This window comes from Microplitis mediator, chromosome 2, assembly GCF_029852145.1.
Source record: "Microplitis mediator isolate UGA2020A chromosome 2, iyMicMedi2.1, whole genome shotgun sequence".
Taxonomy (NCBI): domain Eukaryota; kingdom Metazoa; phylum Arthropoda; class Insecta; order Hymenoptera; family Braconidae; genus Microplitis; species Microplitis mediator.
In genome coordinates, this window is record NC_079970.1 from 9,674,323 (window position 1) to 9,962,680 (window position 288,358).

At 29.9% G+C, this 288,358-nt stretch overlaps 13 protein-coding genes and 1 non-coding gene across 35 annotated transcripts in view; 6 read left to right on the top strand and 8 right to left on the bottom strand.

Moving 5' to 3' along the window:
- Positions 1-16,453: 16,453 nt before the first annotated feature.
- On the bottom strand, positions 16,454-19,273 carry LOC130678723 (E3 SUMO-protein ligase ZBED1-like). The gene is made up of 4 exons (XM_057486154.1): positions 18,748-19,273; positions 18,605-18,667; positions 18,462-18,513; positions 16,454-18,379 (listed from the first exon to the last, which is right to left on the bottom strand). Exons 1-4 carry the CDS (start codon positions 19,000-19,002, stop codon positions 16,848-16,850), a joined length of 1,902 nt encoding a protein of 633 aa, XP_057342137.1. The 5' UTR covers positions 19,003-19,273; the 3' UTR covers positions 16,454-16,847.
- Positions 19,274-29,554: 10,281 nt separating this feature from the next.
- Positions 29,555-135,783, top strand: LOC130664161 (insulin-like growth factor 2 mRNA-binding protein 2). 4 transcript variants are annotated; one of them, XM_057463966.1, is made up of 8 exons: positions 29,555-29,871; positions 44,597-44,660; positions 129,989-130,165; positions 131,951-132,331; positions 132,415-132,667; positions 132,760-133,116; positions 133,628-133,879; positions 133,968-135,783. In XM_057463966.1, exons 1-8 carry the CDS (start codon positions 29,697-29,699, stop codon positions 134,250-134,252), a joined length of 1,944 nt encoding a protein of 647 aa, XP_057319949.1. In that variant the 5' UTR covers positions 29,555-29,696; the 3' UTR covers positions 134,253-135,783. The 4 variants fall into 4 exon arrangements, with proteins under 4 accessions (XP_057319949.1, XP_057319950.1, XP_057319951.1 ...); XM_057463970.1 differs by lacking the exons at positions 29,555-29,871; positions 44,597-44,660 and adding exons at positions 93,178-93,695; positions 94,097-94,146; XM_057463967.1 differs by lacking the exons at positions 29,555-29,871; positions 44,597-44,660 and adding an exon at positions 93,177-94,146.
- A 10,379-nt stretch (positions 135,784-146,162) lies between these two features.
- On the bottom strand, positions 146,163-215,872 carry LOC130663729 (protein dissatisfaction-like). 7 transcript variants are annotated; one of them, XM_057463144.1, is made up of 8 exons: positions 215,359-215,872; positions 193,918-194,059; positions 180,323-180,456; positions 174,237-174,422; positions 173,958-174,071; positions 151,464-151,630; positions 151,129-151,375; positions 146,163-146,564 (listed from the first exon to the last, which is right to left on the bottom strand). In XM_057463144.1, exons 2-8 carry the CDS (start codon positions 194,046-194,048, stop codon positions 146,335-146,337), a joined length of 1,209 nt encoding a protein of 402 aa, XP_057319127.1. In that variant the 5' UTR covers positions 194,049-194,059; positions 215,359-215,872; the 3' UTR covers positions 146,163-146,334. The 7 variants fall into 7 exon arrangements, with proteins under 7 accessions (XP_057319127.1, XP_057319128.1, XP_057319130.1 ...); XM_057463145.1 differs by having other exon boundaries at positions 215,336-215,872; XM_057463147.1 differs by lacking the exon at positions 215,359-215,872 and adding an exon at positions 196,438-196,768 and having other exon boundaries at positions 193,927-194,059.
- A 19,612-nt stretch (positions 215,873-235,484) lies between these two features.
- Positions 235,485-235,557, bottom strand: Trnav-uac (transfer RNA valine (anticodon UAC)). Its single transcript has one exon. It is a non-coding gene; the product is annotated as a tRNA-Val (tRNA).
- Positions 235,558-238,291: 2,734 nt separating this feature from the next.
- LOC130678747 (uncharacterized) lies at positions 238,292-244,494 on the bottom strand. 3 transcript variants are annotated; one of them, XM_057486191.1, is made up of 9 exons: positions 244,256-244,320; positions 244,118-244,180; positions 243,443-244,031; positions 243,234-243,364; positions 242,928-243,132; positions 240,225-240,377; positions 239,928-240,110; positions 239,466-239,756; positions 238,292-239,377 (listed from the first exon to the last, which is right to left on the bottom strand). In XM_057486191.1, exons 3-9 carry the CDS (start codon positions 243,929-243,931, stop codon positions 238,442-238,444), a joined length of 2,388 nt encoding a protein of 795 aa, XP_057342174.1. In that variant the 5' UTR covers positions 243,932-244,031; positions 244,118-244,180; positions 244,256-244,320; the 3' UTR covers positions 238,292-238,441. The 3 variants fall into 3 exon arrangements, with proteins under 3 accessions (XP_057342174.1, XP_057342173.1, XP_057342172.1); XM_057486190.1 differs by having other exon boundaries at positions 238,292-239,374; positions 243,443-244,180; positions 244,256-244,494; XM_057486189.1 differs by having other exon boundaries at positions 243,443-244,180; positions 244,256-244,488.
- A 167-nt stretch (positions 244,495-244,661) lies between these two features.
- LOC130678750 (probable ATP-dependent RNA helicase DDX10) lies at positions 244,662-249,728 on the top strand. 2 transcript variants are annotated; one of them, XM_057486193.1, is made up of 9 exons: positions 244,662-244,961; positions 245,256-245,447; positions 246,717-247,476; positions 247,745-247,928; positions 248,001-248,177; positions 248,262-248,476; positions 248,550-248,773; positions 248,938-249,326; positions 249,414-249,728. In XM_057486193.1, exons 1-9 carry the CDS (start codon positions 244,854-244,856, stop codon positions 249,535-249,537), a joined length of 2,373 nt encoding a protein of 790 aa, XP_057342176.1. In that variant the 5' UTR covers positions 244,662-244,853; the 3' UTR covers positions 249,538-249,728. The 2 variants fall into 2 exon arrangements, with proteins under 2 accessions (XP_057342176.1, XP_057342175.1); XM_057486192.1 differs by having other exon boundaries at positions 244,664-244,961; positions 249,411-249,728.
- A 149-nt stretch (positions 249,729-249,877) lies between these two features.
- Positions 249,878-251,479, bottom strand: LOC130678751 (isocitrate dehydrogenase [NAD] subunit gamma, mitochondrial). Its single transcript, XM_057486194.1, has 2 exons — positions 251,045-251,479; positions 249,878-250,937 (listed from the first exon to the last, which is right to left on the bottom strand). Exons 1-2 carry the CDS (start codon positions 251,261-251,263, stop codon positions 249,999-250,001), a joined length of 1,158 nt encoding a protein of 385 aa, XP_057342177.1. The 5' UTR covers positions 251,264-251,479; the 3' UTR covers positions 249,878-249,998.
- Positions 251,480-252,084: 605 nt separating this feature from the next.
- On the top strand, positions 252,085-254,229 carry LOC130663014 (chromobox protein homolog 3-like). 4 transcript variants are annotated; one of them, XM_057462037.1, is made up of 5 exons: positions 252,085-252,264; positions 252,551-252,582; positions 252,840-252,941; positions 253,037-253,277; positions 253,375-254,229. In XM_057462037.1, the coding sequence occupies exons 2-5, from the start codon at positions 252,568-252,570 to the stop codon at positions 253,599-253,601; spliced, it is 585 nt and encodes a 194-aa protein (XP_057318020.1). In that variant the 5' UTR covers positions 252,085-252,264; positions 252,551-252,567; the 3' UTR covers positions 253,602-254,229. The 4 variants fall into 4 exon arrangements, with proteins under 4 accessions (XP_057318020.1, XP_057318022.1, XP_057318019.1 ...); XM_057462039.1 differs by lacking the exon at positions 252,551-252,582 and having other exon boundaries at positions 252,086-252,264; XM_057462036.1 differs by lacking the exon at positions 252,085-252,264 and having other exon boundaries at positions 252,386-252,582.
- A 92-nt stretch (positions 254,230-254,321) lies between these two features.
- Positions 254,322-258,067, bottom strand: LOC130663013 (CCAAT/enhancer-binding protein zeta). 3 transcript variants are annotated; one of them, XM_057462032.1, is made up of 3 exons: positions 257,830-258,067; positions 257,243-257,347; positions 254,322-257,169 (listed from the first exon to the last, which is right to left on the bottom strand). In XM_057462032.1, the coding sequence occupies exon 3, from the start codon at positions 257,155-257,157 to the stop codon at positions 254,497-254,499; it is 2,661 nt and encodes an 886-aa protein (XP_057318015.1). In that variant the 5' UTR covers positions 257,158-257,169; positions 257,243-257,347; positions 257,830-258,067; the 3' UTR covers positions 254,322-254,496. The 3 variants fall into 3 exon arrangements, with proteins under 3 accessions (XP_057318015.1, XP_057318017.1, XP_057318018.1); XM_057462034.1 differs by having other exon boundaries at positions 257,826-258,067; XM_057462035.1 differs by having other exon boundaries at positions 257,698-257,835.
- Positions 258,068-260,376: 2,309 nt separating this feature from the next.
- On the bottom strand, positions 260,377-265,293 carry LOC130663851 (myb-binding protein 1A-like). The gene is made up of 4 exons (XM_057463357.1): positions 265,025-265,293; positions 264,733-264,936; positions 263,718-264,116; positions 260,377-263,630 (listed from the first exon to the last, which is right to left on the bottom strand). The coding sequence occupies exons 1-4, from the start codon at positions 265,190-265,192 to the stop codon at positions 260,586-260,588; spliced, it is 3,816 nt and encodes a 1,271-aa protein (XP_057319340.1). The 5' UTR covers positions 265,193-265,293; the 3' UTR covers positions 260,377-260,585.
- Positions 265,294-267,720: 2,427 nt separating this feature from the next.
- Positions 267,721-269,900, top strand: LOC130663854 (eukaryotic translation initiation factor 4H-like). The gene is made up of 5 exons (XM_057463365.1): positions 267,721-267,879; positions 268,493-268,669; positions 268,738-268,928; positions 269,019-269,294; positions 269,439-269,900. Exons 1-5 carry the CDS (start codon positions 267,848-267,850, stop codon positions 269,579-269,581), a joined length of 819 nt encoding a protein of 272 aa, XP_057319348.1. The 5' UTR covers positions 267,721-267,847; the 3' UTR covers positions 269,582-269,900.
- Positions 269,901-271,590: 1,690 nt separating this feature from the next.
- Positions 271,591-274,838, top strand: LOC130663853 (septin-1). Of its 2 annotated transcripts, XM_057463364.1 has the most exons (7): positions 271,591-271,741; positions 271,831-272,023; positions 272,158-272,350; positions 272,435-272,693; positions 273,392-273,757; positions 273,826-273,930; positions 274,009-274,838. In XM_057463364.1, the coding sequence occupies exons 2-7, from the start codon at positions 272,000-272,002 to the stop codon at positions 274,139-274,141; spliced, it is 1,080 nt and encodes a 359-aa protein (XP_057319347.1). In that variant the 5' UTR covers positions 271,591-271,741; positions 271,831-271,999; the 3' UTR covers positions 274,142-274,838. The 2 variants fall into 2 exon arrangements, with proteins under 2 accessions (XP_057319347.1, XP_057319346.1); XM_057463363.1 differs by having other exon boundaries at positions 271,597-272,023.
- A 565-nt stretch (positions 274,839-275,403) lies between these two features.
- LOC130663855 (mitochondrial import inner membrane translocase subunit Tim22) lies at positions 275,404-276,932 on the bottom strand. The gene is made up of 5 exons (XM_057463366.1): positions 276,746-276,932; positions 276,202-276,565; positions 275,833-276,017; positions 275,629-275,701; positions 275,404-275,560 (listed from the first exon to the last, which is right to left on the bottom strand). Exons 2-5 carry the CDS (start codon positions 276,449-276,451, stop codon positions 275,481-275,483), a joined length of 588 nt encoding a protein of 195 aa, XP_057319349.1. The 5' UTR covers positions 276,452-276,565; positions 276,746-276,932; the 3' UTR covers positions 275,404-275,480.
- Positions 276,933-277,020: 88 nt separating this feature from the next.
- Positions 277,021-288,358, top strand: part of LOC130663852 (sorting nexin-13-like) — a 39,263-nt gene continuing 27,925 nt past the window's right edge. For 2 of the 4 annotated variants that reach the window (XM_057463361.1, XM_057463360.1), the window contains exons 1-8: positions 277,025-277,299; positions 277,575-277,687; positions 277,780-277,879; positions 279,113-279,199; positions 279,295-279,419; positions 279,494-281,615; positions 281,709-281,897; positions 281,975-282,189. In XM_057463361.1, the coding sequence (XP_057319344.1) occupies positions 277,575-277,687; positions 277,780-277,879; positions 279,113-279,199; positions 279,295-279,419; positions 279,494-281,615; positions 281,709-281,897; positions 281,975-282,189 (2,951 nt within the window). In that variant the 5' untranslated portion in view covers positions 277,025-277,299. Of the gene's footprint in view, positions 277,300-277,574; positions 277,688-277,779; positions 277,880-279,112; positions 279,200-279,294; positions 279,420-279,493; positions 281,616-281,708; positions 281,898-281,974; positions 282,190-288,358 lie in introns of all 4 variants that reach the window. The other 2 variants (XM_057463358.1, XM_057463362.1) reach the window with 2 other exon arrangements.

Here is a 288,358-nt window from a genome sequence, read left to right on the forward strand (position 1 = left end):
CTCATTTGATAATGTAATATACTATAGTGGAATGTATAATAACTCATGAAAAATTAAGTAAAGCTAAACATTAAAGGTGTGCAAGTATAGCATGTATTGATGAATTATTTGAATACTGATTCGAATTTTCCGATTTGAATCAAATAATTCGAAGATCCAAATTATTGGATTTTTCGAATTATTAGAGATCTCTACTGAAAAATGTCAGATAACATTTAAAGCTGTTTATCATTGGTATCAATAGCATAAATTTATTTTTTGTGACAGACACTTGAAATCTACGACATTTAGCGCCTATAGCCGGCAGCTAAAAATATTAGATAAGATACAGCTGGTAAAAAAGATACCTAATCGTTCTAATAGTGACGTCATCATCGGATCAAAAAATATTTTTTGGGTACATGTGCGATAGCAAACGACCAAAAAATATCGAAGTAACTTAACGAGTCATCTTGTGACAAAATTTATCACTATTTTAATTCGTCCGCTTACCGACTTCTCTCTAATTTTCAGCAAATACTCAAAACAATCTTACCAAATAAATAAGACGCCACCTAGCGACGATTTTGAGAATCTTTTCAAAAAAATTGAATCGTTTTTGGAAAAATTCATAGTGCCAACGAAAAAATAATTAAAAAATGCTCTGATCATCAAGCTGTGAAACAAAAAGTTGTTTTTAAAAATATTTATTAAAATTAATAAATAATTAATTATTTTCAACTATTTAAGTTTTTTACATTGATGAAAAAATTTTTGTCATTGTTTTAAATACAAAATATTATTTCTGATAGCTACAAACTATCGGAATATGCATTAAATTAAAAAAGTATAGCCTAAACTTTTTGAATAGATGCATTAATTGAGCTGAAAAATGGTTTTTATTTTTTTTAACGATGGCGTACCTTTTTTAAAAATCTGAAAAAATTATGTGTTATAGGGGAGTACATAAGGCTTTGGAAAAAAATAGTTTCATAATTGTGCCAAAATTGTATCATAGTTAGAAAAAACAATTTAGAAAAAAACAATTTTTTTTTCAAGGATCTTATGAAGCTATAAAACTGTTAATTATTTTTTTTGAAAGCTATTATGAGCTCCCAAAACATACTAAATTTTTAGACCAATCGGTCAAGCCAATCCTGAGAAAAAAAATTTTTTCTATTTTTTACATAATATTTATTTTCTTGGAAACGGATTTAGTTAGACATCTGAAACTTTCAGGATCTTAGTGTTTTATTAGTACCTACATATCCTCTAAGTATCATTCAAATATCTTTCCGGGGCCGATTCACCATACCTATACCCCTAGGGCCTTTGTTTCCAAACAAAATAAAAATAATTTAACATTTATTTTTTATTTATCCTAAAAATAAATACATTGTTCGACACAAATGCTCTTACTTATGCATTTCGTTTGATAACTTTTAGCGTTTATTATAAATTAAATTGAAAAATAATAAAATTTATTAATTAATAATAAGTAGACGTTCTGACATTTCTAATAATTTAATAATAAACAGCTCAGTTTATTTTGATAGTTACTTTAGTTATGTCTTACGACCACAATAATAAAAATATTACTGAACGCAAAAAAGATGCGCAGTAACAGTGAATGGCGTTGCCACGATCACTTCTCGAATATTATGGATGTATGTGTATGGAAACGTATTGATACTACTTAGATGTATGTGAGAGCAATATGACTGTACTTTTACAAAAGTTTTCAATGAGTCTTTCATTTAGAAACTTCAAGAGACTCTCAAAGACTAGCTGAGACTCACATTTTTCGTCTAAAGTTAATAGGATTAAAAAATTTCTTATTCTTTTAAATGATTTTGTTTAATCAGAGTGAGTTTGTTTGAACACGGCAGAGTAATCAATAGTTTTTTTACAATAAATTTTGATATACTGGTTAATTTATTTACACTCATTCATTTTTAATCCATCTTATAACATGACAATGTTTTTTCTCAATTAATTTTTTTAAAATCTGACAAAAAACATGTTGAATTTTGCTATCAGAAATGGTGGAATATTATACTCGAAATAATCTTAAATACTAGCTTTTATTTTACATGATAGATATTTAATTTTACGAATACTTTCGGGAGGCTACTATACTATAGCTTTATCTTGCACGCTTGGATTATTACCAGCGTAAATAGTCAGTTTTTCGAGTCAAGTTACCTTCATACCTTGATTGTACACAATTTTTTATCATTGATTAGTATATGATATGCATCTACACCAAGGATACCCAGTGATATGCTCAGAGTTAGTGTTCTGGGTTGCCCGCAGATTATTTTACATATTAATACAGTGTCGCCCAGTTTTTCGATAAATTCAATGGAAAAGTCTTTTCCATGAAATCGAAAATAATCCAAGCTCTCTTTGCTGTTATTGATACTTATGGGCACATCCACAAGCCTTCGATGATTGGTCCATTATTCCATTTTGATTGAAATGATTTAGGAAAAGAAAAACCAATTATTGACATGTCAATTTTAGTGAAGTATAATAAACTCATTGAGTAAGTTACAGTAGTGATGAAGATCCAGCAAAAAAATATCATACGTTCGGGCTTATAAAATGTAATCATCCCATACGCATCAACCTTATATTAACCATTTCTTTAAAGCTAATCATTAAGTCACTGCTATAGAAAAATATTTGAGACATTGCTATCTATCGTCCTTTAAACTTAACTAATTTTTAATAGTCATCAACTTTTCTGAATTAAATCGTTTATGAGATTGTAATACTTGTCATCTCAATAATCATCTTGTATCTCAAGAAACTACCTTTCTTCGCCTTGTCGTTTACCGCTGTTAAGGAGGCTTAATACCAATTATCTCTCTAGGGGATCTCGTGGATTTTCTATTGTATTTTTGCAAGATTACAACTCCTACACACCAAAATTTCATTAATGACATATGTTATAACATCTGAATTCATAATTAATTAATTCAATTATAGGAATTAATACAATATATTTTCATTATAATTGCATTGAATCATACAAAAAAGTTTTTTTTAATAGAATAATTTTTTTTTAATGAAATAAGTGATCAGAAAATAAACGCGTAAGTACGGCAACTGCGAGCTAGTGTTTAGTAATTTTTTTGTGTACTATTGTTGGTTACAAGGTTTATTACTAGCTGGAGCTCAGGTCCGACATGAATGATTATTAGTTATTCAAATTTCCCGCGGTTGTTTCATTTTACACTGTTGCCGTCGTTCCTTAGCTTCACGACATACGTGACGTCATTAACTAAAATTCGCCTCTTATTTCATTAATAATTTAATAACGAACTCATGATGAAACTTAAAAAAAATATTCATGGGTTCAAAAACGTTTAATTATTTCATACTGAATAGCACTTTGAAAAATGACTCCCATTTACGCCTGTGTATAAGAACAAATTTTGAGAATTTATTTCTCGAAAACGGTGTAGTGACTCGATTTGAAATTTTCACAGTGATCCTTTTGTTCATAACTCTTTCGATAAAAAAAATTTCAGAATTTTAGTATTATTTCGAAAATTGGTATCCTTCTTAATTGTGGACTTTAGTGTTATTATTTCTAATTTAAGTGTGTTGTTGTTGTAATATAAAGGATATAATTTATAAGTTACCAGTTATTAAAGTATACAACAGTCGCTTTGCTCGTGCCGCCAAACCCACACTCGAGTATAATACCGATTCCACATGATGTATGGAAGAGGAGGACAAAATATTGCATTTTGCCCCAAATTTCAAGATTTTTAATTTTCAACAGACGCGGCATGTTAAGACCAAATACATGGTAAGGGGCTAGAAAGAAAGAAAACAAGTGAAAACCACTGATAATATAAGCCCTTGTTTCTTAAGGGTCGGTTCCCCCCCCCCCCGGCTTTCCCTACAAGATACTGTTATAATATTTTACAGAACTTAGTACTATTTTGAAAACCTTTATAAAATGTCATTTAAACGTTACCGTTAGCACTGAATTTTAATTTCATGAAAATTTACAAAACCACAAATTTTCATAAAATCATTTTCTTCAATACTGAATTCAAACTTATGAGTTTCTATAACAATTCATAGAATTTTACAAAATTATATCAAATTTTATGGTATTCGACAAAATATCATGGAATTTAATATATTTTGTGTGTCAAGATATTAAATAATTTGATATATTTTCATCAAATTTTGTACACAGAAAAAAAAATTAACTTGATTCAAGTGAAATATTCTTGAACCAAGGATACTAGTTTGAAAAATTCCATTTTTTTTGCTTCAAGAATTTATTTCTTGGCTCAAGAAGTTTCAGGATTCTTAAATCAAGATTTGTATATGCTTGGTTCAAAAGTATATTTTTTTTCACACAATAAATCTAACTCTCAAACCAAGTAACAGATTTACTTGAGTGAAGTGAACATTTTGACGCCAGGTGGCGCCTCGATGGGAACAGCGTACTTGCTTGTTTTTCTCGGTCAGTTGTAGTTAGTTTTGAATTGTAAGTTCACAATTTGAACATCAAAACATTAATCTCGCCGTTGATAATTATTTTTGTTTAATGTATATGCATATGAACAAATTTCGGTATCATAATACTTAAAGTAGTAAATAATTACTGTGTTCAAACTTTAAAGATTTTCACAGTAAATGTATTTAATTGTCAATGCTTATTTACTGGGTAACCTCAAATTTTCTATTATTGAAAATGTGGCCATTAAACAAAAATATTATTTAAATTTTTAGTACAAATAAATTTTTTTTCAAATAAAAATATGCATTAAACTTCCAAATCAAAAATTAGTATAAGTAACCATTGTAGTAATAAACTGATTAATAATTTTTAAAAATATATTTGTATATTTCTGAATCGAATAAAATAACATCCTGATTCAAAAAATGCGCCAAACTCAAACTAAGTCGGTATCATCCTGAGTCAATATTATCGGCCTCAAACCAAGAGAAAAAAATTCTTGGGAGAAATACATATATATCTTGTTTGAAAGCAAAAAATGCTTCTTTTAAGATTAAAATTTTTGAAAGAAAAATTTTTACTCTCCATTGAAGAGTAATAATTTATTTATTCAAGACTGAAATTTTTTTGAATTGAGAAGTTTAGATGTTTCGAAACAAGAATAATATTTTGAAGAAAATAATTTACTTGAACCAAGTTAATTTTTTTTTCTGTGTACACTTTTATAAAACTTTATGAAATTTTAGAAGACTGTGGAATTCTATATAATTTTAGAATATCATTACCCGGAAAAAAATGTTTTTATAAAACTTTGTACAATTTTATAATAGTAGTTTATCTATCGTGGGCGATCGTGTTTAAGACGCGAGGTGTGAAGATTGGTGCCCGTGCCGAAGGCGTGCTATCGCATATGTAACCAAAAAATATTTTTTGATCCATTGATGACGTCAGTATTAGAACGATCAGGTATCTTTTTTACCAGCTGAATCTTATCTAATATTTCCACAATTAGATCGATGCGCAGTAGCTCTGGTGGATGATTTCTACTAAATTTCGAAAAATGCTATAATACATCTGTTGATATTCATTAATATGTTACAAACGCGATTACTAATATTTAATAAACCGTTTATCGATATTTCGTACACGGAGAGAAATTAATTATCGTATCTACTATACAAAAATTGTAATTTTAACCATCTAAAATGGTAATAACATTTTTCAGTGGTTATAATAATTAGTTTTACTATTGTAAATGATAACAGTTACAATTGATGATGGTAACGGTTACTATCGAAGATGCTAATTGTAATTATTAAAAATTATAATTGTTACAATAGAAGATGGTAACTCTTACCATTCAAAGTTGTAAAAATTCTTAACTAAGAATGCGTGTGTGCTCGCGTGAGTGTGTGCATGAGTGCGCTCGCGTGTGTGTGTGCATGCATACGTGCGTGGGTATATGTGTGCGCGTGTGTGTACGTGTGGTCGCGCGGGTGTGTGCGAACCCGTGTGCATGTCGCGGGCGAGTGTGCGCATTTGTGCGTGCGTGTGTGCATGTGTGCGGGTAAGTGTGCTCATGTGTGCGCATGGATGAGCGTGTGTGGGTGTAAATGTGCGCATAAGTGTGGGTGAGTGTGCGACCCCGTATTTATGTACATGTGTGCGTGCATGTGTGCGTGCGTAGATATATGTATGCATATATATATATGTGTGTGTGTGTGTGTGTGTGTGCGAAATTAATTACTTCCCCAGTTGATCAAATTACACATAGACAAGCGTCAGACTATAACGTTTATATTAAAATTTTTTATTAGCTTAGATGGTCATCATTATTTTGGCTGATAGTAACCATTGCCATCAGGTTATTAAGAATTACGATTTTGCACACCTCAATCGCGAAAGCGTTAGGTGTGCTTTACTGTCACTCTCTCACTCTCGGCCCTTTCACGGACTTTAAATCCTCTCTACTTTCTTTATAGTACACCAAAATTGTTAATGATATATACCATTTTAAAGGAAATTTATTAAGGAACATTTTTCAATGCAATCCATATTTGATTAATGATGTGATTAATTTAAAAAAAATGATTTAGTCCGAAGCCCTCAGTGCGTCAATTGTGGTGTTCGGACTCGTCTAAACACGATAACTTTCGAAAAACAAGACTTATCGACTTAGTTTTTTTTTTATTATCTGTGTATTTCTGATCACAAGAACCCTTTCAAAAATTACTATCTGAATCCTTTTTGTTTTGGTGTAATTAATAAAAAACGTGAAAACTGATTCTTCGTGAAAAATTTAGCTGCTATTTTTACTGTTGTTATTATTTTTTTCATTGTTTCTCTCTATCAACTACTGGTGCCAGCACTAGCGTATCAATATGTTTGAAAAAAAATGCGACATTTAAGACAAAACAAGGCGGGATATTTAGAAAAAAATGTTAGTAAAAAAATATTAAACTGAAAATAAGAAATAAAAATAAAAAAATCAAATTGATAATTTGTAAGTTGAATAAAAGTTCATAACAAAAAAAAATATATTAATATTATATAATAATAAAAGTAATGATTAAAAATAAATTGAGCGATTGAGGTGTGCACTTTTGGATTTTCCAACATTTTTTTATAATAGTAGCAATTATTTAAGATAATAACAGTTATAATTTCTGGTTATCATCAATAATTGTAAACTTTACCATATATATGGTAGACACTACCATTCAGATTGTTTATTTAATAATTAAAATGATATTATCAATCATATAATTCAGATTAAAAATTGTACTATAACTTGATGTTAACTTTTACCATAAAATTTTCTTCGTGTATAAACGAAAAAAACAATCCAAATAAGCTATTTATCAACTATGGATAGACTTAACTAATATTTAATCCGTTCTTATATCAGTATACTGATATAGTTAGTTATATTTAAATGATAATAAATATAATATAATTATTTTTATCTAAATATATTAGAACTGTTCAACCATTGAGCTTTTTTTCATAAACAATAATAAAAAATAAATTAAAAATTTGAATTTTAAATTATTCAGAAAAAAGACAGTTGTGAAATGTATTGTAAAGCTTATATTGACGTCAACCAGACAATCAATTCGTTAAATAAGAAATAGACACGTAATGAGAGATATTGTTACTAACTATATATTTAGATAGGCCACATCAATCGCAGTGGCATTCATTATTGATGATGAAAGCTGACTTGATTTAGAAATAGATCGATTAAAAGCATCATGAAAATTAGGTCATCGATAAAAATATGGACACTTTGTTTTGGAATTACTGTTGTTTTTAATTTTTCCAACAAAATTCTCATGAGCCAAAGTATAATAATTTCAATAAATGAGAAATAAAACAGCAGTAATCCAAAAAATTTAATGTGAGTGAATGAGTCAAAAAATTTAGAGCAATTAAATCTAGAAATTGAATTTTCTCGAAAAAAGAAAATTTTTTTGAAACAGGAGAAACTTCTCAAACCAAAATGCAAATTATTAAAGCAACAAAAAAAAATTTCTTAAAGCAAGAAACTTTTCTAAAAACAAGAAACGATTTTTTCTTCATGAAAGAATAAAATTTTGAAGAAAATATTTTACTTGAACCAAGTAAATCTTTTTTTCTGTGAACGTACACACACACACACACATACATACACCCGGACATCATCTTGAAATTAGTCAGAATAGCTTCCTAGAAGCTCAAAACATCAAGATCTCTTAGACATTCGATTTTCGAAAATCGGACCAAAACCAATAACTTCCCAAATTTTTGAAATTTTCAATTTTCTTAGTGGGAAATTAAAAAATTTGAATATTTAAAAAAAATTTTAAATAATTGAAATCAAACTGAAAGAAACAATAAAAAAAAACAAAGTTAATAACTTCAAAATTAATAACAAAAAAAAATTGATTAAAATTATAACATAACAATAACAAAAAAAAAAAATAATACGACTGATTTTTATCGTTTAAAATAATTTATTAAATAATATTAATGTAAAACGAGTGTGAATGTAGCAGACATCAGACAACTTTCAAATTATAAATAAATAAGTTAAATAATTGAATTAAAAACTAAACACAAAAATTTATTTTTTATGATTTAAATCAGAGTTTATCTATATTTAATGCATTTTTTTAAACAACCTACACACCGGGTTAAAATATAATATAATTATTATCAAATCGTTCCGGTATTGGGTCTTGTTCCGGTATTGAGACATTTACTTTATAATGTGCGATTGAGGTTCGACTTTTGGAAATTTCCAACATTTTTTTTAATTATTCTGCAATTTTTTTGATAAAAGTTACTCTGGACGTTACTATAGTTTTCTTATGACTGTCACGTTTTTTTTGTTGATGTCAGTAATCGTTCGATAAAGATGAGCAGAGAAAGTAAGTCGTGAAAAGAAAGACACAAGCATACTAGATGTTTATGTCACTTGGCCGAAAAATTGGCAATTTATCCGAGAGTCACGATGTTGTGACATGAGCCTAAAATTCGTGCGTGTGTTTACGAATACGAGTGTAAAGTTTGACGCACGAGCCGAAAGCGAGGGTGGTAAATACGCGGATTAAGTTTTGAGCTGAGTCTGAGTTATGGGTTATGAGTTATAAATTATAAATTATAAATTTAAGCATTTTCACTACACGTATTAATTAATTTGTATATGATCGAAAGAGGTCAAACCTTACGATTGAAAATAAAATAAAATGAATAAAAATAATAAGACATCTTACCTTCCTCCGTGCCACACCATTACACTTTGGTGTGTATACTATTTTTCAAAAGATCTGCATCTGCAAGTTTTAAATATTGCCTCTGTTTGCAGGAGGAGTGACACATGCGCGAACTTTTATCATTTAATTTTTCATAAGAGAAAATTTCAATTTTCTTCCCGCTGAACAGAGCAGGAATTTTAATTTTCGGTTTAATTCACCATCGAAATATGTAAAAGTTCTAAGTTTTTTGTTGATTATAAGCGAACGGACAGAATTTGAATCGTAATTTCAATTATGATTCTTTCCATCAAAAACCCATACGAAAAAAATATATATCCGGACAAATTTGGAATATGTTACATATATGCAACATATTACAGATTTGCCCGGATATATCCGGATATATATTTTTTCCGTATAGGAATCAAAAGCTAATAAAAAAAGAATTGTCAATTAATTACGTTTTTTGAGAGTTATCGTGCTTACATTCATACAAGGCAGTTGATATCAATGCTTTCTTATGGATTAAAATAATTTTTCCAAAGTCCATAACGTTGGAAACGAGAATAAGTAAATGGAAGAATCATAAAATATCTCACTATAAGTATACGAAACGATCATTTAACAGCTGTCGCTTTCAAACTCACCAAACGTACAATTTCCCTATGACAGCTGCTCTAGAATCGATTTGCTGGAAAGAAAGAAAGATTTCTAGCTATTAGTGTCGAAGCATTATTGACCATTAAATGTGTATATATTTTGAGGTAAATCATAGATAATACCTTTATAATCTGAGCTTATCTATTAATAGCACTTCTATTTAAAAGTACATTCCTTAACTTTAATTGTTTTAACACTAAGTCAATATGGTACATTGTAAATAATATCGCAGCCGTTTAAATTATACATATTTCAGGAACAATTAAATTCATCCAATCTTTCAAAAATTACTACTTTTCATATCTGCCTTCAATTAGTTTGAATTATCATTATACCAAGTACATATGTATTTGAAAAATAATTGATTTTTCAGCCGTTAAAAATTTTTCACGTATATCCCTTTAATTATTACCCTCAAATAGAATAAATTTTTAACAATAGGGAAATATTAATTTTTTTTTTTTTTTTTCAATATTATTTATAAGTAGTTCAATTGATAGTCTGGATGTTATCAAAAAAAATTTATATGGGAATTTATAGAGGAGAGTATGGATTTATGTAGTAAACTATGAGTATCTAAGATTACTGTGTGGGAATCCATAAAAATACACCACATGGAACTTCATTCTTGATTCCCATATGGATTTTTTAAATAGAGAAGTATTTCAAATACAACTTTAATTTATAATGTACCTGAATTTGACTGCTTAAGGGGTAGTTTCGGAGATTGGGGGTAGTCAAAGATTTCCGGTTGACATACCAGCATCTATATGCGAAATATTTCTGAAATCTGGTCATACAGTAGTTTTTTTACTATCCAATTTTTTTTTTTTCGTTGCGCGAAAAACGTTACGATCTTCAGGTACATAATTTATATCTATTTATGTACATTAAATAATGTTTTCGCTGCTCTATTTTGTACATGCAGGAAAAATATCAGTGCTGCCAACCAGATTTTTTAATTTCTTTATTCCACCTTTTGATAAAGTTTTCGATATCTTTGTAGAAAAATGGCTTACATTGAGTTTGACAACTTTAATCTAGTTGGCAGCACTAACTTCATTCTTTAGTAAAATTTACTTCTAAAAAATAGTTATTCTATAAGTATTAGCGTTTTGCGATTTTTAAAATAAAGTAATATTAATAGTGATAACGTTATTTATAACTCAAAAATTTTTACAAAAATCTACAATCGATTGCAAGTATTAAAATTTTCTATAAGCGCTTTTTAATAAGTATCTATAAAAAATAAAATAAATGAAATAAAAAATAAGAAAAACAATTGTTTGGCTTAGAATATGGATGTAAAAAGCAGTGTACAGAACGTATTATAAAATCGATGAATATTTCTAATTTTTCTAACGTTTTCTTCTTGTCCAAGACTATACTTTAGCATATTTCATTTACTTTCACATCATTATATCTTTGAAATTCCTGACAAGAATCCCAGAGTAGAATCTAATTATGAACTTGAAAAAAGTTACATCAGAGGAAAAAAAAGCTCTGAGATTTTAAATAAGGTGAATACAGAGTTTTAAGTTTAGTTATATCTCATTTTCTAAAAACTTACGATAAACTTTATGTCAAAAATTAATAATAATAATAATAATAAATCACTTATTTTTATTTATGACATTTATTTTTAAAGTTTTAATATTTTTGTTCAAGCGAAATAAAATATTTTCAATGTGCATGTACAGCATATGTATATAAACGAGGTATAAATTGGATTACCCGCAGCAATGACACTAGCGTACGAATGTCGGACGCATAAAAACCACGTGCTGCACCGCGAGTAAAGTGCATTGCCCCCCACCACTCCGAGTGCGGAAACCCTCACATACTGTCTCTTTCTTCTTACTATTCTCCAATCCGACGGCTTGTTTGCAATTCGCAATGCACCGTACAGCAAATACGACCGGGTTTTGTGGATCGGAAACGCAAAAAGTTTTATTAAAAGAGGGGAGAATGTTGCAATCACGCGAAAGCTAATACTGTATAAAAAGAGGGCTGGATGTATTACGTTGGGAAACGTCTGATAGGGTAACATTTTATTGAGAGAGGGAAAATTATTTTTCATATGACTAATATTTATTTATAAATAAATAGTAAAAATTTTTCGTGCATTACTTTGTAGATATTTGTTGCGCAGACATACATTAAATAAAAATTACATTTAAACAAAGATGATATTAAATATTACATTTTGTAATGTTTGGAATGGTTCAACTTAATTCTTCACATAATTCCCATGTCAAAAAATTTTTTGTTGGTAACGAAACTCAGATCGTGACACAAATATGACTTTCATCATGAGTTTGCTCCAACTTTTCGTCTAGTATATCCGTATCAATTCTAAAATTAATTTATTACGTCTTTGGATTGGACTTGGGATAACTTCGATAGAAACTTGTCTGAATTTTTTTACTATATTAATCCTTTTGTAAAATTTATAGATTCAGAAATTACCAATAAATTTATTCTATCAAGTACTTGATTTACATAAATCAGTTTCGATTTTAAAATTAATTTAGTGAATGAACTTCTGATCACTTGGATAAAAATTTGATTGAGTCATAATTTTGTCGTGATTTTAATTGTTGATACAAATTCATTATGAAAGTCATATTTGTGTCACAATCTGAGTTTCATGATGAAATTTAGATCTAAATTCATTGAGAAAAAAAAATTTTTTACACGGGTTATAAGCTTCAATGCTATTTATTTTCTATTTTTCGGGTAGAAGTTTTGTTGAAGATATATGTGTCGATTAAAGAAAATTTATAGTTTGAACAAACGAAATATGGGTGTGACTTAAAAAAAACATCTTCCAAAAAGAATTGAGAAGATTACATATTAAAAATAGATATCCTAGTATTTTATTATATTTTTATATATGCAATGGTTTGAAACACGACTTTTAACAATACAAATTATGACTGTTTTCTTCATACGTTGTGAAAAATATATAAAACATTCTTATTAAATTGAATTTTCAAAAAAAAATCTTTTTGTTTGATTGCTATATAAATTTTACACCATCATACTTTTTTTTTTATTTGTGATTGTGATAATAAAAACTCTTATTTTACATTTAATTTTCTAAGCCAAGTTCTTATCACATGGTGACATATCAAGATCAAGTACATTTTGATTACCGTAAAGGCCATCACAAATCGATTGATTCGGTCAAGAGATATTAATGATAAAGATTTAAGAAGTAACTTTGTTTATTTTTTATTATTTTTTTTTTTAATTTATAATTTACCGGAAGCATAAATCTTCAATTTTATTTAGATATTTATCACTACTAGCCTTTCTGATTGCTGCGAGAAGCATCGAAACTAATAAATTTTTAGTCATGAGATATGAATGCTTTGGAAAATAACGGTTTATCTAATTTTTCTGAATAATTCGAAAACTGCTTGATCATATCTTTAAAATTTTATTAGATTTTTAAAAGGTCCAAAACACTTAAAATTGTCGCTAGGGTTTTTGAGTTTGAAGGCAGCGGAAGCTATAAGACCTGTCTTTTTATTATGTTTTGATTTAAGAATTATTTTCATTTGACATTCATTATAATTTCAATTTTTTTTGTAGTGTATTATCCAATGCTGACATATTTCATAAACTCTAAGCAAGCCATAAACTTTAGTAAGAATAATAAAATTTAAATATTTTTATTTTTAACGAGTACATTTAAAAAAAATCAAGTACCCAATCTGTGTTTCTTTATAGTTACTACTTCTTAAATTATTTAACAGCCTAATCTTTTTTTTTTGCAGATTAAATAGAAGATACCAACCTTTTTTTTGTAACTTCTTAATGTAGTAGAGATATATTATATAATTATACAAAACAATCCCTAAAAGAACATAAGAAACATCAAAGTTCCGCAATAAAAATCCTAATAAAAGTATAAAGGTTCTCGTATGATATGTAGGGTAACAGAGGTAAGTCCCCTTCGCTCCTCTATTTCTTTAACCTCTCTACGGTTGTAGGTACACATCATAAAATCGAGAGAAGAGACGAATATCTAGGTAAAGAAGAATCACTTGTGATGCTTCTCTTGCTACTTGAAAAGGGCCAACTTCTATGCCCCTGAATTTTGTCATCGTTGGATCCTCCGTGAGATCAGATTCTTTTGTGCTGCCAACTTTTTTTGCGATTTCACAGCGGGTATAATGGTTTCTCTGATCCTTTAGACGCGCTCGTTATCCCGGCATTCGTAACGGTTGCAGCTGTCCCGCGCGAGGAAATGTGAAATAATGGAAATAAGAAAGAAAAAAGAACAGAAGACTTAAAAAATAAGATATTTGACAATAATGTAGTAAGGAACGCAAAAAATATAAAATGCGAATAAATCATCATTATTTTTGTAACTTAATTTATAAAAAACTTCTTCCGGTTTCGAAAAATTTCTATCTTTGTTTATTTATTTCATACACACATATTAGAAATATAAGATTGCATAAAATTATCATTACTTAAGTTCTAAGAAGTCGGAACTCATAAATTACAAAAATTAATTTTTCTTATAAAAATTAAATCTCTGAAACATTTTCCAGCATACTACGAAATATTAAAATTCTAATTTGATTATAAATGTATTTCTTGACCATTTTTAATCTCATTCATCCATTCTCTTCTTGTAAAATTTTACAAATATAGGTGACATCCTGCCAGGACTATGTAAGGATGTGCGAATAATTTGATATTACGAATTATTCGATTCAAAAGTATAATCAATAAATAGAATTATTTTTTCATTTTTTGAATTATTAAATTTTTTTATAATTTATTATAGCATGTAAGTTGAAATTCAATGTTTGAAATTCTTACTAATATTCTGATTTTTAAAATTGAGAATAATTAAAAAAGTTATGAATATTCGGATATTTAAAATTTTCAAATTATTCTACTCAAATTTTTAGTTGATTAGTAAAATCCGATTCAGACGCCTCTGTAACTAATCTAGTGATCTATAATTTCAAAATATTTAAATGTTTGTCATATACACAAATATACTGAAAATATTACATATCGTATTCTGTTTCGAATAATCCAATTATTTTTTTTCAAGTCATCAAATATTTTTTATATCGTCAAGTGTCAAAGTTACAAAACTATAGATTTTCCAATTATTTTTTCGTTTGAAAATGAATTGTGAATAACCGCCAAAGAATAGTTAAAAATTTGGCATAAAGAAAAAAATTTTGAACTTACTATCAGAAAGCATTATTTCCATAACGTCTCGAATATTGAACTTTTATATTTAAGGGATTGGTTATACTTGATTGAAAAACTTAACTGCTATTATAGGGACCAAGATCATTGTTATAAAATAGAAAAACGGTAAATCAATGACAGCTGCTACTGCACTCTAATGTAACAAGTCTAACTACGCGTCTTTTCTATCAATAGAAACCCTAGTATGTATTCATTCGCTTGTCGATAAATCTAACATAAAAAACATATATATATATATATATATATATATATATATATATATATATTGTTTATAAATGGTCTTAAATTTCCTTTTTATACTAATGATATATATTGCTGTATTTTCAAATATTCCTCGAAAAATAAAATTGTAATTTTTAATTTTTTAAAATATTTTTTATTGTTTACTTTTACAAAATTGCATACAAAGTATTTAAAAATGTGACAGTTAGCAATTGAAAGCAATAACGTTTCTTAGTTGGCTAGAAAAAAGAATCCCTCTAACGACAGATGTGAAACGAACTATCACCCACCTTTTAAGTTTAAATATATAAATACTGCAGCTGCTGTATAGGCAAGTCAGAATTCTCCTAAGCCTTTAGTTACCGACAGTAACTAACAGTTCAACAGGGTTTTTTATTTTTATTTGTTAGTTAATTTTTTTTCTCAACTAATTATTTGAAAAAATATGATAATTTCTATACATTATTTAAAAAAATTTTTTTTTTTTTAACAAATAATTAATAATTCCATATACAGTTACAACTCTATGTTATAATTTGTATATAAATTTAATCGTATATGTTAGATTCATTAATATAAAATAAAGCTGATTAGAGTAAGAATGCAGCAGCTGTGACTATTCTACTGAGAATTTTCTGAGCATTTTCTTTAGTAGGGTATGCATACTAGTGTTGCCGAAATCGAAGCAACTATTCGATTGTTCACAATCGAATAGAATCGACTGAAGACAATCGATTATGGTAATTAATCGTGTCTAAACAATCGATTATTGAAATAATCGATTTAAAAAAAAAAAAAAACGATTTTTTTCGCTCCCAACTTTATAGTTGCAGAATCGATAGCTTAACAATCGATTGTTGAAAATCGATTTCGAAATTTTATTTTAAAGTTAAGTATCGCCGCGTATTAATATAAGTTTGTATTTTGAAACATAAAATTTTCATATGGTCATTTATATTTAAAATAATAACAAATAAAATACTTTGTTCATGTTTGATAATTTTTTATTTAATCTTTTTAGTAAAAAACAGTTTTAAACGTTTATCATATACGTGTTTTAAACATCATAAATAACTACTAAATAACTGATTATTTTTAAATAATTATCGATTAGTATATCACCACTTTGTTTATACTTAATAATACTATATTGCAACGTTATAAGCATAAGATATTTTTTAACGTTTATTATAAGATTTTAATTAATATCAACGTAATATTATTTCAAAATAAAAGAATAATAAATAATTACTAAAAACCATATTCTTTAAAAATACTGATCAATTGATCTATAATCCCTTTGGTTATGTTTAGTAATATTTTTTTTAAACTTTCTTAGTAAAAGTTATTTTTAAACGTTTCTATGAGATTCTAATCAATCACAAATTTACATATTATAATTTATAATACTAATAAGAGTAATAAATAATTACTCATGACCAGATTATTCAAAAATACTGACTGATTAATCTACAATCACTTCATAGCTACTTGGTTTCAATTTTTTACCAGTCTTTATCATCTAAACATTGCAGAAACAAAATTTTTTGAAATTTATCTGGTTTTATACGATTCCGACGTTTTGTCATAATCAGGCCAGCAGTGGAAAAAAGTCTCTCTGAAGGAACCGACGTCGCCGGAATAATTAAGTATTCTTCTGCAATTTTATAGAGAGATGGAAAAAAACTTTTACGTGAATTCCAATATTGAATCGGATCTTCATTAATTAAAATTGGCGGTTCTTTTAAATACTGTTTTAGTTCAAAATGATGACCAATGTTATTTTCTTCGACAAACTTCATAGATTCCGCAGCTCGTTTTTCGTGATGTTTCCATATACCTCGTAATTTTAAGATTTCATTTTCATTATTAACGACTCGCTGTTCATCTGACTTTTTTAAACTTTGTAATTTGTCATTTACATGAGAAATTGCTTTAGATGCAGCTAAAGAGGATTGAAAATACATTTTTTTAAAACGTGGATCCAATAGCATGGCGATGGCCGGTATTGCATTAAATTCAATTTTATCAAATCGCTTTTTGAGTTCACATTTCAAATTATTTTTCAAATTTTTCGCTACGTCTGATTTACATGATAATGCCTCTAAATCTTCAAATAAATTATAGACTGTTGGTATTATTTTACCACATGTTTCGTACTTTGCACCACTAACATCTCGCGTAACTCCCTCGAATGGTCTTAATAACTCAGTAATTTCTTGTAATATTGCTATATCATTACCAATTATTACATTAGGCGTTTTACTAGTTTGTGAAATCAGAACATTGGTAACGTCTTTTCTTAATAATAAAAAACGATCCAGCATGTAGAATGTGGAATTCCAACGAGTTGCTACGCTTTGAATCAATCTACTTGGCTCATTAAAATTATCACCAGTTATTTTTTTTAGTTCATCTGCTGCATTTACCGATCTCTTAAAATAAGAGACGATATCTTTGACATTTTCTAATAAAAGATCCAAATTTTCAGTTGATTGGATTGCTTTAGTTACGACCAGATTAACAGTGTGGGCCAAACAAGGGAGATGCTTAGATGAACTAAATTTTAATTGGATCGCACCAGTGATGTTCGATGCGTTGTCTGAAACTACAGCCGCAATCGTTGGAAGATTCCACTGTTCACATATATTTTTTAATACCGTGCCCAGATATTCAGCAGTATGACTTTCATTTAAGTCAGTAACGCCAATAATTGATGATGTCAAAGCATCATTGTAAATATAGTGAGCTGTCACACCTAGAAAGCTCTGAGTGTTGGTTGTTTCGGTCCACACATCGCAGGTGATACTTACAACGTTCACATTCAAAAATCTACATTTGACTGCTGAAGAAATTTGATCATACTTATGATCAACCATCCTTGATATTGAATCCCGACCAGGAACCTTGTAGAGTGGCGAGAGAAGCTTCATAAAATTTAAGAATCCTCCTTTTTCAACTGTGCGAAATGGCATGCAGTCTTTAATTATCATATACAAAATCGCATTAGTTATTTGTTCAGCTTTTCCTGTACCATCTGGAAAAAAAATAAATACGAAATAAAATCGATAATAAAAGTTTAGTCATAGTCAAATAATATGCTGATGAAGTGCACAAACCTTGGTATGATTTAACATCTTTTATAACTTGGGTAATTTGTAGCTGCGTGGTCTATAATACAAATAAAGGAAAAATATTAGTTGTTTTTTAAACTTATTCGTAATATTATAGTAACAATAATTAAAATAGCACAATAACAAACCTTGATTGCTGCTGGCTTCTGATTCGTCACTTTTAAATGATCGTTATTATTGTTGTCTGTCGTCTAAAATAAAATTCAACATTTACAATTATGAAATATTATCTTAAAATAATGGATTATCAATTTGTGAATTTATACAGTACCTCTTTATTTTCTATGTCGATTACGGGATCTTTATTTGCATCATCGCAATGATTATTTAAATGAGAGTTTAAATTATTTTCAGGTGGTTGGTCCTTGGATTTTTTAGTTCTTCGCATAACTTCAATTTTATGAATTGACATTAGGTGATTGTGTAGGTTAGTCGTGGTGTTTTTAGACTTGAGGTATTTTTTACAATATTTACACATTCCACCGTCTGAGGTTTTTATAAAATGTCTCCAAATTAAACTACCCATAGCCAATAAAATATTTCGAATACGATTTAATCACTAGTATTAAATTTTTTTTATTCTTTTAGTTCATATTTCCGATTATTCAGATATATAAGCCGAACGAATACGCCATATTTAAATTTTAAAACAATTATACGTTGATTTTATGTTATATATGATATTATAGATATGGTTAGAATTTAAGTAGCTCGCTTATCATCAACGCCATCTAATTTACCCATGGCGCTAAAACTTAAAAATATTTTCTGAATAATTTAAGTATTGTATTTAATTAATAATTTTTTTTTCTAAAAAATCGATTTTTTCATCGCAACTTTAAAGTTGTAGAATCGTTTGAATAAAAATCGATTGTTAAAATCGATTGTTGTTTAATTTTTCAAATAGCATAAAACTTTGATCTACAAAATTATAAACTGCCTATATCTTTAATCATTTCGCTCAAGTTGTTTATCATTTCTTTGGCTGTATTAGTCAAAAAATTTTTATAATGTTTGAATTAATGAGTGAAAAAAAAAATCTTTCTTTAATTAATTTTACAAAAAATCGATGTTTAAAAATCGTTTTCAAAAAAAAGAATCGATTTTTTTCAATTAATCGAAAGGCCTACAATCGGTTAAAAAAAATCGACAATCGAAACGAAAACATCGATTGTTCGATTAATCGATTTCGATTGCGCATCACTAATGCATACACCCTCTATACTTTCTACCCGCCTGTCACGTGTATACACCACATATGTGAACAAAGACGAATAGTACACATAATAGAACTGACGAGGGGAAAATCGTTGCATACTATTGCCACAAAACTATATATATTATAAAAAGAATTAGGTTATTCTCATCTACGACTAAAGAAAATAAAAAAAAACTTTTTCCAATCCTAGTTAATTACGGAAAATTTTTTTGAGTAAAAAATAAAGTATACGTTATCCTAGTATAGTTATATACCGTAACAACTAATGCCAATCTGTATTTTTTTTTCTTTGCTTTCTATAGAATATAGGGTCTACTAATAAATACACTCTATACTAGGCCTTATACATTTTTAAATTAACTAATAAACACTAAGGATTTTGGTTGAATAGTTAGATGGGACTTAACCGAACTAGATTAGTAATTTATAGGGAAAATTAAATTACGTGTAAAGATAAATTGAGCGACAAGATTCAAAACTAAAAATTATAATTATATCTCCACTGAAAAAAAGTGTGGTTATCTCAAGTATTACTAAAGGTAGATAATTGTCATAACAAAATGTATCGTTAAATTAGCAACCTACACTGAGAAAAAAAACACTTTTATCAAGAACATTTACTTGAGACAAAAACATATATTCTTGATAATTTTCAAGAATATATAATTTTGTCTCAAGAATTCGTAGAATTGAAGGACATAATTTTTATTTAATTCAAGTAAAGCTATTTTTTTGTTTACTCATAATATAATATCAAATTCATATAATAACAAAAATAAATTTGATGCTCTGTTCTCAAGAAATTGATAATTAATAATAATAAAATAAAAATTCGTAATTGATTTCTTGAACCAAGAAATTTTTGTTTGGACAATAGTATTTTTTGTTCTCAGTGTACTATAGATTGCTGCATCAACTGTTTTCAACTTAGCTCCTTGAGCTCGAAAACATTATTGTGGATACGTTTTCTCTTCGAGCTCGAAAATACTTTTATATGCCATTGTTTTCGAAAAAAACCGTTTTTTAGCATTTCTTTCTCCCACGATATCTCGCGAAAGAATCAACCCATTTTAATGGTTGAGGTGGCAATCGACGTATTTTATTGAGTTCTAGAGCTAATCAGATTTTGCAATTGTTTGGTTGAGTTATTTCAAAGATATTCGCAAATAACTGTTTTTTACCATTTCTTTCTCCCGTGATATCTCTCGAACAAATTAACCGATTGAGATAGCTAAGGCGGCAATCGATGTATTTTATTAAGTTCTAGAGCTTATTAGATTTTGGAGTCGATCGTTTAAGACGTATCTGATAAATCAATAAAAAACAAAAACAAAAATTTTTTTTTTCGTAATTGAGAAGGTTATTTTTTTTTGCATGTTTGCATGTTTGCATGTTTAGGTTTCCACTATATTTAAATGGTGTATTACCGTACGATGGACGGTGTGGCTCAATAAGTATAGATCAAATTAAACGAAATATAGTATTGGCAAGAAGCCAATATTTTCGAGTCTACTCGATCAAATGATCTGAAATTTTTAGGAAAGTTGATGGCCAACAAGCTCTTTGGTTTGCCGCCTTAACCATATCCAAATCAGTTTATTAGTTAAAATGTTATAAAGAGTTTACATACATAGGGGAGGGAGGGGCAAAAGGGGGTACTTAAGGAAATACCAAGTTTTCGAGGACTCAAATACGCTAAATCTTTTTTTTTTAATGATATTCGAAGTAAATAGAAGAAATTTTCAGTTACCGTTGAAAAAAAAAATTTTTCATTTTTGCGGGCAAAGTGGGGTACCCCCTAAAAAAGGTAAAAAAAAAAATTCTGGATTTTAAACGAATTTGATTAAGTTGAATTTTTTTTTAAGTAATTTACATGAAGAAAAATTATATTTTTCATGTTTATACGTACGTACGTAAATTTGAACTTAATCGGTAGGGTGCGTTCAGAGATATTTCAAAAATAAAATTTTTTCGAAAATGTTTTATTTGGATAACTTTTAATTTGCTCGATGGATTGATTCCAAAATATAATCAGCTCTAAAACTCTATAAGCCGCGTCGAATGCCGCCTCAACCATCAAAATCGGTTCATTCGTTCAAGAGAAACCGTTGACGAAAGAATTCAAAAAATTTTTTTTTTTGGTTTTTTCGAAATTTCTCAAAAACGACTCAATAAATCGATTTCAAAATTTGATCAGCTTTAGAACTTGATAAAACACGTCGATTGCCACCTCAACCATCAAAATCGGTTAATTCTTTCGTGAGATATCGTGGGAGAAAGAAATGCTAAAAAATGATTTTTTACAAAACAATGGCATACAAAAGTATTTGCGAGCTCGAAGAGCTCGAAAATGTATTCACAAAAAATGTATTCACAAAAAATGTATTCACAATAATGTTTTCGAGCTCAACGAGCTCGAAAACAGCGGGAAGTTTTAGGGCTGACCCGCAGGGTCAACTTATAGACCGATTTTTTTTTTTAAATAATGTAAAAAATTTGTTATTATACCCGACTAGAATTTTTCATAAGGGCCTGACGAGGTCCTTATCGGGTTAACCTTATTTCAAATAAGGTCCCAATCAGGGTATCCTGACAAGGATCCTGATATGGATGTAACGCTTAAGACCCATGAGGTCCTTATCGGGATTGCCTTATCAGAACCTTACCAGGATATCTTCATTACGTCCTTATCAGGATTGCCTTATCAGGTCCTTGCCAGGATATCCTCATCAAATCCTTATCAAGATTACCTTATTAGTAATTATTTTTAAAAAAATATTAAATTGCAAAAAAAAAAATAAGAGAATTTTAATTCCATCGAGATTGTTATCTATTGTATTGAGAGCATTAATTATAGGAAGTAAACATATTTCTTATTGATGAAAAAACCCCGATAACTGCTGGGCTCGAACCTGCGTCCTTTCGATTCAAAGTCCTCGATGCTATCCACTGGGCTAACATACACAAGTGATTTTGAAAGTGTAAATATAATATTCATTATGATATCAAAGAATAACTGATGAAGAAGTAAAAAATCTGTGCTACATTGATTGACGTGATTTTTATATAATATTCTTTTGTACTTTTTTTCATTTTTAGCCTGTCAATGAAATATTTAAAGAGATGGGATAACTTTTTTTTGAACAAGGATATCCAGATAAGGTCCTGATCAGGAACTCGTCAGGTTGACCCGATGGCAAATAACTTTTTTTTTAATAGAGATATCCTGACGAGGTCCTGATCAGGATCTTTTCAGGTTGACCCGATGGCAAATAACTTTTTTTTGAATAAGGATATCCTGATGAGGTCCTGACAAGGATCTTGTCGGGTTTGCCCTAATAAGGCAAACCTTATATTAACCCGATAAGGTCCTTATGGTACTTCAGGCAAATCAGGAAGAAATTCTAGTCGGGATATTGATCTCAAAACTGTTACTGATCTCAAAACGTCAGATAATTAACTCAAAAGACATCATGAGTAAAAACCATCTGAATAAAATTATTACAATCAACTTGAGTAACTTTGGCTCGATCAGGGTAATTTGGACCCGCTTTCCTTGAAATAACAATTTAGGATTTCTTTTACTAAGATATACATTTTGTATACAAAATTGAATATTTATAAATTCTAATCTCTAAATTAATTCCATGTATGAACAAATAAAACATTATTCAAGTCTTGACTAAATATTATTCTTGGAAGTTAAATGGATTGAGCTTTTTGCTTAATTTTAATTTTTTATACCTTAAAACGGTAATAAAAAAAATAGTTTATAAACTCAAAGAGCTTAAAAACGAAAGATTATGTGAAAAATTTTTTTAAGATCGATGAACTCGTATATATATATTAGACATCGTATGATATCTTTGAGTAATTAAAGTTCGGTAACAACGAGGATGAGTTCTTGGACGAACCCTCTGGGTTAGTCGTTCATTATTATTTTTTTTTTATTAAAGGGGACCACTAGTGTGACCACCTGTAAAAAAGGTGATTTTTAGGAATTTTTTTAGATAAAACTACTGCATGGAATGTTTTATTAGCTCACGGACATATTTGTGGATGTATAGTGAATACAAGATAAAATTTTTGGACCTACAAATTCAAAATTCAGCGAGTTATTCACAATCTCCCAACGCTCCAAAGCAAAAAGTTCTCCAACTGTTGCAGCCCATGCAGAAGCTGCCAGAGTTGAACGACGGGGCCCTACTTGGCCCAGCACTGGGTAACCGAGCCTTGGCCGTTACAATGATTATCTGAGCTTGGGCCAAGGCTGGGTAACCAAGCCTTGGCCATCCAATGGCAAGCCAGACTTGGGCCAAGACTGGATAACCTACACTGATAGAAGTATTTATTTGAGCCAAATAAGATTTATAAATAGTTAATAAATAATTTATTTGAAAGCTTAATCAAATAAATATTTATGAATAGTTAACAAATGATTTATGAAATGAGATTTATTTGAGCCAAATAAGCCATTTCTTGATAATTAATGAATGGCTTATTTGAATAGAAAGAAAAAACAAACGAACCTAATTAAGTGGGGTTATGACAAACAATTTACAGTACCATTTAATTTTAATTTTCTAAAGTAAATAATACATACAGTAATTAGTTTTAATTGATTGTAACAATCATTATACAAAATATATAAGAAAATGAAATATTATAGTAAATCTTTTCTAGCAATTACACTCATTCCATCCGAGGTTAAGTGAATTTTTAGTGGTTTAATAAATTCTTTTAAAGTGATTTGGAAAATTTTTTGAGAGTTGGGTACAATTCTTCTAAGTCCCACGATTTTAAAATACCCAGCATTTTTTTTTATTTATAAAACAGCATTAAATTACACGTAACGAACGACTTAGACTAGACAATGTACTGAAAGGTAATATAAACAGAAAGTGGCGCTGTAGTCAAATATCGCGGTGATGTTCACTCAAATAAGGGATTTATTAACTATTAATAAATCTATATTTGAGGCAAAAAAATACTTATTTCAGCTAAATAAGGTCTTATTTGGCTGAACAATATGATATATTTAATTGAAATAAAATTTATTTGACTCAAACTTATGTTTATTGATAGTTAATAACGCTTTATTTCAACCAAATAAGGTTGAAAAACTGTTTCAAATAAATGCATTTATTTATATCAAATAAATACTTCTAACAGTGTAGCCTTGGCCGTTACAATGATTACCCGAGCTTGGGCCAAGACTGGGTGCCCCTGCCTTGGCCGTCCAATATGGCAACCCAGACTTGGGCCAAGGTAGGATTACCCAAGTTTGGCTATACCTATGGTTTAATAAGTAGATCATATGAATGTATAAATTCAACGTTAGAGGGTTCGTTCAGTAGCTACCGTTCGGACCCAGCAATCAGAAAGATGGCAGTTCGCCCCCACAGCCCAGCAGAATTTTCACCGAGATTATTTCACATAATTTACCTTAGATAGTCCCTCCCTTAGATAGTTTTAACGTTAATGATCATGAACTCTACGAGGTTAATAATAATAATTTTTTTTTAATTAAATTTATTCGTTTCCTCGATGTACAATGAGAAAAAATTTCTCTTTAGACAATTAAATCGGTTTTGTTAAATTCTGTTAAACTAATATTTATTTGGGACAACTAAATTTTATTACGTCAACATAATCTATTTTACCATTTCTAACAAATTGTTTTATAGACTCTATTTGGTTGACATGAATATTTCTCTCTTTAAGATCATAATATCATTTGGTTAAGTTAAGAAAATATTTATTTAATAGACAACTAAATTATTTTATAGTGCCAACAAACTCAAATATTAAAGCAAAATATTATTATATTAACTCTAATAAATATTGCTTAGACATAGAAACATATATTCATTTAGAATAAATATATATTTGTTCGAGGTTAATAAATATATATTTAAACTTAATGATTATTGATTAAAAAAATGAGAAATTCATTTAATTAAAATAAATAACTGAGTGCTATTACTTGGAAATATAAAAACTCTGAAATAAGTCTGTTACCAGGGACACTACAAGCTGTGGGCGCAATCTAATGGCGAGCACCGAACTACTCCTGCTGCTGTTGGCTTGCATCAAGACTTTAACTAAGAGAAAAATTTTTTGGGAGAAAAGATAAATATGGTGGAGAGGAAGTGAAAAAAACTATTCCAGATATGCACTGGAAGTGGTAGTATGCTATTTTCGAAGATATAGACTATCGAAATATGAAAAAAAAAAAAAATTAAATTTTTCTAAATTTCACACTAGTGATCCCCCTTAAGTAAAGAATTCATTGTTTTTAAAACTTCAAAATTTTTGTTAATTATACCTACAAAAATTTAAACATTTTGCCAATTTATAAACATAGCTTTTTTTTATTCTTATAAAAAAAATCAAATTAAGATAACAATGCAATGTATTAATATATTAAGATAACGATATATTTAAAGTAAACAAAACACGTTAAATAATCCCTTTAACAATTATATTGCGTTGTATGGATGCTGGAAAAGATTTAACTCGATCAAACACTCGGTTAATTAATACGTAAATCGAATAATTTTAATCTGAGTTGAGGGTCTAAAATCTCGGTGTAGAAATAAAACACTGCCGATATAGGGATTGAAGTACAGGAGAAAGATAGGAAAAACTTGCCAAATTACATTAAGATGCCATAACTGAACTATAGATATTTAACACACCGTGAAACGTTTTCTAAATGACTACAAAAAACAATAGTTTTGCTTATGGCCTTAAACATATAACACACATTTAATGTGTGAAAATAATACACTTGTAACACACTTGGGTTTAGAGTGAAAAGAAAGATGGCTAATGTCAGATTAGTCAAGAATAATAAAAACCGAAAATGTTCAAGTAAAAATAAAAAGTCTATCGATATGCAAGTGATTTTATTAGTTTAAAAATTTTAATTTATATGAAATTCTATGAATTGATTTTTGTTTTGTTTTGATGGTAACTATCAGATATCTGGACTACTAAAATATTAAAAAGTCGAAACAATTTATTAAATTAATAATTTAGCTTTTTATTATTTATTCTACAACTAGAAAACAAAAATTTTTTTTTAAAGAGTAGACATTCTTGCGCTGAGAACTTATTCATTGCAAACTTGCCATAAAACTATCTTTTGATACAAGTTCGTTTTTAGCAAAAAAAAATTATTCTATCAAATAGCACACTAGTTTAATTGAAATTATTTATTTTAAATGAACAAATTCTTTAGGAATTTTAATTAAAAATTTTCTTTTTATAAGAACTAACAACCCACAGATCACCACGTGACTGCCCGAGTATTACTGCCAAATTTATAAAAGATGTTTTGAATTTAACTGTTTATTAAAATTTCTATTGTAAAATCAACTATAGAATCTTTGGTTTATTTCTATTGTCATTGAAATTTAATAAGACAAATATCATTAACTAACAAGCTTATTGATTTCGATAATTGAATAGTATCATAGGATTCTTGAAAAAAAATCTTCACATGATGAAATTTTTTTCTATTAGTTTTTAGTAAAAATTACCCAAAAAATATGATACTGTGAGGACATGTGGAAAATTACTAAATTTTTCCCATGTACATTGTAAAATACACTACTCGATAGCATGTAAATGAAGTGCAATTTCTACTAACAACATAATAAAAATTTAGTTACCGACTAGATGTCCTTACAGTACCAGGCTTTATGGGTAATTTTTACTCAAAAATGCTCTGCGTGTATTTTTCTTTTTTACTGATACCGAATTAACATTTTTTAATTTTTATTATCATATAAGACATGATGTAGACTACATTTTTTTTTATTTTATCTTAATTATATATACAATAGTTCTATATATTCAGTCATATTCAGTGACAGAATAATTAAAACATTAATTTATTTAAAGAAAATAAATACGATCGTCTTTTTTCCCGCGTAATTTAAATGCAATTCGAATAGAGATTAATTGATTTATCTCAATACTTGGCAATAAAAAAGCGTTTAAACCATGAAAACGCACAAATTCAAGTCAAAACCTTTCTAACGATACTAAATTTAATAACATTGACTTATTCTATTAGATAGATATAGCTGGAACAAAATTTTCCTTATCCTCTTAATAATATAGATTAATCGATTTGACTTGAAAAACCAATAATTTATCTACTCAAAAAAAAAATTTTTTTTCTGTGTATTATTAAGATTTTTATTTTTCGAAAAAAATGAATTGAGGAAGTATAAAATTATATTTGCAATAGTATATATATATATATATATATATGTATATACATAATGGTAAATATTATGCATTACCATTTAATATTTAAATATTAACTGAATGTACACGGATAAAATATTTAATAATAATTAATAAAAAATAAAAAATTTATGTATGTCTATTTATATATGTAATACAACAAAATTTTGTCATGGTTTTAAGCGCATATATGCGAGTTGAAAAAAAACGGTTAAAAATAGATTGCACTAGCAAAATTATAGAATTGGAACATATGCGAGCAAATTGTATGAACTAGCTCCTGCTAAAAACACCCGGTAGATTTTTGCAAAGGTAAAGAGTAATCTTAGAGTGTTGTGTTGGGGAGCGCGTGCGCGACCGCTTGGACTCAACACTCTTCTAGAGGAGCGTGTACGTCCTCAGAGGTAAATGATATAAAAGTACATGCGAGTAGCAGCAGCAACAGCAACAGCAGCGTGGTTTAGTGCAAAACCGGCATGCGAAATTCTACCAATGGGGCACATAGGCGGGAATCAGGGGGGCGCCCACGTGGTGTACCAACGGCCAATCAGTGGTGTGGACTTGCGGATTTCACGCTGTTGAGCGTTGTGTCGTCGATGAAAGAAAAAAATAAAAAAAAATAACAAAAAAACAAAAAAAAAAAACGAGTTCGCATCGTATCGTGTTTTACTAGAGTCTGAGCTAGCTGACGCGAGGCAGCCGTGCTCGAGCCAGAAGAGCTGGAAGGAGAGTCCAGGGTGTACTGCTCCACGACTCTGAGTCTTTAGCGGTTCTTCGTTCTCGACGTTTCCACACTGTTATCCGAGTTTGTTTGCTGACTGAGAAAATAGGTAGACTTGATTTTTCGCGCGCTCAACTTATTAATTCCTGACAAGTGAACAAAACTGGTGGATGCATCAGTCACAAAAAAAGTGCGCGGGAAACATCAGTAATAAAAAAAATAAAGAAAACAGAGACTATTAAATATTACGAATTGAAGGAAAGTAAAATTATTTTAGAGAAAAGGAAAGAGAGGGAAAGAAAGAGAGAAAGAAGTACAGCGAGAAAGAGAGAAAGAGAGAGGAAACAAACAAAAGAAAATCTATAAACATTCATTCGTTACCAAGTTCATATCGACAATTAAACCGTACGTGTTATTTCACTGACAGCAAGATTAAACGCAATTGCAGAAGCTAAAACTAATCAGCAATATTTTTAAAAGTGATCTATATTTTTATAAAATAAATCAAAACGTTTTCGTGCTCTAATAAAAAAAACGACGTATTCGTGAAATTTGTTATCAATCGCAATAAAAAAAAAAAAAAAAATAATAAAAAAAAACAAAATCGCAAAAAGCGGTTCCTCTTAAAAGCAATACATAACGAGCTTTGTGCCTTCTGCTCGATTGCCAATCGTGACAGTACTATCGTTAATATCGCTCGTGTTTAAAGTTTGTATATGCGCGCGCGTGGCTATACCGTGGAGGCAGTTAAAATAGTAAACGACGACGGTGAAGAATAAGGTGGTGGAGGAGGAGACGGAGGAAGACGATAGAGAAAATAAGAAGAAGACAGCATATCAGTGGTAGAAAATAAAATATTGGTGGAACGGAGTAAGAAATAACGTTCACCACAACAATCATCAAAAGGACGTCACGTTTATCTTTAGCAAACCACGTGTCCGAGGATAAACTCGGAAAAACCGTCATCATTGCGTCTAAAAAGCAACCCCAGGTTCAGCAGTCGACCACCCCGACTACAATGTCGAAATTATACGTGGGTAATTTACCCGCGGAATGCAATGAAGCTGGTTTGCGTCAGTTGTTCCAGGAACACAATTTGTCGTGTACAACGATACTTGTTAAACGGGGTGGCTATGCTTTTGTCGATTGCAACGACCAGTCTACTGCCGATCGAGCCATCGACAAACTTAATGGTATGTTTTAATCATAACATATTCTATTAAATTATTTACTTAATTAATTAAGAGCTTTGCTTACTGCTTTAATTTTTTATGCTGTTGCTTTCAGAATAATTTACTTAAGAAGAGGATCATTCAAAATTGATATATTTTGTTTTAATATGCTTTTTTACTGCTTTTTCTTTAATGCTTTCAGGAAATAATTATCAATAATTCAGCCGACGAATATTGGATGAAAACGTCAAGTCTTTCACTGAGGATAAAAATTAATTTTTATTGTGCACTAGTATCATCTTTGTTGATTTATTTTCAGGCGAGATATATAAATATAAAAGACATGCATTGTAATTATTACACAAGTAATATCAATCATATGGCAATGCTTTATACTTTTATATAGCTTACAAATTAGTGGCTTTACGACCTGACTATTGTACAAAAATACATATGCTGAATTAATTTTTTTTTTCTTCACATTATCGATTGGTTCACTTTTTTATTTCTCAAATAATAATAATTTTATTTGAAAAAATTTTCTACATTTTTATCGTAATAATAGAGTTGTCAAAATTTAACATTGTATCAAAAAATTAAAGACATTTACGTCCGTGCGTGCTTACTAACTTACATTGACGTACTAATACTCATACAGATCGTTCGTTGTACACGGAACAATCTTCTTTGATGCTGTGCTTTATAGTAGTTAGTCAAAAATATATGTATATATTAGCATAGCTCCATTTGCTTTGAGAACCCCTTTTGCATGGCCTCGAGAACGTTTCCGCCGAAAAAAAGACAGCCGGTTTGTCGTTTCTTTCTTAGCTTAAATAATCCATGCAAACAGACTCAGTTGTACTAGTATAAATTATACTCAAATTTATTTGACTAAAATTTATCAGAAAAAAAAAAAATTATAAAAACAAATAATCATTACTGAAAAAAAAAAAATAATAGTTTTTTTTTTAATTTTGTATTTTTTATTGATTACGAATACATGAGTGAAGAAGTAGTACAAGCCGGCCACGTGGTGAGAGTAAGACGCATGATCAAAATGGCGGCAACTGCTATACTCGTTTCTATTCTCAAGGTCACGCGCATTTTACCGTGTATAGATAAGCTATATGATGAAATTAGTGAAGCGAGAAAGAAATAAAGAAAAAAAAACCTTTATCATTTAACATTGACTATCACTAGTTTTCGTAACGATACGTTGATTATCGTGTGATAATCCTAAATAAACATTTTGTCATATTTTTTGAATAAAAAAAAAATAAATAAACCAATTTGATTGAAATCTTTCCTGTTAACGCTACTAAAAAGATATTTTTTTTTATACGAATAATAAGTATACTTGATAAAATTATAGATAAAATTATTTTAATAAAGTAATAATTTTTTTTGTTTCGTATAATATCAAATATCAACGTAATAAACGGTTAAAATTTTTTTATCTTCGAGTTATTTATGATATACGTTAAGATACACGGTCAAGGTTACGTACTAGAGAATGTAACAGGTCGATTCACATTGACGTTTAAATAATTTATGACAAAAACAGATCTATTAAAAATTATTGTTATATTATAAATAGATAATTTTAAAGTAACGTGAGGAATAATCGTAAACCCTTAAATTATTTCGTCACACTTTTTACATATTTTACGTAAAAAGAAATTTATAAGGCCGTGACTACTACCTAAATCTAGAACATGGTTTCGTACAACAGAGACAGAGAAACAGGCGTGGTAACTGAGTACTCATGACATTGAATACTAACATACTGAATAATATACACATGTACACATATATACATACATAGTTTGTCACACATAATATGTATAAAACTAACCAACTAAACAACGACGGTCATACAATAACAAAGTAGGCAGAATAATAATATAATTCTTAGCCAAACTACCAAAGAAACAGAACGAATTGGAGAATGAATCATATATATATATATATACATGTAGAAGTAAATACCCCTCCTGATTCTTATTATGTAATAAGAAAAATTTTCAATAATTAATAAATATGTAACAATATAATTACATAGCATGATGCTTGGTACACTTTTTTTTTGTATACCTAATGCTTGTAACATCCTTGTATTCCTTTCCTCATTACACTGAGCGAAAAAAAAAAAAATTAATTTTAATAAGATAAATTTTTTTAATAATTATCAATAAAATATATTTTTGTCCCAAAAATTTGTCATTCATCATTCAAAAAAAATTTTCTAATTTGAAAAAAAAAATTGTCGCATTTAAATTTAAAAATATAATTTATTTATTTTTTGAATTTGTATCGAACAATTATTAATAAATTATTTAATGAAGAAAATATTTATTTTTCTGCTCAGTGTAAAAATTAGTAATTATTGCTTTTATTTTATATAAACATTTGTATTGCTTTCACCAATTACATTTAACGCTTACAGTAGTATAAAAAATGAACTTATAATATTTGTAAAGGGTAACATCGGAAAGAAGTAAAATAGTGATAATTTTTTTCACTAACAGGGGTTATCAGATATTTTCGGCTGGATTTTTTTCGGAAAAAAAATCTCTCAATACAAAATACAGACCGCACTTTGATGCATTACTGTCTAATCTAGCGAAGTGCGCTTTAATTGTTTCATAATATTCGTTTGTTTAAGAGAAAAACTCGGCCAAAGTTACCATTTACTGTACAAGTGCAACAAAGATAGCATCGTTCGTGGACTTGAGTGTAATAGAGAGAAAAGTGCGAACCCCTGCTAAGTAAAACTAAAACAAATAAATTTATTAACATCTCGTTTGATGTAAAGAGCTAAGAAATTAGTATATCATAATAACAACTATAAGACGATCTCTAAAACTCCCACGGAGCGAGTTTCTAACCGTGAAAAGTTTAAGAGACAATAAAACAAGAATTAAAAAAAAAAAAAATGAAAGTGTAAAGAGACTAGCAAACTAAACTATTCGGAAGTCTTGAAAACGGCTGTACTATATAAGCTTTGTCGTATAAAAAAAAAAAAAAAAACAAGGGAGATGGATACAAAGTACAAAATTTAGTTCTAACTTGATGGCCAGAAGGCCAGAACTAGTTTGGTAGGTTAGGTTTTAGATCAACTCCTGGACCAGCTCATACACTATACACACAACATAATATAACACAAGGTATTCGGTGTTCAGTATATATCTACATCACATACATAGATGTCGGTATTGAGTCACAAGAGCACCGATCTTTCCGGCTTTGTAGTACTCATACTTTTATTTATCATATTCATTCTCCTCTACTCTTATTCTCCGTCATCGTGTGAATCTCCCACACACGCCGACCCTTTTTAAAGACACATATAGCGTAGAGAAGAGCCTTCGAGGTCGAGAGTCAGACTCGCGAGACAACAGGAAACTGCTGCATTCTTCCGTCCCCAAAGTATATATATATATATATATAAAACAGTAAAATTATTTCACTCAAATCAATATATATATATATATATATATATATATATGCATATTTATCAACTCCATGGAAATGTTAATATAATAACCGTATTTAAAATAATAAATGTCAATGTGCTAAATGTTAAAAAAGTACGTTTGTTTATTAGCATAGTCGAATGATGTTTATCAGAGGGTATAACTTTGAAATAGGCTCGTCGAACGCGCCAACCACATGACCGTTCACCATTTTCTCTCTCTATCTTTCTACTCTGTTCTAAAAAACAATTTTTATTATTTCTTTTTTTAATTCCGTCTTTCCTCTCTACTTCTTTACCTTCATTTATCCACGCACCTGTGTAAGACACATACGTACACGTGGTTATAAAATACATAAGCAACACACCAAGATACTTGTGAGTGTCGACACCCGCCCTCTGCGTCGACTAGACGAGCAGATGCCCCTAGGAATACATTATTCCGCTTCTAAAACGGGCAGCTTTCATGTTATGTCTACTTTTACGAGCAGAGACCAATGGGTAAACGTCTTTCCCAAACAAAACATTCTTTTCGAACAATTATTTTTTTTTGCAAAACTCCAAGTTTTTTATTATTTGTAAATCATTAACGTTAAAGTTTTTTCCATCGATATTACTGCAATAAATTTATTATCTGCATTTATTATTGCTAAAGTTACACGCAGAGAATTTTATAGTAGAAATTACTCAAAAATTTTAGCGAACGGTAGAACAACTCAATATTTTTGAGAATTTTGACAATTATACCATTTTTTTAAAGTAATTTTTAATAAAATTATATTAAAATACACTCTAAAAGATAACTATTTTTACTATACCACATATTAATATTTCTGACTTATCAAAAAATCGATTGCTTTATTTTAATATTTAAAATTTAAAAAAACTAGGTCTAATAGAAAATGTATTGATTTAAATCTAAAAATCCCAACTTTTTCGATATTTTGTACTATACAGCATAGTAATTTTATCAAAAATCTTTTTAGTTCGAGTTTATTCGGAAATATTCGGCTCTTTTCGTTCATTCTGTTACTGATAAGTTAGAATGAATTACGTGACGTATTGAAGCGTAAGCGAGCATCTCTATGTCTAACATTTTGTGAATTTCCTTTAGTATTATAATTATAGATATGCATTAAAATACTTATGAAATTTTGAATAAATTTCGTAGATTGACTGTTTTTTATTATCGCGAACGGTGATTTATTTAAACAAATATGTTATAATTTATTTTACAAAGTTAACATGCTTATACTTTGTAGTTACGAAGAGATTGCATGTACGTTGAACTAATGAATGCACTTAACCAATTTTTTTCGGCTTTCGTTTAATTATAATTTTTATTTTAAATTATTACTTTTATTTTATTTTTTATGAATACTTAACCAAGAATTATAATTTACCAAAATCATTTACGATGCAGTTAATAAAAATTTCTAAAGTGAAATTCAACTTGTCGCTTTATCAAAGTTACACTGCACATTTTAAATTCTGTTCCGTGTAAAAATACCGTAAAATTAATTGAGTGTATTTCATACGAAAATCAATTTTTTTTTTTTAATATAAATTATTTTTGTTTTGTTATCGTAAATTCGCGTTTCAAAAGCTTGGGTCGATTGTCACGTGCTCCAAGTCGAGCTCACCTGCTCTCTGCGAAAAAAGTTACCCGCCAACGGGCCACCGGATAACGAGAAGATAAAAGACTTTAAACTCACATCATGAAAAATTTAAGATCTTCTGACGATAAAATTATATTCATTAGTGTTTTATAAATAAAAAAAAAATAATCACAATAATAATAATGATAAACCAACTTCATTATAAATTTTAACCATCTTAATTCCAATAAAAATAATTTTTTTAAATATAAATTTACTTTTATAGTATTAACTATATTACTGTTCTTTTTTTTTTTTTTTCAATGTCATTGTCAAGTGAATAGTAAAATAATATAAAAAATTGAGCACCGCTGATGGTACAGAGCTCGACAGAATTAATATAATATATGTAGTTTCAGTGTAAAAAGTGTTTGCGCGTCCGCAAGGAGGAAGTGCTATCTTTAGTCATGGGACTGAGTAAAGACGAATGAGAGAGAACTGAGAAAGTAGAAAAATGTATAGACTACGCGCATATATTTATATGTATATACATATATAAATATACATACATATGTATGTAATTACAGATGTATAAGAATGATGATGCTTCTAATTCATGTTCTCTTCCATCCAACCTCACACATAAGCTTAAAGAACTTGTCGGTGGGTGATATTTGGTTGTTGGTTCTGAGTACTCCCTCAATTCCTCTGGCATCTTCACCCCACCATCAGCAATTCACTAATGTTTCCATCCCTCCTCATAGACATCTGCCTCTTGCACTCACTCACCATCATTTCGCGATATCTTTTCTTTCTTTCGTTTGTTGAAGAACAACCTCAGTGACACGTGTTTGCTTTAGATACCCGGGCATTGACTTTCAGCAAATAACACCGACTAAAATCATTATAAGTAGCTACAGTATGCAGGCTTACTAAACAACCTAAATTTCAATATATATAACTTACAATCTAATATTTATTAAATATTACTTCATTTTGTTTTCCGAACAGATAATAAATTTCGTTATTTATAAATATACATACTGTCAAATTTGTTGAACTAATTTTTTTTTTCATATGTTATATTTTAAATTACTTTCAAAACATACAAATAATTATTAAAATGCAGATTAATTAAATTTTGTTAATCAACTTATTGAAAATTTAAAAAATCATTAAATTTATAAAAACTGCATTAAAATGAATTAAATGTCATTAGTTTTATTCATCAAGTATTTTTTTATTTTTGTTCAAATAATAATTTTTTTCTCAACTCTATCTCACTTTTTCTATCTCTCGTCATGTCTTTCTTGTAGTCTTTCTTTTACTCTACTCGCCATTCATGGGAACGACACATCACATCGGGTCGTTGCGGTCCAACGAGAGAATCGCTTGTGGCCCAATCGTCGTTTTACGACTTCCGGGTGAGATCAACATCACATCTCTATATTCACTCTTTATAAAAGGTCCTTCGATTACGATGACTAATAATTAATCAAGTGTTTAAGAAAATTAAGTATTTTGCATTTATTCAATTTCTAATATATTAACTTTTTTTTTTAATAGAGTTGTTATCACAAGATATTTTAAATTGATTATAAAATGAATATGTTAATTTTTAAATGCGCAATGCCATTGAGTAGGATAAGATTTGCTTTACAACAGACAGGTGTCAACGAACCGTGTGTATATTCTTAATTCATATATGTATGTATAAACATATACATGTATGTATAAAATTCGTTTATCTTTATTTTTACTTTTTACTTTCCTTTTTTTTCACTTAGAAAACACCTGCCAAGTCTTGCAAGACGATAAGTAGTGACATGATTCAAAATTTTTTTTCTCGCCTATAAAACGATAATCTTTGTTACCACAAGCAATAATAAATGAATGGATAATAGAATTTAAAGTGATAAAAAAGTGTATAAGCCCGACAAGATCAGAGCGATGTTGATTAGTAAGAAAAAGTTTGTAATTTCACGAATTGTCTGGTTGTTTTTTTTTTTATTTTTTTTCTTTCAACTAAACTTAGTTTTGATTTGAAATTAGGACACATGAATTTAGTTGCCAACAGTGAAAAAAAATGGTATATATATATTTATATGTGTATTTGAAAAGAAGCGCGAGAATAATGCTACAAATTCTGGAGAAAGAAATGTTTAGAAAAGAAAGGCGACGTGCAGCTCGACATCGCAGAGAAATCGCAATAGCAATGGTTGCCATTAATCTTCGAACGGACGGATATTATTTTAATTCTCGAGTCGCGGTCTCGAGTCGGTTTCCGAGAATATCGGCTTTTGTCCCTCCGCCGACGACTTAAACTTAAAAAGAGAGAAAGAGAGAGAAAATTGACCGAGTGATTTAATCTACGAATAGCAACCACATCTTGCTGGCCCATCGGCGCGCTACTTTTTATTTTGATTTTATTTCATTCTTCACTAAACGGAGAACGAGTTACTCGATTGCTTATGTGTAAATAACATGCACTACTCATTTACCAGTTGTTTATATTTCTCTCTTTTTCGATTATTTTTATAGCATTTCGTTATCATTAATGTGATTACAAGGACTTGAACTTTGTACACCAACTGCAAAAAAAATTTATCTTTTTTGACCCCACACATACGAATTAATCCCATTGACTAAATTGCATACCTCAAGCGCGAACGCGCTGTGTGTGCCTTACAATCGAAATTATTTTTTCGATTAATTCACTTACGTTAAATCATCTCTAATACACTTTTCTGATTATACTAAAATGGTTTTAATTGTATACTAGTACAAAGACAATTTATTAAGAAATAATTTCGATTCAGAGTTAAGTCAATTAATTATTCTACTGATTTGAAATAAACTATTTTAATCCAAGAAGTCAGCGCAGTCAATTGTCGTGTACGAATCTTCAGAAGCACGATAACTCACAAAAAATTTAATAAATTTGTCTATTTTTTTATTACCAATTACTGGCAGCAGCACTAATATTACAGTAGGATTGAAAAAGTGACATCTAAAAAAAAGGGCGGAATATTTTTTTTTAATTTTAAATGATGAAAATCAAACTAAAAGAAAAAATAAAAAAATCAAATTGATAATTTTAAAGTTGAATAAAAATGGACAGTAAAAAAAAATTATAATGAGCGATTCAGGTGTGCCTTTTTGGATTTTCTAAAATTATTTCCTATTTTTAAAACAATTTAATACATACATATATACATACAAGGAAATCGGGGCGCTATTTTCGAGACGAAAAAAAAGTTTAAAGATAGGGGCAAGTTAATCAGCCTGGACAGAGCAAGTAATTTAAAATTCTTAGTAATTTTTTTTTTTTTTTCAAATTTTTGTTATCTGAATTATTGGAAACTAGAAAAAACTAACTCTGAGGTAAAATGGGTCACGATGTGTGGGATGCTTAACTCACTTCACTGCTTTTTATGAACCTTAACTAAACACTTTTAAACAAGAAAGAATTGTCTTAACTGAAAAATGGTGTTCCATTTTGCCCCGGGTTCTTTTATGTATATACTCAACTCTATTCTGTATCTAAAATAATTTTTTTTTTAACTTATCGGTTTATATTTTACATTATTTACTGCGTTATGCTATCGAAAAATGTGAAAAACAAAATACATAAATATATATTAAGGGGAATCAAGGTTATCCGGTTAACTTTAAATGTGTGACGAAAATAAGATGATAATACAAAGCTCTAACATCAGAAGAAAATAAATATTAAAATCTCTCGTTTTTTATCCACATAGCCTTAATAGAATCAACATACTAATTAAAAATGTAAAAAAAAAACATTAATTACTAATTAAGGTATTGGTGAAAAATGAAAAAAAAATTAAATAATAATAATAATAATTAAAAGATAAAATGTGATCTAAATAAATATACTTTTTCGTTGATTCAGTCAGTTAACCTATCCGTTAAAGCATTCCATTATGCTGTTGTTGGTTCATATACTTTTTAGCCATGTGCTCTCACGCTGGGGACCCGCCGCCACGCAGAAGCGTTAGTAAAAAGCCCGCGAGAATAGAAGAGTATGTGGTAGAGGATAAGGAGAAGACAAAGAAGGAAAAAGAAAAAGAAATAACTATACAGGGTTTTAGGAAGAACGAAATATTCCACAAGGCCAAACTCGCTTCACTGGAACAATTTTTATTAGTATACTGTTTGGAACGCGTCAAAGATGCTTTTAGTTTTTAAACCAAATACCGAGTTATCATAATGACAAAGCCCTCAATTTTATTTATTACCAGATAAAAATAAATTGTTTCCGCATTGCCGATTATTGTTGATGTTTCCCCACTTCCATGACCTTGACATCATTTTAAAAAAAATTTTGCACACTTCAAGCGCGAATGCGCTGTGTGTGCCTCACGATTGAAATTATTTTTTCGACTTATTAACTCACTATACTAGTACAATTTATTAAGGAATAATTTCGACTCATTGATTTGAAACTAATTATTTTAATTTAAGAAACCATTGCTATCGATTGTCTTATACATACGAATCTTCGGAAACACGATAACTCACGGAAAATATAATAAATTGGCCTAATTTTTTTTTTAATAACTTTGTATTTTTTTTCGCAAAAGCCCTTTTGAAAATCACTATCTAAATCTTTTTTGCTTATTTGTAATCAATAAACAACTTAAAACCGGTAGTTTATTCAAAATTTAGTTGCCATTTTTTATTATTATTATTATTATTTTTTCTTTTTTTTCTTTCACCAAATATAGTCAGTTAGCACTAGCGTGACAGTAGGATTAAATTGAAAAAATCAGCATCTATAAAAAAAATTGGAACATTTAAAAAAAAATTTTAAACAAAAATTAAACTGAAAGGAAAAACTAAAAATAATTACAAAATAATAGTATAATCAAAGTAATAATAAAAAAGTAGATTATTAGAGCGAGTGAGGTGTGCACTTTTAGAATTTCTAACATTTTTTTTATGCAAGATAACTTTGGTATAATTATATTTGTTTAATAAATGTAATTATTTATTCATTCAATATAAATAATTAAATAATAATAAAACATGAGTTATTTAGAGTTACTGCTAAATTGGCTGTATTCGACATTGGCCTGGAATGCGTAAACGGAAACCTGTTCTCAGTCTCATTCTCAGTATATTTAAACACAAGCTATAAAATCATTAATGTCTCATAATAGACAAGTTAAAATGTTAAATAATAATAGCAACAATTGTATATAAAAAAAAAAATAATAATAATAATATTATTTACAAAAAAAAAAAAAAATACGTTAAAAAAAAGGTATCAACTAATTAATTAGTATATCGTTATAGCCCTGGTGTCTGGTGGCGTCGACTATAACAAGTTAGGGAATGACCGGAAACATCGTTATGTGGCTCGCGATGAAATTACTGCGAGTTCTCTGAACTGATGAGGAATCGTGAATCGACGCTCCACTTAAACTATATAGTATAGTATATACTAATGCATAGGAGTAAAATGGAGCCTTTCTCTATACTAGCTAAGTCTAAGCATAAGGACAGGTCAGAGGGAATATATAATGTAAGGAGAATGAATATATATTAGGTAGCTTACGCATTGAAAGCATGTACCTACACACATATATATATGTATATAGTATAATATAAACTAAATTCATATTCGACTTATTTCTAATACAAATACACTACCTAGTGTAGTGTCGTAGTTTTGAGTTTAGGGGAGCACTAAAAAGACCTTGAGTTCCCTGGGCCCCAACCGGATGATGTCGACCTAGTACTGACCCACTATAAAGGCACTTGCTATCCTGCTTTTTCACCAGGACAATCTAATACTACCCTCTCCTTCGGAAGAGCCCGCTAACCTACTCTGGCAAACACCGGCTCTCCAAAAACTCGCTTCGTTTTTTCCATCTCTCTTCCTCTTTTTCTTTCTCTTGATCTCCCCCTTTTTCATTCACCCTCTCTAAATCTTCTCCCTCTTCTCTCTAAGCCACTCACTCTCGCCTTTTTTATCCCCAGCTAGCTCTCCAATACACCCTCAAAATAACGTCTGTGTACTTTACTTCTTTCTATCCATCCATCTTTCTTTATATACTTCTTTTATAGTCTCTCTTTCTCTTATGCACACTCGTAGAGATAAGTGTGCTTGAGAGAATAACCAACTAGTAGTATAGCATAGCAACTGCTGTTTCTGCATTTCTTACCTTCAAACTCCATACTCTATGTATATATATATATGTATAACGGGTGGCCCAATAACTTGCAAATTAACTTTAATGCTTATATATTATTTATTTTACAATCTTCTTTAAATATTATTTAATGACAAACATTTTTTTTTCTTTTATCTACCGTGAGTTAACTTCACTAATACCGCTTGTTAGACAATTTGAAAAATCCATAGTTTATTTAAATTATAATTTGCGTGCATTTTAATTATTAGGATAAACGGAAAGAAAATTATGGGAACGTTTGCTATGCATTATGGGAACCATTCCCATAATGGTATGGGAATAGTTCCTATGCCAATATGGGAACCATTCCCATAATATCATCAAAATTTTCTTTTAGAAAAACAGTGTAGAAACTTCCCTTATGATATGGAGAGATTCAAATGAAGCTTCTTCGACGCTAAATTTGATGAAAAAAAAAATTTGTTTGTTAAAAATTTTAATGTTTTTGCCAAATACGAATTTTTTTTTTATGTTTGAATTTTTCTTTTTATATTTAATAATATTTCTGTGTATTGTAGGAGTGATTTCCACACTTTTCTTTAAATTAATATTTTCATGATAGTATCGGAACCATTCCTATAATATTATGGGAATGGTTCCTATATTTTATGGGAATGATTTCCATAATATTATAGGAACAATTACTATAAATTATGGGAATCATTCCTATAATTATAGGAACTGCTCCCATAATTTATGGACATAGTTCCTATGTTGGTATAGGAAAAAATTTTATAGAATTATGGGAACCATTTCCATAATTTTCTTTCCGTGTACTGTAAGTTTATTTTTATTATGAATATGTGGATAGAATAAAACAAATTTTACAGCGTATTAAAAAATAAATAGTAATCAATGTCGTCCGTTCATTTTCGAAGTATAGGGGAATGTTGTGCTAAATAAGACACCATTGTTGGGACAAAAAAAGTTATTTTTTGTTCAAAAATGCTTGGTTTGTAGAAAAGAATGGGGCAAATTGATGAGCCCGGGTAGTGCGGTTAATTTAAAATTTTTAGAAAAAAGCGAAATTTTTTTTTCTTATGTTTATTTTTTTCTCACCTCCGGGCGGAAAGCGTCAACTTTCGGCCGGCTGTGCAAAACGAAGTTGCCGCTTTCCGCCTCCGTCGAGGAGAAAAATAGTATACACTCCTCGGGAAGTAAATAAGAAAGCCTCAGATCACATGTTTGTTGACCTCGGCTTCGCCTCGGCCAACAATTACATGTGATCTGAGACATTTCTTACTTTACTTCCCTAGGTGTGTAATATACTATTATTGATTACTGGTGAAAAATTGACTCTGAGGTAAAATGGATCTCTTATCGAAAAAACTTTTTTTTTTTCACAAACTAAGTATAAATTTTTTAAAAATAATAAAAAAGAATTACTAGTAATTAACAAAAAAATGAATTTTTTTATTAGTGACCCATTTTACCTCGGAGTCAACTCTTTTCAGTTTTCAATAGCAAGACAAAGACTTTAAAAATAAATAAAAAATTTTTCGGTGCTGAAAATTTGAAACTGCTTGCTCTCCCTAAGCTGATCAACTTGCCCATTCTTCTCTACAAACAGCATTTTTTTCGAAAAAAATATTTTGTTGTCTCAAAAATTTTGTCTCATTTTGACCCAGTGTTTATTTTGTCCCGCCTTCGTATATAAATATAATCAATTGACTCTAAATTATTACATACTTTTAATTTTAATGAACAATATAAGAAAAAAATATTAAATTTTTATACTTCTATAAAATTTCTTATCCTGTATAAATCTTAATGTAAACAATAACCGCAAAGAGCATCGATTCCTTGGTCAAACAGAATAATTAATTAATCTATTTCCTTGCTTGTAATAAGTAGTACATACACAATAAGCTCTTGAATGCATCAATACTACGAGTAATTTGTAAGAATACCTAAATTGACAAAAAAATATTTTCCGAGTTCTTAAAATAATTAATTTTATCTAGTATGGCTATAAATTGACAGTTCAGTTCAAAAATGACTGATAGTTTATATAGATTTAATTAAAAAAAAACTTAAAGTACTATTGAACGAGTAAACTCCCGCAAGCGGGTAATTCTCTCTGTAAATCTGACCAAATGAAAACCATGCGAAATATTTACAAAAAAAAACCTGTTACTATTGAGGCTACTTGCATAGAAACACTTGCAAATATTGTTATAATATCTCGGGATTGGTTTATAAGGGGACGATTTGATACGGAATGTTTCTAAGTAGCAATGTAGTGGTAGTAGTAGTAGTTATCATATTTTTATATGTACTTCTATTTTTTAAATAATCATTTCTTCTTTTTTAATTTTTAAACCACTCATTTTATTCGTTTTTAATTTGTTCAAACTCATAGAATGTTTGTTCATTTGTTAGCTTTAAATTTTTGTTTTATTATCATCTATATGAAATAATTTATTATTTACGACTAATTATTATTAAAACATTATTTCCCTATTTTATAATTTTAATATTGTATTTAACAAATAACCAGTAAATTTTATACAACTAAATATATATAAATAAATAATAAATTATTAGCAGCTGGTTGATGGTTTGAAAAAAAAAAAAAAAAAAAAAAATATGTAAAAAACTAGTAGTTTCTTTTTTTCATTCTTCATAACAAGCAGAAAAAGAAAAAACAACGTTAAATTTTGCCCGTTAGGCATTAGAGCTCTAGAAAGATGCAGAAAGCTAGTGACCAAGACCACAGATACGTTCACATAACCTCTTGATCCTGATTAGAATATGAGTAGAGCTCAACTAGGCAAGTAAGGTTGCACCTAGGTATTCCTGCCCCTTGTTCCTATACTAAAGCTTGGCCACTCATTTGCTCTCTTTTTTATTCTTGCTTATACTACTTCAACCATTGCTGCTGCACGTGCAGCTTCCCGAATACACCCGGAAGCAAAGATGGTTTTCCGGTTCTGCATAACACATCATAGTAAACCGGTAACTACTGTATGCACACAAGTTGCTTTTCCATGAGAAACGGCTATTTCTTTTCTTCATTTCACTCAACTGACCACTGGTCTCCGCAGATTGTTATTTATTTGCATTATAAATAAAAAGTTATTATTTCCTATATTTATATTTTATCATACAATATTTAAATTTAATTAGATATTTATTTTTATTAAACAATATTAAACTTATAATTTTATGATTTAATCAAGTATTTTATTTTCTCTTTTAATATACATGTCTTGAACAGTAATAATGATAAACACAAATATCTAACTAGATCTGGAACTGAAAGTCAAAATTTTTCCCTCTGTTGGTGAGAAAAATGGCGATGCCCTTATTTTTATCACTTATTTCTATGAGCTCAAAGTAAATTTATTGAAATGCTGGCGCTTTATTTAAAATATTTTACTTACAAATTTATTAAAGTTAATTATTTTTATCAGTTTGATTAACAGTTATTTTAATATTATTTTCAGGATATATATATTTAGGATCTGCACTGGTTGTAGAACCATCAGTTGCGAGTGGATCAAAAAAACGGTGAGTTGAAAAAATAATTTATAATTATAATAATCAAGTGAAATTTTATATTTGTCGCTAAATTGCACGTAAACGTGAATTAGTACAGACACACCCTATCACAAAAAATACGAAGATTTAAACTATAGAATTGTAGATAATGATAAAATGTAATAGTTTATTTTTATTTTTATTATTCAGCCAAACTGAGCAAAGTAAGGTGCAGATTAAAAAAAAAATTTTTTTTTATTATATTTATATATTATCTTGATATATAATATTTAATAATTACTTATCACTGGCAGATACTTATCTTGAACAAAATGCAGTAGTTGAAAATTTTTATAGCTCTTTTAAGAGGTTAAAAAACATTCGAGTATCATAAGAATTACTGTTGTTCTAATAACGATATTTGGGAGCCGCTGGTGCAACAACGATCAAAACGCGGCCTCCTCCCTCTCTGGTTTGCGAACCAAGCGTTCGAAAAAGCGTGGCACCTGCTTTTTTCTGAGCTACTACTACTATACTCTTCATATTCCAAAACTAATGTAAGGGTGAGTAGTATATATATATATATATAGCTGCAAGAATTTAAAAAAAAAATATACGACAAAGAGCCAGTCTTAGTTCGCTCGTGCCACACAACTGCGATCAATTATTTCTTTTTCATTCCTCCTTAATCCTCATCTTAATACTGACTCTCTTTTATTGTCCATTTTATGCTGACGAAAAAATACTTCAAAATTATTAAAATTCTCATTAATTATATTTTATTTGCAATATATTATATGTTTACCTCTAGCAATTAAAATTATTTCAAAAAAAATCAGCTATTTACATAAAATATTTTTTGTATTGATAGAGTGGAAAAAAAATTATTTACTAAAAAAAAATATGCTAAACGGCCATACACGAAATGGAAAAGTAGATTTTTTATTTTATTATAAAAATTTAATTATACAGTGAAAAAACAAGTGTGATTATCGTAACCATCTAAAGTATCTTAGGTATCTACCTATGGTAGATAGTTGCTATAACAAACCGTATCGTTAAATTGGGAATACTAAATTGCTGTATCAACTATATAGTAAGATATATCTTCAATTTCAAATAAAAGTATTTTAAATTCAATCGTACATTGTAAAAATTTGGAAAATCCAAAAGTGCACGGCTGATAATGCTCATTTATTATGAAATAATAAAATAGTTACCGAAGTGAGGCGAAGAAAATTTTTCGATCGTAAAGCACACTCTGATGCTTCGCATCATGAGTCGTGCAATATTAAAATAACCTCCCCTTTGAAGTGAATTTTACTCCAAGAGGATTAAATAAATATACAGTCACCCACTCCGCATCACTCCAGATTTAATACCTGTTCACTCCGCAAATTTTTTACAGTGTACTATTTGGTGTTAATTTCTATCCTTAGTATTGCTGTTTTAACGATTCATATTCATTAATTTCTATTATAGCAATCTATATTGTTAATATAGCAATCCAGATTGTAAATATATTAATACGGATTGTTAATATAGCAATACGTATATTGCTGTAGCTACCATGTATGTGGCAGTTGATTTAACAAAACATTGTTTGGGTGATATAGCAATCTAAACTTTATTACGTAAATAAAGTATTGCTATATTAACAATGTAAGATTTTTCAAACTTTAGATGGTTTCTATATCCTATCGCTATTGCTTTTACAGCAATATTTTTTTTCAGCGTAAATAAATTAATATTAAAAAATTATTAAAATTATCACTTGAGCATAATTTTGATTTCACGAAAATCATAACGGTGTTTTGAAACCACATCAAGATCAAAAGAAACATTAAAAAAAAATAAGTGTAACATGATATATTTAAGAAAAATTTAGTTATCACATATCATTCGAGTCATTAGAATATAAAGCCGCAGAATTTTTCTTCCCATACAAATATCAAATTTTCAAAGCTAACGAAAAAATTTTTAAAAAGTTTTAGAATTTTTAAATTTATTTTGATTAATCTATTCTCCATTCTGTCTGCCGTATGGCATATTTATTTTGTTTTTTTTTTACCCCTTCATACAGTTTTTTTTGTCATGTTATTCTTATCTTATTCAAAAATACATATGTATAATAGATATGTATCACTTAATTCTTTGTTATTCAAGATATAATCTTGTTAGCTTTAATTCGCAAAATTAGTATGCTTGTAAATACATGGCACAAATAATCTTGTAGATTTAAACTGCATCATTTAGAATCTTATAATTACCGAATATAAAATGCTTCATTAAGTATATTCATCACGATTTTTTTTTATCAAAAATATAATTTTTTTTTTTTACTATCATTGATAAGTAGTAATTCGATTCAGTTTATTTAATTTGACATGTGCGTTTTATTTTCTTAGTATCCTCAGTCCTGATCTTTTAAATAAATTATTAAAAAAGAAATAACAATAACGACTGAAGTGGTGTAAAAAAACATATTGAATATCAAAGTAGATAAAAAAATAAATAACAATAATAGATAACAATAATAGATAGAGCGAATATATACAGTATCATAACAAGAATATAATGGGCAAGCGATTCGAACTAGTAGTTAAACTTGTATCATTTAATACATTAAGAGATAGAACTTATTCTGTTAGTTGGCTTCTATACAACTTTTCTTTCGCCCTCTCGACTATACTACATTACCAATACATGGTTAAATGATAATTTCCATATAAGCCGATATGTTTGAAATCTAAAGCACAACCTGAACTACGAGGACAGGATGGACAATGAAAAGTAGATAGAGAGAAATAAGTTGAAAGTGGTTAACTGGCATTCGAGAACTAGTTTAAATTAGGGTTTCGCCCTTTTCATTGAAATCAACGACACTGTCAGTGTATTCTATAGTTACTTTCTCACTCATTTTCTATCATAATTCTATTCGTTATGTACTACTTTGCTCAACTAAACATTTCGCGTGAATTTAGAACTGAGTGTGAGAACTAACATCAAAACTTTGTATACGTCAATCATGTGAAGTGAACTGCAACGCTTCATCCAAGTCAACTTTACACAATATATCTTTTAATATATTTGTCGGCCTATTTTTAACCATTAACTTTTTTTAACCCTTTAGTAAAGTATGCCGAAATATTTGAATGTAATCTCTTTTATGTTAAAAAATAATTTTTATCGAAGAAAAATAATTCTTAATTGAAAACGATTTTACAGCAGTTATATCTACACAAAAAAAAAATGAGTAAAATTTTAATAGTCACTTTAGTTTTGTTGACATGAAATTACTAAATTTATATTTATACTATTTTTTAACCAGGATCATAATTCATTAAAAAATAGCATAATTTAAAACTAGCTAATAGCATAACTTTTCATTTGCTATTTTTCCTATTTAAATAACATACAAAAAATATTTTTACACTCTTCTTCACCGATTTTAAAAATTTCAATGTGTTCTTAAAAGCAGCTAGTGAAACTTTTTTCTTCAAACTTGAATTTTAAAGTTTAGTTTGTATTAATAATATCTTAATTTAACAATTTATATTTAATAGCTCATGACTGTTGAGTTATTGATAGCAGAATTAAGTACTATGCAACGAATTTGTTAAGCTCAATGAGCCCTACAAAACATTGTCGTTTAACTTTTTTTCATACAGTCAATAGCTCAGTCCTTGAATGCAATGAAAGATAAATTTTTATATAAATCCACCTTTAGAACTCATGACGTAATAAAAATATTTGTCAGACAATCTTGTTGCAAACGACTTTTTTTTTTGAGAATTTTATGCTCTGTAAGAATTAATTATGATCTAAATCAAGAAAAAATTTTTTCACAGATTGCGGTGAAGAAAAGTGTAAAAAAATATTTTTTGGATGTTATGTAAATGGCAAAACTAGCAAATGACCTGGTGACCTCATAAAATAGTAGTTAAGGGCTCAAATTTTGAAGGAAATTTTTTTTCTACACATTATACAAAATTTTGAGTCAACACCTTGAAAACAAAAATATTGCTTTGAATCGAATCACCCTAATATATATTAAGTGATGTAGTTGATAAATATATTCATAACTTTATCAAAAAAATTGCAATACATAATAACAAAGTTGAGTATCCATATGTCTGATGTGCAACCACTAGAAACTTAGGCGTGTGGAAATTCTGTACAGTAGCACAAAACCACACAATACAATGTAGACACGTGCGTGCATCATTATTAAAACTTCGCATGTGCATCGTTCGCAATGCAACAGACCCCTCTTCACCATGAGCATCATCTGTACCCACCTTAAGTAACTTTAAGGTATACATAACCACTTTTACAAGTTGTATGTAACATTTCAATGTACAATGGTAAGTACAAATACCTCCACAAGTATACCACAGTGAAGCAATACAGGGGTTTGCATTTTATGGATTAGCATAATAATGCAGTAAGTGCATGCCTAGTTTGATACACGAGTCAATTACATCGAGTTAGTTTTTGATAAAGTCTCTTTTATCCAACAAGATGTTAAACCCTTTAGATTTTACTTTACTCTTCTTTCCAGTACTGCAAATTGTAAGGGGATTTACTACACGCACTTTACTCAATTGCGCAAGGTGACAAAGCTGTTAGTAATCCCCTTACAGTCATTTTACATTCACTACAATTTATATTTTTAGTGTACACGTAACATTTTAAAACATATATGTGGATAATTTATTTAAAATTATTTGCTTAATTTTAAGGTATTTAAATCCTATAAATGGCATTCCGTTTAAAAAAAATCTGTCTATCGGTTGACCCTGCGGGCCAGCCCTAAAACTTCCCGCTGTTCTCGAGCTCAAGGAGCTCTAAAACATTGATGTGAATACATTTTCGAGCTCTTCGAGCTCGAAAATACGTTTGTATTCCATTGTTTTCGAAAAAAAACCGATTTTTACCATTTCTTTCTCCCACGATATCTCGCGAACGAATTCACCGATTTTGATGGTTGAGGCGGCAATTGACGTGTTTTCTTGTGTTCTAGAGCTGATCAGATTTTGAAGTCGATCGTTCAACTCGTTTCTGAGAAATCTATAAAAAACTAAAAAAAAAAAAAAATTTTTTTTTCGTAATTTGCAAATATTTCCGAGTCTACTTAATCAAATGGTCTGAAATTTTCAGGAAAGTTGACGGCTAACAAGCTCTTTCGATTGCTGCCTTAATCATCCAAATCGGTTAATTAGTTTAAAAGGTATAAAAGGTTTACACACACACACACACACACACACACACACACACACACACACACACACACACACACACACACACACACACACACACACACACACACACACACACACACACACACACACACACACACACACACACACACACACACACACACACACACACACATACACACACACGCACGCACACATACATACATACATACATACACTCGGACATCATTCTGAAAATAGTCAGAATAGCTTCCTAGGACCTCAAAACGTCGACATCTGATGAAAACTCGATTTTCGAAAATCGGGGTGAAAACAATAACTTCCCGAATTTTCGAAAATCGTCGATTTTCTTAGCGGGAAGTTAAAAATATAAGAAATTTACGATGATTATGTGATATTCTATTGCGTTAAAAATATCTATGTATATAACGCTATAATGTATATATACATCTATAGATATTCAAATATATATATTATAAATTATCTTTGTATTATCAACATCCGATTGCATTTTTCTTTTAAATTGATCAAATTATTAAAACAAAGATGATGATTCATAATATTAAAATTCAAGAGTAAACGTCAAAACTAGCTGTATCACAGTTATTAGCTAAATTAATAATAGTTCAATCACATTTCATATTCAGCTTATCAACAATTATAGTTATAACCAAATGACAGTATATATTAGTATAATATTTATCTCTTCAACACAAGGTATATCTATTACAATATTTAGGTATATATCTGTAGTATCAATAACTATAGTTAGAGTTTCGCAACCACACTATGAATACTTTGATTACTATTTCCTGTAGTATTAGTAGTTGCGTATACAATTACTTTCACTACTTAGTCTGGTGTAATAATATATAAATATATAAATATATATATGTATATTAGACTGCGTCAAAAAAAAAACGACTGATTTTCTTTATTTTTCGTTATATCAAAAATATTATTGAAAATGACTAAAAAAAATACTTTGAGAGTTTGAGCTCTTAATATTAAAATCAACAACTGCGCATCGCAATTTTCTACAGTCCGTTTAAATAACATGAGAAATTTTTTTTTAAAGTTTGGAATTAATGAATATTTTCGTTGAAAATTAAACGCTCTACAAAAAAATCTGGGCGTTGGTTGACCCTGCGGGCCAGCCCCAAATCTTTTCGCTGTTTTCGAGCTCAAAGATCTTGAAAACATTACTATGAATAACTTTTCGAGCTCTTCGAGCTCTAAATTGCTATTGCATGCAATTATTTTTTATGGACTTTTCAAGCTCTAACAAATTAGGTTTTTTGCTAAAGTTTGACAAGTTGAGAATTGAAAATCATTAATGAAAAAGTGGTTTTTAAATTTTTATGCCCGATTATGTTTCATGAAATAAATGTATCGAGGCAGAAATCACTGTCAGTGATCAAAATCAAGATTTGGATGAGTTTTGACTTAGGTCAAAGCAATAATATATGAAATATCCGAGAAAAATATTAAAAACTGTGGTTTTTCAATTTTTTGCTGTTAATATGATTGAAACTAAAGAACAAGTTAGATGACATTATATGATGATCGGAAGAGACTATAAAGAGGAAGAGTTCTTATGATTTCAGATAAATTTTAGTACATTATATTATGATTTATCCGGAAAAAATAACATGTTATGTTACTTTTTTAACTTTTCAGGGCCTATATCTTTTGCACTTTTCAACTGATTTTGAGGCGGCAATCGACGCATTTTATTGAGTTCTAGAGCTGATGATATTTTGAAATTGTTTCGTTGAGTTATTTCAAAGATATTCGCGAAAAACCGTTTTTTACCATTTCTTTTTCCCACGATATCTCTCAAACAAATTAACCGCTTGAGAGCGTTGAGGCGGCGTTCGACGCGTTTTATTAAGTTCTAGAGCTGATTAGATTTTGAAGTCGATCGTTCAAGCTGTTTCTGAGAAAAAAAAAAAAACTAAAAGAAAATGATTTTTTTTTTTCATAATCCGCAAATATTTTTGAGTCTACTTGATCAAATGATCTGAAATTTTCAGGAAAGTTGATGGCCAATAAGCTCTTTCGATTGCCACCTTAATCATCCAAATCGGTCATTTGTTAAAAAGTTATAGAGAGTTCACATCCACACACACACACACACACACACACACACACACACACACACATACAGACGGTCGGACATCATTTGAAAAATAGTCAGAATAGCTTCCTAGGACCTCGAAATGTCGACATCTGCTAAAAAAACTCGATTTTCAAAAATCGGGTTGAAAACAATAACTTCCCGAATTTTTTTAAAATCATCGATTTTCTTAGCGGGAAGTTAAAAAGGTCTCATCATTTTTTGATAAATTGAATTTTTCATAAGTTATTCAAAGTCAAAGTTAGATTCATAGTAAATTTTAGTATTATTTGACTTTTTCGGCGAAACAATCAGACTTATCTTAAAATGTTAAAGGACCTTTATTGTAGATCATTTTATTTTCTACAAATTATCATTCATCGAGTTTTCAAAATTTTTCAAAATTTTTGAAAATTCTTTAATTCTTTGCGTTTACAAGTAAAAGAATAAAATCGACTGGTATACGGTTTCTAGGAATGAATTAACATTTAAATACAAATGACTAAAAAACTTTCAAAAATTTCGGAAACTTGATCAGAAAAAATATGTAGGAAACGAAATGATTTACAAAAAAGATCCTATAAAATTTTAAGACAAGTCTGATAGCTTCACCGAAAAAGTCAAATAATACTAAAATGTACTGTGAATCCAACTTTGACGTGAACGTATACAGCTCTTGATTCAAAAACTTAATCCAGCTATACTCTGTTTTCAAGAAACAAATTTTAAGTATAACACAGCAGCAAAAATAGGCCACTACAATTGTTTCTATAAAAACAAAATAAATACGTCACAAGCCAGTGGAGGAGTAGCCATATATTTCAGAGATGTACAAGTAAAAAATATAAACCTAGATACTCCTTTAGAAACATTCGCAGTTAGAGTAAGAATTCCATTCAAAGTAACGATCTGCAACATATACTTACCGAACTCATTACCATTGGAAAATATAAACAGTTTAGAATATCTAACAATAAACCAATTACCCGAGCCATATATAATAAATGGTAATTTCAGCAGCTATAACCAACTATGGCGTTCGAAATACTCAAACAATAGAGGTAAAATGGTGAAAAAATGGCTAGATGAATTCGAAATGATCTTATTAAATGATGGGAAACCAACACACTTCTCCACGGCGAGTGGAGAAACTAGCATAATTGACCTTAGTATTTGTTCACCAAGCATAGCCCATCTTCTTAATTTGGATGTGGACGATAATTCACAAGATAGCGACCACTATCCTATTTCCATTCGAACACATTAAAAGTTAATTCAGAATACATAAGTCCCCCAACATCAGCGTGGATCCTAAACAAGGCGGATTGGGACTATTTAACGCATTTAATAGATGAGTATGTGCTATCTATACAAGATACTGCACATACTGACCTAACGGACTTGAATTTATTAGAGAACTTCACTAATAACATAAAAGCGGCCGCCCATCAAGCAATACCTGTTAAGAATGGCCAACTATGCAAGAATAGAAAAGTACCTTGGTGGAAAAAAAAAACTGTGAATCAGATATCAAGGCAGCTAAAAACACTTTCTATCGATACAAAAAACATAAAACCGATAAATTAATGATTCAATATAAAAAATTTAGAGCCAAAGCGAAACGCACGCTCAAAACAAGGTAAACTGAGACATATGGAAAAACTACGTGAAATCACTAAATGCTCAGGTCCCTACGAAGTATATTTGGAATAATATTAAACGTATACAATAAGGCTCCAAGAGATCCAGCTTTACTAATATCTTAATAAAGAAAAAAAAGAAGCTATAAGTTCACCACAAGCGATGGCAAACCTACTCGCAGAAACATTTGCTAACAACTCTAGTGATGACAATTACACTAAAAGTTTTTAGACCACAAAAAAAAAAAAAACTGAAGATGAGAACCCTATTGTAGTTTCACCCTGTGATAATACTGACACTGGACTATACAACATTAATCAATGTATTTATAAAACACCTATCTGCTGAAAGCAAATCGTGTTTACATAAAATAATCAATAGAATCTGGTCCTCTGAATCCTATCCCAACATATGGAAAAGTGCAATTATTGTACCGATAGCTAAACCCAACAAAGATAAAGCATTAACGGCTAACGATCGTCCTATCAATCTCACGTGTGCAATAGGCAAAATTATGGAAAAGATGGTAAATCGCAGGCTCAAATGGTTTTCAGAAAGTAACAAATTACTAGCACCACGTCAAAGCGGCTTTTGACAAAATTGGTCCACTTACGACCACCTTGCCCAGCTGGAAAAAATTATTTCTCAAGCTTTTGCGGAGAAAGAGCATGCTATAGTAGCTAGCTTGGACCTAGAAAAAGCATATGAGACAGTATGGAAACACAGAATCATAATGATACTACTCAAACTAGGATTAAAAGGACCAATAATAGCCTTTATCATAAACTTCCTGAACAGAAGGTCAATAACAGTAAAAGTAGGCAATATCTTTTCAAAAACACACTACCTGAAAAATGGACTTCTTCAAGGTACAGTCATCGCGGTGACCTTATTTCTCATTGCTAAAAATGAGATTATAAACATCATAGAACTTCCAGCGATTGGCGGATGGTTCGCACACCATGGGGCAGTGGCATGAAGAGGAAAAAATATTGATACGTGCGTGGAAAGTCTCCAACTTGCTTTGATCAAAATACAAGAGTGGTGTGACGTAACTGAGTTTAAATTTTTCGAAGCTAAATCAGAATTCATGGTGTTTTCTAGGTCCAACAAAATCGTACGTCCCACACTACTACTTGGAAAATCCCACTTGCGACAAGTAGCACAAATGAAAATACTTGATTTAATATTTAACCATAAACTGAAATGGAATGCACACCTGAAAGAAGTAAAGAGTGAGTGTAAAAGAAGAATGAACATCATTAAATGTTTAGCATCAAATAAATGGGGTGCAGATGGAGAGGTTTGGATAAATACGTATGAAGCAATAGTCAGAGATAAATTAGACTATGGAGCTATATTTTACGATTCAGCTCATCCAGGCCTACTTCAAGTACTGGATACCATTCAAACCACCAGGCTACGTTTTGCCATTGGGACATTTAAATCAAGTCTCAACCATAGCATATTAGCTAAAGCCGACGAAATACCTTTAGACTTACGCAGGTTAACCTTGGTCATCAATTATGCCAATAACAACAGAAATAAAGATTGGAACTTATATGATAAACCACAATGGGACCGTTGTCTACAATTTATTCTCAAAAAAACTTCCTTCCTCAACCCCTCAAAAAAAGAAGAGTCAACTGTAAAATCAAACTCAACATCCAGATATAGACACCGCTTGATAAAGTCATACCGACCATCCTGCCTTGAATTAACCACACCAGAAGAATTGACTGGCATATACGATGGTTAACTCTCTCGGCAAAACAAATACTACTGCTAGTACCTTTCCAAGTTTATTTAATGAAATGATGAACCAATATCAGAACCATGTAAAAATCTACGCTCTGAAAGAACAATTTATTTGAGCCAAATAAATAGATTTATTTGACTGAATAAAATCATTTATTTCATTCAAATATATACTTGTTTACAGTTAAAAAATCTTGGTTGAACGAAATTACACTACTGCTGGTAGCGCTACAGTGCCTCCATCCAAATACAGATTTGTTAACTATAAACAAATCATTATTTCATTCAAATGAACCATATCTTTGTCTCAAATAAATAATGATTGAGTGCATTCAAATATGGGATTTATTTGCCGAAAACAAATCTTATTTGGCTCAAATAAATTGTTCTCTCAGTGCGCTGATGGATCTTCACTGAATAGTAGAAAAGGAGCAGCGATAATATCCAATGGTCTAGAAGTAAAAATCAAGCTACCTAACGCCTTCTCCATATTCTCGTGTGAAGCATACGCAATTCACCAAACTATCATATGATTTAAAAAATGCTATCTGACAGCCAGAATGGAAGGTAGATTTTTCGAACATTTTCAGCACCTCCCTGACTTTTCGTTAGCGCGCGCTTAGTTTAAAAAATGAAGGCGGCCTTTGTTTATTTTTACTAAGGTTGAAGCCTATTGTTGAAGGTCAGTTTTTCAATCCGAGATTCTTAATCAAATTATTGGAAAAAATAGTCATAAAATAAAGTTTGAGGTAAAAAATTGAAGGTTACTAAATAAGTTTTAAGATAATTTTTACGGAAATTGTCTATCAGTTTTAGTTTTGAAGTTACATAAACTTTAACGGTGAATGAAAGCAGATTTTTTCGAAAAATCGTGAAAACTTTAAACAGCCATAACTTCTAAACTTATCAACCGATTCGGCCCATCTTCGAACTTGATCAAGATAATTACCTATCAAATGAGTGTAGAAAATTTCATTAGGATCCGATAAGAATTGTAGGCACCAACGTGATGATAAGACCAGTTATAATCATAGGACGTACAGGTACGTTTAAAGCATCATAAGTAATAAAAGAAACACTTTTAAAATTCAAAATAGCTGTGAAATTTACAGATAATTTTGTTCACAATAAAATACAACTGACGAAATTGGACTACAATGGAAAATGCATAAGTTATGTAAAATGAAAACCATATTTTCAAAATTTTTTGATTCTATTAAAACTTTCAAGGCTATCAAATTCTTGGAAGAAATACTCGGATCGTTAAGTTTAAGGACAAAAATTAAAGCTTATTTAACAAGCTTTTAGATACTTTCCACAATAATTGTCTTTGACTTTTAGTTTAAAAGTTATTTAAACTTTAACAGTGAAAAACTGATTTATTCGAAAAATCGTGAAAATTTCTATCAGCAATAACTTCTGATTTAATCGACCGATTTAGCCCATCTTCGAACTTGATCAAGATAATCGCTCATGGAATAAGTGTGAAAAATTTCATTAAGGTCCGATAAGAATTGTATGCGCTATCGTGATGACAAGGCTGGTTATATTACATATATATACATACATAAATAAATTTTTTAACGAATGGCATTTTTGAACTCTACTCAACCAATTATGATAGGTTATGACAAAATTCCTTGAAAAATTGACCATGAGGACAAATGTAATACCTAGATTTTTAAAAAATCTACCCTTAAGAAACACCATTGGCAATAAATCACTCATAATACACATCCAAGAAGAATTAGAAAAATTCAGACGTATCAACAAAAAATTAATAATAGCGTGGATACCAGCTCGCATTGGGATATCAGGAAATAAAACCGCTGATATTGCATCCAAAAAAGTCACTCAACTACCTGAAAATAACAACATTAAAGTTCCATCGAATGACCTAAATAAAGTGCATGCGGAGTGATTTTTTTTTAAACTCCGGAACTCCGAGTGACGAAGTGAATTTGGATTCAAATGAAATCCGTATTTACTTCTGATTTATTGGAATGTATAAACAAAATTTTCATTTTTAATAAATAATAAATTAAAAATATTTCATTGTATACAGTCATAAAAATTATCACTATTATTGTTCTATTTCAGTTATACTTATGGGTGCTTCGGTATATACTTTTGTTATCAAAGGCTTATGATAACAAATGAGAAAAATATAAGTTTTGCACTGAATATCATCTAAAAATTTCGAGAACACTCCATCGATCGTTATATTTGATTTCGTTGTTGATATCATCCTGTTATTTTCTAAAGATAGGCTCAAATTATCTTTTCAAAATTCAATCAATTTAAACGTCGTGCCCCGTTCTTTCCTACTCCTATAAAGAAACATGCATGGCGAGAAAAATCTCGTCAAAACCAACTGAACATTTCGTTACTACAGCTATACTATCTATAGTCAACTTTTTTTACGATATTCTGTATAGTCATTTTGGCGATCCAAGTATCGTCGCAGCGTAACGTCAAAATTGGCAATACTATTGTCATTATAGGTATCCGAAGAAACGCTAATAAGACAATCTTGAAGATAGTTTTGGATAAAAAAAAAATTAATGTAAATTGAAAGATGTCAAGTTAAAAATACAGTCTCATTAACTATTTCATAATATGATATGTTTCAATATTCAGGCTCAGTGACTTGTGTTAAGTACAATAGTTACTTACAACAGTTAAAAAAAAAAAAATTTTAGCATATAATCTTATTGGTTAAATTACAAATAATAAGACATTTTTTAAAGCTGAAAATGTCAATCCGCGCTGGATATAAATCTATTAATTATAACAAAGCAAAAAAAATTATATGAAGCATTAAAATTTTTTTACGTTGGAAAATAATTGTTAAAATCAGTCCATAAAAACTATTGTGATTATACAATAGGTACACGAAAAAAAATTTTCTTTAAAAATTGACGTTAAATTCACTGTAATCGTGGGACAAATGGCACGACCTAATCATTTGTCGGTAAGTAAGATAATTTTTAACTTTTTTTCAACAAATTTAACCGTAGTCTACTGTAAATTTTATTTCATTTTCGGTAAATTTTATGAAGTTTAACCTCAAAATAAATAAATTTTTCCGTAATTTTTAATTTGAAAATGGTAATAAATAAAAGCGCCGCATTATGTCCCACGATTACAGTGAATTTAACGGTAATTTTTAACGAAAATTTCTTTCCGTGTACGCATCCATTTTAATTAGATTATCTCAATTATAATAACCGAAAAGCTCGTTAATTACTTATAAGAAATACGTGACACTACGCTCACAAAGGCTTTTTGGTGGTTAGCTTGACATTTGCTTAACTGCGGAAGTTCCACGTTCTTAATCAACGATGTTACGATCCATCATATCGTCAATATAACGATACGAATACGCACGATGACAAAACGATAACCTATTTTGTCAAAATAACTGAATGTCGATGGCAACTTTTCGGATGATGGTTCAAATAAAAAAATGAATTCTCATTGGAGGACAAACATTGAATAGTTTATTTAACGATACTATAGATCATTAAAATAAATAAGGTTAAATTAACTATACGTATTGCAATAATTAACAAATGAATAGTTATTTTCACAATCAACTGTTTGACGATACTATAACTCGGTTAAATGACAGAATTTTTTTTGCCGTGTGTCACCAATAAATAATTTAATTTTTTTACTATGTATATTTTATGAAATTATAATTGAGTAAGTTATTAAACATCTTACAAATTAAAAACAATATATATTATGTTTAATTGTTAGTACCTTAATCGTGCAACAGAGGCAGCCGGTTGGCACGCGCGTGGGTCAGGCGATCACCGAAGTTAAGCAGCATCGAGCATGATTGCTACTTGACTGGGTGACCGCTAAGCCACGCGTCGGACTCGAACGGAGGTCTCTGAATGTTAGGCGCAGGACGAGGATCTAGTGATCGGTAAAATGGGAATTTAGTGTTCACTAGAGCTTTGCCTCAGCCGCACAATGAAGGCAGAAGGACAAATAAGCAGTTTGCGATATAAAAAAATCTGTCTATCGGTTGACCCTGCGGGCCAGCCCCAAAACTTCCCGCTGTTTTCGAGCTTCTTGAGCTCAAGGAGCTCGAAAACATTGTTGTGGATACATTTCCGAGCTCTTCGAGCTCGAAAATACTTTTGTATCCCATTGTTTTTGAAAAAAACCGTTTTTTAGCATTTCTTTCTCCTACGATATCTCACGAACGAGCTGACCGATTTTGATGGTTGAGCTACACTTGACGTATTCTATTGAGTTCTAGAGCTGATAAGATTTTGGAATTTTTTAGGTCAGTTGTTTCAAAGATATTCGCAAAAAACCGTTTTTTACTGTTTCTTTCTCCCGCGATAACGCTCGAACGAATTATCCGATTGAGATGGCTAAGGCGGCAATCGACGCGTTTTATTGAGTTCTAGAGCTGATTAGATTTTGAAGTTGATCGTATAAGTCGTTTCTGAGAAATCAATAAAAAACTAGAAAAAAAATCTGTCTATCGGTTGACCCTGCGGGCCAGCCCCAAAACTTCCCGCTGTTTTCGAGCTCCTTGAGCTCGAAAACATTGTTGTGAATACATTTTCGAGCTCGAAAATACTTTTGTATCCCATTGTTTTTGAAAAAAACCGTTTTTAGCATTTCTTTCTCCCACGACATCTCACGAACGAATTGACCGATTTTGATGGTTGAGGCGGCAATCGACGTGTTTTATTGAGTTCTAGAGGTGATTAGATTTTGAAGTCGATCGTTTAAGTCGTATCTGAGAAATCAATAAAAAACTAAAAAAAAAAAAATTTTTTTTCCGTAATTTGCCAATATTTTCGAGTCTACTTGATCAAATGATCTGAAATTTTCAGAAAAGTTGATGGCCAACAAGCTCTTTCGATTGCCGCCCTAATAATCCAAATCGGTTCATTAGTTAAAAAGTTATAGACCGGTCACACACATACATACATACACACACACACACACACACACACACACACACACACACACACACACACACACACACACACACACACACACACACACACACACACACGCACACACACACACACACACACACACACACACACACACACACACACACACACACTCGGACATCATTTGAAAAATAGTCAGAATAGCTTCCTAAGACCTCAAAACGTCAACTTCTGATGAAAACTCGATTTTCGCAAATCGGGGTGAGAACAATAAGTTCCCGAATTTTTCGAAAATCGTCGATTTTCTTAGCGGGAAGTTAAAAAGACAAAAGTGTACAAGGCCAAAACGGCTACACAGAAAAAAAATTGGTCTATCGGTTGACCCTGTAGGCCAGCCCTAAAACTTCCCGCTATTTTCGAGCTCCTTGAGCAAGTAAAGTTACAGAATATTTACATACGTACATATATACATACACTCGGATATCATCGTGAAATTAGTCAGAATAACTTCCTAGAACCTCAAAACGTCAAGATTTGATAGAAATTCGGTTTTCGGAAATCGGACCGAAATTAATAACTTCCCGAATTTTTGAAAATTTTCAATTTTTTTAGCGGGATGTTAAAAATTCTTGACTGAAGATAAATATTCTTGATTCAAAAAAATTTTTTTGGAAACCTAAATGTTCTAGGATAAAGTAGAAATCTTCTCCGACCAAGACGAATTTTTTTTAGCCAAGACAAATTCTCTTGGCTCAAGAAAATCTTGACTTGATTCCCGAAAACGTTTGACTTCCATAATATTTTCTTGATTCAAGATAACTTTTTTTTCTGCCCTCCGGCCGGAAAGTGGCAACTTTCGGGCCACTGCCCTGAACGAAGTTGCAACTTTCCGGCTTCGTCGATCAGAAATAGTATATTACACACCGAGGGAAGTAAAGTAAGAAATGTCTCAGATCACATGTAATTGTTGGCCGAGGCGAAGCCGAGGTCAACAAATATGTGATCTGAGGCTTTCTTATTTACTTCCCGAGGAGTGTATACTATTTCTGATCGACGAAGCCGGAAAGTTGCAACTTCGTTTTGCACAGCGGGACGAAAGTTGCACTTTCCGCCCGGAGGTGAGAAAAATAGTATACGCACCTTGGCCAGTAAAAAAGAAAGCCTCAGACCACATGTTTGTCAACCTCGGCTTCGCCTCGGCCATCAATTACATGTGCTCTGAGACTTTTCTTATTTTACTGGCCTAGATATGTAATATACTATTTCTGTGTATATACTGCAATTTCCCATTTATTTATTAGTACCTTAATCAATTATTAACAGGGGTTCACACTTATCTCTCTGTTATACTCAAGTCCACGAACGGTACTATCTTTGTTGCACTTGTGCAGTAAATGGAAACTTTGGCCAAGTTTTTCTCTTAAACAAACGAATATTGTCAAACAATTTAAGCGCACTTCGCTAGATTAGATAGTAGTGTATCAATGTGCGCTCTGTATCTTGTATTTAGAGATTTTGTTTGCGAAAAAAACTTAGCCAAAAATATTTGATAACCCCTGTTAATAGAAATAACTATAATTAAAACTTCAAACGGATGTGAAAGCCGATTCAAATAAAATCCCTATGCAGTCCGTACGTCGAGCGATTTTCTTTTAAACTCCGAAACTCCGAGTGAGAGTGAATTTAGATTGAAATAAAGTTTTGCAAAGTCAAAATAAATAATTTAATCTTTTTTATGTGTTATATTTTCGTTCTGTATCAGACGAGTGTGATTAATTCATTAATCAACAAGTATAGAAAAAAAGACAATAAAGAATAAAAAAATATTATGTCGACATTGGCGCTAACCGTAAGATGCATCGCTTCCTCTTCCAGTAGTCCATGCACTTCGAGCCGCCCGTTTTCCCCCTCGAACTCTAACGGGCAATTGTCGGATACGGCGCGTGCCAACCTCGTGCAATTCCCCTACTCTAACCACTCCCTCGACGTGTTGCAGCTTCACCCTTTTCGCGAACGCACGCTCATCTTTTACATCATTCACGTTCTCATTCTCTTTTTATTTCTGACTCTCTTCATTCAAGTTTAATCTCAGTGCTTCTCCCACTATTATGCACTCTGCACTTGTTGCATCAAAACTAAGCGCATGCTCTTTCAAATAATCCAGATAAAAAAAAATAATTCATATGATATTAGAATTAAAATAAATATTGTACGTGATTTTTTATTCACTTACAACATTTTATAGTGCAATCTTCATACTACACAATTTCTCAGGAAGGTCATTGAATCTTAATCTTATGAAACTATATAGATTATTTGAATTTATACTTAAAGCTTTTCGAAGCCTTAAAATATTTCATTTCTAGTCTGGGTAACATTATAATTTTTCACGGAAAATTATCTCTGGGTTAGGATTAATATTTATTATTCATTATTACATAAGCTAATTTGAAAATAATAAAGAATATATATGTACATAAATGTCCTTTTTTTAGTTTTATACTTATATCGGCTCAAATGTAAATTTAACTAAGCTTATGGTTTATGGATCATTTATATTATGAGTAAAATTTAAATATCTATGAACATCATCTGTCTCGCACGACTTTATAAGATTTCATTTATTGTATTCTTTTAAAAAATAAACTGTCTATATTCTAGCGCGTTGGCACGTAAAGAAGCAGAAGAACAAACAATGTAATATAAAAAAAAAAAAAAAAACTAGACTCACACAAAAGTTTTAGAAATGAAGAGTTTCATCTATTCTATTCCCCTGCTGTTTCAATGCATGTATTATATATTGTTTATTCTTTTCTGAGGGGAGTTGCAACGAACTTCTTAGTTATAAAAGCTTCGAACCTACATATTCACATATATATTTACTTTAAGTATTACTTCAAGCAATACTTGTATGTCATAACCTTGACGTTTAAACGAGTTAATAATATGTAACTACACTTTCTCATTACTTCCATCATGTTTATCGAAAAAATTTTAAAATATCGAGAAACACACTGTAACAAATTTGCGGTGTGAACGCGGATTCAATTCGGAGTCAAGTTGAAGTGGATGCGAAACGGATGATTTTTTTCTCACCTCCGGGCGGAAAGCGTCAACTTTTGTTCCGCTGTGCAAAACGAATTTGCTGCTTTCCGCCTCCGTCGAGGAAAAAAATAGTATACACTCCTCGGGAAGTATATAAGAAAGCCTCAAATCACATGTTTGTTGACCTCGGCTTCGCCTCGGCCAACAATTACATGTGATCCGAGACATTTCTTACTTTACTTCCCTAGGTGTGTAATATACTATTATTTATTTAAACCTTCTCGGAGTGTACTATACGTGTACCGAAAAGTTTAATTCCTGCTTTATTTAGAGGGAAGAAAGTCATTCTTTTCTTTTATAAGAAAACAAATGGTTAAATGTACCGCATGCGGCATTCTTCTCACAAATAGAGGCAAAAATATAAACTTTCAGGTGCATATATAGTAAAAAATAGTATGCACACCACAGAGGAAGGTAGGACATCCCAACCCGCATGTTTTCTGGCCTCGCCTTCGGTTCACGTCAGCAATTACACACATGGATTGGAATGTCTACTTTTCACCCTTGGTGTGTAATATACTACTTTTCTTTGTTGTATGAACATTCTGTTGGAATCAATAAAACAATATGCATACAGAATAAAGTTATTCCCAGTATTATTAACTTTTTTTTTGTCAAATAGTCTTTTTTTGGTAACTAATTTTACTTAGAATTGACTTATCGATAGTTGAAAAAACCCTTCATTAGTTCAATAGTTGAACTAGAGTTTGATGAGAAAGTCATAAAGATAAAACTTTTTCAAAAATAACAGATACACGGAAAACATAAAGTCAATTTCAACACATTCAATATTTAGATTACGTCCACTGATACACGGAAAAAAAATTATGGAAACGGTTCCCATAAATCTATAAAATTTTTTCATATACCAACATAGGAACTATGACCATAAATTATGGGAGCAGTTCCTATAATTATAGGAATGTTTCCCAAAATTATAGGAACAGTTCCTATAATTATGAGAATGCTACCCATAATATATAGGAATGGTTTCTATAATAGTATGGGAACTATTTCTATAATATTATAGGAATGGTTCCCATAATGCTATTGGAATAGTTCCTATACCAGAAATCATGCTTTAAGAAAAGATTTCTTAACTATATAATAGTAAGAAAAGATTTCTTAACTATATAATAGTAAGAAATCATTTCTTAAATACTAAGAAATCTTTTTAAATGCTAAGAAATCTTTCTATCAGTGTCCTTGGAAAAAAAAAGCAAAAATCGTACGAGTTGCAAGATGTACCCATTGATTATGCTCTAGATATTTATATCTGAAAGATACAGCCAAACTTTTAAGTTAATCGATTTTTGATAAATACTACCGATTTGAAAACATAGTTTTCAGAAATACGAGTTTAAAGTTTTAAGTACTTATTTAACCGCTGTACAATTACGATAGTTTATGGTTCTAGATCTTTATTAACTTTCATTGAATCAGCTTTAAAGTTTCCGGATATTCAGCTTAACACGAAAAACAAAATTTTATTAACACATGGAGAAAAAAAAGCCATTCGGCATCTGAAATGGAAGTAGCCCCGAATCGAAGAATTGATTCTCTGTAAATTTTTTTGATTTTCCCCTGTTTTTCATAACTAAAGAGAACCAAAGGAGAATTATACGTAATATCACGTCCTCATCCAACTCCATGTAATTTTGATTGTCTTTTGATGCTATGCTGATGATAATATTTCCCGTTTTACACGTCAAGAATTTCAAAAGAGAATGAAGTAAAAGATTTCCTCGATTCTGGTTTGACCATCCTTTTTCTCTCTTAATAAAAATTAATCATTGTAAAAATGAAATATTAAATTTTTAATAAATATTCATCATTAACCCGAGTAAACAAATTTTTTTTTCAAATTTTAATTGTTGCAATCTTAACTGTATAGCTTCCGTTTTTTACAGTTTTTATTCTTTACATATTTTACAAATAAATAATTATTAAAAGAGATAAACAAATAATTTCAAGATTTTACTCAGTCTCTTATTTCTACCTCTCTCACACCTGTCAAAACAAACAAACCTATTTCTACCACCACCTCAAACGTCAAAATCGGTTAATTATTTCAAAAGATATCGGCGTTAGAAAGTTTAAAAAATAACTTTTTATGTTATTTTTTCCAGATAAATTATAATATTATGTACTAAAATGTGTCTGAAATCATACTACACGGAGAGAAAAAAATAGTAATGATTACTATGTTACATAGTAACCAGACTCATTTTTTGTAAAATGGTAAATAATGCTATGTAGAATAGGACTCATTACCATTTTTCTGGTAATGATTACTATGTTACATTGAAACAACTAAAATGGTAAAAATCGCTATCTAGCATGGGAATCAGGGCTATGTAGAATGGTACTCAGTCCCATGCTGGAATAGCTGTCGTTACAGTTTAATAAGTGAGACAAGAAAGTAAACATGCGCGGACGTTTGCGCAGTAACCTATGTGTATGTGTTACATGTATATGTGCGAAGTATATTATTAAATATTTTAATTTATTTAATTATTATTTATCTGTTATCAAAAAATGATATTTCATTTTGAGCAATATCTTAATTATTTCAATAGATTAATTCAATTTCTACATATATCTATTTATAGTAACCTGAGTTATTTGTTTTGTCATAACCTTATTTACTAAAAATGAAATAAATAAAACATCGTAAACGTTACTAGGTAACATTGTAGCCATATCCATTTACATAGTTCTCTCGTCAATGTAGAATAGTAATCTCTTCTATGCTAGCATAGCCATCGTTACTATGTAGAATGGGGGGGATGATTACTCTGCCCGGTGACTCTCGACGTTAAAAAATCCTCGTTTCTATGTAACATAGTAATGGTTAACATTCTACATAGGAATTATAACTATTTTTTTCTCTCCGTGTAACTCTTCCTCTTTATGGTCTCTGTCGATCATAATACAATGTCTTCTAACTTTTTCTTTAGTTTAAATCATACTATCAACAAAAAATTGAAAAAACACAGTTTTTAATATTTTACGCGGATATTTTACATATTATTGCTCTGACCTGAGTCAAAACTAATTTAAATCTTGATTTTGGTCACTGACATTGATTTCTGCCTCAATACATTTATTTTATTGAACATAATCGGGAATAAAATTTAAAAACAGCTTCTTTATTAATCATTTTTGAATTTTCAAACTTTAGCATAAAACGTAACTTGTTAGAGCTGGAAAAGCTCATAAAAAAACAATTGCATGTAATAGCATTTTAGAGCTCGAAGAGCTTGAAAATATATTCACTAGACTGATTCAATAAAATCGACTATTTTTTTTTTTCTTCATTATATCGAAAATATTGTTGGAAATGACGAAAAAAAAATACGGTGAAAGTTTGAGTTCTTAATATCAATATTAACAGCTGCACGGAAAAAAATAAATAGAACTGGCTACCATGTCAGATAGTAGTCAGTGCCATCTGTAGAAAAAAAAAATTGAGATAGCAGTGGGTCCTATCTACGTAGTACTGGCTACTCTCTACATTGTACTCAGCACCATGTCGGATGTTGCTCACTACTATCCTACATAGTACACTCTTACATATTGCCCAGTTCTATGTATATAGCAGCCAGTCGTATGACAGATAGCAAAGGTTACTTTTTAAACATATTACCCACTGCTATCTGCAGATAGCGCCTGCGTCTATTTTTACATATTGCTGGTTACTGTGTAACATAGTAGAGAGTTCTATGTAAGATAGCAATGAGTACTATTTGAGATATTTTTTTCCGTAAGGACTTAAATAATTTTTTTTTAGGGATGGCGCTAGTATTTATTATTGACAACGAACAAATAAAATTATTATCATAACTAAATTAATTATGACTTATTCAACTACGTTTACATATTTACATATATAATTATTAATTATATATGATATTTTTTTTTATTTGTTTATATTTATTTATATTACGTATTTAAAAATATAATTACATCATATGAGTTCGTTAATTGCTGAACACTTTAATTTTAAATTTTATTTTATAAAATAAGTTTTTTTCATTCATGATAATAACTTTATTATAACAACAATTATTATACAATTACAATTATTAATTATAATTAATGAACACTTGAATTTTGAATTTTATTTTATAAATTAAGTTTTTTTCATTTATGGAAATAAATTAATTATAATAATAATTATTATTATTATAAATTTACTACCGTAAATGAAAAAAACTTAATTTATAAAATAAAATTTAAAATTTAAGTGTTCAGCAATTAACGAACTCATATGATGTAATTATATATTTTAATACGTCATATAAATAAATATAAACAAATAAAAAAAAATATCATATATAATTAATAATTATATATTTAAATACGTAAACGTAGTTGAATAAGTCATAATTAATTTAGTTACGATAATAATTTTATTTGTTAGTTGTCAATAATAAATACTAGCGCCATCCCTAAAAAAAATTATTTAAGTCCTTACGGAAAAAAAATCTCAGATAGTATTCATTGCTATCTTACATAGAACTCTCTACTATGTTACACAGTAACCAGCAATATGTAAAAATAGACGCAGGCGCTATCTGCAGATAGCAGTGGGTAATATGTTTAAAAAGTAACCGTTGCTATCTGACATACGACTGGCTGCTATGTACATAGAACTGGGCAATATGTAAGAGTGTACTATGTAGGATAGTAGTGAGCAACATCCGACATTAGTGATTCGAGTAGGCAAATATCCGGTTATTAACCGGTAAGTTATTTGGCTATTTAACCGGTAAAATATCAATTTAAATGATAAATATCTACTTGCATCGAATGTGTATATAGTTTAGTGTACTAAGTTTTAAAAGCAATATGGCATACTGAATTTTTTTTTATTGAAAAAATTATTACAAAAAAATAAAACATAAATTTTATTTTTAAAAAACTTGATAAACTTTAAATGCAATTTAAAAAAAATGTTTTTTGTTCTAATTTAATTATTGAAAACAAATAAAAAAAAATTAAAAACGTCGGCTAACTTCAGTAAAATAAAAAAAATAATGAATTGCATGCCGCAGATTCGAACCTGGGTCGATGAATCTCAAATTCTTCTGTTCAACCTACTTTGTTATAACAGAACTCTACAGAAGGTCGTATTTCAATACTAAAGCTGCATTTGACAAGATCCGCGAATAACCTTGATCAATGTTTCACTTTTATCATTTTTAACTATTTATTTATTAACTCAATAATATTGAAAGATAATAGATAATTGCTAATAATTTTTAGTCTACATTGTACACATCTTCAATCGCACATCAGCGCCATCCACGGAACAAAATTAACTACCTTGGTTATTTATCCGGTAAATAACCTGCTGAAAATTGGTAAAATAAGTAAAATATTTATTTCACCGGTAAATTCTCTTCCCTATCCGACATGGTGCTGAGTACAATGTAGAGAGTAACCAGTACTACGTAGATAGGACCCACTGCTATCTCAATTTTTTTTTTCTACAGATGGCACTGACTACTATCTGACATGGTAGCCAGCTCTATTTATTTTTTTCCGTGATAGCACATTAAAAGTTACCCAAAAAAAACATTTTTGAAAAAATTGTATTTTTGGAGTATCTCCGAACGTACCTTACCGATCAAACTCAATTTCTCACAGCTTTTAGATATTAACAAGCCGCGTTGAATGACACCTTGACGATCAAAATCGGTTCATCCGTTCAAAAGTTAAAGATATTTACAAACGTACGAACGTACATATACACATACATACACTCGGATATCTTCTTGAAATTAGTCAGAATAGCTTCCTAGAACCTCAAAACGTCTAGATCTGATAGCAATTCGATTTTCGAAAATCGGACTGAAACCGATAACGTCCCGAATTTTTGAAAATATTCAATTTTCTTAGCGGGAAGTTAAAAATAATGCTCAATTTCGTTCACAAAAGCCATTTTATAATGTTCAAAAAACGAACTTCTTTTATAAAATTTTGTGGGTACCCCCCCCCCGCCCTTCCCCGCTTCGCCCTTGTCTCTTCTAAATGTAAAGCATATGATATTCATATAAACAAAAATATTACATACAAAATTTATCATGTTGTTGTTTTATCTTTTTGGAATAAAAAACGTTTTATTTTCTTTCTTTTTTTTTTGGATGAGTTGTAAAAGTACAAGTACTATGTATAAATATTTAGCGGAAGAAAGTGAATTTATAAAAAAAATAAAAAGAGTGTATACGAAAAATTGATGCCTTATCTGCAGGTGATATAATGAAAGCAATTTAAGCGTTAGTTAATTATCACGAAATTAAAATACGCTGACGTGCAATAATTATTATTATTATCTTGGTTTTGTTGAGTTGTCTACTCCTCTCCCATCCTTCTACATACATACTTATGTATGTTTATGATTACATATATATACATATATATGATTACATATATATACATATATATGTATACATATATATACATATATATGTATACATATATATGTATACATATATATGTATACATATATATATATATATATATATATATATATATATATATATATATTTTTTTTTTAAGGCGCTTGAGCTACACAATTCTTGTTCCGCTAACTAAAAATACTCCCAAGGCGATCATAAACTTTTGTTTCGTGTTGAAAAACAACTGAAAAAATAAATAATAAAAAAAAACAAAAGAAAAGAAAGTACTGGTGAGGCGCGATTTTTCAGGTGCATTAATCTTCAAACAACCGACACCTGCCTATTAACATCAGTAGCGCGTCACTAAAAATTAACGTTCAGCAACCATAAGATTTCATGTTTTAAATGATGCACCTGGTTAAGTCTTAACTTAAATGATAAGGACCAACAAAATACCGGCTGAAAAATAATCAAAAGGTTCTCTTGTATTTTGTGATGAGAATTGCACATTGGGAGTGAATTTATAACCACGAGGACAGCTAGAATGGCTGTATATAAAAACGAACTGAACGAGTTTTTCGGCAAATGGGAATTCCGCAAAACGGTACGAAGTACTAAAAGGTCCGATAAGGGTGATAGTTAACAGCGATTCTGCTTAATTGGCGTGACCGTGGCATGTAGGGGAGACAATTGAAGAGTAAGAGATTGCCTTCGAATATTCTTTGTGGCACCTGGTCTCGATGATCTGTATCTCTTTAAGCATTTATTTTTTTTTTCTACCTTAATGTAACTAAACTAATGAACTCCTAACATATTGATCTTAATAAAATTTAAATCACCATTACACTTTTAATATAGATAAAGTTAAATTTGTAAATAACAAAAGTACGCATTACTAGAAATTACAAAAGAGTTTAAAAGTCAGAAATCAAGAGAAAGGAAATTGACGAACAGGGAAAAATAAATCATTTAAAAAGCGATAAGCGCGGGCTTATGCACAGAACATAAATTCCATAGTGTAGTAAAATTCGCTGTAGCAAAAAAAATTAAAAAAAAAAACACTTGATTTTATTAATATTTCTAAAATTTTCAAAATTCTTGAGTGATAGGGCAGGGTGGGCAGAGCGGCCCCCCTAAAATTTTGACCAAAAAAACAATTTTTTTTTTTTCGACTAATTACTATAAATCCGATATGTTTGCGCATTTTTACCCCTACGCATGACATTTGGGGCAAAATGGACAAGTCCAAAATTTTGAAAAAGTGATTTTTTCATATTTTTATCGTCAAATTAAAAAAAAAATTATTATAATTCCACATTTCTAGCCCTACGCATAACACCTGGGGCAAAATGGACCAGCCGAAACTTCCGAAAAAATTATTTTTTCATATTTTTCGGCCGTTTCTCTATGTAAGAGGCAAATTTGGTCACTAAAAATTTATAAAAATTAAATTTTTTTTTTTAGTTGATAAATTTTTGAAATAAAGTAAAATTATAGAATTGATTTTTTTTTTTATTAAATAACAATTAGTAATTAAGGTAATCCAGAGTGAACGATTTTTTACGCTTTAAAAAATTTTTTTCGAGTAATATAAAACCAAAAATAATTGTCAAGAGAAAGAAATACATTCTTAATGATGAAAACAATTTAAAAAAAAAAAAAAACAAAAAAAAAAATTTTTTTATCACTTTTTGAAGGGGGGCCGCTCTGCCCCACAAAAAAAAAAAAAATTTTCAGAATTTTGGCAAAATGTCCATAAATTCGTTCGAAATAGGACAAAAGTAAAGTGATCTTATGGTTGAAAGCCACAAAAAATAATAATTGGCTTAGGGGGGCCGCTCTGCCCCACCCTCCCCTACTTCTTAAAATTCGGTTTTGATGCTCAAACCAGGTGAGTATTTTTGATTGAATTTAACATGGTGGCCACATTTCTGGAAAATCTAGAAATGTCAGGGAATTATAAATACACTGGAAAAATCAAGGAATATCGTTACGAAGCTGGAAAAATATTTACTTTCTTTTTTTTGATTGAAAAAATCCGATAATTTTTTTTTCCTGTCAAAACTTTGAAAAAAAAAAAAAAAAACGCGGCGCGAGTGCGATTGAAATACCATCTTAAAAAGAAATTAGTAGAAATTGATTCCAGTGAAAAAATGAAGCAGTTAGAATTAAAAAGGCTGTTAGAAAAAAAAAAAAAAGTTAATAGAAACTAATCGTCAGGATCTTCAAGCCCATTAAGCTCTTTGAGTTCGAAAACATTGCCGTGAATACATTTTCGAGCTCTTCGACCTCGAAAATACTTTTGTATGCCATTGTTTTCGAAAAAAAATCGTTTTTCACCATTTCTTTCTCGATCATCTCTCGAACAAATTGAGATTGAGACGATTAAGGTGGCAATCAGCGCGTTTTTTCTAGTTCTAGAGCTGATTAGATTTTGGAAAATTTTTAAAAAAACTAAAAAAAGATTTTTTTTTTTTATATTTTTTCTATATCTTAAAGTCCATTCGATTAATCGATTTGAAATTTTCAGGAAAGTTAACGGCCAACAAACTCTTTCGATTGCCACCTCAACCATCTCAATCGGTAAATTCATTAAAAAGATATGAAGAGTTTACATCGATTTTCGAAAATCGAAGTGAAAACCATAACTTTTCGAATTTTTGAAAATTTACACTTTTCTCAATGGGAAGTTAAAAAACCTATAAACATTGACAAATAATAAAATAAAGTTTCATTTAACGACAATGATTAATTATTTATTGAACTGACTTATACCATTCTATTTTGGATTCAATAAATATTTCCAAGGATTTAATATAACTACATATGGTCAGAGAATTTTTTAATTATTTGACTGGAATACCTGGAAAAGTCGGGTAATTTCAGTATCAAAAATCTGTGGTTAAAAAAAGTTAAGAAATCATGCTTTAAGAAATGATTTCTTAACTATTAAGAAATAATTTCTTAAATAGTAAGAAATATTTGTTAAATACAAAAAAATGATGTTTAAGAAATGATTTCTTAAATACTAAGAAATCTTTTTAAATGCTAAGAAATCCTTCTATCAGTGCACGGAAAAAAATGATTGACAATAATTGTAGTTCAACTTCTAATTATTTATGTTATGTTCAATAACTAATGTCGTTTCAATCAGTAAAATTATTATTTTAATGTTTAAACTGCTATAATTAACAGTTAATCGTTGAAATATACTTTTTTCATTATACGTTTTTACTATAATTTCATACTGTCCTCATGCTACTATTACTATGGTTATTATTTTATAAATTTTTATGCCAAAAATACCGTGAAATTCTCTGAGTTTACGTATTCTTCTTGCAAGAAAACTGGTATAACTCCTACAGCAATACTGAGTCACTACAGAAGCAGTGACTAAAATAATATTGTTCAATGCCAATGCCTCAAACCAATAACATAATTTCTTTGGTCCACTCTCTTAAATTTGAGATAATGAAAAAAGTGACTGAAATTGTGAAAATTATGCCACTAATTCAAATAGTGGTATACTTTTCACTGGCAATAAGTGACTATTCACTGCCAAAGAGTGATTGTCAAGTGATTTTTACTAATTCGTATTAAGAGAGCAAATTAACTTTTTTTTCTGTTCATAAATTACACTATAACATACCAGTTCAAATGATTTAAAGTACCGCTTTTCAATAGGATTCAATAGGAGAGGGGGGCAGAGTAGGCCCCTTAAGGAAAATAATTATAATATCATTCATTTTTTTTACGCGTTTACTTCTTTTTAGACCCTTGATTTGATATTTTTTATTCTTTACACGTGTGATATTTGCAAATAACTATAAAACAATTATATTTTAATAACATAAAAGTCATTTTAATAGTCTGCTGCGATATAACTTTAAAACGTAATTTTATTATCTTTAACTTTCTCAATAAATTATATTTAATGAACAGTTTTGGTGGTCTATTTTAGCCCTCATTATATAAGAAATTTCGATAAGCGATATATTATTATCCGTCCGAATTTATTGGCGTATAGAAAATTTGAAGGGGCCTACTTTGCCTCCAGGGGTCCACTTTGCCCCCTCCTCCTCTATTTAAATTATTTAAAGTTTATGGAAAATTAATTATTTCGATTGATTACGTATTCCAGATTCTATTGTATTTACGTTTATATACAAACGTATTACGACTAGACCAAACATCTTTATAAAGCATCACTATATTGACATTGAAAATTAAGTTTACACAATTATAAAATTTAATAAATTTAAAAATGCCTCAGGCTTGTTCATAAAATTGTACCTGTTGAATATCATGACATTTAGACTATTTTAGTGTACTATAAATATTATAGCTTGTAGTAATTAATTTTTCCAAATATATAAGAGAAAAATTTTTCCCTTATGGCCTTCTAGTTGAAGCATGAACTATTGCATGCTAATGAACGAGAACTGAAATATAACACTTGCGTGGTAAGATTTTCCTACGACTCTCAACGCCAATGCACTCCTGTTACCGAATACAAAAGACCATTCTCACTCAGTAGTATAACATTCTATTGAGCAAAATAGCGTACACTGAACGTTTCGTGCTTGAGCATCATGGGCGAAACAATTTATTTGTACCCTACTCTTTCCAAGTATTTCCTACACCTATACCCGTATAATCCTTCCTCTAATCCTAAATAATTCTTCCTGCTTGCAGAAATAGCACAGCTTTACCGGAATCCCCAGTTATCCAGCTCACCAATGGATGGAGGTAAGTCATCCTATTTATTGTCGAGAAAAAATTCTATTTGTCCATATCAATTATATACATTAGACTGATTCAAAAAAATTAACGACTTTTTATTCTCCAAGGACACGCTTCCAAAAGTTTCAGCAAGGTAAAAAAAAAAACGCCTGTTAAAATTAGAACTCTTACTATCAACATTAAGTACTTCCTGATTGCAATTTTCCACTTCTTATTCAAATAATATAGGAAAATTTTTTTTTAATTTTGGAATTTTACGACTCATCAACAGTATATACATACAAAAAGTATACTGAAAAGATCAATTTGGTAGAAAATTGAATGCTCAACGAAAAAAGGCTCATATTTTTTTGATAAATTGAATATTTCAAAAGTTATTCGAGGTCAAAGTTGAATTTATAGAATTCTTAATATTTTTCTACTTTTCTGGTGAAACTATTATACTTATTACAAAATGCCATACACACAAAAAAAAATTCTCGACTGAAGGTAAATATTCTTGATTCAAGAAAATTTTTTTGGAGACCTAAATTTTCTCAGATAAAGCAGAAATCTTCTCCAACCAAGACGAATTCTCTTGGCTCAAGAAAATCTTGACTTGGTTCCCGAAAACGTTTGTCTTCAAAAATATTTTCTTGACTCAAGATATCTGTTTTTTCTGTGTAGGACCTTTTTTGTAGACAGTTTAATTTCCAAAAAATTATCCTTTTGTAAGTTTTTCAAAAAACTTGAATACTCTTTGGTTATTTGCATTAAAATGAAAACCAGCCATAATACGACTTTTGAAACTGATTGATTTTGAATGCAAATAACTCAAAAAAATTCAGGAGTTTTGGAAAGTTCGTAGAAAATGACATGTTGAAAATGAAACGGTCTACAAAGAAGGTCCTGTGGCATTTTGTAATAAGTCTGATCGTTTCACCAGAAAAGTGGAAAAATATTGAGAATTCTATAAATTCAACTTTGACCTCGAATAACTTTTAAAATATTGAAATTATCAAAAAATTATAAGAAACTTTTTTTGTAGAGCATTCAATTCTCTACAAAAACATGGATTGATCTTTTCGGTATAATTATTCGTTGATAAGTTATAGAAATCCAAAATTAAAAAAAAATTTGTACATTATAATTTAAATACACTGTAAAAAGAGCGGTGTTAAAAATGGACTCGTTTTAACTCCGCCCGGTGTAAAAATGAAATTACACCGGTGTAGGAGGAGTAATACACCGGTGTTAAAAATACCGGTGTTAAAGCGGGGTAACCGGTGTAAAAGCGGAGTAAAACCGGTGTAAAAGCGGGGTAACAGGTGTAAAAGTGGAGTAATGCCGGTGTAAAAGCGGGGTAAATTGCGTTCGCTTGGAGTATTAACTTTAAAGATTATAAAACACAAAAAATGTCAGTTCTTTATGAAAATTAATAAAAAATATAATATATTAACAAGTATAGTGATCGAGTAAGTAAAAATATTTACAAAGTAAAATATTTTAACACCGGTAAAGAATATCTACACCGGTGGCGGCGTTATTTTAACACCGGTCTAGAATATTTACACCGGTGGTGGCGTTATTTTAACACCGCTTTCAGGGGTAAATTTAACACCGATAATTTTAACACCTACACCGCTTGGACTTACCCCGGTGATTTTTTACAGTGTAGGAAATGGAATATTGCAATCAGGAAGTACTTAATGTTGATATTAAGAGCTCTTATTTTAACAGGCGTTTTTTTTTACCCTGCTGAAACTTTTGGAAGTGTGTCCTTGAAAAATAAAAAATAGTCGATTTTTTCGAATCAGTCTAATATACATATATATGTAAAAAAATTATTGCTAGTCATTAGCCAATTGTCATTGATGAGTTAACTTTTTATCAACAATAATAGATGGAACAAGCAAGACAACATTCTAAAGTTTTGGAAGAATTTTAAATCACTTAAATGAAATCAAGAAACTAGTTTTTTAAAAAGTTTTGTATTTTTCTGATAACATACATGGACTGTTTTTTTAAATTAGAAAATTTGAACAGTATAAAATTCAAAGTACAAAGTTTAAATATAACAAAGTTATAATTAATATGACACATTATAATTGTCTACAATTATAAGCATTTCGTTGTTATCAATATATATAAAATTTTTCAAAATAAAAGTATTTAAGTTTTTTTATGAACACGAATGCTCTTGGAATCCAAATAGGACTTGATGGACCGAGTGCGTTCTCAGTGTGTTGCAGAAGTTCTTTCCCGGGTGCGTAGTCTTGCTATTGATTCCAGGACTCGCCCACTCACACTTTTTATCCTCTTTTTTTTTCTCTCTTACTCTATTTTATTTTGTTCACTTCCCCTTAACGATCCCAACAGTTCGGGTTCTGGCCTCAAGGTACCTTCCACTTTTCCCTTTTACTATCTCTCACCCTCGATCCTCTGCACCCTATTCTCATACGCTCCTGACATTCAATCCAACAATACCGTTCATTCCTTACTGTGTACAACCATTTTTTTTCCGTATTTTCGTTATTGGTATAAAATTTTTTTAATACTCAGTGAATTTTTCACTTTATCAACTAACAAAGTAATTTAAGAAATGAATATTTTTAAAGAGTGTGTCAAATAATTAAGATATTCAAGAATCGAATGTAACAGATATAACGAAAATAAAAAAATAAAATAATAAAGGGTGTAGTTAAGCATTAAATTTTTATTTTAAATGTAAAATCCACTTGATGTCACCCTCGTCATCAAAAGCATCCCCTAAATATACTCACTGCCACGCTACTGGATGCCATCAAATTACTCTTGAACACGCCAAGACCAACAGTTGAAACTCCTTTAGTCAACTGTATTGCTTGATAAAATCATAATTAACTATTTAATGATAAAATTAATTATCTTCGCAAAATGAAAAAAAAAAAAAATAAAAAACTTTTCTTAAAACTTTTAGTTCAATCCAACAGGTTTTACAAATTTGTGGCTAACTCTCATAAAGCCAATTGTTTTTAAACTTTTTCAAAATATTTCTTTTCTTTCTCACTATTCACCATATTTTTGTGGCCACACTCCATTCATTTTTTATGTCTTCGATACCTTACAACTATTAATTATCACTAAAGATTGCACAGAAACCCACAAAACCTACCCCAAGTATCGATACTCAGAAAAGATTATGACAAAGTAAGACACAGTGTTTATAAGACAGAAGGCATATGCTTACACAAAAGTAAAATTCTTAAATATATAACTCGAAATCAACCCAATGCTCACTTAATAACTAGCAAGCGATTTATAAGAAAAAAAAAAAAAAAAAAAAAAGAACTACTTAATATTATTTTGTTCATACAATGTATCATTTTTTAGACATACACTCTTGTATTTTTATTACATATGACAATTATTTATTAATAACCGTATTTATAAATATAAAAAATGTCTATTTTTAAACGAGGGTTGGCCTTGAATTCAATCCCCTTCGGTTCTAAACTTACCACAATTTGGATTGTTTGGCCCAGCAAACTTCTGCCCACCGATAATTCCACCATCGTCAATACACGTCAAGTTTATAGATTATATCCTATCCTGACCTTCGACGAGTAATCGATCAATAACATGTATCGAGTTCTTTCGCCTGATTTTATAACATCTATAATATATATTATATACATATATATGTATGCTAAACTAATGCAAATACTGATATCACCTAAATAGAGAGAGTTTGGAAAAAAAGCACCCTACATTTTATAGGAAATCTGGAAAAAAAACAAGATAAATATAAATGAAAAAATACAAACTAACAGGGAAAAGATGGGCAAACCGGACCACTCCAAATATTTAGTAAAACTTTTTACTTTTCCAAAATCGTTTTTAACCGTCATTTACGAATTTTAGCTTTTTTGGACAATGTTGAGTGACCTAAAATTTTTTTCAGGAATTTTTTAGTGGACTCAATGCATTGTTGGTTATAAAAAAAGTACCTGCGGTGTCTTCTTCGCTATATTGAAATTTTATATAAGTTAATTATCTTCAATAATTTTGTTTCTTCAGGATCTTTATTTACAAACAGTATGGTTAGTCTCTTTTTTTATATTATGTAGGTATATAAAATATATATGTACATTAGAGTGTTTGAAAAAAAAATCAATTTTTTTTTACTCTCACATGAGAATTTTGTAAAAAAGGTCAAAAGAAAAAATTCGGTTAAAATCTCAGCCTTAGAAGCATAAGATGACTTATTTTCCTAAGCCAAGAAACTTTTTTTCAGTCAAGAACTCTTGTCTTTATTTAAGAAATGAATTTTTCGGAGCAAGAGAATTTTTTTTCTCAAATCAAGATCTTTGCAATTTCGCTTCAAAAGAAAATTTTTTCGGAGCAAGATAGTCAGCTGTCTCGAACCAAAAATAATTTTTTAAATTAACTGTTTTGTTTGTCTTGAATCAAGAAAAAAATTGGGATAATAATGTTTTTCTTGACCCAAGTTGACTGTTTTTTTTTTGTGTAGGTAAACTATTAACTGTAGAGAAAAAAAATTAGGGAGCAAATTTAAAATATGTCTTACACTCTATAAAGTTTTAGAAACATTAAATTTTACTGAATGATTCAATAATTTTAAATTTCTCAAATCGTATTATCATAATTTCTAATCCCCCATAATTAAACTATTGGTCGTAAAAGGATATGCCGCGCAGCAATACTCAACAATATTGAATGTAAGTTTTTTAATCTAAAATTTTTAAAATAACTTTAAAAAAGCCTTTTTTTTATTTGTATTTTAAATTATTTTAAATAATGCTGTTGAGCAGGAAACTATGTGTATATACACACACAGGACTAGACATATATATATGTGAAGTGTTCCACACTTTCGTACAATTAAGAAGGAGAATTAGGATAGGAGGGGATTGGTCAGGGTAAGAAAGAAACCTTCTTAATAAAAAGTTTATAAATAAATTGAGAAAAATATGGATAGTCCGAAATTGATTAATTAAATATTTTCTGATATATCCTCTTAAAATTGAAGTTAACGGCTGAGATTTTAACAGAATTTTTTTTACCTTTACTCAAAAATTTTCATATGAGAATGAAAAAAAAAACTATTGATTTTTCTAAAACACCCTAATAAATGTATATATGTATATATCTCTATACATACAATAATTCTATTACCATGCGATATAGAAACTGTTACGATAATGATAGGAATCGTTCCTGTAGTTAAAAAAACTTTTCCCAGAAAGTATGGACCTATATCTCATAATTCCTAGTAATTACTACCATAACAATATCGGATGATATTTTATATACGTACTAGGAACGGTTACTATAAATTTCTCTCCGTGTGCGTTACACCTAAATTTCATTCATATCGTGTTGTAGCTACTCTCTAAAAATGACTTAGTGAAATTCTCTATGAATCAGTGGATAGTCGCTATTTCTCCAGCTATAAAAGTATACCACTATTTCATCCAGTGGTATACTTATAGCTGGTTCCCAGTGTATATTCACTTATTCACAGTGAATTTTACTAAGTTATTTTTAGACAGTAATGAAGTAAACTATAGATTACGCTATTCATTAAAAAATGTATCCTTCGTTGATTATGACGTTTTAAAAGCAACTATATGATGCAATATAGAACCTTGAAATAGATTTTTAAGATCACTCGAAAATGCCTGAAATTTAACACTAGAAATTGGTTAAATTATTGAGCGACTCTTGAAAACCATTCATTTTGCGAGGACCTTTTTTAGATCATTTATTTTCTAGAAACTAATATTTTTCGCAACGAAAAAAAAAAAAATTATGTTTTTTAATATTTTTACGATTTTGAAAATTTTTGAGCAATCTGAACATTTTTCACTTCATTCCGATTCTTAGAGGGTTTCTTAAAATACGTATGAATAAAAATTTTTCATAAGTGATTTGTAGGTTTGTTTGAATTACTCTAAAGGTCATATCCCGAGTCGAAATATTAAAACCCCATCTGAGCCTTGTAGCGCCTGAACCTTTTAATGTGGGTATTTGCCGCCTCGATTTTAAAACCTTTTTCAACCTAACTCGCCTGAAATTCGAGTAAGGAGGAGTGAACTAGGGTTTAGTTTGAAGTTTAAAACTCTGTTTCAACCTAGTACGCCTTAAATAAGGTCGAAAAAGAATGAACCGGGGTTTAATTTGAGATTCAAGACTCTACTTCAACCTACACTAGTCGAACCTGTAAATTTTTGTTTAGGATGAAAAGGGGATTAAAACTTAGAAATTATTTTTCTTATAGTAAGGTAAATTTTTTAAAATATTACAGTGTTTTCAGATTCTTACAATTTCTTTTACTGTATTTTCGTATGTTTGTACCATTGCATAAACTTAGTAATAAAATAATCAACCAATGAAATATTGATTATTCAATTGTAATTTTCAAAGAAGTAGACATTTAAGAAAAAATATGTTATTAATATTTATACATTGAAAAATGATGAATCAACATATATATATATATATATATATATATATATATTCACGAATATCTTAATCCATTTTTTTCTAAAAATTCATGAATAACATAAAAAAATTATAAATATAATTATACTTATAGATAAAAACAAAGTCAATTGAATAATATCGTAATATTTGGAATTTTTTTAGATACAGATTTTATAAATAATATAAGCATGTTAAAACTATAAATATCATATTAGAAAAATATATATTTTCATAATAACATATATTTTTATAAGGTAATTTATTAAAGGTATATCTTAAATAAATTGAAAACACACCGAAAAAGTAAAATTCTGCGATATTATTCAATTAATTTTGTTTTAATTTCAAAGTATAATTCTATTTATAATTTTCTTATATTTTTTATAAATTTAGTGGAAAAAATGTAGATCATGATATTCGTAAATATAGGTCATCAGACGAACTAGGGTCTAACGGGGTTTTAATTAAAACCCTTTCTCAACCTAACTCGCCTGGAAACGAACGTATGTAGGCGCTACTGGAGTGAACTAGGGTTTAATTTCAATGGAGTTCTCTATCTTCTAAAACCCATTTCAACCTGACGCTCAGACTAAAAACTATACCAGGTTGAAACAGGGTTTAATTTTTAAAAAATTTCGACTCGGGATATAAACAAATATTTAGTTTTTTGTTATTTAATATTGGCTATGGTAGACACTTTGATTTTAACTAAAATAAGTACATATAACGTTAACTTAAAACTTTTTTTAATTTTATTTATAAAAGTTTAACCGTGATATTAATATTTGTTTAACGAACAATCAATTATTCTCTTGGTTAAGCGTAAATATAATATACCTTATAGGCGATTGTCTTCTCTATCAGGAAATTAATGTCCATCTCGTCACAGTACTCTTGTCTTCTTACTCAAGTATAAAATTGCAACGAGGGATATAGGTCTGACACTTTTTCGGCTCACTCTGCACTTTGTACTAAACACCTTCAGGATGCTTGGTTTTCACAAAAAGATCGTTCAGGGTGAAAACAAGTTGTAGAGTTTTTTATCACTTATATTAGAAAAGAAGCTGTTGATCAAAAGATTTTTTTTCGTAGGAATAGAGGAGGAGTAAAAATTTATTTTTCATTTAAACTATAAACAATATTTTGTTTTTCTTTTTTCTTTTTTTTTTTTTTTTTAATTGTCTAGAATTTTATTTGCGCCACAAAATTATCTAGAATTTATAAAATATTGAAGCAATAAAATTAACTATTGATTGTATCATCCATCACTAGACACAATGTCTAAAATATAAAAACTTGTTTCCTCTGTCCCATCAAGTTATAAATCTGCCTGTCATAAATGTCATAAATAAACATAGATAATAGTAAGTATATTAAAGCGTAAATTTTAGAAGTGCACTTAAGGTATAACTTTGAAATCATGACAATCAAGTTTTCAACCTTGTGAATTTATTTACTCTTGGACTTAGTCGTTTGACGTCGGTTCACTGTAAAAAATCGGGAGTGAATCCGAATTCACTCCGTATGCGGAGTGATTTCGGAATGACGCGGATTTTATTTCACTCCCAATTCTCTCTGGTCCGGAATTTCAATATTTAAATGAATTTATATTAAATTATATTTAACTGTTAAACAGTGTGTGTGTGCGAGTGCGCGAGTGTGTGTGTGTGCGTATCAGCTGTTCAGTAATGTAATACGCGACTTTTTACTTCGATTTTATTTAGTGGAGTTATTTTTTGTTAATAATAGTTCCAAAACTCCTCTCCGGGGTGAATATCACTCCGGAGGGATTAAATTAATAAAAAATTCTACACTCCGCGAAAACTCCCCTTCGGAGTGAATTTCACTCCGAGGGGAGTGAATAGTTAAAAATTCATTCACTCTGCACTCACTCCGGATTTAATCCGCATTCACTCCACGAATTTTTTACAGTGTTCCTTTCAACAAAATTTCATAGCTTTCTATTCAAATTTCAAATTTTACTTTTGAGATTGTTAAGCCATGAATTTTAAAAAAATTTTAGTGGTTTCAAAATATGTAACAAAATTTCTTCACTAGACAACTACAACTACTAGAATATTTACATTTTCATTTACAAACTAAATCAAATGAATGGATGATACAAAACTCAATCTGTGCCAACAGTCGGCCAATAAGCATTGTTTGGTTAAAGAACACAATTAACCAATATTAAAAATAAACGGGACAACTTTAAAACATTTTGATTATTTTTTGTTTAATACATGTTTATTTAATTGTCCTTAAATAGCTAGCGTAAATTGATTGATTTATTCAAAGAGAACACTAAAAAATCAAAAACTGTCAACATTGTTTTTTAGATATTTTCAAGAATAATTGTTATTGCATTGTAATAAAATTTATTAATTTTGCCTGTGGATATAAATTTTTCATATATCAGTAATACAATTAAAGCATGTTACAATGTATTTAATTATAAGTATATGTTTGATGTGATTAATCAAGATATTGAGTTAGATTTTAATATAAATAATTTTAAAAATACAACAAGAGAAAGCGAGCACAACGGCCCACCTAAGCGCGAGTAGACAAAAAAAAATCTCAGCTCAAGATGAATTTTCTTCAACCAAGAAATTTTTTAGCAGGTGGAATGAAAACCAAAAATTTCTTGAAGTGAGAAAAAAATTCATAAGTCAATACTCCCATCATACTTGGTCTAATAATAGAATAACTTGTTTTAAAAACTCACACTTCTTGATATGATAAACATTTTTCTTACCCCAAGTCTATGTTGCTTACTTGAACCAAAAAAAAATAATTGGTTCAAGAAAGTTGTACTTTTAATTCAAGAACTATGATGTTTTGAAACTGAAAATGGTACGAACCCATACTAAGTTTGGAAATCGGCCCTAGATCGGACCATTACTAAGCCAAGAATGTCGATTAATGGCTGAGTAATGGCAATTTTTATTGGCCGATAAACGGCTTATAGCCGGAATGATAACCTCGGCCCATTAATGGCGCTCGATTATCGGCTGATTAATGGTAGCCAGCAATCAGCCAAGCAAGCAAATAAATTTAACTAAAAAAAAATTTTAATATTATTAACCTAATATAGTTTGTGATCATTAACGTTTAAAATATTTAAGTAAGGTAAATGATGTGAAAAAAACTCGGTGAAAATTCTGGTGGAACCTGGGCGCGAATTGCCGTTCTTCTGATTGCTGGGTCTGAACGGTAGCTATACTGGACGAACCTACAAATGTTGAACTGATACTTTTATATGATCTACTTATTCATTTTACTACAAACACTCGTTTTTATTAAATATACAGAGCAATTGAATTAATATTTTCAATTATTTAGACAAAAAATAATGATTTCGTACTATTTCCATTATAATTACATAATTTAAAAAAATAAAACTTTTTAAATTTTATTGATTATTTATCGAGAACCCAGTTTAATTATCTTGCTCTACCACTATTATTAAAAATGTCATTTACTTTAAAAATTTACTATACTTATTTTTTAATTAAATTAATTTTTATAAATAAAGTTATAAAATTGCGGTTGTTGATTGCAAATGATAACGAACTAAAAAATATATTAATTGTTAGTTGTAAATAACTGTATTCAAAAAATATTTATTAATTACAACTTAGTTTAATTCAAAAATAACTAGTTATTAATTAAAGGAAACAACGATAACAAGTTATTTGAATAATTAATAATTGATTAGTAGATTTTTTCATTTAACAAGAATCAATCATGGACCACTGATTCACCAACAGTAGCCCAACGTTGCGAGCCGATAATCGGCCAGTCATAAGCCATCGGCAGCATCGTATGTCTGGCGTTTCCTTTAAAAGAATTACGGGAAGTCATATTCTGATATGAAACCAGCAATGTCATTAGTCATTACATATACATTAAAAAATTTTAATAAAAATTCATTTCGATTTGACTACGCTATCTTGATAAAAAATTAAATGGCTGCTGGTAATTAACCTGGTTTAGCCCATTACAAATTGCCAATGCTTGGCCGAGCGATGGCAGTCAGACATTGAGCAACCTACGGCATTTTTTCCGTTAACGGCGACTTTGTATGGGAACTTGACCTGGAAATAAAGGCAGTTAGTTTGAAAAATTTTAACTCTTGGTTTAAGTAATCCTTCCTCTAATCAGTGAGCGTGTTCAGCCGATGAAAGTTCTTAGTAGTCTGAGTAAGTTACTCAGCGCACTGAACTAAGTTTTCGGTCTGGACACTTTACAGATACTAACTAACTTTTTTCTGGCCGCCATTTTACTTAGTATACATTTTACCGCGTAAACCACTAAAGTAAACAATAATAATTAGTAAAGTGCAAATCTGTACATGTATGCTTTCTGTAAAATTTGCATTAGTTAAGTAACTTAAAAATGAAAGAAAATAATGTGTTATGACTCCCTAAACTATAGTAAGAGCTAACAGCGTGTCCAGGCCGAAAACACACTGCACTCAGACAAACAGACCAAAATTTCTTTTAGGCTGAGTAACTTACTCAGACTACTAAGAACTTTCATCGGCTGAACACGCTCAGTCACACGAAAAATCTCAAACCAAGATTACTAAAGTCTCAAGCCAAGCAAGTTTTGCATTGGATTTACTCACAGGTGCACTCTCCTTCGCACCCTAAGGAATAAATACTACTCTCTCTTTGTCACGCTATAGCACAGTAAATGGAACCTGAGCACATGTTTATTTTAACTAAATAAAAATTAAATAATTAAATTAAATTGTTATAATAAATTAATTAATTAATGTAATTAAATATTATTAAATAATTTCATATTGCACGACTCATGATGCGAAGCATCAGAGTGTGCTTTACGATCGAAAAATTTTTTTCGCCTCACTTCGGCAACTATTTCAATTATTATACCCTTTTTAGTTCACGGAAGATATTTTGCATACTATTTTGAAGATAATTCAATGGAGATTAATTCCATACTTTTCAAAAATTTATTTAGTTCAATGAAAACGGAAAAAACATCAAAATAGTTTGAAAAAATTTTCTGTCCTTCAAGTATGGAACCCGTATACATGATAACTTGCGAAAAAATCCAGTACACGGAAAAAAATTAATCGTGAATGCAACATGATGCAGTCATGTTGCATTCACATGATGAAATCATGTTGCATTCACATGATTTGTCATGTTGCATTCACATGATAGTCATGTTGCATTCACATGATTTGTCATGTTGCATTCACATGATAGTCATGTTGCGGTAACATGAGAAAATCATGTGGCATTCACATGATTTGTCATGTTGCATTCACATGATAATCATGTTGCGGTAACATGAGAAAATCATGTGGCATTCACATGATTTGTCATGTTGCATTCACATGATAATCATGTTGCGGTAACATGATAATCATGTTGCGGTAACATGAGAAAAATCATGTTGCATTCACATGATTTGTCATGTTGCATTCACATGATAATCATGTTGCGGTAACATGAGATAATCATGTGAATGCAACATGATCTTCTCATGTTACCGCAACATGACTATCATGTGAATGCAACATGACAAATCATGTGAATGCAACATGATTTCATCATGTGAATGCAACATGACTGCATCATGTTGCATTCACGATTAATTTTTTTCCGTGTAATTGAATCAAATTTTTTTTTTAAATACTTTGAACGATTTGTAGGTTCCCCTTGCAAATGGCTAGGTAACTCAGTGTCGTTTAATTACAATTAATAAAAGAATAAAAAAGGCTGTACAACTATATCTATATATATATATATCTAAGTAAAATTAACATGGATGGTGATATATCTATACATTATACGTAGATTTATTCCACCAGGGGCGCTTGCGCATTACCATCCTAGTACAGCTGTTTTTTTTTTCGCTAATTGGTCAGCCTGAATTTTTTCAATTCAATTTTTTTTTTTTTTTTTTTTTATTTACATATATTTTTTTTGTTATGAATCGAGATATTTTGAGTAGGTTCTTTTACAATTATAAAAAAAAAAAAAAAAAAAAATTTTAATGAAAGAATTGTATATATTTTAAAGTTATTCGTGCTTCCCGCCATTTTTTTATTATTATTTTATTATTTCATAATAAATGAGCATCATGAGTCGTGCACTTTTGGATTTTCCAAATTTTGTTTTTTTGTAATCGAATTTTTTTTTTTTATTAAAAATTCATTTTTGTCCATATCGAACCCGTTTCATAAAAAATGCATATGATGTGTTTGGCATTTTACTAAAATTACTTACATTTTACTAAAAAAAACATGTTAAAACTCAAAATAATATAAAGGTTTTCAGTCTAAAATTGTTGTATATGCAATAAACTTTTAATTCACTTGAGTATCTTTAATATACCATGAATACTTACACTGAAAAAAAAATGTGGTTATCGTAACCATCTGAAGTATTACTAATTGTAGATAGTTGTTATAACAAAATGTATCGTTAACTTGGCAATACTAGATTGCTGCATTATCTATCTTCAATTTTAATTAAAAGTATTGTCAATTGAACCATATTCTTTGGTCATATTCTCTATACTTGATATTGCTGTTTTAACGATTCTTATAGATTGCTATTATAGCAATCATAATTGTTAATATATATATACACATGGTATAGCAATCCAAATGGTTAATATAGCAATCAGGATTGTAAATATATCAATATATCAATAACGATATTGCTATGACAGCTATATTTTTTTCTCAGTGTAAGACATGCAATTTTGGATTTTCCAAATTTTGGTACAGGGGAGGGTGGGGCAAAGCGACCCCCCTGAAATTTTAATCAAAAAAATTTTTTTTTGTTTTCGACTAATTACTATAAATCCTATATGTTATAAAGTGATTTTTTTCTATTTTTATCGTCAAATTAAAAAAAAATTATTATATTTCCACATTTCTAACCCTATGCATAACACCTGGGGCAAAATGGACCAGCCGAAACTTCTGAAAAAATTATTTTTTCATATTTTTCGGCTGTTTCTCTATGTAAGAGGCAAATTTGGTCACTAAAAATATATGAAAATAAAATTTTTTTTTTAGTTGATAAATTTTTGAAATAAAGTAAAACTATCCATAATCTAAAAAATTAAAAAACACGTTTTTTGGATTCAAAATAATGACAAAGAAGAAATATAGAATCGTTTTTTTTTATTAAATAACAATTAGTAATTAAGTTAATCGAGGGTGAACGATTTATTACACCTTAAAAAATTTTTTTTGAGTAATATAAAACCAAAAATAGTTGTCAAGAGAAATAATTACATTCTTAATGATGAAAACAATTTAAAAAAAAAAAAAAAAAAACGAAAAAAAAAATTTTTTTAATTTTTTGGAGGGGGGCCTCTCTGCCCCATAAATTTTTTTTTTTTCAGAATTTCGGCAAAATATCTATAAATTTGTTCGAAATAGGACAAAAGTAAAGTGATCTGATGGTTGAAAGCCACAAAAAGTAATAATTGGCTTAGGGGGGCCGCTCTGCCCCACCCTCCCCTACTCTCTAAACATGAATAAGTGAAAATAAGTGACTATTCACTAATTCCAAGTGCAAACCGAATCACTAATTTCAAAAAGCGATTCGGTTGGCACTCAGAATTAGTGAATATTCACTTATTTTCACTTATTCATGTTTAGAGAGTAAGAAATTACTGTTTCTGACTGAGAAAATGATGTCTTTCTCAAAGTAAATAATTTCTCGATCGAAATAATTTTTTAGTTCAGTTCAGTAAGAAATTTTACTTGGTTCAAGAAACACATTTCGAAAGCATTTTATTCCTTGGTTCAAGATTTTCTTTTTTTCTGTATAATTATTTCTTGTGGCTTTTGACTGAACACAAATTGTTGCTGTCTGTCTTGAGCAAGTTTAACTATGTTTAAAACTAATTTTGATAAAACAGTTTTTATTTTCGTCGAATACATTCAGAGTCAAAATACGGAGTGGATGATTTTTTTCATTTATTTAATCCCCTTGGAGTGAAATTCACTCAGAACGGAAGTTTATTTAGATATCTAGTGACTCCGTATGTCGAGCGAATCTTTTTTTTTTTTTTAATTCCAGAATCCCGAGTAACGGTATGAATTCGGATTGAAATAAAATCCAAATTAATTTTGAATTCACTTCCTATTTTTCACAGTGTATATCTATAGTACATTGTGAAATAAGCGGTATTAAAACGCACTCACACCGGTGTAGCGGTGTTATCTTACTGGTTTTAAAACGGTGTACATGTAGAATAAATTGACTCCGATCAAAACAAGTTTAATATCTGTAATGTTTTTTTTGTTACTTTTATGAAGGAGGGTCTCTAGTATTTTTTGTTCAAGCTTTTCTCTCGAAAATAAAACCTCTAAACGCAAAATTAAGAACGAGGTTTGACGCATTATTCTATATAATCTAGCAATCTACGTTTCCATTCTTCATAAAAATTCATTTGTTTAAAAATAACGAGGACAAAGTTTCCATTTATTGTGCAAGTTCAACAATGATAGTATCTTTCTTTGACTTAAGTGTGATAGAAAAAAAAGTTCAAACTCTTCTCAAACTAAACGAATCGCATAAATTTTTTGACACTTATCAAATTAAATCTTTAGGAATAATATAACAATTACTTTTATTATAACTAATGTTTTCCATAAGGTAATAACTGATTTAAAGAGATTTAGTTTGCAAAGAGACGTGAATCATAAAAATCTGTTTCCCATAATTTATACAATCACATTAACATGTCATTGTGGACAAATATTCTTTGGAGTTCTTTATAAATTATGTACCTGAAGATCGGAACTTTTTCGCGCAACGAAAATGGAAAAAAATTATGTAATTTGACAATTACGGGGTAGTTGGGGTGGCCTGCCATTTTTTGCTGACATGATAGTACCTATATAAAACATTTCAAAAATCTAGGTCCAATAGATTTTTTACTTTTCATTTTTTTTTTTTTTTTAAATTTTCGTTCCGCGAGAAACGTTTGGATCTTCAGGTACACCATAAATCAGTAAATCTGTCGTATCATTAATTTTTAAAGCAATAAAAAATGATTTTTGTATTTAAAATACAACCCTGATTAAGAAAAATTATTTGAAATGATTCAAAAAAATTTGAAATGATTTAAAACAATTAGAATTGACTAATATATAGATATACACTTAGCATGGATTAAATCATTTTTCTTGATAAGGGAATTCGATCTTTGATGCTTCAAAACTAAAACTATTTTTTTTTATGTCACCGCTTATAACACCAGAAAAATTTTAACACCGATAACCTTAACACAGGGATAGCGTTGACTTACTCCGGTTTTTTTTACAGTATATATACTTTTATTTAAACAATGTTTTTTTTATTTACTATATTTTTAAAATTACATATTTACAAGTTTAATATATATACACAGAAAAAAAAACTGACAATAAACAAAAAATAATATTTTGTTGCGGCTAGTGAAGTATTTCAAGTTAGAATGTAACATGTTTTTTTATGTTACATACTTATAATTCATAGGCAAATCAGGTATGGTGTATAAATTTATGTTCATCAGTAAAACCGGAAGAAAATATACTTGAATATTTTGTATCGATGTAAGCATGAGAATATCACACGGAAGCACTCGAAGTTTCGTAATATTAACAAGATAGAGAATATATATAAGATACGGTATCAAAAATAATATAGGCTATCCGGCCACCTTAGTTGAATTATATCTCGTTCTTTTGAATGATCAGTGAGTGAATTTGAGGGCGTCGCCGCGCATTTGACCTGAGAATTCTCAGAAGAATATATCCAAACGCTCGAAATTGTGGAACCGGCGCCTGAGGATAACTCATAGAACCGAGGTTACAGCACAACGATTTTTTTTTTATCTTGATATATATTTTTTTTAACGGTTTGAAACATTGAACTATATATTATATATCGGTTACTTTAATTTTAAAAGTTTGCTCCGAAATTTTTGAAACAACGTACATATATTATTTTACAGCCTTAACAATATATAGATTTTATTTTATTTAACTATACTATTAATTTTGCTATAAAGTTAAATAATTAACTTTCTTCGATACTACTTGAATTCTAAAAAAAAATATTATATTTACACACAAAAAATGCGCATTTACAATTATTTCTGACTAGAGTACTTATTATACGTATCAAACAATATATAATATTTAAATATGATAAAAATAAAAGCGGTAACATGTCACGACGTTCACCCACTCTTGTTATCATACTTAGGCCCCAAATTTCCCAGCATCGATCTTTTTCGTCTCACTGTCGGATCTTGTAATGCAAGCGAGTAAAAACACACATATCTACATAAAAAAAGAGATATTAATATATATAATAACGTGGAGGAATATATAGTGGGGATTGACCTTGGCAATAGTGGGAAGTCCGCGTTACGTTTTGCTTCTATACTCTTTACTCTAGAAGCTTTAGAGTAGTGCGAGTGAGTCGGATTTTGGCCCATCATCAACATCATAAAGTGGTGCTCGAGGGGGTGTGCAGAGAGAGAAAAATAAGCTGAAGCAAAATAAGGTTACCTACCGGCATCCGGCAGATGTCTCTGATGTGTTACTAGCTCGATGACGTAGGCATTTTCCAATTCGCGCGGTCGCTCATGGGCTTTGTAAACGCGCGCGTGGAATAAGGTGGAGTGAGTGATTCTCCCGGGCGCCGTTTTGAGCAGTGGGGAATTCGCCGGTGCCGGGAACGCGGATGATGCAAGTAGTGAGGGTAGAGAATGTAAGTTACAGCTCACCGTGGGCTACATCTGTAGTAAAACAGTGGGGACGTAGGTGCTAAAGGGTAGGGATAGGCTGGGCGCGGCCTAAAGCACCCCGTTCAAGCTATGTCTTATACATGATTATAAAAATAATATTAGTCTACCGCGCTTTCTCATATATATATATATATACATATATACTCTAAAAATATTACAGCATGCTGTTGTTTTCACATGGCCGTGCATCATCCGTAACGATAAAACTCTTTTTTCACAATTCAAATTATTAAAAAAATTTCTTTTTCAACACATATTTCCAACGACAACGACGATCACGGCTATGAACCACGACATAGGGATTTCAAACGGCGCTACTATCACTACTACCACCACCATATATATTTTTGATTACCACCACCATCACCACCACGACTATAACCATCGACGCCACCGCCCTGATAGTACGCACGCGTATATGTACGTGACGCGCGTATCCTAAAATCCAAGGATAAAATTTACGTTTTGGCCAGTATCGTATAAAAGAAAATACGCGTCGCGTGCGCGCTCACCGCCACCTCCGTTTTTTCGGTCTCGGTCATTCTTTCTAAATTTACAGTATATAATTATTGAGTTATATTTTTTAATTTTATTTATTATATAATTATTGTGGAGCTAAAAATTCTGGATTTTTATTTTTAAATCATATATAATAAATAGTACTACGACAAAAAAATACATATAAATAAAAAAAACGTTTTAAACAATTAATAAATTATGAATAAAAATATTAAAATAAAGTAATAACGCAAAAACGATAACAGCATATTTAAAAGTGTGCAACAAGAGCACGAGCCACTATAGTTTTGATTTTGGCACGCGCCCGGCTTACAAGACGGCGCCAACCAATTTACCGTCTTATTCTCATTCTTCATCCCCCTCTTGTTGCGCTTCCAAGTGCGCCAGTGTGTTATGTTATTTTACTTCATCTTAAACTTACCTCATATATATTTATACTTTTAATACACTAAATACAACAAACTATATTATTGGTATCATTAAATATACAAGTTAATAATTATTATACTTTTATTTAATTAATTTCCTTCTTTTATTCAATAAAATTTATTTAACGTATGTTATACACCAGTAACTGATACTTAAAATTTTCCCCGAGATAATCATAAGTGTTTCTGTCCGGACTTGATTATTTTTTTTCTCATTAACTATCAGTACTCCAGAAATGAAGTATACAGTTTATAATTTTCTTTAGACGCACTTAAGTTTTTAAAAAGAAAAAATAAATGCTCTTGATAATTTTTGAGTGATGGTGAAATCATATTGAAAATAAAAATTATAAAAATATAATTTTTTTGTTGTTGTTGATGTTGTTGTTGTTGTTATAAAATAACTGTACAACTGATAATTAAAGTGCATAATAGATTTTATAGTTTTGTGAAGGTGCTAAGGGAAAAAATAATAGGATAAGTGTAATCAGAAGACTAGAATAGTGCGAAGAAGAACAGAAAGAAAACCGGTAGAAGGGTGAGGGAGGTTCAAGGGAAGGAAAAGGGACTGCACGCGGTCGGGATACTAAATTTTAAAGAGCTGGAGAGGGGCACTCAAGTAGGAGTGAGGACGCGCTACCATTCTCGTAACAACTGTCGCCGGTTGCTAAACCCGCGTGAGGACTGTGTTGCCAGTGTTATATCGACTTGTATCGTTTTTTTTTTTTGTTGTTTAAGTTCCTCATTAAATATATATATATATATTTAACACAGATATATAATAATAAATAAAAATTATATACATAAAATATTTATAAGTATATATATATATATATTTTTTTTTTATACTGTCAACGCCATACTTTAATCTCGTTGAATTACTGTTACGTCAGTGTCAATTGAGAACGGATAATCTTGGTGTGTACCAGTGTTTGAGTCTACCTCACTTGTTAGCGGCAGCTAACTTTATTTAAAGCTATTTTTTTTATGTTTTTTTAAATTAAGAAACACGTTTTTGAGTTATATATATATATTGAAAGAAAATAAAAAGTTTAAGTAAAATAAAGAAAGAAGGAAAAAAAAGAAGAGAGATAAAGATAGATATATACATATGGATATTATATATATATGTATATAAAAAATAATAAATTATAGTTGAACAGTGCTCGACAAGCTAGTTCTTGTAAATACGAGTTGTTATATTATAAAGCGCCAGTTTTTTTTATTTTTTTAATTTACGTTTTTATTTGTGAATAATTATACATACGTTACGTACAACAATGTCTTTGGATAAATTCAGCGAGGGTGGTATGTTGCAGAAGGAAATGGAACGTTTAGATATCGAGGATAAAAATGGTGAAACTCCAAGGTAAATTATTATTATTATTATTTATTTATTTATTTTTTTTTTGGTAAAAATTTTTCGTCGAATAATTTATTAGTAATCATTAATATTAAATATTATAATAAAAAATATATTATCGTATTAATGATTTAGATTTTAAACTATTGATTAAAACGAAAGATAATAATTGAATAAATTATATATTATTTACTTAATATTTTCATATTAATTTGATTCTAATCTTACGGTTAGACTTCAACTACATATTGGAAATACTTTGTCTAAGTAAATAGACAATACATAACTTGATAAGATATATTTGAGGAATTGACGTGTTTAAAAAAAAAAAAAACTCCATTAATCAAAAGTGTATTATTACTTGAATCAACATTTAAAAATTATTTTAGAAATTCAACAATAATTTGAAGAAGAAAAAAAATTTAATTAATGAAATTCAAGAATAAAAATGAATTAATTGATTATAAAAAAAAAAAAAAATTATCTTAACTTATCTATTAGAATAAAATATATGTTATACTATATCTCTATTTCGTTATCGTTAAAAATATTTCTAACGGCTTCTGATACTCAAATGTACTCCGAATTATCTCATAACTATAGTCGAATATTTTTGGCGCGAGAGTATTTAATTCAATCAATACTGTTTTAATAAATAAATATTTAATAATTTATATAATATATAAATAAATGACAATTTCGTATATTTATTTGTATTGATATTAAGTTTAATAAGTAAGTATTTTTTAAATAAATGACGAGACAAATTGTGTTGAGAGCCCGCCTGCGCACCGTAAGTAGGCATGACTCAGTGGAAGAAGGTGCTGGTGGTAACTGTGTGAAATAAAACAGCGTTAGCATGGGTGGTCACACACGCGTGTGTTGCATGGCCGCCGAAAATAGACCCATGTCGATGTATGTATATAATGACGCACAAATAACACCGGAAAATATATACCATATTTGTAAAAGATACACGTTTCCCTCATATGTATATATATATATATATATATATATATATATATATATATATATATATATTAGACCCTGAGAACGCACAATCTATATACATATTTTAGTCTTAACAAACTTTATACCAAAACCGGAAGTAACTCATTCTAACAAAAAAAAAAAAAAAATTACACTACATTAGTTTAATATGTTTAACTTTTAATTTATTTCATTATAAAAAATTTTCAAAATTATTATTATCATTTTATTCGTATATGATTTATATAATATTGTTTTTAAAAAAAATTTTAATATTATAGTCGGGCCTCTATACGTTATGAATTTATGTTGGTGTGTGCGTTATAACGAATTTGTTTTCCGGATGTACGGACTTTTCTAAAAACATTAGATAGCCAAAAGTTTGGTCTAGGCATACTCACACAACACATGTAAAAGATAGAGAAAAAAAATATATATATATATATATATATATATGTGTGGATGTATCAGTATAGAAGCTATTTTCTATTTTAATTTACACTCGATTTTCACGTCAGTTGGCATTCGAGGCCATCGATTAATTAATTGTAATAAATTATTAATTTAATTTAAAATATTAAATAATCAATAAGGTAACTTATATTAGTCGTGTAAAGATAATTAATAATCGTTGATTAATTTGTTAAATAGTACGTAAACTGACAATGCGAATATCAATAAATACGACGTCAGTATTGTCGACAAAAATAACTTGATTGAATAAAACCATTACTGTCATCTTCTTAGAGGGCTTTAATGCTTTTATTCCTTCACAAGCTATTGTACATATATTTGTAACAAATAATTAAATCTACTTATTTTTTCTTTATCTTAATTAAACCAAATTACCGAATAACTGTTCAACAATCAGTTTGTTTTTGTCTTGATATACCTACCAATGACGCATATTGGATATATTTAATATTATTTATTCTCTATATAAATAAATAAATATATTCTTCATCCATACTTACATTATGTTAGAAATTATATATTAAAGTATGTAGCAACAGATAGTTTTTTTTTGTTTTCTATAGTTTAAGGAATATAGTGTAAGCACGACGAGTTGCCTGAAGCGGTGAACACGAGACGAATTCGAATGTGGATGAAATTCTGAGAAGTGCCATCCATCGGCCCGGCATTAATGGCAACCGTGCGGTTAGATGATCACGATTCAAGGTCATAGTGATTTTTTTATTTCACTATAATCTAATTTTTACTATTAAACATTCCTTTAATATACGTATTAATTTTTTACTGTCTTTAAACAAAATTTTTATTATTAATATACTTGTCAAATAAATTGACTGTTTCGGTAGTTATCTATACCATTTAGAAGAAAAAAACTTTTTTTAAAACTATACATATACATAAACATATTAACGTTTTACCGAGGTCACGATGAACCAGAGAGAAAGGTCGAGATGACGGTGTGTAAAAAAAAAAATGTATAAAACTAGTCTCACAAAATATCTCATAATATGTTCTCTTACCTAATGATTAAATGTATTTATATAAATTAATTCCTTATTTTTTTTATTAGTATTACACAAGTATAAAAATAATTTAAAATAAAAAAAGTTCAAGGCAAATGACCCATAAAAACCCGCGAATCTTATAGTAAACAACATCATGACGTTACTTTATTACTCAATCATGCGTAAGTTGTGCGTGGCTCTATCTTTTGGCTGAGAGCTGCGTTTCGCCCCCGCGACGCCGGTAATGTCAGTAACTTTTATATTTTTTTTGTTAACATGAGGCAAAGTATCGACAAGTAATTATTTTATTAGCAATTTAAAAAAAAAATTGCGGAATCAATAATAAGATACATAATAATTTTTTGTGAATTGATCGTTTGAAAAATAAGTTAAAGATTTGAATAGTTAATTCAGGGTCAGCAAAGAAAGGAAGTAAAGAAATTTTGAAAATTTATTTGTAAGTAGGTAATATGCAAACAGCCTAAGTTTTTCGGATCTTTTGTTCGAGTACTGGATTTGTACGATTTCGTAGAATAGTTGTTGCTTGCTCAATCCACTGGTTTTACCTATACATTATCTAAAAATCTTTTTCATCTCTCCGAGACTCGAAAAATATATATACATGTTATTGTCTCGCCCACGGTTGGCATCTTAACGTTTCATTTATGGCCAAATTGACTACCTGAACAGATCTATCGTTGTTGGAGCCAGTAAGGTTCTCAAGAAGGTCTATAGTCCATGCCTACGTGGATTTACTTGACCACAGTAAAATATTTTTCAAGCCCGACTGAGTCATCTTTCATTATTATTTTTTTTTTTTTTTCTATATACCTGCATATATATATATTCCTAACCGAACTCCAGGCTATTTTCAAAAGATTCTTCTCGATCGCTATTGACATTCTCGTCGAATTCTCGAAAAAAAATATAGGGGAGGGTGGGGCAAAGCGGCCCCCATGGGGCAGAGCGGCCCCCCTGAAATTTTGACCAAAAAAAAATTTTTTTTTTTTTCGACTAATTACTATAAATCCGATATGTTTGCGCATTTTTACCCCTACGCATGACATTTGGGGCAAAATGGACAAGCCCAAAATTTTGAAAAAGTGATTTTTTCATATTTTTATCGTCAAATTAAAAAAAAATTGTTATAATTCCACATTTCTAGCCCTACGCATAACACCTGGGGCAAAATGGACCAGCCGGAACTTCCGAAAAAATTATTTTTTCATATTTTTCGGCCGTTTCTTTATGTAAGAGGCAAATTTGGTCACTAAAAATTTATAAAAATTAATTTTTTTTTTTTAGTTGATAAATTTTTGAAATAAAGTAAAATTATAGAATATATTTTTTTTTTTATTAAATAACAATTAGTAATTAAGGTAATCGAGAGTGAACGATTTTTTACGCTTTAAAAAATTTTTTTCGAGTAATATAAAACCAAAAATAGTTGTCAAGAGTAAGAAATACATTCTTAATGATGAAAACAATTTAAAAAAAAAAAAACGAAAAAAAAATTTTTTTTTATCACTTTTTGAAGGGGGGCCGCTCTGCCCCACAAAAAAAAAAAAATATTTTTCAGAATTTCGGCAAAATGTCCATAAATTTGTTCGAAATAGGACAAAAGTAAAGTGATCATATGGTTGAAAGCCACAAAAAATAATAATTGGCTTAGGGGGGCCGCTCTGCCCCACCCTCCCCTATCTACTTTTTTTGTATTAACTAAATTTTATTTAGTTTCTATCTCAAATTATTCAAGTAGTAATTTTGAACCCTTTTATTCTTAAAGATTTGGCTTAAGCATTATCATAGAAAAATTTCCAGCTAAAAAGTTCATTTTAATCTGTGAAAAAAATAACAATAATAAATACTTTTATTTAATTATATTCACGGTATTAGTATATATTTATATATATATTAGGGTGTGTAAAAAAAAAATTTTTTTTTCTTTAGGTCTCATAGTCTCAGAAGTTTCTTTGGGACCTAAAAAAAATCCTCCTGAAAAATCAGTTCGATAGCTCGAAAATTGAGCTGGTGGGTTTACAAGTTCATTTTCCCATTTTAAATACACGTAAACAAATTATTTTTTAGTTTTTCGAGAAAAAAATGAATGAAAAAAATTTTTTTTCCGATTTTGACTCATACCCTTATAGGAAATCTCATTCGCTACAAAATATCACTAATAGTCATGCTCGTAACTACAATACAAAAAAAGTTACGAGCCTCCAAAGTTCGAAAAAAATTAATTTTTTTTTATGTATAATTATTGTTTTTACTTTATTGTTATTTGGTTGGTGGTATTTTTTGTTTTCTGAATTTAATTTGCAATCTTTTATAGAAAATCTATTTTATTGACTGATTGACACAGATAAAAAAAAAGTTAATCGTCACGGTTTTAAATTATTTTACACCTTGAAAGCTCGATAATTTTCTTTTTCTTTCACTTTATGAGCATGCTAAAATAATAATTTCTTGCGGAAAAATAGTTTTTCTGTAAACGATTGCAAATTATAATTCGAAAAAAATACCACCAATTAAATAACGATAAAGTAACAACAATCATTATACGTAAAAAAAAAATCTTTTTTTTTTTCGAACTTTAGAGGCTTGTAACTTTTTTTGCATTATAGTCACGAGCATGACTACGAGGGACATTTTTGTAGGGAATTAGATTTCCTATAAGAATATGAGAGTCAAAATCGGAAAAAAAAATTTTTTCATTCATTTTTCCTCGAAAAACTGAAAAATAATTTTTTTATGTGTATTTAAAATGGGAAAATGAACTTGTAAACCGTCAGCTCAATTTTCGAGATATTGAGCTGATTTTTTAGGAGTATTTTTTTTTAGGTCCCAAAGAAACTTTTGAGATTATGAGACATAAAGAAAAAAAAATCTTTTTTTTACACACCTTAATATATATATATATATATATATATATATATATATATATTAATAATGAAGGAACCGTAAAAATGGCGGCTTATGATCATGTAAGTCGACATTGTAAAAACTGGCTTTATACTCTACTACATTTGAATAGAGGTACTAAAGTATAAATATGTGAATACTTACTTTTACGTTTATGGTTTTTTTTTTTTTTTCAATTTGCAAATTATTAATTTAAACGAATTAAACCTATATAATATTAATATAAAATAATACAAATAGTACTTATTTAATGAATTAATTTTGGACATTATTATAAAGTCTACTCCGAAATAAACTCATTATTAATATATTATTCGATTAATGGCAGGTTTTAAAGATTTGCTGGTGTGTATTTTATTTTAATACAATCTGGTAAATTTTTTGTGGAAATTTTAATTTATCATTAATTGATAATTTTTCTTCCGGATTGGATTGGATGCGATTCAAAATAAAATCCACATCACTCCAGATACACTCAGGATTTTTAACAACCCATACAGAGTTTGGAAATCGGCCCTAGATTGGGCCATTACTAAGCCAAGAATGTCGATTAATGGCTCAGCGATGGCAATTTTTATCGGCCGATAAACGGCTTATAGCCGGGATGATATAGCCTCAGCCCATTAATGGCGCTCGACTATCGGCCGATTAATGGTAGCCAGCAATCAGCCAAGCAAGCAAATAAATTCAATTAAAAAAACATTTTATTTCTATTGACCTAGTAGAATTCATAGTCATTAATGTTTAAACCATTTAAGTGGGGTAAATGATCTGAAAAAATTCGATTTTCGTAAATCGGACCGAAACCAATAACTTCCCGAATTTTGGAAAATTTACAATTTTCTTAGCGGGAAGTTAAAAAACTCGGTTAAAATTCTGCTGGGCTCTGGGCGCCAACTGTCGTCTTTCTGATTACTGGGTCTGAACACTGGCTACTGAACGAACCTATTAATGTTGAGCTGATACTTTTATATGATCTACTTATTCAGTCTACTTCAACCATTCAGTCTTGTGAAATATAACGAGCAATTTAATTAATATTTTCGATTAAGAAAGCAAAATAACTTCGTATTATTTTTATTATAATTACATAATTTTTCAAAATAAAACTTATTAAATTTTATTGATTATTATAATGTATGAAAGTTATTGTTAATAAAGTTTATCATTGATAAGTTTCTCGCGCGTAGTAACCCTAGTAGAAATAATCGAGGGCCGCCTAGATCGCAAACTAGGCCCTCGCTAGCGATATCGAGGCAAAACTTGAAATCGCGCCACCTACAACTGATGCGTAAGTATTGCTTGAACCAATATCCGTGTACGCTAGTATAGTATGTGCATATTAGACCGGTTCAAAAAAATCGACTATTTTTTTTTTTCAAAACCTGCAGTGAAATATCTTCCTAGTCATAAAAAAAGAAGCCTGTGGAAACGGGAGCTCTTAATATCAATTTTGAAAGGTCGCTCATCGTAAATTTCTATTTTACGTTTAAATAACATGGAAAAAAAAACTTTTTTAGTTTGGAATTTTTCACCTCGGCAATGGCTCATTGTATGAATAAGCGCAGCATATATTTTTGTAGGGAATTTAACGCTCTACAAAAAAAGTCTCTTATGATTTTTCGACAAATCCATCTGTTCAAAAGTTATTGGAGCTCGAAGTCAAGTAAGAGTAAATTTTGAGATCTTTTTACTTTTCCGGCAAAACTATCATACTTATTATAAAATGTCATTGAATCATTTTTGTAGACAATTTTATTTTCTACAAATTATCATTGATAAATTTTTTTCAAATTTGGCACTGTTTTCTAGTTATTTCCATTTCAATGCCAAGCTCTTAAAATCAATCAGAACACTATTTTTTTAGGAGCTTGGCATTAAAATGGAAATAACTAGAAAACAATGCAGAATTTGAAAAAAATTTATCAACGATAATTTGTAGAAAATGAAATTGTCTACAAAAATGATTCAATGACATTTTATAATAAGTATGATAGTTTTGCCGGAAAAGTAAAAAGATCTCAAAATTTACTCTTACTTGACTTCGAGCTCCAATAACTTTTGAACAGATGGATTTGTCGAAAAATGATAAGAGACTTTTTTTGTAGAGCGTTAAATTCCCTACAAAAATATATGCTGGGCTTATTCATACAATCAGCCATTGCCGAGGTGAAAAATTCCAAACTAAAAAAATTTTTTTTTCCATGTTATTTAAACGTAAAATAGAAATTTACGATGAGCGACCTTTCAAAATTGATATTAAGAGCTCCCGTTTCCACAGGCTTCTTTTTTTATGACTAGGAAGATATTTCACTGCGGGTTTTGAAAAAAAAAAATAGTCGATTTTTTTGAACCGGTCTAGTGCATATTTTATTGTATACAATAAATAACCTATTAGAAGAATGAAAATTGTTTATAAATATTATGAGCAGTTGAAAAAATAATAAAGTGTAAACTAATTGTGTAATTATGTAGTCAATATCTCAGTGTATAAATAAATAATTAATTTTAATAATGGAAGCAATTAAAAGACTTGATACAATAACCAAACTCCGACTTTGGGCAGTAAAATCTAATATTGCAAATTTTTAAATATTAAAAAAATAAATAAATAATATTGTATTGTTTTTTATAATATTCGTTTTATATAAAAGTTTGAATAAAAGAATGTCAGATAAAAAAGTTTTTAAATTATTCAGATTATTAATAATTATTATATTTAAAAGTAGTAATTTAATTATTACAAATAATTTTCATTTCAATTCTTTTAAATAATAATTTATAGTAGTTATTTGTATTTAGTTAATATTATAACCTATAATTGGGAATCATGGGATGTAGTATCGCCATTTTTTATTTCATTTTTAGTCAAACTAGCCAGCGCCTCGATTTCATTTCTACTAGGGAAGTACTGTGATACAGCATAATAATTTTTCGTATGAGCCTAATAATTTTTCGATGCTTCACTTTCTGCTTCAAGTTTGGTCGTCAGCATAATAAAAATGGTAGATTTCGAGCGAACACTTTTCTTCATGTGTTCTGTTGCCAATCGTTGTCAATTTTATTATAAAATTACTATGGCCATATTAATTTTTGCATGTGTTTATTTCAATTTCTGCAGGTGGCCAACACGGTCCAGCTGTATTATGACACCATAACATTTCACACAATTGTCTAAAGAATAATTTCTTCATCTTGTGATAAATTACAAAAATATTTTACGATAATTTACAAATAATTCAATAATTTACGAAAATTGAGAAAACTGATTGAAAATTTTATTTATTCGATTTGACATAAATTATAATTTGTAAGTTAAAATTAATTGTGAACTTGTTGTATTTACAAACACTAATATATTTTTAATTTTACACGATTTTGTATTAAATAACAATAATATACAATATATTAAATTGTACAAACGATAATTTTCAAGATTGTCATTGCACTTCGATAAATCACACGTATGTGATTATATTAATTCCTGGAAAATGTCTTGGTTGATAAATAAGTATATAAAAGCAAAGTATATGCTGCGCTTAATACTTTTCACGAAATATGAATCAGCTTTTATCATCCATTTTAAATAAAATTTAATTCAAGAATAACTTCATAGTTGTCACACAAATAAATGAATAAATTTATCTTAAAATTATTCACCCTAATTGAATAAATAAGTATTGCACAATTAAGATGCACACATAAAGGTGATATAATAATTCGCTTTAAGTAATTATATATGAAGAAAAGTTAATGTAGTGATGCACAGTCGTATAAAATAATTCAAAGTAATCTTGTTATCACAAAGTTGCATTAGTGAGAGTAAAGATATCGATACTGCCATTCTAATACGTCGTATCCGACATTTGGGAAATTTTTCAGGAGGTTTAGATTGGTATAACCTACAAATTTATTTTCATGTTTTTCATAAAATACAGGCATTTGTAGCGAATAAATAATTTTAAATTATATGCTGTAAGAAGAGTAAAAAATTATGCATAGTTACCTTCTTACTGATGTCGTTAATTACTTCCTTAAAATTAACTTAAAATTGAAAATGTTAAGCGTGACTGAACCTATGCAAATGTGGGATACGACATATTAGAATATGTATTTAAAAATACTAAATAAACAATTTGACCTCTAAAATTTTGACATAAGCTGCACATTGTTACAATGATTCCATTTTTCAAGAAAAGTGAAAATGTCAAATTTTGTGGGATACGACGTATTATAATGGCAGTATCGATATATTCAACCCTTTCTTTCTTCTTTGAGACTTTTACCTTGTGTAGTTTATTTTGAAGGTGCCTAGTGGGCCAATTACGCGCCCCTCAATCGCTCAAGTACGTAGGCGGTCTTTTATTCTTTCATTCTCTTGTGAACACTCACGGCAATTAGAAAGTCACGAATAGATATTTTTCGACATATTTCATCTTTTTCGTCACCAAAGTGTCCCTTTTTTGTCTTCATCAATTTTATACACACACACACATATATATATATATATATATATATATATATATATATATATATATATATATATATATATATATATATATATATATATATATATATAAACTATCATATATATATAAATATTTATGATAGTTTTATAGCGATTATTATTTAATAATAAAAAGAGTATGTAATATACAAACATTTTATTTAGTATATATCTAAAGTAATTAAAAAATTATTCGACGGATATTTTAAACATTTAAAATACGGATTTATCAGGAATATCATATCAAACTTCCTATGTAGCGAGACTTTAGCCTCGACGCACCATCCCAAAGTATTGATTACTTTCCACTTCTGGTGAAGAGAAAGATATAGAGGAATAGCCCATGGAGAGTTCCCCAGAGTTTATATAAGAAGGAAATAAAGTGTCACCATGAACCAAGTTAAAGATAACCCCTCTCTCTCTCTCTCTCTCTCTCTCTCTCTCTCTCTCTCTCTCTCTCTCTCTCTCTCTCTCTCTCTCTCTCTCTCTCTCTCTCTCTCTTTTTTGTGTGTTGTGTCGTCTTTGTTACCCTTTAATTGCGTATCTTATTGTCCGATCAACTTACACGACACAAGATATAGATAAAACTTCTCAAAAGTTAGACTTTTATTCTCTTGTATATTTACAATAATAATCAATTATCTTGTGCGGTCTTTAAAATTCCGCGATGTTAATTTTCGTCTCTTAATTATACATAAAAAAATAATCATTAAAATTCTAATAGTCAGTAGGCTATTTGTTACGTAAAATTAGTATATTTATATATATATACTAATTATTAACCACTACTATATTTTGTCAAAAGATGGTTGAATATTTGTATAAAAACTTGAAAATGAAGAAATAAAATTTAGAATTTTTTAATTCTCACTGAGAAAAAAATTAGTACTCGAAATTCTGTCTTACAAACATCTTTCAAAAAGTGTTCTTTTTGGTAAGTTTCAAAATTTTCGACAATGTCAAACCTTTTTTTTATTACTTATATGAAATATAAAACAGTTTAGTTTTTAAAATGCTCAATAACATAATTTTTTTTTGTGTTTATATATAAAATATTTACAAATCGCGAAATTAAAAATAATTCTGAATCTAACAAAGCATTTCTTTTAGGATTTTTCCTTATTCACGAAAAGTTTTTAGTAAATAAAAATATTGGAAATAACGTTTTCAAGCTCTTTAAGCTCGAAAACAGCGAAAAGTTTTTGGGCCGGCCCGCAGAGTCAAATAATTTCCAAATTAATTTTATTCTGAGGAGCTTAAATAAATAAAAAATCCTTCGCTCCGCTCTCATTCCGTATTTAATTCGCATTTATAATCATGTATTTATACAGTTTTTAAATTAATCTATTCTAGTGATTGTGAATTTAATAAAATTAGTAACTTTATTTGTATTATAATACTAATTATTGATATTTTGTGTAAATTTTTACTACTTTGTTTTTTGCGTGCAAGTAAAATATATACAAAAAAACCTCTCGCCAATCAGTAGACAATCTCGATAACTATCAATTACTAATTTAATAAATGAAGAAATATGTATCGAGAAAAGATGGTTGAGTTTGTTGCAATATCACTGCGATTAGTCAGTATTTACCCACTCTCATATTTTATACATCATACGAATGTTCCACTTTGGTTGAATGACGTGAATTCTAGGGAGTCTTCCAACGATAGAATGAACCGCAGAATAGATACAATTGGACCAAGGCCGCTAATCGGCATCATCATGCGGCTGATCGCGCCCTCCTCAAACGGAATAGAACGAGTAGACTCTTAATTTCGCATCGCCATAAATAATTTGACCGTGGGCTCCGCTTTCGTTTTCCTAGAACCTGGGTCCATTCTCCTGTCTTTGTTCTCGTCTATATTTTTTACTTTATTTTTTGTTCTCACTCACTCATTCAGTTGGCATATAGCTCCTCTAATGAAATCTAGACTTTCACAATGACGCTGCAATGTCTTGACGTAACTAGAAGCGAGGTCGCTCACATCCATGTAACTTTTTTTTTTTCGACAATTTTGTATATGCGTCTAGACGCTTAGAAGCTTCTACTGCTTAGTATTTACAAATTTCGTCAACCATCGTTATATACTTAATTAAGTTAAATAAATTAAATTAAGTATTGTCACATGTGGAAAATTTGACGCCGATACGACAATCCGATTTCGATCAACTCTCTCCTTTTCCGATCAACTGGTCGAAATGGTACGCAAGTTCGACATTTCTCGTAATCGAAAGTAACGTCGACAGCCGATATCTCTGGAAGAAAGTGTGATGCCGGAGTGGACGTATCATCCAGGCTGATATGAACAAAAGGCCAGGAATGCCGATTACCTGCAGGTCGCAGCTCTTGATACCGTGATCGGTAATGATCAACGAACCTGGAAGAAGACCAATTCGAACTAGAAGAAGCCCAAGAAGACCAAATCGGGAAGAGAATCTACCAAATAGCTCAACGACAGCGAATAAAGTGGTTCAGAACAACATCGCTGATATGACATCGATTGCACCACCGAGTCTGTCGCCGAAAAGCCGAAACACACCGGTAACACAAATCGCCGCAGTGTTTCTGACACATAATGTCACCACTGTAATACGACGTGCCGATTTAACGCCGACAACCGTCCTGAAGCTACGTGGTAAGTGCTTCAATTGTAAAAAGACGGATCATGGATATCATGACTGTCCGAATCTTTACGACTACCGGGTCAAAAATAAAACTTGGTTCAGACTTGTTCGTCTTACTTAGTCACGATTTAAGACGACAAAGTCTAAACCAAGTTTTATTTTTGACCAGGGTATTGCTGGTCATGTGGTGCTGAAAACGGTCGAACCCCGATGTGCAGGACCTGCAATCAATACTGGTCAAGGTTGGAAAGTATCCACGTCAAGCAAGAACCGCCGATCATATGATTTCTGAAGAACAACGAATAATCAGACGAACTGCAACAAGTACTAAACATGGTACTACTATGTTACTACTGCCTTCAGATTACGAGGTACAACTGAACAAGCATCGGCAAGAAAGTGATCAACGTGCCTCAGTGATACTCGTATAATACGGTTTTTTTTTGTGTGGAACAAGCGAAGTGAGTTGTTATGCGTTTTGATAAATGAGATGAGTTAATTAATTGCGCAAGTGACCGAAATAAAATGAATTTTATTTTATTCAGAAGAATTGGACGAATTACGGATTATCTGTATCAGCTTAATAACAAATGGTACTTTAAAACCTCCGGCTTATATATATATATATATATATATATATATATATATATATGTATACATATAGCCTAACAGCCTAGTGGATAAAAGACTTAACTAGCATCAACCATGAAGGACCAGGTTCGAGACCCAGCAAATGCAAAAGAAATTATTTCCATCGGTCTACTCGATTTTTATATGTCCAAATTTACCTCCATATGTTACCATCAGGCACATGTCTACCGATATTATATATATATTTTTTTTATCAATTTATTTTTAATAAGTATAGGTGATTCCTTATTTAGCTACAGCCTACGAAAGAATGAAAAAAAAAATATAATTTTTTTTGCGTTTTTCTCGAATATTCTAGAAACTCTAAATTAAAAATTTTAGCAGCTCTACCCGAGTCAAAATTTGAAATGTGGATTTGCTCTCCATATTCTAAATTAGGTTATTGAGGCTGAAATCATGGTTATATGAAAGTATTGAGGGTAAAATCACATTCGAGGAATAAGGCAAGCCATTGAGCAGAACTGTAAATCTGACCTAACTTTGGGAGTTTTGTCCACTTTTACCAAATGTAGGGTAAATTTACAGTCGGCAGGAATGTAAAAATACCCTTCAAAATCTACTTTTTAATTGTGGAATAGATCCTTATTGGATCTTCGTTGGTAGGTAAGGGGAACGAAGGGGATATCAACTATAAGATTAAAATGGCTCCCATAGTCTTGAATTTTTAAAAGAAAATCGTTACAAATATTTGTAATGTAATTTATAGTATAAAGATAAAACAAGTATAAACAATCACGTTATAGCAAAAGATAAAAAAAAATTGATATCAGAATCGATTCTAACATCAATTTGTATTTTAATGGAAATTGGTGATCGTATGTTCAAGCTGTGCCAGTTAATACTGAAGATCTTGAATAAATTAATTGTATTAAAATATATTAACAATAAATAATAAATGTTTTAACTAAGCCATCGTTCTAGATATCTATTTATTTTAATTTAAAAAATATTCTGGAATGATCGGAAAAATAACAATTTAAATACTCTTACTTACTATTTATTGAAAATCGTTAAACTAAAAATAATATGATAAGTATCATAACATTGATTTTCATAATCGAATAATGGTCGTATAAAATGATGTCGTTGTTGCATTTCAAAGATGCCATTGGTAAATAGTTTATAAAAGCGTGAGATGACGTTTTTTTAACTTCACTTTTAGAGTCTGTGATAAGTGAACAGTGATCGTTTTTTATATGACAATAGATCATTTTTAGCGAAATACAATGAAACTGATTATATAAAAGCTATCACAGTTGAATCACTGATAACACCTTACTTCTATATTAAAATTCAGGGACAAAATTATGTAGCAGTACCTATAAATAGTAAAGAACGAGAGTAATTGAAATATTTATACAGAATTATTAAGATTTTTGTTGCAAATGTAATTTTATTTTTATATCTAAATGATTATTAATTATAAAATTCTTTATAAATAAATAAAATATTGTTTAGAATTCGTTTATAATAATCCTACCCTTTTCTTTAATATATCAATTAATTTTATCTTAATTATCTACGTATAAATGTATTACGAGGTTCAAGGGAACAATAGTCGGTTATAATTTTTAATGTCGGACTTAGCGGTTCAAAATAGTACCTCGTAGTAAATGGTAGGATCTTGAGGTTCAATATCGGAGCTAGGGCGGCTTACAGTGCTCTAAATCGGTTCTATTTCGGGCTACAGGGATAAATGTAGGCTTTAAATTTCGACCCGGGAATCCTTATTTCTTTGCTCCAAAACATTGATTACTGAAAAAATATACTACAATCTTGTACAATTTTAAGCATTATTTGTTTTTGTGAATATAGACTGTAAGAAATCGGGAGTAAATACGGATTTTACTTCAATCCGATTTCACTCCGTCAATCGAAGTTCGGGAACTTTAAAAAGTTACTTCGCATACGGAGCGAAAGGGGAGTTTTTTTGTGGAATGATTTCGGAGTGATCCGGATTTTATTTCAATCCGCATTTACTTCGATTCGGAGTTTTTATGGCAAAATAAACTTCTCATCAGAACGAATTTTACTCTAGAGGAATTAAGAATTAAAAAAATCAACCGCTCCGTATTCACTCCGGATTAAATTCGTATTCACTCCACGACTTAATTACAGTTCACATTCTGAAGTCCACAATCTATTTTTATTTATTTTTTATGTAATAAATGAATTTTTACTCAACTACATATTTATTTTTTAAAATTATATATAATAAATTACTTTTTTTACATATATAAATAATTTAATTAAGTATTTAAAAAAATGATCTATTGAACGACTTAAAAAATCGCATTTATTCATATATTTGAGTGTACATTATGAAAATTCATTGCTGCAGTTATAATATCGTACGTAATTCACATTATGTAAATTTCTCGGAAAAAATAAAACATAGAATGTATCAGTGCTTGAATTATGTACTTTTAATTTTTAATGAAACTGCAGAAAAAACTTATTTTTTTTTTTTAAATGTTATTTTTGACTTATAAACATATTTTATTTTAATTCCATAGATATCATTCGAAAATTGAACTTGACATGTAAATTAGTTTAAATCGATTTAGTTATTCATTGTTTTAGTATATAAATACTAACATATCCGTTTGCTCAAAAACCACAAGGCTTTAATCACTTTACGCGAAACTTCTGCAGTCTCGCCGAATCGATCGAGTCTCTGCAAGCCATGAGTCTCGGACTCTACCAATGCATGAGACCATGAACTTGCAGAAAATACAGTACATATTTACTTAACTTATATGCATAAATTTTTAAATATAATTTATGGATTAATTTTATTTATTTTTTTTTTTTTGTTTTGTTTCAGGTAAGCATACTAATTCTTGACTAATTTGAGCAATGATAATTCGCAAAATTGGTGAGTCAAAAATCAAAATATGGAAACAATTTTGTTAAAACATTTATTTATTTTAATAGTTATAGAAAAAAAAACGGGAATTCAATTTTTAATTAAAATAATGTGAAATATGATATATATGTAGATTCAAGGTCGATTCGCCTCGCACCTGCTGTAGATTTCCGTTCGCTACGTGATATCTATTCATTCGAATGTTTGATCTTAAATATTTTGTAGAAATAAAAAACATTAATTATTATTGAAATAACTTAAATTAAATTATCAAAAAATTTATTTATAAAACAATGGAACAATTTTTTATCTCTTGCTTTTTCTTTTTAATTAATAAGAGGTTACTACTCTTTTATATTTGAAATAGTGAAAATTGTGACTATTCACTGTTTACTAGTTAAAAGTTTGTCACTACTTCAAATAAAGGTATATTTTTCACTGGCAAAAAGTGAGTATTCACTGCTGAATAATGATTGTTACGTGATTTTCTCTGATTTGTTTTTAGAGAGTCCATTTCAGTGATTTTGACTTCTCGTATCTTGTTCCGTCGAATTTTTTAATAAATTATTTGAATAGACCTCATCGTTAAAGTAAATTTTACTAAAAAGTCCCTGATAGAAATTTGTCCCGGCGTGCTCAATTAGAAAACAGCACCCGGTCGGGGGAATAACTGATACCCTGATTATATGATCCTTAAAGGTTGTCCGGCCGGAAAAAAATCTATAATCTGACCCTCAGGAACCAGGCCGGGTGCCTCAACGGGCAAGCTATTATGTCCCATATTTTTTTTACTTTTTATAAAATTACAATTTTTAATAAAATTAGGTGGTCATATGCTTTATTGAGTGCCTGCACAAAATATTGAGACCCGCCATTTTTATAACACGATTACTGATTGGTTGGGTAAATACAATTTTACCTGATCAGACACCCGACCAGGCTTACAAATACCTAGCCGGATCGAAAAAGCCTTACGTTCTGTTCAAGTATTCAGCCGAATGTCTACAATCGAGACCCTATAAATGTTTTGTCCAAAATCCAGGTACAGTCGACTCGCGTTATGAGTCCGCCTACAGGGGTGTAGGGGAATGTAATTCCAAGAATTCCTGTACCCCCACTTCTGTTCAGCAGTCGAACGCCGTTACTTACACTTCCCCTACTTTGCAAGCGTGTGAGTGTGTACATGATTATTTTCGTAGTCACAGAGGGGGAATGTCTTCCAAGAAATATAAGTCGGCGGACTCATAACGCGACTGGACTGGACTGTACCTGGTCGGGTGCCAGATTTCATTTTCTAGTAGGGGCGCGGGAATAAAAATAAAATCATCTGGGCCGCATTTAATTCTCGTTAACTCGAAATTTTTTTACAGTGTCCGCGCTTTCCAATATTTATAGAATTATTAATTTGAGGCTTATTAATTAATAAAAATAATATTTTATTTTAATTAAGAAAAAATTTGTAATACATAAAAGTATACAAAAAATAAAAAATGTTTTATTTATTTCAAAATTCTATACACGGAAAAAAAATGTAGTTCTGTCAACCACAATATTGTAAAAAAACATTGTAGTAGCGAGTACTCCAATATGTAGCGAAGAGTACTACATAAACAGTACTGACAATAAAATATTGCAGTAATCATTGGTGACTGTAGTTAGCGTTACTACACGTGTCGTTAAGGTTATTTCAAGTTGGAGTTGGCATTTCTTTACTTCAACTTGTAGTATAACCTCAACTATAGTAAGGATGGAAACGGAATTCAAAAAATCGATTTTCGATTTTTCGATTAATCGTAATTTTTGTAATTATAAGAATCGATTAATCGTTGTTCACAATCGATTTTAATCGATTTTTTCGGTTATTCTATCATTCAAGCAAACTATTGCATACAATATGATAATTTACTTAAAAGACAAAGATTCAAAACTTATATTTATATTGTAACTTTTATTTCAACATATCCATACTTTTAAGCTATATCAACATACAAGAACAACAATTTAAAATATTCGAAAACAAACACTTAAACCTATTAGATCTAAATGATTTCTCCGTACTTATCGTTTATACTTGACATATTTGTTGATTTGGTGTTTGTTATGAATCACAGGAACTTATTTGGAAATTTAAATTGCAAACAGCGGTAAAAAAGACTATTAGTACTAAAAAATATGTAGTCATGAGAGAGTTATTAAAAAAATGTAAACAGTGATATGTTACTAGCGATAGGTTATTAGGCATAATCACACGCAGAGAATTTTACGGTATTTTTTGCATCAAAAATTTATAGAAAAATTACTATAGTCATAGTAACATGAGGACATTTTGATCATAGTAACAAATGATACTGTAGAAATTTTTAAAATACATCGAACAGAATTTACAAGGTGCATTGTAATTTTGAAAAAGCAACAGACAAAATTTATACCAACTGCATATTAAATATTCTGATTTAGCCTGGTAAATTTTACTATGCAGTTGGTATGAATTTTACTTGTTGCTTTGTCAAAATTACAATGCACCTTGTGAATTCTGTTCGATGTATTTCAAAAATTTCTACAGTATTGGTAATTTGTACAATAATTCCATACTGTCCTCATGTTACTATGACTATAGTAATTTGTGTATAAATTTTTGATGCAAAAAATACTGTAAAATTCTCTGCGTGAACAGATCTCGTCTTTATATTTTCCATTTGCATGAAAATAGCATCTGCGGACTTTGGTGCGCTGCTGTTGCGACGTCAACCGCACTAAAGTCGGAAGCTTGAAGTCGATTATCAATCGATTTCGATGACGATAGTTCGATTGTAAAAAATCGATTATTTTGAGTGAAAAATCGATTTTCGATTAAAATCGAAGTTGACTTTACCATCCCTAAACTATAGCTGCTGTTGTAGCAGAAATTTTTTTTTTTTTCTTTTAAAATTTATATTGCATAGTAAGTAGTACTATTACAAAGTTACAGCTGACCTTGAACATTACATATATTAGACTAATTCAAAAAAATCGACTATTTTTTTTTTTTTGAAATCTCAAAATGAAAATAACTAGAAAACAATGCGGAAGTTTCGAAAAACTTTATTTGTAATAATTTGTCAGGGGTGCCACAACCTGTGCCTGACGGAGGTTACATGAAACGCGGTTACATGACACCCTTTATCAGGGATAAAATTTCCTACAAAAAAGTTCCTATGACATTTTGTGATAAGTCTAATAGTTTCACCGGAAAAGTAAAAAGATCTCAAAATTTACTATAAATTTGATTTCAAGCTCAAATAACTTTCGAACAGATGGATTTATCAATAAATGATAAGGGACATTTTTTGTAGAGCGTTCAATTTCCTACACTAATATGAACCGTACATAAAATTCTCTTAAGTGTTTTGTGAGCTAGGAAATTCTAAAAAAAAAAAAAATTTTTTCCCGTGTTATTTAGATGGAAGATAGAAATCTGCGATGCGCGACCTCTAAATATTAAAATTAAGAGCTCTGGTTTTCACAAGCTTCTTTTTCGGTACTCTGAAAATATTTCAATGCGAGATTTCAAAAAAAAAAAATAGTCGATTTTTTTGAATTAGTCTAATATATATATATATATATATATATATATATATATATATATATATATGTGTGGGTGTTTCATATTTAGGCGATATTTTTCCTTTTTCTGTCCTACCTAAAAAACTAACAATTTATAGAACAAAAAAATATTCCCGCTTGAAAAAAAATTCTAAGTCAATCACGGGCTTAGCGCATCGGAAAATTCGATTTCCCATTTAAATAACATGGGAAAAAAAAAAATTTTTAGTTTGGAATTTTTTACCTCGGCAATGGCTCATTGTACGAATGAGCCCAGCATACATTCTTGTAGTGAATTTAACGCTCTACAAAGAAAGTCTCTTATCATTTTTTGATAAATCCATCTGCTCAAAAGTTATTGGAGCTCGAAGTCAAGTTAGAGTAAATTTCGAGATCTTTTTACTTTCCGGCGAAACTATCGGACTTATCATAAAATGTCATAGAATCTTTTTTGTAGACAATTTTATTTCCTACAATTTATCTCTGATAAATTTTTTTTAAATTCTGCATTGTTTCTTGTTATTTCCAATTTAATGTCAAGCTCTTGAAATCGATCAGAACCCTATTTTTTATGAGCTTGACATTAAAATTAAAATAACTAGAAAACAATGCGGAATTCAAAAAAACTTTATTGGAAATAACTTGTAGGGAATAAAATTGTCTACAAAAAAGGTTCTATGATATTTTGTTATAGGTCTGATAGTTTCGCCGGAAAAATAAAAAGATCTCAAAATTTAATATGAATTCGATTTTAACCTCAAATAACTTTTGAACAAATAGATTTATCAAAAAATGATAAGAAACTTTTTTTGTAGAGCATTCAATTACCTACAACTAATGCCTGCCAATTATTCCTATGACGCATCGCTAGCGACATAAAAATCAGAAGACGCAAAAAAAATTTTTTCTATGTTATTCTTATGGAAAATAGAAAAGTGCAATGCGGAACCTCTTAGTGTTAATATTAAGAGCTCAAACTTTCACAGTATTTTTTTTTTCGTCATTTCCATCAATATTTTCGATATAATTAAGAAAAAAAAATAGTCGATTTTCTTGATACAGCCTAATATATATATATTGTATGTATATATATATTTGTACTAAAAAATGCGGTCTAGCGTATATAGAATACTGCATAAACAAACGTAAAGAGAAAATTTTAAAAAATGTTATTGTTTGATATCAACACATGTACTTGAGAATTCAAAGGGCTGTATTAGCCCAAGTTAATGTTGGAAGAAGACAAGAGACTTTTATGTATACTTTTCAACGAGAACAACAAAAACACTCCTATATCAAACATGAAATTCTACTACAACTATAACCTCTAAGTGTAGAATATGAGTTGCTAGAAAATTATTCATTCTTTTTATTTTTAATTTTACTTTCTATAACCTTGAAACATTTTTTTTTGTTTTATCCGATGTGGTAACACACTGATATTTTCTCACTTTCTTCAGTGGATTGTATGACGTAAAAAGTAGACAAGAGTAAAGTTATTCGTAGGGTGACTCGTAGTAGTAATGGTAGTGGTAGAAGTAGTGAAAGAGGGAAAACGGATTGGCGAACAACTCGAGAGATCGCATAGAGAGTGAGAGTATACGGAGGATAGTAAAGACAGTGAAAGCGCCGGCGCCGAGTAAAGCACAGAAATATAACCGAGCTGGGGGTCGTAGTATCAGTGGAATGAAAGTCGCACCCGTCTCGCGGACTTTTACCTCAGAGTACTACTGAAGTGAGGGATAAAGGGAGAGCCACGCGCAACCGCTGGGTCGTTCATCCCTCGGGTCAAGGTTACATTCGCGTAACCCTCCCCAGCTGCGTCGTCGTAATACGTATACACTGCTTCTTCTGTACCTGACGACTTTTTTTTGATCGATTTTATACTTTAACCAACATATCTGAGGGTGATTCTGGGTGAGTTGGTTGTAATATTTTTAAAAATACATTTTTTTTTTTTTCTTTTACTCACTTAAAAGATATCAATACACTGATTTTTATTTGTAACTAATTTTATAATTTACAATTGTAATTATTTATAAATTTATAATTGTGACTAACGGAATCCGTAAACGTTTGAGGTTAAATGAGTTACCATTTTCTAGAACAATTTTTTTGTTTTCTGATAAATTATTGTACACAGGATCTTAAATAGGGCGGGTTAACTTGATCACTTTAGATAAGATGGTCACTCCAAAATTTAAAAAAAAAATTTCCGAATATTTGTTTTTTTTTTTTTAATTCTTACTCATTCCTAAGAATAACTCAAAAAATAAACTTAGAAACAAAATTAATTTTTTTTTTTTCTAAAAATTTTGTTTCTATTGTCTTCGGTAGTCATCTTAATCCATCCCCTCTCAGATACCGTAAATAGAAATTTTTGAACAGACAAAAATCGGGTTTTCTTACTTTTTACAAGATGTTTATTTTGCATTATTATCTATTCAATAAATAATTAATTGTCTCTTAATGTAACGTAAGTTGAACGTTTTACTGAGAAAAAAAAAATAGTTACAAATCAATAATATGTAGCAATTTTAAGTAAGTATACAAAAATAGTTATACATTTAAAATATCCCTAGAAAAAAAAGCAAAACAATTATAATAGCTATAGAAAAGTTTGGTAAATATAAAGCTGATAAAGTACAAAGATCTTGTGCAGTAAATTTTTTTATACAGTCATAACAATAAATAAAATGTGTTTAAGTTACTTAACGAAATATGAACAGACCACCCATGTAATCGCGACGTAGTCATATTCTTGAATGTCTTATTGAAACCATTAGAGTATTTAAATGAATGAATTATAAAAATATTGTTACTTCTTTTTTTTTTATTCAAGTCTTCAAAAGCACCGTATGATTATTCTTCAGTATAGAATTACATCGTCAATAAACTGTATATTCAAAGTAAAATTAATATTCCAACTCTTGGCATCCTGTGCACTTAATGTCTCCCTTTCTCTTATAGCTGATAAATTTGCATGTACATGTATAATTCGTAAATTTTCAAGAGGGTAAAGATGGTAAGACCCTTTACCTCTTCACTATACACAAAACCCGAAAATGCATTCTTCCCTCTTTCTCATTGGCTTTTAGATTATAAAAGTATTTTTTATTTCAATTACAAAGCTAGTACATAAAAAAAAACCATTCCTCATTTAAATGACTCGAGAGCAGTTATTTTTTTTTTTCCTTTAAAATTGTTTTTTATTTTAATAATTATTTTGATTTATTTATGAAATCAAATTTTGATAATAATTTTCCAACGGTTTTTTGAACTATGTAAGTATCAAATCCATTTACTGTCGATTTAACAAAAAGAATGGGGATAGTGTAGCACTTGTGTGTTATTAAATGATTATAAAGTGGATTTTATACTTTTCTCAGTTTAAGTATACACATGAAAATATAAAAGAAGAATATGAGAATTTATACTGAAAAATATAAAAGAAAAACGGATAGAATTCTGACTCTCTTTACTTGCAATAATTTTTAGTGCGCTTATAAGGCAAAAAATAAGAGTAAGAGGGTGCGCTTTTACTTATTGCCTTAAATTGCTAATTGGACCCGAATATAAACTACTGGCGTTCCATGCCATTTACTTGTGCTACTTTTACAATATAATTTATCCTTTTCTTACAACAATTGTTTTTAAATAATCCTTCTCTTTCTCTTTGATCGTCAACATTAACAAAGAAGACAAGTTGAGATACGGCAGAACAAGTAAAATGAGAAATGAGAATGAGAATAACGTTAATGGAGATAGGGTAGAAAATAAATAAACAAGGGGAGAATAAGAGAATGAAGAAGAGATTAACGCGCTAGTTTCACCCTCAAGGACAAATGCATTCCATTGTTTTCTTACTCGCATCGCGATTTAACGGGATCTATGCTCAAAACTATACTTCCTTTTTCTCCATATAATTTTTTCTCACCCTCTGTCTTTTATGCTGAAAATTTACAACAAGCATTAGTTCAAATATTTGATAATATTTCGATGTATAAAATTATTTTTCACATAATCTTTTTTAACTTCCCGCTAAGAAAATTGAATATTTTCAAAAAAAAGGGAAGTTATTGGTTTTATTCCGATCTTCGAAATCCAAGTTTTGATCAGATCTCGACGTTTTACGGTCCTAAGTAGCCGTCCTCATGACTATTTCCAAGAGGATGTCTGATTGTATGTATGTGTGCACGTACGTACGTCTGTATGTAAATAGTCTGTAACTTTTGAACGGATAAACTGATATTGATCTCCAAGGTGGAATTCGACGTGGCTTATCAATCCCTACAAGCTGTGAAAAATTGAGGTTGATCGGTCGGGTGCGTCCGGAGATATTAAAAAAAAAATTTCAAAAATGTATTTCTTGGATAACTTATATAATGCGCTCGATGGATTGATTCCAAAATCCAATCAGCTCTAGAACTCAATAAAACGCGTCGACTGCCATCGCAACTGTCTCAATCATTTTTCAATAATTACATTCAATTGAAAAACAATTTTCATCATATGTAAGGTAAGATATCTAGTACCCGATCACTCCATGAATTTGTGTATCTATATTTAGTCAAATTTAGTAAATATAGATATACAAATACATGAGTGATCGGATATTAGTTCCCCGATCGGGTACTAGGTCTCTTACCTTACCTTTTATATATATTTTTTTGTTTAATTTACAATAAAAATATTTGCATTTAAATATTTGCAATAACAATTAATGCAGATATTTATTAAAATAAAAAATTTTAAAATAAATATTTAAAATTTATAACGATAAATAAAATAAAAATAAATTTAAAATTAGTTTGGCCTTAAAGTTTAAGCTTGATTTTTCAGAATGAGATAGAGAGTGTTTCCTGTTTCCAATGGCGCCGGCGTTCTCTTCCTGTATTCTCTCTCTTTTACTCAATATTTTTTCAGATAGTATACTCCCTATTTTTTGCTACCTCTTATTCACCAATCTCAAAAAATAAAAATTCATTGGAAAAAAAGCCAAAAGAACAAGAAGCTTTTTTTTCAATAGTATAAAATATATATACAGAATTACATCAACGTGTTAGTATCCCTCGCTGTATTATGATGCATTCACCCGCCTATAATTCATGAATAGTTATTTTATGGTTTATAACTCCTTTTCATAAATATTATCTACCACATTCTTTTATAAATAAATCTTTTGTCCCCGAAAAAAAAATATCAACAAATTTGCATAAATACACTAAAAATTTTAATGCATCATACCATCAACAAGAGTTTAATATCAAATAAAATTCCATTTAAATAAAATGTTTAAAAAATTTAATATTTATATACTTCAATTTTCATTGAGTTTTATATGTCATGATCGTTATACTTGTACGACAGCGACAAATTAAATAATATCATAATTCTTTAATGTCATTTTTTTAGTAGATTTTTTAAAAATCTAACTATTGTATTTGTTCTTATAACGCAACTTTACAAAAAATTTAACATTTTCTATTTAATTTAGTCAAGTAGGTTCTAAAAATACTATTGGTTAAAAAATTTATATATATATATATATATATATATATATATTAGACTGGGCCAAAAAAATCGACTATTAAAAAAACAAAATAATTAGTTATTTTTATTTAGTCACGTTGTCGGTAACAGAGCTGCAGAAACTGAGCTAGAGGGCGCGCGCAAGAAAACAACTAATTATTTTGTTTTTTTAATTAATTTTTTTCACGAACATAATAAACCCCGGGAGATTGGTTTTTGACTATTCTTATTCAGAATTTATCGCCCTTTAATTTAATAACAGTCATCATAGGACTTTACATTAATAGATAAAAGTTTTTTAATGAAAACGGTGTCTCGGCATCCCTATTGTTATTCTATTATTTATTTTTAAAAACCCGGCCGAATTGAGCTTTTTTATTATTATTTTCGTAATCTACGGAATTTTTTACGTATAATCAATAAAAAAAATCCATTTATTAATTTCCCCCCACAACGCTTAAGAGTAAACTGACTGGACTAACGATAGCGTCCACAATTCTACACCGATCTTAATGAAACACAGTATACTTATTCTATGGACGATTACCTTGGGTGAATTCGAAGATGAGCCAATTCGGCCAATAAGTTTAGAAGTTATGGTTATTTGAAATAGTGGAAATTTTTCAAAAAATATTTGTTCACTGATTTAACTGGATGAAGCTTTTCAACGGAAAGAGATAGCTTCTTTTAGTTTGTTCTATCTGAAATCTCGCTCGATTGCCTTCAATTTTCACCATACAACTCATTGATTTAAATATTTTTTATAATAGATAAATGATTTTGGAAAATTATGAAATATTCTAAAAACTAATTTTATGCAGGTTGTGACTTTAAATACAGCCACAATTTTCAACCGATCGCCTTGAAACTTGGTATACGTATTTCGTGGGTGACTACCTTGATTGAGTTCGAAAATGAGCTCAATCGGTTGATTAGTTTAGAAGATATAACATTTAAAAATTTGCAAAATATCAAAAATTCAGAGTTTTACTGATTCTTTCTTCAATAACTTTTGAATGTGACAACTTATCGAATTTTTACAAGCGCATCTGAAAGCTCCATAAGCTTTAATCTTCATGTTTATATATATGCCTAGACCAAACAAATTACTTATCTCACCACTCATTAAATAAAATTTTGCTATTGCATTCGTTTCTAATGATGCCTCCAATGGCTCCGATTGTGGCTATAAAATTTTAGCATACACTCACACACACATATATATATATATATATATATATATATATATATATATATATATATATATATATATATATATATATATATATATATATAATATATATATATATATATATATATATATATATATATATATATATATATATATATATATATATATATATATATATATATAAATATATATATGCATCATGAAATCTACTTCCATTTCGGCTGCCGAATGGCCTTTTATTAATATTACATTACCTTTGACTGTAAACGTTTAGTCTTACAATTTTTAAGATAATTATCTATTATGTAGACTAGTTACGCTTGCACTTACTATTACTGCTGTGTTACTTACACACATTTATAAACCGTCGTAAAATATATATATATATATATATATATATATATATATATATATATATATATTTGCCGTGGTGGCGCACCAGTGCCTCGTACAGCCCTTAGTACGAGACGTCGCTGCGACTTTTGCATTAGTACACCGTGGAACATTGTGCGGTTCGCGTGTAAATTTTATTGTACTCTATTCCATTGAGTTATTACATTAGTCTTTGATGATAAATTTTTTTTTTTACTTATTTTTATTTTCAAATAAATTTTTTTTTTATTCAAATATTATTAATTATTCATAATCGCACACATCGTTTACTTAAAAGTGTATACAAGACAAAAAAAATCGAGGTCAAATTGATTAGTATCGATAGCATAAAATCACAAGTTGTTAAGCCACCACGGTGCGTCATCGGTTGCTGAGCACGTGGTCTCACTTAAACTCATTACTATCAAAGTGCTAGATTTTTCTGGAGGTTAATGTACTGCTCTTTTTTTTTTTTTTTTTTTTTTTTGTTAATGAACCTATTGCTAGTAGTGCACTACACAATAGTGATAAGTAAGCAAGTAGTTATAAATGATATTTTTTACCGATATTAATGAAGTAATTAATTAATTAATTTTTTTTTAATTTATCGTGTTTTTGTGAATAACAAAATTTATTATATAATTAAAAGAAGCCACTGGAGCTGGTAAGAATTATTTTTTAAGTCCATATATATTTATATATACACAGAAAGAAAAAATTCTCGACTAAAGGTAAATATTCTTGATTCAAGAAAATTTTTTTGGAGACCTAAATTTTCTCAGATAAAGTAGAAATCTTCTCCGACTAAAACGAATTTTTTTTAACCAAGACAAATTCTCTTGGCTCAAGAAAATCTTGACTTGGTTCCCGAAAACGTTTGTCTTCAAAAATATGTTCTTGACTCAAGATAACTTTTTTTTCTGTGTATATATATTAGTTTGGGTGGAATACAACCGAGATTGTCAATAAGTGAAAACAGATTAATACAGATCTATTTTATTGAATGATACTTTGATTCTTTAATGGTATTTTTTTCATTTTTTTATAAACAAACACGTGCGTTCAAGATAAATTATTTCCTTCACAATAAAAATACTCTTGACGTGATAACAACTTGAAACAGAAGTTAATAAAAAAAATTCCATTGAGTTTTAAATTATTTTCATAAATTTAAATATCAAATTAAATTTATTTAAAAACATAATTATAATTATCATTTTTATTTATTTCATTAATATTAAACATGTGTTTTTTATATAACTATTAATCGCGATCACAACAGGACGTATCGCGGTTACACTGGTGATAATACTGAGCAACGACGTTATTGAATGTCGTAATAAATTTCATTCATACTGATTGGTATATAATTTTGAATTCTCGCTTGCTTATTTTTGTGTGAAAAAAAAAAATGATATAAATGGAGGTCAGAGTCTGACTTGATATTACGACTCAAGTCGAAGTAGAACAAGAACAAATAAAGAAGACGCAAAGGACAACAAATAATGGATTTGTAGTTTTATTACATGTATTAAATAAAAATAAAAGCCAACAAAAAAAAAGTTATTAAATCTCATTACTCATTAGTAACTTTAAATTATATTTACTTCAATAATTATATAGTAATTATAAACTCTTACCTCCATTGGAAGTTCCCCAAAATCGAAGAACGTCCGAAAATGAACGAGTCTTCCCTCCTTGTTATTTTTATTCACGTCGATGTTTGTCTGAGACATGCTGTTTGATTAATAAAATTCAATCTACGTATTTTATTGACTATTTTAAAAATTTGTTTACCGTGAAACTATTATAAGTATTATTTAATTTGTTAGTCGTTAGTTTATATTTATTAAATAAGTTAAAAATAAAATTATTATAATCATACATAAATATAAATGTTTACGACGACAAAATAAATTATAAAGTAAAAGTTAAATTCTTCAATTCAAAATTTGGAGCGGTTTAAAATTTTGTCAATCTAACTTGGGTTAACGACGAGGGTCATATTCATCCAAAAAATTGTATCCTATTGAATGATCTTGATCACCATGAAATTCTCACGGAAATACTTACATCGATATTTAACAAAGAAAAAACTACTTATAGCATAATTTTTTGTCATTATTATATATAATAGTTATAGAATTTGTTTTTGTTTTTCTGTAATACGGTGAATGAATGCAAGGGATTATAGACACGTCATCTTTCAAACAATGTGAATATAATTCCAAGCAGGTTGTAACAATGAGTCATTTTTAATAATACATCTACTTAACTGACTTGCCCGCATATAACATATTCAATAATTCTGATAACTGGACAAGTTTACTATATATATATATATACACACGACTAAACTGAGCAACCGTTTTTCGTTCGTTAAATTGTCAACCTCAACGGCTGTACAAACGACAGATATTCTTGTATATTAAAAAAATAACTCTAGCGATATAAACAAAAGAAAAATAAATAACAGCTAGGCACATACTGATAAACTATAAATATAATGTGAGAATTATTAACGTCATTACACACTTATAAATTATTTTAAATATAAAAATATTTTTTTTATCATGTCGTTCTCATAAGCAAACTATTAAATTATATATTCAAAAAAAAGTTCATTTTTAGTATTTACCGTTAGCAATCGTTGTAATACACAATGTTTATGGTTGATAGGAGTTTATTGTAATTTTTAAATAATAATATTTTGATGAAAATGGCGTGAAAATATTAAAAGTTCAAACGATAAAATACTTTTTTTTTTTTTTCACATCTCACTAAAAATTTTTACTTACACGCACATATACACTGTAAAAAATTCGCGGAGTGAATGCGGATTAAATCCGGAGTGAATGCGGAGTGAATGAATTTTTAATTATTCATTTCCCTCGGAGTGAAATTCACTCCGAAGGGGAGTTTTCGCGAAGTAAACAATTCTTTATTAATTTAATCCCTCCGGAGTGAAATTCACTCCGGAGTTTTGAAAATATTATTGATAAAAAATAACTCCCACACGCACACACGCAGGTACACACACACTCGCACAGACGCACTGTTTAACAGTTAAATATAAATTCATTTAAATATTGAAACTCCGGACCAGAGAGAATTGGGAGTGAAATAAAATCCGCGTCACTCCAAAATCACTCCGCTAAAAAACAACTCCCAATTCACTCGGCATGCGGAGTAATTTTTTTTTAAATTCCATTATTCAGAGTGGCGGAGTGAATGCGGAGTGAAATTAAATTCGGATTCACTCCTGATTTTTCACAGCGTAGGCACGATAGGGTATCATTTTTTAAATTATAAAAAATAAAAATAGGTTTAAAATACTCGAAAAAGTTAAGGCCTGTTGAAAATTGAATTTTCTAAAATTTTTATATTATCGCGCTATTGCTATATTTAGCTATTACATTTCCGAATGTGCCCGTAAATCTGATTTTGTGAAATTTTAATTCTAGATTTACATAAAATTAGATCTTACTAGAACACCTGTTTCATACTTGATTCCCGCAAATCTAAATTATTTTTTCCCGGGCAAAAAAATTTGAGGCAATCGATACCTTAACAATTTTTAAAATGACTTTTTTACTTTTTTCGACTCTTCTGTAAGATTTGCATAAATTAAATATGATTTCCAACTACCCTTATAGGAAGAAACAATAGGCTTAAGCTTGGCCGAGGTTTGGTGCAAGACTTATTAACTCTGGGGAAAGCTTGAAATCCAAGCTTGGCCCAAGTCTGTCTAAGCATCGAAATGATAACACCGAGCCAAGCTTGAGTGACAGTGTTGTGCCAAAACTGTTGCTAAATAAGCACCTATACTTATTAAAAATAAACAAAAAAAAAAAAAAACTTTTAGTAGACATGTGTGTGATGGTAACATATGGAAATAAATTTGTACACAGAGAAATCAGGTGGATCGATGAAACTAATTTTTTTTGCATTTGCTGGGTCTCGAACCTGGTCCTTCATGCCTGCTAGGCAAATATCTTATCCACTAGGCTGTTACGCTATTCACAGAAGCCAGAGGTTTTAGGTACCATTTGTTATTTAGACTGGTAAACCAAGGCTCGTTACTTGAGTATTGGCTGAATCTTGGCCCAAGACTAACAAGCCAAGGCTCGTCACTTAAACGTTGGTCGGATCTCGGATTAACCTTTGGAGGCCGAGCCTGGGTAGCCCAGTATTGTGCCAAGACCGGCCCCGTTGTCAATATTTTTTTCTTTTCTACAAGGGTAATTATGACAACGACAATATATACTCTAAATAATAATTGTCTCTGTTGATTTGCTATTGCTCATAATTGTTTTATGTATCAATTTTCCACTTGGACTTTCTTGCCGCTATAAAAAGAAATTAGATAAATTTTTTAAAAGTATATAATGACTGAATCATTATTAACATTTAAATTATTATTATATTTCAACATCTTTGTTTTAATATAACTGGAAGAAAAAGTACATATATCCTGCTGGTGTATTACTGAAAGAGAGATAAGAACTTACATAAAGGAAAATGTAGAACAGTATATATCGAAATATTTATACTTGTTTATGTTATTGATAAATAATAATGATAATAACAATTATCAATCTATCTCAATATTATAATGGCGTATGCAGATTGTTTTTACCATGTGCTATAATTAAATTCAAATTATTATGACCTGAACTGAGATATAATAATTAATTTAAATTACTATGCTTCAATTTTTCTATTGATATAACTTTTATCAAAGTTCATACTTTGCCCAAATTATGTATTGAATAAAAATACCGGTACAAGACAGAATTTATCGAGTGCATATATACAGTAGGTGGGTAAGATTTTCTTTTTTTTTTTATGTTTTGTTTTGTTTATAATTTGTAAAAAGTTCATCAGACGCCGGCGCTTAAGCTTGAGTGCAACAGCAAGCACCTTTATATTCGCGCCACACCGTTAAGTTCCTCCGTACGCACGGCTGCTTGTCAAGCCCACACACGCCACTTTCCCTTTTTAAAATCGATTCTCGCGACGCCGTGAGCGCCTGACGACGCGACACCAAACAACTATAGACTACTTCTTTTTTCTGTCTGGCCTCTATAAACTTTTTTTTTTTTTTTTTTGTTTAATTTACTATTATTATTTTTTTATTTTATCACATACATTTATTAATAGTCAATATTATTTATTAAAATTTTTGTTATTTTTTAAATTATTATTTTGATACAAAGATGTAAAAAAATAATTGTTCAATTTAAAAATAAAAAGAAAAAAATTAGAAAAAAAAATTGTTTAGTATGTGTACGTAGTGGGATAGCTAAAAAAACTTCAGACAAAATCAGTATTATCAATAGATGTGCATCAGTGCCTATACCTTCTCTGCATCCTCCTGAACCCTCTGATGGGCACTCAATATTACCATCAAAAATTTGTATAGCTACACGAAACAAAGAACCTCTTGCCATATGCATACTATTGGTTCACTTTGTACCCCCTCCCCTCTCTCTTTCTCTTTTCAGAATAAGAATCTCTCACTCTCTCCCTCGATATCTTCCGTTAGTTGTAAAACTTTTTTGTTGTCTTTTTACAAAATTTTTAAAATTGATATTTTTATTTTATTAATTTAGAAGTAATTCATAAACTTATATCAACTTATAAACTTGTTATCAGATAATTAACTTTTTTTAATAATTAAAGGAAACCGAGGTAAAAAAATATTATGTTTTGTTTAAATACGATTTTTCAACTTCCCACTATGAAAATCGACGACTTCCAAAAAATTCCGAAAGTTGTTGTTTTCACCCCGATTTTCAAAGAACGAAGTTTCATCAGATGCACAGTATTGTGTTAAATATTGTGTTAAAATCAACATAATTTCTGTTCAAATTTCAACACGAAATTTGGATAAGACGAGGAATAAATTCAATCCTAGAAATCAAGAAAAAAACTCGTCGACTGCCGCAAAAACCATCACAATCGGTTAATTTGCTCGCGATATATCGTTGGAGAAAGAAATGGTAAAAAACGTTTTTTGTCGAATATTTTTGAAAACAATGAACCAATCGATTCCAAAATCGAATCCGCTCTTCAACACAATGAACTGCGTCGATAGTGAGAAGAACTATCTTAATCGGTCGATTCGTTCGAAAGAAACGAAAAATAACGTTCAAAAATAAACATTCACCTTATTTGTCCTGGATAGCACATAATATAATTGATTAAATTTAGGAAATTTCGTGAACAAAGCTCGAAAGACCTCGAAAAACCTGAAGCATATTGAAAAATCTTTTTAACACAAAATTTTAAAGCGGCTGCATTGCTCAGGTTGTTCAGCTTGCCTGATTTTTTATAAAAATTGTAACTAAGAATTTTTAAAGGAAAACCATTTTTTTTAACTTCCCGCTAAGAAAATTGAAAATTTTCAAAAATTCGGGAAGTTATTGGTTTCGGTCCGATTTACGAAAATCGAATTTTCATCAGTGTCGACGTTTTGAGGTCCTAGGAAGCTATTCTGACTTATTTCAAGATGATGTCCGAGTGTGTGTATGTATGTATGTATGTACGTACGTACGTACGTATGTAAATACCTGTATCTTTTGAACGAATGAACCGATGTTGAACTTTAAGGTGTCACTCGACGCGGCTTGTCAATATCTTGAAGCTGTGAGAAATTGAGCTTGATCGGTAGGGCTCGTTCAGAGATATTCCAAAAATAAATTTTTTTTAAAAATGTTTTTTTTTGGATAACTTTTAATGTGCCTGATGGATTGATTCCAAAATCGACTGGGCTTTAAAGCTTTATAAGCCGCGTCGAATGCCACCTCAACCATCAAAATCGGTCAATTCGTTTGAGAGATATCGTTGGAGAAAAAATGGTGAAAAACGTTTTTTTTTCGAAAACAACAGCACACAAGAGTATTTTCGAGAATGTATTCACAATAATGTTTTCGAGGTTCTTCAGTTCGAAAACAGCGGGAAGTTTTAGGGCTGGCCCGCAGGGTCAACTGATAGACCGATTTTTTATCTTGATATCAGTGTCCATTTTGCCCCGAGTTTCTTTATATTTTATTTTCAATTTTTACAAAAAACAAAAAATCTTAGTAAGGGAATCCTCGATGAAGGATCTAACTAAAGTTTCTATTAATTTGAATATTTACTATAAATGAATTGTAATAAAAAATATGATGACGTTATTAAAAAATAAAATAAAGTTAAAAAAAAACCTATAAAAAATTAATTATTTTTTCGTTTTTTTTTAATGTAATAGATAATTAAAGTGACTCAATTACAATTTATTTAATGAAATAAAACGAACAAATTATCATTTGTTAGATTAAACACATAATGAAATTTTAATCACATCCTCTAATATTGAATACGATAATGATTACAAACGTATTAATGGCTTTTTTATTTAAGATAACTCATTATTGACTGTTATCTAATAAAGATTATTCTAATCATCGTTGAATCACATGAATAAAATTTATTGAAAAAAAAAAATTTAACAATATTAAAAAAAAAAAGTCTCGTATACGACCGTGACAGAGTTACTGAATCGTAACGCAGCAAGTTGAAAAAATCGATTCGTACAAAAGTAAAAGTATTCTCCCGTAGTCTTATCTAGTATAGCCTGGAAATTACTACTACCCTTCTTATTTATTTTTTTTCCGCCTTTTCCTCCATCTACTTTGCATTCATTCACATCACTGTTAGAGAATAGAGTGAATAAAAGCTTCTCCTAAAACACATTTTTGATGCCACTATTCAGAATATTCTAAATCCAATTTTTTTTTAATTTATTTCTTTTAAAAAAATTATAATTAGTAATTCGTAATTAATTATTAAAGTTTCAGATAAATAGATATTTATTTATAATTTTTTTAGTCAAAAAAAGAATCTATAAAAAAATTTATTATATGCCCTCACATCTTAAAAAATTATTTTTATTATCGATGCATGTATCATGGGTATTCCAATTAGTCATCTGACGACAAAATAACCGTAACAGAAATATCTTTGTAATAAAGTGAAGGCAGAAAAAATAACCGATACCAAAATAACTGTAATATTTTTACATTTAAGAAAGAGAGTAAAATAAAATTACGTGCGCATAAAAAGAGAATAAGGTACACAGAGAAAAATGTTGACTCAAAACCTATCAATTTTTATTATGCTGTCGACCAAACTTGAAACAGAAAGTGAAGCATCCAAAAATTTATTATGCTCTTATGAAAAATTGTTATGCCGCATCACAATTATTATAATGTATGGAAGTAATTGTTATTAAATCTTATCGATAAGTGTCTCGCGGGTGGTAAGTATATATACAGCATAATAAAAATTGATAGGTTTCGAGCCAAAATTTTTCTCCGTGTACTTTCAATATAAAAAAGTAAAATTGAAAAAACGGAATATTTATAATTTACAATTGATATAAATTTAAAAAAAAAAAAAAAGGATATTATATAAATTAAATTCATAAGAATTTTTAAATTGTGATAATTTATAAAGCTTAAAGGTGTCATCATATTACAAGAGCTTTATTTATTTATAATTAATTTAATTTTCATTGTGAAATCGCAATTATCCTTAATATATTTGCGATATTTACAAGTGAATTAATTTTTTATAATTTGATGCCATTCATTTTTACCACGTTTTTATTAACTCGCTTTATTTTTAATTTAATTTATTTGATTTTGGTTATTTTGTGATGGTTATTTTTAGTTAATATTAATTTAATTTATTTAATCAATAATTAACTAATAGCAAAGAAAAAATTGTTAAAATAATTAATTGGCAATCATGTGCATTTCTAACTTGAAAGATATAGTTATTCATATATATTTCACAGCTAGAGTAATTTTTAAGCTCTAAAGTTTTCTTTTTTTAACCTTTTGATTATTTTTAACTCCTACTCCAAATGCAATGATAAAAAACATAGTTTTTCACATAAAAAAAAATAAAAATACATTCATTTATTATTAAATCGAAGTTTTTGCGCCATATAATTTTGAATAAATTTAATTTTAAAATAATGAAATATTCATTAAAAAATAAAAAAAATCTATTCTTAATATTATAAATAATCAATTAATTATTTATTTTTTTTTATTTTCCTTTTAATTAGTAGCGGCTCTGGGGCTAAAGTTCTAATCAGCAATCTGCCAGCTCACGCTAGATTTGAGGACGTCGAGCTCCTGTTCTCGACATACGGACAGGTGCAAAACGTTGAGAAAGTACCATCTCGTGATCCAAATACGCAAACCTTACTCCTCAGCTATGAGACTCAAGAGTTAGCACAGCAGTGAGTTTATTTACTAAGTTATATGCTTTTATTACAACTAATCTATAAAAATTTTCAAATTTAATAATTAATTTAGTATCTCTAGAAAATTTTTGAATTTATATGAAAAATTACTGTAGTAATTCCCCCGCCTTTTACGCTGGGGCCGTAACTTTAATTTTTTCTTATAATGAAAACGATTTTTCTTCAAACTTAAAAATATAAAACAAATAATGATTTCTCAATAAATTTTTCTAACATTACTTACCCACATAGTAAGATCTGTGTGAAAAAATATTTATTAGTTTTTACGATTTACAAAATAGAAAAAGAATCTCTTCTTTATTTGTACAGATAACATGACACAGCTTATTATTTTTTGAGAGTACAAGAAAAACACTATCAATAAGATATTGAAAATAGAAAATACATGAAATGAAACCCTTTCCAGAATTTATTGAATCTTATGATACAAGTTTATGTGAATGTATTTAGTAGTTTTCGTAATAAGCGCATACATCAGACAAGAAACATATTCAGGTTTGGACAATGGCCCCCACTTTGTAACTATGTCCAATGACTTTCAACTATTATAACTTTATTGCTGAATTTGATTAATTAATTAAAAAAAATTAGGACACCCATTGAAAAAAAGGCAACGTAATTATAATTTTGCTAGGATATAGATTAAAAAAAGAATACTTACAGTTGTTTTAAATTAGCTGTTTAAGAGATTTTTCACTGATTCATTTTAAGAAAGTAATTTTTTTTCAAATCTACATCTTGCTGAAAGTATAATTATGTTATTTCTTTTTTCAACTAATGCTTTACAACTTTTTTTTAATTAATTAATTGAATTCTAATATGGTTATGAAGTTGATAATCATTTCGTATTTTCAAAAGTAAGGGGGGGGGGGGCATACTGTCTGAGAATGCCCTTAACGAAATTTGTTAAATAAATTTAAAACTGCAAAATTTTAAATCTCAATTTGATATCTTGTCACGAAGATTTTACAGTACACGGAAAAAAATGATTGACAATAGTTGTAGTTCAACTTCTAATTATTTATGTTACATTCAATAACTAATGTCGTTTCAATCAGTAAAATTATGATTTTAATGTTTAAACTGCTATAATTAACAGTTAATCGTTGAAATAAACTGCTTGACTATTTGAAATTACTACTTAAACCTTAAAAAACTACAAGACACAAAGGGTTGTCAAAAAATTGCATCTGTTATTAATTTCTTATGTTCTACTCCATAATATTTACTGAGATTCGGTCTAGCCGCGCTGTTGACGAGAACCTCAGTAATATTTACTAATATTTTTTTTTCCGTGTAATTTATCAAATTACGCATAACTTTAAATTAATAACAACTGTAAATAATTTTTTTAAAAAACCTATATCCTAGTGAAATTATAATTACCTTGTTCTTTTTTTAACTAACGCTTGAATTTTTTTGTAAATAGCGCGAAAACTTGATAGAAATTTTAATACTTTTGTAAACTTAACACAATATTAGTGAAAAGATGTTGATGACAAAATATATACTAAAACCATCTCCGAAACATGAAGAATCTTATGAAATGAGTTTCATGTTGGTATATTCAGTAGTTTTCGTAATTAGAGTAAACATAAAAAACGTCTCATTTCTCAATATAAATTTTTCTAGTTTATTTTATTTAAATTATTAAAATACAAGAAAATAAAATTATCAATAGTCAAATGAACTATTGATAAATTTAAATAAAATAATAAAACGTTTAAAAATAAAAAAATTAATAATTATTATTAAATATAGGGCTGTGAATCAGTTGAATGGCTATGAGTACGACGGAAATCCGATAAAAGTGGAAATGTCGAGCGCGGAAAGCCGACGAAGAGCACGTAGCCAGCGTAGTGGTGTAGCTTTCTCTGGTCTACCAGGTTCCGGTCGTCAGACAGATTTCCCACTGCGTATTTTGGTGCAGTCTGATATGGTTGGTGCTATAATCGGACGTCAAGGTTCCACCATACGTCAAATTACACAGATGACACGTGCTAGAGTTGATGTTCATCGCAAAGATAATGTTGGTTCTTTGGAAAAAGCAATTACTATCTATGGTAACCCTGAAAATTGTACAAATGCTTGTAAAAAAATATTGGAAGTTATGCAACAAGAAGCTAATAATACCAACAAAGGGTATGTAATTATAATAATAAATTAAAATTATTTTTTTTTTCATAATTAAAATAATAAATATTAATAATAATTTATTATTACAGAGAAATTACATTGAAAATCCTTGCACACAATAATTTAATTGGTCGTATTATTGGCAAAGGGGGTAATACAATAAAAAGAATAATGATGGATACTGACACAAAGATTACTGTTAGTAGCATAAATGACATCAATAGCTTTAACTTGGAGCGTATTATCACGGTCAAGGGTACTATTGACAACATGAGCAAGGCCGAGTCAATGATTTCCAGTAAACTTCGTCAAAGCTATGAAAATGATCTTCAAGCAATGGCTGTAATTATCTCAAATATTATTATTGTTATTCAAATAATTATTTATCTAATAAAATTAATTAATTAATTATTATATTTTTTGTTCTTTAACAGCCCCAGAGCATGATGTTCCCAGGTCTTCATCCTATGGCGATGATGTCTACAGCTGGTATGGGTTATAGCTCACGTGGACCAGGGCTTTATGGTTCTGGACCTGCACCGTATCCTTATCAAGGAAGCTTACCACCTCAACAAGGAGTACCAGCTAGTGAAGCTCAAGAAACAACTTTCTTGTATATTCCTAATAATAGTGTGGGAGCAATTATCGGTACCAAAGGATCACACATCAGGAATATAATTAGATTTTCTGGTGCAAGTGTTAAAATTGCTCCTTTAGAACAGGAAAAACCTGCTGATCAACAAACTGAACGAAAAGTCACTATTGTCGGTTCACCAGAGTCTCAATGGAAAGTTAGTATTTTTTTTTTTTTAATTATTTTTTTAAATTACACGCTGACGGATGTGATACTAAGAATAATCGCTAGATGTCAGTAGTTCTGATCAAGTTCAGTATACGTTAATGTGAAAGTCTAAAATCTATATATTTGTAAGATCTCATTGGCCATGTGGACAAGGTAAGAGTCTAGTAATTATCGGTAAGTGGGTTCGAATCCCCGTAACAGTATAAATAACAGCTTTTAATTTTTCATGTTTATAAATTTATAAAAACATTACTAACAACCCAATCCTGCCGGTTTGGGGTGATGGCGATTATACAGGCATTACCTTGATACGTGCAGGTAAATAAAAAGAAGAGTTTCCTGTGGTTAGTTCGTAATCAACATTTACAATTTAACCCCCGTACCTCTCCAACAATTTTTTTTTTTAAATTTAACTTAATAATTTAAATATATTGTTTTTTAGTTAAAATAAAAAAATCAATATGATATAAAAAAAACTTTTTGTTTTTTTTTAATTTCAGGCTCAGTATTTGATTTTTGAAAAGATGCGCGAAGAAGGTTTTGTAGCAGGAACTGAAGACGTGAGGTTGACAATTGAAATATTGGTACCAAGTGCCCAAGTTGGCCGTATTATTGGTAAAGGTGGTCAAAATGTAAGAGAACTACAACGGGTTACTGGAAGTGTAATTAAACTATCAGAGCAACAAACAACACCGGCGGCAGCTGATGAAGAAACCACCGTTCACATTATCGGACCATTTTTCTCAGTTCAGGTAAAGGAAAAAAAAAATAAATGAAATAAAACACACACAATTATAAATATTAGTTTAATAATAATAATAATTATTTATTTACTTTTAGTCGGCACAACGAAGAATTAGAGCAATGGTCCTCCAATCAGTTGTTCCAGGAAGCGGGCCGACTGGAACTGGCGTACGTGCTGGTCGTGGAAGTAGCCAGGAAGGCGGTGTCCGTACCCGAAGAGATGGAAGTGCAACATCTCAACAAGGTAGCTCGGCATCTCAGTCTCAACAACAACAGCAGCAGCAACCTACGCAACAACAGTCTCAGCAACAATCGCAGACATCTTCGCCACAAAGCTCTTCACCATTAAGTCAACAGCAACAGCCACAACAAAATCAGTAACGTTGATCAAGTTACACCAGATGGCCAACCAACGTCACATTAAATTACGCTTCAATCGGCCTCGTTGGTTTCATAATTCCTCGTAATTAACTCACTTAAACAATTTATTTTAAGTATTAATAAAATCTCAATATTACGACAGTTAATTGGTTATCATGCCGTGAGTTTGATTAATTTTCGGAATTTTATTCTAAAATAAATCGTGTTTTTTTATCAAACTCACGTGCTAAACGTTTTTTTTTCTTTATTAATATTATTATTATTTTTTTTTTTATTGATTTTTTATTGATCTTAGATGATCATAATGTGTAAATGTTTTACGACACATGGCTCTGGTAGTCATTAATCCTAGATACAATAATCGTAAATTTGAGATTATATCAATGCAATTGTTTAGTAAGTGAGTGTAGGCGTGAATTAAGTCGTATCAATATTATTGTATAATTTATAAGATCGTTTATTATTCAAGTAATTGTGCGATAAATTTGTCAAAATAATGACAAAAAGAAAAAAAAATAATAATAATGATATTCACGTCGCCGATGAAACGTTAAAAATGATGGAAAACACACACAACCTTATTACCTCATTCATTACGATTAAAGATTTAATAAGATAGAGCAGAGTGAAATGAGAAATAATAAACCAACTAATTAAAGTCTACCTAATATTAAAGTTATGATAATAATATTAATAATAATAATAATGTTATACAAAGAAGTTAATTAACGATTACACGATTATGTTACTACTAATATTTGCTACCACTATTATTATTATTATTACTTTTACCAATTCTGGTAATCCAGATAAAATCGTTTGTTTTACAACTGTTTATTATTTTTTTTTCTTTTTATACATAACAAAAATAACAAATTAGTTATTGCAGTTTTATTATAATCATTAAAATTCAATACAAGTTTGCGCAAACTTAAGAGCTATAATAAATTTAAATAAAAGAACAGATATAATTACGCAGTTAAGTTGTATAATTTAAAAAATAAAAAAAAAAGACAACATTTTACTATTTTAAACGAGCTAAGGAGCTTTTAGGCAACGCCCGATTTGCACCGTAATACCAAAGAAACGTTTATGATTTTTTTCGTATTATTAGTGAAGTAAAAATACGTGTCGCTTGTATGTTACACGTAATGGGCTCAAATATTAAAAATAAACAAAAAAAATCGCCTCAAGTTCCATAATAAGAGCCGCTCGGCTAATCTAATTTAACAATCGAATAAATTTTTATTCAATATGATTGTTAAATTTATTATTAACAACAGTTATATTTAACGGACTCAGTTTATTAAAGTTTGAGTACAGAATGTGATCAAGCGATTAATAATAATAATAATTAATATTTAAAATAAATAATTGCAAAGAGACACAAAACATTTTCAGGGATTTTTACTTTACCATGAGTGTAGTATTGTGTGAGTGTGCGTATGTTGACTGACTGATTGATGAATATTAATTAATAAGTTATTGATTAATACGTAAATTCTTGATGAAAAAAAAAAAAAATAAATAATAATAATAATAATGATACAAGAATAGTGCATGAGGGTAAAATACCCAAATAAATTATAATTAAAAAAAAAAAAAAAATAATAAATAATTAGTAAATCAAAGAGAAAAATAAATCGTCGTGGGCTATGGGGGTCCTCGCTATCTTTTTATAATTTTCACAGTATTTATAATGTGGAAAACTAATACACAATTGCTTCAATGTTATAGATATAACAATCTATATACATTTAACATATAAGAAAACTGCAATCTTATTTTACATGATTGTAAAAAACTTAAAGGATTTCGACACCTGAGATTTTCTTAGATTTGTGATTTGAGGTTTAAAATAAAAAAAAGCTTAAAAAATCACTTACTATCGGACTGACAATTCTGCATCATCATGTCTGAAAGTAATTCCATAAATGTGCAATCATTTCTTTGGAGTATAATTTAAAAAAAAAATAAATATTCTTGTTCAAATTGGATAATTTCAATAAAATAATGGAATTATTTATTTTTTTCTTAAATTATTTCATAGTTTCATGCATGATGATTTATTTCTTTATTTATCTACAGTGAAACATATAATTAAAGCCTGTTAAAATAAGAGGACAATGTTTATTTATTTATCGTAAAATACTTCGATAAATAAATCTCGCGACATGACAACAATTAATAATTTTTTATTTTCATATTTGTTAATAAAAATTAAAAAATTGTTGTATAATCATAAATTCTCGGTATTTAATAGGCATTTTAGTACAAAAAAAAAAAAAAAAAAAAATTACGAGTTTAAAAATTAAAGTATAGAGCTGTGTTTGCGTATCATCGATTAAATTTGGAAAGTATGTACGTTCTATTATATTTATCCAATTCGGGGATTATTAAATATAAAATAAATATCGTTTAAGAGTTCGAATAAATAATTTTCCGTTGACGATATTTTTTATAAATTCCTCGAAGAATGATAGGTGGGTTTGAGCGGATGATAGAGAACGAAGTTAATGAAAATTCTTTATTTTATTTTATTTTATTATTTTTATTATTATTATTTTTTTTTTTGTTTCAAATAAAGGTCGTAGGTAAAAGCATAAATTTAAGAGAATAGGAGAGAATTAATTGACAAAGTTAGAGAAGAAAAAATAAATAAAATAAGAGTATAAGTTTATTTTTGATACATTGTTGGAGGAGATCTAAGTACTTTCCTTTATCAATTTTTTTTTTTTTTGTTACATGTTTTAATAACTTAGAAAATTTTAACGATATTAAGGAATGATAAAGTTGATAATAAGTAAAGAAAAAAAAAAGTTAAAATTTTTAATATAATAAATAAAAATAAAAAAAAATAAATAATTAATATTCGAATATTACGTCGGACAAGGTAATTTCGTGAGTGAGTTAATCAAAGATGAGATAAATAAAAGTAAAAGAGATAATTAATGTTGTAAGCAGTTATCTATATTGCGTTACATTGTATGATATATTTAATATATTTTTTAAAATACGGTGGTGGTCAGGTCGCAGGGAGACCGTATCACCATATTAATTAATTAAATTTGAACGTTTTAATTCACAGTTTTATGTGATAAGAAACATTCTTAGAATTTTTTAAAATTAAACACGGCCTCCCTCTTCAACCACTTCTGAATTATTTATCATGGATAAATATTTATAATAATTAATAGTAACCGTAATTGCAAAAAAAAAAAAAATAATTATAAAAAAAATGAAACGTGCCAATTGATAAATCATAAAAAAGAAATATAGAGTACAAATAATTAATTTATAAATCAGATTATCATGAAACTTAAAAATGGCACTTATTCCTCTATTTTCAGTTATAAATTTGAATCTTAAATTTGAAATAAATAAATTTACTTGAAATATAATATTTTAACTTTTTCAACAGTAACACTATACATTTATCTAACAAAAAAAAAAGTATGATAGGAAAAAAAAAATAACCAGATTGATAACACTCTTTTACATTTTTTATCACACAATATTAAAAAACTGATTTAATAACACTCACGTTTCCTTTAAAATTTAATTATGAAAAAAAAAAAAAAAAAAAAAAAAAAAATCCTTTGAAATAGCTAAATAGCTTCTCGATAATTAATAAACATTCATTATTATAATTAATTTCTTAAATAAATTAAAATAAAAATTAATTTTAAAAAAAAAAAAAATATTTTTTACAACTTCGTTGCTCGCTCACAATTCTGAAGCTCTGCAATAGTGACGGAAAATAATAATAGATATGAAGACATATGGACCAAATAGCAATTCATTGTCGCGCAAAATATTAAAAAAACAAAAAACAATATTATTAAATTTAATTATTTAATTACTTGAAGTAATAAATAATTAACGAAAAATAAGTAATAATGAAGAACGAAATAACTTTAAGTATTAACATCAAAATGAGTTTAAAAATAATTATTTTGACGTTAACATATATACACCTAACATTAACACATGTTAATTTAAACTCCAGCTCAAGATAACGCTAGGAGTGGTAAGAAAAAGGGACAAAGAAAAAAAATTGTTAATTAAAAAGTAATTAAATAGTAAAGTTCGAAAATACTAAAACAAAAAATAATAAATGAGAAACTTATTGTATAATGTTGCGCACGTGATACTCGCTCGTATGCTCGGAGGGTAGAACAAAAATGTACAAATCAAACAAAGTAAGAGAAAAAAAAATGCAGAGAAATTATTAATATTAATAATTTTAATAAGAATGTTATTAAGTGTGGTTCAGTGTCAGATGAAAAAAAAAAAAAAAAAATGAGTAAAGGAGAGAAAGATAAGTGATAAAGATACCACGGATAAATGTACAAAATCGAGTAATCGCTAAATCTTAAATGTTAGTATCTAAAGTATTTAATCGCGCAAAGATTGTAATTGTGTGTTACTCAAAAGAGATATTAACTGAGACGTTCACTAAAAGCTCATTCCATTTATCATTTAAAAAAGAAAATACATGCAACAATAATTATAACAATCGTTGTTTTATTGTTTATTTTTTAATTGTTTTAAAATAATTAATGTATGAGCAAATAATTAATAAACAAGATGCTACAGAGACAAACTAAACATACCAATAATGCGTAACAGCTACGCGAATCACAGAAAAAAAAACCGTGAAAATAACTCATGAGTTATAAATAAGGAAGAAAAAAAAATTAGTGCACACGTATTTATAACAAAAAAATTAGTCGAGTAATGATAATTTTCCCGCGTATAAAATTACATTATTTCAACGTCATATATTATCTTAACAATGCATTTAATCATTTAAATAATTAAAACTATTAATAAGTGTTTATAAACAAAAAGTAAAACATCTTCCAAGCATTAAAAAATAAAATTTTAAACCAGACATGATACATATACTATGTATACATTGATAATATGGAAGTATTTGAAAAAAATCGATTGTCTATAATATTTAAATTAAAACTTTCAACATTTACCTGTGTTTATATTTATATAATGATAATAATATTATTAATAATCCAACCGATAATGAATAATTTATTCATAATATTAAATATTAATTAATAATAATAAGCATAAAAAAAAATATATATAATAGTGATTATTATAAAAAATAATGAAAAAAAAAAAAAAAAATATTTTCGCGTTTATGACCAATTATTAAATTTACATCATTATTGTTGTTGTTTATAAAAGGTAAAATGAAAGATAAGATTTAAAAGATATATAATAACGCGTAAAGTTTTATCAACAGCTATAAGACATAAAAAAAAACAATTGTCATGATTGTCGGAATATTTTGGGCTTTAGTATTATTAAGGGGTAGAAAAATACAACAAGTAGTCTCAGAACAACATGATAAAACAGAGAAGTAGTACACGGTAAATAAATCGTGGGCCTTATCGTAAACAGTTGGGCATTGTTATATAAATGATTTCAAGTGATAAACACTAATAAGATAATAGATATATCAGTTATTGCGTATATATTTAAAATAAGGCGACTTTACTAAGTAAATAGATAATGAAATAGAAAAAAAACTTACATAAATAATAGTTAAGTAATATGTTGCTGGAATCGTAATATATTATTATTATTATTATTATTATTATTATTATTATTATTATTAATATTATTATTACTATTATTATTATCTTATTGTTGCCAATAATGGGCATTATGAAAAAAGCGTGCGGGTATAATAATAATAATAACTGTTTATTTACACAAAGATATATTCTCCGTAAAATACAAATCATAACTCTATAAATATATATATACAAAGTCAATATTACATACAATTTATAATTAATAACTTTTGCACATAAAAAGGTATGCAATCATTATTGAATAAATGCGTGCGCTTTCTTAAATTTTTTCGTAAAAAATGAATTATTGAAATTCAAGGAGTTGAAAAAAAAAATTAAAATGAAATGCAAGCTTAATACTAAAACCCAAAATAATTTGGTTCGTGATTAAAGTTAAGTACAGAATATAAATTAATTCAGTAATGAGTGGCGTGATTTGTAATGTATTAATTGAGAAACAATAATCTCAAGTAGTTGTATTAAAAAAAAAATAATAATAATAATCACTCAACATTTGCCGTAACAAGGTATTTAAAATTAACTTACTGTAACGCGTCCACTACCTCATCAATTATAATACAATTTTATATATTATATTAATTTTATTTAAAATAATTACTGTGGACCATTATTTTATCGATATTAATATAACTTAAAATAGTTGTTGCAGGTTTTTTTTTTATTTATTTATTATTTTTTTGTGTAAAAAAAATAATCAAAAAGTTACAAAAAAAAAAATTATTAACTAAATGTTTCATATTTGTTCCACAGATTTTCCAGTACCGCGTATATAATTATATATTTCAATTTGTTAATCATTTTTATTAATTGCGTTTAAATAATTATTAATTATATATTAACACTCTTGTTCCGTTTATTAATTGTTCTCATTATTACTTTATATTATTTTCTAAATATCCTTTGTTTAACTATTTTTTTTTTTTTTTTTTTTTTTTTATCATCAATTCGTTGTAAGAAAAAGCTAATTGAATGTTCATTCCGAAAATATAATTTTTAAAATGTTATGCCAAGAAAAAAAAAGCATTAATCGTTATAATAGTAATTAATTATAAAGTAAAATAAATTGATTATTAATTTTTCACTTGTTACACAATAAAACAAAAAGAAAAAAAAATAGTATAAATAATTTAATACTTGATAGATGATCGATGCGAAATCACTCAAATAGGGTAAAAAAAAAAATATTTATTAACAATCGCACATATATCGCACGAACCCTTGAAAACTTATACTAAAATAGTTTTTTTTTTTTTTACGTGGGAAATTTATAATTTGTATATTATGCTCGACTTATAACAAATTCGTCTATATAAATGTATACAAAACAAAACAATAATAATGATTTATTGATTTTAAGACAAAAAAAAACTAAGCATTTAAACGAAAAAAAAAAAAACATAAATTATTAATTAATATTAATAATTATCATTATAAAATTCATTTTTGCTTGAGATAAATAATGCAATGTAAATAAGTATGAAATACAGCATTTCCGTAGCTGTTCAAGTAATGATATTTTACTGCTAAACGGTGGTTGCATGGATATACAAACAAAATGAAAAGAAATTAATTAAATATAAAATACTGAATAAGAAATCATTCGGCACCAGTGCCGCAAAATATGCGGAAGAATTATGCGTTTATTATTGGTTGGGATTTTTTTTTTTTTTTTTTTTGAGAAGGTAAGCATTGTCGATGGAGACAACCTCCTCGCTTGCATTCATTTCGCACATACTATAGTTTTTTTTTTTTTTAAATTAATTTTTACTTTATTTTGGGATCACCCCGGCTTCGGAGAAAATATTATTTACGTAAATATCAATTACAATTATTAATTATAATATTTGATTAATTAAATTAAGAAACAAGAAAATAAGAAAAAAATAAAAATTTTCAGCGGTCTTGTAATTACGATAATAATTTCCATAATTATTTTTCAATTTCTCTTATCTAATTAATGCTACTCTACTATGTTACAAACTCTACCCTAATCGCTACATCTATCGATTTTACCACAATATTATTTTTTCTATAGTTTTTAATTGAGTAACAAAAAATTAAAAAATTTAAAAAAAAAATGAAAAATTAAAAAAAAAAATTCTATAAAAAAAAAAAAAAATATTTAATTATTAATTTAATTGGGGGAAGTACAAAGTGTGATGATTTACAGGGAGAAAATAAAATATATACGTAAATTAAGAAAATGATTATTTTGTGGTAAGAAAAGGGATTACGGAGTGTTTTTTTTTTTTTTTTTTTTTTTTGTTAATTTATCAATTAATATTATTTTATAATATTTATCATTACTCAAGTTATTAATGAATTGGCGTATTTAAATTTTTTTTCAAAATTTTATTTAAAAAAAAAAAAAACGTACAGCATTTTTAAAAAATTACATTTACGTCTAAAAATTATTGTATATTTACGGCTAATCATTAAGTACACAAAACCATAGGAATAACATAAAAATAAAAACATAGGCAATAAGGATTCATACAATAGCAGGTGGCTTCCCTCCAGATGTCAAAATAACGAAATCTCTTCTTTTATTATTTTGTTTATTTAATAAAAAGAGAAGAGATATTTGTAACGAACTAAAATTCGAAAAATTGATATTTATAAATTTATAATTGTATAAAAAAAATTAGAAAAAAAAATGCGACTAGGTTTATCTTCTGGAGTGATAGCTTCTGCTACTTAAAATCATGAAAAAAACAACTTGTTTTTTCATAGGATACGCGAACGTGAGGAATTGCCTATTTATCTTATGATAATAAAAAAATTAAAATATAAAAAAAAAAAAAAAATACAAAATAAAAGCGTGATTTTGATAAACGTCTATGTATGTGTGTGTGTGCGACGAATTTTAAATCTACTGAATTAAGCTCTATAACTATAATATGAAAGTCATCATTGTACAGCTTACAAGATAATAATAAATTTTAAATTATATGTAATATCGTAAATGTCAAGCAAATGAACTTATAGAACGTTTAAACGGTATATTTAAATTTAAATTAATCAGTTATTTAAATAATAACAATGTAATAATTAATTTACTAACAAAACAGCCTACAATATTTCTTCCTTAAGCCGATAATTGTAAAACTCAAGAGTGCAATAGTTTTTTTCAATAGTAACAGAATTAATACGCATTTGTAATATTGGATTTCGTATAAAAATTATAATTATAATAAATCCATTTTTATAAAAATGCGTTCACAATAAACTACCTCGCAAATTTCATTTTAATACATATACAACATGTAATATTAATAACAAAAAATACTAACAGCGAATATAACTTTTTACACAAGTTCCTGTAATTAAAAATATAAAAAAACAAACTACTGCCGGTATAAAATGTGTTATTTTAAATATTTTTATAATATAATAAAAATTAATAAGTAATTACTATTTACATTTTAATATTAATAACAATAATTACAATAATAGTAATCAATCTACCGTTCTTTATAACTGCCAGATTATAATGATCATCAGTAAAATTTTTTTTTGTAATTTACCACAAAATTTTAGAAGTTAAAAAAAAACTCATCGGCCATGTCTTCTAACGACAGACTGATAAATACGTAATAATAATGATACTATGGAATATATTGTTATTTTCGCTTTGTTACCAAAATGTGTTTTTATGTATAAAAATTATCATTAAAATTTCATCTCCTGTTAATTATTACGAATTACGACAGAAGATCTATGTCCTATATTCTCCATGTTCACGACCGGTTTCCACCTGTGTGGTGCATGTGAATAGTAGTAAACATAGATTCCTAGCCATTTGCCTTTGGTTCAATGTGAACATCCACTACAGATTTTTCTGCACTCAGACCTTCCACGCTGTACTTTTGGTCTATATGAAATAACTATATTTACCAATGGCTCTATGAGAAGGTCTACCAGTCGTTAGGCTTGTAAATGTGTTAACATATTTAGAGGCAAAAGGATTGGTAATTTTTTTTTTTCTTTTTCTATCACATAATTAATAATATAAATAATGATATAGATACGATAAATTTCATATGATACATAGCTTGCAGTAGTTTATAATTAATTTACATGTCACTGCCAAAAGTAAAAATAAAAAAAAAAAACCGTCCCGATTATTAATTTATTGATATCACATTTATTAACTAGTTTCTTTAATTGTTGTTATTTTTTTTTTAATATAACTTGATCAACAAAATGTTAAAATATTTATAGGAGATTGATTTATTATTAACATTTATGGTAACAGAGTACGAAAATAGTGAGTAACATGTTATATCTTGTTACGTATCGTTTGCCGCGATAATTGCTCGTATTGTTTCTTCTTTTTAAATTTTTATGTTAATAAAATAAAGTCAGACTGCGATTTTCAATGGCATTAAATATATATGTTTATAAACATATATATATATATATATATATATATATATATATATATATATTTGTATATTTACATTTAAAAATATAAATATAGTTGATACATCTAAAATATTTTTTTTCCCTTTATTTTTGGCAATTGTCGTGCGCAAAACGTTGTGACAATCTGTTATTATGCCGATTATAAATCTGTTAATTTTGTTGCTCTTATGGGTATAACGTTTAATAGAATAAGTAAATAAAATTTTCAAATTGCCGCTGTTTATTAATTGAATTCAACAGAATAAAAATTTAAGAAAATGAATAATTAAAAAAATTAAAGAGATAATTAATTATACTATGATTGATTAGAAAAAAAAATAATAATAATAATCATAATAATTAAAAATGAAAATATCTATAATATTTTGTAATACCCTTGCGTTAAAACAATCGTAATAAAAAAAAAAATACATTTGACACATTTTAAATTTATCAAAATTATTAAATATTATATTTTTTTTGTTTTTTATTTTTTAATAACAATTCCATGACTATAAAGATTATTAACAATTCATTAAATGTAAATTTCATTCTAACGACCATTTTTTGTTAAATAATATTAAAATAATAAACATTGTCTGTTAACGCAAGAGTAATTAGTGGTTGTTAAATTAAAATTTAACAATAATAAGTATTATTGGAGATAAAAAAAAACAAACAATTCCTCACTGAAGCGATTTATTAATGCGGTAATAATAAAAATTTTTATTAAAAAATTATTAATTGTATTATTCAATTTTATTCGGTATAAATACGTTAAATTATTAGAAATAAGCGTATCGCCACGGGTACGTTAATTATTACCACAAGAAAAAGCGTAATATAACATATATAAGTGACATTTCATTCAAATGAAAAAAAAACACAGCTTTTTTCAAAAATAAGATGATTCAATAGTAAAAAAAAAAACTCAAATCAAATAAAATAAACACAAATCCCTGGCGATATGCAAAATTTTAGTAACCAAATAACCGATTTATGGTATAATTAAACATAAGATTGATAACTATGAAGTAAAAAAAATATTGCTCGCTCCTGTATTGATTAAGCAAAAATTGATAAAAAAAAAATAACTGTAATTGTCTTCATATGTTATGAAAGTATTTTTTTCTTTCATTTTTGTTCAGTAGCATTGCTATTATTGTTTACTTTTTTTTTATTATCACTTTTATAAACTAGAATTGATATATATTTTCATTAAATCAAAATATACTGTAATCACATATAATGAAAAAAAACATATTGTACAATTAATATTACTTTGAAATATTCAAAATGCAAATTAACTCCGAGAATTTTGATAGTTAATTTTTTTTTTTTTTTTAAGTCTTTCTTCATTGAAAAAGAAAATATTAATAGATGAATTAACGAGATAAACAAATATTTGTCGTACAAAAAAATAAGTATAAAATAAAGTATGTAAATTGTAAAAGCGCACTTAGTAAAAAAAATATTAACAAAAAAAAGAAAAAGAAAAGAAAATAGCTTTCAAGATTACAGACATTTGTATATCATTCGCAACGGATTATTTACAAAGATAAAAATTAATTTATACTAAATTTATGCGTAATATTCAATTTTTAGGATTGTGTGTAATTGTATATATATTATGAATACAATGCAGTCCATGAGTTGATAACATTCTCTTTTTTCTACTGTGAAGAAAAATAAATTATTCTAGTTAATAAAAAAAAAAAAAAAAAAAAAAAAAAACAGGGTTGCGTATTATTTATTAATATCATTAAGTACAATTAGTGTAAATTACATGTTTTAATAATAATAATAATAATAATAATAATAATAATTTTAAGCTATTTACATAAATATTATAATTTAAATCAATAATGCACACCCCCTAAATTACGGCATAATTTTATCAATACAAGATAAATTATCGACTAAATTATTTTCTTACAATTAATAATTTGTATAATTAAATTTTTATATGAGTAAGTATTTAACAATAATTTTTACAATAAATAAATTAGACGAATTGAAAAATTTACTAAAATAAATATCAAAACGATGGTTTAAGTTGGTCGTGTAGCTCGTACCATATCACTGAGTAATCTTTCGACACTGACTTCGCCGACTGTTGGTTTGAATAAAAGTTCTTCTAGCGTTCCTCGACATAATGCACGTACAGGGGATAATAACAACAATAAGCGGCCAACTCTACCGGCACCTCTTTCTCCTAAAACTGTTACCGTCTGTTCTTGAAGAGTTAATACCCTTGCAGAGTCACCAAGTCCTCGTGATTCTGAAAAATATATATTTTATTTCAAATTATAATTCTGAGGAAGCTATAGTGTAATCGATTCAATACCCCTTACCGTAAAATAATTATTTTTGTATGTAAATCTACCGTTAACTTAAATATTTAAATTGTTGATTAAATAATCTGAAAACCGGTTGACCCTACTGGCCAGTCCCGAAACTTCCCGCTGTTTTTCGTGCTAAAGGAGCTCGAAAACATTATTGCCAATATATGTTCGAGCTCTTTGAGCTCGACAATACCTTCGAGTACTTTTATATTTTCAAGCTCGAAAAAGTCAGGTTTTGTATTAATCTCCGAGAATTCAAGAAATCGAAAATAATCAATGAGTATCGTTTTTTATCGTTTTTCTCGCGATTATGCTCGATTAACTCAATGTTTTTCGATAGAAATTGATAGAAATGATCAAGATAAAGAGTTCGAGCCATGTGGAGCAAGTGTGCGCACATTTCAGTCCGAAATTCGTTTTCATCTTTGTAGGGAGGAAGTAAAAAAAAAAATTTTTTTTCGTATTTCTTAAATATTTCAGAATCTATTTGACTAAACGATCTACAATTTGCTGTAAATCTATGTTCAAAAGAGCTCCTACGAATGCCACAAGAACCGTCTAGATAAGTTAATTAATTAAAACGATATGAGAGGTTTACACCCCCCCCCCTCACACACACACATACAGACATCTTTTTGAAAATTTAAGAATAGTATCCTATGAGACATCGCAATATACAACTGATCATTAATTTATGGGTTATTTATTTGAATAATGTCTATAAAATTGATATAGCACAGAATCAGGGTTTAAAAGAAAGATAAGTTTAACTTGGCTGAAGTAAAAAATTATTTCCATTATTTACATTAATATTTAAAACTCTGTACAGCAATCATATCCAATTAGACTTTATTTTATAATTTACCCTAAAGTAAAATTTTATTTTTAAAATCGATACTCATAAATTAATAAATGGTAAAAAAATTGTTCTATGGTAAAAATAACAATGAAGTTAATTTGTTTTTTAGATTGGGCAAGTTTGCTAGTCAATGCAAATAAAAAAATCGGTCTGTCAGTTGACCCTGCGGGCCAGCCCCAAAACTTCCCGCTGTTTTCGAGCTCGCTGAGCTCGAAAACATTATTGTGAATATATTTTCGAGCTCTTCGAGCTCGCAAATACTTTTGTATGCCATTGTTTTGTAAAAAACCATTTTTTAGCATTTCTTTCTTCCACGATATCTCGCGAACGAATCAACCGATTTTGATGGTTGAGGTGGCAATCGACGCGTTTTATCAAGTTCTAAAGCTGGTCGAATTTTGAAATTGATTTACTCAGCCGTTTTTGAGAAATTTCAAAAAAACCAAGGAAAAATTTTTTTTTGAATTCTTTCGTCAACGGTTTCTCTTGAACGAATGAACCGATTTTGATGGTTGAGGTGGCATTCGACGCGGCTTATAGAGTTTTAGAGCTGATTAGATTTTGGAATCAATCCATCGAGCAAATTGGAAGTTATCCAAATAAAACATTTTTGAAAAAATTTTATTTTTGAAATATCTCTGAACGCACCCTACCGATTAAGTTCAAATTTCTACGGCCTCAAGACATTAACAAGCCGCGTCGAATGACACCTCAACGATCAAAATCGGTTCATCCGTTCAAGAGTTATGAATATTTACATACATACATACGTACGTACGTACGTACACACATACATACACTCGGACATCATCGTGAAATTAGTCAGGATAGCTTCCTAGGACCTCGAAACGTCGATATCTGATGGAAATTCGATTTTCGTAAATCGGACCGAAACCAATAACTTCCCGAATTTTTGAAAATTTACAATTTTCTTAGCGGGAAGTTAAAAAAATGAAAAATAAATGATCAGCAGAAGATAAAACTAAAAAAAAATTAAAGTTAATTCTAAAATTATTATTATTATTATTTTGAATAAAAAAAAGGGGTGGCTTATCAGGGATTCGAACCCGCGTCCCTACGTACTAAAAATTATTATGATTAATATTATTATTATTATTGTTATTATTATTATTATTATTATTATTATTATTATTATTATTATTATTATTATTATTATTATTATTATTATTATTATTATTATTATTATTTTTATTATTATTATTATTATTATTATTATTATTATTATTATTATTATTATTCAGCGCCTGGTTTGACCGTAAACATGTCAAAACGGAACAAAACTCCTCAAATTACGGTTAAACCAGATGAACGCTTATGCAGCATTCAATGGTGCAACGTCTGTTTCGACCGTAGATTATATTCCGAAAAAAGTACGGTCAAAACAGAACTTATATTTCGACTCGAGTTTGGTGAAAAAAAGTATACACGCCACAATTGTTGCCTTTCTTTTAAAAGAAAGTAGAACGTCCCAAAATCTGCATGTTTGCCACGCTTGTCTTCGGCTCGGGTAGGCAATTACACACGCGGATAGAAATCCTCTACTTTCATTGATTGGTATGTAATATTCTATTGCATGTCATCTGCATTGGAACTGCGAGTCGAAACAAAACAATTACAGAGCATTACAATTTAATGGGTAGAATGAATCGTTAATGTCATCACTAGGGAAGAAAACGTCAAATTTCAGCCTACATAGAGAGATATTTACGGTAACAATTACAATATATTATGGAAATTGTCTCCATATTGTATGATAACAAGTTTCTTTTGAAATATTGATTATAGGAATGGCATCTATACATATTAATTATTATGGTATTCATTGCTATAAATATCTAAATATGCACGGAAAAAAAATATTGCTCCTCGAACGATCTAAAGTATAGTAACTCGTAGATCGTTACCACAACAATACGTATGCTTATGGTAACAATACCGTATCGTTCCAGTAACTATCTATTAGATAGCTGTGAGCCCTATACGACTTTCCGTAGTCGTCACCTCACACGGCACCGTCTAACCTAACTAAACATCCATTTTCGCGCCAACTTTTGAATGTTGTATAATTGTTGCTAGCAGACGTTTAATAAAAAAAATAGTGTAAAAAATAATTGTGATGTTGAAATATGGACCCACGGGTAATTAATAAATTAACAGAGTAGAATCTTCATAACTATGTTGATATATTTATTGATAAGTGTTTTTTTATGCTTAAATAATCTATAAATTAATTTTTTAAGTTGTCTCCGCGGGTCACTTTCAAAACCTCCTAATACTCTCTGAGTTCAAAAACAATATTTCGGGTCTCGTTTTAAGTTTTTTAAGATTGAAAATTCTTTTGCACTCTTGATAAAATAATATCCATTTTTTAAATTTGATTGATAAATAATTTTTATACTTATATAAGACTAAAAATTTAGATGTGGAGATTTTAGAATTAATATTATGGGACCCTTCGTAGGATGTCAATAAAAAAAAAAAAAAAAAAAAAAAAAAAATGTCGGCTATTTCAAGGGTCATAAAACACTAACAACAAAAATGATTTTTTCATACTTAAAGTTTTTTAATGTAAATTACTACGAAGTTATTTAATGTTACACTGTGAAAAATTCGCGGAGTGAATGCGGATTAAATCCGGAGTGAATGCGGAGTGAATGAATTTTTAATTATTCACTCCCCTCGGAGTGAAATTCATTCCGCAGGGGAGTTTTCGCGGAGTAGATAGTTTTTTATTAATTTAATCCCTCTGGAGTGAAATTCACTCCAGAGCGGAGTTTTGAAAATATTATTAATAAAATATAACTCCACATAATAAAATCGAAGTAAAAATTCGCGTATTACATTAATGATCAGCTGATATGCACACACATACATATTTAGGCACACACGCGCACTCGCACACACACGCACGCACACATTTTCACAGACGCACACATTTGCACACACGCACACATTTGCACACACGTACACATTTGCACACACGCACACATTTGCACACTCGCACACATTTGCACACACGCACACGAACACCTGCACACACCCATACACACACATGCACGCAAACACACACTCGCACACACACACACACACACATTGTTTAGCAGTTTAATATAAATTAATATAAATTTATTTAAGTATCAAAACTCCGGACCAGAGTGAATCGGGAGTGAAATAAAATCCGCGTCACTCCGAGATCACTCCGCTAAAAAAAACTCCCAATTCACTCCGGATGCGAAGTGATTTTTTTTAAAACTCCGGAACTCCGAGTGGCGGAGTGAATGCGGAGTGAATTCGGATTTAATTTCAATCCGAATTCACTCCGGATTCAATCCGGATTTTTTACAGTGCATTGATTACAAATTAGAAATGTTTATGCAAATATCATTTTAATATTTATCAAGTATTAAGTGTTTTACCGCGATAGGCTACATTCGTATTAATTAAATACTTACATTATATTTAATTGGAACTTGTTAATATAATACTTTGAATCTACTAAATACATACGAAGAATTTTCACTCATTTTTGAAAACTAATTTTACATCAGTTTGACTAAAAATTATCGAGTATTGGATCTCTTATCTTAATTAAATACGAAAATTATAATAAAAAAATTTACCTCCTTTAAAAAGAGCTATTGCTTTTAAACAAGCATACTCAGAATGATCAACACGCAAAATTGTAAAACGTGTTAATAATTCTCGAAGTCTTCTCAATTCATCAGCAAGAATTTGTTTCCTTTCTGTTGGAAGAATCAATGGTACTAATATTGATTCGTCGACTGAAAAGTTCCACTGAGCAGCTGTAAGAACAAATAATTCACTCCAAGACTCTTCTAATAAAATTGCTTGATCTCGATAAGATAACTAAAATATTATAACAAATATTGATAATTAGTCAAAACACTAAAATAACAAGTAATAAATCAGTAATTAAAATATAATTTTAACGTACTTCTAAAAAAGATGGAATACTTCTAGCCCATTTTACTGCTAAAAAGAGTAATCTTGCTGCAGATTCATAAACGTTTTCTGTTAGTAAGAATGACTGATTAGAAACTCCATAGTCTGTTAAGGATGGATTCGATATCGAAGCTGGTACTAAAGATACATTCGTATGCTCTATAATAAAAAATGTAATAATTAATAATGCATTAATAAAGTTATTTTTTAAAATTATTAGCAAATTGAACGTGCCTTTTTTTATTTAAAAAAATTATACTGAAAATATGTCAAAAATCCGTTTTTACTCGAATATTTTTATTTTTATCAATGTACGTTCTCAAGAACCATTTTAAAAGAACAAAGAAAACAATTGTCTGTCAAAAAATATCTCGTAATATTGATAAATAATTATACTGTACACGTGAAAAATGAATCATGCATGGCCATATATGAATGCTTCATACATAGTCATTAGTGTGAGCCAAAAAAACCAACCTATCGAATTTACGTCTTAAAAAGTACCTGTATATCGAGAAAAAAATTCTTTCATTGGGCAAAATTTTTAGCTCAATTTTGAAAAGTGTCGGTAGCCATTTGAAATTTTCCATATAAATAACATTTTTGATTAAAAATATTATAACTTTTGAACCATGGGAGACAAAAACTCGGCTCTAGAATATTCTTGTAGGGCATTAAATTTCTTAAAAGAGAGTCATAGGAGTCGAATTTGTAAACTTGATATTTCGTATACTAACAGGCCATCGAAGTCTAGAGTAAACAGAATCATACAAATTTAAGGCTTTATTTGGATTTTCCAAATACTTTTCTTTTATTGTGATCGATAACAAAATATTATTTGTTAGAACGTGGATATTGTTGGTGATTTCATTGCACTATACATGTAAAAAAAATTTTCTCATTGATATTTTTAATATCAAAGCCTTAAATTTGTATAATTCTGTTTACTCTAGACTTTGATGGCCTGTTAGTATACGAAATATCAAGTTTCCAAATTCGACTCCCAGGACTTTTATTAAAGAAATTTAATACCATACAAGAATATTCTAGAGCCGAATTCTTATCTCTCACGGTTCAAAAGTTATAATGTTTTTCATCAAAAAAAATTTTTTTGCGTGTTATTTAAATGGGAAATTTCAAATGGCTACCGACACCTTTTAAAATTGAGCTAAAAATTTTGCCCAATGGAAGAATTTTTTTTCGATATATAGGTCCATTTTAAGATATAAATTCGATAGGTTGGTTTTTTTGGCTCACCCTAATGGCCATGTATGTAAATTGGCCAGGTATGCCAATGCATACATAGCTTGATACGGCCATATATGACTTGATATGACGATGTATAGAAATTTTAACTAAATTAAAAAAAAATTTTTTCATTTATTTGTTTTTTTTTTTTAAATTATTTTGGCGACGCAGAGATTATCAGATATGCGAATAATTAAATTCCTAATCGAATTTGAAGTTTTTAATTCAGAGAAAAAACGCTAGACTTATTAAGACCGCACCCGCTTCAGTAAGATTTGAACCCGGGACGTTCCGTATGAGAGACCGACGCTTTGACGACTAGGCTATGCAACTGACAGTTACAACGAAGTTTAGTTGTGCTACGTAAGATTGAAAGAATATAAACACTTTCGAAAAAGCAAAATATAATCATCAATATGCTGTTAGTGATATAAAAAAAAATTCCAATTTTTTTCCACTACAACAACCTGTTTATAAGTAATTGTAATAGTCAACTCAAATTTTTTTTATAAAAAATCTGTATGTCTATATATGACTATAAAAGGCCATACATGGCCATATATGGCCATAAATTTTTAATTAATCACGGGCATACATAGTCATACAAAACCATGTATGGCCATATATGGCCTTATATGATTCATATATGGCCATGCATGACCTAAAAAAGTTGGTATGGCCATGTATGGCCATATATGCTCGATGTATGACCATTAGGGTGCTTCGTTTCCGGCGAAAGTATTTTTTTCGTTGCTCATCAAGCAAAATATTGTTTTTTATGCTGAAACAAAAATTCCTGCCAAGTTTGAGCTCTTAATTCCAATCCTAAGTACATTCCATTTGATTTCAACGATTTCCCATTTAAAATACACGTAAATTAAATTACTTTTTTTTCAACTTTCTAATACTCAGCTGCGTTTTATGATATCAACGCGGTTTTGGTCGCAAATTGTAGGGCATTTGATGTTCTTCAAAAGTGCCCATAGTTACTTAGCTGTGATTCCAGCTGTTTTACTTGTGTTCGTTGCGGAAGTTATTTTTCCTATGAAATTGACCTTTATTGGCTTGCAGAACGTAAACCAATGAAAGTACACTAAAAATGCTAATGGAAATTTTATAGGAAATTTTATTCCCTTCAAAAAAAGTCCTATGAGTCAAGTCGTTAAAGTCCATAGTTTCCGAGTTATAGTAATTTTAATAATTTGAAAAATAAAATATAAACAAAAACAATTACAATTGATATTTTATTTTTCAAATTATTAAAATTACTATAACTCGGAAACTATGGACTTTAGCGACTTGACTCATAGAACTTTTTTTGAAGGGAATAAAATTTCCTAAAAAATTTCTATTAGCATTTTTAATGTACTTTCATCAGTGTTACCAAATGGACTCATCTACTTTCCCCTAAACGCCCGCTTAAAATCTTCTAGATTGAAATAAAATCCCCTAAATTAAATGACTTTGAAATTATCAGACGTCTGATGACTTTTTGAATTTGTTTTTTTTAATAAATAAATTATATAAATATAAATTAAAAATTTGCACGTGAAAAAATTAAAAAAACTTGAAGAACATTTTAGGATAATTTTTTTTTATAAAAATTTATCTCTTAGAAACTTAAAAAATTTATAAAATGTCTGCTGACTTTAATATCATTAAATCAAAGATCTTATAATCAATATTGTAAAGCTTGTTGAAGAATCAATGTACTATATATTGTGTTTAATATAAAATGTGTTTAATTATGATTAAAAATACATTAAACTCTTATTGTTTTATTAGTTTAAAATTTTTTTCCGAAAAAAATAAACCATTTTTAGTACAGGTGATAAGAAAGTATGAAAAACATATTTTTATACGAAACTTAGTATAAATAATAAGTTATATTATATTTTATAAATTATTTAATAGTTAAAATCTTTTAAAATTTTTCAAACATTGTTTAAAACCCTAATAAATTATTTAATAGGTAAAATCTTTTAAAATTTTTAAAACATTGTTTAAAACTCTAATATATTATCTAATAGTTAAAATTTTTAAAACATCGTTTAAAATTCTGATAAAGTATTGATCACAGATTCATCTACTTCGCTACTATAAATTTCTGAACTACAAAATTTTTTAAGCATACTTTTCGTAGGTTCGAATGATGCAGAATTTGAAAGATTGTCTTTTACTCGCAAAATGTCTTCAGCAGTTTTCACCGACATTTGATTTCGAAGTTTATTCTTCACAATATTCATTATAGAAAATGATCTTTCAACGCTAGCATTGGAGAACGGTAAACTTAATAATGAGGTAGCAAGTTTAGAAATATGACTAAATCGTTGTTCTCCACTTGCTGTTGTCATTTGGCTAACTTCAGACCGAAATTCATCCGTAGTTCCCGCTTTTTTCTGAATCGTATGAAGAAGATTCCATTCACTTATAATGTCATCAACAGTACCACCTGAAATATTTTCAAAAGCCAATGCAATTCCTGAAATATCTTTTGGAAAGGTCATATTCATTTCTTGTATGGAGAATAAACTCATGGTTTTTAATATATCAATGTTTTTAGGCAATCTTTTTTGTAATTCGAGACATAAGGTAATTAGAAAAAGTTTGAACCTTTCTTTCACTCCAAATATTTCATTATGAAATTGATGCGAAACTAAATTTTTCTGCTGCTTATCTATCAAATGTTTAATAGCTTTAAGATGTGCATCATCACATGCTTTTGTTACCGAATATCCGAAATTCATGTGATTTGTAGCCATAACATGAGGTTGAAAGTTATAGTCTGAAAGGTCTTTTCTATTCATTTTCGCGAGTTGCTGTGGGACCACAATTACTTGCAAAATGTCGAACAATAGGTCGTTCAAATCTTCAAATAATTTTAAACAATCAACTTGATCTTTTTGGAACAGTTCATTTAAGCTGGTAACTTTTTTCAAATATCTTTTCAAAAACATCAAATAAATGAAGTTTTTGTCATCTTCAAACATATTGTATAATTGTTCGGCAGCGTAACACCTTTCTTTTTCCTTATCTGTTTGAAAGTGTTGTTTCAATGGTTCCCACTGATCCAAAATTGTAGAGATAGCAGACATACGAGCTAACCACCTCGTTCCTGATAGTCTAGCTATTTTAGTAGGCTCTTTTGTATTTTCAGTCATCAACTGATACAATTTTTGATGCTCAATTTGCCTCTTACTGCTCATCGATAACCAGTTATAACTCTCTTTAATTAAAAAATCTATATGTTTTGGTAAGAGTTTGAAGGCTTCTTCAGCAGCAAGGTGTAAAGAGTGACAAACACACTTTACAACAACTAAATGGGGAATGAGTGCTGTTAAACGAGAAGCGAGAGAATTGTGAGCTCCAACCATAGCATTAGCACCGTCAACGCCAATCCCAATAAGATTATTTAGATTTAATCCACCGTCCTTCATATTATTAATAAACGCATCATATAGAGCCGCAGCTTCACCAGATTCAACTAACACTAATTTATAAAAAGATGTAATAACTTTAAGTTTATTTTGACTGAAATAGCGGATCATGATACACATAATTTTTTTTTATCTATAGCTGTTGACTCATCTACTATTGCAGAATAATGTGAATCACCAATATCTTCAATTAATTCTTGAAGCATACAAGGAGCGATGACATTAAGTACAAGTGATGTACATTTTGTACGATGCAATTTGATGTCGTTTAAAATTTTACTCGATTTATCTAAGCTTTTAATTAAAACACCTAGTTCATCATGCCATTTTTCTTTTTTTTTTAAAGAAAATATGTTTTTTTATCTATAATGAAGCATGTTTGTAATTCTCATTGATAATTTATTAAAAAAATTTTCAAAATTTCTGTTCTGAACTGAAATCGTTCTTCGTTCATTTTTTTCAACTTGAATTTAAGGAAGTTCGTAATCCCCTGAACAAATCCCCTAAAAAAATGTTTCCCCTAGATTTCCCACCAAGCCGTCTAAAATCCACCAAATTTAGGGGAAAATTCCCCAACCTGGCAACACTCTGATCTCAGCGTCTACTGAAATCGCTTTTAACACCTTGACTTCAAGTGTCCGTATAGGAGAAAAATGCGCGCTTTAGCGGTGCGCGTGGAACTATTTTACTCTCTTTTACTCCCTCCCACCGAATTATCGATCGGCGAGAGTCTCTTACTCAGTCTCCCTTTTTTTTTCTCCGAATAAAATTTCTCCAAGGAAAAAAAAATCGCGTATTAATTTAAATAAATAATAATAATTTTTTTTTCTTTTTTTTTCCAAATCGAAAATGAATAATTGTCGTGTTACATTCTGGGGTACTACCCCAGAATAATTAAAAATATAAATAAATTTATATTAATAATTTAAATGTTCAGGTTTGACATCATTAGGGTATTTATCGACCCCAGGCGTGTCCGTCGTCGATTATTAATGATCAAGAATTTTTTATAAATATTTGATTAGGGTTACATAATAAATGGTACACCACATTTACTAAAACTAGGTATCTTTTAATTAATAAAATATTAGGTTGAGTCAGTCAGTCACCGGACCGAGGTCCGGTGACTTAGATGTTTGTCGGCTGACTGCCTGTTCTGTCTCCGCAGATCCAGTACAGAAAATTATAAAATTATAAATTGTATATAGTATATAAATTATAAATATAGTATATAATTTATAAATTATAAATTGTATATAATTGTAGATAGTATAGTATACTGAGTAGTAAACACATGTTTATTTCTGTACTCATTTAATTCACATATTTTTTGCTATTATTTAATTATTAAATTTTGGATATTATATTTTTTGGATTCATAAATTTTTTGTAAACTAGTGTATATATAAGATTTTCACCTTTACTTGTTATTCAACTTATTTTTGGTGATTGTAGTATTTTGTTGTTTTGGAGGTTAGACTTGGTGATTTATTAGTGAATATCCTGTGATAATGCCGTGTGTTCTGTGTTTTTCTGATATTACCGATGCTGCTCACTGCATTAAAGCTAATTGTCAACTTAAACACAAATTTCATCCGGCTTGTGTCAAGTTGAAATATAGTCTTGGAACAGCGACTGAAGCAGTCGAATATGATAAGAGGAAGTGTCCTGTCTGTTCTAAAACAAGTCTGCTGAATTTAATGGCAACTTTAGATTTACGATTAGCTAAGCTTGATAAACTTGATGAGCTAGATAAATTGGGTGCATTGCAACAGTCAGCAAATCAACTACATAATAAGTTTGATACCTTGAAAGTCAGACAGGATGAACTAGCTGGAAAACTAGATGATACACAGAAAAGAGTTGGTGATTTAGAAAAGGGTAAAGGTGTCGAGAGCTCTAATGATGTTACTGACAAAATATCTAAGGCAGCTGATCTGCTAGTTAGTTGTAACTTTGAACAGAGAGCTCTTCAAATTGAAACATATGCTCTTTCTGATGAACTATCGATTTCAGGGTTACAAGAAAAGGAAGGTGAAGACTTAAAAAAAGCTGTTGGCAATCTCCTAACTATGTTGGATCCTCCGCTGGAATTGTCTAAGCTGAAGTTTGCACGAAGAATTGGTAAGCCTGTGCCTGCTGGGACACGTGCACCCAAGCAAAAACATAAAGATGTTTTAGTTAAGTTTGATGGAAAGGAAACAGTGGATTCCATCATTATGCAAACTAAAAGCATGGAAATTCCAGGAAACAAGCTAATTATTGAAAGTGGTGTGTCATCTGATCCTGTTCGTCTCCATCGTCGGCACCCGTCAGTACTATATAAATTTAGGCAGCAGATTATGAAATTGTACCCTAAGCTGTTAGCCAAAAATGTCTGGATATCTGGAGGAGTGGTCTCTGTTAGATTTTCCTCGGAAAAGCCTCCGTTGAGGCTTTTGCCATCGTCTGGATTTGAAGTTTTAAAGGCGAACTTACAATAACTAGGATCTGCTCAATCATCATCAACGTCTAATATTTTTAATAACCTAACTGTTACTTCACAAGATTGTCAGCCACTAAATGTCTGCCATGTCAATATTCGCTCACTCAACAGCAACTTTAATTTATTTGAGGAATTTTTTAGAACACAAATGTTTGATATTATAGCTGTTAGTGAAACCTGGTTAAACTTTAATATGTCTGATGCTCAGTTTAGACTTCCATCATTTACTTTATTCAGAAATGATCGTGCTAACAGAAGTGGAGGAGGAGTAGCGTTGTACATTCGGAGTTCACTTTCAACAAAAGTTGTTCTTTGCTCTACGTATATTCAAAATCATCCGGAATATCTTCTCATGGAGGTATGGCAATCTTCAAGGCAAAAAATTCTGGTTGGTGTTGTTTACAACCCGCCGTTATCTGACTCACGGAGTATACTTGAGTCTGATCTGGATGATGTTATGCCTCATTACAATCATGTCATTCTACTTGGTGATTTCAATATCAATATGACTGTTGTCAGCCCAAAATCAGATGGATTTATGGAAATCTGTGGATGTCTAGGAAAGGACTTACTTAACTTTAAGGATACTCATCATAATGCTAACAGTCATTCATGGATAGATCATTGTTTAGTTAGTAACTTGGACTTAGTTTTATCATCAAGACATTCTTCTGAGCCATTTCTCGCTGATCATGACCTGATTTCACTTCAGTATGATTACAAAGTGCCGATTTCTAATCGGAAAAAATTTTGGTATCGCAATTGGTCTAGGATTGATGATGACTATCTACAGCAATAATGCTCAAGTTTAGATCTCTCATATCTTATTGATAGTGAGTCTGTTGATACTATGAATATTTATTTACATGAACATATTAGAGATGTTGTTGAAGAAGTTGCACCGCTGAGAGAAATTAATGTTCGAGAGAAACCTGCACCATGGATTAATAGTGATATCAAGACACTACAGCGTCGAAGATCGAGGCTTTATAGAATCTTCAAAAGATCGGGATTTGCGTTTAAAGAGTATGTCAATTTTCGTAAAGTGATTAAGACTAGAATTATGAAGGCCAAGCAAAATTACTTTGGTCAGCGTTTTCGGGACCGAACGAATGCGAAATCCTTTTGGAATGATTTGCGTAAACTAGGTTTAGTTAAGGGTTCTGATTCAACTGTCAATCCAAATATAGATCTAGAAGAACTAAATAATTATTTCGTTAATGCGACTGGAGATCCTTTAGATTTGATTGATTATGAGTATTTTGATAGAGTAGTGCCAAAATATCATAGTTCTTTCACATTTAAGTCTATTAACTGTAATATTGTCAAAGAGGCAATCATGAGAATAGCTTCTAGCTCGATGGGTCCTGATGGTTTTGATATCAAGATGTATAAAATACTGTTACCGTACTTTTTGCAATATATTACTGATTTACTCAACTTTTCTATCTCTTCAGGATGTTTCCCATCGGCCTGGAAGCGCTCTTATGTTGTACCATTACCAAAGGTTCACAGTCCAACTAATTATTCAGATTATAGACCAATTTCGTTGACATGTACGTTATCGAAATCTTTAGAAAGATGCGTTCACGATCAAATTATTGATTACTTAATTACTAACGGGATAGTTGATCATTATCAGACTGCTTTCAGAGAAGGGTTAAATACACAAAATGCCATCCTAAAATTGTGTGATGATATTCGACTAGGCATGGATAACTCAATGATAACTATTGCGGTTTTCTTTGATTTTAGCAAAGCATTTGATTCGGTTGTCTTTGATATTTTGATTTATAAGTTAAAAGCTATGGGATTCGAGAATACAGTTATAAATTGGATCATATCGTATTTAAAAGGTAGGCTACAAGCAGTCCGAATTAATGTGACTAATAGTAGTATGTCGACATGGAAGGATATTTTGAGTGGTGTACCGCAGGGAAGTGTCCTGGGTCCACTGCTCTATTCTATCTATGTTACAGATCTCGGGACTCTACTTAAAAGATGTTTACATTTATTTTACGCTGATGATCTAGTTATTTATTTGAGTTGTAAGTCACAAGATATCTATCAGTGTGCTAGTACACTTAATGATGAAATTTATATAATCTCTGAATGGTGCGAAAAAAAACGGCTTAAAATTAAACAAGGGTAAGACAAAATCAATCATTTTTGGCACTCCACAAAAATTAACTGATCTACAACAACTAACCGTCCCTAGCATCATTGTAAATGACGTAGTCGTCAGCTACTGTAAGTCAGTAAAATATTTAGGTGTTATCTTGCAGGATACACTAAACTGGTCTTCGCAAGTAACAGAGGTTTGTAAAAGCAGTATGAGAGTGCTTGCACAATTGAAAATGAATGGTGATGTCTTCAGATTGCCTATTAGGCGGCGTTTAATAACCACTCTGATCTTGCCTATTTTTGACTACTGTGCAGCAGTCTATACTGACATTACTAGTCAACAGCAAATGAGACTACAAAGAAAACTTGATGCATGTGTCCGGTACATTTTAAAAATCTCTAGATATAAACATGTCACTTATTATTATAATGAGCTTCGATGGCTTACTCTAAGGTCTAGGCAAGAGTTTTTCTTATCTTGTATTGTTTACAAAGCGTTATATTTAAATCAAAAGCCCCTAATAAGGAAAGACTTGTATATTTTAGAGCTCCGTCTGCGTAGAGGTGATGTCCGTCAGGATTACCTTGTTTTACCGGGATGTCATAGTGCTAAGTATTATAAGTCATTTATAATATCTGCAATAAGAATTTGGAATCAATTGCCTGATTATTGTACTACAAAGCCTACCTTTGCGGAATTTCGTACCTCTTGTTATGAATATTTCCTAAGTTTAAATTAATGGTAAATGTTATGATTACTGTTAGAATTTATATTTATGTGATGATTGAGTTTGATATTGTTATATTAAATTATTTAATAATGTAATTATTTTTACTCTTATGTATACTATATTATTGTTAAATTATATTGTACTAAGGGATGGCCGCAAGAAGCTTCGACTTCATGGCCAATTAAATAAAAAATAATAATAATAATAATAATAATAATATAAATTGTCCAACGTCGCATTTCAGGTTACCGTAGCGAACGTCGTCGAGGCCTGGGTCTCATGCCTCGTCATGAGTTTAGACTACGGGCCACGACGGTGTTCGCAAAAATCGCTTATCTACTGTAGTTACTTTGATGAAGAATTTTTCTTTACCAAAGTTTTATTATATATTATCAAAAGAAAGGCCCTAGGGGTATAAGCATGGTGAATTTGCCCCCGAAAGGTATCGGCTTGATACTGCGGGGATTTTTAGGTACTAATAAGATATTAAGATCCTGAGAGTTTCAGCTTTTGAAACCAATCGGTCTTCGAGAAAAAGCCAAATATGTAAAAATCAGATAAAATGAATATTCTCAGAGACTATGTTATCGATTGACTTATACTCGGGATATGTTTTGGGGGTCGATAGTAGCTCCTCGGAAAAAAATTGGGAGCTTGATCGGTCGACAACAACCTCGAAAAAAATGATTTTTTAGTTTTAATTTCGACTTTTCACGATGTTACGGCTCTGGTACAATTATGAAATAATTTTTTTTGGATTCCTCATCCAATTTCCTATAGACTTAAGTGCTTTTAAAATTTTTAAAAAAGGTACGCCATATAGAAAAAAAAAAATAAAAACCACTTTTTAAGCAAATATTTACTTTATTTACATGTTTAAAGTGTGAATCATTATTTTTCTAGTTTGTATATGTTCTTGAATGTTATTTGCAAAAATAATCTCTGCATCAGCAGTTAAATTTTGTCATATCATATAATATCAACTAAAATATTATAAACATTATACACATATAAAACAGGAAATAGATTTTAGTTTGTAAATTATAAATACATAACAACAAATGAAAGATATACTTGAGAAAAAAAATGTATAATCATATTTTATCAGTCTTCATCACTATCCTCATCAATCACAGGTGAAATACTGTCTCTATCAAATAATTTGCTAAGTATTTCAGCAGGCCTTAAAATCTTTGTTAAATATCTCCCGTGTGATAAATAGTAAACAACAGCAGCAACATGAGAGCAACATCCAATTGTTCTCAGACCATTTGCACACTCACAACTATGCCTCAATATGCTTTTTGGACCAATAGCATTTTTTTTTATACTCAATAAAACATCTATTATACTCAATAAACCTTTCTATTAATGTGTCTGGATTGAACTTGAATTTTGAGTATATTTGACTGTTCTTTCACATATTGAATAGTGAGATTACCTGTTTCATCAAGCATTTCTGCTAAATAGGAAACAGCCTGTTTCAATATGTATAGTAAGCGTCTTACTTCCGACTCAGAGTTTTTGGATGAAGTCATCGAAACAATGAAATCGCAAAATAATGTAGTAAATACGTTAGCTGAAGACGTTCAAAAAAATTGAAGCAGAGATTATTTTTGCAAATAACATTCAAGAACATATACAAACTAGAAAAATAATGATTCACACTTTAAACATATAAATAAAGTAAATATTTGCTTAAAAAGTGGTTTTTATTTTTTTTTTCTATATGGCGTACCTTTTTTAAAAATTTTAAAAGCACTTAAGTCTATAGGAAATTGGATGAGGAATCCAAAAAAAATTATTTCATAATTGTACCAGAGCCGTAACATCGTGAAAAGTCGAAATTAAAACTAAAAAATCATTTTTTTCGAGGTTGTTGTCGACCGATCAAGCTCCCAATTTTTTTCCGAGGAGCTACTATCGACCCCCAAAACATATCCCGAGTATAAGTCAATCGATAAAATAGTCTCTGAGAATATTCATTTTATCTGATTTTTACATATTTGGCTTTTTCTCGAAGACCGATTGGTTTCAAAAGCTGAAACTCTCAGGATCTTAATATCTTATTAGTACCTAAAAATCCCCGCAGTATCAAGCCGATACCTTTCGGGGGCAAATTCACCATGCTTATACCCCTAGGGCCTTTAAAAATTATTATTTAAATATAATTAAAGCCAGCACGTAACAGTCGTTTATTAGATTTTTTTTGTTGTCTTAAAATTAAAAATAAATTTTTTTTGTTTTCGTTACAATTTTATAAAATTTCATACGATTGTATAAAATTTTATCTAATTATTCCTTCCCTTTTAAGATCTTACTTCATAAAATTGTATAAGATGTAACGTTAGTAACGTTAGTAACGTTTCTACTTACTATACTTTATTTACTTAATACTAATATTTAAACTTAAACTTATTTTAACTCTTAATTTACCCCTTAATCCTATTGTGGATTGGCTCGCCGGATTGCCAGGATTCTAGGATAGGATATCAGGGTGGTGACGTTACTATTACTAATTAATATTGAATTGACCAGAAGACCTTTTCAAAGATATATATATATAATATATATATATAGATATTTATTGAAAATGGACTTAATAACAAAATACAAGAAGAAACTGCTGTAATTTATACTTTATAATTGCACCTTCCCTAACGGACCCAAATTACGGTAAATTACGGTAATCCACCGTAAAATACCGATTTACCGTAATTTATGGTGGTTTTACCGTAATTTACGGTGGATTTACCGTAATTTACGGTAAATCTACTTGAATTTTACGGTATTCTACGGTAGATTTACGGTAAATCAGATTCGCTAGGGTTGCTTCTCAGTTTATTCTGCTGCTGACTGCTTGTCTGTTATCTGGTTTACTTCTTCTCTGCTGTTACCAATATACCCCTATACTGTCTACTGCTTACTGCTCTGCTTCTGCTATCGTTGCCAGTATACCCCGTATACTGTGTATCGCTGCTCTGCTGCTGCTAACCGGAATTTCTCCCAGTTTTAATGCTTTCAATTGCCAGCTCCCGAGTATTTTCCCAAAAGGTGCTTTTACTCTCTACAAGATATTCTACGGTAGTGAGCTGATCTGCCTGCCTTCTTTACGTGTTATTGAATCGGTTTTAAATCTTTTGAGTAACCCGTCCTCAAACGAAAAGCGATCAGCGCCCTTTTCCGCCTAGCGGCGGCACTCGGAACTACCGCTGCTATGTGGGAGCGGTTTCCCATCTTCTCTCTCTTTCTTTTTCTTTACTCTCTCTCTTCTTCTTTTCCTCTTCTTCGCTTCCGAGAATTTTAATTTTTTCTCACCTCCGGGCGGAAAGCGTCAACTTTCGTCCCGCTGTGCAAAACGAAGTTGCCGCTTCCCGCCTCCGTCGAGGAGAAAAATAGTATACACTCCTCGGGAAGTAAATAAGAAAGCCTCAGATCACATGTTTGTTGACCTCGGCTTCGCCTCGGCCAACAATTACATGTGATCTGAGACATTTCTTACTTTACTTCCCTCGGTGTGTAATATACTATTTTTCTCTTCTGCGAATTTTTTTCTCTTTTTTTTTTCTTCTTACTTACACTTACACTTAGATATATATATATTTTCTAACGTATTTATTTATTTATTTTTTTTTTTTTATTTTAAATTAAAATTTTTGTGACTCGTCACAAAGATAGTATAAAATTTCATATAATTTTATGAAATCGTATAAAACTTTATAAAATTTCATACAATTATATCAAATTCCATTTAATTATTACTTCCCTCACTAAGATCTTACTTTATAAAATTGTATAAGATTTTATAAAATATCATAGAATTATATGAAATTTGATCTAATTATTACTTCCCTTTTAAGATCTTGCTATATAAAATTTTATAAAATTCTATGAAATTTGATAAAGTTATATAAAATTTTATATAATTTTAGAAAATTGTGTAAAACTTTATAAAATTTTATAATATTTTATACAATTTTATAAAATGTTATACAATTTTATAAAATTACATTTATTTATTACGTTCCTTATTCAGATCTTACTATATGAAATTTTATAAAATTTGACAAAATTGTATGAATTTTTATAAAATTTTGCTGTGAAATCTTATAAAATCTTACAAAATTTTTTAAATTGTATAAAATTTTATATTACTTTATAAAATTTTATAAAAACATTTTTTCCCGGGTAGTGTTAAATTTTATCACGTAGAGGGTCAAGGTGACCGCGTGAATTCATTGTAAAAGTCGCGTAAAGGGTCCAGGGGCCCGCGCGGGAATAAAATAAGGTTTTAACCACGTAGAGGGTCTCGTTGACCGCGTGGAAAAATAGTTTAAGAAAAGTTGTGTGTGTATTATAGTCCAGGGGACTCAGTGTAAGTGGGTGTGGGATATAGTCAAAGGTAGTTGACATTAGGTAATAAAGTTTATAGGTAATAAGGTTCATGAGGTAATGAGGTTTATAAGGTTTATAAAATAAAGGTATAAAATATTGTCAAGGTTAAATAAATAAAGGTTAAAATTGTTAAAAGTGAAATAAAATTAATTAATTATGAATTATCCTTCCTCTTCCTTCTCTTACAAATTAAACCTTACGACGACCCTGATGATCTAAGATCCGGCTCTAGAAGGCCGTTATCAATTCCAGTGGCGCCCTTGATAAAGGACGACCAGAGTAACAGCAATAGCCCTGTTATATATCCAACTCAGAACAGTCATGTTCACTATCATCGTAGTGTATTCACTGCATAATAGTGAAATCGACTACTTTTTTGTAGTACTATTTATTATTACACTTTAGTTATACAGGTACTACAACCTATAGCTGAGGTGGTTTTTTTTACTACGTTTTCCTAGTTCCGAAAACTTTTTTTTCTCTCAGTGCACCATTATTAAAAATGACATTTATCTAAAAAATTCATGACTTATGTTTTAATTAAATTATTTTTTGTAAGTGAAGTTATTAAATTGCGGTTCTTGATTGCAAATAATAACGAACTAAAAAATATTTTAATTGTTAGTTGTAAATAACTTTAATCGGAAAATTAAAATATTTATTAATTGAAACTTAGTTTAATTAAAAAAAATGATTATTAATTAAAGAAAACTATAATAATAAGTTATTTGAATAATTGATAATTGATTAGTAGATTTTTGCATTTAACAAGAAACAATCATGGACCACTGATTCACCAGCAGTAGTCCAACGTTGCGAACTGATAATCGGCCAGTCATAAGTAACCATTCATTGGCTAGCCATCGGCAACGTCGTATGATTAGTGTTTCCTTTACAGGAAGTCATATTCTGATATGAAACCAGCAATGCCATAACGTATAGAGGAGGGAGGGGCAAAACGGATTCTTAAGGAAATATTACGTTTTCGAGGACTCAAATACGCTAAATCTTTTTTTTTTTCATATTTAAAGTAAATAGAAAAAAATGGCACAGCTTCATTTCTTTGTGCGAAATTCATATCCCCACTGCCGCAACCTGTCGCAAAGTTGGCCGCAAAAGTTGGCATTTCTATTATTAGTTGACGACAACTTTCCGAGAAACTTGTCGACAACCTTCGGCTTGTGTAACTGTTGACTATAAGTTGGCTACAAGTTGCTCAGAAACTTGGCGACAGGTTGCGGCAGTCGGTTGTCGACAAATTGCGGCCAACTTACCATAGTATAATGGGAACGATTACCATAATATTATGGTAATCGTTACCATAATTCTTTCACGTGCGATATGGGAACTGTTACCATAATGATGGGAATTGTTCCCATACTTATGGCAACATTTACCAGAAAGTATGGGCCTATATCCCATAATTCCCTCGGAAGTTGATGGTGATGATGAGGGTGGCTCTCTTCATTCTTTCAGGATAGTGATGGCGACATCATTGTCCGGGAAGATGAAGAAGTCTACCATCTCATGTCATCATCAGGGTTTGAGTCCAACCGAGCGCGTCCCCGGGTGGCGGATAGGGGAATGGCCCAGACGACGACTCCTGTCGATATCATCTTTGATGATTTTTCGCGTGAAGAAAGTTTGGGTTAGTGAGTTCCATAGAGGGTTGTTACCGGTTTAACCACTGGTTTGCGACCTGAAAAAGACTCACCGCGGACCACTCAGGAGAAGCTACACTCCTTAAAAACAGAGACGAGCGTGATGGTTAAAGGCCGAAAATTTATTATGATGGACACGCAGATTAATAAAGATTCGTTTATGGGGCAGGGGAGGGATACCTCAGCCACGGCAGCGTCAGGTGGGTTAGCAGCACCTGCGCGGTCGACTACATCCAGCGACTGCTCTACGCCCTTGGTGGACCACTTGGCCAAGGGGAAACGTATCGTCGACACGCCAAGTGAAACCCTAGTGAAGTTTACTGGGAGCTGTGGGACGGAATTTCCCACACTACGAGACGTGGCGATTTCCCAGGAAGACTCAGGACTGGAGGAACTCCGAGAAGTCTTTAAAGAGACCCTGCGGACAATCACAAAGAAGAGGACAGTGGCATCAGAAGTTACTGCCGGTGTGAAAGAAGCTGCGTTAATACTAACACAGTTGCTTACCCACCGCAAAACCTGGAAAGATGCTCAGAGAAAGCTTGCGGTTGTCGAAGTAAAGGAGCGGGAGCGCCTCGCTGAGGATTTAAAACACTCCGAACGACTTCGGAAGGAGGCGGCTCAATCTGGAACTCCTAAGAGGAAAAGAGAGATACCTGCCAAGAATGGGAAAGAACACTTCAGCCCGCCAAAAGGACCTGAAGAGTTCATCGTTCATTCCTACTCTGAGGTCACGGCTGGAGACAACACTCCCTGCGGCAATGAGGCCCCGAAAGGGAAGCGCCCCTTGTCGTCGCCCGAGGAGGGAGAAAGGGAAAAGAAGAAGAAGAAGGACAAGGAGAGTGGAGACCAGAAGTCCAACGAAGCTCCATTCGTCGTAGTGGAAGGGAAGAAGAAAAAGAAGAAACGGAGGAAAAAGGAAAAGAAGGCAGCAGCAGGGATCAGTGGAGCAAAAAGACCAGGACAAGACGGGACACCCAATGGACCAGCGACGGAACGGACCACAGCATCCAAGGAGGCCAAGCGGCAGAAGAGGCGACAACGGGCGGAGGCCGTTTTGATCACACCAGGTGAGTCGAGATCGTCTGGGGAAGTTTTAAAAGCATTGCGATTGAAACTCTCTCCGGAGGATCTTACTACTAGTGTAAGATCGATAAGGACAGCCAGGAAAGGCGGTCTTCTTATTGAGTTCGAGGGATCTGTCAAAGATCGCTCCGCTCTCGATAAGAAGATTACCGAGGCGGCTGGTGGAGTTGTCGCGGTGCGCCATCTCGTTCCTACCACTACGGTGGTTATTGACGCGCTGGACGCTGCGACAACAGTTGATGAGGTAAGGGTGACCTTGCGTCGGAGCATCGGTGAAGGTGCGGACGAGCTCAAAGTTAATATAACTAAACCCAATAAATGGGGAGCAGTCCGTGCCTTCATTGAGGCAAGATGCGCCGTCGCCACTGCCTTAGAGACGTTGGAAAAGGTAAAAGTGGGCTGGTTGGTCTGCCGTATCCGCCGCTGGGAACGGCTCGATCGATGCTTTCGCTGCCATGGTCTTGGTCATTCGGCCAGATCATGTAAGGTGGAAGTTGATCGGTCGGGCCTTTGCTGGCGTTGCGGCCAGGCGGACCACCAGGCCAAGGCCTGTCCCAATCCACCACGCTGCCACCTCTGTGCGGCAGTAGGAGACGGGCGATCTGTCGATCACACAATCGGTTCGAGGCGTTGCACTTCTCATAAAAATGGCTAAGGTGCTGCAGGCGAATCTACAACGGTGCAGGACATCGCTGGATCTACTTCTGGCGCGGAGACAAGACTGCAGAATGGATATTGTTCTGGTTTCAGAGCAATACCATTCAGCGTCCGGACCAAATTGGTTCTGTGACCCTTCGGGGACAGCAGCAATTTGGATTCCGGACCTAGGGTCTGTTTCCGTGAAGGACAGTGGATCCAGGGATGGTATTGTATGGGTAGTTACGCCTGCGATCACCTTCGTGTCGTGCTATTTTACTCCCAACGAGCCTATCGCTGACTTCCGAAAGAGGGTGAATAAACTCGAAAGAGTCGTTCACAATCTTGAGGGAGAAATCGTGATAGGTGGTGATTTCAATGTGAAATCCATCGATTGGGGGATGGAATGGACCGACACCCGCGGTACTGAGCTCTTGGACATGATGGCAGGTCTCAATCTTGTCATTGTGAATAAGGGAAACACTGCAACTTTCCGCAGGGTGGACACACGTGGGTCAATAATTGACCTCACATTTGCTACTCAACGGATAGCTGCGGTGATCTCGGACTGGGCTGTTTTGGAGGAGTTTACGGCTAGCGATCATCAATACATCTCGTATACGGTACATGATCTACGGGGAAACCCTGCGATTGTGTCCCAGCGATCAATAAAGCGGGTAGGTTGGAGGGTTTCGAAGCTGGATGAGGGTGCTTTACAAAAGGCAGTCTCAGACAGCGCTGAGGCCTTCTCTCCTATGTCTGCTGAGACGCGCGAAGATGTTGAGATGATTGTTGGCCGTACGATGAAGGCTATCGTCTTAGGCTGCGACGCTGCGATGCCTCGACGTTCCGCGAGCTCACGCAGAAAACCAGCTTACTGGTGGACTGATGAGATCGCGCTGCTCAGGGCTGAGTGTTTGCGTCTTTGGAGGCAAGCACTCAGGACGCGAAAGCGTAATACTGGGCAGCAGAAGAACGAAGAGTACAAAGCGGCGAAGAAGCGACTGGTTGTGGCGATCAAGGAAAGCAAAGGGAGATGCTGGAAGGCGGTCTGCGAAGAAGTCGATAATGATCTATGGGGCCTTGTCTACCAGATTGTTACTCGAAAATTCCTGGGTCGCAGTCCAGTATCACCTATGGAACCTGATGCGATGCAGGAAATAGTCAATATCCTGTTTCCGGAACGTGAAGATCGAGACAGTCCAGTTTGGACTATATCCGATGACGACTGTCCACCTTTCTCAGCAGCTAAACTGCGAGTGGTTGTAAAGAATCTCAAAGGAGGAAAGGCCCCGGGCCCCGACGGTATCCCCGTTGAGGTTTATAAGGCCCTCCTCCCTCAGCATGAACAACTGCTTTTGAGTACTTACAACTCCTGCATTTCGGTTGGAGTTTTTCCTGCACGATGGAAGCTGCAAAGGTTAGTCCTGTTGGACAAAGGAAAGGGTCCGCCCTATTCTCCTTCGTCCAACAGGCCACTTTGCATGCTGGACGTAGCTGGAAAAATTCTCGAATCATTAATTCGTAATCGACTGAGAATTGAAGTTGCAGATGCCGGTGGTCTAGCGGAAAACCAACGTGGTTTTCGGTTGGGTCGCAGCACAATCGGTGCTATTTCGGAAGCGCTTTCATTTGCCAGAAGAGCTTGGACGGGAAACCATCGATCCCGTCCAGTATGCATTATGATGACATTCGATGTCAAAAATGCATTCAATTCGGCACGATGGCCGGATATAATGGAAGCGCTTCGGAAATTAGGTCTGTCCGAGTATCTCATTCGGATCATTGACGATTACTTACGTGATCGTTTTTTGATCTATGAGACTACTTTTGGCGAGATGATGAAGAAGCTGAGTGGAGGAGCGGCTCAGGGTTCTGTCTTAGGACCGGAACTCTGGATCATCCTTTACGACGCACTTCTACGTCTAGACCTACCGAGTGAGGTGATACTGGAGGGGTTTGCTGACGATGTGGCAGCACTAATCCTTGCGCGCTCTTACGAGAGTGCGCAGAGATTGGCAAGCCTGGTCGCGACCAAAGTGGACGCTTGGCTAAATGACCATGGTATGGCATTAGCTAAGGCGAAAACTGAGGTTATAGTACTCACAGCCCAGAGGTGGTTTCCAAGTCCTTTCCGTGCTCTCGTCGTGGATCAACACGTCGAGAGTGGAAGTTCTCTGAAATACCTCGGGGTGACGATCGATACGAAACTTACGTTTCGCGATCAGATTGTCGGTGCGGCCAATAAAGCGGCAAAGTTGGTAGCAAACCTTTCTCGGTTGATGCCGAACGTCGGAGGACCGAAGAGCAGCCGTAGACGGGCTCTCATAAGTGTCTCAAACTCGATAATGCTTTACGGAGCAGAAATCTGGTGTGAGTCACTTAAAGTAGAATGCTATCGTCGACGACTGGCATCTGTTCAACGGAGAGGCGCACTGAGGATAGCTTGCGCTTACCGAACGGTTTCAGAAGCAGCCGTGATGGTCATCGCGGGTGTGATTCCGATCGACCTTTTAGGGTTCGAGAGAAGACGCATCTGGGATGCCCGTCGGGCTGGGGAAGAACCATTGGAAAGAGTTAAGGCTCGAGAACGCGAGGAAACCCTGAAACTCTGGCAAGAGCGATGGGAATCTGCGGAAACGGGACGTTGGACATTCAGGCTCATTGAACGAGTCCGTGACTGGATTTCAGGGAAAGAAGGAGAGGTGGATTACTACCTTTCCCAATTTCTCTCCGGTCATGGCCAGTTCAATGAGTACTTGTATCACATGAGGATCCGAACCGATCCTTATTGCCAGTAATGTCCGCAAGTTGTCGACTCTGCCGAGCACACTTTCTTTTCCTGTCAGCGTTGGTCTGAAATACGGCTGCGTTTTCAGGAGGAGAAAGGCGTGCCAAATGCCGCTGACCTGGTAATACCTTGGATGTTGGCGACGGCAGACAATTTTAACACAATGACAACATACGCCCGAACGCTGATAACGGAGAAGAAAAAAGAAGAGCTTGTGTAGAGCCGAAGAAGATGAACAGCGACGGCGACAAGAAGAGGAAGACTAGCACTGCGAAGTAATGCTAACGCGGTCCCGCAGTGCTAGGTCTGAAGAAGGGAGGGGTTGAGGTTTTTAGCCGGTAGGGCCCCCAAGGATACAGTTATTTGCTTAAAACATCATTTAAGTAAATACATCTTTGGGGGAGGAGCCCGGCACACGGAGAACAATAGGCATATGGAGAGCAGCTTATGCCTTTTATATGAATATTGTTTTCTACGGTGCTATGACGCATTTTTCCCTCAATCTCCTTCCTTCCTAAAAAAAAAAAAAAAAAAAAAAATATCCCATAATTCCAAGTAATCATTACCATAACTGCATGAGATGATATTTCATAAACGTACTAGGAACGGTTACCATAAATTTTTCTCCGTTTAGGTTAATAATATTTTCTTATATTATATATTCCGGATTCTATAGAAATTACTTGTCTAGAAGCCCAGATTTCGAAATGAATTTCGCACAAAGAAATCTATGTATCCAAATTCCTATGTCAAGTACCTGTATGGGAATCCAGGAACCCACAGTTTACTATGTAGGTTTCTTAAAGATTGGTTTCTTAACTGGTGAATTTTAGGCTCACAGAAATTTTATTCGATTCGTGACTAACTTTGACATAGAGACATTTTTTTTTTTTTTACAGACTGTCTGGTAAAGTTTTATTATGGTAGTGATTTAAAATGGTAGTGTTTTGTGTTGGTAGAGATTTTAAATTATTGAATTCTAATACGATAGCATTTTGTTTGGTAGAGTTTTATTATGGTAGAGATTTTAAATGGTAGAAATTTAATATGGTAGAGATTTAAAAATGGTAGAGTTTTTAATTGGTAGTCTTTATTATGGTAGATAATTATTGGTAGACTTTTAAATTGGTAGAATTTTAGAATGGTAGATTTTTTTTTGGTACAAATGAAGCTGTGCCGAAAAAATTTTGAAGTACCGTTAAAAAAAAATTTTTCATTTTTGCGGGCAAAATGGGGCGCCCCCTAAAAAAGGTAAAAAAAAAAAAAATTTCTGAATTTTAAATGAATTTGATTAAATTAAATTAGTTTGTCAGTAATTTACATGAAGAAAAATTATATTTTACATGATTATTGGATACAAAGCAAGAAAAACAAATTTTTAATAGTTTTTATCATGAAACAAAAATCATTAACGTTTATCGACTAACACTCGGATTTTGAAAAAGTTTAATAAAAAAATGTGAATAATGCTCAATTATACTTTCAAAAGTGATTTTGGAATGTTTAAAGAACATTTAAAAAATAATTTTTTTTTTATAAAATTTTGGGGGTGCCCCGTTTTGCCTACCCTACGCCGTTTTGCCACCCCTCCCCCCTTCCCCTAATAAATTTGAATAAATACTCATTTCGATTTGATTACGTTATCTTAAAAAACTACGCTATGATAAAAAATTAAACGGCTGCTGGTAATTAACCAGGTTTGGGTCATTACTAATTGCCAATGCTTGGCCGAGCGATGGCAGTCAGACATCGACCAACCTACGGCATTTTTTTTATTAACGGGGACTTTGTATGGGCTCAGAATTCGAGAGACGGAATGATTTCGGTTTAAAGTAAAACCCATATTTAGTCTTGATTTTTTACAATGTAATGGAACTATTTTTATTTTTTACCTTTATTTTCACATCTTTGGACGGCATTTCTCGCTTCTTCTGAACTCGTAACTTCATCCTCTTTAGCAGCAGCCACAGGAAAAGGTTCTGCAATAGGTCGTGGCAAAAAGTGCGCTATTCAATGTGAAATATGTATATATATACATATATACATATATATATATATATATATATATATATATATATATATATATATATATATATATATATATTTGTATAAAAGTGTTGAAAACTATTTTTTTTTTATTTTTAAGTTACAAAAAGAATGTAGTAACTTACCAACACTGGGACTAAAAGTTGGTACACTAGGTTTGAACGGAAAGAGTGTTGGATATAAAAGAGGGTGGTAGGGGTTGCTTGCAGTGTGATAGACGTGAGAGATTCCTGGATAGATCACCGAGGGTACTCTTCTCGCAGCGGAAACCAACGACGACGTACTTCTAGGTGCTCTCTCATGTTGTACCGCTGAAAATGACACTTAAATTTTACTCTTATTCACAAATCACATTTTTATATATATTTTACCAAGTATCGAAATTTTTTTTTTTAAGAAATACTATCATATACAAGTTATATCTTGTAATATTTTTTTCATACTTCTACAATTATTTTAAATTAAATTAATTTCACATAAATAATTAAAAAAGTAGATAAAAAAAAAATTTTATAATTTTCTTTTAAATTAATTTTATTATTAAATTTACATATATTGGTTCAATAAAAATCAATAAATCTTAAGCTCAATAAAAATAAAAAAAAAAAAATAATATCTTACATTAAGTAATAGAATCCCTAGTGCCCCTACTATACCATTAATTGATATCTCGAATACAATCAAGTGTTTAGATTATCACCCTTACAGACCAAGTGGAGAGACTGAGGATATTTACAAAACGCTGTGAACGTCAGCATGTTCGTGACACTCTATCGAGTGAGTTTGAAATCATCTATGACTCAAGTTTCATGTAGGAAGTTTTGTTGGTCCCTTTTCTATTATACATATATTTTTTTTTTGCTAAGTGCTCTACGCTTTGGCCCGTTCATTTAATTGTAATGCATTGAATGTATACATAATATCATCCATTTGTATGCTACGAAAATTGTAAACAGACCTTTTTAATAGTATCATAGTTCTATTGTAATATGAGTGAATATATGTATAATAGAAAATTATATTTTTAGCTTGATGAGTAATATAACCCTTGAATTTTCAGTGATAGAGATAAGCAAAAATTTTGTAAAACTCAGATATAAAAGTTTAAATCTTTTATCTATTCCAATAAAAGAGGGCATAGTTTAAATTTATTTGACAATAAAAGGAAAATTATCTAATACTCTAAAAAAAAAAAGTAGTTAGACTAAACAGCATGTCTCGCGGGCGCATTTACAACTCTGCCATAAACGACCCTACAAAAAATTAAACTCTAGACAGTCAAAGTTTGCCGTAACACGTCTACTTAAAAAATGTGTTTCAAACTTTCTCAGAACACTACCGAGTTAAATAACTCTATAATAATATAATTACTACCAAACCGGGAAAAATGAATCATATGTGGGGCATATATGAAGCATCTAAAGTCATATACCTGATTCATTTTTCACGGGAAGAATAAACAGTGCCATTCAAAATCTCTACCATCTGAAATTTTCTATTTTATCAACTATACTGAAATGTCTATGATATAGGTTTTAAATGGTAGTGTCTATTCTCGGTCGAGATTTCATTGTGATAGACTTTTTTCTATGCAAGAAAAGGGTTAAAAGTGGCAGATATTTTAATGGAGCGAGAATTTTTTCGGTAGATATATTGCAGCAGACTTTGACTGGGCACACGAAGAAATTATTTTCGTTAGAAATGCTATGGTGTCGTAGTAAAGGCGGATTATGTTGGCCACCGAACGGAGATTAAAATACACACATGCAAAACCTACTATGATCATAGGAACATTCACAATGATTACAGTAATTTGTATTATAATCATTGACAATTTTACTACGACCATAATATTAGGTGGCGAACAGTCTGGCTTTGCTATGACACAATAGTATTTCAAACAAAAATAATTTCTCCTGATATTTCATTTTTGATAGGGCTGCACGGAAAAAAATGATGTTCAAAATTTTAATAGTTTGTAGTTTATTTTTGACTTAAAATTAGTATATTCGATACTAATATCAAACCAGGATCATTATATATATTACAAAATGGCTATTATTTATATTAAAATTTGATACACATAGAAGAGCAAAATTTGTAATTTCGTATATTAAAATTATTATGAAAAAGAATCGATAAATTGGTATATACAGTTATTACTATTCAAATAAACATAGAAAAATTTAAAAAATAAGGAACCGAAAAATTAGTAAACGTACATATTAATATATAAAGATCTAGTATACTAATTTTTCATTTTATTATTTACCACTTATTCGATATATGTATATAATAAATTAATTTATAATAACGAATAAATAACATTTTATATTAATTATTAGTCAATGGGATAGAATTTATAAAATAAGAGTTAAAAATTTCCGGTATTTTTATGAGCAAAAAATCAGTATCTAGTATACTAATTTTTCATTTTATTATTTACCACTTATTCGATTTATTTATATTGTAAACTAATTTATAATGATGAATAAATGATATTTTAAGCTAATAATTGATCAGTGATATCGAATTTATAAAATAAAAGTTAGTAACTTTTGCAATTTTTCGGCTGGAAAAATCAGTATCTAAGATAGCAATTCTTAATTTCACCAATCATTACTTTTTAATAGATTATGCCATAAATTAATTAACTTTCACTAATAAGTCACGTATTATACCTAAAAGTAATAATATTTACTTACCTTTTGAAATAATTGATAGTAGTTTTTAGGAATCTACAAAAATTAGTAAACTACTTTGCATTAACTACATAATAGTACCAATTATTGATAACAGATTCCACTTTTTACTATTATTTATTAATTTTTAATATTCTGTTTTTTCCGTGTGCTTATGACAAAGCACGGAAAAAACAAAATATTAAAAATTCATATAAAGTAGTAAAAAGTGGAATTTATTATCATTAATTAGTGTTTTTATAAATTTTTTCGCAAATTAGTTTGCTCATTTTTGTAAACGTACAATTACTTCTATCCAATATTTAAAATAATAAATAAATATTATTGCTTTTAAATAAAAATTTATAACTTAGTTTAAAAGTAAATTAGTTTATAATATTCATCATTCAAATAAGCAATACCCCAGGTAGGAATCGCCAAGGCTGACGATAGGCCGAGCATTGGCCCTGTTGTCACTTGCCAAGCTTCGGCAGCTAACCATTGGCCCAAGCCTCGGCCAGGGCTTGGCCCAATGGTTTGATTACGTTAAGCCAAGTCTTGGCAGCTAACCATTGGCCCAAGTCTAGGCCGAGGCTTGGTCCAATGGTTTCATTAAATTAAGCCGAGCCTTGGGTAGTGACCATTGGCCCGAGCCTCGGCCAGGGCCAGGCCCGATAGTTTAATTTTTGTTAAATCGAGCCTTGGCCGCTGACCATTGGCCCGAGGATCGGCCAAGGCTAGGTCCGATAGTTTAATTTTTGTCAAGCTGAGCCTTGGCAGCTGACCATTGGCCAATGCCTCAGCCTGGGTTAAATTTTTATTTAATATTAAAATTATCAACTTTGCATGTATCTATATACATATATGTATACAGAGAAGACCAGGGCATAACGGTCTACCGAGTATACTATTAATATCAAGAGTTGAAATTTTTTAAAAAGTAAAATTATTTGATATACAATAATTTTCATTTAATTAGTTATTGCTATGCACAAAACTTTAGTTAACATGAAATTTTTATTTTTGGCGGGCAAAATGGGGTATCCTTTAAAAAAGTTGAAAAAAAAAATTCTGAAAGTTGATCAAATTTCACTAAATTCAAATTTTTTATATGTAATATACATAAAGAAAAATTACATTTCACATCATTGGTGGATACGAAGGCAAAAAAAAATTTTTTTTTGTGGGGCAGAGAGGCCCCTCTCCAAAAAATGATAATTTTTTTTTTTATTAAATTGTTTTCAACATTAAGAATATATTTCTTTCTCTTGACAATTATTTTTGGTTTTATAATACTCAAAAAAAATTTTTTTAGGTGTAATAAATCGTTTCCCCTCGATTAGCTTAATTACTATTTGTTATTTAATAAAAAATAACAATTCGATATTTTTTATTTGTCATTATCGTGAACCCAAAAAACGTGTTTTTTGATTTTTTAGATTACAGATTATTTTGCATTAAATTATTCATTTATATCAAATCATAAAATTACAAATTGATAAAAATATGTCATTACTCATCAGACAATTTTAAGTTCATTAAATAAAACTACATTTCACCTCATCTTTACGATCTAATATTTCTGAATTAAATTGTATTTAAATAATTAACAAGCAAAAAAATCATGATTATCTGGACATCAGATTTAGCACAGTGGATAGCGTCCCGGCCTAGTAATCAGAAGGATCTCAGTTCGAACCCCGATAGCCCCCAAATAATTTTATTCGTTATTTCCCATTAATTTAGTAATTAGTTAATTACAATTCAATGTAATGTCGATAAAAGTGTGATCAAACTTTTTTTTAATTATATTTATTAATTTAAATAATAACATTTTAGATCGAGCATTGGGTGAGCCTTAGATTTTTTGCTTCCCGAGGTTTGGCCGAGGCTTGATTTTTTGTTTCCCAAGCCTTGGCCAAGGCTCAATTTTTCGTTTCCCAAGACTCGGCCGAGGCTTGATATTTTGTTTCCCAAGGCTTGGGACATGGCTATCATCCAAGGCTTGGACCAATCCTTGGCCCAATGCTCAGCTAAGGCACGTGCCAAGCCTTGCATAATCCTAGTGACGCTTGGCCAAGGCTTGGTCCAAACCTTGCCCAGTTGTTCTTTCCTACCTGGGACTTAGCGAAATTAAAAATTGGTATCCCCCAAAGACTGGTTTTTTTACTGTAGGAGTTGTAAAAATTTCCATTTGTAAATTCTATTCCATATTAACCATAAATTCTATTCTATTGACTAATAATTAATATTAGCGAAAACTAGTTTATTACACTGTAAAAAAATTCGCGGAGTGAGTGCGGATTAAATCCGGAGTAAATGCGGAGTGAATGAATTTTTAATTATTCACTCTCCTCGGAGTGAAATTCACTTCGCAAGGGAGTTTTCGCGGAGTAGATAATATTTTATTAATTTAATCCCTCTGGAGTGAAATTCACTCCAGAGCGGAGTTTTGAAAATATTATTAATAAAATATAACTCCACGTAATAAAATCGAAGTAAAAATTCGCGTATTACATTATTGATCAGCTGATATGCACACACATAAGCACATACATATTTAGGCACACACGCGCACTCGCACACACACGCACACATTTGCACACTCACACACATTTGCACACACGCACACATTTGCACACACGCATAAATTTTCACACATACACACATCTGCACACACGCAAAAATTTGCACACTCGCACACATTTGCGCACACGCACACATCTGCACACACGCACACATTTTCACACACGCAAAAATTTGCACACTCACACACATTTGCACACACGCACACATTTGCACACACGCCTAAATTTTCACACATGCACACATTTGCACACACGCACAAATTTTCACACACGCACACATTTGCACACACGCACATATTTGCACACACGAACACATTTGCACACACGCACACAAACACCTGCACACACACACATGCTCGCAAACACACACTCGCACACACACTTTGTTTAGCAGTTTAATATAAATTAATATAAATTTATTTAAGTATTAAAACTCCGGACCGGGGTGAATTGGAAGTGAAATTAAATCCGCGTCACTCCGAGATCACTCCGCTAAAAAAAACTCCCAATTCACTCCGGATGCGAAGTGATTTTTTTTAAAACTCCGGAACTCCGAGTGGCGGAGTGAATACGGAGTGAATTCGGATTTAATTTCAATCCGAATTCACTCCGGATTTACTCCGGATTTTTTACAGTGTATATACACCAATCAAACAAGTAATATTGATTTAAATACATAACAAATTATAAATTTTGCTTTCTCATATATTTGAATTTCTATATAAATATTATTTACTATTAATAATTTACGGTCCTGGTTCAAAATTAATTTATAAATATTAGTTTTAAGTAAAAAAAATACTATAAACTAATAAGATTGCAAGCATCATTTTTTTCTGTGCTGTAAATACGCCTGCAAAATATCTTTGTATTTGGTTTTTTATAAACTTTTTAGACAAATTCTAATTAAACTAAATTTAAACTCTAAATTAATTTAATCACCTTTAAAATGGAACATACCATCTCGTTTCATGTTTACTTCAAGACACTTGGCAAATCTACAAGCTTGGCATTGATTTCTTCTTGATACGTCAACTATGCATTGACCATTTTCTTTGCAAACATAATCTAAATTTCTGCAATACAATAGTAAATATTTTCATTATAATATACATTTATCCAAAAAATTAAAGGAACAAGGAAATTTTATAAATTTTTTAGTGATTTTTGGAAGGCTGTATTTGCGATGATAGAACTCTTATTATTAATATTAAGGGCTCAAATTTTCAAAATAATTTTTTTCTGTCATCCCAAATAACATTTTCGGTACTCTCTAAACATTAATTAGTGATTTTTCACTAATTCCAAGTGAATATTCACTTTTTGTCAATGCTACAATCGTACCACGCAGAATTAGTGACTATTCACTAAATGAATATGTGAATATTAGAATTCACTGATTTGATAAGTGAATATTTGAATTCATTGATTTGTAGCAGGGAAAAATGAGTTATTTGATCAGCCAAAATCGCGATTTTTCGCTGATGGTCATTTACTTTACCCGCAACCCCAAACGAGCAATTTAATGAGTTTTTCGACTTGTCGCCGGGCGCGCTGATTGAAAATACTCTTACGCTAGGCCCAATCATAAATTAGTAGAGGAGTGGTTTTTTGATAACAACCGAAGACACTCGAGCGAAATTATTAAAAACGTAAGACATCAGCAGATAAGACACAGAACCGGCAGGGCCGGGTAGCCATCAAGACGTACAAAGGCAGAACCGGCAGGGCCAGGTAACCATCAAGACCTACATACACAACCGTACAGACCACCCGAGGATTGAGACGCTGAATTAACGCAGTAGAGTTCAAGTAAATTTGGAACTTTGACGAACGAGACGGAGAGCCGAAGGAACCTGACGAGACGAACCACCAGACGGAGACAAAGCCACCGGAAAACATCAAAAATAAAATCAGGTATTAATGAAATTAATTGTTCTAGGCCCAAGCCAGAATATTAATTTAATTCACGTAAATACTTAGTCGTTCGTCGGGATAATCCGCGTCTAGGCCCGTAATAGATTAATTAGTGTAAATTTTGTTAAAATTAATTTAAGCCAGACGTTTGTCTAACCAGATCCAGGCCCTTCAGCCGGATCCAGCGCGTCGTTCACAATTCCAGGCCATTGCCGGAATTATTGCGTCGTAGAAAATTCTAGGCCTATTGTGTGACAACACAAGCCAGAAATTTCGTGGTCGAGTCCGCGTTAAATAAAAGTAATTAATTAAAATAAATAAATAAAATTAATTTAATTAATGAAATAAAATTAATCGATATAAATAAATTGAAATTTATAAAGAGACCGTTAAATAACTAAATAAGACAAAGTTAACAGACGCGAAAAGTCTGAGATAAAATTTAATTAATCAATAATTAAAATTATTAAATAATAGTAAATAATAAATTAAAGTTAATAACAATAAAAGAAAATTAAGTGTCTGAACAGAACAGAAAAGAATCAAGGAAAGTCAAAAGTATAGTCAGTAACGCATACTTTGAAGAATCGAGTGAGAATCGGGTAAACGTGGTATTGGGATTTCTGACGTAAATTTATTGTGGTTACAGATAACTACTAAAATGAAATTTAATCAAAGTAATAGTGAGACAGTTAATTAAAAATTAATTAATTAATAAAAGTATCTTTAAACTAAATTTTAATTAATTAATTTTATTGTTGGTGAAGGACGGTTAATTGGTTGTATATTAATTGATTATTAATCTTAAACGGTGAATTGAATTGAAGGATTTTAATATTGGTAAAAGGAAAATTGTTAAAAGAATGTGTGAGTTAAAAGTGAAAATAGTGTTAGTGATATTAAAATTGTTAGTGTTAAAATCACGTAGAGGGTCAAGGTGATCGCGTGAATTTGTTGTAAAGGTTTTATATCGCGTAGAGGGTCCAGGGGACCGCGTGAGGGATTAAGTTAAGGTTTAGTTAAGTCGCGTGTGTGGGTATAATAAGTCCAGGGGACTCAGTGTGAGTGTGTGTGATGCCAAAGGTAGTTGGCTTAAGTAAAGTTTAGGAAATCGTCAAAGGTAGTTGACGAGAATAAGTTTTAAAAACGTCGAAGGTAGTTGACCTTAGTTAATAAGGTTTAACAAGGATTATAAAATAAAAAGGTTTATGAGGTCATATAAATAAAGGTTTAAATTGTGATTTTAAATAAAGTGTTGATAATTAAAAATTATCCTTTCTCTTCCTTCTCTTACAAATTAATTAATTTACACCGACCCTGGTGATCTAAGATCCGGCTCTGGGAGGCCGTTATTACTTCCAGTGGTGCCCTCAAAAAGGACGACCAGAGTAGCAGCATAGCCCTGTTATAGATTCGATAAGTGAATATAAGAATCCACTGATTTGATAAGTGAATGTCAAGTATCAAAGTAGAGAAATCAAACCACTAATTCAGTAAGTTAAATTCACTGAACATAAAGTAATATGACTATTGCACTGATTTAAGTAGTGTAAAGTACTATTTGGATTAGTAAAACTAACTCGTTAAATTAGTACGATGGCAAAAAAATGTTAGTGATAAAAATATAATAAAAAAACTATGTTATTCGAAAGACCGAATCGTATTGAATCTGGCAAATATTTACTATCTGTCATAAAGTAATATAAGATATACTATATTACTACCAAAAACGGCACTTATTACTCTGTCAAATGACAGAGTACTTGTGTCAGAATTGCTTCCAATTCGCAATATAACACTTCTAAAATAAGTTTCTTACCAGGGACACTACAAGTGATACACTCTATATGATTCTTTTCTCTCCAAAAGTTATTCTTATGGTTTCAAAACGATTCATTTTCATTCGCACTTAAAAAATGATGTCGATTAAGTCGATTCAAAAGTATTTAAAATGATTAAAAATTTTATTTAACTTCCCGCTAAGAAAATTGTAAATTTTCAAAAATTCGGGAAGTTATTGTTTTCACCCCGATTTTCGAAAATCGAGTTTTCATCAGATGTCGGCGTTTTGAGGTCCTAGGAAGCTATTCTGTGTGTGTGTGTGTGTGTGTAAACTCTTTGTAACTTTTTAACTAATGAACCGATTTAGATGGTTAAGGTGGCAATCGAAAGAGCTTGATGGCCGTCAACTTTCCTAATAATTTCAGATCATTTGATCAAGTAGACTCGAAAATATCGGCGAATTAAGAAAAAAAAATTTTTTTTTTTAGTTTTTCAGTGATTACTCAAAAACGACTTGAACTATCGACTTTAAAATCTAATCAGCTCTAGAATTTGATTAAATGCGTCGATTGCCGCCTTAACCATCTCAATCGGTTAATTTGTTCGAGAGATATCTTTGGAGAAAGAAATGGTGAAAAACGGGTTTTTCCAAATATCTCCGAAACGGCTGAACAAATCGATTTCTTATTAGTATCAGCTTTAGAATTCGAGAAAACGCGCCGATTGCTACCTCAAACGTCAAAATCGGTTCATTAGTTCAAAAGATATCGGCGCTGAAAAGTTAAAAAAATACCATAAAATGTTATTTTTTCCGGATAAATCAAAATATCGTGTATTAAAATGTGTCTAAAATCATACCAACTCTTCGTCTTTATAGGCTTGAAAAGCTCATAAAAAATAATCGCAGGTAATAGCATTTTCGAGCTCGAAAATATATTTAGAGTAATGTCTTCAAGCTCCTCGAGCTCGAAAACAGCGGGAAGTTTTGGGGCTGGCCCGCAGGGTTAACCGACGCGCATATTTTTTAAAATGTTTTGAATCGATTTGAATTGTTTCTTTTAATCAGGGGTGACATCAATATTAATAGTAGAATTTGACTAGTGAAATAGTGAAAATCATTAATTTGCTAGCGAAAATTATAGATCTAAATTTATTAGTGAAGATTCACTAATTTATTGTTGAAATACACTGATTATGAAGTGAGTACTGCTTCACTAACGTAATTAATGAAATTTTCACTAATTCATGTTTAGAGAGTGGACTATTTGATCTGATTTGATCTTTTACAAAAATTTTAAGCTGATTTCGACCAGTTATTTTAAAAAACAATTGCGTTACAGGCAGACCAAACTAGATTAATTCTTGGACTTTACAAAATTTTAGTTTTATGAAAATTGACAAGGACAAAACTAGATTAAATCATGGACTTATAAAATTTTTATTCATAGGCAATATTTATAAAAAAAATATTAAGTTACAGAATTGATTATGTTTTATTTACTATTTATTCAGTATCTTTTGTTTAAAAATGTCGGCAGTTAATGAAAATTTGACAGCTTAATTTTTAGTTGTCTTGACTGAATATTTATAGCACTGAATAAAAGTGATGAAACAACTCTTAAAATGTCAAGAAATTTTTCTTATTTACTGGATAATTACAAAATGGCATTATAAAACATCGAAATTCTTGTGCCACGGAGAAAAATGTTGGCTCGAAATCTACCAATTTTTACAATGCTGTCGACCAAACTTGAAACAGAAAGTAAAGCATCCAACAAATTACTATACTCTTATAAAAAATTATTATGCTGCATCAAAATTATTATAAGGTATGAAAGTAATTAATATTAAAGCTTATCAATAAGTTTCTCGCGTTTATTAAGTTTTGTGATGCAGCATACTAATTTTTTTTAAGAGCACAATAATTTTTTGGATGCTTCACTTCCTGTTTCGAGTTTGGTTTACAGCATTGTAAAAATTGGTAGGTTTCGAGCCAACATTTTTCTCCGTGTGATATCTTATTACAGAAGCGCATTAGCATGTTTCAAATACCACGAAAATCAAATTAAATTTATAAATCTAGATTATTATTATTTATATTTATAAAAATTCCTGTTTTTGTCCTTAAAAACAATTAAACACAGACCAATAATTATAATAAAAGAGTCTATTTTTAGTCTAAACCCGATTTAAAACAGACTAAATATCATACGAAATTAAGTCTGATATTGGCCTGGATAATGACTAGTACGGACAAAAACAGATTAAATTCCTATTTAAAATAAAAACGATTTATAAACTTGAATTAAAGAAAAAATATTTAAATTTATTATTTATTTAAAACAGATCTAATTTTTTGACCCGGGCAGTTTTTTAAACCGAGTTTATTTTTAATCCGGGTTTAATTATCATTGCTGGTATATCTATATAAGGTAAAAGCACCAATTATTGACACTATAAGAGACAAGATTGTAATTCCATTTTTTTAAACATATTAACGATTAATATTATTAAATTTTAATTTTAACATTGTCTCATTTAGTCTTTTAATCAAACAAATTCATATTTTTTTGTAATAATAAATTACATTTACTAATTAATTTAAAGCGATAAAATAAGTTACCCGGATACACCAATTATTGACAGTTTAAAAACCCGACTGATCAAACTATTGATATGCTGTTGCTTCAATTATTGACACCCTTAATGCACATGCATCACTGATCTGTTGAACTTTATATTTACTTTTTGAAAATGAGGTTAATTTTTAATTTAATTAAATAAATATTTGTTTTCTAATATTTTTCAATCACCTTTATTTTAAATACGAAACTAATAAAAATATTTTTTAATTAAATAAAAATCAATTAATCATTTTTTTAAGAACAATTTAATATTATACATATGACAGCGTGGGTTCTCGAATATTATGGTTTAAGTATTTAATGGATTTATGTTTGAAAAAAAGATGTTATGGCGCTGTCTACTGACCTGTCAATATGAGATACAACTTCAATATTATGTACTAATTATTGACATCCACTATTTTAAAATTAAAAAGCATATCATTTACTGTAAATATATGATATTGTTAATTTTTTATATTTTATTTACTTAAAAAAAAAAGTTGATGTGATTAGATGGAAAAAATCGGTCTGTCAGTTGACCCTGCGGGCCAGCCCCAAAACTTCCCGCTGTTTTCGAGCTCAAGAACCTCGAAAACATTATTGTGAATACATTTTTGAGCTCTTCGAGCTCGAAAATACGTTTGTACGCTGTTGTTTTCGAAAAAAAACGTTTTTCACCATTTTTTCTCCAACGATATCTCTCAAACGAATAAACCGATTGAGACGGTTGAGGTGGCAATCGACGCGTTTCATCAAGTTCTAAAGCTGATCAAATTCTGAATTCGATTTATCGAGTCGTTTTTGAGATATTTCAGAAAAAATAAAAAATTTTTTTTTTTTAACTTCCCGCTGAGAAAATCGTCGATTTTCAAAAAATTCGGGAAGTTATTGGTTTCACCCCGATTTTCAAAAACCGGGTTTTTATCATATGTCGACATTTGAAGGTGCTAGGATGCTCTTCTGACATTTTCAGAGCGATGTCTGTATGTATGTATGTATTTGTATGTGTGTGTGTGTGTGTGTGTGTGTGTGTGTGTGTGTGTGTGTGTGTGTGTGTGTGTGTGTGGATGGAAACCTCTCATATCTTTTTGATGAATGAACCGATTTAGATGGTTCTTGCGGCATTCGAAAGATATTTTCCGAACTTAGATTTTCAAAAAAATTTTAGACCATTTAGTCAAATAAACTCTGAGATATTTAAGAAATACGAAAAAAAAAAAAATTTTTCTTTTCGTTTTTTTTGGATATTGTGAAAACTGTTGGATCGATCAATTCCAAAATCTAATCAGCTCTAGCCACCAAGAACGTCTCAATCAGATAATCCGTTCAAAAGATATCGTCGACGAAAGAAACAGTAGGAAACGGCTTTTTGCAAATATCGTCGAAACGACAAAACCAATCATTCCCAAAATTTTATCAGCTCAAGACCTCAATAAAACACGTCGATTGCCACCTCGACCGTCTTACCCATATAGGAAGAAACAATAGGCCCAAGCTTGGCCGAGGCTTGGCGCAAGACTTATTAACTCTGGGGAAAGCTTGAAATCCAAGCTTAGCCCAAGTCTGTCTAAGCATCGAAATGATAACACCCAGCCAAGCTTGAGTGACAGTGTTGTGCCAAGACTGCATCTAAGTATTGGCCCAATATCGAGAGCCAGTGTTGTGCCAATACTGTTGCTAAATAAGCACCTATGCTTATTAAAAATAAATTAAAAAAAAAAAAAAATATTAGTAGACATGTGCGGGATGGCAAGATATGGAAATAAATTTGTACACAGAGAAATCAGGTGGATCGATGAAACTAATTTTTTTTTTTGCATTTGCTGGGTCTCGAACCTGGTCCTTCATGACTGCTAGGCAAGCGTCTTATCCACTAGGCTGTTACGCTATTCACAGAAGCCAGGGGTTTTTAGGTACTATTTGTTATTTAGACTGGTAAACTAAGGCTTGTCACTTGCATAATGGCTGAACCTTGTCCCAAGACTGGCAAACCAAGACTCGTCACTTGAACGTTGGTCGGATCTCGGACCAACCTTGGGAGGCCGAGCCTCGGTAGCCCACTATTGTGCCAAGACTGGCCCCGTTGTCAATATTTTTTTTCCTACAAGGGTAATCGGTCAATTCGTTTACGAGATATGGTTGATTAAAAATAGTGAAAAACGTTTTTTTCTAGATATCTACAGAAAAATTGAATCATTCGATTTTAAAATCTAATCAGCTCTAGAACTTAATAAAACGCGTCGATTGCCGCCTTAACTATCAAAATCGGTTAACTCGTTCGCGAGATATCGTGGGAGATAGAAATGCTAAAAAATGTTTTTTTTAGAAAACAATGGCATACAAAAGTATTTTCGAGCTCGAAGAGCTCGAAAATGTATCCACAATAATGTTTTCGAGCTCAACGACCTCGAAAACAGCGGGAAGTTTTGGGGCTGGCCCGCAGGGTTAACCGATTGACCGATTTTTTTAAATTCTTTCGACAACGGTTTCTCTTGAACGAATGAACCGATTTTAATGGTTGAGGTGGCATTCGACGCGGCTTATAAAGCTCTAGAGCCCAGTCTATTTTGGAATTAATCCATCGAGCACATTAAAAGTTATCCAAAATAAAACATTTTTGAAAAAATTTTATTTTTGGAATATCTCTGAACGAGCCCTACCGATCAAGCTCAATTTTCTTTCAGCTTCAAGATATTGACAAGTCGCGTCAAATGACACTTTAAAGTTCAAAATCGGTTCATCCGTTCAAAATATACAGGTATTTACATACGTACGTACATACATACATACATACATACACTCGGACATCATCGTGAAATTAGTCAGAATAGCTTCCTAGGACCTCAAAACGTCGACATCTGATGAAAATTCGATTTTCGTAAATCGGACCGAAACCAATAACTTCCCGAATTTTTGAAAATTTACAATTTTCTTAGCGGGAAGTTAAAAATACTTGAAAATCATCATTTCCAAATACTGCTTTTCTAACCGCAATAGTTAAGAAAATTGACGCTCACAAGCTGTTTCGATAGACTCGAATGAATTTTATTTTTTTTATTAATGAATATTTAATATTTTTCACTAACAATAATTTTTTTCGATTTCTTAAATTATACAGATTGTTTAAAAATGCATACGATCATTATTAATATAGTAGGTAATTAAATATGTTCTAAAATAGGATAGGGCGTCAATAATTGGACCCCCGTCAATAATTGGTGCTTTCACCTTATTATTAATATATAGATATACTAGCAATATTAATTCAAACCCGGATAAAAATAAACTCGGTTTGAAAAACTGGCCCTAACAGGCTCTTAATTTTCACATTAAACCGTGCCGAAATAATTTTATATTTCTCATTTAAATAGCATGGGATTTTCAGACTTTTGACTTAAAACGATTTCAACGATCGACTTCAAAATCTGATCAGCTCTAGAACTCGATAAGACACGTCGATTGCCGCCTCAACCATCTAAATTGGCTTATTCGTTCGAGAGATATCGTCGGAGAAAGATATGGTAAAAAACGGTTTTTCACAAATATCTTTGAAACGACTAAATCAAACATTTTCAAAATCTGATTAGCTTTAAAACTCAGTAAAGCGCGTCGATTGCCACCTTAACCATCTCAATCGCTTACCCGACTAGAAATTTTGGTGAGGCTTGCCGAAAAATCAGTTTGGCCCGAACTAGGCTTGCCTAACTAAGGCAAGCCTGATTCGTACCTTATCAGATTTTCATGAGGCAAAACGAACATTGACATGCCGAATAAATTCCAGACTCGATTTTGATCATGAAACTCTGTGGCATTGCCGAAGTACGGCATACTATTGGAATTCCAGACTGGTAGGTAGCAATGGTAACCTAAGGTTTACCGAAGTTTGGTATGCCAAAGTCAGACAAAACTAGGAAAGTGTGTGGCAAGGTTGCACTCAGTCCTAATATTGGAATTCTTGACTGGTAGGTAGCAGTGGTAGCTAGACTATATATATACCCAACTGGAATTCCAGTGCGGCATGCTGGAATACCGATTCGGGACGAATGAGGCTTTCCGAAATACGGCAAGCCTAATTTGAACCTTGTCCGTTCCTTATGAGAAAAGTTGAAACTCAATATACTGACACTTTTCCAAACTTGGTTGTTATTAGGAGTTTCTGGTTGGGCGTAAGTTCAGTGTATCTTTGGAATTCCTGACTATAACGCAATGAGGATGACTGAAGGCTTGCAAAAGCTAGGTATGTCCAATTTGGCTGTTATTTGGAAAATCTTCGTCATTGCCTAAGTTAGGTATATCTTTGGAATTCCTGGCTGGTGCCGAATAATATTTAAATAGCATAAATAAACTTAGGAGCCACAGTCGGTAGTGTAACATAGTAGTTAAAGCGTCGGTCTTTCGTGCGTAGGATCCCGAGTTCGAATCCCACGATATCGGTCCTTGATAAGTTTCGCGTTTTTTCTTGAATTAAAAATTTCTAATTTGATTGGGCATTAAAATAACATTAAATTAGCACATCTGATGATAACTGCCCGGCAAAAATAATTTTAAACGATGAAAAAAAAAAAAAAATATTTTTTATTTTTCAATTTAGTTAAGCAAAATTATATGGTCATTACAGTCATACCGGACCATATATTGCCTATTTCTATGTATAAGCATAGGGCTTGTATACGATGCGAGCTTTATGCGGTTGCCTCATTTGGCGCGAACTCGGTTTAAGCTACCACCAGCAAGTATGGTTTCCAAACCGCTGCCTAAGAAGGAAGCAAAATTAGGCAGGGCCTCGCAACTGCGTTACTTTCGGGATCTCGACCTAGTTTGGTTGCCTCATTTGGCGCAAGTCTGGAATTTGGCATGCCTTATTCGGGCCTAATCACTGCCTAACTAAAATTTCTAGTCGGGTAATTCGTTCGAGAAATATCGTCGGAAAAAGAAATGGTAAAAAAAGGTTGTTCGCGAATATCTTTGAAACGACTGCACTAATAATTTCAAATGTTTAATGAGGTCGAAAACTCAAAATAAAACGCGCTGATTCCTAATACATTGAACATCAAAATCCGTCAATTAGTTTAAAAAATATCGACGACCAAGGGTTGAAAAAAAACATTTTTTCTTTATACCTTAGTCGAAAGTACGCACTTCCCTCCCTAATTTTGAGGCCTAAAGTCTTATTTCCCTCTCCTGGTGGAGTTACACGCGCCTCACTTATATCGTCGGGAGAAAAAAATTTTTTCGTGCCTACAGTAACAGCCGGTTGCTGCCATCTAGTGATCGTCTACCACTTTATAAATAAAATTTTTCACGATAACGTCGTAGATCGTTGCTTTATATATGCGTCAGTATTTTTGTGTCTCGTTGTATGTAATATTTTAATTAAACAGTGTAATAACAATGATAAGATGAATGAAAAAGTTTCATCGGATGAATCTATGAACGAGAATGAGGTGATAAAAGATTTTGATGCAGAGACGAAGTTAATTATTGAAAGTTTATGTATTTATTTATATATTATTTATTGGCAGGAAAAAAATCTTGTTTATAGGCATAAATTTATTTCTTTCGAAAAAAAATAGTTATTTTTTATTTTTTATAAGTATAATTATGTCTTTTTTTTTGTTTTGTTTTTGATGCCTGCCCCCGCCGACCAGACGCACTCGCTTCGCTCGTGCTTTCAAATGTCGCGGGGCAGGCAGCAAAAACGCAACAAAAAAAAAAGAGAGACGGAAAAAAATTAAAGTTTTATGTATGTCCGAAAGAGGCGCGTCAATAGGGAGCAAATAAAAAAAACATGGCCGACCTGTCAGCTGAAGGCAGAACGTGGTTGTATTGTTTATAGTATTCAAAAATGTAATTAATAAACGTACTTTCGACCAGGTATAAAGAAAAATCGTATACACCACACGGGAAGATAATTGAAAGCCCTGCCCTGTGTATCATGATGCCCTCGGCTTCGCCTCGGGCATCTTATCACACAGGGCAGGAATTTCAACTTTCTTCCCTTGTAGTGTAATATACTATTTCTTTATACCTTAGTCGAAAGTACGCACTTCCCTCCCTAATTTTGAGGCCTAAAGTCTTATTTCCCTCTCCTGGTGGAGTTACACGCGCCTCACTTATATCGTCGGGAGAAAAAAATTTTTTCGTGCCTACAGTAACAGCCGGTTGCTGCCATCTAGTGATCGTCTACCACTTTATAAATAAAATTTTTCACGATAACGTCGTAGATCGTTGCTTTATATATGCGTCAGTATTTTTGTGTCTCGTTGTATGTAATATTTTAATTAAACAGTGTAATAACAATGATAAGATGAATGAAAAAGTTTCATCGGATGAATCTATGAACGAGAATGAGGTGATAAAAGATTTTGATGCAGAGACGAAGTTAATTATTGAAAGTTTATGTATTTATTTATATATTATTTATTGGCAGGAAAAAAATCTTGTTTATAGGCATAAATTTATTTCTTTCGAAAAAAAATAGTTATTTTTTATTTTTTATAAGTATAATTATGTCTTTTTTTTTGTTTTGTTTTTGATGCCTGCCCCCGCCGACCAGACGCACTCGCTTCGCTCGTGCTTTCAAATGTCGCGGGGCAGGCAGCAAAAACGCAACAAAAAAAAAAGAGAGACGGAAAAAAATTAAAGTTTTATGTATGTCCGAAAGAGGCGCGTCAATAGGGAGCAAATAAAAAAAACATGGCCGACCTGTCAGCTGAAGGCAGAACGTGGTTGTATTGTTTATAGTATTCAAAAATGTAATTAATAAACGTACTTTCGACCAGGTATAAAGAAAAATCGTATACACCACACGGGAAGATAATTGAAAGCCCTGCCCTGTGTATCATGATGCCCTCGGCTTCGCCTCGGGCATCTTATCACACAGGGCAGGAATTTCAACTTTCTTCCCTTGTAGTGTAATATACTATTTCTTTATACCTTAGTCGAAAGTACGCACTTCCCTCCCTAATTTTGAGGCCTAAAGTCTTATTTCCCTCTCCTGGTGGAGTTACACGCGCCTCACTTATATCGTCGGGAGAAAAAAATTTTTTCGTGCCTACAGTAACAGCCGGTTGCTGCCATCTAGTGATCGTCTACCACTTTATAAATAAAATTTTTCACGATAACGTCGTAGATCGTTGCTTTATATATGCGTCAGTATTTTTGTGTCTCGTTGTATGTAATATTTTAATTAAACAGTGTAATAACAATGATAAGATGAATGAAAAAGTTTCATCGGATGAATCTATGAACGAGAATGAGGTGATAAAAGATTTTGATGCAGAGACGAAGTTAATTATTGAAAGTTTATGTATTTATTTATATATTATTTATTGGCAGGAAAAAAATCTTGTTTATAGGCATAAATTTATTTCTTTCGAAAAAAAATAGTTATTTTTTATTTTTTATAAGTATAATTATGTCTTTTTTTTTGTTTTGTTTTTGATGCCTGCCCCCGCCGACCAGACGCACTCGCTTCGCTCGTGCTTTCAAATGTCGCGGGGCAGGCAGCAAAAACGCAACAAAAAAAAAAGAGAGACGGAAAAAAATTAAAGTTTTATGTATGTCCGAAAGAGGCGCGTCAATAGGGAGCAAATAAAAAAAACATGGCCGACCTGTCAGCTGAAGGCAGAACGTGGTTGTATTGTTTATAGTATTCAAAAATGTAATTAATAAACGTACTTTCGACCAGGTATAAAGAAAAATCGTATACACCACACGGGAAGATAATTGAAAGCCCTGCCCTGTGTATCATGATGCCCTCGGCTTCGCCTCGGGCATCTTATCACACAGGGCAGGAATTTCAACTTTCTTCCCTTGTAGTGTAATATACTATATGTCATTTTCCCCCAATAAATCATGATATAATGAACTATAATGAGTTCAAGTTCGAAAAGCTCATAAGAAAACATTGGCATCCAAGGGTATTTTCGAGCTCGAAGAGATTTTTTTTTTGTTATTGTTTATTACTTGAATTCTTGTAATGGAATGTGCACTATTACTATTTTTGAGCTTGAAGAACTCAAAAATGTATTAACAATTATGTTTTCGAGCTCCTCGAGCTATTTATTTAAAATTATTAACATTGGGTGGTTTTTATTGTTAGTGTGCGTTTTTTCTGTAAGGTTACGCTGCTTTCTGTCGAACACTTCTGGCAACCCTGCTTTTAATATCTCATTTTTCACTAGAATAATGCTAAAAAATTATAATTACCTGGCATACCTACGGATTGACCGTTTAAAAAAGCCTCGACAACCATCACAACTTGACACACCATAGTGTTTTCCCGATGCTTTGTCTCCACATACTTTACAGAGTGTTGAGTCTCGGTTATGCTCTTCCATCACTCCTTAATCTGTTAACATATATATAAAATCGAATCAATACATTTATAAGAATTAAATTCAATATAAAAGTTGACTTTAAAAAATATTAATCATATTGAAATATTTTAAACTTTCCGCTAAGACAAGTGTAAATTTTTGAAATATCGGGAAGTTATTGTTTTCACCCCGCTTTTCGAAAATCGAGTTATCAGATGTCGACATTTTGAAGTCCTAGGAAGCTATCTAACTATTGTCATAAGGATGTCTGAGTGTCTGTATGCATTACGCGCGTGTGTGTGTGTGTGTGTGTGTGTGCGTATGTGTAAAGTCTTTATAACTTTTTAACTACTCAACCGATTTGAAAGGTTCTCGCGGCAATCGAAAGAGTTTGTCGGCCGTCAACTTTCTTGAAAATTTCAGATCATTCGATCGAGTAGACTCGAAAATATTGGCGAATTACGAAAAAAAAAAAGTCTGTTAATTTCTCAGAAACGACTTGAACGATCGACTTGAAAACCTAATCAGTTCTAGAAATTAATAGATGGCGTCGATTGCCGCCTCAACCATCTTAATTGGCTATAGTTCGTTCGAGAGATATCGTCAGAAAAAGAAATGGTAAGAAAACGGTTTTTCGCAAATATATTCGAAACGACGGAATTAATTATTTTTTAAATTTTATCAGCTTTTAGAACTTAATAAAACGCGTTGATTGTCACAATGAATATCAAAATCGGTTGATTGGTTCAAAAGATATCGACGTCGAAAAGTTCAAAAAATATCAATTTATGCCATTTTTCCCGGATAAATCGTAATACAATGTACTAAAATGTGTTCCAAATCTTACCAACTCTTTGCCTTTATAGTCTTTTTCGATCACCACATAATGTAATGCAATTCGTTCTTTAGTTTAAGTACAATATTACCGACAAAAAAATTGAATAAAACCCCTTTTTTAACATTTTTCTCCGTTACATCATATAAAAATGCTTTGACCTTAGTCGAAAATTATTGAAATTCGTATTTCAATCACTGACATTGATTTCTATCTGATTACATTGATTTTTATAACATAATCGTGAATAAAAATTCTAAATACGCTTTTTTACTAAGTATTTTCGATGTCTTGATTTTTTCAAGTTCAATATAATATATACAGTTTTCAAGTTTGAAAACACTAATCAAATCAAAGGTATTGTCAAATTAAAAATATTGAAAATTACGGATTTTTTTTTTTTAAATCTTTTTTGAATGAAGTTAAACTTGCTTGAAGTAGATCACAACAATTCGTATCCGATTAAAGTCCCAGGGAGAAATGGCTTGCTTATAGATGAGCCCTCTTGTCTCGGTCTCCTAGACATAAATTTAAAAACGAATTAGAAAAACTAATTTCCTCACATTGTTATTGAAAGTTTTTTTTTGTTTCTTCCACATAGACTATAGAATTTGTCTGCTCAATGAAGTAAATTTATAAAGCAACAATTGGTGAGTATGTTCTATAGACAAGTATATATAGTTACTATACTATCATGTCATACCATAAGCTACTACTTGATTATTAAATAAGATAATCGCTTGTTCTTGTGTTTCGCTAGACAATTGCTCAGTGAATACAATCATCGATTGGTCTACACAAATGTTGATCGATTTACTCACAATTATTACCATTAGATTTTAGTTTATTCCCTCAGTAAGTGATATACGTCAGATTATTCTATCGCTTTATTAAATATCATTTAACATATGTAACCATTTACTTTTTCTCCTATCTATAGACAAATTTACCACAACAAAAAAAAACATATCTATAGTTTAACGATATCAAATTCATAACTTGTGACACAAAGTTTTTTTTCATTAAATATAAGAGATCCCGGGGTAAAATAAGACGAAATTCTTAAAAATAAGAACGATTTGTTTGTTTCAAAATGCTTATTTTTTTCAATGTTTATTTTTTAAATTATTTTATTGAAAACTGAATAAAGTTTAATCTGGTAAAAATAGGCTACTATATTGAAACTTTGTTGATTTATTGATGTAATTATCGAATAATAAGCTTTAATTGTCATGGATTAACGAAAAAAAATTCAAGCAAAAAAATATTTTTTGTTATTTTTTCAATAGTTGCTGATTTTACTTCAGATATTTATGTATATATCGTGACTAAAAATTTTAAAGTGTCCGGATTGTTTAAACTAATCGATTTGTTTCATTTTATCCTGGGTTTCCTCAATAAGTCTTGAACTATTGTTGTTACTAACCCTGATCAAAACTTTAATATATTCAATAGATTAAAGTTATAGTCCACTAAAATGTTATTTCAAAAAATTGTTAATTGTTTTTAACCTTTTTCCACTGTTACCATGACCACAAAAGGACAAAGTCATATAAAATAGGATACAAAACATACGTCACTTGAAGGTTGATAATTGCCCTTGAATCCTCATCCCTCCAACAAAATCCAAAGTGACTTTTCTTTAACTCACACACTCACGCAAAACTACATATGAATCCACTATTCTAGTATTTGGACGGCCCTCGCACGTGCATTCGCCCCCTTGGCGTTCCTGATATCCATGCGCCCTCGAACGAGCTAATAGAAGCTCCCGGAAGGTCTTTTCCACCTGTGGTTTTCTCAAGCTCAATAATGCAAACACCGAAGCAGCCGCTGTGGCAACTAAGGTAGTAGAGTACGCCGGCTTTCAACCGCACGCTGACTGATATATTTATATACATATGTACCGACAACTGTAAACGATAAAAGAAAGAAGGGTATATACCCCCTGTTGTAACTAGTATTATTACTGGTCATGAATTGTTTTTTTTTTTCACTATACCCCTTCTTATACTTGTGCTCAGAACACCCTTTTTTGTAGTGACTTTTATGATGGACGACAGACCATTTAAAATTAAAATTTTAGATAGATGTTATGATGATATTTTGTTATAAAGTAATAAATTTATTTATTTTATTTAATTTTTAATTTTTTTATTAATAAAATACAAAATAAGAATTATTTTGTTTAAAATATGAGTGACTTTAGCAACATATCCCAACTGAATTTTCAACAAAATTTTTGAAAAAAAAAATTTATATCGAAGAGATTGGGAAAAAATAACACACTATTTTTAAGAAAAAATAAATTATTTATTGTATAATAATTTATAATGCTTAGTCATGGTTTGTAAAAAATATAATAAGGCAATTTAATCACTCTAGATAGTGAGACACTTTATAGTTTTTTTTTTTTTTTTTTTTCAAATGTTTGGTATCCGAATTATTTCATTGAAAACAGAAAAAAGTTCGATATCAGGTGAAATCGGCCACTATTAAAAAAAAAAAAAATCGGTCTATCGGTTGACCCTGCAGGCCAGCCCTATAACTTCCCGCTATTTTCGAGTTCCTTGAGCTCGACAACATTGTTGTGAATACGTTTTCGAGCTCGAAAATACTTTTGTATGCCGTTATTTTCGAAAAAAACATTTTTTACCATTTTTTCTCCAACGATATCTCTTAAACGAATTGAACGATTGAGACGGTTAAGGTAGCAATCGACGCGTTTTATTGAATTCTTGAGCTGATTAGATTTTGAAATCGATTGATTCAATTTTTTTGGAGATATTAAAAAAAAAACGTTTTTCAGTATATCTTTTATCAACGATATCTCTCAAACAAACTGACCGATTAAGACGGTTGAGGTGGCAATCGACGCGTTTTATCAAGTTCTAAAGCTGGTCAACTTTTGAAATTGATTTACTCAGTCGTTTTTGAGAAATTTCAAAAAAACTAAAAAAAAAATTTTTTTTGAATTCTTTCGTCAACGGTTTCTCTTAAATGAATGAACCGATTTTGATGGTTGAGGTGGCATTTGACGTGGCTTATAAAGTTTTAGAGCTGATTAGATTTTGGAATCGATCCATCGAGCACATTACAAGTTATCTAAAAAAAAACATTTTTGAAAAAATTTTATTTTTGTAATATCTTCGAACGCACTTGACCAATCAAGCTCAATTTTGCACGGCTTTTAGATATTAACAAGCCGCGTCGAATGACGGCTTAACGATCAAAATCGGTTTATCCGTTCAAGAGTTATAGATATTAACATATATACCTACGTACGTACGTACACACATACATACTAGGGTGGTCCGTTTGGAACGACTATTTTTTAACTTCCCGCTAAGAAAATTGTAAATTTTCAAAAATTCGGGAAGTTATTGGTTTCGGTCCGATTTACGAAAATCGAATTTCCATCAGATGTCGACGTTTCGAGGTCCTAGGAAGCTATCCTGACTAATTTCACGATGATGTCCGAGTGTATGTATGTGTGTACGTACGTACGTATGTACGTACGTATGTATGTATGTAAATATTCATAACTCTTGAACGGATGAACCGATTTTGATCGTTGAGGTGTCATTCGACGCGGCTTGTTAATGTCTTGAGGCCGTAGAAATTTGAACTTAATCGGTAGGGTGCGTTCAGAGATATTTCAAAAATAAAATTTTTTCAAAAATGTTTTATTTGGATAACTTCCAATTTGCTCGATGGATTGATTCCAAAATCTAATCAGCTCTAAAACTCTATAAGCCGCGTCGAATGCCACCTCAACCATCAAAATCGGTTCATTCGTTCAAGAGAAACCGTTGACGAAAGAATTCAAAAAAAATTTTTTCCTTGGTTTTTTTGAAATTTCTCAAAAACGGCTGAGTAGATCAATTTCAAAATTCGACCAGCTTTAGAACTTGATAAAACGCGTCGATTGCCACCTCAACCATCAAAATCGGTTGATTCGTTCGCGAGATATCGTGGAAGAAAGAAATGCTAAAAAATGGTTTTTTACAAAACAATGGCATACAAAAGTATTTGCGAGCTCGAAGAGCTCGAAAATATATTCACAATAATGTTTTCGAGCCCAGCGAGCTCGAAAACAGCGGGAAGTTTTGGGGCTGGCCCGCCGGGTCAACTGACAGACCGATTTTTTTTTTCGCTCCCACTGAAAAATATTGTTGTAGACATTGAAAAAAAATTCTCTGAAAGTTTTAGCTCTTAATTTTAATTCTAAGTACTTTACATTTGATTTTGAAATTTTCCCATTTAAAATACATGGGAAAGTTGGGATTTTTTTTTTAATTCTCTATAACTCAGCCGCATTTTAAGTTATCGGGTCGCCGTTTGCGGCATTTTTTAGGAAATTTGATACTCTTCAAAAGTCTCCTTAATAGTTTTACTCGGACTCTAATTGTTTTTTCTATATTGGTAATGAAAATAATTTTTTTAATAATAATTTGGGTTTTTAGTTGATATTAACTAAATAACGAAATTTGAAGAAAAAGTGCGGATAACGATTTTTTAGGAAATTTTATTCGCCACAAAAAAAGTCCTCTTAGTTAAGTAGCTTAAGTTCTCCGTTCACGTGATATAGGGATTTTAGTAATTTTGTAAATAAAATATTTGTCAAAAATTTTTCCGAAGTTCATCAATTTGACCCCTTCTGATTTTAATGACTGGATTAAATTAATGAAAGGAAAATTATTTACTGATTTAAAATTGAAATGAAATAACATTTGGTGGAATTTTTTGACAAATATTTTATTTACAAAATTACTGAAATCTCTATATCACGTGAACGAAGAACTTGAGCCACTTAACTAAAAGGACCTTTTTTGTAGCGAATAAAATTTCCTAAAAAATCGTTATCTGCACTTTTTCTTCAAATTTCGTTATTTAGTTAATATCAACTAAAAACCTGAATTATTATTAAAAAAATTATTTTCAGAACCAATACAGAAAAAACAATTAGAGTCCGAGTAAAACTATTAAGGAGACTTTTGAAGAGTATCAAATTACCTAAAAAATGCCGCAAACGGCGACTCGATAACTTAAAATGCGGCTGAGTTATAGAGAATTTAAAAAAGAATCCCAACTTTCCTATGTATTTTAAATGGGAAAATTTCAAAATCAAATGTAAAGTACTTAGAATTAAAATTAAGAGCTAAAACTTTCAGAGAATTTTTTTTTCAATGTCTACAACAATATTTTTCAGTGGGAGCGAAAAAAAAAAAATAGTCGTTCCAAACGGACCACCCTATTACATACACTCGGACATCATCGTGAAATTAGTCAGAATAGCTTCCTAGAACCTCAAAACGTGAAAATCTGATAGAAATTCGGTTTTCGAAAATCGGACCGAAACCCATAACTTCCCGAATTTTTGAAAATTTTCAATTTTCTTAGCGGGAAGTTAAAAATCCAGAAAACGGTAACCTTGCGGGCCTACCCCAAAACTTCCCGCTGCCCGAGTAAAAATGAAATTCTAATTTTTTGACAAAAAAATAATTTTAAGTTGATCGCCGAACCACCGCCATTTGGCGGACAATTCCGCCTCCCGCTTCGAAAAAAATCTCCCAGCACCGCCGCACCACAGCCGAAGCATTTATACTATTATTCTTATTATTATTATTCTATTTGATTGGATAGAATATAAATAATTGTATTCATCAAATGGTTATTTAGTTGTCCGGTAAAAGTGAATTATATATGGCCATATATTAAAATTTCCAATATATACAAAGCCATGTATAGAAATTTCAACTAAATTAAAAAAAAAAGACTTACTCAACTTTTTTTGATGATACGGGAATCAATCAGATTTGTGATTAAATCAATTTCTAACCGAGTAGAAATTTTTAATTTAGGGAAAAATAAATATCAACCGACCGCACACGATTTATTGGGATTCGAACCCGGGACCTTACGAACGAAAGACCGACGCTTTAACGACTAGGCTACACTACCGACAATGACTGCTAAGTTTACTTGTGCTATATGAGATTGAAAGAATACTATATAGAAAATACTATACATTCGCGGCTATGGTGCGGCGGTGCTTCGGCGACCATAAAAAAATTCAAATGGTCAGTCATGGTGCGGTGGTGTTTTGGCGATTAAAATGCCGTGCAGCGGTGTTTCGGCAGTGGTGCGGCCAAATTCTGTTTTTACTCGGGTGTTGTCGATCTCCTTGAGCTCGAAAACATTATTGTGAACTCATTTTCGAGCTCAAAAATAGTCTTGAATCCAACTGTTTTTCGAGCCCATCAAGCTCAAAAAAAGTTAGCTATCGCGTCGAACTACGAAAATTAACAAAAACTCAAATAATTGAAAAACATGCAACTTCCAATTTTCTCGTATAATTATTTTTAGAGAATCGCATAGATTTAAACTGAACTAATTGTATAAGTGATCACGATAAAGAATGAAAGGAGTTTTGAATTGGATCATGACCTCGAAATATCCGAAAAAAATTCAGAGAATAGTCATTTCTTCAATATTTGTTGACGATAGTTTCTAAACTAACAAATCGATTTTAATAAATTATGCAGTGATTAAAAAAGATCGTAAAAGTGAGGATCTGATATATTTTTGAACATTTAGTATAGGGGAGCGCGGGGTCGCCCGGGTTAGCGGGTCACCCCGGTCACTCAAATTTTGAAAAGTCTATCATATAATACATTTTGAATTTAATTTAATTTTATACTCTCATTGAATTAGAGGTAACTAATGCGCCCTACACAGAAAAAAAGAATTTCTTGGGGCAAGAAATATTTTGTATTATGAATTGAAGACAAAAATTTTTCTTGGCTCAAGAATTTTTTTCTCGCCTAAAAAATTTTTTTCTTGTTCCAAGAAAATTTTATCTTACCCCAAGAAAAGTTTAGTTTTCACTTTATAATACAAAAAATTTCTTGGTTCAAGTAAAAATTTTCTTAGAACAAGAAAAAATTTTTTGCACCAAGAAATCCTTTTTTCTGTGTAACGTTGAAAATTCATTACTTATTAATAATAATTAATAAATAAAAAATTTATCGACTTTTGATCTAAAAATCAAGGACATTATCGTAAGGTTTTTTATATATTTTACAAGAAGAAAAGAGCTTATAATTGATATGTATATAATCTACAGACATTTCTTAATCCATTTTAATTTTTATAAAAGTATAATTCTCAATCCTTTTTTTTTTTAATTCAGTTTATTTTCTCAAAAATTAGTTGGGGTCGTACCAATCAAAGTTATGGGGTCACCACGGTCAATTCATTCACTTGTTTTTTCGACTGACAATTCGTGTGTTTGTTTAATAAAAATATTAATCAATATCTTATTTAATAAGCAATTAATTAATTGAGGTAAGCTTTTTTAAAGTTTAAGCTAAAAATTTTTTTGTTCATCAGGGGCATTTTCTTCTACAACATCGTAACATTTTTGTTACAATATTAATGAACAAATAAATAAATTATAGATGCCTTGTAACCGAGTACGGAAAACGGAAAAAAAAATTAAATGTTGTTAATTATTAATATTACATTTTTTTCTTTACTTCTGAAGTTTCAGTTGACCAAATAAAATTTTAGTTTGATGAAATTTCAGCAATACGACTTTAGATTCTTAATTTTTGATTTGAAATTAACAGCGACCGGGATGACCCGCCAAATGACCGGGGCGACCCGACACGTCGGGTCGCCCCGGTAAAACTTACGATTTTTTTAATTCATCAAATATTTCTATTCACTTTTATACTTTCATTTTTGAGTATGTGTCTTTGAATCTCTAGATTCCATAGAATAAGATAATGTCCGTTTTATGATCTAATAAGGATAATTCGAAAAATTTTGGTTTATTTCTTAGGTGACCGGGGCGACCCCACGCTCCCCTATTATATATGATAAGGAAAATGATTATTTCTGAAATTTTTCGTTCTTGATCTATCGATAATTGAAACTTCATTGATAAGACAAAAACTTTTCAAGAGTGGTCCATTTTACCTCATAATCAGATTTTTTGGTTTTCAATTAAATAATTTAGATAAGAAAAAAAAATTTTTCCTTTCTTTTCAAAGTTTTAAATAGGTTGCACTTTTCAAGCCAACTTGGCTAATTTTTTTTTCATAAAAATTTTAATTAAGCATTTTAAATAATTAGCGTTTTTTTTGGCTCATGCAAAGTTTTTAATTTTACTCAAGTCCCCTAGTAGAAATGAAATCGAGTTTTTGTCTAGTAACTGGCCAGTTTTACTAGACTTAAACCAGAAACTGGCTAGTGAAATCTCTAGTTATTGTCAAGTAACTGGCCAGTTTTACTAGAGATCCAAGAGAAACATGGCGGCTTTCAAAAAACTGTCACTTTAAAATTTTAGGTTTTGAGGTTATTAAAATTATCAGTTCCTCGGAAAAATAAAACGATTTTTTAAAAAATACCCAGACAAATTAAAAATTAATTCAAATTAATGTATCTTTCTCCGAATTACTCCAAAAATTTCTATGCAATAGATAGATAAACCTAACCTGAAGCATGGATATATAGATCAATAAATAAATAAATATTGATCCGCATTGACAGACATTAAAAATTAATTAATTGAAATAAATAAATAATAACTTAAAATAAAAATAATGATTGACAAACAAAATTACTATAAAATTTATTTATTTAGTCTTTCATTGATATTAATAATCAAAATTTAATTTACGAATATTAAACTATAAAGACGGTAACATCATTGTATTTCAAATATAAATGTAATTAATAAATCATACTTAAAAATTAACTATAATTAAAATAATATTTTTATATATAGCATATTATAAATAGCATAAATAATTAAAATAAAAAAATAGCAATTTTTAATATAGGTTAAACAGGACAAAACACACACACATACACACTAGTACAAAAAACATATTAGTGTGACCAATTTGTACGTCTTAATTGTAGGTGGCGGGATTTCTAGTTTTTAGCCAGGATCTCTGGCCAGTTACTGGTTTAAAATCGAGTAAAGTCTAGATTATTTCTACTAGGGTCTCTCCTACGTATAATAAATATACCATAAAAATCTTAAAAGATTTCGGCAGGTGTTAAATAATTACAAGGTAAGAGTAAATCCAGCAGGTGGGCATAAAAAAGTCAACTCAAGATACTGTCAGCCCCTAAGTACATGAAAATACTCCCTGTATTTAAGGTTAAAGTAACCCTGACTACAATTGTATTGGGCGAATAATTTAACCCCGTTCGCGATGTCAACAAATATAAACACATGCATGTATATACTTCGATTGTATGTATAGCAGGGCCGATACTTGGTAACATATGTTACGTTCGAAAAATCGAAACCCAGGGGTGTTGGATCGAGTGAAAAAGTCGAGGGTGAAGTATGACGGCACGATAAAACAAATTATCCAACAGTCAAACCAATTTTATCCTCATTAAATCATACTTTACTTATAGTTTCTGTCATTCATTTTTATCTATTAACATTACAAACTATTTTAACTAGTTTATTTTATATTATGCTATTAAATTGCTTTTTAAATACTTTCTTTATTCTTTAATGTTAATGTTACTTATAGAACTATAAAATAAATTTTTAATAATGCAATAACAATAATATTAATTTTATTATTATATCTATCATACGAATTTTGAAGAGCGTTTTTGTCACGTTCGGTGAATATTAAAAATAAGTTTAATGTTATTTCAATGACTTTTCGATAGTTTACAAACGCAAGGTGTGTTGAAGAGAAAAACCCGCATAAAAAATTAAGTCATCTTTGTACACACGACCCTCGAGATACACTTATATGCTAATTTTTTATTTTTTTTCGACGTCACGTCACGTGTCGTTTATCACACAAAAAAAATCAACTAATCGCTTAAAAATAAAATTTAGCTCACAAAAATATCATTATATTTATATAATACACTTTGTTCAAGTATTACTTTAGTGACGAGAGTATTTTAATATTGACGTATATTATTTATTGTCAACGTCAATCATTTTTTTTTATGAGTTTTTTTTCTTTGTTAATATCAATCGTGAATTCGTAATATAGATTAGAATTCATAAATTAAATTTACAAAGAGTTATATAGTCTAAATTATATGAAAAAATCAAAAAATATACAAATTAGAAATAACTATGGGCCATAATGAATTAATCGTATAATTTAATTTACATTTTACAATTCAATGAAAAAAACCGGCCTATCGATTGGCCCTGCGGGGCAGCCCCAAAACTTCCCACTATTTTCGAGCTCCTTCAGCTCGAAAATAATTCTGTATGCCGTTATTTTCGAAAAAAAAATGTTTTTTACCATTTTTCCTTTAACAATATCTCTCAAACGAATTGACCGATTGAGACGGTTAAGGTGACAATCGACGCGTTTTATTGAGTTCTAAAGCTGATCAGATTTTGGAATCAATCCATCGAGCACATTACAAGTTATAAAAAAAAACTTTTTTGAAATTTTATTTATGGAATATCTCCGAACGCACCCTACCGATCAATTTCAATGTTTTACAGCTTTTAGATATTGCCAAGCCGCGTCAAATGCCACCTTGACGATCAACATCGGTTCATCCGTTCAAAAGTTACAGATATTTACATACGTACGTACACACATACATACGGTCGGACATCATCGTGAAATCAGTAAGAATAGCTTCCTAGAACCTCAAAACGTCAAGATCTGATAGAAATCGAAATCGGAGAGAAACCAATAACTTCCCAAATTTTCGGAAATTTTCAATTTTCTTAGCGGAAAGTTAAAAATCTGACAAACGGTTGACCCTGTGGGCCAATCCCAAAATTTTTCGCTGTTCTCGAGCTCAGAAAACCAGAAAACGTAACTATTGGTAAACTTTTGAGCTCTTCGAGTTAAAAAAACAGTTGGACCGATATAATATAGATTTCACTGAAAAAAAAGTAATTTTGCTCGACGATACACGGAAAAAAGAGCAGTTAAAAAATTACAGTTTCGTATAGTAGTAAAGCGCTCCGCCCTTGTAGGAAAGAAAATATTGACAACGGGGCCAGTCTTGACACAATACTGGGCTACCGAGGCTCGGCCTCCCAAGGTTGGTCCGAGATCCGACTAACGTTCAAGTGACAAGTCTTGGTTTGCCAGTCTTGAGCCAATGTTCAGCCAATACTCAAGTGACAAGCCTTGGTTTGCCAGTCTTGGGACAAGGTTCAGCCAATGCTCAAGTGACAAGCCTTGGTTTGCCAGTCTTGGGACATGATTCAACAGACATTTAATTGACAAGCCTTGGTTTACCAGTCTTGGGCCAAGATTCAGCCAATACTCAAGTGACAAACCTTGGTTTGCTAGTCTTGAGCCAATGTTCAGCCAATACTCAAGTGACAAGCCTTCGTTCGCCAGTCTTGGGACAAGGTTCAGCCATTATTCAAGTGACAAGCCTTGGTTTACCAGTCTAAATAACAAATGGTACCTAAAAACCCCTGGCTTCTGTGAATAGCGTAACAGCCTAGTGGATAAGACGCTTGCCTAGCAGCCATGAAGGACCAGGTTCGAGACCCAGCAAATGCAAAAAAAAATTGGTTTCATCGATCCACCTGATTTCTTTGTGTACAAATTTATTTCCATATGTTACCATCACGCACATGTCTACTGATATTTTTTTTTTTTTAATTTATTTTTAAAAAGCATAGGTGCTTATTTAGCAACAGTCTTGGCACAATACTGGCTCTCGATATTGAGCCAATACTTAGATGCAATCTTGGCACAATACTGGCATTGGTTATTGGGCCAATACTAAGATGCTGTCTTGGCACAACACTGTCACTCAAGCTTGGCTGGGTGTAATCGTTTCGATGCTTAGACAGACTTGGGCCAAGCTTGGATTTCAAGCTTTCCCTAGAGTTAATAAGTCTTGCGCCAAGCCTCGACCAAGCTTGGGCCTATTGTTTCTTCCTATAAGGGCGAGTCTGAAACTGTAAAAATTACATTTTTTATCAGTAAATTTTACAGAGATAACAAACATTACAGTTTCAAACTCGATATTGTTGATTTAAACTGTGAAAGATTATAGCCGGATTAGTATGGGAATTCTGCCCTCATGGCTTTTTTGACTCAAACTTAGGGGGTCGATTTGGTGTCGAATGAAAATAATTCACCTCAATTTTTAGCTCTTTAACTCAAACGGTATTCGAGAATTTCAAAAAAACCTGTTTTTTCGAAATTATTTTTATTTTTATAGTAAAATTCGGAATTAATCAATGATGATTTTTTTCCTAATTCTTACGAGTCTAAAACATGAAAAAATCATATGATGGTGATTCTCAAACGGAAAGCCGATTTTTAACGGAGAAAAGAAAATTATAATCTTTTTTTTTTTTAGCCTTTTTGAAATATGTCACTCACCAAAATTCGTCAGAAAAAGTCTTTCATACTCCTCTATACTCAGGAATTTTTTTGAATTTTTTGAATTGGTGGAACAATTCAAAAAAAATTAAAAACTCATTTTTTTCTTAAAATCTTGCGTTTTAACAAACTTATATTTTTTTTTAGTACAAATAAATACGTAGGAAATTTTTTTTTACCAAAAATATATCTTTGCAAAAGATAAACATAAAAAATCAGTAGCCTACAGTCATTATAAGGGTTATTAATGATTCAAAAGACACTTAAAGGTAATACTTATTAGGGTGTCCCAAAAAAAAACAAATATATTTTTTTTCAACGTCTTATGAGCTCAAAAGTTACTTTATATTATAAAAAAAAACCCTCACCGAATTTCAGCCAGATATCTTTACAATTGAGCTATTGAAAAGGGAGTTCCTTTTTCCCACTTAAAATACAAGCGAAAATTTTTCATTTTAGTTTTTTGTTATTAAGACTATGAAAAAAAATTTTTTTTTCCAATTCCACCTGGTATAATTTCATAGGGAATTAAATTCTCTACAAAAAGTGCTTATACATTATGTACGTTGAACAAACTGGGAAAAAGTTACGGGGCTTCAAAGATCAACTAAAAATTCAGTTTCATCTGTGTTAAATTATTTTTTATTATTTTTCATTTTTGTTCTATCAAAATTTTTTTTTTCACATTTTGAGAAGCACGTTCTTGTAGGAAATTTAATTTCCTACAAAAAATATTTAACATCTTATATACGTCGAGTGGATAAGAAAAAAGTTACAGGTCTTTAAATGTCAACGAAAAATGAAGTTCACTTTTTCGTTTACAGTTAAGTTAAAAAATTTAATATTTTTTAAACTTAACTTTTCGTTGACATTTCAAGCCCTGTAACTTTTTACTCATTCATTTGACGTATATATGATAACAGATACTTTTTGTAGGAGATTAAATTTTCTACAAGAATGTGCTCGTCAAAATTTGAAAAAAAAAATTTTTTGATGGAATAAAAATGAAACATAATTTTTAAAAAATTAACATTGAGGAAACTACATTTTTGTTGATCTTTGAAACCCAGTGATTTTTTCCCAGTTTGTTCAACGTACATAATGTATAAGCACTTTTTGTAGAGAATTTAATTCCCTATGAAATTATACCAGGTGGAATTGGAAAAAAAAATTTTTTTTCATAGTCTTAATAACAAAAAACTAAAATGAAAAATTTTCGCTTGTATTTTAAGTGGGAAAAAGGAACTCCCTTTTCAATAGCTCAATTGTAAAGATATCTGGCTGAAATTCGGTGAGGGTTTTTTTTTATAATATAAAGTAACTTTTGAGCTCATAAGACGTTGAAAAAAAATATATTTGTTTTTTTTTGGGACACCCTAATAAGTATTACCTTTAAGTGTCTTTTGAATCATTAATAACCCTTATAATGACTGTAGGCTACTGATTTTTTATGTTTATCTTTTGCAAAGATATATTTTTGGTAAAAAAAAATTTCCTACGTATTTATTTGTACTAAAAAAAAATATAAGTTTGTTAAAACGCAAGATTTTAAGAAAAAAATGAGTTTTTAATTTTTTTTGAATTGTTCCACCAATTCAAAAAATTCAAAAAAATTCCTGAGTATAGAGGAGTATGAAAGACTTTTTCTGACGAATTTTGGTGAGTGACATATTTCAAAAAGGCTAAAAAAAAAAAAGATTATAATTTTCTTTTCTCCGTTAAAAATCGGCTTTCCGTTTGAGAATCACGATCATATGATTTTTTCATGTTTTAGACTCGTAAGAATTAGGAAAAAAATCATCATTGATTAATTCCGAATTTTACTATAAAAATAAAAATAATTTCGAAAAAACAGGTTTTTTTGAAATTCTCGAATACCGTTTGAGTTAAAGAGCTAAAAATTGAGGTGAATTATTTTCATTCGACACCAAATCGACCCCCTAAGTTTGAGTCAAAAAAGCCATGGGGGCAGAATTCCTATATTAATCCGGCTATGCCCTTTGCTGCTTAAAATTGTATTACTATAACAAATTTCTAAAATTATAGTTTAAGTTTTAATGTTCAAAGATTTTTGCCCCGAAAGCCTTTTTTACTTTAGAAACTGTAATTTTTCAACTGCTCTTTTCCGTGTATCTTTGTAAAAATCTACCGATTGTCACGAGCTGTGCGGCAATCGAAAGAGCTTGTTGAGACTTACATTTGATCAAACTTAGAAATAAATCGGTCGAGCGATTTACGAGTATTGCAACAAACAAAAAAATTTTTTTTTTTAATTTTTATTTTTTGTATAATTTGTAAACTACTTGACCGATCGACTTCAAAATCTAATTAGTTTTAAGTCTTGATGAGCTCTTCTGATTACCACGAAGCACGCTCAAAATCGTAGATTCATTCCAAAAATATCGTCGGACAAAAAAAATTTACACACACACTCGGACATCATTCTGCAAATGATCAGAATAGTTTCCTAGGTCCTCAGAACGTTTGACGTCTGATGAAAACTCGATTTTCGAAAATCTGACCGAAACCACTAACTTCCTTGTTTTTTTTTTGAAAATTTTAAATTTTCACAGTGGAAAGTTAAAAAATTATTACTTGGATTCCTCTCTACACTGCGTGGAAGAATGATTATTAGAAAGTATATAATATCTTGACTCATTAATTATTTAAAATAATTCAATTTTTTATCGATTACATATTTTACTTAAAAAAAATTAATTTTTTGTGAAAAAAATTAAAGTTAATGTTCATTTTCAATTATCACTAATTTTCTCTAAAACTTGCAAAACCCACCTTTGGAGCCTAAACTTTGATGGATGATTTTTCCGCCGATAAAAAAAAAGTACGTGTCTTAGATTTCGACGGAGAATAACATATCTCAGTTATATCGAAATCGGAGGGGGACACCTGGGAATGTTCCCTTGTTAGTAATAAAAAAGAGTTAGAACTATGAGAAGACAAATTCAACTCAAGAAATTTACAACGATACCAAATTTAATAACATTTTTACGAGTTCTATCATTCAGATATAGCTGGAACGAAATTTTCCGTATTCTCTAAATAATGTAGATTATTATTTAAAAATTTTTCAAATACCACAGAAAACAAAAAAGGGTTTATTTAAAGTTGACTAAGTTTCTCTTTAAACTTTTGCTTATCCTAAACTATAAATGTTTCGTCATCAGCCACGTATGTTCGATTTGCATGTGTATAGAAATAATATATATATATATATACAGCAGTGATTGCGTGACAGTCAGGCATATAATTGACTTTATTCTATATAACATATGACTCAGAAAATTTCATCCTCTACTATAAGCGCTATATGTTTCAATGAAACTTTGTAACTTTGTTTTTATATTTAACTGTTTCAACGATATCTAACATATAAATTTTATTTTCTTCGATTTTAATAAACAAAAAATATTAAAAATAATTTTTTACTTTCAATTATTAAAATTGGCAATGTTGTTCGATGATTGATGAATAGTTTTAAACATTTAATCCGTTTAACATAAAGTCATTTTTCATTACATGAATGCATGTTTGTATCCTGATAGAAATCAAACGTAACATATGCAAACGTTTTTATGACATATGTGCTAGTGGAGTACAGTGATATTATAATAATTATTGGGGGAACTATAATCCTGAACTATAATTATGTGGTTCGAACGGTGGAAAAGCGTTTTACAGGTGTGTAAATTTACGATACGTCAATCACAAACCGCATACGCGAGTTATACAAGATCATGTTACTATATTTAGTTAAAAATATACCTATGCACCGATTTATACTTTATTTGAAATTATTTTTATCTTATACTAGGTATTTATCGAATTATAATTTTTGTCATTTATTCCTAGAAATTTTTTAGAAATTACATTATGAATCTTTTAATATTAGTTAAACGGAGAGTAAAATAAAAATGCTCAAAATTTAGTAATTCGAGAGTAAAACTAAATTATAACATAGTTCAAAAGCTCAGAATAGCTTTTAAGTCTAGATAGATATACTTTTCTTAAATCACAACAGATCCCGACTAGAATTTCTTCCTGATTCGCCTGAAGTACCATAAGGACCTTATCAGGTTAATATAAGGTTTGCCTTGTTAGGGCAAACCTGACGAGATCCTGATCAGGGCCTCGTCAGGATATCCTTATTCAAAAAAAAGTTATTTGCCATCGGGTCAACCTGACGAGTTCCTGATCAGGACCTTATCTGGATATCCTTATTCAAAAAAAAGTTATCCCATCCCTTTAAGTATTTCATTTACAGGCTAAAAATTAAAAAAAGTACAAAAGAATATTATATAAAAATCACGTCAATCATTGTAGCACAGATTATTTACTTCTTTATCAGTTATTCTTTGACATCATAATAAATATTATATTTACACTTTCAGGATCACATGTGTATGTCAGCCCAGTTGATAGCATCGAGGACTTTGAATCGAAAGGACGCAGGTTCGAGCCCAGCAGTTTTCGGGATTTTTTCATCAATAAAAAGTATGTTTACTTTCTCTAATTAATGCTCTCAATACAATAGATAACATTCTCGATCGAATTAAAATTCTCTTATTTTTTTTTTGCAATTTAATATTTTTTTAAAAATAATTACTAATAAGGTAATCCTGATAAGGATTTGATGAGGATATCCTGGTAAGGACCTGATAAGGCAATCCTGATAAGGACGTGATGAGGATTTCCTGGTATGGTCCTGATAAGGCAACCCTGATAAGGCCCTCATGGGTCTTAAGCGTTACATCCATATCAGGATACCCTGATCGGGACCTTATTTGAAATAAGGTTAACCCGATAAGGACCTCGTCAGGCCCTTATGAAAAATTCTAGTCGAGATATTATTATTAAATGTACCCTTTTTTTTTTGTCAATAGCAAAAAAATTGTTTTTTTAATTTTAACAAAATTGAGAGAATAACTTATATGAGATAAACACTTATGAAAACTTGAAACGGATCAGTGAAAAGGATTCTAATCCGTGAACATTTGCAACAGCTGCACAAATAGTCCCAAATTAATAACTGGTTGAATCAGATATTTCTACGAATTATCATAGACGCATTTTAAAAATTTTTCAGGATACCAGCATCGAAACTTAAAGTTTCAGTGTCTCTACAGCCAGTCGAAACAAACTAATTTCAAGCCGATGCTGCAAACAACTGCTAGCGAATTCGTAATTCAAAAATACCTTCATACAGAGGGCAGAAACATGCGTGTTTCTTCCCAAGGGAAGAAACACAATTGTTTCTGCCCGGTATCAGTTATATCTAATGTTTATTTGTAGCCTTATTACTCTCATTTGTTTATTTGTCACTTCAATTTACTCATTTCATTTTTTAAGTGACAGTTTTAATTAACCAAATAAAATTACTAAAAAATGAGTGAAAATAATATTTTTGTATTATTTAGTATTTAATAAGTGACTGTAAATCACATATTTCTCATTCTCTAACAGTTCTCCGCGTCATCGGCTTGAAATTGACTTGTTTCTTACTGGCTGCTGACACCGGAACTTGAAGTTCTGATGCAGATAATTATGAAATATAGGGTGTGTGTCTCAGGATGAAACACGATTTCAGACTGCGGATGATGTCAGCACTCGCCTACGGCTCGGGCAGCCAACTTCACCCTGACCATAGTCTGAAATCGTCTTGTTTGATCCCTTCCCTGATTAAGAGGAACGATTCGAAACCAGATCAATTTGTTCTCACACGAGTACTCTGCAGTTGAGCTACTGGACCTTGTGCCGAGCACAGTTCAATTTGTCTATATCAATTAAGTCACGTCATCCATTACCTAGCGACATTTGTGAAATGATTTTTATATATGCTTTTCATCAGACAAGGATATATACGTAAATCATTTCTACAAATTTTGCAATTCTTATATTTGTATACGTATAGTAGAATATTATTAAAAATAAATATCTCGACGTACATTTCATATATATGTTCACATGCATATTTACATATTTATATCGACATATATATTTGTTTATATGTTAACATGTAGATTCGTATATACGTTGACCTATATGTTTTCATATATGCCGGCATATATGTAGAAATATATGTCTACATATATGTGCACATATGTCTGCATATATGTCCACATATATGTGTGCATATATTTCTCGATATATGACGGCATAAACGTCTACGTATATGTTTACTTATATGGCCACATATATATCTCCATTTATATAACATTTATTTATAATATATGTATTATATAGTTTTAATTTTATGTAAGCATTTATGTTTTCAACTATGCATACACTTATCTGAAAATTTAGTTGACATATTTTTTTTGCGCACATATATGTTATATATTTGACATATATGTTGCATTTCATTTTCACATATATATTTTTCCATGCGGAATTTTATATATTACTGCTCTGATCTGAGTCAAAACTCAATTACATCTTTATTTTTATTACTGACATTGATTTCTACCTCAATTTATTTATTTTATTGAACATAATCAAAACTAAAAATTTAAAAACCGCACGTTCATTAATGATTTTCGATTCTTAAATTTTCAAACTTTAACATAAAACGTAACTTGTTGAGCTTAAAAGGCTCATGAAAAAACAATTGCATATAAAAGCATTTTCTCTTCGAGCTCAAAAATGTGTTCACACTAATTTTTTCGAGCGTTTTGAGCTCGAAAACAGCGGGAAGTTTTGGGGCTGGCCCGCAGGGCCAACCGACGCCCAGATTTTTTTTATGTTAGTTCTACGGAGAAAACACTTAGAAGCTTTTTTGTAGAGTATTTAATTACCTACAAGATTATTTACTTTGATTTTCGAAAAAAAAGTTTTTAATACTTTTATTTTCAAAAAACAAAAAAAAAATTTTTTTTACATGCGATTTAAATGAGAAAATGAATATTCGTTGAGCTCTTAGTAGAATTGAGATTTCGAGCTGCCCTTTTGGGAGGATTTTTCTTTATACCTAAGACTAACTTTTGCAACCATAAGAAAAAATTTTTTTTGAAACACCGTAATATATATATATTTTCTATCACCTTGAATTTAATTCGCGTTTACAATGATTATAACACCCTAATTTAAATTTTCAAAATATATAGCTATCGCTTAATTGTTTGTGATAAAAAACTTGACTATAACAACAATAGTAATAGTATCAATGGTAATTATCATTATAATTAAAACGATAATATTACCAATTAGTAATTGTAACTACAATCTGAAGTAGTAATAATAATAATAATAATAATAATAAATATTATTATTATTATTATATAGGTTGTAGGGTTCTAAAAAGTCGACCCTAATTTTTATTCCCCTCAAGCCCGACTTCGGAGACCAAAGTGATAAAAATGGAAATTTGTACCACTTTGGGGTCCAAAGTCAGACCTAATTTAAAATGATAATAGAATCTACTTCAAGCCCCCAAGTCCGAAATCAGAACAGCCTTAGAAGGCTCAATGTCGGCTTTAAATTTCGACTCGGGTTACCGCTAAAAACGCTTAAATCGGTTGATTCGTTCCAAAGATATCGTCGGGCAAAAAAAATTTACACACACACACACATCCACACGGACGTCCATCTATAAATGTTCGGAATAGTTTTCTAGGACCTCAAAACGTCGATGAGATCTGATGAAAACTCGATTTTCGAAAATCGGACCGAAACCAATAACTTCCATTTTTTTTTTTAATTTTAAATTTTCATAGCACTATATGAGGAAAAAAAAATAGTTCAATTTCTATGAAATCTTTTTAATAATATATAACCAATTTCTAGTTATAATTGTTGTATTACAACTTGATATTTAGTTATTATTAATTCTTTATTTTTCACTCACTTTATTTTATAACTTTTTAATTTAAAATTATGATAGTTTTGGAATCAGTCAGTTTCAGTATGTAATATAATAATATTTTAATATTCTAATGAAATGGCAATCTAACTAGCATTTAATAAAATTGATAATAAACTTTAAAATAAATAAACCGATTTTTCTTGAATCATTAAAATCAATTAAAAATTACAACTAAAATTTTATTTGAATTTAAAAGATAAAACAAACAACTTACCTTGGATTTAAATTTTTACTTACACTATCATAGACCAGGAAAAAGTTATCGACAAAACGAATAATCCCGCACAACTCAATAGATCAACTAACTGACGAAAACTCATGTAGTGATCTATGATTCGTAATTTTGAGCTTCCGTCATCGAGACCTCGGGGGTGATCTAGACGTGATCACTGAAGCCAAGGGTTATCTGTATTTTTCACCCATTGGCTAGAATTCACCAGAGCTTTCGTTGACGGGGTAAAAGAGCTAGAATTTTGATTGGCCACGGGGCGGAGCAGTAAAGGCACCCTCTTATAGAGCTTGCAATTGGTGATCGTGCTCCCCTCTCGGATATGGATAGGGGTTGAAATGGCATAAGCATGTCCTGAGTGACGGGCAAGCCACCTGAGAACCACCAAAGTCAACTTGATGTCGTTTCGCGTGTCAATAACCACCACCAGCTATTTATCCGTCAGTTTTTTTTTTTTTGAGGCACAAATTATAACATATTGCATAAATATTTAATGTTGATCTGTTGTTCTATATATATACACCTTTTATTTATTTATCATTCTACTAATATAATTACAGTGATTTCATAAGAATTAATTATTGGTATTTTTTGTTATATTTAAAAAAAATTTTATTATTCTTAAATATTAATATAAATTGATTAATTCACATTTAATGAAATCTATTTAAACTTACTTGAAATAATATTTTTATTAAGAATTAAATGAAATTCTATTAAAAAAATTTTATAGAAAAAATTTTTTTTTTGTAAAATTTGATACATTATGGGAGATTCGCTTAAAATAAGTAAGGCAATCAAAACTATTAAAAACAAAATTTTTAACTTCCCGCTGAGAAAATCGACGATTTTCAAAAAATTCGGGAAGTTATTGGTTTCACCCCGATTTTCAAAAACCGGGTTTTTATCATATGTCGACATTTGAAGGTGCTAGGATGCTCTTCTGACATTTTCAGAGCGATGTCTGTATGTATGTATGTATTTGTATGTGTGTGTGTGTGTGTGTGTGTGTGTGTGTGTGTGTGTGTGTGTGTGTGTGTGTGTGTGTGTGTGTGTGTGTGTGTGTGTGTGTGTGTGTGTGTGTGTGTGTGTGTGGATGGAAACCTCTCATATCTTTTTGATGAATGAACCGATTTAGATGGTTCTTGCGGCATTCGAAAGATATCTTCTAAACTGAGATTTTCAAAAAAATTTTAGACCATTTAGTCAAATAAACTCTGAGATATTTAAGAAATACAAAAAATAAAAAATTTTTTTTTTCGTTTTTTTTGGATATTATGAAAACTGTTGGATCGATCAATTCCAAAATCTATTCAACTCTAGAACTCGATAAAAGCTTTCGTTTGCCACCAAGAACGTCTCAATCAGATAATCCCTTCAAAAGATATCGTCGACGAAAGAAACAGTAGAAAACGGTTTTTTTCAAATATCGTCGAAACGACTAAACCAATCATTCCCAAAATTTTATCAGCTCTAGACCTCAATGAAACGCCCCGATTGCCACCTCAACCGTCTTAATCGGATAATCCGTTCGAGAGATATCGTCGACGAAATAATGAAAAAAAATCGTTTTTTTTTTCGTTTTTCGTGAATATTTCGGAAACTATCAAATCGATCAATTCAAAAATCTAATTAGTTCTAGAACTCGATAAAAGCTTCCGATTGCCACCTCAACCGTCTCGATCGGATAATCCGTTCGAGAGATATCGTCGACGAAAGAATGAAAAAAACCGTTTTTTTTCGTTTTTTGTGAATATTTCGGAAACTATCGAATCGATCAATTAAAAAATCTAATCAGCTCCAGAACTCGATAAAAGCATCCAATTGCTGCCAAGAACGTCTCAATGAGATAATCAATTTGAGAGATATCGTCAACGGGATAATAAATGTAAAATCTATATCTGCTTTTTTCATTGAATAACATTACAATTACTGAACGAGATTACTCAAAACTACACGGAAAGAAAATTATGGGAAGTTTTCCTATGCATTATGGGAATGGTTCCCATAATGGTATGGAAATAGTACCTATACTACTATAGGAATGGTTCTCATATATTATGGGAACCATCTCCATAATAGTATGAAAATAGTTCCCATACCATTATGGGAATGGTTCCCATAATGATATGGGAATGGTTCCCATACCATTATGGGAATGGTTCCCATAATATTATAGGAACCATTCCCATATCATTATGGGAACCATTCCCATAATGGTATGGGAATCATTCCCATACTGTTATGGGAATTGTTCCCATAGTGGTATAGGAACTATTCCTATAATATTATGGGAACTATTCCCATAATGTTATGGGAACCATTCCTATAATATCATAAAATTTTGTTTTTGCACAATAGTGTAGACATTTCCCAAAATTTAAATTTTCTTGAATGTTTTGTGCTGACAAAAAATTCTTATTAAAAATTTTAATGTTTTTTCGCCAAATACGATTTTTTTTTTCAATGTTTGAATTTTTGTTTTTATGTTTAATAATATTTCTGTGTATTGTAAAAGTGATTACCACATTTCTTTAAATTAATTTTTTCATGATAATATGGGAACCATTCCCATAATATTATAGGAATGGTTCCTATAATAGTATGGGAACTATTCCCATAATATTATAGGAATGATTCCCATAATGGTATACGAACCATTCCAATTGCATTATGGGAATCATTCCCATAATATTATGAGAATAGTTCCCATACTATTATAGGAATCATTCCCATAATACTATGGGAATGGTTCCTATAATTTATGGGAATGGTTCCTATAAATTATAGGAACCATTCCAATAAATTATAGGGATGATTCCCATAATATTATAGAAAGTATTCCTATAAATTATAGGAACCATTCCTATAATTATAGGAACCATTCCTATAGTGTTATGGGTATCATTCCCATAATTATAGGAACTATTCCTATAATTATGGGAATCATTCCTATAATTATAGGAACCGCTCCCATAATTTATGGTCGTAATTCCTATGATGGTATAGGAAAAAATTTCACAAAATTATGGGAACCGCTGCCATAATTTTCTTTCCGTGTAATATATTCTTTTCTATGTAAAGATGCTTTTTCATGTTGAGGCTTGACGCTGCTTTTTAGCGTCAAATTCGATCACGTGATGAGAATTTAACATGTGCGCCACCCAGAAAAAATGTAGCGATAAAGCTCAATTTAGTTTAGAAAGAAATGCTAAAAAACGGTTTTTTTTTAAAACAACGGCATACAAAAGTATTTTCGAGCTCGAAGAGCTCGAAAATGTATTCACAATAATGTGTTCGATCTCAAGGAGCTCGAAAACAGCGGGAAGTTTTGGGGCAGGCCCGCAGGGTCAACCGATAGACCGATTTTTTTTTATTCAAATTATAAAATATTATTAAATTTGTTTGAAATAGATTATAAAAATTCATATTCGCTAATCAAATACACTGTAAAAAATCACCGGGGTAAGTCCAAACGGTGTAGGTGTTAAAATAATCGGTGTTAAATTTACCCCCGAAAGCGGTGTGAAAATAACGCCGTCACCGGTGTAAATATTTTGTACCGGTGTTAAAATAACGCCGAAACCGGTGTAAATATTCTAGACCGGTGTTAACATAACGCCGCCGCCGGTGTAGATATTTTTTACCGGTGTTAAAATATTTTACTTTGTGAATATTTTTACTTACTCGATCACTATACTTGTTAATAAATGATATTATTTATTAATTTTCATAAAGAACTGACATTTTTTGTGTTTTATAATCTTTAAAGTTAATAATCCAAGCGGACGCAGTTTACCCTGCTTTTACACCGGTTATCCCGTTTTTACACCGATGTTACTCCGCTTTTACACCGGTTACCCCGATTTTACTCCGCTTTTACACCAGTTACCCCAATTTAACACCGGTGTTTTTAACACCGGTGTAATTTTATTTTAACACCGGGCGGAGTTAAAATGAGTCCATTTTTAACACCGCTCTTTTTACAGTGTAGCACTAAGAATAATTACGGGGTTCAATGGGTTGTAATGCTGCACGGAGAAAAATGTTGGCTTGAAACCTACAAATTTTTATTATGCTGTCGATCAAACTTGAAACAGGAAGTAAAGCATCTAAAAATTTATTATGCTCTTATACAAAATTATTATGCCGCATCACAACTATTATAATGTATGAACGTAATTCTTATTAGAGCTTATCGATAAGTTTCTCGCACGTAGGAAGTATTGTGATACAGCATAATAATTGTTCGTATGAGCATAATCATTTTTTGGATGCTTCAGTTCCTATTTCAAGTTTGGTCGACAGCATAATAAAAATTTGTGGGATTCGAGCCAACATTTTTCTCCGTGTGCGGTTCCTCTAAATCAATTTTGTATCCTTATTTATTCAATGTATAAAAATAAAATCAAAAAATAAACACAGATGTTTTTTCTCGTGGTTAAGGGACTAAAGACTGTAGAATTTCATGGATTGAAAGATCTTGTTTTTTCTATAAAGCAAGAAATCGCACTAAAGCGTTGGTTGACGAGCTAATGGTTTGGAGGCGGTATTTTGCTAAACAAGAAAACCTTTTATCCCTCACTCTATAACTGTGCCAAATAGACAGCACCGTCATATAAAAATTTCCTATTGATAATATGCATATTTATTCATTTATTTTATTAAATCGATGAGTAGTGTAATATAACAAAATAAATTCAAATGTCATGTGATAAAATTATTTTTTATATTTTATAATAATAAAATAAAAGTATTTCAACCGAAAAGTACAAGATATATTCCTTGAGTAGTAACAGAGTATGGATAGACGGCCCTGAAAAGCCACTTGGTTTTCTTGTCGTCGAGGGTGGCTGGAATCGTGAACCTTCCGACCACTACAACAAGAGACCAACTGTCAATTCCCACGATTCATCCATATACAACTCTCTATACATCTTACCAGATTCTTCCACTCACTTTGGAAATATCTTCGCACTCTTATCGTGATAATGGATAGTATTGAAGCAATATATATATATATATATATATATATATATATATATATATATATATATATATATATATCCTCCTGTATTGACGCTTTTGTGAGAACGATATGTCAATTTTAAAGCCCCAGGGCAATAACCGAACAAAAATTTATTTTTGTTTACTCTCTTAAAAAAAATGAGTGTAAATTAGTATTTAGCAGTGAATGATAATTTATTGCTAGGAAAAAGTATATACTATTTTAATGAGTGATATACTTCACACTAATAAATAATGAATAGCCACTATTCTTACTATTTCAAATTTAAGAGAGTGGACACACCTTGCAATCTCTTAATCATTTATTTTAATCAATAAAAATAAAGACATAAATTATTTATATAATTGATCTTTGAATAAGAAAAATTATTAAAAATTTCTAAAAATACTTATATGTTATTTATATGTTTGCATGTTTAGGTTTTCACTATGTTTGAATGGTGTATTACCGTACGATGGACGGTGTAGCTTAATAAGTTATAGATCTAACTGAACGGAATATAGTATACTGCCGGATAGCTCAACTGGTAGAGCACTCGGCGTGATACCGAATTGGTCTGGGTTCGATTCCCAGTTTGGGCTATCTCTATTTTTCTCAATTTATCTATAAATTATGTTATTGAGAGGTTTGCGTGTTTAGGTTTCCACTATATTTGAATGGTGTATTACCGTACGATGGACGGTGTGGCTCAATAAGTTATAGATCAAATTAAACGGAATATAGTAAAGTGCCGGATAGCTCAACTGATCGAGCACTCGGCGTGGTACCAAATTGGTCTGGGTTCGATTACCAGTTCGGGCTATCTATATTTTTCTGAATATATCTATAAATTGTCTTATTGAGAAGGTTATTTGCATGTTTGCATGTTTAGGTTTCCACTATATTTGAATGGTGTATTACCGTACGATGGACGGGGTGGCTTAATAAGTTATAGATCAAATTGAACGGAATATAGTATAGTGCCGGATAGCTCAACTGATAGAGCACTCGGCGCGATACCGAATTGGTCTGGGTTCGATTCCCAGTTCGGGCTATCTATATTTTTCTCAATTTATGTATAAATTGTTTTATTGCAAGGTTTACATGTTTAGGTTTCCACTATATTTAAATGGTGTATTACCGTACGATGAACGGTGTGGCTCATTATGTTAAAGATTAATTTGAGGGGAATATAGTATAGTGCCGGATAGCTCAACTGGTAGAGCACTCGGCGCGATACCGAATTGGTCTGGGTTCGATTCCCAGTTCGGGCTATCTATATTTTTCTCATTTTATCTATAAATTGTCTTATTGAGAAGGTTTGCATGTTCAGGTTTCCACTATATTTAAATGGGAACCACACAATTAAGTAATATTACTACCATATTATTATATGTGTTAGTAAGAAAGATGTGTTAGTTTTTTGAAACAATATTACATTTTTTTGTTTGAAAACAATAAATTTTCTCGGAATAAGTACTATTTTTTAAACGCAAAAATTTTTGTATGCTCCAACCAAGAAAAAAAATGCTTAAACTAAGAGAAAAATAACTTGGGAGTAAAGATATATATGTATATATGTAGGAGAGGAAAGTCAACGGTGCTATAAGCAGCAGTGGAAGTATTCCGATGCTTGCCACGAGATCGCGCCCACCAGTTGTAGTGTCCCTGGTAAGAAACTTATTTCAGAGCTGTTATATTCCAATGCTGGAAGCAATTTTGGCACGAGTACCCCTTTGTTATTTGACAGAGTGATGAGTACTTTTTTCATGGTATAAAAATGGGTTTTATGCTATGGCATTTTATGATAAGTCCGATAGTTTTGCCGGAAAAGCAAAAAGATCTCGAAATTTACTCTAACTTGACTTCGAGGTCCAATAACTTTTGAACAGATAAATTTATCAAAAAATGATAAATCTTTTTTCAAAGCCTTCTGTACTCCCCTATAACACATAATTTTTTCAGATTTTTAAAAAAGGTACGCCATCGTTAAAAAAAATAAAAATAAAAATAAAAATAAAAAAAACCATTTTTCAGCTCAACTAATACATCTATTCAAAAAGTTTAGGCTACACTTTTTTAATTTAATGCATATTCAGATAGTTTGTAGCTATCAGAAATAATATTTTCTATTTTTAAAACAATGACAAAAATTTTTTCATCAATGTAAAAAATTTAAATAGTTAAAAATAATTAATTATTTATTAATTTTAATAAATATTTTTAAAAACAACTTTTTGTTTCACAGCTTGATGATCAGAGCATTTTTTAATTATTTTTTCGTTGGCACTATGAATTTTTCCAAAAACGATTCAATTTTTTTGAAATGATTCTCAAAATCGTCGCTAGGTGGCGTCTTGCAAAAAAGACAAATGATAAACAATAGATAATTACCGAGTTTGTGGTTTCTACAGTTTGAAAAACATTTTATTTAATAAATAGTATTACTTAAATGATAAAAAAAATTATGTCTTCTAAGACAGTCAATGAAAAATGTTGTATTTGCTCAAAGTTTTTGAAAAAAGTTCCTGGTACTTATATAAGCGTTTATGTACAAATGAAGACATTGATGAATATTCGTTTGTTTTTGATTATGATTTTTCTTTTGGTGACGGTGTCTGTATAAAATGTCGATTGGAGATGTATAAAAAAAAAAAAGTTGATCCTGATACGAGATTACATTATTCTAAAGATGAATCAGAAAGTACTGTCAGTGAATTGTTAGAAAAAACGGAGTCCAGCTTATCTCAAATGACATTGTCTCAATCAAGTTCTGGGGATCCATCCTTCGAAGCGAACATTACATGTACCGACAACAATACAGAGTACATTGAAGTGTTCATCAGAAGAACTGTTTCAACGCATAAATATTGCTGTGTTTGTTACATTGGTAATAAGAATTTGATAGTGATTCCTCAAAGTGCTAGAATGCAGTCCTTCATTAAACGACGAGTTTACATTCCAAATGGAAATCAATGCTGTCTGAATCATTTAATCAATAAACGTTTTTATGATGAAGATCTTCATCTTATAAAAGTTTATTCTAATTAGACTAAAATTATATCTTCGGAATTAACCAGCACGATGGAAAACTTTGCTGTTGAATGTGATTCCACATTATTAGACAAAATGGACAATTGTCGTATCTTAGATGAGAAACTTCATGTTTTGACCGGCTTAAAATAAGGAAACTTGATTGAGCTGCGGAATTTGTTGTCATCAATGAGAAATACTGATGCTCGGAGCATAACTCAAGCACTCATTGTATTTTTAGTCAAGCTTCGCACAGGCAACTCAAATAAATTGATATCTACGATTTTACAAAAAGAAGAAGAGCAATTAATATCAAAGTATAGTGAGCAGATAATACAATCTTTTGAAAAAGACGTATTACCTTCTTATTTTGGTTCAAGTACAATGTCCAGAGGTGATCTTATTCAAAATCGTACGTCTGTGGTTGCCAAAAAACTTCATGATAATCTCTTGATGGCAACTCATTCTTATTTGTGATGGGACTTATGCTCGTCATGAGAAAAGTTCAAACAACGAGTACCAAAGGGAGTCGTATTCTGGACAAAAAAAAAGTATCGTTGTGTAAGCCCGGGAAAAAATGATCAGACCTGATCAGACATGAACAGGCATGAGTCTTCAGGCCTGATCAGACATGAAAAATGACCAGGCCTGATCAGGCATGTTCAGGTCTGATCAGGTATGTTCATGTCTGTTCATGCCTATCCGGGTAAAAAAATTATATATAAAAAATGACCCTATATAATTATATATAATTATGTATAACTATATTCAATTATACATGTATATAATTATTGCTATAAAAATAAAAAATTCGGGCGTGTGCAGGATTTGAACCGTGGACCTTGCGCTCGAAAGTGTAACTCGCTACCCACTGACCTAAGAGATTTAGTTGAAAAGTAAGTTTCGTATGAACTTCAAGTAATAAAAATCTTATACGTGATAGATTCTTGGTCAACAAAATTTTAGATCTATGAGCAGACATGAACAGCCATGAACAGACATGAACATATATGACCAGGCATGAACAGACATGACCAGGCATGGACAGGTATGATCAGGCATGAGCGTATTTAACGCTTCAGACATGACCACGCATGAACAGGCATGGACAGGTATGAACAGGCATGATCAGACCTGACTGTATTTAACGCTTCAGACATGAACAGGCATGATCAGGCCTGAGTGTATTCAACGCTTCAGACATGAACAGGCATGATCAGGTCTAATTTCAGGCCTGATCATTCATGAACAGGCATGGTCAGGTCTGATGATTTTTTCCCGGGAGCCATTCACGATTTGTACCACGGATGGATACATAATTGACATGCTAGGACCGTATTATGCCAACCAAAACGATGCTACTATCATGAGAGATATTATAGATAATCCTGATGGTATATGCAATTTATTGAAACCTGGTGATGTGTTTGTTATTGACCGTGGATTCCGTGATGTGAAAGAATATTTGGAAAGTAAAGGTTATGAAGTATTAATGCCAGCACTTAAGGGAAAACAAAATCAGTTAACAACAGCTGAGTCCAATGCTTCAAGATATGTAACTAAAATTCGTTGGCCAGTGGAGGCAACACACGGAATGCTAAAACAACAATATCATCTGCTAGATCAAAAAATTGACAATAAAATGCTTTCTAAAATCAGAAGTTTTTATAGAATCGCCTCGTTTCTCCATAATAAGTACAGTAAACGCCTAACTTCTAATATTGAGTTTCCGAATGAGATCGTAGAAAGAATGAACCCGGGAAAAAATGTTTTTATGAAATTTTATACAATTTTATAAAATTTTATAAAATTTTATAAAATTCAATAAAATTTTATAAAGTAAGATCTGAGTAAGGAACGTAGTAAATGAATGTAATTTTATCAAATTGTATGACATTTTATAAAATTGTATAAAATATAACAAAATTTTATAAAGTTTTACACAATTGTATAAAATTATATAAAATTTTATACAATTTTATAAGACTGTATAGCGAAATTTTATGGAATTTCATCTAATTTTATATAATTTTATCAAATTTCATAGAATTTTATAAAATTTTATAAAATTTTGTATGGTATGATCTTCCCTGATTAAACAAAAGTATTTGAAAGGATTAAAAAAATTTATATCCTTATGAATGCTATCGAATCCTGAAAATATGATTCAGAAGGATTTAACATGATTCAAATTTTTTAATTCTGTTAAATACTATTTAATCCTGAAAACATGATTTAACAGGATTTGAAATGATTTAAACTGTCAAATACTTTTAAATACTTTTTAATCCTAAAAAGATAACGAAATAAAAACATTATTTCAGGATTAAAAAGTATTCGGTAGCATTAGAAATTTCAAATGCTAGTTGAATCCTTTTATATCCTAAAAAGATAACGAAATAAAAATATGATTTCAGGATTAAAAAGTATTCAATAGTATTAGAAATTTTAAATGCTAGTTGAATCCTTTTATATCCTAAAAAGATAACGAAATATAAAAATTATTTCAGGATTAAAAAGTATTCGGTAGCATAAGAAATTTTAAACACTGGTGAAATCCTTCTATATCCTAAAAAGGTTATGAAATAAAAAAATTATTTCAGGATTAAAAAGTATTCAATAGCATTAAAAATTTCAAATACTGATTAAATTCGTTTATATCCTAAAAAGATAACGGAATGAAAACATTATTTCAGGATTAAAAAGTAATCGGTAGCATTAGAAATTTTAAATTCTAGTTGAATCCTTTCATATCCTAAAAAGATAACGAAATAAAAACATTATTTCAGGATTAAAAAGTATTCGATAGCATTAGAAATTTCAAATACTGGTTAAATTCATTTAAATCCTAAAAAGATAACGAAATATAAAAATTATTTCCGGATTAAAAAGTATTCGGTAGCATAAAAAATTTTAAATACTGGTGAAATTCTTCTATATCCTAAAAAGGTTATGAAATAAAAATATTATTTCAGGATTAAAAAGTATTCGGTAGCATTCGAAATTTCAAATGCTAGTTGAATCCTTTTATATCCTAAAAAGATATTAAAATAAAAACTTTATTTCAGGATTAAAATGTATTCGATAGCATTAAAAATTTTAAATGCTAGTTGAATCCTTTCATATCCTAAAAAGATAACGAAATAAAAACATTATTTCAGGATTAAAAAGTATTCGATAGCATTAGAAATTTCAAATACTGGATAAATTCATTTAAATCCTAAAAAGATAACGAAATATAAAAATTATTTCCGGATTAAAAAGTATTCGGTAGCATAAAAAATTTTAAATACTGGTGAAATTCTTCTATATCCTAAAAAGGTTATGAAATAAAAATATTATTTCAGGATTAAAAAGTATTCGGTAGCATTCGAAATTTCAAATGCTAGTTGAATCCTTTTATATCCTAAAAAGATATTAAAATAAAAACTTTATTTCAGGATTAAAATGTATTCGATAGCATTAAAAATTTTAAATGCTAGTTGAATCCTTTCATATCCTAAAAAGATAACGAAATAAAAACATTATTTCAGGATTAAAAAGTATTCGATAGCATTAGAAATTTCAAATACTGGTTAAATTCATTTAAATCCTAAAAAGATAACGAAATATAAAAATTATTTCAGGATTAAAAAGTATTCGGTAGCATTAGAAATTTCACATGCTAGTTGAATCCTTTTATATCCTAAAAAGATATTAAAATAAAAACTTTATTTCAGGATTAAAAAGTATTCGATAGCATTAAAAATTTTAAATGCTAGTTGAATCCTTTCATATCCTAAAAAGATAACGAAATAAAAATATTATTTCAGGATTAAAAAGTATTTAATAGCATTAGAAATTTTAAATGCTAGTTAAATCCTTTTATATCCTAAAAAGATAACGAAATAAAAATATTATTTCAGGATTAAAAAGTATTCGGTAGCATTCGAAATTTCAAATGCTAGTTAAATCCTTTTATATCCTAAAAAGATAACGAAATAAAAATATTATTTCAGGATTAAAAAGTATTTAATAGCATTAGAAATTTTAAATGCTAGTTAAATCCTTTTATATCCTAAAAAGATAACGAAATAAAAATATTATTTCAGGATTAAAAAGTATTTAATAGCATTAGAAATTTTAAATGCTAGTTAAATCCTTTTATATCCTAAAAAGATAACGAAATAAAAATATTATTTCAGGATTAAAAAGTATTCGGTAGCATTAGAAATTTCAAATGCTAGTTAAATCCTTTCAAATCCTTCTACTCCTTTCGATTATTTTAGTATTAAAAAGTATTTAATATGATTAATCGTGAATTTTAAAAAAGGATTTACAGTATTTAGAAGGATTTGAAAGTATTAAAATTTTAATCCTTTTTAATCCTGTCAAATACATTTTTTTAATCAGGGTTAAAAGGGAAGTCATAATTAGATAAAATTTTATATAATTGTACGAAATTTTATAAAATTTTATGAAATTGTATAAACTTTTATACAATTTCATTAAATTAAATAAATTTTTATACAATCTTATACAATTTTAGAAAGTAAGATCTTAGTGAGGAAAGTAATAATTAAATGAAATTTAATATAATTGTATGAAATTTTATAAAGTTTTATCCGATTTCATAAAATTATATGAAATTTTGTACAATTTTATAAAGTAATTCCTTAGAAGGGAAGTAATATTTAGGTGAAATTTTATAAAGTTGTAGGGGAGGGTGGGGCAGAGCGGCCCCCCTGAAATTTTGACCAAAAAAAAAATTTTTTTTTTTTCGACTAATTACTATAAATCCGATATGTTTGCGCATTTTTACCCCTACGCATGACATTTGGGGCAAAATGGACAAGCCCAAAATTTTGAAAAAGTGATTTTTTCATATTTTTATCGTCAAATTAAAAAAAAATTATTATAATTCCACATTTCTAGCCCTACGCATAACACCTGGGGCAAAATGGACCAGCCGAAACTTCCGAAAAAATTATTTTTTCATATTTTTCGGCCGTTTCTTTATGTAAGAGGCAAATTTGGTCACTAAAAATTTATAAAAATTAAATTTTTTTTTTTAGTTGATAAATTTTTGAAATAAAGTAAAATTATAGAATTGATTTTTTTTTTTATTAAATAACAATTAGTAATTACCCAGGTAGGAATCGCGAAGGCTGACGATAGGCCGAGCCTTGGCCCTGTTGTCACTTGCCAAGCTTCGGCAGCTGACCATTGGCCCAAGCCTCGGCCAGGGCTTGGCCCAATGGTTTGATTACGTTAAGCCAAGTCTTGGCAGCTAACCATTGGCCCAAGTCTAGGCCGAGGCTTGGTCCAATGGTTTCATTAAATTAAGCCGAGCCTTGGGTAGTGACCATTGGCCCGAGCCTCGGCCAGGGCCAGGCCCGATAGTTTAATTTTTGTTAAATCGAGCCTTGGCCGCTGACCATTGGCCCGAGGATCGGCCGAGGCTAGGTCCGATAGTTTAATTTTTGTCAAGCCGAGCCTTGGCAGCTGACCATTGGCCAATGCCTCAGCCTGGGTTAAATTTTTATTTAATATTAAAATTATCAACTTTGCATGTATCTATATATATGTATACAGAGAAGACCAGGGCATAACGGTCTACCGAGTATACGATTAATATCAAGAGTTGAAATTTTTTAAATAGTAAAATTATTTGATATACAATAATTTTCATTTAATTAGTTATTGCTATGCACAAAACTTTAGTTAACATGAAATTTTTATTTTTGGCGGGCAAAATGGGGTATCCTTTAAAAAAGTTGAAAAAAAAAATTCTGAAAGTTGATCAAATTTCATTAAATTCAAATTTTTTATATGTAATATACATAAAGAAAAATTACATTTCACATCATTGGTGGATACAAAGGCACAAAAAATTTTTTTTTGTGGGGCAGAGAGGCCCCTCTCCAAAAAATGATAATTTCTTTTTTTATTAAATTGTTTTCAACATTAAGAATATATTTCTTTCTCTTGACAATTATTTTTGGTTTTATAATACTCAAAAAAAATTTTTTTAGGTGTAATAAATCGTTTCCCCTCGATTAGCTTAATTACTAATTGTTATTTAATAAAAAATAACAATTCGATATTTTTTATTTGTCATTATTGTGAACCCAAAAAACGTATTTTTTGATTTTTTAGATTACAGATTATTTTGCATTAAATTATTCATTTATGTCAAATCATAAAATTACAAATTGATAAAAATATGTCATTACTCATCAGACAATTTTAAGTTCATTAAATAAAACTACATTTCACCTCATCTTTACGATCTAATATTTCTGAATTAAATTGTATTTAAATAATTAACAAGCAAAAAAATCATGATTATCTGGACATCAGATTTAGCACAGTGGATAGCGTTCCGGCCTAGTAATCAGAAGGATCTCAGTTCGAACCCCGGTAGCCCCCAAATAATTTTATTCGTTATTTCCCATTAATTCAGTAATTAGTTAATTACACTCCAATGTAATGTCGATAAAAGTGTGATCAAACTTTTTTTTAATTATATTTATTAATTTAAATAATAATATTTTAGATCGAGCATTGGGTGAGCCTTAGATTTTTTGCTTCCCGAGGTTTGGCCGAGGCTTGATTTTTTGTTTCCCAAGCCTTGGCCAAGACTCAATTTTTTGTTTCCCAAGACTCGGCCGAGGCTTGATATTTCGTTCCCCAAGGCTGGGGACATGGCTATCATCCAAGGCTTGGACCAATCCTTGGCCCAATGCTCAGCCAAGGCACGTGCCAAGCCTTGCATAATCCTAGTGACGCTTGGCCAAGGCTTGGTCCAAACCTTGCCCAGTTGTTCTTTCCTACCTGGGATAAGGTAATCGAGAGTGAATGATTTATTACACTTTAAAAAATTTTTTTCGAGTAATATAAAACCAAAAATAGTTGTCAAGAGAAAGAAATACATTCTTAATGATGAAAACAATTTAAAAAAAAAAAAACGGAAAAAAAAAATTTTTTTATCACTTTTTGAAGAGGGGCCGCTCTGCCCCACAAAAAAAAAAAAAAATTTCAGAATTTTGGCAAAATGTCCATAAATTTGTTCGAAATAGGACAAAAGTAAAGTGTTCTTATGGTTGAAAGCCACAAAAAATAATAATTGGCTTAGGGGGGCCGCTCTGCCCCACCCTCCCCTATACGATTTCATAAAATTATATGCAATCTTATAAAATCTCATACAAATTTATACAATTTTATAAAGTAAGATCTCAAAAGCGAAGTAAATATTAGATAAAATTTTATATAATTGTATTAAATTTTATAAAATTTTATACAATTATATAAAATTATATAAAATTTTATCTAATATTTACTTCGCTTTTGAGATCTTACTTTATAAAATTGTATAAATTTGTATGAGATTTTATAAGATTGCATATAATTTTATGAAATCGTATACAACTTTATAAAATTTCACCTAAATATTACTTCCCTTTTAAGGAATTACTTTATAAAATTACTTTATAAAATCTTATACAATTTTATATAATTTTATGAAGTGAGTCCTAGGGCTTCACTCGAGCCGAGACAAGACAAGATTGGGAAAGTCTTGTCTTGATCTCGAAAGCTTTGATCTCGTCTTGATCTTGACTTCAAAATGTAAGTCTTGCATGGATCTCGAAAAATAAGTTATTAATAATATTGTCTTGTATTGTCTTGTCAAGATCTCGTCTTGGTCTTGAGTAACCTAAAATTTTCTTAATATCAGTCATAATTCGTTATTACTTGGAATTTATACAAGTACATTAATATAGATATATATATATATATATATATATATATATATATATATATATATATATATATATATATTAGGGTGGGTTGAAAAAAAACTTTTTTTTTGTTTTTCTTAGCATGGGGGTAGAAATTGTACCTTATAAAAAAAAAAAATTTTTCAAGAAAAAAAAAATTTTTTTACTCAACATTTTGAGGTGCCCCACTCGTTTTTAAAATAAATAATTGATCAAACGGGGTAGTCCCAACGAAAAAAATTACATGGTTTTCTAGAATCTGTAGGGTGTCCCCTTGGAAGCTAATTGAAAGTCAGTCGTTGAAAAAAATTTTTTTCGTTGGGACTACCCCGTTTGATCAATTATTTATTTAAAAAACGAGTGGACAACCTCAAAATGTTGAGTAAAAAAATTTTTTTTTTCTTGAAAAAATTTTTTTTTTTATTAGGTACAAATTCTACCCCCATGCTAAGAAAAACAAAAAAAAAGTTTTTTTTCAACCCACCTTAATATATATATATATATTAGGGTGCTTCGTTTGAACCGACTATTTTTTTTTTTTCGCTCCCATCCCGAAATTTTGTTGGTAGTACTCCAAAAAAAATTCCCTGAGAGTTTGAGCCCTTAAAATTAATATTAAGTACTCGAACACAGCGTGTGAAGATTTCCCATTTAAAATACACGTAAACTTTGGTTTTCATTTTTTAAACTTCTATAATTCCGTGGCATTTTATGATATCATCTCGCCCAAAGTCGGGATTTTCTCAGAATTAAATGTACTACAAAAGTGCCCAGTGTCGCGAAGTCGTAACTCATACGGGTGGGGTAGTACGGACCGCTAAACCGAATTTTTTCATAGAATTCTTGTTTTTTCTCTCATTATCTCATAAACAACAAGACCTACAGAAAAAATACAAATCACAATTTTATAGGAAATTCAATTTCCTACAAAAAAGGTCCTTAGCACCGAATCACTCAGATTGATATTTTCTGAGATATTAGTCAAATAAAAAATCAATATTTTCTAAGATTTGATTTGACATTTTATGGGAATTCAATGCTACTTAAACTTCAATAATTAATATCTCAGAAAATATCAATCTGAGTGATTCGGTGCTAAGGACCTTTTTTGTAGGAAAATCAATTTCCTATAAAATCATTTTTTACAATTTTTCTGTAGGTCTTGTTGTTTATGAGATAATAAGAAAAAAACAAGAATTCTATGAAAAAATTCGGTTTAGCGGTCCGTACTACCCCACCCGTATGAGTTACGACTTCGCGACACTGGGCACTTTTGTAGTACATTTAATTCTGAGAAAATCCCGACTTTGGGCGAGATGATATCATAAAATGCCACGGAATTATAGAAGTTTAAAAAATGAAAACCAAAGTTTACGTGTATTTTAAATGGGAAATCTTCACACGCTGTGTTCGAGTACTTAATATTAATTTTAAGGGCTCAAACTCTCAGGGAATTTTTTTTGGAGTACTACCAACAAAATTTCGGGATGGGAGCGAAAAAAAAAAAATAGTCGGTTCAAACGAAGCACCCTAATATATATATATATATATATATATATATATATACAGCCGTATTAAGAGTAAGCTTTATCAATACCAAAAATACTGTCATTTAAAATAATTAATAAGCTAAAATAAAGTCAATAGTTCTAGTCTTTCTTAAAGCATGGAGTCTTATTACGAGTAATTCTCATATACTTATGCTTATTGTACTTTTATGTCTTGTCAAGACTTAGCGAGATGTTTTTAATGATATTGGTCTTGGTCTTGAATTGCGATCTATAATATCGTCTTGGTCTTGTCTTGACAAATCAAGACGAGGTCAAAACAAGACCAATCTAATCTCGATCTTGAGTGAAGCCCTAGTGAGTCCTTAGAAGAGAAGTAATGTTTAGATGAAATTATATGAAATTTTATAAAGTTGTATACGATTTCACAAAATTATATGCAATCTTATAAAATCTTATCCAAATTTATAATTTATAATTGTATGAAATTTTATAAAATTATCTAAAATTTTATAATATTTCATAAAACTTTAGAGAATTTGATGTCACTATTGCATCTAGTGTGGGGTAACATTTTGTAAAATTTGATAAACTTTTACACGATTTGATAAAGTTTATTACAAATTATTATAAAAATTGTTAGAAATTCAAAGTAAATAGACAAAATTTTCAATGGCCATAAAAAAAAAAGTTCATTTTTGCGGGCAAAATATGGTGATAAACAAATATGAAAATTTTATTATAAAAAATATAATCGATTACCTAAATATATACAGGGTACCCCCAGAAAAATGTAGAAAAAAAAAAATTCTGAATATTGAATAAAATTGATTTTATTAAAATTTTTTGTAAGTTATTTACATTAAGAAAAATTATATTTTACACAATTATTGGATGCAAAGGAAGATAAAAAAGTTTTTAATAGTTTTTATCATAATACAAAAGTCTTTAACATTTTTCGACGAGCACTCGATTCTTGAAAAAGTTTAACGAAAAAAATTCAAAATAATGCTCAATTACACCGGCACACAAAAAAAAATAAGTTCTCTGTACTTTTGACGGGACCGATTTATTCCCATGTATTTTGACCCGCTGAATCCGAATCCGAGGTCCGTTTAACCCGTACACCCTCAGATTTTTAGAAAACTTTAAAAAACCTCAAAAATACAAAAAATTTTATAGGGCTAAATAAATAATTATTTTCATGTATGTTTATCTGTCACATATAATTATCGAACACCCATGGCTTAGATATCTCTAAAATTTTGAATAAATGGCAAAAATTCCCAAAAAATCGAAAAAAATAAAATTTGGTATAACAAAAATCAATTTTTAAATCGAAATAAATAAAAGAAACCATATTGTTCGATCTGTGATATATATATAAAAAATATTTTGGCCTAAAACATAGAAAAATTTTAATATGCTTCAAAAAATTTTTTTCATCACAATACTAAGAATCTTTTTGCTTTTTTGCAATTTTTTGGGATTTTTTGGAATTTACTCAGACTTTAAATGGCTAATGTTTTAAACAAACTTCAGGTTAGTATGTGGAGGACCGAAATACATAAAAATCATGCTTAGTTAGGGTTAAAAAAATTTATAAATTTAAAAAACGGTCGATTTTGTGTATTTTTGAGGTTTTTCAAAGTTTTCTAAAAATCTGAGGGTGTACGGGTTAAACGGACCTCGGATTCAGATTCAGCGGGTCAAAATACATGGGAATAAATCGGTCCCGTCAAAAGTACAGAGAACTTATTTTTTTTTGTGTGCCGGTGTTATTAGTTATTGGCGTAACTAGTAGGGTAAGTGATTCATAATGTGTCAGCGCGATGCGTTTAGCACGAGTCGCAGGTGCGCAGGCACGAGCGAAACGAGTGCATACTGCGCACCGGAGACGAGTGCTAAACGCATCGCGGGTGACGGATTATGACTTACCCTCCATGTTGCGCCCATAGTTTTATTCAACTCATATGCGCTATCCACGTTTTATTAATCGCCTAAAAAGCGAAATCTCAATAGCTGTTTAGTGACATGGTGAAAAAAAAACATTCGGCATCACAACCTTGGCTACTCAATGGGTAACAACAGAGAATTGTAATTACCCCATATTCAGTAAGAGCTTGAAAGATAGTTACGTTTATATTCATTACGTCACAATGGCCGGGATAGTAGATATCTTTATTGCGTTTTGACAAATAATTTTTCACCAGTCGGTAAGCGACCATTTAGGGTTCGCATTTTAAGCATGATAAAACGTGAATAGCGCGCATGAGTTGAATAAAAGATTTATTTTAAATAGCCATGAGACTTTTTCTCATCACTCGAGTAAAATAAAGCGTAAAAATGAATACGGTTCGGCTCAGTTTGGACAATTCCAAATTTTTCCGGCAATCACCGCCATTTTTTTTAGCCGTTACATCTGTCATTACTTAAAAAATTAAAAAATAAAAAACAAGTACATTTTAGAAAATTTTAAAATAAAAACAAGCGAAAGATTCAAATAAATTATAATTAAGTCATTACTGGGAAAGTGCATAATATTTTTTGTTTTATTTAACTTAAAATTTACGATGCGCCGAATCGTGAGACTTTTTCTCATCACGCGGGTAATGTTTTACGTTGCTCTAACGCGGGTGCTGAAGGGGTAAATGCTTACTTCTCTTTAAATACATAATTAATTTATCTTCTATTTATTAAATTAACACAAATCATAAAATAAATCACTTCTTGCTTTAAGAAAACCACAACTTTAAAATGCCATTAATTGAATAAATAATTTCAATTTTTTTTTTTTTTTTTTTTTTTTTTTTTTACAAAAAATATGATTCCGGCCAGGATCGAACTGGCGACCTTCTGCGTGTAAAGCAGACGTGATAACCGCTACACTACGGAACCCATCTTTTGACAAATAAGTTACTATACTTACAAATCTCTCTTTACGACTAGATATGCGCTCGCATATCCGCTATGTTCGATAAGCGGTAATATGAAAATTTCAGAATCGTTCCATAATAATATTTGGATAATATGGATAATTGTTTTTATCATTATCAGTCATATTAAATGAAAAAAATTATTGGTGGTACTTAATTAATGTATTCCACAGTAGAAACATATACTTATCTACAATTAAGAAAATGGCTAGAAAACTAGAGTTGATTTTGAGGTAGAAATTACCAAGAACTTGTTAAAAAATTAAAATTAAAAATATTTATACTAAGAGTGTAATAATAACATTACTCAATTTATCAAGTAAAAAAAATTGTAGAAAACATATATAGTATTTTTTGTACAAAGTAGTTATATTATTTTATTAAAAATATTTAATCAATTGCCCCGAGTCGAAATATCAGACCCGTTTTAGCTGCGAAAGTGTTCGAATCCTTTGCAGTTTGAATCACAGCCTTAAAAGACGCCTGTTTAAACAGTAAAAGACGGAATGAACTAAAGATACGGTGAAAACAGCTCCACTGAGTTCCGTTTTCAATGTAAATCTTATCCAAAGAATTATTATTATTATTATAATCATTATTTTAATTTGAAGGTATATATTAAGCTTGGGGATTCCCAACATCTTATAAGGAGCACCATACACAGTAAAAAATATTGTGTATCTGTGTTAAAAACGGTCCGTGTTAAATTTTTTGTGTTGATTATTTTGTGTCAAATCAACACAATTCTTTGTGTTACTTTAAAATTTTTAATCAATCTCCTATTCAACACTTTAAAAGTGTTACCTAGTACAAAAATCGATATTATCAACATTTATTAAGTGTTACTTTGAAATCAACACAAAAAAGTGTTGAAACGACAGTTGAATTGTGTTAAAAAAAGTCTTCCTTCTATTCACACGGGAAGCGCCATTAAGCATCAATTTTGCTTGGTTAGTTATTATTTTTGTGAAATTGATTTTATTTATTTTCAATTGGACATAAAAAAATTAAGTTAACAAAGTTCATGATTCGTATAGTTTAAAAAAAAAAAAATTATCACTTTTTCAGGGTAAAAAATAAATTTTATCATAAAAATTTCATAGGAAATTCAATTTTCTACAAAACAGACCTAATAAAAATTTATTCAAAGTTGATAGTCACAAAGATACTAGCGATTCTTGGTGAAAGCCACCAAATAACGAAAAATTTGAATATCTAAACATAAAACTGCCAGTTTCTGAATAACTATAAATTTCAAGTCTTACCAGAAGCCCAATTTTGTAAGAAATTTGATTTTCCATGGAATTTATACGGTAAAATTCATATTTTACCCTGAAAAATTTATAATATCTTGAAAAATTATATTTTTTAGAACAAAATTGCAATTATCTCAGTAACTATCAACTTTACGTAATTTTATTATAAGACTTTTTATGTAGAGAATTAAATTTCCAATCAAAATAAGTTGGAAAAACAATTTTAAACAACTTCTAATTTTAGCGGGATTTTTTAGCGAGCCTAAGATATCGACCTGAATTTTTATTTTTTTTCGAAAAATTTTTTTTTTGTACAAAGAAAAATATTTTTGGTATTAATAATGAAAATTCAAAAAAAGCAGATTTTCGACCCACCCTACTGGTTATGGCTCAGTTCTCGTAAGGTAGAGATTTTTATGGTAGACCTATTCGCCGTGTTTGGCCGAACTAATCCCTGAGCAAACTTAGTAAGATTTATAATTAGCTTTTTCTTTACTAAATCTTACTGTTTACTCATGATTTAGTTCGGCCGAACACGGCACTCTTAAATTAGCGGGGGCAAATTAATTAAAAAATTTTTTTTTTTGCTAATTTGTTTATTCGTCGTTTGTTCTTGATTATTTGATCAAAATTAACTTTTGTTTGTTAACCGAACACAGCCATTAATGTGGCAAAAACATAATAGTCATAGCGGTCGTAGCTATGGAGACCATAGATTAATATAGTCATGAAGAATAGATAACAGGAGACCGAACGTAATGTTAAATGAGCGTCCATAAATTGGTGTAACTATTTTTCAGCACAAGGTGGCGCTTTCATCAGCAGTGTACTGAATTTAAACGTTGGCGCCAGATCACAGTCGAATCAATTGCTAGAGAAATAAAATTTCCAATCAATGGAAAATGTCATCGATAATTTAGATATAATTATATAATTGAAATAGTTATAAATTATTTCCAATAATTATAAAACACAATTTAAGAACAAATAATAATTTATCAGAGCAGTTGTACCTTTTTCCTTTAGCACTGAAATACCGAACAGTACTATTTTTGTTGCATGTGCACAGTATTTCTCTTCAACAAATGAAAATTTATTAAGAAATAAAAAAGTAGATTGCTAGATTATAGAGTATGGCATTGGGCTCCCACCTAAGTATTACATCAAAACCTAAACTCTATAATTTATAAAATTCAAAATAAATAAGTTAAACTATCTGTAATAAATAAATAATCGATCAACTAAATCAGTTATTTAAAGTATCAGTAAAAAATTAGTAATTACAGTTAAATTATAATCTCTCATATTTGATAAGAGTATGCTGAATATATATAAAAATAATGATTAATCAAAACTAATTACTTATAGTTCATTTAAATTACATCGGTTTTAAATTTTACTAAAAAGAAATTAGTAACAAAAATAAAAAAATCATAATTGTTTGTATTATTTAATTTGAAACAAAACTTAAATGATTCATACAGAGTCAAGTCACATATAAAAAACATAATTTTAATTTTAATATTTTAAAACAATTACAAATTTATGAATTATGAATAAAATTAATAAAAACAGTAAAAATTTATTGAGCTAGAGTAATTTGGCATTTTTTCGATTTCTTTTGGTTTTCATTTTTTTTTCACAATTTCTGTTATTATAGGATTTTGCCAAAAAGTGTCCACGCATAATCAAAAAATTATTAATAATGGTCCTAGTTAATTTTTTTTTATGTTCATCACATCCTACTAAAGCAGGAATTTCTGATTTAGAAAGATCATTAGCAATTTGATACATAGTATCAATAGTAATGGTCTTAGTACCAACGGTGGTCAATACTATTCTCTCTAAATGTTCTATGAGAACAAATAGATTTTCACTAGGATAAATCAAGTAGCCGTCACTCATAATTTTGATATATTTATCGCGCTCACTTGGGTTATTTGATTGCATACATTGAACACAATCAAAACATTTGGAGAATCTATTCATTTTCCTAGCTATATATCCAGCAATGTAAGAAATTACATACTCGCTGCTATAAGCTACATCATAATCGTGTTGCAATCGAGGATCTGGTAAATGTTCATGTTCAATTTCTTTTTTTTTTGCATCTTTTTCTGTTTCTTCATCATCATCATCATCATCATTATCATCATTATTATCATCATCATCATCGTCATCATCAATGAATAAGTGGTCATAATTCATAGAACAATCATTATCAGTGACACTATCAACGTAACCTGAACTTTCAGTTTCATTTTCAGCAGCGCATATCTCGTCAGAGCAACCGTTTTCAATTATTTCGTCAATTTTTTGCAACCAATCTTTTTTAGGAGCAACAGCAGCAGCTAAAGATTCTTTTGTTTGGATTAATGACTCAAGTAGTTCACCAGCGGTGACATTAGATCCTTTAGGCGGAGTTGCCAAAGAATAAGAACAAAGTAAGCGCAATACTTGTCCGAATAGAATGGGGTCTGGATGGTCATTACTACCGCACGCACTACGGATTATCCCAAAAAACTTCTATCAAAGAAGTGTCAATATTAAAAACTCCATACATTTATTTAAATTGAAAATTAGTCTTATAATTTGTTATGATTTTTATATATACCTCTAACATATCCTGCGTCACACGAGCTGTCATTAAATAACTGTAACCGCATTTGTCATGTAGAAAATCTAATAATTCTAAAGTCGACTGTAATGAGATTAAAAGTCCTGACAAAGTACTGGCGGTAATTGCAAAAAAAAAATCATCGGAATTCATATCATCGAAATCATTTGTTGTTTTACTTTTTCTTTTCTTTACTTTTTCATTTTTTACTTTCAATTTCTGTTTTTCTTTTTCTTCTGTTGCTTTTGACTGCCATGTACGTAAATAATTTATAAATTCAACGATTGCCTACAAAATAAAAAAAATAATATCAATTACTCAATAATTATGTTCATGTATTATGAAATTAGCAAAAAAAAAACGTATAATTTCACGGTTTAAATTATTAGTTAATTGTTATTCCAGCATTTTTTCGTTAGCAGTCAGCGATTGTTTATTTCGGTGAGGGCAAATATATACCTTTTTAGACAGATTCTCATCATCAGGTCTCAAAGCATCCATGGGTGTCCTTGACATCATTGCTTTAATCAGATTCCCGACTTTAGTGATAAACGCAATAGTTGCGTCGCTATCTTCCAACTCCGGGCAATTTGGTTCATTTTTAAGCGTTTCCATAGCTGCTCGAACTTTTTTAGAAAATAACTAAATCCAAAAAATATTCTTATAAATATAAAACTTTACTTTTAGCAGCATAATAAAATTAACCTGAGCGTAACCGTCAATAATATAGATAACTTTAATATTAAGAATTTTTACCTCGATAGCAAGAGGTACATTCATTTTTGCGAAGCCTTGTGGATTGACATTATGCATTGATAAATTGTGAGCCATCCTCAAATTCATATTTAAATGTCCTTCGTATTTTAATAATGCAATCCAATGAGATTTCTTGACTATACCATCTGGAGTCTACAACCAAAATTCATACGTTTTTTAATTATAGCATTCTAGTAAAATAATTTTTGTCAAATAAGTACCCTCGCAGATTTGAATCACGGTGGAAACACCGTGGAAGTGTAAACACCGTGGATCCACCGTGGTTACACGGTGGGTTTGTTCCATTTCACCACCAGGTATACACAGTGTATCCACTGTGATAACGCGGTGTATCCACCGTGATTCCACGGTGGGTTGACCACTGTGTATACACGGTGTTCCCACTGTGATTACGCGGTGCATTCACCGTGATTCCACGGTGGTTTTTTGCTATTTCACCACCGTGGTTCCACGATGTATCCACCGCGTAATCACAGTGGGAACACCGTGTATACACAGTGGGCAACCCACCGTGGAATCACGGTAGATTCACCGCGTAATCACAGTGGTAAAATGGAACAAACCCACCGTGTTTCCACCGTGATTCAAAAATGCGAGGGTAGATATCCTACCCAAAATTGTAATTTTTCCAAAATTTTATTTCGAAGACACTTCAGTAAATGTGGAAAATCAGAAATAAACCAAAGCCGGCGTCCAAAATCATAAGGATGCTCACAACTACATTGACCATCAGATATTCCAAATAATTTCCACGCACCACGATTCCATTGGGCTCCGTCACAAATAATCGCATCAACATAATAACCAGCTTTTTCGAGCAATATCACACACTCAATAATCAATTTGTGCAGAATATCACCAGTCACAGCATTTTTGCTAAAAAATTGCCCGACTACTTGGACCCAGTGACCTTGAAAAGGTTGGAACATAAACACTAGTGCATGGTCAGCTGGGGTGCTTTTAAGATGATCTGGAGTATAATCTCCTAAATTCACAAAACCATCTAATTTTAATGTTTTGCGATTTAATGCAATCCCTTCACTCAAACCAATTTCATCAAGTAGCAAAGATCCTGAGAAAAAAATATTTGGTTAATACATAACAAATCCAAACACTAGAGCAATCCAAGCGCCCATTTATTGCAGATTTTGATAAGCAATTTTCGAATGAGAAGAAGTTTCTACCGTTTACTGACTCATAAGTTATATAGATTTCGTGTAAGTTTACAAGCTTTTAAATTAAAATATATATCATATATGAGTTAATGTAAGCTTTAGTATGAATAAAAAAATATTTTCAGATTATATAAAGAAACATCAGCAAGAGAAAGTATACATTGATTAAGTAAAGCACAGGAAAGTGAAGAAAAGGAGACGTGTGATACTTCAGGAAATATTGTTTTTTTAATAGTAAACTCCAACTTTGTTGATGAAATGGCTATAAAGCAATTATCAAACTGTGATTAGTAATACTTGAAACAAAATGCTGAAGGTATTTGTTAGATACAATCCCGCATGAATTTTGTGTAATGTGATGGCTATAATACCCCGTTTTTGATACTCTTCCATACGTGAACCTTTAAGTTTTAGTGTGTCGAAGACGGCTTTAGGGAAACCGAACGCGCTATCTAGTTTTTGAATATACCGATTCAAAGTGTCTTTACAAGGAAGCGGAAGAATTTCTTTTTTTCGAATCTGATCATATAATGCACTGCCTTTAATTCGCATTAAGAGACATTCGTATACCCACTCAGTCGAATATCGGCGCTGTTTAGCGTTAGTCGCTTTCGCCGCATTGAAACAAGTACGCACAGCTTCTTGCTGTAGAGGTGGTAAATCCGAAATTTTTTTTAATAATGTTGTTTCTTCTAAAGCGGCACAATCGTCTTTCATTTTCAAAAGATTACTTTTTAAAGTTTCATTCTAAATTAAGGAAAGTCAAGTATCTTAACAACCAAATATTAACGAATTATAAAACTAGAATAATGCTCAAATTTTTATCAATAACAATATTATTAAAAAATATCAATGATAAAAAAAATTAGCGAGCATGATCGAATTAACTGAAAAAGCTGAAATATGCGACTTATTTTTCATTGAACATTAAACTTAATTTATGTTTGCGACAATATATTGAGTTTAAAATCGACATTTCGGATAAATATTGAATCTTCTATAATGTGTACTTTTTACGAAATGATTACCAATAACATGTATAATGAAGTTGCAGTGTTTTGTACTTTGTTTAAGAAAAACATTAGATAGATGTATATAAAAACCTGAAAACAATTTAAAGACAACGACAACTAAAGAATTATATGATTGCTAGAGTGCAAGAGTGAGACACAAAAGATTGTAATAAAAGGAAAATTATTAATGTTAAAATTTTTTGATGATAACAAAGCATTTAAATCCTGATATAGATATTATAGCAATGTCAGATTTACATGTTAAATTACTTAAAATTATTCATACAAATTTCTTAAGACTCTAAAGTTTTTATTTATGATTTATAAAAAAACAATTAAGCCAACAGTAATTATCAATAGAAGAATTTAACCACTGCGAAATCAATAGTCATAAAATTTTAGTTCTAAGATGTTATCAGATAAAAAACATCTATTTCTTGGAAATTAACATTTCAACATAATATTAATGAGACAAATACAAACAATTGATATACCTTTTCACTGAGACGTCTTATTTTTTTTTTCTCTAAAACCAATTCAATCTTTTTACTATTATATAATCCCTTAAAATCTTTACTTTGTTTATTATTCCGGTTTTGTATATTTTGTCTTGCTTGTCGACAAGCAATGCATCGGTATAGTGGCATTTTTTTCTTATATTCATCAGATGACAGAATACCTTTACAACCAGATGAAACTCTTAAAATTAAAAAAATTTTTTATTTAATGGCTTCAAAATTTGGCTGTATTTCATAATGAATCCATTAAATAAAAATTTATTAAACAACAAATAAGATTACTTGTTTTCATTATATCCGGTTCCACTGCAAAAATAATAATTTTCAGCTTTATTTAAAATTTCCCAAACAGTTTCGATTTGTGGAATTTCTTCAGATAAATCGATACATACGTCTGTACACGCATTTACAATCTAGAAAATAAAATATAAAAGTTAGTAAAATAATACGGCTGTTTTAAAACTTTCTAATAATAAATTGAAATAACTTACTGTAACTGTTAAATCGTTTTTTATTTTTAGATGACATTTAAGTTTGAAACAAGTTGAATCTAAATACGATAGTATTATAGTTTGGTTATGATCAAACGTCCAACTCCAATTCCTTGGTAAAGGTTTCACTTCTAATGCATTATAAATATCATGTACAGATAACTGCTGATCATTATTATTTTTAAGTTCTACATTACAATTTCCAGAAATTAATAAGACACTTTCACTGTTTGATACAGAATTATCACTTGGGTAATGAACACTACTCATGCCATTATTGTTTATATTACTCCTATTTTCATTATCAACAACATTATTCAATAATATAGGATCATCTACGATAGAAGTAGTTAAAATATAATCTTGCCAAAAAAGATCAGCATATTTTATAGCGTTTACATTTTCTAAATTATTGACAACAGGCTGTATTAATAAGGAATTATTTTCTTGAAGGACATCAACGTTGACTTCGTCATCAACAATGTCCATAGAATTGATAACTGATAAATTATCATTATCGCAGCCACTATCATAACATTGATTTACATTTAAGTGAGGTATTGCACCTGGTTTTATTGTAGCTCTGCACCTGTCAGATACAAAAACATTTCCATCTGGTAACGTTGTGCTATCTAACTTAATAATATCAGTTTTTTTAAAATGTAATTCACAAACACAGTTTGTTGATTTCAACTCTTGGCCAATTGCTGTGCTCCATTTTTCCAGTAAGTCTGGCTTCTTTTTTTGAGAAAAAAATGATTAACAAAATAATTGAAAATAAATTGGCGTAATTTTTTTTTTGAGGTTACTTACCTTTGGCACTTTGAATAAGCGATGTTTTCGTAAATGTAAAATATTTTTGTCTTCTTGCACTTTACGACCACTTAAACAACCATTTACTACACAACACCGTCCCATTATTTTAATTGTTTATAAAAAAAAACAATTTTTATATCACAAATTGAACAATGGCAGAAATTATCAACTATCAGTTTCAATCTAAAATAATAATAATAATTCAGTACGTTGGAGTTCGGACTGCTGCTAGTGGCGAAAATAAGAACTATGATCTCTACACTTTTTTGAGGACGTAGAAACGGACGAATCGCCTATACCGTTCGGTCTCCTGTTATCTATTCTTCATGAATATAGTATTCAAAACAACCTAAAAAAGATGACAGAAGTTAGAGCATGCGCGTATATTCCATTTTTAGATATCGAACGCCTTATTTATTTTACCGATGGAGGCTATAGAGGATAGTAACTCTACCCTCCATAATTTTACTCTATAGTGAAAAAATCTTAACCTCTTTGGCTTAAAATTAAAAAAAAACGTGGAAACACCGTGTTATTAGTATTGACAATTAAATAACTTGTATGATTGTTTACATATTTATGAATTTAAAAAAAAATGGCTAAACTTTCGAATAAGCACAGGAAAAAAACAAAAATAATAATTAAAAAAAATTCAAAGCCTGAAACTATTTTAATTAAACAACTCACGGCTAAGTATAATAAGGTAATTATTTGATTTAAATAATTTACTAAATTTATAATTTTTAAAATATATAAATTTTAACTTTTAAATTGTTTAAATAAAACAATAAACTTTTATCAATAAATTTAAAATTTGCGTAACGTAAGTATTTTATCATACTTCAATGTATGTTTTACAATTAAATAATTATTGGAGCGGATTTATCATAACATATACTTAATTATTCATAATTAATTTATAAATTATTAGTTTAGTTAGTGTTTATTACTATTTATGATATTGATATAATTGCAAAATATCAATATATGATTGTAGATTGATGAAGCAAATATTAAAACGTTTTCTGACCTACCATTATCGGAACAAACACAAAAAGGATTGGCTGAAAATGGCTACAAAGTACCATCGGACATTCAAAGACAATGTATTGGTGTAGCACTTCAAGGGAAGGATATTTTAGGTGCTGCAAAAACTGGTAGTGGAAAAACTCTTGCTTTTCTTATTCCGGTATGTATCTTAACAGCAAATTTAACTTGTGGCTCCGAATACATTCTGCTTTCAACTCTGCTCTAAAACAATAATATTAAATCAAGATTTGTACTCGGAGCAAGAAGCCGAACTTTTCGAAATATTTATAAGTTTTTCAATATTCGATTTGGATTTTGAATTTAAAATTTTAAATTCACATAAAACCGGCTTTTATCATGCAGAAGCTGATTGCACAGATGTAATTGAACACAGAATTCGTTAACACATATCAAAATTGTACAGAGACTGTTCTTACAGATATGAATTGCACAAACGTAATTATTATTTTACTTATTACAATTAGGTGTGAATATATTTATACAATTAGAAAAATAATAATTAAGTTTGTGTGATGAAATAATAAGTGCAATCTATATCTGTGCAATTTTAATGTGTGTTGACAAATTTTATGATAGAGACCGGTCCTCCACATGTGATAAATTATAAAAAAATTATCTACAATATTTACCAATAATTTATTTACGAATAATTGAAACTTTAAATTATTTGATTCGATTATTTTAACTTGATAATTATTTGCATAGAACTAATATTGTATAAATTAATGAAATATATACTATAATAAATTGGTAAAATCATAGCGAGGTGGACAATAAGTCAAAATTATAATTCAATTTTGAGCATTCATTGGACGTTTTGTCCCTTTATTGGAACTTCTTCAGCAACTTAAACGAGTCATTATAAATGATTTACAAAAATTATATAAATAAACAAAACAATTAATTATACAATCACATAGTACAACATAACCAATCAAAAATATGATCACATCCTACCTTGATCATATAAATTCTATCGTCTACTAGATGTTTTTGAGACATACGTCATTTTGTTTAATGATATTAATTACAATAAATAAATAACAATTAAATAAAATAAAGATAAACTCCAATTCATGTGACACTCAATTCATATACTCTCAACTAGTGTATAATAATCAAGGCATAATATATTAATGTTGATATTTATAAATTGCAGTTTTCTCAATTATCTGTCCAAGTCTCAATTATCTGTTTATTTATATAATTTTTGTAAATCATTTATAATGACTTGTTTTAGTTGCTGAAGAAGTCCCAATAAAGGGACGAAACCGTCCAATATATGGTCAAAATTAAATTCTAATTTTGAATTATTGTCCACCTCCCTATGATTTTACCATTTTATTAAGTTGATCTGGACACGATTTTAAATTAATATATATACTATAATAATTATTAATATTTTCAGGTAATTGAATGTTTGTATCGTGAACAATGGTCAGCATTGGATGGACCAGGTGCATTGATAATAACTCCTACACGAGAATTAGCTTATCAAATTTTTGAGACTTTGAGAAAAATAGGAAAATATCATAATTTTTCCGCTAGTTTAATTATCGGTGGCAAAGATTTGAAATTAGAAAGAAATCGTTTAGAACGTTGTAACATTATTATTGGTACTCCAGGAAGAATTCTTCAACACATGAATGAAAATGCTGGATTGAGTTTTGATAACATGAAAATACTTGTTTTGGATGAAGCTGATAGATGTTTAGATTTTACTTTTCAAAAAAGTATTGATGCTATTATTGAATTTCTACCAGAAGAAAGACAATCATTATTATTCTCAGCTACTCAAACTAAAAAAGTTAAAGATTTAGCTAGATTAAGTTTAGAACACCCAGTTTATATTTCAATTCATGAACACACAAAATATGTTACGCCAGAAAATTTAAGACAAAATTATGCTGTTTGTAATATAAATGATAAATTAGCAATGCTTTGGTCGTTTCTTAAACAACATCAAAATCAAAAAATTATTGTATTCTTTTCAACTTGTAAACAAACAAAATATATGTATGAAGCTTTCTGTAAATTGAGACCAGGAATTGCTTTAACAGCACTTTATGGTAGAATTCATCAATTAAAACGAATGAGTATTTATGAAAAATTTTGTAAAACAAAAAGAGCTGCACTTTTTGCAACAGATATTGCTTCCCGTGGATTAGGTAAGTAAAATAATATTTAAAGTGTGCCGTAAAGTGATCCCAGCAATTATTCTGCGTCACATAATCTCAGATAACTGATCTCACCAACAATTGATTCATTAATACATAATAATATAAACTAACAAAATAAAAGATACAAATAAATGATGTCCTGATTGATGGGATTATTTATCGGAGATCAGTTGACATGGAATCATATTTGACACATACGTTTTCGATAAATTTTTATTATACCGATAAAAAAAAATTATTTACTTTTTTTCTTTAGATTTTCCTGATGTTCATTGGGTAATACAAATGGACTGTCCAGAAGATACTGATCAATATATTCATCGAGTTGGTAGGACAGCACGGTTTCAATCCGATGGTCAATCTCTTTTAGTTTTATTACCTAAAGAATTGAAAATGGTTGATAAACTTATTGAAAGAAAAATTCCGATAAAGAAAATCAAGTAACGTAAATTAAATTTTAATTATCTAAAAGTATAATTTAAATAATAATAAAAAATATTTTTCTATTTTAGTATTTCAGAAAATTATCTATTTTCTCCGCATCGAAAACTTGAATCATTTCTTGCAAGAGATGTAGAACTTAACCAGTCAGCTAAAAGAGCCTTTCAGTCTTATATTAAATCAGTAGATCACATGAAAGATAAAGAAGTATTCGATGTCAAGTCATTAGACACCGATGCATATGCTATGTAATTAAATTTATTTCTTTATTAAAATTTTAATAAATTTTTTATTTTTTAATTATTTAATGACAAATATTAATTTTAATACAGATCGTTGGGTTTGGCTATTGCTCCTAAAATCCGAATAAAAAAAAAAGAAAATAAAAATAAATCTAATAAAATAGAAGACAAATTATCAGCAGATAAATCTAATGACGATACAAAAGAAAATGATAATAATGAAGAAGACAACGAAGAAAGTAGTGATGAATACGAAAATTTATCAACAAAAAATGATAGAAAAATAAATAATTCAATTAATCATGGTAATTGTTAATAAAAAAAAAAGTTAATATTTTAATGTAATAATGTATAATTAATTTTATTTATTTATTATAGATGATAGTGATAATGATGATGACTTCTTGACAATAAAGAAAAAAAACGTTCAGATTGAAGACGGTGATCCTGATGAATTTGCAGAAGATTTTAATGATACACCAATTGATATTCACATAAAGTCAAAGAAAAAAAAAGTTATTACTAAAGCCGCTGCTGCGAAAAAAATTCTTCATAAAAAAATTATTCCCAACAAAAAGACAATATTTGATGAAGAAGGAAAGGTGATAAGGATTTATCATTATTTTTATTATGTCAATATTGTTATTTAAATGATAATATTTGAATATATATAATTATCTTATATCTTACATAAACACTATAAAGCAATATATATATACATATATATATAGATTAATGAAATAAAATATTTTTTTTTTCTTATCAGGAAGTAATTGATGCGACAAAATCGAAAGTATCCGAGCTTGCAAAGCAACATGAAAATACGGATGTTTCAGGAATCGATATTGAATTATCGAAAAAAATATTACGTGAAGAAGATAAAATTGATAAACAACGATTTAGAGAAAAAGTTAAAGAAAAACATCGGGAATTAAAGCGTAAACTGAAAGAACTAAAAAATAAAAAAGATAGTGATGAAGAAGATGAGACATCATATCATGAAGAAAATAAACGAATTACGGATGACAGTGAAAGTGAATTCGAATCTGATGGTCCAGATGTATCATTTTTACCTGATCCTGATAAGATTTATGGTCCCAAAAAAGATTCAAATGATGATGAAGACGATGAATCTGATGAGCAGCCTATTCACCGGTAAATAAATAAATTTAAATAATTGAGTGACATTTAATTAATAGACCAAGCAAATAATAAATAATAATTTTTTTTTTAATTCAGCAGAGCGCCGAAACGAAAATTATTGACCCAAAATGATGTAAAAGAAAAAAGATCTAAATTAAAAATTCCGAAAAATAGCGATTTACTTGCAACAGAGGAATTGGCATTGCAATTATTACATAATTAAATTAATATATTAAATTTATTTTATATCATTTTTTATTCTGAATAAATAAATCAAATCATTAAAAAAATGTGTATATTAGTTAAATAAAAGATATCTAAAATAAATAATAAATAATATTTTTTAATAAATTAATGCTCTTATTTTATCTAAATTAATTAATTAAATGATAATGCGCACATTACAAAGCATTTTGTTATTATTGATAATGTATATTAACAAACTGTACAAGAAGAATTGACATTTTTAAATACACGAGTTGACATCTCATGATTAAAATCTACAGAACAACATTATGATACATTATTGTATTAATCACATATAATAATTAAATAAATATCAGTTCGAAATAAAGATTATTATATTTCTATACGATTAAAATAAACATTTAACTTTTATAATTAATTTTAAAAACAAATGACTAATTTATCATCTGTATTTTTTTTCCTCGACTAATCAAATCTTTAATTTACTGCAATTTTAATATGTTTCAAAATACTATCGATGACCTCCCGGCTCGTTGCATTACCACCAAGATCAGCTGTGTGAATACCAGAATTAATTGTTTTATTAATGGCAGTTTGAATTATGGTAGCATGTTGTTTGTGACCAAGATGACGTAACATATCAACAGCAGCATTTAACATTGCTATTGGATTAGCAATATTTTTTCCAGCAATTTTAGCACCAGTATTACGAGTACCAGGTTCAAAAACAGTATATTGATCACCAAAATTTTTACCAGCAAGTAATCCAGCACCTCCAAGTAGTCCACAAACTACATTAGATACAATTGCGCCATATAAATTTGTTGTTAAAATAACATCAAATTGGTGAGGATTTGATACAAGTTGCATACATGTATTATCAATAATCATATTATCATGAATAATTTCAGGATAATTTTTTGCAACTTCTTTTGATACTTCTAAAAACAATCCATCAGAAAGTTTCATAATATTTGCTTTATGAACGGTTGTAACTTTTTTTCTACCATTACGTTTAGCATACTCAAAAGCATAACGTGCTAAACGTTCAGAATTTGATCTGGTTATGATTTTCATACTTTCAACAACTCCATCAACACTTTCATGTTCCAACATAGCATACTCTCCTTCAGTATTTTGACGTACTATAACGATGTCAATATTTTTCTGACGTGAATTAACACCCGGATAAGAAACGCAATGAACGACATTTACATACAAATCAAGTTCATTACGTAAAGCTACATTACGAGAAAGTACTCCAATTTCTCTACTTCGTGTTTCAATATTACCTTTCAATGCAACTCCATTACGTCTTATCGAAGTAATAGCATACTCAAGATCATCATTATTGTCTGCATTTGGATCAATGTCAATGTCTTCAAAGTCAACTGGTACTCCAGCATAGCTGAAAATCTGAGAAGAAAATTTAATAAAATAATTATTATTAATTGATATTAAAATATTATTATTTAATTTATTATGATCATTATACATATATTTAAATAATTAATCAATTATACCTCTTTAACGTAACCCATAAGTTCTGGTCCAATTCCAGCGCCAGGTAACAATGTAACTGTATGACGACCACCGTAATGAGCTTTAGGAATAGGCATTACTTTTTTAATAGCTGGTGTTTTATGTTGAATTTCGAATGCAGACAATGATGCCGCGCAACGATGTATTTGCGGTGTAATTGATTTTGATTGAATATATCTTACCAAAGAACGTGCAGCCATTTTTTATTATTTGTTTTATTTATTTGTTAATTAACAATGTATTATATTATATAAACAATAATAAATAATTATTAAAGACTATGAAAAGTTACTTAAGATACTACTGCTTTAATTATATTAGCAGTGTCTATTTTAACAATAACCCAAAGACCTTGCCAGACACTTTTACTCTTGCGCTCCATAAAATTATTTTACGTCTGTAGTGGTAAAGAACGAGAACTCGAAAAACCTCCAACATATATAATACTTTTGTAAGTTAATTACAGTTTACTATTTTACCCATTGGGTAATTGTTGCACACATACTTTTCTTGCAGCGGCTAAGTCCTTTGTCTAAAGTTACTTTTATTTTTTTTTTCCTTCGGTAAGTATCACCTCGAAAAATAATCACACATTTATTGTAACTCAAGTCTGATTTACAATTAATTTAAATAATTATTATAATTTAAAATAATATTTTTAATTATTTAAAAAATAATAATAACACGTATTATACTGTCACGCAATAACATAAAATTTAAATTGTTACGCATGCGTTGATAAATGACGTAATTTCTAGTGAATTTATTTATTTTCTTAGTGTAATTAAAGGAAAGATAAAAAATAATTAAAGTTAAAAATGATTAAATAATTAAATTAAATATAAATTTTATGTCGTTTACTAATTAGTTGAAAAATTTTTAATAATTTAAAACGATATATATTACTAAATAAATATATTATCATAAATTAAAATGATAAATTTAGGGTATTATTTAACATTAGTGTTGGCAACATTGTAATTTTTGCGGCAAGAGACACACCAAGCGAGACGCTAAAACTCATGAAACTGAAACCTGTAAAGTTCCAATCCAGATTCCAGATCAGACAATACACTTACGGCGTCGTTATTTTGTAAAAAAAAAAAATTCTTCCGTTTATTAATTATTAATAATAATTGTGTATAGTTTATAATATACCAAATAAGTGTTTTTTATTTCAAATATTGACTAAAAAAAATTCGTAAGCATTTATTGTTAATAATTTTTAATAATTATATATATATACATATATATATGTTGTGTATGTGTATGTGTATATATATATATACATATAAAGTTGGTTGTTGAAAAAAAATTTAGAAGCTTCCCGGCCATTTTACCGCCATTTTGCCCACTCATTAATTCTACATTAGTTATCGTTTTTTTTCATTACTAACAATCATTAGTAAATTTAATATTTTCATACCTTTACTATAAATTTTATTATTAAATTTATAAGTATCGTTTATTTTAATATTCACCAATAGTATCAAGTTTTACAACAATGAAAAAAGTTCAAGTAAGATATTTTTTTTTTTTTTTTTTCTAAATTCACCGGTTATTCATTTGTTTCCGCGTTGTTGGTTATGAATATAGCTTTTAATTTGTCGGAAAATAATATTAAATTAAACTTTTAGCAGTATTGTAATTTTTATGTGTCCTGTAGTTAGTATACAGTAATCATTTATTTTGTATTTACATACTTACAATTATATATAAATATATTTTTTTTGTTGAATTTTATTTCTCAATTATTTTTTTTTCTTTCATATTTAGAAAAGAATGAGCAAGTCCAAGGAATCTCCATCTTCTGACAACGAGGCTGAAGAAGAATTCAGCGTAGAGAAAGTTCTGGATAGACGAGTTGTTAAGGGCAAGGTATATTTTCGTTAATATTTGATAAAATTAAATTATAAATTTTATTTTGTTTATTTATATAAATTAATACATTTTGGTAATTTTTAATTTTTTAGGTTGAGTATTTTCTTAAATGGAAAGGTTACTCAAACGATGAAAACACATGGGAACCCGAAGAAAACTTGGATTGCCCTGACTTGATCGCCCAATTTGAGGAACAACGAAAAAAGAAAGAAGCTGCTGCCAGTAACAAACGGCATGAAGAAAAAGATTCAAAAAAACGAAAAAGTTCAAGTACTCCGACACCAACTCACGCCAAAAAAAAGATGACAGATGACAAGGATAAAAAACCTGAAGGTATGTTTATTTATACATAACTAAATAAATAAATATAAAAAGTTAAAAGTTATAAATTTTATTTTTTCTTATTTTATTTCAATTTTTTTTTTTTTAGGATTTGACAGAAACCTTGAACCTGAACGTATCATCGGTGCCACTGATTCAAGTGGAGAACTTATGTTCCTTATGAAGTGGAAAGGTACGGAGGATGCTGACCTAGTCGCAGCACGTGTTGCAAATGAAAGGTGTCCACAAATTGTCATTAAATTTTACGAAGAAAGACTAACATGGCATAGCCCGACGCATGATGAAGAGGGTTCCAACAAACCTGATCCTGAGTAGCACTCAGATTATCGATTTTACACAGCACTTTAAAATATGTCACATTTAGTAATCTCAAATAATAAAAATAAAAAAGAAAAAAAAATAAATATAAGATAAAAAGACAAGAGATTATTCATTTGAATTAATATTGAGATATGAGAGATTACTAGACAAAAATCGTTATTTTCTATGGTTTACTTTAACTTAAATAAGTATAAGACTTTTTTTAGTGTAATGTGGTAATGTCATTATTAGCTTATCTAATAAATACAACACTCAAATATTTTCATAATTAACAATAGCATTTTACTTTATTTTTAGTTTTATTTTTGGTTATGCACACATCGTTTATATGTAATAAGAAAAAATGAACCAACAGCCACATGACACATTTAAATATTCATAACAATATATGACAAATTGAATAGTTTATATTTGTAAGTCTTTATCATAAAAAAAGAAAAGTTTCATTATAAGAAAAGATGAATACAGTAGAATTAAACATTTAAAAAGTCAGTTAAAATTCAGTTTTAAAACGTTATTTAATTGTCAAAATCTTATAATATTTTGATTAATGTTACAAAAATTCGTTTGTATTTAATATTACAATCTACTGTACAAAATTATAATAAACAATTTCAAAATACTTTTGATTAATAATTTTATCTATTTATGATATTTTAAGTCATAGTAAATTTTACATTCAAATATATCAAAATAATGATTTCCATAAAATATTTTACAGATTAATAATCGAGTTTTCAAATTTTTAATTAAAAATATTAGAAGTTGAGTAGTATTAATTTTATAAAATCATTTTTTTTTATGTTTATTAATAAATAAAACTATTGTTTAAATTCATTAATCAATAAAATATGTAATAACAGCCTTTAAATAAAGTACTTTTATTTATTTAATTTCTTTTTTTAAATTTTTTTACATTTTTACGAGACACGGTGCCAGATTTAGTAAATTTAGATTTTTTTGTACCGCCAAACTTGCCAGAAATTTTTTTATTTCTTTTTATTTCCCAGTCCAATTGTTTAACACTGGCCCCATCAACATCACTCATTACATTTGAACTACCTTCTTTTTGTTTAGATCGTCCTTGCTGTTCAAGTATTTCAGCAAATTTTTCTGCTGACATAAATACATTATCATCAATTTTGTTTTTTAATTTTTTCTTTTCGTATTTCAAATTTTTATTTTTCTTCAAAACAGATTGTACTGATTGTTTTAGAGCACTATTATTATCATTATCATCATCATCGATAAATTCCATGTCACTTGCATCATCATCATCATCTACATCCATGTCACTCATATTTTCAAAGTCTTCATCATTCATTGATTCATCTTCATCAAAATCATCAACAATTTCATCATCATCATCTTGTTCATTATCAGAGTCATCATCACTTTCATCGTTCGGTCGTTTTTTATTTTTCTTAAATGATCCAAGATCTCCAGCAATATCTAATTCCTCAAAATCTTTATCACCATTAAGTTTATCCAATAAGTAATTAAATTCCTCGCTGTTAACACTATCATTATCACTATCATCATCTTCTTTCTTAACAATATTTTTAATTTCATTTTTCTTATTAAGATAACGATATAAAAATAATTCATCAACAGGAATACGTTCTTCTTTTTCATTTAAATATGCATGGCTATCAACAGGAACCGAACGTATTCCTTTGGGTATATATTTAGCTCTTACTGAAAGTGGATCATTACTTTTAACTTTTTTTTCTTCTAATTTTTTCGGATTCTTGAATACATATCTATCTAAAAATCTTATCAAGGTTAAATCTTCCAGTGGATCACCCGTATAATTTATAACTTTTCCTTCAATAATGTTACGAGCGAATAAAGCAACACTTGGATGAAAATGATTTGAAAGAGCAATAAGTTCAACAACTGGAGATTTAATTGCTCCTGATTTTAATGGATTTATAGAAAATGGATCATATAATAATGTATTATCTTGTTCAATTTTAATATCTGTTATAGATTTTTCATTAGTATCATCAGTACTCGTAGAATCAAAAATGACATTAGGTAACATAATATTAGCTTGTGTTTTTTTATTTCCATTATTTTTAACTGTTGATTTGTTTTTTTCTTCAGTTTCTTCTTCATTATCATCATTATTTTTATCTTCATTTTCATTATCTTCAGTTTTAAGTGGAACTGTACTTTTAAATAAGATCTGTTTCAAATCTTTTCTTGATTGCAAAATTTGTAATATAATGTACAAAGTAGCACATATCATACAAGCCGGAAAATATGAACAAATTTGTAATACTCTTTTAACAAAAGTATAAAGTCGTGTTACACTTTTATCATTTTTCATAGCTTTAAATAAAAGATTTAAAAAAACAGCACCTTTTTTAGCAGAACCAATTTGTGGATCTAATAATTTACCATACAATGCTGTATAAAATCTACGTTCTTGTTGTACATCATTTTCAACAATTTGATAAAGCAAACTAAGAGCATTGAGAGAAACATTAAATGAACCAACATGAACAACTTTATAAACGGAATCAATATGATCATTTATTTTGATTGTTTCTTTATTAGCAAAATGATAGGCCCGATTAACGCCAGTTAAAATAGCTGCCATCATTTTACTATCAGGTTCACCTTTTTTTAAGCATGCTTTAAAAAATGCAAAATATACATCTATTAAATTTGTCGCTGTCTCTGAATCTTCACGGCTTAAAACAAATTGTGTTAGTAAACTTATTGCATAATATTGAGCATGATGATTTATATTTTTTCGGAATAATAATTTTTCTAATTCTCTTAGAACAATTATTTTCATATTTGGATGCTCCAACAAAAGATTATTTAAACAAAAAATAACTTTAGAAGCAACTTTAGACTTTGGATCACCTATTTTATTTACTAACAATGAAAGAAGTTGATGTTCTTGTTCAGAATTACCGATTAATAAATCAGTCATTATAGAAATTGCTTTTTCACGATTTGTATCAATGGTATCTGACGCTACTGCTGATAAATATGTGATAAACTTTTCATATTGTTCACGTAATTGATCTTCAAAATACCAGTAAGCAAGTAATTTTTTAGTTTGACCATCCCTATTAATTATTGTAGATTGATTTGATGATGCAATTTTATCTAAATTTTGTTCTTCAAATTTTAAAAGCTTGTATTGAGGATGAAGTAAATCAGATAAAAAAAGATCACGTAAAGATGTAATCAATAAATTACTGTGACTATGTCTAGAACCTTTAACTTGTGAAACAAGATTAATTAATCGACTGAGATTATATTTTGGATTTTCTTGAATAAAAAGAATATTAGCTCCTATTTTATCAGCATTTGTACCACTTGATGCTGCTGTTTTTAACCAATTATACTCTGAATCTCTTACAGTTGATTTTTTCATTTGAAATCCAGCTGTCTCTGCATCCAAATGTTTTTTAGCGTCTTCTTTTAATTTTATTACTTCAACATCACTACGAGAATGTTTACAAGGTTTACTTTCTTTTGGAAATTCACTGTACCATTTAGTTTCGTTACTATTTGATTTAATCATTTTACAATTAATCTGAAATTACAAATACATAAAATTACATTTACATAAAAATAAAAATTGATATTATTTAGCATTATCTACTTACTTCTTAAATAAACAAATATTTAACAATTAAATTTTCTAGGTGCTTATTCAGATCAAATTAAAATTTGTGTGGGTTCAATTAAATTCATAGAGGTTGTAAACAATACTGAAACAATTAAATAAATTATTAATTAATTAAATTAATTTTAATGATAATAATAAGAAATAAAAGATAATTAATTATATAAATATAAATAAATAAAATCATCATCAATAAAATAACATGCACTTTCTTTTTTTTTAAATAAATAATAATAATATTGATTGATTGTTTTAAAAAATAAGAAATTAAAATATTGTGAAATTTTTCCATAAAATAAATAAGAGTTTGTAAATTAAATTAAATGTATTAGTTTAATTGAACAATAAAAATAATAATAAATAAATAATTAAGGGATAGAAAATATATTAAACAGGATATAGGAAAATCGAAACTGTTCTAATATTAGTACTTACTTTGAAATAAATTTTTTTAATTTTATTGAGGAAATGAAAAATATTTATTTACATTTATATATGAATAAATGAATTTTAGATATACACTGTATATACACTGTAAATATATGATATAAATTAACACCTACTTACTTATCGTAGCAAGCAACCTATATATTTAAACAAAGCTTTGAGGTTAATTCAGAGCCGAAAAGAAGCACGTGTTTCACTGTTGCAAGTTGCAAGACTACAATCAATCGATCTAATAATTGATTTTTTAATTTTAACAATCGATTGTTTTTAATCGATTGTATCTGCTTTGATTAATCGATAGGAAATGGATTGAATTTTTTAAATACGATTATTAAAAATCGATTTTTTTAATAAAATAATAAAAAAAAAGTTTTTTCTTTTTAAATTTCGTAAATCAATATCTACATCAATTTTCAATTAATTTAATGACCGCACTAAAAGCATACCCTAATATCCCTAATAGCCACTTTAGCTTGAAATTGACAGTAATTTGACATTGAAATTTCCTGAAATTTGCTGCCCGAATTTGAAGATAATTTGACAGCAAAAGTTGGAAAGAAAAATTTGCAGTTAATTTTTGCTCAATTTAGAGGTAAGTAACTTTTCATTAGAAAAAAAAAGTCGGTAATGTTCTTTCTTACCATTTCAAAAGGTAAGCAAATTGACACACAAAATTGTCTACAATTTGACGGTAAAAAAATACTTTACAATTTTTTAAGTCAAATTAACAATAAATTTGCCTAAAAATTGACGAAAAATTTTTTCTCTAGTCAACTTTTGAAGTGAATTTGCTTTCTCCTTCGGGCAGTAAATTTACGTCAAATTGTATAGCAAGTTGTACATAAATTGTCGTCAAAAACGGAAAAGTCCGAAGTTGACGGACATTTGACGAAAAATTTAAGGAAACTCTTGTAAAGTAAACTTTTGCTAAAGCAAACTGTGCTATTAGGGTTAGGGTATATTCCTTCGTTGGACGCGGTAATGTTAATTTTCTTACAGCGTTACTAAATCTATTGACAATATATGATTCTGAAATTAACCGACATCTAATAATTTTTGAAATTTTTCAAAATCACAAATTATAAAAAAAAAAAAAAAATTAAAGAAATTGCACTTATAGTTTTTTTAATTTTCTACAAGTGCATATTTTTAGTTTTTTTAATTTTTATAATTAACAAGTCGAAAATAAAATTCAAAAATTTTTAATTGTCTGCTAAATTCAGGATCATTGACAATATATGATATCAATATTAGTTTTATTTATTTCGGTTTCGTATATTTGGCATCATAGGGAATAAAATTTCACTGTGAAAACTTACACATCGGTTTATATCATTTGCATTGTAATAAAATTGTTAGTTGAACTATTAATGCATCAATTATCTGTTGCATGCGTCGCACGTTTATCGTTATAAGTTTTACAAGTATTTTCATGGCTATTACAAATTCACAATCACAAATTTTCAGGACTATCTGTAAGAAGTTCGGAATCTGTCTGTGGTTTTAAATCTTTGAGGATCAGAGAAATTATTTTATACTCTTTAGTTAGTTTTAAAAACGTGGTAAGGTAAAAGCCCCTATACCCGCTCAATTTTCATTGGAGTGAGATTAAATCACTCGATATATAGTAGTCCCGGCGAAAAAGTTGTCCTCCCACTACCATTAGTTAGCACGTATTTCCTCCCTAACGAACCCAAATTACGGTAAACCCACCGTAAATTACGGTAATCCACCGTAAAATTCCGATTTACCGTAAACTACGGTGGATTTACCGTAATTTACGGTGGGTTTACCGTAAATAATGGTAAATCTACTCGAATTTTACGGTATTCTACGGTAGATTTACGGTAAATCAGGTCTGCTAGGGCTATATCTCCACTATCCATTTTAGGACGACTTTTTCGCCGGGACTACTATAAATTAATAAATAAAATGAAAAACCATATTTTTTTTTTTTATAGTTATTTTTTGAAGTTTCAAGTAATGGAATAAAATTTTAGTTTGAAGAATAATGTTGATAATGAATTATTATTAATTTTTTAAATAAGGTCCTTGAGTGTACCCATAATCGCTCACTAAAAGTTGTCATGTCCCATTACTCGATCAACACATGGCCGTATAGTCGCTCAAAGACAATATCAATTAAACTATGATAAGTTTATTGATTTGGAAAATAATTTATAAATTATACTACTTTATTCTTTCATAATATAAAATTTCATGGAATTTAAAGAATGTATTTAATAAGATATAGTTATAAAAATTCTTAAAAAATTTGACGTAACCTAAATTTAATCTAACGAATGAACGTTAAAGTAGAAAATGCCCGGCTGAGCGCGATTTTGAAAACAGTCATTTAATTTAAATTTATAATCTATTATAAAATAAATTGATAAATCATATTATAATATATTTAGATTCACAAATAATTATTTATCAATAATATATTTAGTTGTAATTTTTTTTTTATAAAAATTATAAAAAAATGCCTTAAACAGTTAAAGTGAGCGACTAATGGTACTGAGCGGGTTAGGGGCTTTTACCTTATATTAAACATTTTTTTTCATTTCAATAATTATTTAATAATTAGGTTTGAGTAATTACGATAGGGATATAACTTATTGGTTTTTTAAAAAAAATTTTTTTCAATTGTTTACATTAACTTTGAGACTAATAATTTAATTATATCGAGAATGGGAACATGTTTTATTTTAGTTATTAATTATATACAAATCTATATTACATAAATTATGTAGATGTATTCATTTAAACATTAATTTAAATTTTTATTATTATATATAAGTCGTTGTAAAAAAATAATAATAAAAAATGATTTGTCAACTTTATAATTCATTTAATTATAACGATAAAAAAATTTAAACATTTTTTCTTTTTTTCTTTTTACTAGATCGTTCATTATCAGGATTTGCGCGTTTTTTAATTGATGTTTTATTCAATTCTTTCTTACTGATTTCTTCTCTTATTCGATTTTCTTTAGATTCTGTAGTCTCCATTGGCTCATCTTCAGTAATTTCATTTGGAATAATAACTGAACTAAAATTAACAGTTTCTAGACCTTCAGCCATTGCTTTGGCTCTTATTTCACGTGCTTCTTTTTTTAATTTTTGTTTATCTCCCTGTTTACTTCGATTTTTTAGTTTTTTCTTTAATTCTTTTTTCAATTTTTTAGCTAAATCTTCATCATTTTCTTCTGATGATTCTTCATTATTTTTCTTTTTATCATCATCATTGTCATCATTTTTTTTTTGTTCCGCTGAATTTTCAGTATGTACTCCATTTACCATAGGTTTTTGTTCCTGCTCTTTAACTTTAGTTTTTCTATTAGTTGATGCTCCAATATGCGAAGCTAGTTTTTTGTATGCATTCTTAGCATCCATTGAAAGAGAATTTTTTTGTCGATATTCAGTAATTAAGCTAGCAATGTTCTTCCAATCCCAAGCTTGAGGTAAATGATGAGGATAAATGACATTTAAAAGCGTCCAAAGTAAGCAAACAAATTTTTGTCGAAGTTCTTTAGAAGTAACATTATTTTCTACTTTAGATGATTCATTTTCTGTTTTGATAATATGTTGATTAGCAACCAGCTCTTGGAGTAGTTTTATTGTATGTTTATATAGTTTCTTTTCTATTTTCAATCGAAGCTTTGTATATTCTTCATTTTTAATTAATCTAATATTACGATAGAATATAATTAAAAATTCTAAAGCTTGACTACGACGAAAAGATCTTATAGTATTATCAAAAATATAATCAATTATTAACGGCACCAGTTGCCAGTTTCCAGTCCAGGAAAAATGAAGAGTATTTTTAAATAAACTTGCTGGAAGAACGCAATCACGTTTTGTAAAAAATGCTTTTAAACTTTCAATATAAATTTTAACTAAAGAATCTTGAGGTAATCCAGTTTGTTGAAAACATCTAATTAAAAATGTATAACATTCAGCTAATTTATCTCCCATCTCTTGACAGACAGAAGTTGATCGTTCACCTTTGTCAACTAATATTGTTGCAAGATCAATCAACAGTTTCTCATCTACTCCTGTTGTATCCTTAAATTTTTTAACAGAAGATAATTTTTTAAGACACGAGCGCACGCGGCATTTCAAAGATTCCTGATGAATGTCTTTAATACAAAATTCTAACAAAGCAAATAAAGGTATAAGCATATCTAAAGCTAAAGCCATTGAAGGTCCGGAGTCAAGATAAATGTCAAGAAGATCCATTACTCTACCTCTAAAATGAGTTAAAGTTTCTGCAGATTTTCCTTGCTTTTTTTTATTTGATGGCCGACTTTCCCGAAGAATTCTAAAAGCAGCGGCTAAAGATTCATCGAGACGTCTACCTTCTTCTTCATCGATTTCATCTAGATCAATATCATTATCTTCAGGATGAGCTGACGCGTCTCCAAGTGCTTGTCTCACTGCAAGTCTCAATCGTTCATTAAGTGTTTCGTCTTCATCTTCTTCATCATCATCTTCATCATAATTTTCTTCATCGTCATCATCTTCACTCTCATCATCCTCGTCTTCTTCATCGTCATTATTTTTTTTACCAAATTTATTTTTACATGAACTTTCATTATTGTCATCAGAATTTTCATCTTCAGAATTCGACTCGTCATCAGAAGAATCATTTTCAGTACCTTGAGGAACTAGCGGACCTTTATCATCTTTTGGATCAAGAACTTCTAATATTCGATGTATAGATGTTGATGTAAGTACTGAACATATATGTGGAAAAACGCGTTGTACAAGTGATCTTAATAAATGACTATTTTGTGAAAGTAATGACAATAAAAGATCAACAATGACATCAACCCATTCAGGTTCATCTTCTTCTTTCTTCTTAGATTTTTTAGATTTTTTTTGCGTCAATCTTTCGTAGCAACTGTGAATTTCATTGATATTAGAAATAGCCATTGCTGAATCAGAAAAAATTTGTAATCCCATATTTAAATCCATAACATAAAAAATTAAAACGGCTTCATTATTTTTAGAATCATCATTCAGTTTACTAATAAAATTAATCATTTTCTTCCAAACTTCAATGGCTGATTCATCTAATGGTGTTCTGAGAGTTTGTGTTTTATTTAAAAACAATATATTGTTTAAATGCTTTACCAATTCATTTAAAACATAATGAAGATCAGAGAGTTTTAGTTTATGATCCAAAGCCCGGTAAAAACTATCTTTAAAATGTGAAGCCAAGTCAACACTTACATTTTCAGTTTCACAAAAACCCAAATTAAATAAAAATTTCACTTGTTCAAGCCTCCAATCATGATTTGCATCAACAGTAGGATGACCTAACAGCTTACACAACAATTCACCGGCATAACTTCTCTCAGCATAATTCCAAGATTCTTCTTTTTTATCTCCAGCTTTTTTAGGCTCAGAATTATCTACAATTCCGCAATAAAATTTAGCCAGTTTTTTAACTCCATTGAAATTCATGCTTGTTGTTATCAATTGAATAACTTTAACTTCTGTTATTTTTTCAATCATAAAATCTCCTGGATAATTAATTAATTTTTTTAAAACAGCGATTTTAATCTTGGGTTTTATTTCTTTGTCCCCTAATGCTACCACAAAATGAGCCAATACTTTTCGAAATAAATTTGCTACATCATCATGACGATAACGCGCATCAATATTAAACCTTCCCACCATCCAATTTAAAAAATTTGATGATAATAAAGATGGCAATATACTTTTATCCTCAATGTTTGGCACGATAAAATTCAATAATTCTAAAGCTAAATATTCCATACTTTTTGATGGATGAACGTTGAATCGTTGATCAATTCCATTCCAAAAATCTACAACATTTTCTGATGATACTAGAAGTTGACATAATATTTTATACAACGGATGTTGATATGATATAATCCGAGGTGTATCCTGTTAAAGAAAAAAATTTAATTACTTAATATATAAAATATATTATTTAAATAACTGCATAAATAATTAAAGTAAAATAAAACGTACTGTTATTAATTTAAGCAAATCATTAATAGTTTCTTTATCAATAATATTTTCAGTGCCCAAGTGTTGCTTGATAAATTTTTTTTTTATCAAACTAGGAAATTTAACACGAATATGCAATAAAGCATAAAAAGTGTCTAGAGAATGTTCTGACCAATTTTTGCCTAATTCTTTAGCAAGCAATGGCCAAAAGTTAGCTTTGACATATTTTTCATCAAATTGATCGATAAAATAAATTAAGAATGAGATTGAAACAAAGGACAAATAACTCTTTTGAGTACCAGCACTCAATAAAATTTCTAGAATTAGCAGCTGTTTGTTTGGCGGACAATTAAAAAGCAACTTGGACCTCGTCAATGATCCACAAAGTAATATTCTTCCCATAAAAATATAACCTTTCTCCTGAAATAAATAAATAAATTTAATTATTCTTAATCTTCAATTGGATGATAATCTAATTAAAAAATAAAAATTTAGAAAATGGTTGACTTCGAACGATGGCTTTTGAACTAATCAGCGGATTTTGAAGTCCAATGCGGCATTCGGCGCAGTTTTTCAGTCTCTAACGGTGAAAAATTTAAATCAATCAGCTCAACAATTCTAATATCATTCGAAAAAAACACTTTCTTTTTTTTAAATTTTGTTCGTAAGCAGCATTCGGTGTGGTTTTTAGCGTTTTAGAAAAGATTAGGTTTTGAATTCAATCCATAAAGTATGATAAAAGTTATTCGAACAAAATTTTTTTATTTTCGGAATAACTTGAAATGTATTTTACCAATCAAGCTTAATTTCTCGCAGAATCCGAAGAATTGATAAGCCATTTCGAACGCCGCATCAAAGGCCAAATCAGTTAATCCGTTCAAAAGTTATAGAATATTTATCAAACGCTAAGATCTATTCAATACTCGGTTTTCAAAAATTGTGACGAAACCAACAATTTTCCTTTTTTTTTAAATTTTAAATTTTCTTAGCGGGAAGTTTATAATATAAATATTCATTTAATTTAAATCAATCTTACGCTTTTAGAAAGGCTACTTGATGGTTTCAATTCGGCTTCCATTATTTCTATAACTTGATCTACTTGATCTATTTTAGTGTCTAAATTTTCTTTAAAATAAGTTGTTAAAGTAGAATAATATCCTTTTCTAGAAAGCATTTTTGATGATCCCAATCCACGAATTAATCTTTTCAAACAATAAGTTAATTCTTCATTATCTAGATTCTAAAAAAAAAAATATTTTTGTATTAAATGAATAAAAATTCATATAATTCTTCAAATTGGTGGTTAAACATGCAAATATCAAACTTACCGCTTTTAATTTAAAAAGTGATTTTAATAAACTTATTTCACTTTGCAATCTAATATGCTCATTATCAAAAGTCAGTTTTGACAATGAATTCAATATTTCTTGGCTTACTTTCATTTTTTTATCTGGTTTAACACAATTATATTCTCTTTCTGAACCCATCGTGACCATGTCACGACACCAACCACGTTGTGTTGGCACAGATACCTCTACTTGAATCTACTTAAAACTTCTGTAGCTGTACACTCGTTGTCATTAATGCCTGGCCCCCTGCATGGCTAAGATTCTATAGCCTGGGGGACCAGGCATTAATGACAACGAGTGTACGGTTGTTACTTATAATTATGCATCTTATATACTTATATTAGGTTTATAGAAGGTAGAGTCGGTAGAGGTCCCTTTACTATCCATAATTCAAAGATATATCATATATATATAACTTACGGTTAGGGTGGCTATCAGGGATGGTATATCCTTTACTCTGTAATCCACAGATAAGAAAGATTGTCGATAAAGAAGAAATACATCGCATAAAATTATTACGAACGTAGATAATAAGGAAAACTAAAACAGTACCCTTAAGGCTGGGCCGCACCTAACGAAATCCTGAATTTAAGAATTCTAATTATTTATTGAATAATTATCATAACAGCAATTTTATTAGTTTCCGACTAAAAGCAGAAGACGAACTTCCTCGAAAGATTTGCATCATCCGAGTCCCATAAATATTCAAAAAGTAATTAGAATTCTTAAATTCAGGATTTCGTTAGGTGCGGCCCACCCTTAAAGGTAACTGCTTGCTCTCCAACACTTCCCTTTAAGGGTGGGCCGCACCTAACGAAATCCTGAATTTAAGAATTCTAATTACTTTTTGAATATTTATGGGACTCGGATGATGAAAATCTTCCGAGGAAGTTCGTCTTCTGCTTTTAGTCGGAAGCTAATAAAATTGCTGTTATGATAATTATTTAATAAATAATTAGAATTCTTAAATTCAGGACTTCGTTAGGTGGGGCCCAGCCTTAAGTTAACTTTAGAATACGGTAGTAGTTAGAGATGCGGGATGACCGTCTTTTTTATTTTCGGTCTGGACACAGTCATAAGACCGTCTTGAGACCGTCACATAATTTTAAAAAAATTCTGTAATGCTGGAATGACCGTCACGTTTTAAACGGTCACAAATTTCGTTATTTGCATTTATATAGACGTTTTTGACAGAACTTTTTAATAAAGCATTTTTGGAGAATCGATGCAAAATTTACGGTCACATTAAAAACCGTCATGAATTTGGTCATTTGCATCTATATAGGCGTTTGGGACGAAAATTTTCAATTATAATTTATTCTCACATAAAAACTATAAAAGAAATCGATCATTGTATTACCGAAATTTACCGAGATATTTCAGTTTTAGTTTGTATACTTAGGTAATCATTTTAAAGTCGAATAAAAATAATTTTTTCGTGTACCATTTTAAAATTGTCTTTTAAAATAACTTTCAATCATTAAATGATGCAATAAATATGAAATGACATAAATCATATTATTATTATCATCACAAAAGTTTCTTTATTTAATAGTTATTATTACATCTTTATCTTTAAGATTTCATATAGCTTCATATTTAAGGTTAATAACGATATCTTTTTTTGAAATAAATAATATTTTGTATCTCTTAGAGAAAATTCGTATTAATTTTAGTTATTTAAATATTAGTATTTATATGCTAAGATATGCTTGCTTTAAGTTGGTAGAAATTCACTAGATGGCAGCATTTTCGCTTGCTTGGTCCGTCATTTAACAAACGGCCATGTGATGGTCATGTGACCGTCCGATGACCAAAAAGGTATTATTCTTTTTCCCATGGAGACCAGAGTACTCTACTCCATGCTTTTTCCATAGATGGTGATGCGGACTTTTTCTTTTCGGTTCGATGACTACTCGCCAAGTAGCGCTTATGCGAAAGCAATGGTATTCTGAATCATCGATTCTATGAAAAGTAAAAGTGTTTCTACGGTTTCTATTACTTTTCATAGCTTAGATGACACATGAATGATGTTAGTGAAAAACAGCCTTAAACATGAGGATGTGTAAATTTATTTCATTTCCGCTATTACACTAATCTAATATGAACTATCATTGATGTTACATGGTAAAGAAAAACACTAATTAATGAAGCCATTAAAGATTTTATTATTGTTTAAGTAAAATTAACTTTTAAAATAATTATTTATTAAAAAATTCAATATTTACTTCTCGAAAATGATAAAAAAAAATGAAAATTTGAAATTTAAAATATTAAAAAAATTGATTATATTCCCTTATTAAACAAAACCATTCACTCAATGATGACTGTATTAAAATTTATGAAACATATAACTTACTAAATAAGTACTTATATGTTGAATAAGTTAGTTATAATTAACTTAGTGATGGAACTGTGATTTAAGGCGTCAAGTTTTTTAATGCAATCATACCCAACAAATAAATCTATGAAAAGTTTTCTATTTCATGTAAAGAAAAATATACTTATTGAAATAAAAATGTTGTGAGTTAAAAAAAATTCAATACTTAAATACTTTCAGAAATTTTAATAAAATAATTTATCCGATTATTAAATATTTATTTGTATTAATTGTTATTCAAAATTTTTTTAAGTTGAATAACTTTTCTGAATTCATAATAAAGAATAATTTTGCGCCACGAAAGATGTAGAAAAGTGCCATCTTTCCCATAACGTTAGTAATTGTGTTTTTTTATATATGACGAGCCGCGCAGTGTGTCCTCCCGGTCAATTTTCAGCAGTTTTCAGTTTCGTGCATCCAACATGGCTGGTTGTGGAGATCATGAAGATTCGAGGTAACTATATGTTCATATTTATGTTTTAAAGTTATCGGTGATTAACTTAAAGTGATAAATAATTATTTAACTAAGTCATACATTAAATACAAAAGTAAATACAGATTTATTGTTCGTTTGTAAGACGATTTTAAGGTTAAGTGAGAAGTGCTTTGGAGTTTTGATGCACCCCGCTTTAAAAGAAACATGATGCTTAAGCACGCGGTTTTATTTCAGCTTAAAAATAAACCACTCGTGTTTAATAATAATTACTGTATTTTATTATAATAATTTTATTAATTTTTAGTTTTATGTAAATTACTCAATAGCTCTATACAACTCTCTATATGATTTGGATATTAAAATTTTCGAACGTTGATAAACTTGATAAAGTTGAGACACATCACGAAATCATTTATAGCTTGCGACAATATTTATTTAAAGCTAATATTTATTTTAATTTTTTACAAAATTTAGTTATGTAGAATTTTATTTTTGAATAAGAAAAAAAAAAAAGAATTGATGATTTTTGTTTAACGCATTTTTGAAATTTTATTATTAAGTTATTTATTGTAAATATTTATTTTTCTTAAAACTTATATGATTAATAATGAAATGACTTTTTGTGTTACAGAGATTATTTGAGTGGTATAAATCGTGGTGGAAGTAGAAAACCACTGCCCACTGAACCTCCATATACTGCATATGTTGGCAATTTACCTGATGGAATCGTTCAAAGAGATATTGATAGAATATTTGAAAAACAGAATGTGAAAAATGTACGATTGGTTAAAGATCGAGAAACTGACAGGTACGTTAATTAAAATATATAGCTAATATTTTTAATTATATTATTATTAATATTATTATTAATTGTAGATTTAAAGGATTTTGCTATGTCGAGTTTGAAGATATTGCTGATTTAGAAGAAGCTTTACAGCTTAATGGACGAGTTAAAGTTGAAACGAACATTGTAAAAATAGATGTTGCAGAAGGAAAAAGAAATGATAGAGGTGGATTTGATAGAAGACGAGGCGGAAATTCAGCTGGTGGTGGAGGTGGAAGTTTTGGTAATTTTTCATACTCAAGAGATTTATAAAATAATTATTGAATACTTTGTGTAAATATTTCGTTAAATATATTTGTTAAAATATTTACAGGATATAATGACCGCAGACCGCAGGGAAATAGTGGTCCAGGTAGTAGACAAGGTCAGGGAGGATATAATAGTGATGTACGAGGTGGTAACAGAGGTAATTATGGAAATTTCCATGAAGACGGTGGTCCCGGACGAGATTGGCCTTCTCGTAGTAGTAGTGGTCCTCCAAGGTCTTCTTATGGAAGTACTAGTGGACCTCGACGTGGAGGAGGGCCTGGTAATTCCGATCGCAGTAAATCTTTCCAAGATGAACCATTTCTTAAAGGACCGCCTCCAGGTATTCTTTATTGTTTCATTTATAAATATTTAAGTTGTAAAAATATCTCATTATAAATGAGCTAAATGTATATTTTATTGTTGATTTAAATTAATTTTCTATTTATGTTAATAATAATTGTTTCTTTTAATTGAAATTTTGTAGACGTGAGTGGACGAAAAAAATTGGTTTTACAAAAAAGATCAGTTCCTGATCCAGTTAATGCACTTGCTGAATCTAGTAAGAGTAGCTCTATTTACGGAGGAGCTAAACCTCGAGAAGAAAGAGTAGATTCGAGTGGAAAGTAAATTTCACTACAATTCACAATTAATTTAACTTTTCTCATAAAACTTGAGAACAAAAAATTTCAAGAACAAGATAAAAAAAAAAAAAACAGAATACACCATCTATATCATAGAACCACAAGATTTAAAAAAAAATGTTAAATTTGATGAACAGAAAATAAGCAATGTAAGGTGCTCTCGCAGTTTCTGAAAATAATAGTTAGAAGAAATTTTCCGTTGCGAATCATAAACTGCTATGTCAAACAATAATTTTTATTTCTTTAACCTCTCATGGAGCGTCTTCCTTAAGGGAAAGTAATAGATAAGAAAAAAAAAAAAACAACTAACTAACAAAATCTGTCCCTAAAAATGATAAATTATATCTTTCATGTAAGTTGCAATTATGAGTAATGTAATTTTTCTATTTATAATGCTCTTTTGTCTGAACATTGTTAAAATAATTGTAATAGCATTTTAATTCCCAAAAAAATAATGATTTAAAAAGAAAAAAAAAGAAAATAAAAAAAAAAAAATTCGTAAATTATGTAAGAAGTGAGTGTACAATGAATGTTTGAATACAAATAATATTTATGTGAAACAGAAATTATTACATAGAATGTAAGCATCAGTTTATATATATATATATATATATATATATATATATATATATATATATAAAGTGGGTGAATAAATAATAATCATTTATGTACAAATTGATCGTTAAAATCACATGCACGTTTATTTATAATAAATTTAAAACATCATTTTCGTAATTGTCTCTTACAAGTTAATAATTTGTGATTTTTTCGTTTGTTATAATTATCTTTATTTCATAACTAAAATAAAAATAATAAATGTTTATTAATATTTCATTTCTATATTTTATTGATCAGGAATTATAAAAATTAAGAAAAGAAAAAAATACAAGTAACAAAATACAATATTATTACCGTAACAAAAAAATATATCTAGTGACTACATTAATTGCACGACATTTATGATTATACATAATAAATGATATGATTAACATAAGTTTTGTTGTTTTCATTTAATTACAATAAAAATAATTTTAATAATTGATTTTAATAGAAGAGGTAGAGAAGAATGAATGAATTTTAAAATTAAATATCAACAATATGGTGAAAGTATAATTATGATGTCACTAAATTTATTTATGGCTATGCTTGATAATGATTATCATTTAATAAATTAATTCGGTGTTAGCCTCATATTAGTGTAATGTATAAAAAACACTTGATAATTTAATATTACTTGAGAATGTAACTTCAATTTTAAATGTTGTAATAACAATATACAAAAAATACATCAATGTTATTACAACATTTAAATAAATTATAAAATTGGCCTCTTAATATATATAGATATTTCATTAAAAATCATAAAAATTGTAGCTGTATTATATATTTTTAATCTATTTTTAAATAATATTTTATTTTACTTTTAATATTATTACTTTAAGAATATCAAATAGAATTTAAAAAAAAAATAAGAATACTATAAAAAAGTATTAAAATATATTACATTAGCAATAAAAACAATGATTATTATTCAATAATAAACTAGTTATATATTCATAGAAACAATAGCATGTTCATTAATAATTTAATAATAAAATTCATCAGTTTTTACTAAAATATGCAGTTCAAGTTAAGAATAAACTTACAAATGATTCATAATTTACCGCCAAATTATCGATATAGACACATAAAAAAAATTTATTATTAAAGTAAATAGTTTATACCCAATAATGCTTTTAAAAATAATTTAATTATAAATTAGTGTATTAATAACCTTTGTGCTTTTAATAAATTAGTCGGATTTAATATAATATAGATGTATGTATATATATATATATATATATATATATACATATCAGTTTTTATTATTGTTGCCACGCCTTTGTCTTACTGTCAAGTCATTGATTTCCTTTTCTTAAACGGAAATATATACTTCCTGCACTAAATAAAGCATCCAATAGAATATATTTTTTCATTACAACATGATGCTATTGGTCAATAATTGCTGCATCACCTAATAACTGATTTAATAAATTTTTAAGTAAAAATAACGTGTTGTCAGTGATAGAAATAATTTTATTTATTTAAAAATTTAAATTTAATTAATTTTATTTCAAGGATTTCGGCTGCAACATTTTGTAGTAAAGTAACTAAATCAGAATAAAATCAACACCCCACTACATTTATTTAATAAATATATATAATATTATTTTATCCCCACTATTTTAAATTTAGATCAAAGGCGGCCGACACCACGCAACTCTGTTCTCTAGTTGTGTTAACTTTACTAACATCCTGATTGGCGTCTAACTATAAATTAATAGATTTATTTTTTTTTAATTTATAATAATTCATAATTGTTTCAAATTGTTTATACAGCTATTAGTTAATAAAATAATTAACAATGTCAAGTGAAAGTGTAAAAACGGTAAGAGTTTTATTAAAACAATTGATAAAGGTTATTAGACACTTAAACTCTAGAATTAGATTCTTTTATTGAATAATTATAATTTATATAGATAATTTTATTTACATAAATAAATTTAATTTAATCTATTGCAGTTCGCTAGTCTTGAGACTCCAGGATATGTAGGCTTTGCTAATTTGCCAAATCAAGTCCACAGAAAATCTGTGAAAAAGGGATTTGAGTTTACACTAATGGTTGTTGGTGAATCAGGTCTAGGAAAATCGACTTTGGTTAATAGTCTTTTTTTAACTGATTTATATCCTGAACGAACTATACCGGATGCTGTTGGTTAGTTTTTATTAAACATAATATTATTATTATTTAATACAGATTAATTATATACTTATTTATTTTTAATTGTTTTTATATTAGAAAAATCTAATCAAACAGTAAAGTTGGATGCTTCGACGGTTGAAATTGAAGAGCGAGGTGTTAAACTTAGATTAACAGTAGTTGACACACCCGGATATGGAGATGCCATTGACAATACAGATAGTTTTAGAGCTATTATTCAGTATATTGATGATCAATTTGAACGATTTCTTCGGGATGAAAGTGGTTTAAACCGAAGAAATATTGTTGATAATAGAATACACTGTTGTTTTTATTTTATTTCACCATTTGGTCATGGGTAATAAAATCTTAAATATTTCAATTATTAAAATAAATATTTACTGGGAAAAAAAATAACTTTTTTGAAGACAAAACATTTTTTTGCTAAAAAATTATTTTCTTTGAAATTCGCAATAAAATCATTGCATAAAAAATTATTTTAGCAAATAGAACACCAGTTTAATCAATTAATTTATTAACTTCAGGAAGCTATTTTTTTTTAAAAGAAATTTATTTTTCTTGGTGCAATTTAAATATTTAATCAAACTGTCTTTTTATCAATGCCATTAAAATTAACAATCCAGATAACGAATGTGATTATAAGTTGACGTACAAAGTAGATAATGTCAATTTTAAATTTAATTTAATTTTTTATTTCTTTTATGCAACTTTTTCTGTTAATTATCATAAATCATTAAGTTTAAAACTATACATTTTACTCCTGACATCCTTTTTCTTCATTTTAGGTTTCTTGACTGTCAAACGCTGTTCTGAAGTCTGAATCTAATGAATAACTTTCCTCCCTTCTTTTTTAATTTATTATTCATCAGACTGTTCAGCATGAATATATGATCCCTTGTTCCTCTTTTTTTTTCCAAAATCAGTTTGAATTTATCTTAGAATGTTTTCTCTTTCTATCCAGTTACTATAAGTGACTTAATAATGAAAAAACAAAAATATTTAATGTTTACTAATAATTTAATAATTAAATTATAGATTGAAACCTTTGGACATTGAATTTATGAAACAACTTCACAACAAAGTTAACATTGTACCAGTAATTGCAAAAGCGGATGTTCTTACAAAAAAAGAAGTTTTGCGTTTAAAGAAACGTGTAATGGAAGAAATTGAGGGTAATGAAATTAAAATTTATCCTTTACCAGATTGTGATAGTGATGAAGATGAAGATTATAAGGAACAAGTGAGACAATTGAAAGAAGCAGTCCCATTTGCGGTATGTGGAGCCAATACCATGCTCGAAGTTAAAGGACGAAAAGTTCGTGGGCGATTATATCCTTGGGGAGTTGTAGAAGTCGAAAATCCTGATCATTGTGATTTTATAAAACTTCGGACAATGCTTATGTAAATTAATATTAATTTATAATTTTTGAAATTTTTATTTAAATAATTATTTATATTATTTATTACAGCACTCATATGCAAGATTTACAAGAAGTTACTCAAGAAGTACATTATGAAAATTATCGAAGTGAAAGATTAGCCAAAGGAGCACCTGTACCTCCTCGAAGACAAATGTAAGTATTTAAAAATAAATATATATTACTAAGTTATTATTACATAGTTAATTTAATATTCATTTTCTATTTTAATAGGGCTGTTGAACCTGTTGAAAAAACTGTTGTCTCAGAAAAAGATCGTATTTTACAAGAAAAAGAAGCGGAATTACGACGAATGCAAGAGATGTTGGCTCAAATGCAAGCACAAATGCAACAACAACAGCCATAATATTAAATATGATGTTGATTAACCCAAGAAACAGGTTTCTTTCGACAGGTGCCACCGAAATATTGTTAAGTTTAAATTAATATTCAGGCACAATATATAATGGTATTACTACTTGTTGTCAATTTTTATTTTCGCTAATAATGACAACAACGAAATATTTTTTCGATGAGTCATCAATAAGCGGTGAGAATAAAATAAAATATATAATGCAGTATTTTTTAAATATCATTACGATTTAAAAAAAATCTGAAGTAAATTTCCATATTTAATAATTACCATTAGCGTTAATCAATAAATCTATTGAAACGGATTGCTCATTGACCTGTCAAAATCACTTTTGTCGAGTGCCTTGCAGTCCTTATATTTATTTGCAGTAGCGATTATAAAAAATGTTTCTTATTACAATTATACAACATATCGTCAATTTTTTTTATTTTCATCATCATAAATTCACGTCGATTAATTAAATGTTTGAAATTGATTCTTAAAAAAAAAAAATGATATTTTAAAAAAATATTTAATTTTAATTGTAATTTAATTTAGGTAATCTGTATTTAAAATCCTAAGTGTCGAATCTCTTTTTATATGTTTATTGAGTCTGATTTTTTGTGCAATTTTTCATGATGCACATTTTTACATTGATAATTATAAAGAAATTAAATAGTTGAATTAAATAAAGACCGTTTTATAAATTAAATTATAATTTTTCGAACAATTCAGTAGTCTTCCATCAATTTTGGAGTACAAATTTTTCTCTTTTGTTCATTGTGATAAACGAATTTCAAAAAAAAATTTTTTAAATATGTATTTTAACAAATAAGTACCCAAAGCAATTCCGCAAATATTTTATACTTACATATTTATATATAAATATATATTTTTTTTTTCATTGCCTTAAAAATCAGTATATCTTTTTTATATTTACTATTTTATAAATAATTATCTATGAATATCAATAAAATTTTTACTTTTATACTACATTATTTATATCAATTATATATAAAACTAAATTAAAAAAAAATATTTATATTAATAGTTTGTAATGTATTATTTAAAAAATTCAGAGCTGGTTTGATAAATGTGGTTCTTAATTATCTAGTAATAATAATTAAAAAATTGCTTATAAATTAAAGACAAACTTCCTGATAAATTTTTAATATTTAAATTGTATTTATAAACTACTCTGAATGTTTCGACTAATAAAAAACTCCAAATAATATTTGTAAGATTTATATATGTATTTATTAATAAGAATTTTTACCATTTTTTTTTTTTTTTTATTTAGTTATATTTGATCATTAAAATTCTTTGTACAAGTATTTCTATTGTATTATTTTAATTATTTATGCATATAATAGTCTATCGCAGTAGAAAACGCCGCAAAACCTGCAGCGCCAATTATACCTGCTTTAACACCCGCTATTAATTAGAAAAAAAAATTAACTTTAATATTATTAAAGAAAAAATTAATAATAATTTAAACTTACCTCGCAAACCTATAAGACCACCTGTTAGACCACCAGCATAAGTGCCATTTTTCCAGTCAGTTTTACCTCGATACTAAAATTATTTTACTAATATTTAATAGAATTACTTCATAGTATCATGAAGATTATATTGTTTACATGATAAATAAATAATATAAATAGTTTAATAATTAATATTTATGAAAAAATTATTTATATTTTTACCGATTCTATAGAGCATTCAATAGCTGAAAATACACATCCTACAGCTGCAAAATTTTTTGCATATCCCAAAGTTGTTGTTTTCATTTCACGGAATATTTCACGAGCAGTCTGTTGCTTTTCAACAGCAGCTACATTTGGATTTACACTAGAAGAAAATAAACCAATGGCTGCACCTAATCCAAAACCTAAAAAGCAATTTTAAAAAATATTAAATCAACCTGCAGGTGACGCAAATTAAATTTTTATTTAAAAACAATCTATTTTCAAATTAAATAAAAATATATTAATTCTGTATTACAAATCCAATAGTATAATTCCATAAAAATATTTAAAAAAAAAAAAATTATACTGACTATTTATTGAACTTACCTAAAACACAACTCATAGCACTTTTAAATAGACAGCTTTCCATAGCCGTTTCAACAGCTTTTTCTTCATTAGTTTTAATATGAACTGGAGCAGCTCCTCTGGGTATAATAATATTATCACGTATTCTCTGATGATTACTTATAAAATATACTGCTACTTGATCCCATACTGGATCATTAATAAATACTCTCTTATCTTTTTCTTCTAATTCTGGGGGTGATGGTAATTTTGGTGGATCAAACCGCAACATTATCACAAATAATTATAACTCTGATTTAAATCATTAGTTTAAAATAACTGACATAATTTTAAAAAAATATATGATTTTATTTTAAGCTTAACAATTTTTTAAAAATTTTAACATCTAAAAAAAAATAATTATTCAAGAATTAATTTTTGGAAATATAGACATTTTAAATTAAAGTGCATAACCTCTAATTATTTTTTGAAATTATAACTTAGTTACAATAAATAACTAACTATAATAAAATTATCAAAATGGAAAAAATTATTTGTTTAACTCATAAATTATTAAACTGCTTACTGTTTATAAATGACACGTTTAAAATATGTTTCAACAAAAAAGAGATTTATTTTTTTAACTTCACGTAATGCGACATGCCGGTATATACATGTATATTGTGGTCCCAGTAAGAGTCAACTTCGAAAACCACCCCCACTACCGACCATTTATAAACTGCTGAATATTTAGTACATAGAACATCCAGAGTAGGAGTAAAAACCGACGACACCCGAGTCCAATTTCTTGTTGGGATGAAAATAGTGTCCATACTTGGTACTATAGTGTACTTATTTAGCCGACATTTCGATAATGACAACCACCAATAAAAAATAAGTTAAAAAGCGAAGTAGATAATTAAAACAAAAAAAAAAAATAATATTTATAAACAAGCGCCCCCTTATGTTTAAAAACAGAATCTCAACAAATGTCGTCAAACATGTGTAATTTAATAATCTTACCACAAGAAAAAGTAAATAAACTACTGATTAGCTGACTAATTCATGTGAATGTCAGCTTTTTAATTACATGATGATGTTTGTGCTTACAACGATTTCTGATTACACCAGAATCCAAAGGTGAATATTAAATTTCCATTGCTATAAAAATGATCTTTTATCGGTTATAATATTTTACTAAACATATGCCATTTATCTTTGACGTTTCGATTTAAAATTAATGTATAAATACTTTTTTTTTTTCAATAATCAACAAGTAAATAATACCAATATTCTTATCTTAATTAAGAATACAAAAAATTTGTTTGGAGTAACAGTTGCTTTGCGATCGCATTTTTAAATATTTAATAAAACAATTTTTATCTCTAATATTAAAATTTTTTTTTTATTTACAGATGAATCTTTTTTTATTTGGAGGTATTGGAGGCTGTGCTATTTTACTAGTTACAGCATTTGGCCTAGGATTAGTTTTAAAAATTTTTATCTGTATACTTGCATTAATTTTAGGGTAGTATAAATTTACTTGTCGTTATTTTTATTGTTTAATTTTATTTGACGTGAATATATTTTTTGATCCTTAAACTTCGTAATGTGTTTCAGAATATTGACTTGTATATACAGAAAGTATGTACCGAATCTTGAAGAAGAAATTAAGCATAGCAGAGAAAACTTGTACAAAAAGACTGAAAAAATACAAAGGGTAAATACTATATTGATAATTTAATTTGTAAACATCACATAAGTTGATAATTATGAACGATTATAAATGTTTGTTTACATTAAAATTTTAATAAATATTTTAGTAATTTTTTTAAGAGAGTCACGAATAAGAAAAGTACAATACTTTTATTAGATAAAACATCCTTGATTGAAAACGATTGCAACCGATTGACTTTCAATAAAATAAAATAGTAATAAAATAGGTAAATAGAAACGCGCACAAAGCGCTCTCGCAGACACCGATTAAAGTTCAATCGATTTTAATCGGAAAATAATATTTATTGTTTAGATTATTTTCCGAATTAATCCGATTGTAATTTTTCTATTCTAGAAAGAAAAATGGTAATACTTGCCATCTTAACGAAGTAACTATTCCCATCCTTACATTTTAATGATTCTTATTCTTTTATGTTAACTTTTCCTATCGGAGATAGTAAGCATTATTATCTAGATAGTAACCATTCTTATCCGTGATGATCATCATTACTATCTTAGAAGGCAAAATCAAAAATTTTTCAGACATAAGAAATATTACTATCTAGATGGTAACTATTACTATCGGCAATAGTAATTATTACTTCAATTAGATTCAATCGGAAGATAAGATTTATACTTGATTTTCAATCAGTTTTAACCGGAGTTTTCAATCAGAGATTTAGTTTCAACGTTGAAGATTTCAAAAAAATTTTTAATTTTATAGTTCATCAATATTTACTGTACTTGTTATTCAATCACAAAATTTGATAATCTAAAAATCACTTTTTTTTTTTTTTTTTCAAAGCCGAGCACATTAATAGTGCAGTAAATTTCTAATCCGAATAAACACCAAATTTTTTTTTCACTAAATCTTTCAAAAATTAATTTTGATTAATTTATTTACTTTGAATTATTTATTGAATAATAAAAAATACTTTCCATTATGTCAAAATATATAAAGTTTGTAATTACATGTCAATTTAACAATTTTTTAACTGAATAATATAAATATATGTTAAAAATAATGAAAATACCATCTCACAGTTATGCCGACTCTCACTAGAAATCCGAGATTAATTATTTTAAATATTGTTGATTAAAATTTTGAAAAAATTTTGCAGGCAACGAATTCTTTAATAGTACGAATTTGACTCAAATTGAACTGCTAGAAGAGTAGCCTCTATTTTATTTGATTTTATTATTAATTCATGTTTTAATAAATATTTCTAAATTATAGCATCTCAAAGGATTATCGAACTCCAAAGTAGCCTTCACTTTGGATAAAAGAGTTACTGGTAGCCATATAATTGATGAATCTTTACAAGTAAGTTTAGAAAAACTTTTTTTAATTTATTATAAAATAATCAAATTATTTAAATCCACTTGACTAACGAATAAATAAAAAAAAACTTCAATTAGGAAATTTTAGATTTTATTATAAGAGATTATGTAGAGCCATGGTATAGTGTATTGACAAATGACGAAGAATTTATTAAGTCAGTGAGAGATACAGCGCAAAAAATAGCTATAAATATTGCTAATAGGTAATTAATAATTTTATTAAATACTTTAGTAAATAATTTACAAAAATATTAATTAATATTTTCATTCATTTTAGAGTAAAGGAAGTCGACTGGATTCCTTATTTAACAACACGTCTTGTAGATGATGTAGCATCTCACATGCGACTTTATCGTCAAGCACGGGCTAAAATCAAACATGTACAAAATATAAAAGGTAGCAGTAATTCAAGTACATCGAGTGGTACACCGAAGAGATCTCCCACTCATCGAAGAAATAAAAGTGAGACCGATATATCTTGGTATTCTCAGTCAAAATTTTACATTCCAAATTTGTCATCATTGACAGAACCAATTGATTCAAATTCAGTTGAAAATGATGAAGAATCGCTTGAAAAAATATTTTTTAATCTTGAAGTTCAGATGGAAAATAATTTAATATGCCGAGATTTAGTTTGTACAAATGATGAACAAGAACTTGCTTTTCTAGGAGAAATATCAGAAATTTTATTATATTTATTGTTGCCAAAATCTGATTTTGATTGTTTAACTGTTAGATTTATATTACGCGAATTATTGGTAAATATGATTATTAGACCGTTATTAAATTTATTCTCAGATCCTGATTATATAAATCAAGCGTGTATATGGTTATGTACAAAAGATTTAAATTTACCAAGTGATGTATTTTTAACAATAATAAGAATTACTGATAGCTTAGAAGAATTAACAGCAACAAAAGATATTGTTTGCAGTGAAATAGCACATTTACGTTCTAAAGATTCAGGTGGTGATGATGACTTGATAGTTAAACAACAATTAAATAGTTTACTTTATGTTAAAAAAATATTAGAAACAAGAATAATTAGTATGCAAGAAGGATCGGATTCAGAAAATGATGGAATCATTTCACATCCTAATTGGAATCGTTTACTTGTACCAGGACGTAAAATGGTTAATTTACCACTCGATGAATTACTGAAAAATAATATTGCTTTAAGTTATTTCATTGATTATATGACAAGTATTAATGACGAAGCGTATCTATATTTTTATTTAAATATTTACGGATGGAAAGTATCTGCTGAACAACAAATATCAGATATTGAATTACAAAAATTACATAGTTATAAAACTACTGGAAATTCTCGTCGTAAAAATATTAATTTAGAAAATTTAAAAGAAGCTGCATCTAAAATATATCAACAATATTTAAGTGATAAAGCATCTGTCAAATTATTATTAGATGATAGTTTAGTTAAAAACTTATTAACACGAATAAGAACAGAGACTGTTAAAGAAACATGGTTTGATGAATTACAAGTTTGTTGTTATGAAAAATTACAGAATGAAGATAAATTTTTACCATCATTTAAACGTTCAATGTCTTATGTTAAACTCTTAGCTGAATTAGATTTACTTAAAGACACAGCATCTGAAGATGATAGTAAATCATTAGATGGAATAAGTGTTTCAAGCATTAACTACGAATCAGATCCACTTCATGATACATCTGATGAACATCGTGCTAATGAACAATTAAAATTATCTCATGAAAGTACTAAATCTAATTCAAATTCAACAACAAGTTTAACAAATATATTAGAGTGTGAAAATGCAAGTAGCCATGATGAATTGGATGCGGACGTAAGTGGTTTAAAAAATATCTCCAGAGTACGAAGTGCTTCTTGCATTGACTCTGATCCACAAGTAACTTATGGAAAAAATTCAACATTTTATCTTGAATCCAGTGTGGATCAAGTTATTAAATTAGATGATAATACTTGCGATCAAAATACTATACGTAAATTACAGCAAGGACATTTTGAACTTACCGCTGAAATTATTGAAACAGGTGTTGTTAATGATCGCGGTAAAACGTATGGAATTTATGCAGTTGCAGTTAATAAAATATATGATTCTGGATACAAAGAAAAATGGCATATTTATCGTAGATATTCTGATTTTTATGATTTACATCAAAAGATAAAAGAAAAATATTATGATTTAGCTAAATTGCCATTTCCAGCTAAAAAAGCTTTCCATAATATGGATCGAGCTGTTCTTGAACGTCGTATGATAATGCTTAATTCATGGCTATATAGACTTACCAAGCCAAGTATTATGGATGGTCATTTGGGATTGCAAAATTTATTGCTTTCCTTTTTAGAGCAGGGTGACTACGACAAGGGTGTCACAGGTGGACATATATCCAAGACAGTAAGAACTCTATTATCTCTTTTTACTTTATTAATATATTCATTATATTATTTATGAAATTAAATTTTTATTGTACTTTTTTTTTTTTTTTAGATTGACACTTTAGTTAATCCATTAAAGACATCAATGAAATCAGTGACACAAGCAGTAAAAACTATGCCAGATAATATGTTGAGCACTGTTGATGGCGTTATGGATAATATTAGTAAATTTTTTGGCAATCCACGAAAACACGGCATGCTGTATGAGAGTGTTAAAGTTGGAGCGAGTATTGATACTGAGGTTAATAATTTTTTTATAAATAAATCCCATAAAATCATTTCTTGAATTATTATTATTATTATTATTATTATCATTAGACTGATGACAACATACCTTTGAGAATTATATTATTATTAATGGATGAAATATTTGACTTGAAAGTACGAAATCAATGGTTGCGCAGACGAATTGTTACATTATTAAGACAAATAATTCGAACAATGTTTGGTGATATAGTTAATCGACGTATTGTTGAATATGTATCATTATTAACCAGTCCTAAAAATGTTGCAACCTATTTGCGATTAATTAAGTAAGTAGAAAAAAAAAATTTTTTTTCATTGTCAAAGAGAGGTGAATGCTTAAAAAGTCAGCCTGCATCAAAAATTGGCCATTGAGCGTTTTTTTTTTTTTTTTTATATATAAAAGACTGTAGTCGATCAAGAATCAGTACCCGATCACTACATCTATTCCTAATAGAAATATGTAAATATAAATATACTAATCGTCTGCAAAGATTCTCTGTAAAAAACAAAATCGTACTAAATACCAAGTAGCCGGCAAAGTTTAAAATCATGAGAAAAATTTTAATAAAAATACATGACTTATATAAATGATTCAAATGTACACGGTGTACACCATTAACTAATTTCAGAAAATTAATCCCTATGATTAGCTTTGAATTAAAATTGATTTCAGATTAATGACTAAAGGAAATTAAACTCATCGTTCAAATATACGCCAAGTACATTCGAGTTATTTTTTTTAATTAAAGTATTTTTATTGAAATTTTTTTCATAATTTTAAACTTTGCCAGTTGCTTGATTTTACTTAAGATTTTGTTATTTTTGTAGAGTAAATTTTTATCTTTTGTGATATGTTGAACGTGTACTTGGGTTTTATTTTACAATCTGTTTTTGGTAGGATTTCTCTTTTTTTTTTTTTTTTTGTAGGGTTTTCTATAAGATAAAAGCCCCTATACCCGCTCAGTACCATTAGTCGCTCACTGCAACTGTTTAATGCATTTTTTATAATTTTTATAAAAAAAAATTTTAACTAAAATAATTATTATTGATAAACAATTATTTATGGATCTAAATATATTAAAAAAGTTTGTAAAATCCAAAAGTGCACGACTCTTAATGTTCATTTGCAAAAAAAAAAAGAAAAATGTACGATAAAAGTTTCAAGGACAATTTTTTTTTCCTTTCTATTACACTAGAAATTTAAATTTCGTTCCGAAAGATAGTCAGATGTATTTTTTCGCGCCGGCGTGACTGATGTGACAAAAGTATATGTAAAAAACATAAATATACAAAGTAGTTAAGTTCTTTTTATTAATTAATCCTTATTAAATTCTCTATCCGATGATGTGTAACTTTTGGTTAAGCTCCGTGGACTAACAAGAGTTAAACAGTAAAAACAGTAGCGAAAAAGAGGCTAACTGAATTTTTCGATCGTAAAGCACACTTTAATGCTTCGCATTAAGAGTCGTGCAATAATGTATTAAATTATTTTATGATAGATTATAAATTTAAATTAAGCGACTGTTTTCAAAATCGCACTCAGCCGGGCATTTTTTACTTTAGCGTTCCTTCGTTAGATTAAATTTAGATTACGTTAAATTTTGTAAGAATTGTTATAACTATATCTTATTAAATATATTTTTAAAATTCATGAAATTTTATATTACGAAAGAATAAAGTAATATAATTTATAAATTATTTTCCGAATCTATAAAATTATCAAAGTTTAATTGATATTGTCTTTGAGCGAGTAAAGGGCCATGTGTTGATCGAGTAATGATACATGACAACTTTTAGTGAGCGACTATGGGACACCCAAGGACCTGTTTGGGTACACTCACGGAAGCCTGGTTGGCTCACCGTCAACATATAAAAAAGTGGCGCTTCTCTCGCCCACAGGTTGACTAGTGCACGAGTCCACAAGTGAACTTGTGGGGCCGTGGTGGCGACGCGACATTATTGCAAACGCACTTTTTGGAGATGTCGCCATTTTTTCATACGCAGATTAAAAAATAACGTCGTATTGTTAATGTTATATTACAACAGCATGGTCATTAATTAAATTTAGTTAAATTTTATATCAATTTAGTAATTACTACCGTGGTAAAATTACATGAAGAGAGGAGGGGGGGGGGCAAAATGGGCCCCTTAAGAAAAAATGGCTTATGTCCTCATTGGTTCTTACTTGTTTTACTTCTTTCTGGCCCCACACCATGTTTTTTGTCTTAATTTGCCGCGTCTTTTAAAAATTCAAAATCTTGAAATTTGGGGCAAAATGGGCCTCCCGAAAAAACGTTTTAATATTTGATTTTTTTACCCCTTTACTTTTTCTAGTCTTCAACCATGTATTCGTAATCAATGTATCCTCCAAAAATGAAAAATGAAAATTTGGGGCAAAATGGGCTTGCAATAATGTCGCGTAGCCACCGCGGCCCCACAAGTTCACTTGTGGACTCGTACACTAGTTAACCTGTGGGCGAGAAAAGCGCCACTTTTTGATATGTTGACGGTGAGCCAACCAGGCTTCTGTATCAAACTAACAGCCGCAACTAGTCACCAAGTTGGCCGCAAAAGTTGGTATTTCTAAAGTTGATAGACACTTTCTGAGAAAGTTGATGGCAAAAGTTGAAAATCCATAAGTTGACGGAAAGTTGCCTTCAATTTTCTCAGAAACCTGCCTTCGAGTTGCGGCTCTTCACTGATGCCAACTTTCTCAGAAAGTTGACGGTAACCTGTAGCCAAAAGTTGCAAAAGCTAGAGTTGTCGACAACTTGTCGTCAAGTTGGTCGCAAACTAATGAAAACCAACTTTTTGACGAGCAACTCGTGCTATCAGGGTAAATTTCAAAATTATTCTTTTAACTAAAATGTTATTCTAATACTTAAAACTACAGAAAATAACTGTATAAGAAATGTGGTTTTTCATTTTATATATTAATTTATATTAATTGATTTAATCTCACTCCAATGAAAAGTGAGCGGGTATAGGGGATTTTACTATATACTAAAAACGATAAATCGAAACTTCGATCAAAAACATTGATTAGGTAGGAGCGCTCACACAGAATAAAAAGTTGTAAGAAATGCCGCGATTCAGTAAATTAAAATATTGAAAATTTTGTATGGCAATGTTTAATTTTTCCGCCACCATCGCTGTTTCAGTCTGTATTTTTTACGGGTGCCACAACCTGTGCCTAACGGAGGTTACACGAAACGCACACTTGCATTGAAAGTAAAAGTGTGTAGTGACACGTATGAATAAACGAACGACAGATAAAAGTTACATTCAGAGGAACGTAGAAATGAAAAACGTTATGGATGTTGTAACGTAATATTTCTTAAGACTCCAATTAAACCCAATAATTACTCAAAAATTCTTTACTCAATAAAATTACCCAATAACTCAAAACTCAAATTACTCAAAATCGGGCTACGTTACACTTCGCCCACCAATCACCCCTCTCATCTCCTCCAGATCCTGACGGGCGCCAGCCGACTTTTATTTCCCCGGTATCGGCAACCGGTCTAAACGTACACGTAAATTAAAACCTAAGAACTATACCCTTTGGAGATGAGAGACATGACCGGTGGTAGCGGCATGTCCTGGTGCGCTCAGTATGCTAGGTTGTCGAAAGAGGGTCGCGGTTCTTTCAATGCGAAAGATTAATTAAATAATATAAAAGTCATAAAATAGCGAAACAAAACTAAATAAAATTACAATAAAGATGACGCGAGAGCGACGCGGAGGGCCCAAAAGACCCGCGGTCCAATACTCTCGGTCCATCACGCAAATAAATACCTGGGCAAGACATCGGGAACCTCTCGACGACGACGAATCACAAACTTAATACACTACTAAAAAGAAAGATAAACTAAAATAAAATATAAATAAATAATGCGGTAATTTGCGACAACTATCACGACAAACGGCTCCAAGAGCACCATACACAGAGCTACAGGCTCCAAAACGACGAAAGGTCTAGCGGTTGCGGTCGAGATCCACCATGGCGACTCTCCAACTCACCACCTCTTACTCTTAAACTCCAAACTCGACTACTGGGTCGACTCGTACACGAGCGACGCCAGGTCTCAACTTTTCTCCTCAACGGTACTCGCACAACTGTTTCACGATAATCTCCCACTCTAACTCGCTTACTCTACTCCATCTCTTTCAATCTTACATTCTCGCTTCTCCATCCATTCTTACCTTCACAAACATACAAGTCGTGGACTCACGGGCCGTCCCGTGATGTCACTCCCCGTGATATCCGAAGTTAGCGAATTGTTGGCTTCCTCGAGCATCGCAAACGAGGCCTGCCATCCCCCCAATAACCGTACACGTACCCCAGCTAACTCCGGGTACCACCACGAAGGGGCGGCGACATCTCAGTCGCACCTCCGTGATCACCACGTCAACCCCGAGGGCTAAGCCTGGGCCTAGTCGTCATCACTGATCGGGAGGCACGTTATCTTGGCCACTATCCGCGACACAGCTAGACATCCCCCGTTAAATCCACGCTCCGTCACACAGACACTCCAAAAACATACCCCATATCATACACGTACTCTATCACACACTTAACTGATCATACACATTTATACTCCATATCCTCGACTCATTCTCTACTACACTCAACTCGACACATATACTCACTTTTTCTCTCACTATCACACCGACTTACACGTACTCCAACCTTCAACTCCATCCCCTCGGCAATGTAACGTCACAATGTATAATAATTTCCGTTCTGATGAACGTAATCTCTGAATAAAGTTTCCTTCGATAAACCGAACGTTTGATTAAAGTAAGATTTGTAGAAACGGAGAATGAGACATGTGGACAGCGTGCGGAACGGTTAACATGACCCTGATAGTCACCCTAACCGTAAATTAACTACAAGCTACTGCCGTATTCTGAAGCCAACTTGAAGGAGTGTTGGAGAGCAAGCAGTTACCATTAAGTTGACAGTAAATTGTCTGTAAATTTGAATTTAATTTGACTACAAGTGTTACTGTCAGACAATGACGTTAAGTTGATTAAAAGTTTCACTTCAACCTTGATAGTCACCTGAACGGCAAGTTACCCAGATAGCAAAATGACCTCTTGATAAGTTCTGAATGAGTTCCTATTTTAATTTGGACGTCTTATCAACATCTTAAAGAAGTCTTTAAGAAGTTCTCAAGATGTCGAATGAGCCACCTAGTGAACTCACTAAGACGTCTTTAAAAAGAGTTCTCAAAGAGTCCTTTTTTCGGAATTCGCAAATGAGACTTCAGGATGAACTTACCATGAAGTCTTAAGGAGCTCTTAATTTTGACTCCATTTTAATTTCAAAGAAGTTAAAAAAAAAGAATACATTTAGAACTCTTTAAGAACTCTTAATTAAGAGTTCTTACAAATGACACCCTTGAGAAGTCATTATAAGACGTCTTGAGGACGCCTTCAATAAGACGTCGTAGATCAGTCATTCCGACTTGAATGCTGTCTGGGTAACTTAAAGCTACTGCCGTATTCTAAAGCCAACTTAAAGGAAAGTATTATCCAGCCCAGGTTCTCCAGAAACTTGTCGTTAAGTTAGCCGAAAATGTTTCACTGCAGAACTTTGCTGAGCAAGGTGTGGCTATCAGGGGAGGTTTGTTAAAAATGACGTACGTCGAAAAAATTATTTGACATTACCGACCGACTGAATGCAGTTAATGTAACGGTCAGTATTGTCAAATAATTTTTTTCGACCTCCCTGATAGCCACGACTTACTCAGAAAGGTCTGCACTGTTAGAAGTATTTATTTGAGCCAAATAAATATTTGTTAATAGTTAATAAATGATTTATTAAATGAGATTTATTTGGGCCAAATAAGCCATTTCTTAATAGTTAATAAATGGCTTATTTGAATAGAAAGAAATGACACGTGATGTTAATTAAGGTTATGACAAATAATTTATAGGACTGTTTAATTTTATTTTTTTGAAGAAAATAATACACACAATTAATGTTAATTGAAGATAAAAATTATTATACAAAAGATATAAAAAAAATGAAATATTATAATAAATTTTTACTAACAATCACACTCATTCCATTCAAAGTTATAACCTGAACTTCATGTGTCATTTCTTTCTATTCAAATAAGCCATTTATTAACTATTAAGAAATGGCTTATTTGGCCCAAATAAATCTCATTTAATAAATCATTTATTAACTATTAATAAATCTTATTTGGCTCAAATAAATACTTCTAACAGGTGCAGTGAAACATTTTCGGCTAATTTAACGAGAAAGTTTCTGGCAAGCTTGGCTGGTTAATACTTTCCTTCAAGTTGGCTTCAGAATACGGCCGTAGCTTGAATGTAACTTGACAGAAAGGCTTGCCGTCAATTTGAAGTGAAACTTTCAATCAGCTTAACGTCATTGTCTGACAGTAACACTTGTAGTCAAATTGAGTAAAAAGTTACAGA

Excerpts from the sequence above, each read along its gene's own strand:
- LOC130678723 (XM_057486154.1), bottom strand. The coding sequence starts at position 19,002 with ATGGGTAGTTTAATTTGGAGACATTTTATAAAAACCTCAGACGGTGGA. Across the intron at positions 18,668-18,747 it reads TCGACATAGAAAATAAAGAG|ACGACAGACAACAATAATAA; the intron begins GTACTGTATAAA and ends ATTTTATTTTAG. Across the intron at positions 18,380-18,461 it reads AGATGTTAAATCATACCAAG|ATGGTACAGGAAAAGCTGAA; the intron begins GTTTGTGCACTT and ends TTTTTTTTCCAG.
- LOC130664161 (XM_057463966.1), top strand. The coding sequence starts at position 29,697 with ATGTCGAAATTATACGTGGGTAATTTACCCGCGGAATGCAATGAAGCT. Across the intron at positions 132,332-132,414 it reads GCTAATAATACCAACAAAGG|AGAAATTACATTGAAAATCC; the intron begins GTATGTAATTAT and ends TTATTATTACAG. Across the intron at positions 133,117-133,627 it reads CACCAGAGTCTCAATGGAAA|GCTCAGTATTTGATTTTTGA; the intron begins GTTAGTATTTTT and ends TTTTAATTTCAG.
- LOC130663729 (XM_057463144.1), bottom strand. The coding sequence starts at position 194,048 with ATGGAAGAGCATAACCGAGACTCAACACTCTGTAAAGTATGTGGAGAC. Across the intron at positions 180,457-193,917 it reads TCAATCCGTAGGTATGCCAG|AAATTTAGATTATGTTTGCA; the intron begins GTAATTATAATT and ends ATTGTATTGCAG. Across the intron at positions 151,376-151,463 it reads GTATTCCATCTTTTTTAGAA|TTATCTTATCGAGATCAAGC; the intron begins GTACGTTAAAAT and ends ATAATATTTTAG.
- LOC130678747 (XM_057486189.1), bottom strand. The coding sequence starts at position 244,360 with ATGGGACGGTGTTGTGTAGTAAATGGTTGTTTAAGTGGTCGTAAAGTG. Across the intron at positions 243,365-243,442 it reads AAAACGATTTAACAGTTACA|ATTGTAAATGCGTGTACAGA; the intron begins GTAAGTTATTTC and ends TTTATTTTCTAG. Across the intron at positions 240,378-242,927 it reads TAAGACGTCTCAGTGAAAAG|ACTCCAGATGGTATAGTCAA; the intron begins GTATATCAATTG and ends TTTTGGTTGTAG.
- LOC130678750 (XM_057486192.1), top strand. The coding sequence starts at position 244,854 with ATGGCTAAACTTTCGAATAAGCACAGGAAAAAAACAAAAATAATAATT. Across the intron at positions 248,178-248,261 it reads GACACCGATGCATATGCTAT|ATCGTTGGGTTTGGCTATTG; the intron begins GTAATTAAATTT and ends ATTTTAATACAG. Across the intron at positions 248,477-248,549 it reads AAATAATTCAATTAATCATG|ATGATAGTGATAATGATGAT; the intron begins GTAATTGTTAAT and ends TATTTATTATAG.
- LOC130678751 (XM_057486194.1), bottom strand. The coding sequence starts at position 251,263 with ATGGCTGCACGTTCTTTGGTAAGATATATTCAATCAAAATCAATTACA. Across the intron at positions 250,938-251,044 it reads TTATGGGTTACGTTAAAGAG|ATTTTCAGCTATGCTGGAGT; the intron begins GTATAATTGATT and ends TTTTCTTCTCAG.
- LOC130663014 (XM_057462037.1), top strand. Across the intron at positions 252,942-253,036 it reads GACGAGTTGTTAAGGGCAAG|GTTGAGTATTTTCTTAAATG; the intron begins GTATATTTTCGT and ends TTAATTTTTTAG. Across the intron at positions 253,278-253,374 it reads CAAGGATAAAAAACCTGAAG|GATTTGACAGAAACCTTGAA; the intron begins GTATGTTTATTT and ends TTTTTTTTTTAG.
- LOC130663013 (XM_057462032.1), bottom strand. The coding sequence starts at position 257,157 with ATGATTAAATCAAATAGTAACGAAACTAAATGGTACAGTGAATTTCCA.
- LOC130663851 (XM_057463357.1), bottom strand. The coding sequence starts at position 265,192 with ATGGTCACGATGGGTTCAGAAAGAGAATATAATTGTGTTAAACCAGAT. Across the intron at positions 264,117-264,732 it reads CAAGTAGCCTTTCTAAAAGC|GAGAAAGGTTATATTTTTAT; the intron begins GTAAGATTGATT and ends TATTTATTTCAG. Across the intron at positions 263,631-263,717 it reads ATTTGCTTAAATTAATAACA|GATACACCTCGGATTATATC; the intron begins GTACGTTTTATT and ends TTTCTTTAACAG.
- LOC130663854 (XM_057463365.1), top strand. The coding sequence starts at position 267,848 with ATGGCTGGTTGTGGAGATCATGAAGATTCGAG. Across the intron at positions 268,670-268,737 it reads AAAGATCGAGAAACTGACAG|ATTTAAAGGATTTTGCTATG; the intron begins GTACGTTAATTA and ends TATTAATTGTAG. Across the intron at positions 269,295-269,438 it reads TCTTAAAGGACCGCCTCCAG|ACGTGAGTGGACGAAAAAAA; the intron begins GTATTCTTTATT and ends GAAATTTTGTAG.
- LOC130663853 (XM_057463364.1), top strand. The coding sequence starts at position 272,000 with ATGTCAAGTGAAAGTGTAAAAACG. Across the intron at positions 272,024-272,157 it reads CAAGTGAAAGTGTAAAAACG|TTCGCTAGTCTTGAGACTCC; the intron begins GTAAGAGTTTTA and ends AATCTATTGCAG. Across the intron at positions 272,351-272,434 it reads AACTATACCGGATGCTGTTG|AAAAATCTAATCAAACAGTA; the intron begins GTTAGTTTTTAT and ends TTTTTATATTAG.
- LOC130663855 (XM_057463366.1), bottom strand. The coding sequence starts at position 276,451 with ATGTTGCGGTTTGATCCACCAAAATTACCATCACCCCCAGAATTAGAA. Across the intron at positions 276,018-276,201 it reads TGCTATGAGTTGTGTTTTAG|GTTTTGGATTAGGTGCAGCC; the intron begins GTAAGTTCAATA and ends ATTGCTTTTTAG. Across the intron at positions 275,561-275,628 it reads TGGTCTTATAGGTTTGCGAG|CGGGTGTTAAAGCAGGTATA; the intron begins GTAAGTTTAAAT and ends TCTAATTAATAG.